At 36.7% G+C, this 243,793-nt stretch overlaps 2 protein-coding genes and 1 long non-coding RNA gene across 4 annotated transcripts; 2 read left to right on the top strand and 1 right to left on the bottom strand.

The window, feature by feature from the left end:
• Positions 1 to 7,091: 7,091 nt before the first annotated feature.
• On the bottom strand, positions 7,092 to 170,669 carry LOC138106384 (PHD finger protein 14-like). The gene is given in 20 exon segments (XM_069006910.1): positions 7,092 to 7,272; positions 40,199 to 40,312; positions 61,145 to 61,262; positions 101,178 to 101,299; positions 101,455 to 101,505; positions 116,310 to 116,478; positions 124,681 to 124,812; positions 126,197 to 126,300; positions 127,839 to 127,934; positions 129,276 to 129,382; positions 129,937 to 130,207; positions 132,811 to 132,957; positions 134,832 to 134,969; positions 137,208 to 137,319; positions 142,722 to 142,881; positions 152,255 to 152,399; positions 156,683 to 157,332; positions 169,771 to 169,881; positions 170,382 to 170,444; positions 170,447 to 170,669. Coding segments are annotated over 20 exon segments (3,096 nt in total). The 5' UTR covers positions 170,658 to 170,669; the 3' UTR covers positions 7,092 to 7,197.
• LOC138106385 (uncharacterized) lies at positions 170,586 to 180,558 on the top strand. Of its 2 annotated transcripts, XR_011148974.1 has the most exons (3): positions 170,586 to 170,673; positions 177,299 to 177,513; positions 179,379 to 180,558. It is a non-coding gene; the product is annotated as an uncharacterized lncRNA (long non-coding RNA). The 2 variants fall into 2 exon arrangements; XR_011148973.1 differs by lacking the exon at positions 177,299 to 177,513 and having other exon boundaries at positions 170,588 to 170,673.
• A 12,161-nt stretch (positions 180,559 to 192,719) lies between these two features.
• LOC138106383 (cytochrome c oxidase subunit NDUFA4-like) lies at positions 192,720 to 196,677 on the top strand. The gene is made up of 4 exons (XM_069006909.1): positions 192,720 to 192,898; positions 193,523 to 193,611; positions 193,931 to 193,991; positions 196,460 to 196,677. The coding sequence occupies exons 1-4, from the start codon at positions 192,854 to 192,856 to the stop codon at positions 196,514 to 196,516; spliced, it is 252 nt and encodes an 83-aa protein (XP_068863010.1). The 5' UTR covers positions 192,720 to 192,853; the 3' UTR covers positions 196,517 to 196,677.
• Positions 196,678 to 243,793: the final 47,116 nt, after the last annotated feature.

Raw genomic sequence — 243,793 nt, 5'->3', positions numbered from 1 at the left:
CACAGCCCCCTCTCAGGCATCCACCTGCTCTGGAGTGGGGCTCCTCCACAGGCTCTGGGTGGATCTCTGCATCCCTCTGATCCTCCATGGGCTGCAGGGGCACAGCTGCTTCACCATGGGCTGCACCCCGGGCTGCAGGGAAATCCCAGCTCTGGCACCTGGAGCACCTCCTGCTCCTCCTTCTCCACTGATCTTCATGTCAGCATAGTTGTTCCTCTCACATACTCTCACCCTGCTCTTCTCCGGCTGCAATTACAACTGTGCAATAATTTTTATTTCTTTTTCTCCTTCTTAAATATTTTATCACAGAGCCTTTACCACCATATCTAATTGGCCCAGCCTTGACCAGCAGCACATCTATCTTTGGAGTTGCCAGGGACTGGCTCTGTCTTACATGGAATTAGTTTCTGGCAGCTTCTCACAGAAGCCACCCCTGTAGCCCCCCCACTACCAAAGCCTGGCCAGGCAACCCCAATAGAGTGGCCTGCTAAGTAACTGAAGCATTCAGCAACGCAGTCTTGTATTCCATTCTCTCTTAACAAAGGCCAAAAAATACAGCAGAATATGTAGGGATGTGCTAAAAGAACATGATCCAAGCTATATCACTTCTTCAGCCTGGCTTTTCAGGCTGTTGTCTTCTGTAATGAAAAAAAACCTTTGGGGAACAGAAGTCTCTTCTCTGTGCTGCTGTCCCATACTGCTGGCAGCTGCCTCACCCTGCTTCTCTGAAAGGTGACAATTCCCCTGGCTGGCCTAAAAGGCTGGCCTAAAAAGGTTTTATCTACAAGGAGGAAAAGGTAGTCTCAGTTTTGTTTTGACTCCAAATCCTAAAAGTGGGAATCAATGGTGTGATTTCACACAGATTTATATAGGCAGGCTACTCAACAATTAAAGACAATTCCATAACATGAGCAATACAGGTCAAAGGGTGGGTTTAGCAATGCCATGTATTATCTACACTATGGCTGGATTCAAAAAAGGGTCAAGATACTTTTATGGAACAAATGTGGGCTGTAAAAGGCATTTTTCACCTAACCACTTGGCATTAAGTTTGTAACTAAGAATGAATATTGCATTCCTTTTCAGGACAAAACATTTCATAATACTGCAGCAATATTTGAAGGATTTTGATGTATGAAGATATAAAGACATTAAAAATTCAACTGATCCTTAAAATATTTAAGAAAAAAAGGTTATTTCATAACACATCTTTCATAGCAAGATGTTATAAAAAAAGTCTGGCATTTGAGTCAAAAATATTCAGATATTGGTGACTGAAACAGTGATCCTTAAAATAAATACCAAGAAATTGCATTTTAACAATTAAAATGAAAACATCCTGAAGTCTTTCTTCTGGGTAACATTATTGCTATACTCTATCTTTTACAAATCCCATCTCCTCAGCTGCTAATTAGTGTTTCTTATTCCACCAGGATTTTAAGCTCTTGCAGAATATTGTCTCATGTAGCCTTCCCAACTTCTGATGATTCAAGTTGTCTTTGTGTTTTATTCTTTCCATACCACTGGAATTGGCTGTTTTTAACTACAGCCCCAACTTGCAGACTATCTCTCGTCAGAACTCCCACAGGTATCTCTCCCATGTAAAGAAATGAAAGCTCTGACACTGATCTGGGGGAAACTATTCAGATCAAAGTAGTAAATAATTTTTCACAAGTTATTAGACTTGCTGTATTGGTGCTTCTCCAGACTTCTGCTCTCCATTTTGAGAATAAAGATGTTTCTCCCAAACTCTTTCCAATTGTTCAGTCACAGGGCAGAACAAAAGATGATTTCTCTTGGTATCTCTCTCTGCAAATTACATTTGATACAAATGATATGATATTCACTGAAAAAACCTGCACAATTTTATGCTGTGAAGTGATATACTTTATTTTTCCAATAGAAACTCACAGAATATGTAGCAGACCAGTGAAAACTCAAATTGTTTGCAGCTGTATTTCCTTCTTTGTGTGCCTTCCAACTGCTGGTGCCTTGCTAGAACGTGACAGTCTGCACTGCTTTACCTGAAAGAACACAAGAAATGAGGTGCTATCAGCTTGTTCTGACACACTTCTCTTCTACCATAAGATGGCAGACATAGTACATAAATTTTCAATAATACACCGAAAATTACAATTATTAGGCCAATATGTATATCATGTTCCCTACTGTCCTTACTGGCATGAACCAGAAAAAAAGTGGTCTCACTGTACCATTATCTGCTACTGCATTCATGGCATCGTGCTATTAGTTCATCACTGCAGCTCTTTCAAAACAACATGACTTGGCAAGAAAAATAAAATAATAAAAATTTGATCAGGCATAAAATTACTGTATTTTTGGTTAAAGTGCATAACAGTAGCACAGTATAGGTAAGATACAGCGTTTGCTTTTATTCAGCTGTTTTGTATGCTGTAGGTATAAATGAGACTTAAACCAAGCATCAAAACTGAACCTTTCAGACGTTAATGTGATGATAGCTGTGTTATTATGAGCCTAATGATATCTAGTGCACACAAGAATACATAGGTGTCATGCTGAGAAACCAATGATCTGGCTCTCATTCTGACTGCAGGCAAAGAATATCTCATCAAAGCTATAAATTTCATGACTCTGTTCCCAAATTTAAAACCCTTAAGGAAATGGCTTTCATGGTTCAAGAGTTTTAAAGGGTTGCTCTTACTTGGCTTTGTAACAAGGAAATTAATAGTTCTTCCAAACAAATCAGAATTATGCCATAGCTGCATGCATTTTCATGCTGTTGCCTTCAGCATTTCACTTCCTTCCCCAGATAACATCACTGCAGAACCCACACTGAATTCATGGTGGGGAAACATTTATTACCTGCTATGATTTCACTCTGTAGCCTTAGATAGGTGATAGAAGTTGTTTGCTCATTGTAAAAATTGTTTTCATTAGGCCATGTGAAATAGAGTCAGTTTCTAATAAATCTTCACTTTTCAGAGTAAACCCAGGGTAAAACCTATCCAGCCCAATGTCAGGGAGAGTTAGATTCTGTAGCGTGATGCAGAGCAACCAACCAAGAGGCAGCCTGCTTATGGGACTGCAATGAGAAAGAAGCACTGAAGTGAGATACTTCTCTGTCAGTATGGTTTTCTCCGGTCAAAAATTCCTACTGTGCAAATATTGAAGCTCCTGAGAGGGAATAACCATGTTAAATAGTTTTCTTAGTTTACAGGTACAGAGATGCTTTCTAATGAGCAGAAAATGAATATTGTATTAGAATTAGCCACTGTGTGTGACACTTTGTGCACATAATGTACTGATCAGGACAAGGACCCTAAATGAGCCCCAAATGTCCAGTGTAGCAATACATTGCAATGTATCATTAAGAAAAAAACCAAAATACTGTGGATTCTCATAAGAAGTTACACCTCCCCTGGGATTAAAATACCAAAATACCTGCTTTTGTTCAGAACCCTTATGACTGCAAAACATTTTAGATCCAACTATTTCAATGACAGAAGAGCAACAAACAGGAAAGTAACAGCATCTGTGTCAAAAGTAGCTTTGATTTTTTAGCTCAGGCCAATCATTTGGAGTCCTGTCTTTAATATAGGAATGTAGCATTTGGAATAAGAATCCTTGCATAACAACAACAATTTGGTAATATACTAAAGAGATTCATTTAATAACAAACTATTGCACATATATCTACAATACAACATAAGCCACACTCTCATAAATCAGAAATATTACTCTGAATGATTAACAAGAACTTCCACACCTCAAATTTTTGATACCCTCATGAGGCAGTGGAAAGGTTAGACATTATTTTCTAAGAACAACAATGATAGCAATGGAGAAATTTGCTCTTCTTTGAGGATGAAGCAATTGTCTGTAATAGAAAACAGTGTTGGAGTTCAAAAAATTCTCCATACCCCGCTGTTCCACAGGAGGGAAAAGAGCAAACATGGAGGACTGAACAAAAACGAACAGCAATCCATCATTAACTGCACAAAAGCAGTGAATTTGTTGTAATATGAGGAAAATAACAGTTTCTCCTCAAGCACAGAAAACATAATTATCCCCAAAGCCACCCTAAAATAGCTGTCACTAATGCAATCCAGAAAAACTGCTATTCCCAACTGGGGAGCATCATCACTGTCATGCATGAGAGGGATGCAGTGGGAAATAAGTAGCTCTCCATCTAGACTTTCAGATCTGCATGTGACTCTTAGTATTAAATAACAGAAAAGAGAGAAAGAGAAATAAAAAGGACATTATAACTGGCTGCTTGGGCACATGTACAGAGGAGTGTCTGTGTGCATTTGCATACAAACAATATACTGCTCCATAAAAGTGACTGCTACCAGCTGAATTAAAGCTGTCTCAAGTTTTGTTCTTCCCATCTCTAAGCTGGGCTTTGAGCTTATTCAGATAAGCTTTGAACTTCATTCTGCAGGAGATAGGATGCTTTCAGTATCCACGCTGGCTTGTGTTTGACTGCAGCACAGACACACCTTTAATAAAAGTCACAATATTCTGCATCAGGTTTACACCTTAGTTCTGCTGAAGAGTAACACTCATCATGTCAGAGTCAGGTAGCAGTGTTGCAGACATCTGCTTTACCCAGTGCGTTGTATCAAAAAAACCTCTGGACACTGAGGAGAAAAAAATACATGATGAAAATGTAATCCATACTGGTAGTTTGAAAACTCAGGAATACACCAAAAAATCAATTCAGGTGCTAATTTTAACTAGAACAGAATCAAAATAAAGGAAATAAAGTCACCTATTTGGTATAGCCTTCATCTGATCCATTTGATCTTTATCAGTTAAACACTTCTCCCCCTCTATTTAGTAAACATGTCTACAAACAAGTTATTAAGATCAGTCTTGTACATTTTTCTGGAAGAGATGAAGTAAGGACTGAATTTCAGTTCAGCCACGTTTGTCTCAATCTCCATCCCAGCTGGTTATGGCAAAAGTGCTGGTTATGGCAAAAGTACTGGTTATTATTTTTCAGCGAAAATGCCTGAATGCCCATGTTTTGAAGTCAATAACTTAACCAAGGGACAGGTTAACAACACTGACTGTAGACTTCTGGTGATGTATGTTGGAGTTAGCTAAAAGTATGGCTAATATAATTATACTTTCACATTAAATTTTTGAAGAAGTTAGGAAAGATATGGAAATACTCCTTTAAAGCTCATCAGAGTTACGCATCACATGGAAGCAAATGGTATCTTTCAACGACTGAACTATTTTTCTCACTCAGGTTTTCCAGAGCCAAGTGATGCATTTTCATACAAAACCTGAACACCGAATAACCACTCCTCTCTTCTCATGCACCTGTACAGTCCTGGGCTGTCACAGAGCTTTGACTCACAGCAAAAGTACAAACATGCTGCCATGGACTGAAAGGAAATAAGATTATATAAAGATATAAATATTTTGCACAACTGAGGCCCTACCTGTTAATTTCAGACAGGATAAACCCAAACATCAAGTGCATCAAGTGCAGGCTGAAAGGTCAAGGCATGTCCAGGCCAATTCATCCCAGTCAGTAGCTCCCCCTGACGTTACCTTTCCTTTGTGTAAGCCCTACGTAAAACTTCATTCTCTTACCTTTCTTTAAAAATTGCTAGTTCTGTCCTTCAAAATTCAGAGGTCTTTCAGCCTGTTCCACTGGACATCCTGCCCCTTCCTCAGACCTTGTGGAGAACTAAGCTCTGAGAACTATGGTTTTCTGGGTTAGTCTGAAAAAATGAAAAGCATTCCATTTGTTTTCACCTACCCTGTGATCCTTCACATCGCTGCACAGAGAATGGTCCCTAAGGTCCTGCAAACTCTGCTTCTGTCTTTCCTAAATCTGTCTCTTCCACTGCAGTGAAGAGAAAATCATTTTCCCCTCCACTCTGAGATGGCTACAGTGGTTGATCTGCACCAAACGGACCAATGCTGAATTTATTTTATCCGTTAATTTACATGATAGCTTCATTCGTTAAAATGAGATCTAGTGTTATTAAACTCCTGTAGAGTAATTGTGATTGAAATTTCTCCATGAGCTAGACACATTTGAACCTCATGAACCAGAAAAGAATTCATAAAAGATATTGCTTAAGCACAGGCATGTTGTTTTTAAAATATCTGAAAATGTAATTTACACAGAGAGGATAAAATTGAGGAGGGATACTATTTACCATCTGATTTAACACAAAGAAAAAAGTAAAAGTGTAGAAGAGTGGGAAAAGAAGTGTACTTTAATTTCTCTAGAGCAAGATAAACTTCACTGAAGGGACTTCAGTGAGTGTTGTTTTAAACCTAAAAGAGAATCAGTGAGATTTTTTGTTTCTTCATTGCAATCTGTGAAACTATCAGGCTGTAAATCTACCTCTGAGTTTCTTGTACTTTCCCATTTACTGACCAGCACAGGCTAAAAAGCAGAGGTAAATTGGAAAACAAAATTAGGACTATAGGAAGAAAAGTTATTTTAAGATATTTATTACTCACTTGAAGGTCTAATGACACAGAAAGACGTTATTTTATTTTGTTAGAATGGAAAGATTGGCATGAGGGAATTAGACCTGGGTAGGATGGCCTAATCAAGACAAAAGCTTGACATTCATTAAAAGACAATGATCACATGAAGATGGAAAAGGTTTACATAAAGAAAAGTATAATGCAACAAGAAACCAATTAAAAATCACAATACAAATGTAAAACTAATTACTTCTAAAAATGTACCATACATATAAAAAAATCTTGCCTCTACCTACTCCTCAGAAGCATTTATTCTAATCACTGATCAGAAGAAATTTCAGAACTCCTTTAATAGAACATATTTATCTAACTTTTAAGAATCAAAGCTCTTGCTCAGAAATACCAAAATATGTCTGAGTTATAACTATCCTTTAAGGATAACACTGCTTTGCAGAGTAAAACATAAAATTGCCCTATTTGCTTAGTAAATGCTATAAGTGATGAATAACCCATCAGCTTTTCATAACGTGTTCAAAAAGCTTTCAGAATTTTATTGGTATGGTACTCAGTTCTGATAATTCAGCTTTAATGTAATCAAGAATATCACCAGGAGCTACTTAATTAATTCCCCAGTGCACCATGAATTTAATTTTCAATGACTTTATTGAGAACTTTTTTGTTAATTTTACAATGAGAAACTATAACCACTGTTACACAACTTGCAAATATTTCAAACAAGACAGCAATCTCCTATTTTTTTGATTTTTTCTGTTCCAAATTCAGCTCCTGAGATGGATTTTCTGCTTCAGCTTCATTTTCATCTTCCTGTAAAAGAAAATGAAAACCTGAACATTAATCAACTTATTGAAGAAGTTCACTTTTTCTGCTTATGCAGATGTATGGAATTCTTTACAGTCTTTTGCCTGACCAATAAGCATAAAAATAAGCAAAAAAAAGTAATTTATTCAAGTGATTGATTTGCTCCAGAATTGAAATAAAAATGATAAGAAATTTAAACAGGTCTAATTGCCTAAATTTATAGTGGAAGAATAATTTAATGAGTAAATATTTTACTGACCATTTTACTGGATGGTTACATAAAGAAATTATTAAATCACACACGGATGACAAGATATTCAAACACCTACAGCAGACAGTATTACACACCTTTACTTTGTTCTTGACCAGAGGTTTCCACTAAATTACTTTTGAATGCAAGAAATTTCATCATTGTACTAAAAATTACTTTTGAAAAGCATCTGCCATTGAAAAATGTTTCATTTTTTTGCGACCAGATGCGTTTACTTCACCATTTGATAAAAGACAATAAATTTAACTTCAGAGACACTTTATGTGCTGCAGCATCGTATTTTTGTCCCATCTAGCATATTTTTTTGACAGGTCTGCCAATTTTCCAATTACTTGTACCACCATATGTTATCTGAAGATCAGTCAGGTCTAAAATAGGAAACATGAGCATGTCAGGCAGCAGCATGCTTACAATATTCTACAGCTTCAGCTCCAAGAGTTGGGCTCATAATTCACTATGGGTTTCTCTGGATCTCACTGAAAAAATGAAGTGACATCATAATGCCTGCTTCCATAGGAATGGATACTATTTTGTGTCCAGTACAAAATTGTGACCTCCAAAGTAAAAATTATGGAAGAGTGAGAAAACTGTTTTATAAGGCAAGTTACAACCCATCACATCATGAACAGTCCTTACCACAATTTCAAAGTAAGGCCAGTTTTCCAGTCTGCATTTTAATTCAATTTACAGAGAATCTTCCACATTGCAATAACACAAAAAAGAAATGAACAGACATTTTGGAATGAAGAAGCATCCTGGCTTCTGTAACCCTTCTCATTACAAGCCAACAGTCGAGAGAAAGGAAACACCAGGGACATTTAGGTGGGACCCAGTAACCTGAGATGTATTTTCCTGATTTAAAAGAACATTTTCATTCTTGTAGGAAAATAACTTTATCCTTTTGTATCCTAGCCCTTCTTTCACCATCAAAGCATGCTTTGTAAGGATAACTATAATATTTAGAGGCAGAAAATATATAGGAAGCACAAATGGGCAGCACAAAATAGAACAGCAGTAGAAAATCTCATTTAAAAATCTGATCTTGTAATATGTCACACCCAACTATAATAAAATGGAAAAGCTAGTTGTTCTATTAAGGTAGCAGATACTCCAAGCCATTATGCCTCTGAATTCTCCCCCTTCTGGGGACAGCATAGGCACTGAGAAATACTTACATGACTGACCACTAAAAGCTAAAATTTCTGGACTGTCATCTCTGCAATTACCTTTAAAACATGTAGTGCTCCCTGTGGCTCTTTTCGTTTAGGTAAGAAAACATGTCTGTGCATGTGTGTGAAACCAAACACTGCAGATTCATTGAAATTAGAAGTGTAGAATCAGATCTTCCCCAAGCATACTGGCAGTGAGTAAAGAGAGTGCAATGTATAGTAGAGGTCACAGAGGTCAAACTTCAAATGAAAACAAGCACAGGGCAGAATTGGAAACAAAGGAGTGAGCTGTTACCAAGCTTACTGCTTACAGGTGACAAAAGAATACTGTGGAATAAAAAAAACACTCACTGAAACTTTTGGCTGCTACAGAAAAACAGCCAGGTTATTTAATGAAGAACATGTTAATAAAAAACCAGCAAATCTGCAAGTTTCTGAAGGTCCCTACCTACAGAAGTTGTATCCCAACTGACCTCAATGCCAGCTAATCCACCTCCCTAGCACACAACTTGACATTATTCTGATGCCCTGACTTGTGCTCCCTCATACAGGAACATAAACCCTACACTATCGCTCTTTTCCCAGAACTCTTCATATATTGCTTAGGGCTGCTTCTCCTAATAGATGGAGCATGCAGAAATTTCAGAGACAACGGGGCCATACCATCACTGAGGACTACAAGAGGGTCAAGGCACATTAGGCTCAATACTGAACATTGGCTTCCTGAGTTTTTTAATGGCAAAAAAGTTTTTGTCTAGTGAATGAGGTTTTTTTACAGAATCTTCTGTCTTTGTGTAAATTTGAAGTGTTTTAATTCTGTGCTCAAAAGGTCATACTTGCACTCTGGCAGATTTCCTAGGTTACAGCAGCAGCTGCAGTGATCAGTATATTCTGAGATGCAGAAACAATGGCTATCGGTGATGGCAGCTCCAGGATTTGCTTGGGTTGAATACTCAAGATGGAAGCATCCACCTTGGGGTATTTTGCAGAACTAATACTCTTTCCTTTGTTGATTTCCTGTTGCTTCAACCAAGTAAAACATTCAAACTGGTAAAAACTACCAGCAGAGCATAAATTGGACTTATATGGGTAGATTCCAGCGCACAATTCATCCAGATGCCTGACTGTTCTTTAAATGCATTGTTATTTTTGCATTTTTATGCACAAAAACTTTCTGACTAGCTTGCATTGAACCATGCTCCACATAGAACATCTTAATTTTCTACAAGCACTTTTACTCCATCTCTGTTTTCCAAGAACAGAAACTCACACCTCATTTGGAAACAGAAATCGGAGTTTGGTATCTCTGAACACAGGTGACTGCTGTGCAAAGCTCAGAGTAATGATGTCTGACCTTTCTTATAGCATGAATTAGCAAGGCGAGAAAACTTTTCCTTTGTCAGAAATGCCTTGAGCCAGATCAGTTCCCAGGCCAGTGCACTGCCACAGTGCCAGCACAAACAAGATAGCAAAAAGGATTTTTGGGGAACACTGGAAAGTATGAACCACAAGTTTTGGCCCTCATGCAGTTTTCTGCCAGAAAAGAAGTGACAGCAGAGGCCTCAGAATGACAATGTCAGAAAAATTTGGGACATGAGCCTCTATAAATTATAAGGAATGTTCTATCACTGCCAGTATGCTTGGGGAAGATCTGAACTGGCAATTTAGAGCACATATTAACCATACTACAAGATGAGAAAACTCACTATTATTTCAGTTTGCTGACAATGCAGGATTTCTATGAAATGCTTTATCTTTTTTTTAGTAGCCCAAGAGGAAGCCCGATGCCTGCACATGGAATACTGAAATGGCTGGAGTTTCTAATGTCATTAATAATGTTTGACTTTTCAGCTACACAGCCTATATAGCCTAATTATCAAGAAATTATGCGAAACAGGCTGCAGATTAAATATATTTAATATATTTGTTTTAGTAATTACCACCTATCATTATCACTATAATGCTTTTAATTCTGATGAATAGCAAAGGAAAACCTTTTATTTTCATGTTATCTGTTAAAAACCAGTCCATGATGGCAGTGTTCAGTTTCTATTACCAGCAGCTACACAGAGATGAAATACTGAATTCTGGTTTCTGTCCACAGAAATTCAGTTCATGTTATTTTTATTAATACCTCACATCTCTTTTTTATATTATTATTTATTTTTCTTCCAGCCACCTATGACTCCAACATCTAGTGCTTTCTGTTCTAAAAATCCTAAAATCAAAGTAGCTTTTCCTAGCAGATGTTACAAGTCCAACTTTTAAAGTAGTTCCTGCCCTTGGATGCCAAAAATAAAACTTATCTCAGTATCTTTTCTGACTACAGACAACCATAGACTCAAATATAGTGAATAGACTCAAAACAGTGAATACACTCACCTAAAAGATGCCTCAGCACAGATTTGGTGACTTGTAAGAATAACCAAGGGAAGTGAATCCCTCAAGACTGTACTACTACTTCTACTGAAAAAGTGCACTTAACAGCCAAAAGATGACTTTAATATTGAAATTAATAAAGTTCACTAATCTGGAATTGACATTATTATGGATTTCCAAAACCAACAGTGATGCAGAAAAGTATAAAGAACATTACAAAGTGATGCTAAACCCAACGCTCTGAACTGAAATGCCAGCTCAGGAGCTCCTTAAGCCACCAGTGACTGGACACCTCATCTGTATCCTGATGACACTGATGGAGAGATGGAGTTTCCACATTAGCTCTCCTACATCCTTTGCCCTGGCATCCCACTTTTTCTCTGATGGAAACAAGGTACTGGATTAAAGGGTCCTTTGGGTGCTCTACAGGTGTTTTCAAGTGTCCTACAGACATCTCTTCCTTCCCACTGCTTAGTCTGTACTTGGTAGCTGGGCATTTAAGGGTCACAGAAACAGAATGGGGTCAGGCATTTAGAACTGAGACCCTGAAATCTGCCACATAATTAAGTGTTGTGATTTACTGAAGTATTGAGCATTCAATAGTTTTGCTGAAGTTAATGAGAACGCTTTGATATTTAGATATCTTTAGGTGACAAAAACTAAAGGTAAGAGTCTGACTTTAAGATTCTTTTTCTAAAGTTTTGAGCTGACAGTTGAGAAAGACTGTGATATAATTTCATCCCCTTTGAAAGAATGTTTAAGGTCAAACACATTATTCTCTGACCAAAGAATAATGGGTCTAACAGAGAAAGTTAATTTTGTAGTAATTATTCCAGAATATTCCCCTGTGGACAAATTTTGGAATGAAAAAAGAAAAAAAAAATAGCCTAGAAATAGGGGTTTGAGTGTTCCTTTCTCTTTTTTTCTCCCTCAAACCAATTTCCTTCAAATAGTCTGAGAATTTCTTTTTCCTCCATTAGTTAATGAAATGAAATCTGGAAAATCACAGTGAATCTGACAATTCTTAACTCTACAGGAAATCTGACACTCTTCTGCATATAGAACAAATCACACATTAATTAACTGTGCTAGGAAATGCATCAATTCCCAGTTCTGTTCACCCACCTGTAATATCTAGAGTTGCATTAGAATGTCATGTATTTTGTCAACTGTAACCTTAATAAACTTAATAAACAGCTATGTATTACAGAATGATGTAAGGGATCATCTGAATAATAAGAAAGTATGTGAAACACAAAAATGCCGTGCTATAATGAGGAATGACTAAAGGGTTGTCTCTGTTATTACATAGTCTAGAAATACCATCTCAAAAGCACTCAGGACTAAATTCTGATCCCATTACTTTCTAGAGTATCTTAACACAAAAGACCTGTAATATGACTAACAGACTAAGGCATTAAGAATGTCCAGCTGGCATTTCATCTCTTGCCTCACAAAATCTAGCTAGGAAAACACGAGTTGGAAGCAGGTAAAAATACTTTTAATACTCTTAAAATATATCAGAAAAAAAAAGGATTTTACTAAATAATAGAGCTTTTGTTTGTGTATGTGGTGAAAGTCTAGCTTCCAAAGTCACAGGCCAAATTTGGAGGAAAATGAGTGTCAGGGAATAGTCACTCTGTTAAATCCCCAAAAGGAAAGCATCCAGCAGTAAAATTCAAAAGCTATTTTAATTCCAAAGCCTATGCTTTCTTCTTGAAATGTATTACTGACAGCCCTTATAATGACGAATGGTGCAAAAATACAGAGTACAAATGGAACAGTTCTTTACCAATGGATATTAGAAGCAAATATAAATTTATTGTGATAGATGACAGTTTTCTGTCACCACAGCTCTGCAGTGATAAGGCAGCTGTTTGTTTCCCAAGAAAAGGAGACCCTTGCTACATGGATCATTTTCATAGTGACAGCCTTGACAAGTTTGACATTTGCTTCATGAAGTATTCTAAAGCAGCCATCAAGAAAATGCCCCCTCTGGGACCACTGGATATCTGACAGTTGTACCTTTTAATGCGCATCGCCATTAATTCTTTCTGTCAAAGCCCACCAAAGCCCTACAGCGCAATCTCTGCTGATCTGGGACACTATAAAATGGAGGCTATGAAGGGACTAACCATTACAATGTAAGCAAACATGACATCAATTAACTGGAAGCAGCTCTCCACCCCACTTCGTTCAGTGAAAAGAGCAACGCTGGAGTGTTTCCTTACCGAGCAGTACGTGCTGCCGAGCTCTAGGTGGCAATGCAAGACCAGCAGAACTACTTTTACACTAAAGCTCCTCTTTAAGAAGCTCTAAGCAGCTGCATGTTTATCACAAACTCTTTCCTTTAACTCACACTGCTACAAGAACTTCAAAGTCTTTTTGAAATGTTTGTCAGTGTTCTGTATTTTCTATTTCCTTGTTTCTAATTCTGATTATACAGATAAATGTACCATCGCAAGAGCCCTTACAGTCAAATTTCATTTAACGCTTAGTACAGAAGTGGAATTTCATGCCAGATTTCAAATCTTCCATCTGTTCCTCTCCTTTTTAGGAGGAAACCATTCCACTGAGTGGTCCCTTTGGCTGACTGCCACTACAGTTGGGATCCTCTTCAGGGCAGGTGGTGCTTGAAACCCAACCATTGTTTTATGAGTTCAGCTGGTTCTCCTTGAAAAAAGTAGAGGAAAATGTTTCCTCTTTAAGAATTTTAGTCTCTAAAGGTTCAGGTTTATGAATGTTTGCCTGCACCTATAAATGCTCAGATATCACAAACCTGAAACATCAACTAAGAAAGAGATGAAAAGCAGCTTTAATGGGATTGTACTGTGCCTATATGGGACAAGCCTTCTTAATTTCCACTCCAGTGTGAGAGGGTACTCTAGTTTTCAAATCTGAAATGGCCCTGAAAAAGGTTATTTTTAAGGCAAATTTGTCCTTCAGTTATAATAATTACATCTGTGCATATATAAACACATATATGGAAACTACAATAGCATTTTCTACTTATGTAGCAACATAATAATTATTTTTATGATTTGTAAATTTAAAACAGAAAGTTCCACTTAATATGTTCTCATAATACTACTACAGAATAATATTTCATAGCCTAGAAAAGCATATTATAATGAAGATAATTTTAAATATTTATGGTTATACTCTCACCATATTTACACTATACATTTACAAAATTTTAAGAAGCAAACCTTATTCATGTTTTTCTTTATACTAGGAAATAAAATGGCTTCTTTTTACAATACATGAGAACAAAAGGTGCTCAGGCCAACAGTAAGGAATTAATAGATCTATTTCTTAGTACTATTTCATGAAAAAACAAAACAAAACAAGAAGTACAAGTATAATTTTTAAGTGCTCAATTGTTAGGTTACCAAGATACATGTATCTTGGCAGGTACTAAATGACAGCTGAAGATTTTTTCAGGCTTTAACTGCTTTCTCAAATAAGTTTGTGAAATATAATCTGCATATAATCTATATATATCTATAACCCTTTATCAAGAGGTCTGAATATTCTTTGCTTCAGAAATGATTAACAACATTAAATGGAAAAGTAGGCACAACTGAGTTATAGAAAAATGCATCTGTAAGCTATTATCAAGACATGCTGCCCAAAGTCGAAGGCACCTGAAAGACTTCACTGTAAACATCACTGAAGGACATGTTTGTAACAGAAAAAGACAGCACTACCATATGAAAGGAATAAATTTATCTCAATAACAGAGAAAATATGGACCCTAATGGAAATGTTTTAGGAAAAATGAGTGCATTGCATGCTTCTGACCAAAATTAATTACAGTTTTAATGTTTTACATTTCCACCATAATTCTTTAAATGGTGCATTTATTTCATAGTAATAAACATTCGGTTCATTAAGTAAAGTTCAAAATCTGTGTTACTCGCTACATTTAACAACCTTTGGCCCTCTTCTTCTGTATTTCTTGATTCAGGTTTCCAAAGCATTGAATAAGCAATTGAAGAACACAAATTTCATGACTCTGCATATTTAGGATTCTTATTTCATCAAAGACAAAGGGCAATTAATCTACCATTCTATACTGAATTTCAACTTTAGTGAGCCATGATAGATACTGAAATGAACTTACAGGAAATGCTTAATTAAATTACTCTAAAAACCATAAATAAAGTTTTCCCTTCCTTATGACAAAAGCAAATGCACATTTAATTGGAAAAAGCCTACTGTAGTATTATAAATTTAATAATTTTGGAATTCATGGAAATATTGCTATAATGTGAGAATTCAGAAAGCTTTTTTCTTCTTATTTCATCAGAACATTTCACCTGAGGACAGCCTTGAAATTCTGTTCAGGCTCAAGGCATAAAAGCTGGAACTTTCAATGGGGTTAATATGATGACGTAGGAGTCTGAACAACAGCAAAGGCCTTTATTTTGTCACTTATTTTCCAAAATGTGATATAAGAAAATGTTGTAGAAATGGCTTTATATTTGCTGTAATACTGAACTCCTATATTTAGTCACAATCCATGAAGTTGCCAACAAAACAGATAGAAATGAATGAAGCTGTAGAAGTAGATGAAGGATAGACTGTGAGAGCAAATAGAATCTGTGCTACTGCTGAAGAAATTAGAGAATAAAAAGACTTTTGCTTTAAAAAAACACCAAAACCCCCCAAAATTCCTTTCAGCAGGCCCCCCAAAACACATGATGATATTTAAATTCAGAATCCGACAACTATAACTAAGCAAACATTTCAATTAATTCAACAACATCAAATAAAATCCCCAAAAGAGCATTTTAGGCTAGGACCAGATCCATAGTGTCATATTAGCAGTCCCTCCCATCTCTCATGGAAGATCTACTCTTTTTCTACTGTTATCATTAATTTAATCTGAATTAACACAAGCATTGCAGACCTTCACAGAAGTCAAAATCATTGCTTTCCAAGCTGTATAAACATACTTTTAATTTGACTATATAGAATCAGAATGATTCCCTTCATCCATTTGGCTAAGGACTTGAAACCTAACAAGACAAGAAATCCATGGCTTTAAAGGTTGGACTTCAGTTGGTTTGATGGCAAAGGAAGTGTTGTAGATTTGTTTTTGTATTTTGACTTTATTGCTCTTTTGAAGGATCGTGTTCTGACCCTATAATGATGCCTGAACAATCCTGTTTCATACAATATATTAAATCAGTTGCCTTTGAAGCACCAAGGGTGTATTGGTAATAAACATGTAGTCAATTTGGAATCAAAATTGTAACATTTAGTATACCAAGGTTTTTAATAGTTTCAGGCTGATCAGCTTCTAAATTAAAAAAAAAAAGAAAAAAACCAACATATCAGATTTAACAGTAGATCTCTTCGAACTCCATTCCTCTTTGCATTTCCAAGCAAGGATCTAAAACCAAATGTCATTTAATTCAGTGGGTATACTGAGGATTTTTTGGTAACTTGTCATGATAGGAATGTTGCTTCCCTGTAGTTTTCTGAAGTCAGAATCAGATTAAATTCTTTCAACTGCAAATAATGTGATGTCCAACCATTTAGTGTTTCAAATATCATCAAAAAGAACTTTCCAAAAAGCATACCCTGTATAATCAGCATCTGCCCTCAAACATACTCTGAAATCCTTCCAAAACCTTGTATCTAACAATATTTATACACTTTGTGGGGGGGAAAAAAAAATTAGTTGCCTTTTGGAAAATTAGAATCAAATTAATTGACAGACCTCATCTCGATAATGGCAGTCACTGCAAACAGGGCTTCTTAAATGTTTATTGTGCATTTCTTTCTGATAAATTTGTAAGTCACTGTTTCACTAAACCTCATCAAAGTCATCTTTTGGTTTGTCAACAGCTTGCTTCCTGTCTCTGCCTACTCTCCAACAAATCACACATAGCTTTCTTAGAAGAGTGGGAGAAAAATACTTTGATGTGATTGAATTACTGAAAAGCTATATTCTAAAAGATTCCCAAAGCTAGGGAAATTTGGCTATAACTAATTAGTGTTTTGCATATTTATGCTAGAAGAGCTCATTACAGAGCTTACATTATAAATTGTTGTTTATGTACTTTTTCCTTAACACTCTGAAGTCACTCAATATCATTCATTGAAACTCCTTTTGAAGCACACTAAACTCTATGCCTCAGAAGGCTTTTTGTCTCCCATTACATTATACCACAGTGCTTCCAAGACATAATACTCTTCACCATAATATTCTGTACCATTAAGGAGCCACAACGTGCAAACATGTATACATGCATCGTTACATTCAGCTCATCTGATTACTGAACTGAGCAGTACCATTGACTGGGGCTACATATGAGCTACACTGTAGAACAACACTTCTCTGGAATGACACCAAGTTTAAAAAGCCCCTGAATCAAGCAGGGCATTTTAATTATGGGTATTTAAGAGGAAGCTGAGGCTATTTTCAGAGGGCTATGTTCTCCCGAAATCCTAGTGCTGCCACTCAACTGCCTCTACAGAGTTTCTGTCCGTCACCTTACGATGGGTCAGCTAAGGCCCCACCATGATGTTTGGTACTTGCTGCTCTCTGCTCTTGCTCAACAGCTGCTTTTGTATCTGTCAGTGTTACCTAATAACATCAAGCAAAACTTTCTATCTTCATTCATTTTACTTAGTTGCAATCTATTTGGTTTTATTCATTGGCTTTTCTTTTTCTGCATATACAGGAGCTCCAGGAATTGGATATCATGATTCTAAGAACTAACAGACAGTAGTTCTTTCATTATCTTCTGTTTACTGATGATTTAAGATAACTGACCATGTTTCCTTCACTCACAAAACTGAACAGGTAGTATATAAAAAAAGGTTATGTAGAAAAAACAGGCTCATGTTCTCCCTTGGCAAATACCACTTAGTATTTGAGACAACTCATTTTGCTGCTTCCTCTCCTCTACACATAACTTAGACAACCAACACATCCAGAACCACAGAAGCTTGTAGCACTCCCATTTAAATCAGCACTTAAATTTAGAAAAAGAGATAACTTTACTACTACTTCTGCCAATGTAATTTTAAAATACATTTATTAACAATATATAAGACTGTGAAGAAAATACAGCAAATGCCATCTACTTTGGCAGACAACAAATCAAGGATCTTACTTTTCCTGCATTAATTAATGTTTCTCTTTGTCTGTCAGTGCTCTCCTTAATGTCACTGAAAGTTATTAGCATTAGTTACTTGTTACTTGAATTGGACTTAGGTATTTTCAATTCATTTGCACTTAAGGAAACCTTTCAAGAGATAAGTTCTCAAAAGATCAAATAATGAAAAATTAGCTGTTGCTTCCCCTGTCCACTGAAAAGTCCATCAAATGATGCTTTTTAAGACCTAGATACAGAAAGGCCTCTAGGTCCTTCGAAGATTTGCTGTTCAAATTGATAAATGATAATACATAGATATAATATTTATTTCTCTATTATATTAATAAATAATCCAAATCTGGCCAAGTCATATCATGCCATGGGCTATATAAACACATCTGGGGAGTTTGATCATGTAGAGTCTAAAATCAGCTATGAAAAAAAATAAAAGAAGAGAAGAACAAGAAGTAAAACATCAGAGAAGCTAAGGGGGTGAGGAGAATGGCCATGTACATCAATCACATTTTGGTTACAAGTATGCCTAATAAATGAAGAATGATTAAAAAGTGGCTATAATCAAAATGTAGCCATTAAATGCAAAAATGTAGCCAATAAAACTGCCTCAAATAGATTTTTTTTGTTTAATAAAACAAATAAACTGATTGTACAGGACAGACAGAAAAACTCAAGACAGTTACTGCAGATATTTTATCAAAACAATACTAAGGCTTGAGTCAGTCTGTAGACGTGTCCTTCTGCAGGGGAAACTGAGTTGAGGTCAAGGGGACAACTCCCTGTGTAGGAAAAGCTGAGGAAACCTCTGGATTTCTGGAACATGTCATTGAAGAAGAGGAAGAGATGGAGAAGTGGTACTTAACAGGTTTTCTAATCTAAAGGAGGGTCACTAACAGAAACCAGCATAAAGCTAATGCATGTGTCAATAGTAAAGCAAGGTCTGAGACTCAGATGAGGAATTTTTCAGCTAAAATCTCTGACATTTGTACCCCTACTATAATGCTTATTTGGCCTGGAGGGTGTGGAGATTGAACTCACTGCTACATTAAAGAATGTATCCGTAAAATGTGAATAATAACACTTTCAATGTCAGGATGGAGTTCTGTGCATGAAAAGATTTATATAAGTGCTAAGTGCTATCATTGTTATTACATTCAGAAGGTACAGAAGACTTTAAAAGCATTAACTTTTCTAGCACAGAACATCACCCATTCTTTCTGAAGCCAGAAAAGAGGACATAAAATGAGTGTAGTTATTGCAAGAAATTGTCTGGTTTTAAGTTCTGATGCATCTTTTTTGTCTCTAGAAAAGGTAAACAACCATTAATAGCAGGAATTTTATGATACATGACATTGTATAATATGCAGCAACCTATAAAATATATGAAAAACAGTTTTACTTCATATAAACTTCCTTTTTGTCAGGAAATTATTTAATTGGAAAGATGCTTTGAGAGCAATCAGAAAGCAATGCATAAAAAAGGTGTCTGGTTTGGAATGATGAATAAAGAATGGAGTCAATTTTTAAAATATAATGTAATAAGGAAGTAACTACCAAGTCAGTGCTAGTACATCAGCCAGAGGGATCAAATGAAATTGATGTGTCTATTCCTTTTTCTCAGAAGGAGAAGCACCTGCTCTCCAAGGAAGACCACATCCTAATGGAATTTAAGTGGTGGTCCATCTTCTCTCTGTGAAAACTGCAGCAGTCATCTGGAGTTAGATCAGTTTTTTTATATGAATGTACTTTCACTTTTAGGCCATCTTGCATCATTTGAAGATAATTGTTAAGACTGTGATCAAGAATTACATCTTTGGGTATAGAAACTTTTGGATACTTATCTTCTGATTCTGGATTTTTAAAAAGTATCATTTACGTCCTGTCTTGTGCCTAGAATTCAAACTTTACTGTCCATTCAATGGACAGTGGAAGTGTCACATACAATATTCCTTTCATCCAAGAACAGCAATCATTCATTTGTCCTCGCAACATCACATTTTCAGATATGGTCAGCATTGTCTCTACATATAACCAATTTTTTCGCTTGAAAATCTTTATTTCATTGAGAAAAATAAAAGGCAGAAATTTTCTTTAATATATTTAAAACTTTAACTACAGGAAGATGGCTACTGATACTGCCCAACATGATAAAATACTTTCTCTGAACAGAACTGTCACTAATACAGTATTTAAATTTACAAAGTGATTTCCACATGAATGTGATTGTTCCAGGCTGAAAACAACATTTTAAATACCATAAACAAACAAGAGATGAATGCACAAAATGAACTGTTTAACAGAGGTTTATGTACCCCTTGCGCATTGTACTTGGAAATGAAGTCCTTAAACTCAGAGGCAGAGGATTCTCTTTGGATTAGAAGAGACACATGTGGTCCTTTCAGCAGCATCCTTTTATACAAAATTTGGCACTAACACCCTGTTTGCTTCAGCAAATGACTTCACGCTTTGTCCTTTTAATCCAATTTCCACCATAATGTAGACTGAAGTGTTGTGAAAATACTGAAAGAGGATGCCTGGAAATTTATTGCATTAGAAATCTAATCCAGGTGGTAATCCAATCCCACACAGCAGATTTCTCATTAACTGAGATGTTCAGCCCACAGATGGCTTTATACAAACCAGCATTCTGCTCTAGCTATGACTGGAAATAATTCTCACACATTGAGACATGACTCAACAAGGCAGGTAAGAGGCTAAGTCTGACAAGAAGAGGAACAGTCGCTCTACTGAAAGCTACAATAATTGATTTAACACTCATCCCAAGTTGAATAGCTCCGATTTGTAGGTTATTACAGCATTAGGTACTTGGCTGATGCAGCCCATGAGAATATAAGCCCACCTATTCAGCAAGAGCTTCATCATTAGGTACTGTCTCCTCTCAGGTGAAAGCACCACGAGTACCTTAAACAGCCACTCCACAGCAGACAGAAGCCCATTCAGAAAAACCTTATTCATATTTTACCATCACAGAAAACAACAATGTCCTAGCCAATGAACATTGCTACTTTTGTCTTTTATTTCTTGAACTGATTCTTTCCTGGAAAGGACAGGCACTTGCAGATGCCAGCAGCTTGTCATGTATGTGTCCTGGCCAGAAAAGCAGCATCCCCATGTTCTCCTTGTAAAAACCATGGGTCCATTTGTGTCCCAAAGGCAACACAAGGCTGCTGCTCATTGCTTGTGAATATGAGGTCAGACTTTCTGTCAGCACAATGAGATCCACCAGGGATTTAAATAAAAAAATACAAACCAAACAGTCTTTAAGAAACTTAAACATGATGAAAGCATACCACTAAGATATTCCCATCACAACATGCAGTGCCACACACCTTTTTATCCTAGCCAAACAACTATCTATTCACAGAGGTGTTTGTCTTTAACCTGTCTTGAGCAGAAGAAGGAGAAAGAAAATGGTGTATACCCATATTAAAAATTTCTATCTAATGCTTGCTTCACAAAAATTTGTGAAGCTAACATTTTTGTAATGGAGTTTCTTTCAAATTTGTCAGTTTTATACTCTTCTTCACAGAAAGGTAAATTTGTTCCTTAATAATTTCTGTAATTCTTCACAAAATATAAGGTTTTGTTTATATAGGGTATTTCAAAGTTAGGGCTGGTAGAAGCAAAAAAATGTGCAGGAAGGAGAAAGAATACCCAAACCCCAAGAAAATACATTCCCTGGCAATGTTCTTTTCAACGTGATTTGAACTGCAGTTTTCCTGCACTGGGTCAATAAACCAGCCTTCTTGCTTAATGAAAAGGATTTGCATTCCTGGCCTATGTAAAAATACAGGCTGTATCTGTGATTTTCTTTTTCCTGTTTCTCTGAGTGACTGAGGTGACAGCTAAGATTTTTATTTTGTCTGAATAGTTCAATAAATGCAACACAGTCCTCCCCTACTCCTTGGGTAAACTCCCCAACATTTTTTTTTTTTCATTTTCAAGGTCTTATCCACTGATACAGAGAATAAAAGGGAATTTTCTCTGTGCCCAATTGGTTGTTTTATTTTGACCTGATAACTAGACAAAAGCTGATGAAAACAACACGTCTCAAAGTTGCTCCGCTTCCCTCCCACCAACTGCTTTCTTAACGTGTGCAGAACTTCATACTTAGGTGCATGTTTTACCACCTTCAGGCTTGTTTCCTTCTAGCTTTCACAGCCTACTTCACAGAATTCTCATATTTTATCCAGGAAAGTTCCTGGAGATCCTTAGGATGATGCTTATAACCTTCTTAGTATAATTTCCTTTGGATAAAAGCTCTTCTTTCTTTCTTTGTTGCTGTTCTTCATCTACTTCCTTAAAAGAACATCTATTGGAAGAAGGATAAGGCAGACATAACTGCTTACCACTTACAGATATGTTCAAGGTGGGGAAACTGAGTAGATTTCCCTAGAAAGGAAATTTCTGGAAGTTGTTTCGCTTTTTTAAAATTTGGAGTCGTAATTTTTCCTCTAATCTTACATTAAGAGAATTAAAGTGAAGAAACTGAAACAGGCACCAGTCTCTCCCTCTCTCTAAAGAACTAAACCATATTCTGGGACTATGTTCCAACCAGACAACCACACCTATGTGGACAAAGTGACATATATTTTTGTTATCACTTTCATAAGCCAAATTTTAAAATATTTTAGAACTCCCATCACATTAATGTTTCACCACTCGGAAGAATATTCAGATTCCATAGGAATGAGGCCTATAGCCATGAGATATGCCATGAGATATGTAGTGAAGGGATTTCCATGAGATGTGTCACACCCAAACCCTCTGAGGACTAGCTGGAAAGCAAGGGTGTTTATTTTCTGCCAAATTTCTATACTCTTAATGCAACAGATTTTAACTGTGATAACAGCAGCTTCTGTCTCAAGTGTTAGAGATTTTCTGAGGAATCCAGCAGGTTGTGATCATATTCAAATTAACCAAGATAATTTTCCTAACTAACCCTCTATACGTAAAATCATCCTGCTTTCACCATGCCAGATGCATGTGCCCCACTAATCCAAAAATATTAAATGCATAATTGAATTTAATTTCCTTAGGGCATATGATTTCATAACCCATGGCAGGAAAGGATGAGAAGAGTCAATTAACAACAAAATGCCTGTCCAAACAAACAAAAGGCCAGACCTCCTCAAAAGCTTGCCTTGTGCTTTGCTTTCTACATTAATGTTCATGAATGAATGCTCTATCAAGCCCTTCAAAATCAAGCAGTAGATACTCTGCAGTTAAAAATTTTTTTCATACTCTGAGAGGCACTGTCAAGGATATGTTGCTTAAGAAACTTTCCCTTCAGAAAGCCCTAGGTGTAACTCTCCTGAATGTGTCACTGAAATACCATTTTCAAATGCAAGACTGGCTGACTTGCTGAAATTTCTAAGCCATGCAGCTAACTGGAATGCTATCATGAAAAGACCAATATGACCTCACTTCTGACAAGTGACAGCCTTCCTTAATGAAGTTATTTGGTGCTAGAAGATGTGAAATGATCTCCTCTGAAAACATTCTGAAGATATGAATTCTCATGCTGGAATTCAGAAGCTGCCATCAGTCAATCAAAGTCTAACATATTATATGATTCTGGAGTTTGCTTGCCTCAGAAGGATTGATGTATGTTAAGTATGAAGTATGAGGTACTAGCAGTCAGCGTGCCTGCTCCATCTGCCATGAAGACATCACAGTTGTTCTGCAAAGCAGACAGGCTCCTGTAGTTCTGGAAGGGATGAAGACAACCAAGGACTTCTCAGTACTTTCATTTCAAAGCACAAAAAGCTGACTTGTAATGAAATCAATTCATCTGACATCCGAAGATACTGAGTTTACCACAGTGAAAAAAGCCTCTGCTATGTGCAATTATACATATTGGTAGCCTAATGCAAGTTTTGTCTGATGAACTTGTCCCACACTATTTTGAACCAATATTTTGAAAAATGCACTGTGAATTAAAAATTTGCCAGCCTGCATCTTCATAGCCAACAGTCAAATGTGCTGGCTTAAGTAAGTGCCTGATTTCCAAGAGGTATGATCCCATATTTGATACAGACATATCCTCATACAGCAACTCCTTTATTCTGAACCACAAAGCAGTGGAACATACCAGTTAAAGCAGGTTCTTATCCTGTAGGTAGGCAGCTGTTCAGATTGAAGTACTGTGTTATTCTGAGCCCTCTGACATGGCTGACCACAGTTCAGTGTACATAAAAAGCATAATGTTACAAAAGCTTCCTAAGACCTGAACAGAGCATAACCAAAGGTAATCAATTCATTTCTCTGCAATTGGATATAGAACCACTATTAATTTCAATGATTGTGACTCAAATTATTCTTTCCTTTGTTGAGCTCTCTGAAAATTAGGAAATTTGCTTGCACAAGATGCATTTGATGGACAGTAGAAGGAATGCCTAGAACATAACTCATCATCCTTATGTTCCACATTGATTTTAGGATGCAACAATGCAAAAATTCCCTAATACATATGCTAAAAACATTCTGGCAAGAACAGTTGGCAAGCTGTTCTACAGAGTGCCCATCCAAGAGTAAATTCCACTCTGTCTGCAAATAATCACAAAAGGTAAAGATTCAGAGTCTGTAGGCACTGGAAATGTTTACAGAAAGAATTAAAATTGAAATTGCAAGTTTCTTTCAAGCCACTGATCATACGGTATTAAACAAGCTTTATTGCCTTATCATAGCAATTAATTTTTGTTTCACATTAATGACATTCTTATCATGCCTGAGATGCTAATGCAATTTGACAACAGCAAACACCATAACATCACTTAGCTTATCCATGTCACTTGTAGGGACAAATACACAGCTTTACATTAATGACCTCCCAAAATGGACTGCTTTTGTGATTTTGTCATAGAAAGATTCATTCTCACATTGTCCTTTAATATCTGATTTTTAAAGAAAACAATTATCACATTTCTAGGCAGCACTTCTAAACCAAAACACTGGGTATACCCCACAAAATTGTATTTTGATGTTTCTTATTAAATACATGACCTTACTAAATCTCCCAGTTTATTTCCCAGTTTATCATCAATGTGATGTGATACTAATGAGTGATTAAAGTTAAATTTATTGCTGGAAGAAAACACTTGGAATTCAAAGTAAAATTCTCACATACATCAGAAACAATAAGACTTCATTTCAGCTTTCTGCTTGTTTGCAAAAAGCTGTGATGGATGCCTTGGGTCTTTTGTGATGGGACTGGCTCCAAAAAATAGCAGTGTCTCTTCTGACCAGGTACCTCGGAGAGCACCTCTCTCAGAAGACTGCAAAGCTGCAGCTGGAATTAGGGAGCTAGTAGCCATAAATATGGGAGTTGCTGCTCCAGGGCTTGGGAAAGGAGCATTCACAAAGAAAACACAAAACTTAACCATTCATCCTTCAACAGATTAAAGAAGCATGGGATATGACACTTTAAAGCACTACAAATCAAACGGTTTTAAAACAGTAGTAAAGGGACAGCTGTGAATTCTGCAAAACAGATGTAGGGTTTCATCACCTACAACCTTCCTCTTCTGTTATTACTTCCTTACAAATGTACCAACACTTCCCTGCATTTTCTTGTTAGAGAAGCTGGAAGCAGAGCTGAAAATGTGTTGAGACACTATAGTATTTATATGAACTGTAGTATTTGTGTATAAAATGCTTCATTACAGTGTATTTTGGATTATAATTACATTCTTATTAACCCAGTTACTTTGCTATGTATATATTAAAACATAATTATATACTGTGATATGTACCTCTCCACTATTACATTTACTGCTAAGACTGATTTTAACTAAATTAAGAGTTCATTCAGATACACTCAGTATACATGTATATTGTATTTTTTTTCCCAGACTACATTACAATTGTACAAAAGAGTAAAGTGCTAGATATATCTTAAGTTTTCTGTAAGAATAAAATGGGTACCTTTAAATTGACACTAAACATGTGCCATAGTTTTCTAATGTCTTCTAAACAAAATATTTGCAGGATTAGTAGGAAGTTTACTGCAAGCTTGTTTTAACTTTGACTTGACCTTCACATTTTTTTTTAAAAAAACAAGGTTTTTGTATTCATACATACAATACCTTTGAAGATGGGGTTAAACTTGTCTGAAGCATTTTAATAAAATACTGAAAACCTCCTTTAATTTATGGCATATATATTTTCAAGAAGGAAAATGCTGATATTATCTTGGTTATAAGCTTGCTGCTGAAATGATTTAGATATTCTTTTCCTTTCACACAGTATCTGTATAAAGCTTTTCTTTGCATGCAATGAATTATAGTTGACACTTCAAACCTATTCTATCAGTATCTTCTAGTTCAGAAAAATGAGAAAACATAAATATTTATTCTATGTATACAGAAAAGACACAGGACTCTGATAAAAATGATCCATTATGGAGTGATGAATAATTGTTACATGTGTCACACTTAGAACAGTAAAGGGCAAAAAAATTTGCCACTTTTTAATATGAGGATTTGAGGTTATTGTGCAAATAAAAATGCAGTCATTTTATCATAGTGAGCTGATAAGTGTTCGGCCCAGTGATTTTTGATGACATTCACTTCATGACTCTATGGATGATGAAGCTGCTTGATACAGATCCTTGGTCTGATTTGAAATAGCCTATTAATGACGTGCTTTAACAGTGGAAAAGTATTTATGCAAACAACCTTCCATTTTCCTGGTTGATATGCGCAATACCTCTCTTGCTTAAGTTTACCAATTAATAAAACTCGTTCCATAAAACTTGTTCCATTCTGTGATCTGTTCATTGTCTTTAATCTTGTTTCTACTACTAACTTAAGTTTCTACATTATGTAGAGAAGTAGAGGCTATTATAACCTGCTTAATAATAAACACTGTAGGACAAGAATGTGAAATTTCCAAATATTTAGAACAATATTATCAGCCTTCTCATCAGTCTTTCCTTTAAAAAAAAAAAGATTTCTCTTATTAAGTGCAAACGCTAGCCAAAATGCAGTAAAAAGTACTAATACAATGTCATCTATTCTTTTTTTTTAATCCACAATGTCTGGTTTTATACTAGAAATGAAAGCTCTTTGAGGTAATCATCTTCCTTTTTTTTTTTTTTTTTGATTCAGTGATTTTAACCATATAGCCCTGACTGCAACACTGAAATGCATTCATGATACAAATTATGGAGCTAAAAACAAATACCCAAAATTCCAAGTTCTTGGGGTAAGATTGCCACAAGAAATGCATACTATTGAATTGCACAGAATTATTTGCTAATTTGTGTTATGGGAGCTTCACAGACTGTAACGTAGAGACCCTGTACTTATTAAATTCAGTACATATTGATTTAAATGAAAATAAAGTAGTATTAATTCAGTAAATAAAAAATAAGAAAGTTCTAAAGTTATAGTACTCTGGAAAATTGGCTAAGACATTTTCTTAAAGGGCTATGTTTGTATTAAACAGTGAACTAGAAATCACAATTCATAGATGCTAACTTAGCTGAAAAAAAATCCAACCTGGAACCACAGCATATCCGCAATACTGCATCTGAGAAGTTTTAATTTTTGGCACAATTTCTTGGCTTCATCACTACACATGGGCATTGGCAGCTTGTGACATAAAGAAATAAGAAGCTATAATGGACAGGAGCAAATATTTCTCTAGTCCAGTTTCTTACCACGTAAAATGGCCACAGGCAGACACCCAGAGAAGACTGCAAGATGAAGGCAAGAACAAATCAAATTTACCCATATTAGTTTCCCAAATTAAATATTATTAAATACAATTACTTTAGAGATAAAGAAATTCCACCTGAAACACTTAGTATCATATGAAGAATTTAGAAAACACAGGCTTTAGAAATAGTATTTTCAAGAACACTCCAAGCTCTTCCACCTTTTGATCTTAGATGAAATAATTGAAATAAATGTTGATTTCAAATTTTCTTTGAGTTATCAGTGCCTCTGCATGAGATCTTGAGGCAGGGATGGAGATCAAATGTATTTCACTCCATGGCATAAGAAAGACCTTGCAGAATCATGCTTGTGGTGAAGAAGGAAGTTTCCTCTACTTCATCTTTCCTTACAGGAGCAGGGATTAGATTTATGTCTTTGGTAAGGTTTTAATGTGCTTCCCCTTTTTGAATAACTTGGTGCCTCTGCAGACACTAAAAGCTTTCTCAAGTAACACTATGACTTCGAAATTGGGTTATTTTTACTCTGCTGCTTATCAGGCTACAATATGAAAAATGGTGACTTTAGGATTATCTACACACTGAATAAAACCATCATTTTTGCCTCAATCCCCATTTCAGATATCACCCTTGAAACTACAAAGAGACTGTTGAAACAAGCAACATTTTGCAGAAACAAACATCTAAAATTTTGCACAGCATGCACACATGCACACAAATTATATTCTGTGGGTGAATCCATTTTTAAATGCTGACTTACTGAGATTTTTTTCCCAGAGCTAAATATATAAATAAAGACTCTCAGAAAATGAGAATAAAAATAAGTATCTAAAATGCCTTAAAAACCTCTGCTCCTTTCCTCATGTTCTCTTCATGCACTTAGTAACTTGTCTTCCATTTTGAGTATTATATATCCCAGATTCAGAGATTTTTTAGAACAAATATGCCTTAATTTGACTAATTTTTTACACTTCTGTAATGGGTATTTTCTAAAGGGCTGTCTTTATCCTCCTAAACTCTGGACATTTATTTTTGTAATACCCATGTGACCCTATGTAACCAATATTGGATTAACTGAGTTTACCTATAGCAAGTGCCTATAAGTAGTAGACAAAAAGTCTACTGAAAATTTGGGGGAAGCAGTAGTCAAGTACAATCAAAGGATTGGAAAACATACAGGGAATGATTCTATTGTCAGTCGTACAGATTTAAGGCAAGTTTCTCCACTGGCAGCTCATTTTAGAATTTAGATTGTAAGTCTCCTCAAGATTAGAAGCTACTACTTGAATTTTTTCTGCTTTCAGATAGAATTCTGAGGATAGAATCCTAGATTTGAACTCAGAATCATGGAATTATGGAATCCTTTAAGTGGAAATAATCTCTAAGATCCCCAAGCCCAACCATTACCCTACCAATGCCAAATTCACCAGTAAACCATGTCCCCAAGTGCAAGACCTTCAAGTCTTCTAAATATCTCCAGAGATGGTGACTCGATTGTTTCCCTGAGGAGCCTGTTGCAATGCTGGACAACCCTTTCCTTCAATATTTTTTCCTAATATCCTATCTAAACTTCCCCTGGCACAACTTGAGGCCACTTCTGGTCCTGTCACTTGTTACCTCAGCGAAGAGACCGACCCCCACCTCTGTGCAGCCTCCTTTCAGGCAGTTGTAGAGAGTGTTAAAGTCCCCCCGAGCTTCCTTTTCTCCAGGCTAAAGACCCCCAACTCTTTCAGCTGCTCCTGACAAGACTTGTGCTCCAGACCCTTGCAATGCCATTGCCTTCTCTGGACTCACTCCAGCACCTCAGTGTATTTCTTGTAATAAAAAGCCCAAAACTGGACACATGATTCAAGGTGTGGCCTCACCAGTGTCAAATACATGGGGACGGTCACTGCCCTGGTCCTGCTGGCCACAGTAACCCAGCTACAATCCAGGATGTCACTGGCCTTCTTGGCCACCTGGGCACTCTGTTGGCTCATGTTCAGCTGCTGTCACCAGTACCCTGAGTCCAGCTGGGCAGCTTTCCAGCCTCTCTGCACCCAGCCTGTACCATTGCATTGTATTGTTGTGACCAAGAGCAGGACACACATGGTTCCCTGCACTTTGATGAATCCAAATGAACACTGGTAGTTTTCCAACAAGCCAAGTGTGGATATGCCTCTGTCCACTAATAGTCTGAAAAGATTTCTCCTGATAAAGATCACAAAAAAACTTCACAAGGATGAAAGCAGACGCATACCACTATGTGTGAATTCCAATGCTTGTGGCTCTTGATACCAAATAGGAGTCTAAATTTTGTGTCACTAATCACCTTAAAAGCAAAAATTCATCCTAATTTGCAGAACGAAGCAGGTTTTTCAGTAATTACAACATTAGCTCTTAATTCTAGTCAATCTCCTGAACAACCCAAATATGACAAGCTTACTTTTGTGGGGTAAACTGAGAATATGGCTGTAAAATAGGAAAAAAGTGCTCCTTTCGAATGGACAAACATGGAAGAACTGGCTAATACATTAAATCCAGAAACACTAGTGAGTATTTTGAAGATTGTTTTCATTTATTTTTTCTAGAGCACCCAAATGACAATGCAATCACAGTGTCAGCCCTGGATCATTTAACTGCATGCTGACACTGAAAAGGGAGGTCATGGTCCACAGCTATGCATGTCCTTCACCCCCATGGATCTCACTCCATGGTCTGCCAGAGTAGCCCACTGACCCAGCTCACTTATCTGCTGGTCCAACACAGACTGCCCTTTCAGAAGCAGTGTGGGCTTGGTCTGGCAGCCACTGAATTGCAGAGCATCTCCAGAGCCCATCTCAGCCATCCTCCTAGGTTAAAGCCTCCTCCAGGTGCCCTGGGAAGTCCTCTGCAAGTATCTTCCTTGGTAAACACTGGCAGAATCTGTGGAGTTTTAGGCCAATAGTTTTAGCCAGCTAAATCATGCAGTAGGCATATCTCCACCTCTATTGTGCATATGCAGAACTACAGAATAATACAAAGCAGTCATTATGAGAGGACACAGAAGTATCTTAATTGATAGGAAGTGCATGCTAATTCCCTGTGATGATTCCAACCAATTTAAACAAGAATCTTACCAGAGTAGATTCACCTACACCCTAGGACTGGATAATGGAATACCAGCTTTCCACAGACACCGCTCCTCATCACAGTCTAAGTCTCTCTGAATTTAACTATATTTTCAGGAACACTTCCTGTTTCTAAATGAAACAAAGACCATAGCTACTGCACAGAATATGTCATTCTGGGTATTCCAGGTCATCTTGAGATTTTGAGAGACTAGGATAGCTACATAGCCACACTTAAAAATTAAAAATTAATTATAGGAAAACTGTTCACTTAAGAAGGATTTAGCAGGTCAATGAGGGCTATTAAAGATAATAGTGTGTGTTAACCTACTTGATAGTCTTTAGAAAATACATGCTTGAAGTTAATATAAATTTAGTTTTAAAATACTGTTAATTCAGGTAGATTAATGTGCATATGACTATCATAAAAATACACACTAATAGCAAAAAGAGCTATGCCAACAAATAACAAATCACTTATCCTACTGCACTGAAATATTTAGGCAATATGAACTCTTCAGTGTCTAAATATTCTGTTTAACAGTGAGAGAAATGTAAAGTAACAATGCTTTGGCGAAGCAGCATTGGGACACTATTGGGATTGCACTGCAGTTTAGAGATAACCGGGAAGCAACTGGGTAGGGGAAATCTATATAACCTATGTTACTAATGACTACTGACTGACCTCTGCTTATCTTCACTACCTTAAGGATGACATTGGAATCTTTAACTCTGTTCAAGCCTCATTACCTCAAATCTAGCCTGTAATAACTTAAAAGGGTTCTGACAATATTTTCAACCTGTCATATTAAAATAGGAAATTTCTGATATTATGTATCATCTACAAAAAGGATCATTGCTTTGTTCATGTAGTGCAGTGTGAGCCCTAATATTTACACTGCATGCAATGACCAGAGAATGCATTAGCTTAATTTTTCACTTAAATATTACAGGTAAGAGAGAAGACAACAAATCCCTCAGGAAAGAAACAAAAAATAGAACATTAAGAGTGTGCACATAATATATTGAAGAAAGAAGCTCCATTTACTTTCCTCCAGGAAAGAACTTCCATTGTGTACCACACATGCCACACAGGAAATGACAATAGCAGCTGATATGGCATTGCACCACGCCACATCATGGATATCTCCAAGGAGCACAGTCAAAGCTGACCACGTAGTGCACTGAAGTGTACTTCAGGTACACTGAAGCTTACTGACACCAGTACAACCATCAAAATCCTCAGCAGGTGGAAACATCTCTAAACTTGAGCTTCTTGCTATTTTCCCGCCTAAAGCTTGCTTAATTCTAATTTTCTGATCAAATTTCCACTCTCTTCCTCTATCAAAAAAAAAAAAAAAAAATTAAAGCACGTCATTGAAGCTGAAAACAAAGCTGTTCCTTCCTCAGAATATAACAAGCTGTTTAATGCTCCATAACATTTTAAAAAGGGACAAATATAACAACATGCTCTTTTCAAATTGAATTTACAAAAATTTATTTTTTTTGTAGGCAAGGTGTTAAAGAAAAACAACATGTCTTATAAAATATACAGTAGCTGTAATTTAACTGCTTCTTCCTATCCTATCCATTTTAAAAATTGTTTCAGTTTTTTTTTCTAAATAAAAAAGAATCAAGTATAATTTAAGGAAATACTTTTTTCTCTTTGGAAAAGAGAAAGACTCTTTTCTCTCTTTCTCTTTGGAACACAATTCCAACTTATCTGTCTTCAGAATATGAATACCAATTTGTACACAAGTCATCCTAAATGCCACTGCCTTCCTGCTTTCAATGCTGCTATTTTTCCAGAGAATATATCCACAGATCAATGACCCTTTCATGTGATCTGGAAATGCCAAAGAATAATACCTCAGGGAAAATACTGTTTTCACTTGAGTTAAAATATTAATTTTTACAACAGAAAGAAAGCAGAAATCCTAAAATATTTGAGAATGCCATCCGGAAAATGTATAGACCTGGCAAATAAAAAAAAAAAAGAAGTAATAGAGAACTAATAATTGTTCACAGGAAATAATTCCAAACTAAAGCCATAGTAATATTAATGAATCTCACAGATTAATAAACTGCTCATTTGGCAGCATTCACTGTAGCACATTTTTGCATGTTTGGCCATTTTTTTCTTACTGTTTATTAATTGCAGCTATTTGGAATTGATGATCTCCAGGGTACTTATCATTGCTTATCAAGACTGATGAATGCATCCCAGATGCTGGAGTCATGTGGAGGGTCTGTCCATGCACAGGATCTGTGCTGAAATCCTCAATGTTTTCCTGCAGTGAACTTTCAGGCTCTCCTGACAACGGAAATGCAGCTGACAGAGTAAATTCCAGGAGTGTCTCTCCTTTCCCCTCTATCACTGCATGAGAAAGATTCTTATGCTGATGTGTGAGTATGCACACATGATGGGATATTGCTTGCTGCCCTGTGGGGTCTTCCAATCTTTTCCTCTACCCAAAAGGAGAGTGTGATAACAGATTATAACAGGTAATGAACTTTGATGGTGCACTTTTCTCTGTAGTCCATGTGTAGACAGGATTTCTGAATTCAGTCATTTGGGTACTGGGGGAAAAAACTTCACAACAGTTATTTTCTCAATTTTTAGCATGCTTTTAAAATTTCTTTTAGAAATATGGGTGAATGTCAGGCAATAAAGGAGAAAACTGTAGAGATTTTAATTGTCTCTGCTTTGGCTATTACACAATAGATATTTTCGTCATCTATATATAAAGTATCTTTGTGAAATCCTTTAAAATATGATTTCAAACCAATGAATGCCACTTTCTATTTGCCTTTAATTTCCTCTCAATAGTAAGTTCATCAGAGTGTAACAATTAACTAACTTAATTAAGCTAACTTAATTATGTTCTTTCATAGGTCAATATGTAGAGCTACTCAGATTAATAGCAGAGCTTGTAAAGTTAATCTTCTTGTATAATGCAAATGATGCCCAGTCATGTATTAAATACCTTCCTGAATAACAGATGATATAGGACTAAATGTACTTTAAAGAAGGGCAGAGACTGTGAAAAGGTTAAATAAAGAAAAATGTCTTGGATTTGTGGAAATTTTGAACAGATCTAATTCATTTTTTAAATTAATAATGTTCTTCTAAGAGGGACCCTCATTTCATAAGGCCATTTACAGCTTAAATATACATAAATAAATTTTGACTTCAAAAGCAGAACTGCATGACAGCATTTTCCAGCCATCTTGCAACCTTTATATTTAGTTATTAAGAAGATTACATAAAACAGTCATGTGAAGAGATTAGAGGGAAAATATGAATTTCTAACTCCAGACCATTTACATACTTAACTGTATTTCCCAGTTTATTTTACAGAGGAACCACTTCAATAGTCAAAGGTATTATGTTCCTTTTCTCAGTTCATTATAAATTCACTTTTAACACAGTTAGAGGCTAAGGCTCTTTAGGCATGTGGCTTACCACTTTTGTTCTGGAATATTAATGGAAACTGAAGTAATAATAATAAGAATTACTTGTAGGAGCATGAAAAGTAAAATCAGACAAATCTCTTGTGTGCCAAATAATCTGAATAGGTGATCCAATTCCCTTGTTTAGATAAATGAGTCTGATGGCTGGAAGACACACTCTGACAAGATGAGTTGGATTATGGGCCAAATCACCCTTAAGTAATTCCAAAAGGAACCAAATATCAGTCTTTTCTACAATGAATCTGACTTAGGTCCAGAAAATACTCGAAATGCATTCCAATTCCAGATCTGTAATCTGCTGCAACTCTTCCACTGTCACTGAGAGAAAACAAAGTGGAGGAGTGCAACAAACACTATGCAATAAACACCTTAGAGAATTTTTATTGTAAAGGAGTGTAAAGGAAAAGACCCCAGAAGTATGAAAACCACCACTGCTCAGAAGTTTTAAAATCAGAAAAAAAGTACTAACAAATGCACTAGGGAGATCCATCCTATGTCTACCAGGATATGGATGACACAGATGATTCTAATGTTTTCTTCTCTTTGTTAAAGTATGTAATTTGGTGTTTGTGGTGGTTTTTTGTGGTGTTTTGTCTGTTTGCAGATCTCAGTATAGCAGCACATTCAAAGTACAAATCAACCTGTGTTCCAAAATCACAATCCAGTATCACTATTGGAAATATTACTGGAAATAAAGGGAAATTATTTACCTACGATAAAAAAATAACTAGTAAGTTATCACTTATGATTTTTCATCAGAAAACAGACTTCTAGGTCCATATAGCATGAACATTTACAGTTACTTTTCTGAGTTGCAAAGTTCCCCAGAAATTAAACAAAAAAAATTCGTGTTCAAGACTAAATAGGAGTCCAACTCACCCTATGTCAGTAACTGTATTTTTTTTTAACTAGCAATGGGTCAGAAAGAATGCATTTATAGCAACAACTGTCTGACACAAATATTCTACTAAATGCATTCAAGCCAGCAGCTACACAGAATAGAAGGAATATATTGTTATGCCTATGAAGTTTAGAAAAGAATGCACAGGCTTTTCACAAGTGCAAGCATAAAAGCTGTGCATTTATACATACAGATAGATACACAAATATATATTTTATCTAATATATTCTTGTGTTCTCTAAGAGTGAAAATCATCTGTCAACTTCTTGATGGTGTTTATTCTTCACGATGATTATTCTCTGAAATGAATTATGTCAGTGATGGAAATTCACTTATTTCATAGTCTAATAATAGCAGATGGAAAAAATATCACATGAACATTATTACAAACTTTCCTATAAAATTACTTCCAATTCAATCATTTCAGAACATGCTACATCATACCTTGTTTAAAAAGCAAAAACCTCAGTGTAATAAAATAGCATAAGAATGGATTGGATTCACTGCTGATGAAGTTTATAGCTTTGGGTTTTAAAAAAAAGAACTCCTTTTGTACTAACTTGGAATGCTAAAGGGACTTGTTGGGAGATCAAGGAAGGAGGATAAATCAAGAAACAAAAGACAATATAAGCTGCCAATCGTATTAATAGAAATTAAGCAACATTTCCTTCACTTGTATAGGAAATAATGCAGTTAAAACTGAATTCTATAACCCTTTTACGATGCTTGTACCATACTTACAACTAATGGCAGATGACTTAAGTGTGGGACACATCTTTTTCTATCAAACAAATCACTATCCCTTAGCTGCACGTTACTTATGGAAAAACGTCTGTGCTCTATTCAGATAAACTGCAAGCTGCAACTGGATGTCTTATAGTTCAGAAACAGGTTAGGGGGTATCTATCCTAATCCTTCTTTAGCTGAGAAACACAACGCTTTGCACAGCTTTTATAGTTTGAATACAGCACCCAAAAAGCACCACAGATACATGCTATTCAGGTTCATATGCTACCAACACATCACTCATATTTTACCCTGAAGTACTTTCTTTTGTAGGGAAAAGTAGGGGTTTGTTGGTTGTTGAATTCATTTTTCTATCCAAGAGAAAGGATAGCACAGCTTTTCCTCTGTATCTGTACTGTTCTGGCAATGCAGACACTAAGAAAGAACAGCTCTGTTAGCCTCTAGGCTTACACTATTAAAACATGATTAATTAATATGCCACAGGATTGGCAAAGGAAATTAATACACATAACTCATGTACTTCTATTTCACTTCTAATTAAGCAAGAGAATATGCCTCTTAGGAGACTCCCATTTAAGGGAACTGTCAGAATCAGTATTTTCTCACTTAGACAACAAACCACTGACATCATCCTTCCCCATGGATTAAAGTGCTGCATATGAGAAATGGTATCAAGATAAAGCCCACCCATGTTGCTCTTTAGAAACACGAAAAAGGGAAAGTAAAACTACTTTAACAACAAATCTTCACTTTCTTCAGCGTCTCTGTATATCCCTCAAAAACCTACTTAAACATATGTACCAAATAGGCTGCAACTGTCAGATGCACAGTGAAGCTGACCAGAGAAAACAGAAGTAAGGGCCATAAAAGCAGATTCACCTGCCTTTCAACTTTATTGAACAATTGCAGTGTTATTCAAGCAAGTGTATTTGTACATTTAAAACATTTTGGAAGCTCTGCATCTTAAATAATCATGGCATCCAGAGAATTTCCTTTCATCCATTCATGGTAAAGAATGTGTAGTATCAGAGAAAAAAGGGCATACTAATAGTGATGTAGTTCTGAATTTTGAAAGGCTTGTGGGAACAAAAATCCTATCTTAAGCATTATCATGGGAGAAAAACTGCCAAAACGATATAAACTGCTTGGAAGGTCTAATGAAATTACACTGAATTTAGGATGACACACATCTATCCCCTTCAAATGCATGAATTCGTCTCTCAAGGCCACTTTTCAATTCCAATTCTTAAAAAACCCCATGAAATAGATACAACATTAACTTATCAATCGCAGAGAAAACATCCTTATTTTAAGATGGACACAAATTAGAATTATTCAAGCATTCAAATCTATACAACTTAAATTTTATGAAGGCTTGCACAGCTTTTGGAAACTGACAGTAAAGTATCTTTCTAACTCTAAAGTTAGTTCAGTTACTTTATAACCCAAAATGTTTCTGCATCTGAAATACACCGATGAATACACACACTTTCCTGAACCACTAACAGGTGATTCAGGACACCAGTTCACAAAAAGTTCACAGTTGTGATCTAAACAATCAATATGCTAATTATTTCTGCAGTGGCTTTTGTCCTATGCCCCATAGCTGGACGCTGTCCTGATGCTACACAGAGTTAAATCTAATTTTAGAGCATCAAAAGAGACTGGGAAGAAGGGCAGCAGTAAGAGGAGTGGATACCATCCTGCCCTCCTGTTGAGTATCACTCAACATTCGACCATCGTTTCTATTAGGAGGAATGACTAGACAAGCAAAACAAAGCCTCATTTGGGTGATCAAATTACATCCCACAAATATCATCCTGCTGATGACATGAGTAACGGAATGTTAGATTCAGACTGTCCTACCTAAGAGGAAGACAAATTGTAAGCAGGAAAACATGTGCTTTATTCAAATTAATGTGGCAGCTTGTGGGATTTTCCACACTTTCTCCTACTAGAAGTTGTGTGTCCTCACATTTGCAAGCCCAAGACTCTTTTTGAGCACCACTTTCCACAACCTTCTCAATTTTTCTCCACCTTCCTGAATCCCTTTGCTGTTAGCCACCTCGCCTTCTTTAATCTTTCCTCATATTTCTCTTTTCCATGGCTGCATTTGAGCTTTTCTTTAACAACTCTCACCAATACTGATGGTTTGAATTCAGATGAGACATAAATTACACAAATAATGCACCAGTCAGTAGTCAATTCCAAATATTAACTCATTAAGCAGATACTGAAAGATATACCAGAAGACTTCAAACAAAATTAAAAAAAAAAAAGGCATTAGTTGAAGTCAAGCTCTGCAAACACTTTTTGGACCTGTTTTTTAGGGTGTTATTCACAAATGTTTATCATGCTGACTTACCCATGAGTAACTTAGATGGGTTGTTTCGTAGTGGGTTCTGAATTTGGAAATTCAGCATACTGGTGCTCTCCTCTCAAGGTTCCCTGCAAATCCAACCACAAAACTCTTTCTGACTCACCTCTCTCTCTTGTACAAACTGCAGTAAATATGATTGAAGAAAGTCTCATTCCCTTATATAACACATGATCCCACATTCAGTATAACAGCCTCAACATAAACTACTACTGAACTATTTAACAAAATTTGAAAGGTGCACTTCCATCTTTTGATTCTCTGCAGTTTCCTCTCCCCCACAGCTGAGCAGCTTTTAAAAAGCAAAAACTGTATACCCATCCTCCTCTTAGTCACCTTTTATTAACTAACCATGTTTCATTCCTCTTTCTGCAGCACTTTTCTTCTCTTTTTATTTTTAAACATTATCTGTGCTTTCATTTCTCCAGTTGAGTGAGGTAAATTGACAAAGCTGAGAATTAAGAGGCAGATCCTATGTCTCTCCACAGACTAGAGGTCCCTTTGCTACTCAAGAATACATAAAAAAGCATTACTAAAAGCTTGTATTACTCCATTCTCAAGACTGCTTAGATGTGATAACCTGACTTTCCATCTTGGAGTATGTAGTTGATAGCCCAAAATAAGTCAATTTACTTGGTCTTAATCCAGGAGACAATCTTCAGAATTCTCCTGGCCTTGTACTCTGGACCTTCCCTCTTCAGACAAAGTGACAAGACTATCAGAGAAATGAAGACGTTTATCTAAAGGCTGCACCAAACTAATAAATGACATTATATCTCCTATGACTAGCATTTCATGCTGTCCTTTAGTGTGAAGATTACAGTCAAAAGAAATCTCAGGAAAAAAGCAGGAAAGACTAGTCTTTATATTACCTGGTACTTGACATATTTTTAATAGTAATAATATCAACTAAACTGTTTGAATAGGCCGAGATTAAGTGTTAAGGCTACTATAAAGGAAAGACTTACTTCTCACAGGAAGGGTTAATTTAAGGATAATAATGGTTCTGTGGGAAGACAATTGCTACCATGAAATGAATTTATGATCCTGAATTCTACAACCTCTCCTCCAGCTATAGTGTACTGTGACAAGGATGCATAGCAGGGACAGAAAACACCTTAATTCATTGGCTATCCTATGGAACTACCTTACAAGCACCTTTGATTAACACAACAGGAAGTATGAACTTATGATCATACTACATCACTTTTTCGAAACCAAGAGAACAAAGAAAGGCCCAGTATCAGGAAGAGTCTTTCCCTTGCACAAGCCAGAAGTTAGACATATTTAAATTTTGTGAAGGATGATAAAAGGTTTATATCTACCTATATACCTATGTACAGATTCTATTTCTGACTCTTCAGTGTAATAACGTTTATTTAGCCAGAATCTAACAGGGCTCCTGTTACTGTCACGGTGTAAAAGACAGGAACAAGAAAAAAAAAATCCTAATTACTCACAGTAAGAAACAGCATTTAAAAAGTAGTATATGTTATGGAATGTACTTGTAGGTACCATTAATAATAGTCCCGAGTTTTACCTTGGTCTTGTGTGCTGTTTATATGGGAGGATAAGATTGAGCTCGAGCTTTAAAAAGTCTGTTACTAGTAGTACAACACTAGGCATGAAAAACAGAGTCAAATGTGTATTCCCCAACAGTTAATCTTGGAAAAGAATAGACACAGAATGTCCTACCTCTTCTGGACGTTTCTGTGCCACCGATATCAGCTCTTCAGAGCTACTTCTTGAGGTAGAGGGTACCACGTTACCCGGGGCCTCTGAGACCACCTCATTTGACGGCTCGGAGTCCTGAGGGCAAGACACAAACAGACCCCTCAGCAGCATGTTGATGTGGCACGCCAAGAAAATGAGACTTTTCAGAGGTACTGTGCTTTAAGCACAGAGAGAGAAATAAAAAATACTCGAGGTCTGACACTCTACTCTTTTTACCCTGGGCAACTTCTTCTGCTCGAGTCAAAAACATCTGTCACATATTTTCTTAGAATAATATTTTCTTCAAGAGAGCATTTTAAGACTTTTAAAATAGTTATGGCATTTCAGAATTGCGAAGTTCTGAATAAGCATGGGTTTTTGCCCATACCTACCCCTGCCACTAAAGGAAGGGAATATTACATTTCATCCACTTATGGCAGATGGATGTTTCTGCAAAACAGCTGGAGCCATGCTAGAACAATCCCCAACAACTATATTTTACCAATCACTGCAAACCAATATAGCACACAACCTGGTAAAGTTAAAGAAGTTAGCAGAGTTTGCTACCTTTTAGTAAATTTAACATTACAGTAAAATATATAAAAATTCTTAAGTAATTTACATTCTATTTTCCAGATTGCCTTGATTTTGCCATGCAGCATGACTACATCATTCAGAATAAAACCCACTTTAATACCTTCACTGCTTCACATGGGGGTTTTGATAACTGCATAGATTGAGACATTTTAATGCAGAGAAAAAAATCCATTAGTTGGTACAATCTCTACTGTGCTTGTCATAATGCTCATTACAGAAGATATTTTAGATGTCATTGCTTAGCAAGCAGAAGATGTGCTTTTGATATATCACTTTCTTTCTACATTCATTAATTGCAAGGAAATCAAGATTATACTCTCCGAAACTGCAAGCTGCAAAGCTCATTATTAAGTTTTCAAACATAACAACCTCTAAAAAGTAAATTAAAATTTCGTAAGGATAATATTCAGCAATTGCAGTTTAGCCCAATGTATGGGAAGGGAAAGTGATCCCTGGTCCAACAACCATTACTGAATCACACAGAGAATCACAGGTAAGACCAGATACTGTAAAAGAATTAACACATGGAGGCAGTTCCCAGAGACTGCAAAGGGGAAAAAATACCTTCTGAGCTTAAATATGTCCAATAAAGCTTTTTTACACCTTTCTTGTTGCATCACCTCTCTGTGACTTAGAAAAAGGATATTCTGGCCCATTCTGTGGCTTGCCACCTTAATTTTAAGGTTTGGTATGAGGAAGATATTTTAGGAAAAAAAACAGATTTCAGAAAAAAAAATAGCTTTTATTGAAAACTAAAGAATACCATCAATTAAAATGTTAACAGTGAAGTCCAACTGCCATTGCACTGAACTGTTTTATGGGCATATGCCCATGCTGGATCTATGGAACAAAAGGAAAAATGAGATATTCTTGGAAGAATGCCAGCCAAACACAGTGAGCTGCAAGGAGAAACATCTCTAGCATTCTGATAATAAAAGTCTGATTTTCCCCATGCTGTATATGCCATCAAAAGGAACTTTGCACCATGTTCGTCCTGACAGCTCACTAGTTTCCATGGACTTGTACAAGCAAACATGTTCTCTCTCAAAGGCCACTTTTGTTTGGTCCTAGTGAACTGTGATGATAAGAATCTTTCTTCTTGTTGAGCCAATTAGCCATGAGCTAACTCTGAGTATAGAACAGTACTGTTTTCTCCTTGAGAAAGTTAAATCAATGCCATGCAATTTATCAGCTCAGTATGTTTCCAGAAGCTCTTCTGTGCTACTTACAAAAACAAAAGTAACAAACACATCTGCTGGAAGAAAATTATATACTTGTCTGAATCCATTGGTTCAGTGATTTCTCTCTTTGAATTCTGCTTGTATTTTGTGCCTCAACAAGCTTTTGTTATGCTGTTATTACCTGTGGCCAGATAATGGTGGCAACCCTTTTCTGTTACTTGCTTTTTTAAAGTAATAGAAAGTGTTTTCCAAAAATTATCTGAGCAACTACAATCTAGTAAGTTTACATTCCTGGTACATTCCTTTGTGTCAACAGGTCCATGGATTCTTTTTCACATCAAATCTTAAACATCATCTTTGCCAGCAGCTTGGCCGTGCTTCTCAATAGCTCTCTTAAGAACCAGCTGGCTAATTTAACACTTCCATTTTTAGGGAGATGGATAGAAACCAAATTTACTTTATTATTCAGAAACCAATCCAAGAAAATATGCTTCCCTTTCCAATTGCACTGGTTTTATTATCTCTTTTCACATTGTTCAGTTGGTCAAAGCATGGAGCTAATGACACCAAGGTCATGGGTTCGATCCCAGTATGGGACATTCACTTAAAGAGTAGGACTTGATGATCCTTGTGGGTCCCTTCCAATCCAGACTGTTCTCTGATCTAAATAAGTAACACAGGCAATCTTTGTTGTTCTGAACTAGTTTGGCAACATGTGAAATACCGCTTTCATGAACAGACAGATTCAGTAAGTGGAATGAGATCCTTTCATGGAAGGTACCACAATGAAAATGCTGCAAGGTGCAAATGAGAACTTTTACAAAGCTGCTTCTAGGTGTGTTATGAGTATGTGGCCAAGTCAGCAACAGTTCTGGTTAGAAATCCTGGTAGTTTTAGTTGTAGTCTGGCAAGTAAAACAACCTGAAAAAGTATGAGAATAATTTACACTTGTAAAGGAAAGGCAAAAAATCGGTACCACTGACCTGAATCAGTATTTTTACCAAAGAGGTGTTAAAAGGAAAAATGTACTTTAAAAAAATTAAAATTTATTGTCCTAAAGTCACTTTATTATTTTTTCAAGGTCCTGCATGATGAAAACAATGACAATGGCATCATCATGGATCTGTAAGCCTCAGCTGTAGAAGTGATGGAAGTGGTGGTTTACGGACATATAATTTACAAAGTAAGTGTTTTGGTACATGTCTTTTCTGGTGCTTAAGCCCTTCCCATTTCATTAAATTATTATTAAATTTTCTAAAATACACAGCAAAAATCACAAATCTGCATTTTCAAGTCAGACAAATCAACACATTGCTTTATAATGGATTACTGTATTTAGTTATATTAATTATTAAATTATGGGGGAAGGTCACTAAATGGTACTTCCAGCTTCCTTAAATTGTAGAAATACGTTGTGAAAACATAAGTGCCCTTTAAACAAATAAATTCCAAATGCTCAGTAATATATTTTTGCCTGAAAAATGCAGATTTTGATCAAAGCTCCTCAGAACATGGTCCTTCCTGGACTTACAAAACCTTGAAGAGGAAACATGAAAGGTGTAGACATTCTGCTATGTTTATGCAAGAAAGACAGCCCTGCTTTTAACTATGGCTCTTTTCCTGTAACCTAAATGTTCATGCAGTTTAAGATAACAAAACTGCATAGGCTTGATCATTTTCTTTTCTGCAAAAAATAATATTTTAATTATATGTTGACACAAATACATAACAAATCAGATACTATAGTCCTGGGATGGAATCTTCTTACTAGATTTGTCAATATTCAGTTCTCTCCCTCCCATCATTCCAGTTGGTATATTTGCTCTTTGCATCTACCGTACAGGAGCACACATTGTGCTTTTAGTTTTGTCCTTTTCTGTGAAGAAGTAGCACTGACACACTATGCTGAAAAATCAACAGTGCATACAGAACAGATGTGGATTTCATTTGCAAGCCACATGAAAGTGATAGATTTCAAAGGGAGATGTTTGTGTTTTATGCTATGCTGATGTTGTGGCTTAATTTAAGAATTTCACTATTCTCACATTACGCTTTTCAAAAACCAGACCTTTAATCCAAGACTGAGAGACATATACAGATATGCATAGTATATATAAATAGGATACAGATATGTATATAGAGATGTGTAGTCACAGGCAAGGCACACCGTGAACATCACAGTAGCAAAATGCTGTATTTACCAGGCCATGTTACTGTCAGCACAGATTCTGACTCAACAAAATAGAAACCCGACATTGCTTCTTCTTTTGAAGAAAATGGAGAACTGACGCATATTTTTATATTTTTAAAATATGCATAAAATATTTTCCTCGAAAGCACAAGAATTTCCATTTGAAACACAATGATGGAAAAACAGTGTCTTACAATGGTGTTCATATCAGCAGCCTAACAGCCACTACTTCTTCTATTGCTTCTTTAAAACAAAACTAAAAAAGGATTTAAACAAATCCTTTATAGATAATTTCAAGCTGGCAGGTTTGAAAATATTATGTTAACTCTGCATCATTTTTCACATATCATCCTTTACCTTGGTCCAGTTGAAAATTACACAAGTCATAAATTAGCTTTAAACAAGTTTTGAATCAGCCTGGAACTAGTTTTCAAATTAAAGAGCCGTCAGTATATTACATCGTACTGTCATTTTATTACCCCAATCAATTCTGTGTGGCCTGAGGTAGAAAGAAAATGGATGCTGTCTTCATTTGCAAAGGGTTTATCTCTCACACCAGGCTGCAAAAACATGACTGCAGTAATGAATTGGAAGCCAAAGTTACTAACAAAGACTTCTAACAGTAACAAAGTAGAAATATTTGTCCCCCTTTAGACTCACAAAAGTGAGGGTGGGGGAAAAGGCCTTTCTGAAACATGAAAACAGCTTCTTACAGCTGAAGCACTATGGGATGAAATTAGCCCATTTTTATTGAAATGCTAAAAGTGCTTGTAGCCTCACAGAGTGTCATTTCCAGTGCTGCACAGAACAAGCCTTCCTGGGTCAGACACACAGTGCCTCTCCAGCCCAGACCACAGAACACCTCTCCAGCAGCTGAGCAACCACTCCTACTGTTTTTGCTCTCTCTTACACCCCAGGGGCATACTTTGAAAGTATTCGAAACATCTTAGTCAGAATTTCAGAAAATCTGCTGCAGACAAGATATCTGCAGCTCTCCACAGTTCACAGGTGGCCAAAGTAAATCCCCAGGGAGAAATGTAGAGTTTATCTCAATCTACTCACAAGTGAGATCAATCACTTTGCCATTCCTCAGATTTTACCCTGTGCTAGTTAATGAAGCAAGAATATGGGCTTTAGACTTTTAAGTCATGCTCCACAGTTGTAAAATTTCCCTCCCTCTTTTATTATGCCTTTGTCATTCTCTTCATGGTGATTTTATTCAACATCTGACAATCTCCTCTCTTCATCTGCCCTCTCCAAAGATAGGAAATTACAAATGCAACCTCTAACATCCATGTGCTAACCTCCTACGCTGCCAGTCACAGAGGCAACACTGTTGTTATGTCCTTGCCTATTTTTTCTCTCTCTGGAGAAGGCGACGATGACTTCTATGTTTATGCATTGTTAACACAAAAAGGTCTCTTTCTCAGCTCACTCTGAAACCACTTCAGTTCAAGCAATAAACCTTAAGCTATCTCTAAAACCTCTGCGTCTTTTAGAAACAGAAACAAAACTAAAACCTTTTATAATTCTCTGTTTTCCAAATATAGAAACTAAATTACATTTTTAGCCTCACACTAGTTTTGCTCTTTTCTTTCAAATACCTTGTGCAATATGAAGGAACTAATAAAGGTACAAGTTTCCAATAAATACCCACTTGTTCCAATTTATTATCCCCTTATCTTCCAATAAACTACAGCACTGATGAAGTATGCTTGCATCTTTGAAATATAGCCAGATTTCCACATGCAAAGGGGGACTTCCCACCTTTACTGTTGTTTTAGAATAAACACACTACTATTGTTAGTATTTTATTAGAAGTGTTTGATTAAAGTACAAAAGGAAATAGGGTCATCTATTTTCTCTGGGTGCCTTCTTCAATGGAAAAAAAAATCATTTACATATATTTAAAACTGGAAAGAGCACTTTCAAAACTTTTCATATCTATTCTTCTAACTTTATCACATGCAAATAGAAACAGCAAACAGAAGAACATTTTACTTCTTGAAGGTATTATCATTCACTGACCTCTGGAACCTGAATTAGTTTCCCCTTTCTAACTCACATATTTTCTACATTTCCATTACTCAGTGTACTAATCCTACCTCTCTTGGGACTCAATTCTCCACCTTCTCAATTAAAGTCTCCTGGATTATTGTATTTCCCTTTTACTTTCTCACCATTCACTATTTCCCAACATTCAATAGCTATTCTTTTAGCTACCCTTTCAATAGCTGCCTTTTCAGACCCCAGAATTCTTTGAACTGTACTAAAAATCATCTCTTAAAATGTTGTAATTAATAAAACTACATTAGAATACAAAAAAGGGAATTGAACTTCAAGTTATAGCCACTCAACACACTAAACTGATCCTGTATGCATAAAATAAGGAATATAACTTTTCTGTTACTGTCATGGATTAAAACTACTGATCACAGATACGGTACGGCTTAAACTATTGGCAAAAATTTCTGTATGAACATGTATATCATCACCAGGAATTTTCAGAATTTCTTCACTAAAGGGCAAAACCCAATATCCATCTTTTTTGCTTTGTGTGTGTTAAATGTCCTATGTCTTGCATAATTTGGTAATTATCTGGTGCACCAGAGCAACAGATTTTATATGAATATCTTTTTGCAGGATATTAATATACTGGCAAGACTGCTGTACTATGCCATTATCAGTGCATGTAAGGGTAATTCAATATTTTCTCCCTTTTTTTGTCCACACTGCTTCCTTCCTATATATTTTTCTGTTCTTTTTTTTTTTTTTTTTGTATTATGAATTAGGGCTCAGGCAGATACTATAGCCTAAAAAGTTATTTTTATCCTAATTTTATTCTTTACAGAATTTAGAGAAGTTACTTTATTTAGTTCAAAAAGCCTTTTATGACAGTGCACACATAATTTATTACAGCTGGATCAGGATATTTCATTTTCCCTGTGCCTGTTTGGTACAGCTCTGATCTCTTCAATCCTTTTTTCCACCACCCAAAAAAAAAAAAAAAACAAACCAAACCAAACCAAAAACCCAAACCCAAACCTCAGGAGCTGCAAAACAAATTCTCAAGCACAGCACAAGCATCTACAGCCACAGTAAGTGCGGACTCCGACATTGCCGCTGTTGTCTCTCACACAGGTGATGTGCAGTTCACAGACTATGGGTCTATGTAATATTAATCTGGTACTCTGGGTACATCTTTATTGTGTAGCTGTATGCATGTTGCATAGCAATTACTGACTTCAATATATTTACAAAATTACATGGGCACCTTACACCCAACATTTAAAACAAGATTTTCTAAACAACAGATGTACAAAGTCATCTGGTATCACTCCTGGAGGGCAGGGCTGCAGCTACAATAGCTCCATTAGTAAGGCTACATTTGCAGTTGCCTCCTTCCTTAAGCAATGTTTTATTCCTTCAGAAATTATCAGGGGCAGATCATAGCAGATCCATTCATATAGTCTCTCTAGAAGAAAGTTTTAACCAGCTATATTTCTTTTCAAGCCATATTTAAAATGCTCCAAACTTTCCATGCCTTTGGATTACTGAGGCAGTGACAACTTGGGAGTAAGGTACACCAGCAAACTTACTTTCATCTCTTAGGGTCAAGCTGCACATTTGCACTATTTATGGTCAAAACAGTTTGCTTTAGTCCACTTCAGCAGCGTGGGAGAACGCATACACAAAATTTGCTCACAATATTTAGTTAATTCTTAACTTGAATGAGAAGATTGAACACTTGAGAAGATCTCTGCTCCAAAAAGCAGCTGCTTTATTCTAACAAAAATAGAATGTAGCTCAGAAAAGACTTTCTTTCAACCACACAATCTTCAGATATTACGCATCAGCATGCAGAGTGTTGTCTGTCAGATGTTGGAACAAAGCTTTAAATTGTACCATCTAACTTAATTCTCAAGACAGGGTCAGCACATTCATAGGGTTGTGGGGTTCTTTTTCATCTTTGAGAAGTCCTTTAAGTAATATTTATTTAGCTCCTTCCATCTTCATCAGCACTGATTCTTGCTTTTCAACTCCTTGAAGTCCAGATTTTCCCAACATAATGCAAAACAGGGTTATATTAAAATGTGTGATCACCAAAAGCATCAAAAAATCGTCAAAGGCTACTTCTTAAATCACTACTTGTTTTCATCTCTCCCCACTTCCAGAATTTTCTTCCAATAACAAGATGAAAAAAAAAGGAAAGGGAATAGTATAGAAATTAATAGAAAAGAAATGGATTGTTCAGTACATCCTTTTTTTCAGTCTAAGTTTATTACACAAGTTTTATAGCTTTCTATAATATCCTTACATGGGACCCACCTGTTTTTCCAGACGTTTTCTGTAAGTGCTCTACCCTTCTCTGGGGAAAGGCTTTTAGTGTGTCCTTTAAATCCTCCTTTCCACTTTGCTGCAATCCTATTTCTTAATTCACCCCATTCTCCCAATAAGGGTTTCTGTGTATTCTCTGAGTGGAATTTTCTCATTCTTACGAATGTGTGTGTGCTTACAGCTCTCCTTTTACACCAAGGGTGCTTCTTGCAGTCCCATTGTTTTTGCCATCATGCTTTTCTCACTCCCATTCTTCCTGTCTCTCTCTCTTCTGAAAAACTACCATCATTTATTTTCAACTGCTAAAGCAGAAAAGCAAAACATTAATTCAAAGCTAGAAAAATATTTTTTAAAGAATGAATTATCTGTAGAAAAGCTTTCTATAAAAATGTTTCCTTCCTTCTAAGATCTCTGATATCTGAATGTGCCAAATTAAAAAAGTATCTTTTACATCCTTTGTAACCAACAAATGTCAGGAACACTATTTTGTGGCTGTCCTTGATTTATTCATTCACACTAGGCACTAGGATAACTTTTTTTTAAATTGCCATGTAACTTTATATTACTAAATAGAGATACATACTCTTATTAATTAAAGTAGCCAGCTTAAACACTAGGATATTTTATGCTGGCACACTGAGCTGCACTGACAATAGGATGTTTACTAAAAAGGGAATGAAGAGCCCGGTTGACACAGTTTAAGATGTGATATTAATCAGCCATCTTTTGCTGAGCTCATAGGAAATGAAAGGTTACAACTACTGCTGCAGCTTTAAAACATCCTCATAAAGGCCTGGAAATTCCTTTCTTCCCTAATTAAGAACACTGCAAATGACACATGGAATGGTGAGGCTAAATTCACACAAAATGTCAACTTTACTGCCTTGTTCCTAGAAGTGTATTTATATTTTGCCTGTGGTGGTTTTTTTTCTTAAGATTATTTCTACCAGATGAAAATTCCTTTTTATGTTTCTTATCTGTACTAGAAAACATACAGCAAGTCTCTTACTCTTAAATATGGTTGCTTAACACTGTAGATCAGACACTTTCAGTTAAAAGTATACAGTGCTTATACAAACAGACAAATGATAAAATTTAATACTCTAGCAATATAGATCTGTGTATTAATTCTTAGGCTTTTGATCTTGACACTACTAATACAATATTTCCACAAATTATCTTATCAAAATAGGAATGAAACAACTTTTTTAGTAGATGAAACTAAAACACAATATACCTTTGATACAGTAAAGGCAAGAGTCACTTCATACCAGGAAACTGAGGTGTGACAGGAACAGCTCTTTAGAGCAAAGCAGTTGGCGTTGAGGACCAGCCAGACGCAGAATACATATTTCAAAGATGCAGCTAGTTTGGTCATGAACACAGCATGTCCATTAGCAGTCAAGAATACATCCTAGGTTTTAGTGCCCCTTGACAGAAACTCACTTTGCACACTCCTAAAAACACTCCATAATGTGAACCAAAGCATAGCCACTGGTGGCAACTGGGTGATTCATTTCAAAAATGCATTTCCGACCTTAACCAAAATGTTAAGATAAATATACACGGAAACACCTCAGATTAAAATCCATTAAAATCAGCATACCAGAATGTAGAACCATTTAAGCTAGGAGTTTGCAAAATAACAGGGTATTTTAAATACCATCTTTATTCAGAGTTCAGCAGTGTTAGCCTGGACCACCTCCTCCTGAGATTCACTGGAAGCTCTCTGGGTTTTAACAGCTGTCCCTACCTTTTCCCTTTTTTTTCCCAAATTAAAAAAAAAAAAAAAAGAGAACATAAGAGAGACAGACATAATTTATGCTGTACTTTCAGACAATGGTTTGACTGCTTCCCTGAATTAACTGGTGAACACATTCCATATCATAATATCATAGGGAAGATCTCAGTTTGCTTCTCTCTTCCTCTTCTTAAGAGGGTTCAAAATAATCTTCCCAAGGGAGTGCTTAAACCATTTTACTATTATTTAGCTGAAGCAGGTTGTTTTGCATGGAGGGATGAGTCAGTGGGCAAAATGATTCATTCTGTATTAGCCAGGGTATCTATTGTCTTGTGACTGTTACTACTTTTATGTAAAGGAGCTTTTCAGTCTCTCTTTATGATATACCCAGAAATCACATGAACAACAACAATAGGTCAATAGCTCATTCAGTAAGAGAATAAATAACAGGTTAATAAATCACAGCTCCCGAATCTCAGTCTTTTTGTATTTTCTCGTAATTACCTTTAAATGTAAGATTTCATTACATGAAATCAGACATTTCAAGACCTTCAAGAAGTTCCTTACCACCAGCAAGTTACAAAACAAAGTATTTAGAACATAATTGTGTTTGGAAATTCCTCTGTCTTGTGCAATATATTTAGCCTAAACAAGCAGTGAAGATATTACACAGTAGGAGAAAATGGTAGGGCAAATGCATATCCATGTGATAGAAAATATGCTTGTAAATATTAGTATCTGATATGTATCCTTATTTATTGCATGAGACTGGTTACAGATTTAATATTCATTATGTCAATCACTGTATCAATCTGCTGACACTCTTCTACTTCCAAAAATAAATATGTGATGTGATTAACTGCCTTGAAGTACACTTGTGTGTACCTTCTGTAAATATTGAGTTATCTTGCTGTTTCCTTTTTGACACTTTTCTTTGGCTATTTATATCACATCTGAAAGGATACCATCTGCCCTTCAGTCTTCATGAGATTAGTAGCTAGAAAAAATCTTGGTATCTACAGATTCCAAGGTTTTCCACATATAAAATCTTTTGGTAATGTTTGTCACAGCTGAAATACATTTAAGACTTTTCAAACACACACAAAGATGTTTCAAACCACTGAACCAGATAATAATTTTCAACTGTTACCAAAGCCACATTTACTAAAAAATCTGCGATAAACTTAATTACTACCAGAATTTAACAATGCACCATACATTTTAAAGGTTTTGTGAAAATCTTTTCAAAAAGCCATCTTAAAATTCTATGTAATAGTTGTGCATTTTCTTGGTAGAACTGATTGTAATGCTCTTGCAGTTATATTCTCACACAAGCTGAGCCAATTTTAAGAGGATGAACTTTTCTGCTACAGAATGCTAAAATCCAAGCAATGAGACACTCCTTTGCAGAGAAAGTGGCTGACACAGCACAAACTGGCAATGCCCAGCTGTCTTCTGCGAAATGTGATTAAATGTGGCTGGCACTAAGAGCACTTCTATTCCAGAATGGCAACTGAACCTCACTTCCACTATCTAACATGACGATGAAAAGCAAATCTTGACTGTACTAAAATTCATTACTTGCCCAGCACTTCATAAAATGGCACTTTTTTTGGTTTCCTCCTTCCCCCACCCCTTTCTCTCTCCTCATTCAATATGATTAGATTTTGCCCAGGCAGCATTAGCAATTTATACTGATGAGTAACACATTACTTAAAGTGACATATATGGCTGCAGTTCTTTGAAAGACTTGAAAATAAAATCAACCTTGAGAGTAAACATGAGCACTTAATTGGGTAACTATGATAATGTGTTCAGATCTTATACAGAGACTAACAATTGAAGATCCAATTCTTCTTCTGTCATATAGAATATGCTTACAGGTGAAGTGCTAAAATAATTTGCAGGGTAATAAAGCTGGACGAATGAGGAATTAAAATATATAATTCTTCTTTAATTACATACCTTCTAGTTCTATGTAAAACATAAGACAAGAAATATATTTCTAGGTGAAGAAATTTATCTCAGAAATCTGGTAGCATCAGAACAGCACTTTGCAACATGAGGGTGGAACAGGATGTCACCAGTCTCCAGACACACCTTTGCACATCAGGAGTCCCTGTTTATGTCACTACAAAGCACACACCTTGCAATTTTCTGTTGATTGCTTAGTTCTCAATGAATATTCAAATCAAAAAAAAATTATGAAGAATGGAAAAGTGGGGTTTTTTTTAATACTGCCCTCCTGGAAGCCTGTATCACCTAACCCAAGAATTTAATCAAGACTCAAAAGGTTTAAAAATTCAAGTCAGTTACAAGCTTTTCATTCACACTTTTTTTTCAGGCATTTCCAAAATCAACACATTCTGCTACCTAAGTAAATAACAACCAAAATTTCCTAACGGATTCTTAACTGCAAGTAGTGATGGTCAATTATAATTTATTGCTAAATTTGTTTATGGCTCCACTGTCAGCATGAAGTCCCTAATTATCAATACTCAAAGAGCTCCTTATTTTAGGAATTCTAGAAGCAGGAAGATGGCCAAAGTAGATCTGAATGTACGTCAGTGCTGTAAGCTATGACTCTTTGGAAGCTACCATGTAGTAACTGTGACACGTGTGTATATTCCTTTTGTGGCTTCACTTGAAAAGGAATGTGAAATTGAGAAAATTTGCATTAAAACCAGTATTTCTGTGTCTTTTACATTTCAATATAGCATCTTCAATATGCAAAATTCACTGTCACGATGCTTCCCAATACTGTACATATCTAGGAATCAATTTTCAAAAGCACAGAAGAAAAAGTCTCCAGTTCTGTAAGGTGCAGTCAACCTTGTTTCCTCTGTCCTTCCTAGACACTATTCCTCTTTCGACCTTCTCAAATTCTTTGAGAATATGCATAGCTGCACACCAAAGAGGATGTATAAAATCTTCCTGTTGTGGTGTGCTGCTCAGAACTCAAAAACTGATTTTGTTTTTTTATTCTCTCATGCTGTGTTAGTGTAAAACCACATTCAGTGGCTTTATTTCAGTCATGACACCAGCTGATTTCTGGATTTTTTCCAATTGCAGCTAGCTCCCAGCAGAGATTTCTTGCCACTCAGTACTACAGCAGCAGGCAACATAGGCTGTAAATTCATTTTGTCATGGCTTAGGAAGAGTAAGTCACGATTCAGTAGCAGAGCTATTACCCAGATAAACCGTAATTGTAAGCAGATTTTGTTAGAATCATAACCTAAAGAAGGTACAGAGTAGCAGCAGCATTTTGAACAGCTGCCCATGAAGAGATTTTGCTTCCTTAGCCACTACCTTAGAGTAAGTAATATTTATTATACATTAACTAGAGGTTTAGTCATTTAAATATTAGATTGTGTATGTTTAGATTACATGCATTAAAAATGTACCACTACTATGCTGTGTATGATTTGTTCCCAGTATTATATTAATCAGGTACCTCTTAAATGTTCCACTGGCAATTGGACATGGCTATGTACTTTAACCAAAGTGATAGCTGTTGACCAAGCTTGTTTCTAATTTCAGCCATCCAGCTTTTTACGTCAGTGACATATTTTTCATCACAAAAAAGCAAAATGATCAAGAGAACTTATGAAAAGCAGGACTACCTCAGTAATAATTTGATTTGTGTGATACTCACAAAGCCTCGTAAAAATTGATTTGCTTCATTTTTGTACTGTGTTCGTGTGGCAAGGTTTTGGCAGCAGGGTGGGGGCCTGCAGGGGTGGCTTCTGTGAGAAGCAGCCAGAAGCTTCTCCTCCATCTGATGGAGCCAATGCCACGTGGCTCCAAGAGGGACCACTGCTGGTCAAGGCTGGGCCCATCAGCAACAGTGGTGGTGCCTCAAGGATAATGTACTAAGGAAGCAGGAAAAACCTGTGCAACAGCACCTGGAGAAAGGAGTGAGAGGAACAGCTCTGCAGACACCAAGGTCAGTGCAGAAGGAGGAGCTCCAGGTGCCAGAGCTGGGATTCCCCTGCAGCCTGCGGTGCAGCCCATGGTGAGGCAGCTGTGCCCCTGCAGCCCATGGAAGACCATAGGGATGCAGAGATCCACCCTCAGCCTGTGGAGAAGACCCACACTGGAGCAGGTGGATGCCCAAAGAAGGTTGTGATCCTGCAGGAAGCCCGTGCTGGAGCAGGCTCCTGTCCCCTGTGGAGAGAGGAGCCCGCTCTGGAGCAGGTCTGTAGGCAGGACTTACGACCCCGCTGGAGCAGTCTGATCCTGAAGGACTGCACTCTGTGGAAAGGGACACAAGTTGGATGGAGCAGCTCGTGAAGAACTACTGCTCTCACATGAAGAGAAAGAACAGGGTGCAAAGTTTCAGCTTTGGAAAAAACTCTATGTTGTTGGGTTGTTTATGAAAAAGAGCAAATAAAGGTAAGCAGCAAGGGATTTCTTCCTTCTGCACAAAAAATACGGGGAAGAAAATGAACTTGTAAACCAAAAAATTTTTGGACCAAGTGCCATTAATATGGCTCTTGTCTTTTTTTTTGGTTTTTTTTGACAAAAAAAAGCCTCATTTAAAACTGCAGTGCGTATTTAAATCTCAATTTTCTAAGAATATACCACTGGGAAAAGAGACTCTTAGCAGGTTTATTTTAACTGCTGGTTTTTGTCAAAGTTTAATGTAAAAAAAAAAATTATGTATTTCACTTTGCACTCCTAATCGGTAATTTATTTTTGTAATACTTTTTGAGCTATCTCACTGTTATCTTTTAGAATCAGAAATCTGGTTTTGCATTAGAAACAACAATAATACATTTGAAAAAAATAGCCCTATATTCCAATTTCTTTAATCTGGCTGGTATGAGCTGCACTATCATCTGTCAAAGACAGACTATCTCAGGCAATGATTTTTCATGTGAACAACAATGCTATATTGTATTGCTCATTTCCTGCTACTTTTTTTTAAATACAGTTAAGCTGCACCCAAAAAGTGCAAGAACTAGAAGCCCATGATGAGGGGATCAGGCAGTCAGCACAAGAGAATATTTGAACTGGTAAAATTGATTTTGATGTGAAGAAGAATCAAAATATTACAAGTAAGCATCTGTTCCACAAATACTTTCTAGTGCTTAACCTTTTTTTTTTTTTCATTAAAACCTAAGCCTCCCACCTAGACTATGAGAATCTTCTGCCAACTAAGTGTATCTGAATTTTTGGATTAATTTGGGGATTTACTACCAACTAACTTATCCACTATTCATAAATCAAGTCCCATCTTAAGTTAATTTCAAGGCTGATTATTTTTGGAACATACTATGGTATAAATTATTCATTACATAGATGTATTAAACCTGTTTGCCAGAAAATAACAGAGGCTGTGCCAACTCATTTTTTAAAAATATGATACCTGGGGAGCAAATATTAAAACACATTTGGCAATGCTTCAGCCAAGTGGTATTGCCATACACTACAATTTCACCCTTTTTTTTTACCATCTTGGTAGAGAAATCCATTTCTGTGCCAAGGTTTGGCATTACTGAAGTTCTTAAAACAGTGAATAAATGGTGTAAGGACTTTTGTTAGATTTTCACATGGCCTGCCTGACAAATTTGGTTTATTTTCTCTTGTTCAATTCTAAGGAAATTACTCCAGTACCAAAGTTCTACTGCTCTTCACAAACCTAGGAAGGCAACAGTGATTTCAAAACAGGCAAATATTTTCCAGTTGCTGTATTAAAAAACATCTTTCTTTCTATGTCACACAAGAAACCAAAGTGCTAGTTAAACTCTCCTCAAGAAACTTTAAAATACATAAATAAACACAAAAACGTTTAACTCTATCATTCTCTATGGCCATACAATAACACAGATCATAATATTCACACCTGTGGAAGACAAATGTAGTTAGTGAATTGCACTATGTAATTTGTTTTTCTTTACCTTAAAATACTCCTAAGTTCTGGCTGAAAAATGTTGCATAGAAACTGAACATTTTTTCCCATTATACTACGTTCTACTTGAACCAGCGAGCAGATTTATTAGCAGTGTTCTTCTATCATTTTTCAGCTGCAATGCTGGGTGCCATGATGGCTGTGCATTTGCTTCTATGTTCTGTCCTCAAAAGAAGGTGCAACAATCTCTGTGATTTAAGGTGACTAAGTAAGGGTCATCCTTTGTCAGAATATGTAAATGAAGCAAGTTTGAATTAATTCAAAATACCTGTAGGGATTTTTTTTTTTTTTTTTGCATACTGTTTTAAAAATGATTTTAGATATAACTATGTAAAATTGCATTGTATTGAATGATAAAATAAGCACATGTAAAACATATTTAAGGCAAGATTAAGTACTATATTACTACTGTGTGCCAACCTCGTATGTTACATTCAAATAGGGGTTTCTTGTATGTATACACATTATCTCCCTCTTCAGCTCAAAGAATTCAGCAATTTTACAGGTTGGGCCACGGGACCCAAGTTGGGCAAGACCAAACAAGGAGAAAAAAATTACTAAACATTTGAAAATGTTAATTTTGTCTAGTACTCACAGGAGCTCTATGGTGAGACAAAGATAAAATTCAATTTATTGCTATCAACTACTTCAAATATAAGGTCAAATTTCCTTTTTTCCCCATTTCTGAAATCATCAGTTCTCATGCCTTGCAAACCCTAAAAACAATACTTTTTCCTAATTCTCAACCCAAATTAATCCTTTTTAGTGACCACCGACAGCTAAATCAGAGAAAGCAGGGGGTCCTTAGAAAGAAAATTAAAAAATCATAGCATGAAGTGATTAAAGGCTGCAAAGTCACACATAGCCAAAAAAAGCACTTAAAGCACTGCATGTCACCGCAACTTTGGTGTTTCTTAAATTTTGGGACGTTAACATTAGGAATTTTGGGTTCATTGTTTAATTTTTAACACACTTGTGAAACTGTATGTGTGAGGAAATGCTTCCTGCGTTTGGAGAAAAGTCATAATGAAAAAGATGAAATTCCATAAACCATAATGAGATTGTCGCCTGCCCACCTCAGGAGAAGATCAGACACTTCTGTACCCCTCACAGACCTTTTTAATCACCAACTTTATTTCTGATTAGAATAAAATTCCATGGACTACAGGAATTGAATTGTGCACTTCTTTCTTTTCATCTGACCAAATCTAAAGGTTTGAAATACATTTTGCATATTAAAATTCTTTTAAACTTAAAATATTATTTCAAACATTATATTCAATAATGTAATATTACAGTGTCCAAATACATTTGCATTCACCATGTGAAAGCAAAACATACCCAAAGAAATGCTTCTACTTGGCTAATAAGCAAAATCCATGATTTCTTTCCAACACAAAATGTGTACAGAAATATATTACTTGCCAGGGTTGGTGTGTTGTGTATTTGTAGTTCCAGAAAATATTTCCTAGGTGGTTTAGATGAGATGCTGACATATATACTGACAATTTACTTCCACTGAAAAAATGCAGTACAGTAAAGAGATTAAATAAAAGGAAGCTAAACAGAAGTCTGGAGATGAGGCAGCTGATCTTGCAGCACTCAAATAATGACCTGACATGTACACTCAGCACTGTTTTTCAAAATAGATTACATGCAAAGATGAGCAGATAGAAACCTAACTAGCATGGTCAGTGTAACACCATGATAATGTTTCAACTCCTTACTGCCTTGGTCCTTGCAAAATTTTAAAATTGGAGGAGATATTTCAAACAGTACTTTTTCACTGGAAGGCAAGAGAAAGAAGCCTACATGTAATCATAAAGAGACCTCATAGTGAGATCTTACTGTACATAATGAAAAAATGGTCAGGCCACATTTATTACTACTAAATATTACCATGTCATGATATTGAATAATTTGGTTTACATTTTATTTATCTCTCTTAAATTCAGCTAGAACAAGTTGAATCAAGTATCTGCATTAAGCCTGAATACCACTAATAAGAACTATCAAGAAAGTCATGATTTATAGCGCTGTTTGGCAATCCTGAAAGTGCACTGCAATCCTTTTACAAGGTGGATGGACAGTGCTATAGAAATGGAGACCTTATAAGTTTATTTCAGCTTTCATGTGATATAACAAAATCTACAATGTTTTTGAGATGAAAGAGCTTGTCAGACCTTAGTGGTGAGCATCACCCATTCCAAAGAAGTGACAGCAAGTATTACCAGCAGAGAAGCTGTTGCCCTCATGCCCTACAGCAAAGTCACTGTCTGTCTATTATTTGACAGGCAGGGTAATAAGGGAATATGTCCCGCTGGTGGAAAAACTGACACAATTGCTGGAGTATCCTGTGACTAGGATGAGCAAAATGGAAGTAGCATGTCCAATGTTTGTGCTAGACAACAATTTAAATCATATGTTTATTACTGCTAGATTACATCCCTTGTACTGCTGACACCTGCAAGTGCTTGGCAAAATCTGAAAATAAAATAGCATTATTGCTGTCAGCAGTATGCAACTTTTCCTGAACATCTACAATTGAATTTCATAATTAGAAGTAAAAACTAACAGCCATTATATGCTCAGCACTATGATCTCTCTCGTCATTGAAATAGCGCCATTTACCTACCAATTACTTTCAAGGCCCTATAGTCCTAATGAAGATATATGGTTGGGAAATTTAAAAATGTGTATTATATTAGTGATTTAAACTGGACCGAAACAAATGAACTAAGTCAAAAGAATGAAAACGCAACAATAGTCTCCTCAGCCAAAGCAGGAAATCCAATCGCATTTTGCTGCTATAATCCATACTAGAAACTTCCCTGTGACACATCAAAAATTGGATGCAGTGAGTGACTGAGAGCCTGAAATCACTGATAGCTCAGGCTTGCAATTCATCCACAGGTCAGGCAGAGTGCAGCAAATGACCCAACGTTCTCTACACTTGTTCTCTTCTGAACTCCCAAGCACACATCTGAGAGACCGCCCCCTCTGAGGAGGGGTAGAAAAAGCCTTATCATGTCAGCTCCTTCAGGCTGGGAAAAATCAGATATATAATACAGAACCCTAAAGCCATGTAGAACAAAGAATTTGAAAATTATGAAGTACAAAACAAAGTCCTAATCCTTTAAAAAATAGGTTCACATTAAGGCTGAAAGGAGTTTAACTTGACACCATGTTTCTTGAATTTATTACACTGCATAATATAAAACAGAAAAAAGCTACCAAGAAAGGTTTTGAGGAACATACAGGGCAATTTAGTGTTATCAGAGAAATTTTTCTGCATAGCTGTCTGGAAAAGTTATGTGAAAGTGACTAAACAAAACCACAAGGAGTCCCCATAAGACAAGTTTTTCAGTATCTTTCATATTCATTACATACTCACTGAAATGCAATTCTAATTGCCTGTACTTGAAAGCACAAGAGACTTTAAATTTACTCACTAAAAATCTTTATGAATGAAAATCGGACAAAAGAACATTTTTAAAATTTCTAATAATCACTAAGATAACACAAAATATATAATCATTCTACTGATAAATTTTGTTATCTCTTGAAAACATTCAATTTTTCAACACACCTTAAAACTAATACACACCCTGCAAGAAGTCCATCATAATTAATTTACCTCATAAAGTAGCTAAAAAAATTGTACCTGATACACGGTGTACTAATCTTCAGGAAAACACAACTAGAAATTACAAACCTTTGAATCTTTTTGTTTACTTGGAAGTCAAGAATACAAGAGATACAAGATTTTAACTGGTGTTATCAGAACCCCATTTTAGTTTAAGCAGGTGGCAGAAATTCAATAACAATTTTAATTCACTCGTGGAATGTCTCTTGCATGTAAGTGGTATTCAAGAAAGATTGCTTGATGTCCAAACTGTAGTGGACAGGTAATTTCCGATGTCTGTCTCCGTGCCTCCTTACAAAAGAACAATTTGATTAATCCCCCAGGGGGTAACTGAGTAGTATATTTTTGCAACTGGAAAGGGACACTAGCAAGCCAAAAAATGATACCACTCCCTGAACGTTTTGTATCTGCCAATCTTAAAAATAAATGCATGAAAGAGTTTAAGTATCCAAGTATGCTAACAAGTAACATATGAGAACATCTCATCACAGCTGTGTCCCTGTTTATCCAAATACTGAGGCACTTACTAGGTAAAAGATTCTGTGAAATACAAAGAAAGTGGCAGTAGCCTGTAAAATCTTGAAGACTTGTAGAACACTCTTTTATTTTTACACTGAGGTATCAGATGCATTTATAAATCCAATTTTGAAAATCAATTGGAAAGTGTCTCTTCAGAGATTATGGTGATGATAGAAAAGAATGCCAGTGCTAAAGAAGCTTCTGTGCAGACAAACAAAGAATCAAAATCTTTATTTTTTGAAAAGTCGCTACTACAAAAGAATACTATTACTTTCAGTATTATTAAACAGCTAATCTATGTCAAAAATATAGTTCTAGTTTTACAATGTTATATTTGAACAAGACATGCCAATAAATATAAAGTAACCTTCATATGAATTTTCAGTGAAAGAAAAAGGTTTAGCAATTTAAATCACCTTATTTTGTTTGGAAAACACATGCATTTTCTATCTGTGTCCGTAGAGGTTTGTATTCTGTAGTACGCCTGAAATACTTTTTCTTGTCAATATTACCAATGCTGATACAGTATCTGTACTCACACCCTTCTCAGAGACCACAATGTCAAAACCAGGCATTTAGTAAATACAGGGGATAGTAAAATTCTCTTTATTAATTCCATTTTGCATACACTCTGTGTTTTTTTAATACCTATTTTAAGGAGAATCTGAAATCTTTATTTTATGACCTTCTGCTGTTTTCCAGAGCAAGCCTATGCATAGCATTTCATAAAAAAACTGCAGACACTAAGCAAAACTCCTAAAACCAGAATACTTCAACTATTTTTAGGGTGCATTAACTTACTTTGGAGGATGTAGAGTCACATTCCTGACAAATCCATCCATAGCCAGTCTGTTTAGGAGACTTTTTCAAGGGAGGGTCTAGACAGCCAAAATGGTAGCAAAGCCTGCATTCATCACACCTGCAAGAGAAAAACAAAATATATATTTATATTAAATGGCACTTCTGTACTATTTTAGATTGAGCTTCCCTGCAATTCTCAGCAGAAGATTTCCTGATTCATTATCATAATAAAGAAAATCAATTTTCTATAGGCGGTAATTTTAAACAGCCACTTCAAGTAGGTTCTGCTTAATCTGGAATATTCTGATGCAGACACTCATGTATCACCTTTGTCATCATCTTATGTAAATGACAACATTTCAAAGACTTGCAAATTAATGAAAAAAAAAGCTTAAATTTTTAGATACTTCAGTGTCATTCACTGCCCTTTTTTATCAGAAATTTTGACTTTTTTAGACAGTGACAATATTTTTCATAGTTTTAAGACACTATTTTGCACATGTAGCTTTGTGAAAAATTCACTCACATATTCAATAACTCAGGTATAATTTACAGCTATGAATTATATTTTTTACACCAGGACTATGTGGTTGATAAACAAATGCACAAAATATTTTCTCATTCACACTGAATTTTCTGGAAAGAGGCATTAATTTAAAAGGATTTCACTGTGATCTTTCACTTATAAAAGTGCTCCGTGTACACACAACAAATTTACATTCTTCTTTAATAAACCTTTCAGCAGTGTTTTATACTATTTATAGTCCACAGCAAAAGCTCAAAAAATACAGCATAGCTATTGTTAACCTACTTTTAATGTACCACCATAGAAAAAATGCTACAGTAGAACAAGTGTTTCATGAAGGGATTTTTAAATCAATACAATAATAGGCTCAAAATGAGAAAGAGATTTTTTCAAAGTAAATAACAGAGATTTTCATATACCCTACTGTATTTATCTTTATTTGCATATCCCCCTGTATTCCTTTGTATGAAAAGGAAAGCTTTTTTCAAATTTACTTTGCAACAGTCTCTTCATTAAACACTCTTAAACTCTGAATTAAAGCCAATATAAATGATTGAAAAATAAGAAAGAGTAAATGTTTAAAAATCAAATTTTTAAAGAAATCCACCACACTATCTTTCTCTGCTTTCCTGGCCACTCATTCTCTCCCTCTACATTATGTGCAAACACAAAAATGTCAAAAAAATTGCAGTAATAGCATGGCACAGGCATCATCAGGTCAAAGACAGAGGAATATAATTTACCAACAGAGCAGACAGTGCACTGCAGAAAGAGGATTCAACTACCAGAACATACTGCTGCGTTAATAGAACAAAATGTTCATGTGACTTCTCCAAGGATTAGTCTCCAAATAAAAAGAAGTAACTGTTTTGCAATTATGATTGTTTAACCTAAGTAAATACTTTTGTCCTCACTGCCAAGGCTGCGCTTGCTAGGAGTCACATGAGCACTGGTAAGGGTGTGGCATGTACTGTTTTCCACTAAATAGAACTTAAAAGCAATAATCCAACTATCCACAGGATGCAACACTGGACTGACATGGTTTTGATATATTTTTTTTTTTAATGAGATATACCATATTGCAATATATAGCCTTAGGACTGCTTAGCAGTGACTCTTAACTCCAGCACAAAGCAAACACTTGAAATAGAAAACCATTCTCAGTCTTTAAAGACAGAAGAGTTGCAATGTCGGAATATATTACTTAAAATTAGGAATACATGTGGTTTTATTTCCTGTGAAAGGTATATTAAAATAATAAAAAGGTTGAGAATGGGAGATGGGATAAGTCACACTCCGAAATCCCAACAGTGTATGTGACCTTCAGCAAAAGATTAAGCCTCCTTTGAGCCTCAATGTTCTCATCTGTAAAGGAGTATATTTTTACTAACCTATTAACCTAACTATCTGGAATCTTATGCATGTAAGGGCTTGCACTTGAGCAGTGCTTATCAGAACTCCCTTCATGTAAACTTAAGGATCCTCTTAAGTAACAGAAAATAAAGAAACATACTATTTCTGACTGATTTAGAGTATTTTCAGAGTTTAATCCTAAAATCTACATTTGATTTAAACAGTGTCAATTTAGATTTTTTTTTTATGAAGCAATTGCTTTATATGTTTCTATGTTCAAAAGAAAATGTTTTCCCTTTAAAATTACACTTTGGCATCTCTTCTTACATTTTTACCATTTTGTATCTAGAATGTGGTACTTCCTGACTGCACTTTCAGCCACGTTTCCTCAGAATACGCTGAGAGAGTTCGCAAAGCCAGGTTGAAATAACCGTGACATCGTGAAATTAAATATGGATCTCAAGGCACCATTCTAAAGCTCGATGTTTTTAATATTTATTGTCATTAGTTTTGACCACTTCAGAGTGCTTAGCTTCGTAGAAGAAAAACTGCATTTTGCTAGAATGAGTTAAGAATATCTGTATGAAAGTTTTCAGATACTAATAGCTTCTATCTTCATCTGCACAGCTGAGGAAATGCAAATGAGTATTTTCATATATCAAATCATAAAAAAGCTGCATGGTGATAAAATGTAACTATACCAAATATTTTTAAATGCTTGCTTCCTACTGCTTTTTATTGGAATATGAATTCTGTACCAGAAAACAGAAATTCCCCAATTCTGAAGCTCCCAGAGAATGATGCTGAGAAAATGGATGAATACACACTGTACCTTGGTTAAAGATGATGCTCTAGCTGTCTGGCAATCATTGTCTGCTGAGACTGACTGGGGACAAAATGTGAAGCTTACACACATAACAGTGCAGAAAAAAAAAAAAATTGGTATTCTTAATTCCAAAAGGAAACCTTACACCTAAGTTAAAATGGCACTAATAAAACAAGATTAATCCCTCAAGTGTATACTATTAGTTGTGTTCTTTTGTCTAGCAACATAAAAATGATAGAAATCCCACTGTCACATTCAGAAAATAAGAAAGCGACACAAAATACAGAGTACTTTCGACTTAGTTATAGAGAATGAAATTGCTGGGTCACAAAAGATGTCATGCTGACAGTCTCACAGCCTGTCGGTAAATGCACTCACAGATCAATCACAGTCCAAACATTCACTGAGCACAGGAGTCACATGGCATCATTTACAAGTATCATCCACTTCCATCCTGAAGATGGCTTAATAGGACAAACAAAACTGTTGGGATGGCAAGGGGGGGAAGGGGAAAGAAGCTACTTCCTCCATATTACAGGTTGTTGAAATGTTTAACCTTGTGCATTCAAGGTCAAACATTCAAAACAGTCCTTAAACTAGCCAGTATTTTATCTTGCTGCTACTTATGGTTAACTATTTTTGTGATGAAGCACAGGACTTACAAATGCAAGTAAGTGGTGGGCCCTCTTCAGCGGCCTGCTTAGCTGCTGTACTGAAAACTTGGTGGAAATAAAAGCAGAGCTCCACACGAAGACAAGGTAACCTAACCTCCTAAATTACCTCTAACTGACAGGTAATTGCTAGCTATCAATGTTGCAACAAGCCTGAAATTACTTTATGCATCAAAATTAAAAATCACTGTGTTCCTCCTTCCAGCAATTAATGAGGATAGATATATGTCCACTAAATACGGAGAAAATGGAGTGTGAAGAAGAAAGGTGAATTCTGACGTAGTTATGATAAAAAAGTTTTAAAAAATCCCAAACAAACATTTTTTACTTATAGAAATACAGAATGCAGGTCAGCTACATCTTCACAGCAAGAAAGCTTGACTAGGCATTTCCATACCTGAAATATGTTTGCTTTGTTCTTTAAAAGAGATCTCCATCTGCTCTTGCCCTTGGATTGTTTTTATTAGTTTTTTTAGCAGTACAGCTGGCTGTCCTCAAGCCCTACATAACTCTGCATTTTCGTGTTCATAATTAACTAATTATGCTCTAATCAATAGTGTAGATACTGATTTTACAATGTAAATGAGATAAATGAGATAATGGCTGGGGTCAATCTCATTTTATTTACAAAGCTCAGCACACACATCCAATTTCATTACATTGCATCTACCTGCACAGGAGGGAGTCTTATCAGTTGGCCTGCAGAAGTCCTCCTGCAAGCACTGGGGAGAAAGACCTGTGCTTTTACAGAGGAGCAGTGAATGCAAAACCCACCCGTCACTGGCACATTTGTAAGCCACTGGTTAATATCATCGAAAACCACAAGGAGCTGATTCAGCCACAGTGAAGAAACCTATTTTGCATTCACGAGACAGCATCACCCATCTATAGCTGTAAAAGTAATTACCTACATGTCCCTGAAACACAACATTAATAAGCTAATCTTTAAATACAACTTTCCAAATATGCTTCAGAGACTACAGAAAATCTCACTTATGTACGCATCATTGCACACTGCCTGCAGTGTCATGCCAAAAGGTACCATGGTGAACAAAATACAAAATTGCACAATATATATACTACTCTCGATTCATCACAAGAGCTTGGGAAGATTTATTTTAATGGAAAAAAAAGATTGATACATATCATATAAAACACTGATACATATCATCACCATTAAAAGTAGAGAATTTGTCACATAAGCCTTACTCTGACAAACTTAGAATTAGTTAGAAAAAAATTAGAAGTACGATAACCCAGAATTTTTAAACTCTAAGGGAACTGCAGTGGGATGGGTGTGTGTACATCACCCACTTGCTGGGGAGATACAGCACAATGGCTACTCCAGCACCTGCACAGATTTAACTACTGATAAGCATCATCCCTTGCTGGCTTGTTTTGGACCCCATTTCTGACTAAATGCTCTTAGCACCTGAAGAAGAGACATCTGAGGAACAGAGGTTTCTTCTCAGGCACTGATCTCTCTCCCCTTTAATCCCTCAGTGTCCAAGTGCTGAGTCACTCCAAAACTGCAAACAGACATGCTTGGGGGTTCATTTTAAATTGCAGCCCGTTCTCAATTTCAGATGAGCAACTTAAAAACAGCCATGACTGTGTAAGTCACTGTCAACACTTGGTTTCTTACTAGCAGCTGTATGATATACCCAATAGAAAGAAGCACATAAGCATTCTCAAAAACCCAGAGTAAATCAATGTAGCTCAAGTGAATTGAAACTGTAGAACCAAAAAGACTGACTTCAGCCTGGAGCAGCTGAGGAGTGCTCCAGGGATACCTTACTGCAACCAGACCACAGGAGTGATAAATTCTGGATGACAGGAATGAATACTATGGAGTGGGTTGCAGCAGCAACTCTTACATGTCACATCAAAGAAGGTACTTTCCTGTGCCCTTATTTAAACAGTAAAATTCAAGAGTTAATGGTGAAATAAATGTATAGTCATCTATTTAGTGCACTATTATTAATGCTGTCCAAGAAGTAGATTTATTCTAGTTACTGAGGGAGGAGCCCAAAACTGTAGCATGTTTTCATTATAGAATATGTGGATAACACTCTTCTTATCTTTTGCTTCTGACCTTTCTTGAAACAAAGTGAAAATAAGCAACGGTATGACTTAGTATCTTACCCTACCATTCTACACCAAAACTCTTCAATTCAGGCCCATTAATTCCAAAACAAATTACTTTCATTGTGCTGTGATATGTCACAGGTCAAACACAAACCATAAATGATGCTGTACTATATTTAGACTCTGAAATAGAAGATCTAGATTCTTATCAACTCCTTTGTTTTTAGGCAAAAAATTGTCAAAATAATAAAACTCTATTAAGTATAAAATGAAAGAAGCTAGTTCTCTTCTTCCTGATTGCTACACTTTTGCCCTTGCCTGTAAGTGGTATAACAACTAAAAATGGATGGTCATCTTGCAGTTCCTTGTTCTATAGAACAGTTTTAAGAAGTCTATTCACATAGGCCAGTCAAGCTTTAGGTGACTTTACCACCAGAGTATGACAACATTTCAGCACTAAAATTCTTATGTGACTGCATATGCATAAATTGTTGATTATAAACCAGGATATAGCCCAACTATACAGCCTCTTCACACACAGGTACTTGTTATCCTGAACGGCTCTCTATCTTCACAGATGCTAAAAGTTCAACCACATAAAACTTTAAGGAACTTCACCTAATTTCTAAGTTAGAGCTAACTTTGCAGTCAGTCCTGTGTTGAGTGGGTGGCTGGAACTGATGTCCTTCAGAGATTTCTCCAACCTACATCTTTCTGGATTCTAATATTTTCATAATTTTGATTTAGGTAAATGAAATACTCTTTCTGGGAAGGAAAATGCTATGGTATTACACTAAGCAATTAAAAGTCACATTCTAATTTCTATTTTATCAGGTACAATGCAAGTACACAAAAGGAGGTCTCTCATTTACATAGTTTATAATGGTAGATGACAGAGTAGACTATCACTCTCTTATGTTATGCCTGGAAAAGAGAGGGCATGGCTACTGTTGAAAAGTGAGAGTTACCAGATGAGGGATGATTATTGCATTCTGGTTTTTATTTTTACCTACTACTGATGAAGACAGTGTATGGGCAAGATGGACACACAGCCTGACAGAGCACGATGAGCTTACTGATCATCAACTAACAGTAGTTCCATGATAAGGTACCTATGTGCTTTTGGATATGGGAAACTGTCTAATCTCCTGTTTACTTAAAATTTCTGTCCAATCTCAAGGGCATTAATAAAAACAAATAGCATCTATAAATTACATCACAAAACTGTGAAAAAAAATAAGCATTAATCTGGCAGACATCTGTGTAGCTAAATTTATTACGCTAAACCCAAAAGTGCTGCCTAACTGATTTAACTCATGATTTTAATACTAAATGAAACACCCCCTCATATCCAAAAACCTAACACTGATTATTCACGGGTAAGGAAGAATTTGAAAGGGCTATCGTTATATGTCATTCCTATGTAATCTGGATTTTTTCTGAACGGTCTACACATCATTTGCTTTAAGGAAATTAAGTTTGCGTGTACAAAACAAATTCTAAGAATGCTGAAAAGAAACTTTATTTACTATACCTGCATGTGAACAGCTTTCTTTCAGCAAGAAGTGTTCACTCTTCTCTCTCACAGGACTGCCAAACTACACAACACATGGCTTTGTTAAATTAGATTGCAAAATTCATTAATGTCCCACATATACAAGTGGAACATAATGATAAGAACACTATTTCAGATGTGGTTGCTTTTGTTAATACACAGCAACCGTCCAGAGCTTCTATCTACAGCATTTTAATGTTTAAACTAAGAATTTCTGTGAAGATGACGACTCTACGACATGCATGAAGGTAATAAAACACGAATTACAGACACTGAAAAACTCCTTTGACAAATTGAAAAGTGTAAAATTTAGGAAACTATCACCAAATGCTGCATTTGTTTTTCTGGAGTACATTCTAGTTGTAATACATGATTGCATCTATAGTGCCACTCTCAGGTGTTCAGACTATTAACTCTACTGAATGGTGTACTGTTTATGAACTACTAGAGAAGTCCATTATAGTTTTGAATATTGCCTTCAAACATCTTTCAAAAGGTGAAACGTCAAGTGTTAGCATCTGGCTTTCAACATAATGATATGGGGGGAGAAAGAGAGGGAGAGACAGAGAGAGAACGAAATTCTACAAGAAAGCTGTACTGGGGAAAAACATAGAAAATACAGCAGGAATTCATCTCAGGATTTCAAGCATGCCCAGGAAAATATCAATAATACTTGTAACAGTATTTAACACAAATTAGTCTGTCCTTAAAATCCTCCAATAGCACAGATTACTGAACTTCCCTAACAAACATCTCTAGTGCAAGTATTCCTGTTATTAGAAAAAAACTTTCTATTGGCTAAATCATCTTGATAGAATGTTGCTTATTTTTAGTCTGACCAGCTTTGAAGATTTTTTTTTTCCTTCTTTGTATCAACTTCTGTCTTTATCATCTTTATATTAATTTAGGCTTTTTGCAGATTTTCCACCTTCACTAAATTAAAGAAATATTACTATTTTAAGCTGTTTCAATTAATGTCTCCTGTGGTCTTCTTATCATCCAATTCAGTTTACATTGGACCTTCTCCGTTTACCAAAGTGGACAGGATGCACTAGCTGAGACTTTGCAAAGGGTGAGATACTGGTCTTCTGAATATTCAGGAGGAGTACTCCAATGCATTAAATGTAACACCTCTCTTTGTATGTGTCAGGTTTGATAAGTTTGATCCACGTTCTGTGATCTGTGATCCAGAGCCCCCCACACTTTCTTTTTTTTTGAAGTTACTCTTGATGCCATAATCACACAGTCGACAGTGATTTGCCTTTTCCTTACTGTACTGCACGCTTCTTCTGAAGGCTTTCTTAAAATTCCTTTTTTAATTTTAACACTGTAGTCCCTCACATTCTACTGTCATCACCTGCAAATGTAGCCAAAGCTTTACTTCAGTATCTAATACACTAAAGCAAAAATTAACAAAAATATCGTAATACTGAAACCAGGAGCTTGAGTGGAACCCAGTGAGCTGAGTATCATTGGCCAGTGAGTCCATGGTAGCTGGTTTACTTTCCTAATCAGCTACATATTTTATTGCAGCTTGTCATGGTTTAGCATGACAATAATAATTAACAAAATCTCTAACTTAAAGGAATGTCACACACAGAAGTATTCTGAAAGTCCTACTAAAGCCGAGATAAGCTACATTTATCATTCTCTCCTATCCACAATATCTAGACCGCTTTAGTTTAATAAATGATCATAAATCACAGTAAACTTTTTCTTTTTTTTCCTAAACTCAGCATGATGTACGGGCAAACATTTTTTTTTCCCCTTGCTTACACAGCACTTGGACACAACTTTTTACTTTCAGAATACTGCTCAAGTGGTCAATAAACTTGGGTCCTTTCTTCCTAAAAAGGATTCACTGATCCTTAAAGATCAAATTCCTGCATTAGCATCTACTTCCTAGTGCAAATTTCTTTATTTTTAAGGTGTCTTTGTGTTCCTTGCTGATACAGAATGATAAGCATTTCTAACAGTCCCAACAAAAATCTTAACTCTGAGATTCTCCCACCCCCTTTTTAAAATAAAACGACGTGTTAGACATCAGGTTAATTTTATTTAATATAATATTCAAACATGAAATGCCCTAGTAAGATATGACTCGTAGATAAGTATACATAAATTTGTATATTCTCCTATTACTTATTACAGCATTTAATTTCTTTCTTAAGTTTAAAAAATACTTTCAAATGGAAACGTGCCTTGATAGATGACAAAACCCACCATATCTCAAAAAATTCAAAGATTATAGATCATAAAGTTACAAGTGTGATTGCATTTGAGCAGAATTTTTCCGAGCAAGTTCAAGATGAAAACGATGAAGATGTCAACACTCTGATACTGTAGATTTAAGAACTGTATCTGTACCATTTGAAGATCAAAATACTATGTGTGCATCTACCAGGATATACACGGACGGAGACGAAGATCTCAGCTGTCACGCTGTGTGATCAGTTCTTCATTCCTTCCCCAACTTACAAAACAATTTCGTGTTTGCATTGGGAGGAGATAAGCTTGTCCTGAACACTGCCAGAGAAGTAAACCAAATAAAACAAATGTCTGCATATACTCAAGTTTTTCTTATTTAAAAAAAAAAAAATTCAGAAAGAAGTATAGGTATAGTTCTATTCTCTCGAGTGTCTGGAGTCAGAAACAATTTGTTCATACTAATAAGCATAAAATCAATTTTTCCATGGCAAATCTATTCCTTCAGAATAGTAAGTCTCAAGTGTTTTACAGGTCTCATTATCACTGAACATTTATTTTTTTTTACGAAACAATCCTTTTTACAGCAAGGTCTATGTACAACACAGTGTTCTATATAGAAATGTTCTTATTAAACTGTATATAAGAAGAGTGGCAGGCAGATGGCAAACCATTGCTTATTTCTTTCAGTATCACCATAGAGGAACACACAATATTTAAGTCCCACAGGCTTCTGTCACTCTTCAGTGAATCCACGCATCGTATAACATCATTTGCCAACGAAGCACAGGGGAAAGAGACATTACTTAATAGGACAATCCTGACAAGACATTTATCCGGGATTTTTCAATGATGCACATACAAAATGTTCCTGATTAGTGCAAAAAAATGCAGGCAAATTAACTACCTTGTCAGTCCAAATAACAAACCAATCAATTACATTCTATCCAAGCCTGACAAGCAAACTCAGTGTTTTGTCATAATAAGCTTATAGTTGAGACAAGGTAGCTGTTCTCCTTTACTTTAGGTATTCTATTGAGAGCTTTATCCATATTTAAAAATCCTATTATAAAAGGTTTCCACGATTGCCTCCGAGGATGAGTTGTGGCAGAGTTGTGTCTCATGAAGGGTATCTACACAGTAAAGTGATAAGAAAAAAATATTAACATTGAAAGATCATAGCAGCTCTCCTCTGTCTTATGAAACATTTTAACATCACACTAAATTTAAGCAATGTGTATGCTCAGATCCAAATACTTAAGACACCCACACCAAAATTCAAGAGTCTCTAAGTGTCAAAACATTAAACTGAGTTAAGTATAGCATCCTTGTAACTTTTTCTCAATACAGCTCAAAGAACAAAGGCAGTCCACCACAAGACAGAGAAGGAAATTTTCTTTTTTTTTTTTTTAAATCATAAAAGCAACAATTTAATACAAGTAGGCTTGATAGTGAAGCTAGCATTTTTACTCAGATTTGAAACCCACAGAAATGAAGCTGTGGGATTGACTACAAGCACAAATAACATGGCTACTATGTTATAACCTTAAAAAATGCTTGTTTTATAGCATTTGCAAGAAAACAAGTCTTAGGATTTAGGAAATACTAAGTAAGGAAGGGTTTCTTTCAAAAGACATTGTAATAATTCAGTACATAAAAGGCTTTAGTCACTTCTGAAAAAATGTCTTTGAGCCAATAATTCCAAAGTCTTCAAAGCTTTTTCTTTTCCTACTTGTACTTCCTGTCTTTTGACACTCATGACATACATACTTTTAAAGAATGCTTTTTTAAAAATCAATACAATTTTTAAGTGCTGATTCTCTACATTTAAACTCCTTAAACTGCTTGCCAAACAGCAAATTAATGTATTTTATAGCATTGTGAGATTTTAAGCAGGAAAACATCAATGCTGTCTTTAAGATGAGCAGATACATTTTGAAAGAAAGACCGATATAAAGTCTCCATCACCACAGCTGGTGGGTTTTTTTTTTCACTTTGAAATGTATTTAAGTAGAATTGTAAATAAAAAAGAAACTGCTGTCATACTTTGATGAAATATAACAGTCTGATGAACAGGAGCCATCTTGTTGCCACATGTTTAAACAAAAATTCTTTGCAACCAAATTTTAGTTTGATTATAAGGATTTTGAGTCTAAGAATTAGAGGGACAACAACAAGTACCACATGTAAATCCACTCCCAATTCTCTCTTCATCTCTTACTTGAGACACAATTACAATTTTAAATTGGGTGTCCTGAACTGCAATTCTACAGTGCAACTTTGAACTTCTTACAAAATCTGAAGAAAAGCTTAGCTGTAAAATAGAAATACTCTTCATAGTCATCTTATTACAATCCTCATCCTTCACTGAGTGCAACTAGTTTTGTTCTGACAGCCTCAGTGGGTGAGGTTGACATGGGTGCACAGTGAAATGCAGAAACTTGAAGGGTAGCATCAGAAACAATTCAAGATAAACTGAAGGTCTCTGTGCCACCTCTACCTTCTCAGCAGCAATGTGAGTAGCTGCAACTGTACCATTTGAGTCAGGTCATCAGAATGTGACAGGCTGTCCCATCTGGGCTAGTAAGGTTTGGGCAGGAATACAGCAATCTATACTTTAAATACAAGGCGTTTTATTTTGGTTTCTCAAAATGAGTAAATGAGTATGTGAACGTGTATACACACACGTGTGTGTACTTATATGTACATTTCTATTTATAAATTATTTTTATATAAAAATTTTATCTATGTAAATTTTTTTATATATGAAACCAACGTCACAGCTGAACCAATAAAATAATCAGTTAAAGTTTAATAAGCTCACAAATCAAAGTAATTAAGTACAAGCAAAGTTCTCAGAGGAAGCTTGTAACTACTGAGATCCTAATATTTTGCACTACTTTAGGTAAGGCTGTAAGAACACAGACATCCAGTAGGAAGTGTAAGTAACCTATACCTGCACTAGTTATTCCTATACTATTTCTTGGTATTACATTTTTATTGGTAACAACGTGTCAAAGAATTTTAAAGGATATTATATTTACTCATTTAATAAAGTGAAATTATTTATTAAATGGTTGGACAATTTTTCCATTTCTGCTCTATTAAAAATTTACCTTGACACCATTTATTTTACATGTTCTACAGTTATCTTCACCCCTCTCATGTTTGAAATATTACAAATTAAGGAAGCACTATTGACTTTGTTTAAATACAGTTCTAGCAAGTAAAAGATTGGTAAAAGACAAAGGAATATGAATGTATAAATACAATAGCATGCAATTATTGTAGTTATTGTATTATTGTAATACAATAGCAAACTCATCTGATAACTGACTATTGTCCTGAGACCTCCCACACTGATGACATTTCTCCTGTTCTAGTCTCTCCTTTTGCTCTTCTTCCATCCCTACATACCATTTGCCAACCCTTCCTCAACCAAAGAACTGCTCCCATTCTGTACATCCATTCAAATTTCTACTGACTGAAGTATCCAGTTGTCTGCAACAGCTGAACTTGTATTTTCAGCCTCACTTAGGAAAAGGATGTAATGAGCACAAAAACCTGAAATAAGGACAGTGAGCAAAACTGAACAACTTTCCTCTCTTACCAGGAGATGCCACAAATATTAAGATAGAAAAAAGCATCACAGATAATGCCGTAACAGATGCTTCCAACAGGAAGGTTCTCAATTGCATATTTGGTCCTTTAGAAGAGTTGCTCTCTCCCAACTCTCCTTAATCCAGGACAGAAGTAATTATAAAAGCACTTTCCTTCAAATTTTGGTACAAAGAGAGAGAAACACACCAACCTCTCTCACTCTCCTCCCTAATCACACATGGCTGTCATCTGCTTCCTCCCTTAAGTAAATATTATGTAGAAGGCAGGTGTCTAAAAGTACGTGCAGATTTCTTTTTCAAAAGACTTTGTAGGACAAGAAACCCCACAAATTATTTCAATGCTTTCTACTCTTCATTTGTGTAACAGGCACTGAAAAGTGCACATTGCAGACAAACATAATGCTTATCTCAGCAGTTTTGATCCGGGTTCTTTTCTAGCCATTTTAATCCCTGGCTTCATTAGGTTAAATACCTGTTGTAAGAGCAATGTTTCTGGCTGCTAACTGGGCACAAGTAAAAATATATTTGCAACCACAATGTAAAATAAGTTTATCTTCAAGGGTCTGAAGGCAAGACGCTGCTTCAGCATACCTTACCAACTCTGAAAAATTAGGATTCTCCCACCAGGTTGTCTGTTAAACCTAAAGAGGAATTTGGGGTATTTATAAATAACTTTAATGAGGTAAAGATTACAAGTAATATGCATTTTTAAAAGTCAGGTTGCTCAAGGTACACCTCATTTCAGAAATTAATCTGTACCCAACAGCTCTATTAAGTGGATGAGAGTTACTGAGCACTTTAGAGGGGGAAAAAAAAGGCAAACCAGACCCACAAAACAATGATGAGCAATGTGTCTCCTACACATTGCTAATTACTTCAATTTTCTCAGTATTGATCGTTATAAATATTAACAAATGCTTCCTGAAAGGTTACAGATTTCTATCTGCCAATATAAAGACTGATTAGCCTGTAAAAAAGTTATCTGCAGGACAAAAGATCACAGCATCTGAGGTACCACTAGAGTAGAAGAGCTCTGCTTGATTTTAATAACTGTCACACGGGAGCATAAATAATGACAGAACTGGTCACTGCATAAACATGTTGACTATCTTGATTTACAGAATTCTGTTCTCCAAGTACTTCTATGCCCACTTCAAAACAATAACACATTTTTGAACTACTTCAAAGGAAAATTACACTTTCATTACTGAATGAAACCATTTCACTTACATGAAACCAACATTTTATTTAATCTTTTGTAGAGGATATGTAATTTTCCTTCATTCTGTACTGTCTTTGTGAATACAAGCTTCTGAGAACCCATGAAAAAATATCCAGTCAATACACTCAATACTCTACATGAAACCCAGTTTTCTCTTTTAAATGACTGCATTTACAGACCTTGTCACAACAAGGTCCCTGATGTTATCGAAGCAATTTCAAGATACTTTAATCATTGGCTAAACTCAGTGACTTGACAAGAGAAATTTGGGCCAGAAGATTTCAATGGCTTAAAAGGAAGGTTATTGAGTGATGTAATTTCATTTGGATGGGACTGATTCCAATTGATCTGTTTTTTGCAATGCGTATCTTGCCTCTGCAGCTGTCTCTATCTGATTCAGTGCTTAACTGCAAGGAGTGACTACCCCTTCCCACTTAAAGAGAAACTCTTCCTTCCTCCTACTATTATTTTGAATGAGCATGAGGAGCCCATTTTCAAGTTTAGTCTCTATACTCACTGAAAAAGAAAAATACATTCAACTGAATTCCAGCCCATGAATTCAATTGAGTCTTGTGACTGCTAGTATATGTATTATGTAAGTAGAAAAACAGATCATAAAGCATTATGCTTATCATCATTATTATTATGAACTGAAAATAATGAGTTAGGGTTTGTATAACACAAGGGCATATGGCAGTACAAAATAATTCTCAATCCCAACTGCACAATATCACATAATCTACACTGTATTAGACTCTTTTCAGTTGAGTACTTAAATTCAAAAGAAAAAGACCCTGCCTGGTATGCAACAGGCATAATACTTAATAAATGGTTATGGTATATATGAAATCGTATCTTTCCATACAAGTATGGTTTTCTACAGTTTTAATAGAAAATAAGTGTACCATTAGAAACCTCACAATTCAAGGTTATTTTAAACTGCATAAAACCTGGGGGGGGGGGGAAATCCCCATATATACAGGGAGTTACAAAGCCTTGAGAGGAGTATTGATGAATAATGTAATCATCACTATATGCTAATGAAACTGAATCAGGATGTGGCAATAGATGTTGCGAGCAATATGTACTGACAGGTCAACTAAGTTGCCCTTCATTCACCCAGCTTTAGTCTTATGCTGTCTGTGCACACAAAACATGCTTGACCAACAAAACATGTGACTTGCTGAATTAGACATAAATGATAATCTAGTTACCAACGAAAATGGAGTTAAAGATCAACTGCCACTCCTTCACTGCCTTCCCAACTTTTTGTATCACAGGAGATGATATGAGTTTTGCTCAATTTCACTTTTTATGTGTAATCTATATACTTCCAAGTTTTAAGAGCTTTTAAGTGTCTATACCAGCAGGAACATTCAGGTCACTCTGAAGCAACGTGCACACCAGACAAGCCTGCAAAAACTCTTCCAGAGAAAACGTGACTGACCCTCAGTACCAACCACTTTGCCTGCTTGATCCCAGGGCTTCAGTTCTGTTGACAGTAATTGTTACAGAGTATCTTCCCTGTAAAATGATGTCTTCCAAAAATGGTAAGTAATCAGGATTTCATCTATCAGTTAACTCAAAAGCATAAACTCAATAAAAATATGTACATTTTATATATTAGACGGCTTTTTATTATGAGTAGTGTCACTCACTGTAATTGTTTCTGTTAACGTGAGAACTGTGTACTCCTTCTTAAGTACTATACAAATACATTAACATACCATTAATCTTACAGAGCAAACATTTTATTGGAAATAAAAATCTAAACTTTTTTTTAAATACAGAACCTGTATATTACTGCTATTACTTGTAGAGCATACTGTGAGCAATATTTTAACTAGCACAGCCCTACAATACAATAAATTAGATTATAATATTGATTTGAGATAAAAAACCTGAATAGTCTTTTAAAATAAAAAAAGTGGTGTGAAGGATATTTTTTTCCATTTCAATAGATAAAATAAAGTCTAAAGTTGTTATTATTATATGATGCTATTATAATTATTTTGTTTATTTTTATAGAAAAGTAGATGAAGTAATGTATTGGACTGCTTCTTTATCAGTGGAGATAGATGAATTCTGACAGGAAAATCTATATTTCACTTCACTATTTCAGTTTCAATACTCGACAGTCAACACCGGGGACTAATGAAGTTGCAAAGTCACTGGACTGCACAGCTTTCATACTGCTTGCAATGAAAATACAGGCTGTTAGCCATCAGCTATTGATAGTTTATTGATATCTGTGAAGCATTTAGAACATTCTGTGTGACTTCAATATGTTAAAATCCAAGCATGACTATCACAAGCACTACAAAACAAGCCAAAGTAGGAATTCTGGTTTCTCACTCTGCTGCTCTACTAAGCACAAGTCTAAAACACAGATTTAGAGCTCGGAGATGGGCATTTTTTTCCTCCTTTTAAAGTAAATTGTTTTTCAAGATATTGATAAGGGTTTTTTCCTCTCAAAACTCCCACTCCCAGAAACCTTAAAACTGTAACAGTTCTACTGTGAGCCATTCATTCAGAAGTCTCTACAGGATCACAGGGAACCTCTTCATCAAGCTGCTGTATATCATAGTCCAGGTCAAAACCTGTGATGCGCCTGCTGCTATGATTAAGAAATCAATTCTGATCCAATTTTATTTATAAATTAGGTTGAAAATATTAATGGCACTAGTGACACTTTACGGCTTATTGGAACCTTGAGTCCAGAGAACAAAGTGAGGTGTAAGCACCATCTCTTACCACTGCTATGGTTTAAAAATTACAAAAGAATTTACTGCTTCTCGATAAGAAAGACCACAAAAAGCTGTATCAGGGCTTTAGAAGAGGAAACCTTGACTTGTCAAAGGCACTGCTAGGCAGAATCCTGCAGGAAGCTGCCATGAAAGGGAGGGTTGTCAAGCAAAAGGGGTATCATTTTTAAAAGATAATTTACTCAGAGCTCAGAGAAATAAAGCAGAAGGGGCTGTGTACGTGATGCCTTTGAGCTCAATGCATCAGCATGCATGGTGAAAACTTGGCCTCAGACTTCCATGCCTACCAGCGTGACATGGGAAAGAGAAGGACAGACAACAGCAGGAAAGCAGCAAGTCAGGATCTAGTCCAATTGGATATATTCCAGTCCACAGGAATTATTCAAAGTTTCTGGAAGAGATGTTTGTTATCTCTGTCAGGATCCTGTGTAAGATCTAAGAAACACCATTACAGTCAAGGCAGGACACTGAAAACTGAAAAATGCTAAGATGAGCCCATCTTAAAGAGGTGAGACATGCACAATAAAAAACAATAGTGAGTAGTACCTAGGAAATCATGGGCTGACCTGGTCAGCCTTGTCCCTGCTCAGGGAAAGATCAAGGGATCCATTGTCAAACACATGAAAGTAACTGAGAGCAGTTAATAAGGGTAAAAGAGTTGGTCGCATTTGAAATGACAAATGATGTGCTCTGTGAAAGGGGGAAGAGCAGTGGTTATAACACATCAAAATGTGTCCAGCATAAGGCTTTTCAATCAGTCTGGTACAGCATTTTCCTTATCAAGTTAAGAACAAGGCTGGATGAATGGGTTGAAAGCCAACTGGACTCAAAGGGCAGAAGGCAATACCTTGAGCTCTAGATGGTGTCCAGTAAAAAAGTACCCCAGGGAGCCAGGGGAAGAGAATTGGTGCATCAGAAACAGCATCAGCAGCTGGGCAAGGGAGGGGATTGCCCTGCTCTGCTCTGCACTGGGATGGCCTCACCTCGAGTCCTGGGAAGTTCTGGGTACCTCAATATAAGACATGAAACTATTAGAGAGTGTCCAAAGGAGGGCAACAAAGATGGTGAAGGGCCTCGAGGGGAAGCTTGTGTGAGGAGTGGCCAAGGTCACTTGGTCTGTTCAGCCTGGAGAAGAGGACACTGAGGGCACTGAGGCCTCATTGCAATTAAACTTCCTCATGAGGGGAAGAGGAAGAGCAGATACTGATCTCTTCTCTGTGGTGACCATTGACAGGATCCAAGGGAATGGCCAGAAGTTGTGTCAGGGAAGGTTTAGGTTGGATATTAGAAAAAGATTTTTCATCCAGAGGATGGCTGGGCACTGGAACAGGCTCCCCAGGGAGGTGGTCACAGCACCAAGCCTGGCAGAGCTCATAAAGCATGGACAATACTCTCGGGTCCATGGTGTGATTCTTGGAGATGGTCCCATGCAGGGTGGGATTAGATTTGATGATCCTTGTGGGTCCCTTCCAACTCAGCATATTCTGGGATTCTTTGATTTTGGGGCTGACAGCAAAACCAAACTCTCCTCCGTTGAAAGAGGGAGGACTCTCACCACAAGGCTCACAGGAACAACCTGAAGCTTAGGAGGTTTAGAGGGGACACAGATGCCTCTTCCGTACAAGGAATTGTGCAGTGAGCTCAGGGATACTTATGCCTCAGTGCTACAGGAACAAACAAGTAAGAAGCTATGATAATTTGTTCTTGATATTCTAAAAGCTTTCATTTCCAGTATTAGAAAGCATTACCGATTCCTGTGGTGAGGATGGGAAGCCACCATGCTGAACAAAATCCTGTGATGCCCAGTGCCTGGGTCTGTAGTGGATTTCTGTCAGTTAGAAGGGTTAACAAATTTCCCTCCCAGCCCTCTTATAGACAGTATCTGACTGTACATAAGCCAATAGTGTATTTAAGAGGTATCTGAGACTGATTTATAATCAGTCTTGTTGTGCACAAATAGTAAAATATTGTGCCCTTGATGCAGTCTTAAAATGCAGTGGTACTAGGCATATTAAAGGCTCTTTTCTTAAGACTGCAAGGTGACTTCATATTCTACTGAAACCTAGACACTATAAACATTTCACCAAATAAAAGCCAGGAAAGGTTATACACGTAAGTTTTATAAGTGGGAGCATATCGAAAGCATTTTGGTAGCCATCAAAAAAACCCCAAACAATCAAAACTAAAACAAAGCAAAAAACCCAACCAAACAAAAAGCCAAAAAGCTCACAGAAAACTAGTATTATTCATTTGTATTTGCAACTCCACAATACAAAAACTTTACACTTAAAGTGGACTACGGAAAAATTTCCCATAAGTATTTACAAACAAAATAAAGGGTAAGGAAATAAAAGTAGGGAAAATGCAATGCATTCACTTGAACAGTTCATACAAATACCTGTATTTTAGAATAATCTTTTTAACACTGGACTCTTTTTAATGGCCATAAAGTTTCTCAAGTTGATTGACAGATATAGAAAAGCTTAACTTACAAAGCAAACATTTCATAAATTCCATTATAATTCCATAGTTAATTTTCAGTCTTCAGTATTATAACTTTCTAAAAAGATAACAGGTCTCTAAGTGGAAATGGACTATTTCTGAAATACACAAAAAGGAATTATGATTTTCTTTGAAAGTAGTCCTGAAGCATGCAAAATTTAGTGATAGTTTTTTCAAAAGAAGCCAGAAGTTAGCCAGTATTTATAAACAGTGGATACATTTGTATTATATCAAAATCAAGCTATATACTAAACGCATTGTACAGCACTCCAGATAAGGACTATTTAGACAATATACTTAGAACAACATTTGTTATAACACAGCTCATCTATACCATGGCTGAATGCATGCATGCCAATAAAATTCAGACATAATAAATAAATCTTAAAAGCAATAACAAAGATAAATGGTATTATATATAAAAATCTATCCATTAATAGCATTTAAGACCACGCCAAAAGTTTGGGAACAGTGTACTATGAAGATGTTCTATTTGTGAAACGCTGTCCTAGATATTAAATAAATCCCTTCCAAAAGAACTAAAAAAGTTCAGTGAAATAATACCACAATGTCCCTTGTAACATGCTTATTTAAGACTTTCCTCAAAAAATATTAAGAAGGACCCTCAAGAAAATTATTTCATCATGAGAAAAATGGAAGTCAAGTAAAAGATCATGCAGATTTTTTGCAATGTCATTACCACACAACTGTATTCTTGATTACTTTCAGCAGGTACATCAATAACCTAGTCTAGATAAAGCATGAAGTTTGTTTCAATTGAATCAAGAGATGAAACTACCTTTGTAGATAGGAAACTAGTAATTCATTTGTACATACATATTCTCATTATATTACATCTTGGCAGTAAAATCTATATGAAACAAATGTAAACCAAATGAAACCAGTAGGAACAAGGGATGTCTCACCCTGCACCATCCTGGGTGTAAGGTGTATCAAATTATTTCATCTGATACTCAATTTTACCATTTTCCTAAACTTTTGTTACGTTCATGTTGGGCACTTTTGTTTAGATTGGTTTCACAGTAACACTGATTCCCTGCAATACATCAGATCTTTAGCCCAGCCAGAAATGAAACAACTTTTCAAAGCAATTGAAAGCAGGCTTAAATGCATTTCAAACAATACATCTATATCAATTTCTCTCTTCAGAACTTGAATTTGGGAGAAAAATAGGAAATAAAGAATATTGTATATCATCCTGCATGACTTTGGAACTACAGAGTAGATTTAGCCTTTTGCCTTATTAGTGGTCATAGACACTCTGAAATGCCCTTGTTCCCCCAAATTCCTTTTCACTATTTTTTCCCCCTCTAGAAGAAACAACACAGAATGTGAATCTATCAACCCATTAGAATGACAGGCAGACAAAACATAAAAATGATGGATACCAAGTTGAAGAACTTGATTTCAGAATACTGTAAAGTGCTTGAATCTGTGACTGTGATTAACCGATTTCTGAAATCTCTCCTTCCAAACTTATTTTTGAAGAATAGAGGAAAACAGAGAAAAATGAAACTATTCCAAATTACTTGACTACTTCATCTATTTTTTAATTAACAGGTCAAGATAGATGAACGACAGCACGCAACATCAAAGAAAATATCGAATAAAACATGGAACTTCAGAAAAAAAATCCCCTTTTTTATGAAGAGTTGCTGATCAATATATATTTATATATATTTAGTTAAGTCATATACCAACATTTTTCTGCATTAAGAATAAAGAGTTTCTAAGTATGCAAAATAAATACATTGGAACTGTAACTGTATAAGTAATGCTAAGTATCCTTTAACATAGTTTTTTCATTAATCTTACCATTTGTACTTTTTTCTTTCTTAATAAATACTTCTTTGCTACTTTTGTAAATGTTTTGATTAATCAGTAAAAAAAAATTGTAATTTTGCAATCATAATAAATAAGTATCTTCTGCTACCTATAACAATGAAGTAGCTGAAAACTTACTACGGTGTCATTTTCCAGTCAGCCACTCCCCATGTCAGCATCACTGACTGGTCATGACCATAGCAAACTTCTCCTTTTCATATAGGCTTCCTATCCACAACTACCCTTCCCCAGCTCTTTAAACAGTTTCAGTATCCCCCCTCCTCTATTATCCACGGGGTTTTCTTGTTTCAGTGTCTTTCTCTAATCAGTCCAACTTTGTTCAATTCCTGAAACTTGAATAGACCAGATTTAGCTGCCTTCTGCACACCATTTAAATCCTATTTCTTCACATTCACCATCCAAACTCAGGTCCTTCTCCAGCCCTAGTCCCACCATGATCTCTGGACTGGGTTGTACCAGACAACCACAACTCTAAGGTCTCTCTGTCTGTAAATCAAGGCCCTGTTTCATACAGCACATCTGCATGATTTTTGGCTTAGCTTTACTGAGGAAACAAGTATATAGTACAAATGCTAAACTCTGGTAGATGAGTAAAAAATCATGTCTGTTGATATGAAAAGGTACAGAGTAGTGACTCAAGAGGAAAAACAAAACTAAAAACCCATGAAAATTAAACCATCTAAGAATATACTGGAGAATCCAAGGAAGCCAATTCAGCTAGATAAGGATCAGCCTGGTCCAAGGAGCAACAAAACATCTCTACCTTACCAAAGACTGCCCCACCAGCAAAGACACATCAGACATCAGCACTGGGTGAGTTATTCATACTGAAGCTTAGCCTAGCAAAATGCTAGTCCTCGACACAATGTGATTGCTGTGAATTCTTGAATTCTGCACATCCTGCTCACATCTTGCTCTATGAATGACAACAGATGACCCAGAAGAAGGGGAGTCACACACCTCTCCATACTCACTGCCTCATTTTACTATTCTCATCTAGAGCAGCACTTGTCCACCCTGCATTTAGATCAAAGAGGCTTCAAATTACCAGTCATTGATACTGTCCTTAACATCTTTCTTCTCAATCCACATTTCTGTTCCTTGCAAGTTCTGTAGCAACTGTAGGGAAAAGCACACTCAAATGGCCCACAGCACACTCTAAGCACAATGATGAAAGATCTAAAACCTGCCATACCATGACTCTAATAGTTATGAGGAAACTACTTCTCTCACAACATCCTTTAAGGCTTCCCTTTCCCCAGATTTCACCAAATTGACATGAATATATTTCTCCTCTGTCCTTGGGAAAGGGAGGTCTTTGCCAAAATTCAATTTACGGATCAAAGACTTCAATTCACTTTTCTTCTTAAAGGTATGGGGTGAAGGACACCTGGGCAAGACAGTACACTTGCTCAAATCTCACCTTAAAAATTTTGCCTGAAAACATCCAGCCTAAAAGATGCAAAAGAGACATTAAGAATTCTGAGCCCAAGTGATTAAAATTTTACAAGTAATAAGGAACTGAAAATGGGGTCTGGTACCACAATTATTACTACTGCCCAGCATAGCAAACTTTCATCTGTATTAATTCTAGTTAAAAAATTCCAGAGAGTAAGTTTTGCTAAGTTCCAGTCACAGACATTTTGCTTGGTCATTTCCCCATTGCTCCTTTTGCTGTGACTCAGTATTTCATAACATAGTCATTGTATAGAATACTGTATAGAATACAAATAATACATCATTCTTGATGACATTGAGTGGTCAGATTTCCCTAATTCAGAAACAAAAATCACAGTATGAATTTGAAATAAATGAAGTTCTAAAAGAAGAACCAAACTTTCATAAGAAAGTGCTCCTGAAAAAAAAGCAAACACTTTTTAGGTCGTTCGCCAATGACTTCTCTAATTAATTTCAGATTTTTTTTCCCTTGTTGACAAAGATACAGGAAGCCTCAAATACAATGACCAACAGTGAAGCACTATTTTTCCCAAAGGTCTGATGCCACAGACAGAAGGAATTCTTTTGCCTGTTTGAACAGTGAAAATTGTGCATATGTCTCACAAAATAGCAAAATTTAAATTAACACATAACACTCTAAAAATGTTCATAATTCTGGGGCTGTCAGAAAACATAAATATATTCAAGTTACTGAAAAAGGCAACTGCAGCAATATTAAATATTTTTCCTTTTCTTCAACTAACTCATTAAACATATGTATCAAGCTCATTGTCAACTGATAAATTTTGCTTATGGTGACAAAAGTTATGTTTTGAACCTTATCACTTTAACTTATAAAACCCACCAGCTTCACATAAACTTTTCTTCATGTAACTGTCAGAGGAAATCTACTTCAAAAATTTGTAACACGGACTAATCTATACTGAAAATACTGTGCTGCTTAATTTCAGAATTTTATCAATCCTCACTATCAATTATCCACCCACAGATACAGTTTAATACAAAATTTAAATGCAAACAAAATGAAGGAAGCATGGCAATTTTACTGAGACAACTCATCAAACAGTGAAACTAGTTTTGAATGAAATATTAAGGTATTTTCCTAATGGGAATGAGACAATAAGATTTAAATAGAACTAAGTACATATACTGTTAAATGAAGTTTCAAAATAAAAGTCTTTTAAAGTTTTCAACATGAAAGTTTTTTAAGCTAAAACCTCCTGAGTTTTCATTAGTAAGAGGGACCAACAGCTTAACTAATAATTATTATATACTGTAAACACAATCTAAGTTTTTCTTTCTCACAAGATGCAAAATGTATGCTGTTAAGAGATCCTCAGAAATCACACTGGGCCACTACAAGCTGACGCAGTGGATTTTTCAAGTGAAGAACTACACTGCAAGAAAGATATAAAGTGGTGAGAAAGAATCCAAAGGAGGGCAACAAGGATGGTGAAGGGCCTTGAGGGGAAGCCGTATGAGGAGTGGCTGAGATCACTTGGTCTGTTCAGCCTGGAGAAGAGGAGACTGAGGGGAGACCTCACTGCAGTTACAAATTCCTCATGAGGGGAAGAGGAGGGGCAGGCACTGATCTCTTCTCTGTGATGACCAGTGACAGGACCCAAGGGAATGGCCTGAAGTTGTGTCAGGGTTTAGGCTGCATATTAAAAAAAGGTTCTTCACTCAGAGGTTGGCTGGGCTCTGGAACAGGCTACCCAGGGAAGTGGTCACAACACCAAGGCTTACAGAATTCAAGAAGCATTTGGACAACACTATCAGGCACATGGTGTGACTCTGGGGGCTATCCTGTGCAAGACCTGGAGTAGGACTTTGATGATCCTTGTGAGTCCCTTCTAACTCAGGATACTCTATGGCTCTATGAAATGACAGTGAACAGGAACAGAGGACATGCCTAATATGTTTGCTATCACTTACACTGACTACTCCAAATACAGGCACGTGTGCACATACAGAGATACTTGTCAAAATGCTATACAGAGATATAAGCTACTACCTACAGTGTGAAAAAAGAGGCCACAATAGTTTTTGGTGCATATTAGAAATCAATGGCACAAAATGTTCAGATCAGGTCTCCAAGGAACTAGGATCTGTAGAAGAAAAATCCTTGCTGTTAGTAATCTTCCATCACTCCACAGAAAGCCAGCTCCTGTATTCCTAGTTTGGCTTGGAATTAAGGGAGTGCAGATCTTAACTCACAGTGTGCGTAAAAACTGCGTCCACTACCCTACTTTGTGGGGTACTCCAGTACCCACCACAAGGGATGCAAAGGAGAACTAAAAGGTAATCCTCCTGCCCTCATGTTCTCCATCCCTCACAAGGGACCTTACCCTTCTAGTGCAGCACCACTAGACCTTCCCTCCTTGCAGTTCTAACTCCCTCGTAGCTAAGTGTGGAGTTTTAGCTATGACATTATTTATTATTTTCTGGGGCTGGAAGAATTGGCAAAGAGCCCCTTCACAGTTGAGTTTTGTGAGTTTTTAGGTATCTCAGTCTGCTGCCAAGTTAGGTGATACATCTCTTTTAATGCAATTTGACAGGTGACCCCTGAAAGCTATTGTTGGGGTGATATTCTAAGGTAGTGAATTTAGAAATGCATTTGAAAAATGCAGTTTTCAAAGAGAGAAGAGGAAGGGATTCAGAACTGTGGATGCCTTATCTGAACTTACATAGTGGAACCTCCTCCCACTAAGATACAACTTCCAGTGGAAAGCTGCAAGCATTAGCACTGAATCCTCCATAATGTTGTACAACTACAAACTACAACTATAACATCACTTTCCCAAGACATGTATTTCATAAGCATAATTACTTTCTTGTTCTTAATTAGTGTTCTTTATGACTCGCTATATTGACTACAGAAAGATGTTTCTTTTACAACAAACTAAATTTTACCTGTTATATACAATAGAAGATTTTTTTTTTTTTAATGGTTTACTTTTAAGAACAATAAATACACTTTTGACTCAGCACTGGTGGAACCACACCAAGAACATTGTATCCAATTCTGGGCTCCCCAGTGCAAAAAACATACTGGAGTTATGGGAGTAAGTCCAGCAAAGGGACTATGAAGATGATTGGCTGGAGTATCTGTCATGCAATAGGCTAATGCCTGAGATTATTTAGTCTGGAGAAGAAAAGGCTCAGTGAGAATCTTCTCCGTGTATAAATAAAGGAAGGAGAGCCAGATTTCTAAGTGGTGCCCAATGAAAGGACAAGAGGCAACAGGGAAAAACTGAAATACAGGGGATTGTTAAATATAAGAATAGGTTTTTTTTCACTCTGAGGAACAAGCAACAGAACAAGCTGTTCATAGAGGTTGCAGAGACTCCATCCTTGGATACATTCAAAACCCAACCCGACACTGCCCTGAGTAACATGCTCTATCTGACTTGTTTTGATTTAGCGGGCTGGGACTAGAGGAGCTCTAGAGGTCTTTTACAATCTCAAGCATTCTGTGATTCTATTTTTAATAAAAGCAGAAATTATTTAGAAAACCTTTCAAAATTAAAGAAAATTAAAGTCCTGCAGTTTACTTACTTTTCTTTAATGTGAAAAACTAAGATTACCAGTAGAGTTTTAAAAGTCCACTGGTTTTCTTATCTCTTTTTCACAGTGTTATTAAAAGAACTGTCAGTAGGTACCAGCAGACAGGCTGTTTTTACGTAAATTTAAACAATTTTTGCTATGACAAAGTAATACTTTTATTTTTCCTCTTTCCATTTGCTCTGCGTTTTCAGATATTAAACTGCTGCTTTTGCAGTTTTTACATACCCATAGTTGCACATTCTCTCAAAAATGTAGAGAAACTTCAAGTAAATATTATTGTTCACATCACTCAACAGGACTATTAAAGCTAGCACTACTGATTTTACTCATGAAAACCTAAAATCTTAAATGATATTACATTTTCTTTCTAAAGAGATCATTTTAAGTATTTTTTCGTCAAGTGCTTTTCTTAACATTTTTTCATAAACTCATCTGCTGTGGCAGTTACAGGGAAAAAAAAATCTAAAAGTTCCTCTCTTCTCCTGCATTTATTAAGAAATGGTCTTCAATTCTGAAGCAAACAGCTCAATAAATAAGGTAATCCTTGTCACAATTTCTCATGCTATGACTGAATCCTGTTCGTTATTCTTTATGAATATCTTCAAAAATCAACTATTATTTTCAAGTCTGATTTTTTTTTGTCACATTTTGCATATTCTCAAGTAACTTAATTTTTTCTCTTCTCAATTCTTGCATCATGAAATGTTAACACAGAACATTCACTGCCAGGAAGCTGTCCCCAGCAGTGTGTAGACTGGATCCCTTCTAGCTTTCATGTGAAATTTCAGATCTTTGTTCACTACTTCAGGGTTTACAGAATTTGAAAACTGGTTTCTCCTCTATTCATTACTCACTACTCTCTGCCTACTTAGCCCTTCTTTTGTGTCATTTCCTTTTCTCACTTTCCCAGAACCTCTGTCTTCTGCAGCATTTCCATATTTTCACCTTTTACTCAGATTACTTTAAGAAATATAAATAATTTAAATAGAAATATAATTTAAATATCCTAAATGTCTCAAAACCAGTTGATGTTCTCAAATAAAAATTTCTCTGGACTTGCACAGATTCGTGACAATTAAACCAGCTATATATTCTGTTCCATCTACTTAGTGTCAAGTTCAATAAGCATTTATAAAACACACTTCACTTCCAGAAGATTCTTCCACAAACCTCCTCGTGTAGTCAGTTTCTATACAAGTTAAAGGACAGACAATTTAGAAATGAATATAGATTCTGCTCCCTCAAAAATAGCCCTACAAAGGAAATGAGAGTCAAATTCACAATTACAATGGACTTCACAGTTTCACAAAGACAGAGTTCAGAGATTAAATTTTTTGTTTATTTTATTTGCCTTTCTCCAGGCATAAGCCGCAAGTCTGTGCTCACATTTGGATGTGCTAATGAGCATGCTCTCAGTTAGATGCAAAAATGCAGGCATGAGTCCCATCCATTATCTTTTATGTTTTATTCACGTGGATCATTGAACAGAGGTGGGAATACTTAAGTAGGAAGTCCATATCTCAAGGTCCAAAGAGACTTCCATTTTGAGTCCTGGGAAGGCTTAACACAGGGATACTTAAAGAATAGAAGATTTAACTCCTCTCCTCTATTTCCCTAGGCAGCAACATCAGCACCAGGCATAATTTGTCTCTGACTTTTAGTAACAAGAACACTTTAAAAAGCTATTCAAATTTATGAGATTTTTAAACCCAAGGATAAACCCTGGCCACAGTTTACACTGAAGCGAGCACTTTAATCCATACAATATTTTCTTACCAAATTATAATCAAGTTTCTGCTATGCAATTTTGGTGCTGCTATCGCTAGCTTTTATTGCTGTATTAAATTGTTAGCAAACAGCTAAAGGCTGCCAGAACAATTTCATAACATCTATTTCCTTTTAATAGTCCTTTGTACGAAACAGCTCTGAAATTATTGTTTACATATTATGGTCAAATAAATGCCAACAAATTCTATTGTTTAGCTTACTGCCATAAGGATGTTTGCAATTATTTTAGTCTTTATTACAACATCATTTTTTAGAATTTAATAATTTAACTACCAGTCCACCACTATCACTGAATTATACTGGTTTTACTTCAATCCTCTCATGCTAAAACTGAGTGATTCTTCAACTTTTAATTATTGGTACCATTTTCACCTTTAGCTATCACTACCATTTCGGCTTCCTCTCAAAACTGGTTTAGCATATGTAGGATGCTGAAACTTTTATAAAGTCCTGAAGCTCTCAGATGCCACACAGTTTTTCCAAGACACGCCCTACTTTTAAAACCCAATTTTACACATTAGTTTTCAGGAAAATGAGAGAGCTGGTTGCTAGTGTTTCACATTTAGCTACAAATATTTAAATTACAATAAACCTCTTCCCAGAAGTTAAGATTATTTTGAATTTGTCAAAGCCAGCATGCCTTTTTGGCCAACCATTAAATAATGTGACAAAACATATTCCAATACATACATTTTCTTTCAAGTAAGTTACTGTGTAACCAAAATTCTATGTTTATTTTCAGTGACTGCAAAGTAAAATATTTTATTCATATTTAGATCCCCCTGAGGGAAACAGAATAACTTACAATGACAACAACCATCATCCAACACATTGAAACTGGATGAGAGAAGGATAAAATAGATGAGGTGCCAAGAAAAGTTCACACATCCTTAAGAAAACAAAAGCAAGAACTGTGTTTTTCAAAGATAAAATTGTATACTGTGCTAGAAACAAGCAAGGCTTTTCATCAGTTCTGAAACACGAAATTGAAAGCTGCCAAAGGATGAATGAACTACACTTTAGACTTACACTTAAGTAATTCTTCTGTCCAAGTATTCTTACATGCATTACTTCAGATACAGACAAGCTCCTGTACAGCCTGAATGGAGAGCTGCTTTCTGTTTCCTCACTCCATAAAATTTTATCCTTTTCCAAGTGACAAGTGCTGACCTTTCATTGTATCATGTCTGCTCATGGTTTGCTCCCTTCTACAATCACTTCTAGCAATATACATCAAAAATGACAAGCAGAAATAAGTGTACTGCATGTGCTGTGTTGTATAGCTGATGTGTAAGGTTTCTGTGACTGTTAATTAGAAAGGATACTTTACTGAATTATCATACTTTGTACATAATTACTGCACAGCAGCAACGTAAGTTAACCCTACAGAGCAAGGTGTTCAATATTGATGCTGGAGATAGGGGCATTTCTTTTCCCCCAAAATCTGTACAATCAAATGTCAGAAACAATGTATATTTAGAATGGCTTCAGTTATCACTTTAAAGCAGAGATTTCTGTATTAGAATTCAAATGCTTGGCCACCCTCCCTCTACCTTCCTAACCTAACTTTTGTTTTGTTTTTAATAAGAAAGGAAAAAGTCAGCAAAACAAAATGTCAACATTAAATCATTTCACAGCATTTTGTGTCAGAAACGTAATGGAAAATGTGCACATCATGGGAAATGTTACTGTTCTTCCAGAACATCTTTTCATTTGGTTCAGGACTCATCCCTCTACATAACTGTGCAGGCACTACCGATGGTTGCTCTCCCTGGGCTTAATTTGGCAGTTGAAGGATTGTGGCATTTTCAGGAAACCACAGTGCAGTGATTTTAGTGGTTATCCATCTGAAAGTGATGCTATGATTTAGAATAATTGCTCTGTTTATGTGCAATGGTAAAAGTCAGTTACCACACCATATTCCAATGTCAGTTTACACTTTCCTGACTATTTCCCTAATACAACATCACATCCGATGTCAAAGTCAGAATTAGAGGGATTTAGTGTTCCTGTTCCTAAGCAGTAAGTGCACATGCAGTACAGTACCACTGCTGTATTTAGTTTAACTGACAATTGGGTAAGGAGAGGAGCAGGAGGGAATGGGCCGAATTCAGCTACTTAATCAAAGCACGCTGCACATTAATTTACGCTCGACCTTTACATTGTTACAACCAGCAATATGAAAAAGAAAAGAGAAACATATTAGTCTTTGCTAAGAGTTTTTTGATATTCTTGAAGAAAACATAAGCTTTTCCTTTTTTCTTTTTTTTTTCTTGCATATCCTTTCCACATCCTTTCCTCTCAGAACTAAGAGAATTTATTAGGCCTTTCTCAAGATTAAGTCAGAGATAGGCTTAAATATTTATTTGTAACTTTATAACTTAAAAAATCCATTCAAGGGTAAACGTTCAGAAAAAATCTCAAGAAGAAGAATGAGGTTGTTACAAAGTATTGAAGTCCTACCTGGAACATTCAGTGATACTGAATTCCTGTCCTAATACAGAATCTTGTCTTTGGCATTTTAAGTGGCTTGAAGCAAATCAGATACAAAAATTTAATTTCATTGAGATGAGAATGTTAAGCAATGACACAAAGTGTAAGTAATACTAATAGTCTCAGCTGTTGTAAAGGCAATTCAGTTTTACAAATCGGACGCAAAGCAAAATCTGAATCCAACCCTTGGATATGGCACAGATGAAAAAAACAAAAATTAAGTGGAAAAAAAAAAAACAAAAAATTCAAAATTGTGCAGAAGAAAGGAACAAAACTAATAGTAAGGCAGAAAAATAAATGAAAAATATATAACTCTATTTTACAAATTCCTAAATTTTGCATCCAGAAAAATATTACTTTTGTAATAGACATTAGTCTAGATTATTTGATCTGTAATTGCAGTGACCACACTAGCAGGGAACTACAGTAAGACAAGTCGACCAAATCTAGTCGACATCAAAATCATGCTGAAGTACAAGAAATAAACCCTACAGTTCTATTCCTTTTCCCAAAAAACAAAGACATTTTATAAGAAGACTGATATTAATGTCACAATTCTCAAATTGTCCATTTAGATGTGATTACATGCAAATTATTTCAACTACTTCAAAATAACGTTCAATATTAAAACTTCTCTTCTTAGATAACCTACCAAAAAAGCTGTGTTTACCAAATACATTGTAACGCTGAAGAAGCATTACAACTAAATGGGTTTTTTTATTGTTCATTTTAGTTTTTTTATCTGTTTAAAAGTATCTTCTCCAGTAAGAAGCTTTGCCTATCACTCAGCCTATAGCACAATTAAGCTAAAAAGAACAATAATATCCCAAATACATGTAGATTATCTACAGCCTCTCAGATAATAATACTGTACGTAAAATTCTTGATTTAGACCCAAATTAGCAAAAACTTGCATGCAACTTGCTCCATTTATTTATTAATGAAATTAATGCCATTAGTGCAATTAATACTATATAATACTATATAATACTATATAATACTATAATACTATAATACTATTATATGCCATTTTAATAATGTGAAGAATAAGTCTGGTCAATGCTGAGAAAAGCGACTCAATGTCCTTAAGCTCATTGCACCTCTAGCTGCTTTTCATGTACGAGCTTCTCTGGTAACACAAAAAATCCCAAAACACACAAACCCCACACTCTCACAGTGTTCCAAGACAAAATTAGTTTTGAATAGTGTAGATGAAGTTTTGTACCCAAACTTCAGACTACCTACCAAAACCCCACACAGATTAACTAACTACAGATCAAAGAGTTTTAAAAGTATTGGGCAGTACTAACAAAAATGAGAAAAAATGCATGTGGAACAGTAAGCATCACCCTTCTGCATACTAAGATTTCTTATTCAAACAGCCCATAACTCACACTACAGTTCTGTGAAGAGAGATTTAATTCAGAAAACTGACTGCACAGATGTGCATTTGACACTAATTGTGACAAGTCAAAACTGATGCTGCAACATAGCATTTAAATGGTTATTGACGACTGCTGTGGTCTTCTATCACATCATTTTAATGCCTGGACATGAACATTCTCAGGTCATAAATTTCGTAACTATAAATTTCAGTCTTGTGGCTCATGTAGCAATGGCTCAGCTTAACAATGCAAAACAACTGAATTGGTAATGAATTTGACATTTGCTTTCTGAGTGTGCTGTACTATGAAATCTTCTGATGTGATAAGCTCACTGCACTGAAAGTGACTGAACCAGCTTGGCCCGAATGAAGGAGTAAGTGACACATTCAAATGCCAACTGAATTGAATTATTTGATGCAGTTTGATGTAAGAAAAAAATCTTAAGAATGCCCACTAAAAAAACAAGCTACTGACTCCATTCCTATGATATTTTTGCAGTCATAGCCTATTACTGGTAACCACACTGAGAAATAATTTGGTATGTCATGATTTTCTCCTCTTCCATCACAAACTGCAATTTCAAGATCTGCATCTTGTTTCATTAAATACTTTTAATCTTCCGATGGAGCACCTCATTCAGTGACTGCTTTATCTAAAGAGGCCACTCACTACTTATAGCAAAGAACCTCTATATCATATTTTTTCATTTTATAAATTATTATAAATCCTAGTAGTTACAGAATGCAAAAAAAGGAGCAAAGGTCTCTGATACATGTATTTCCTAGGGCAATCAGAAAAATCATAAATAAATTCTGAGATACATAGCTGTTCAGAGAACAGATAACAACTGCAAAATACAGTTTCAAGCTGTTATTTACAAACCCATGATTGCAGCACAGACTTGATCAAGCAGCTGTAACTGAAGGGGAAAAAGGGATAACTATATATTAAAAATTCAGTAATAAAAAAAAAAAAGCAAAATATTTCTTGTTAGTGGAAAACAAAGTAACCCCATAGAAAGATCCTCTTATTTATGAGTGGCTATCTTGTTGCTTATTTCTGAAGTTCATGACACTGCTACAGAAGCTTTTTGGATCAGCATACTTCAAATATCAATACTAAGAACTTCTGACAATTAATGAAGAGTATAAACTTCTACTGTTCACTAAGCTTCTACAGATTAAAGCCCAGTATGAACTTCAAGAAGGTTTGACTGACAGATCACTAAACAGCCCAAAAAATAATGTGAAGAAAAACAATCGGGGAATGCTCACACTGCTCTCCCCTATTCACTTGTAAGAAGAACACTAACAAACCTCATCAACTATCACAATAATACTCCAACAGGGATTTAGTACTTCCGTAACATTGAAGACAGACAAATATGCATTTTTCCTCTATTCTAGATACTTTAAGGATGTATACTTCTTCCCAGTGTATTAATAGGAAATGTCATTAAATAACCCCAAAAAATCAAAGAAACATTTTTGTGGAGCATGCAGGGGGAATCATGCTTTGCCGTTCCTGTGTTTGATCAGAAAGCATGGTAGGCCAGATAATTTCTCATGCAGTTTCGCTCTCCTTTGCAAAACGAAGGCTCAATGTTAAACTTTACAGAAAAATTACATCAGATTGTCCTGTAAATATTTTTCAGCCTGAATTTCTTAATTCTGATAACAGAATTGAATGGTAAAAAAGTCTTTTAAACATGGAAATACCTCCAAAATTTCAGTTTTGGGCCATTCCTACATTGACTACCCCTAAGATAGTTCCTTCAAGACTACACAGTATCAAGAATCAAACCAGAGGTGGAACACAAAATCAGTAACCAAAGATCTGAGCTTCTGTTATTTAGATGGTTTAAATTTCCCCAAAAGTAAAACAGCAAAACAATCAACTGAGAAAGGTAACCCGGGCTTCAATTCCCATTTTGCTGCCTCATTCCAGGAAAATAACAGACAAGTCTACTGAAGAAATCCATTAGGTAACAGGTAAATAGATTGATGTCTAATTAACAGAAAACCCAAGGGTCTGCCATGCACTTTTTGCAAATGTTCCAGGCATGAGGAGCTTCAGGTAGCTGGAAGCCCAAATACAAATGCACCCAGCAGTCTGCTTCTAGAGAAGCCCTGAATGACAGCAGTGTAATTCTTATTACCAGACCTATTCCTGACTCCTAGGTACTTGGCAAGAGAGCTGCACAATGCCTACAGGTTTTTTTGTAATGTCTGCCCTAGCATATGGATTTACAGAAAGTAAAATGCAGTGCAAATTCAGTTTGAATAAAGCCCTCTGCAAAGAAAATGCGCGTTTGTCATCATACGTACTATCCTGCAACCTAGAATAAAAAAGAAACACTTTTGAGAAGGCAATGCAATGAAGAATTATGCAAAAAATGATCTAACAGGTAACTCAAGCAATTAGAAAAGTTATCAAATGTGATTTAATCAGATTTAATCCCTGTAAATTTTATAGCAGAAATAAACTAAACAACTGAATGTTACATTTCCTTTCATTCTCTTATTTCACTCCAATAAAATAATGCATTTTTAATCCTCTGTAACACACAAGATTGTTGCAAATTGTGGCTTAACTAACATTTTCCTTGTGATTAATCCCTACATTAGTGGTCTTGAACTTCTGTGGTAACTAACAGGCTTTCAATCACTATGACAGACTGTGAATTTTGTTGCAGTGCATTTAAAGTAATGAATAATTAATGTACTTGTTCTGGAATAAACTTCAGCTCACGAAGAGATTCAAAACTAACAGCTAAACAAATAAGGAAGAAATCCTTAACTTGAAGTTTGGCATGCCCCTTTGCATGGAAATTTAAGAAATAAAAATGCAAAGGTAAACCTATACAAGACAAATACAATTAAGGAAATCTGGTGAGAGACATTTTTGGAGAGAAGATCTCCAGAGGATTCAAAAGAGACTGTCTAGAACACACTTTCTGTCAAAAGCAGAATTAAAGCTGACCACTGTGTGCAGCTAAGCTAATCTTTTATACAGTATAAATTATCATCCTAAACTTGATACATACGTTTGTAGCACCAGAATCACAGATGTTGCACACGTTTTGAAGATTTTCAGTTACAGTATGATTGGATAACTCATACTATAGCCAACCTTATAGTTAATTTTACTCAACCACTTCTTTTCTTAGTAAATATGACACTGCATATATTTTATTATTTCTCCTTTCCTACTGCTCACCTTCCCTGCCTTGATACAGTGACTGTACATGCAGCACACTAGACTTGCTTGAAAAGTGAGAGAGTATATTGGGAAAAATAAGTACTTTTACATTTAGCTTATTTCCTAGTAAATATATCCATTAAAATAAATACTACATACATGCTTAATAATTTGCTTTGCAGATTTATGCTTTTTGAATACTTTATAACCAGCATTCAAATCAGTGCTTTCAACAAATTCTATTCTCTATTCTTTGAAATACATGACCTTCATATTTTTTACCCTCTCTGTAATGCTGAAGTCACAATTTTGCCTCAGTTACTGAAAATCAAATGAAATGGAAAATTCTAACTTAACTGACAATATAGAAGAAAAAATACATAAAACTACAAAAGAATGAACTATATGCTTGCTCTAAATTCTTGAAGAAATCAAGTGTTTTACAGAGATTTCTTTAACCTGGTTTAGGCCCATACAAGAACGATACTCAAATTCTATTCTGCTTTTCTCAAATCTACTACTGAGATGCCAGTTTTATCTAATTCATTACATTCCAAAATATTACCCAAGCACATCTTAAAGCCAACAACAGAAGCTATATTTAATTTTTTTTTAATAGCAGCAGTTGAAAACTGGTTTATTTTTGAGAAGAGACCACTTCTTTAGAAGGGAAATAATTTAGAAATCTTCCCTTGAAAGTTTTTGAACTGGATTAGCTTTTGTATTCTTCTTTACAGAACTGTTCTATATATTAAGACTACTTTAATTCATCTTAATTTTTTATATTACTAAAGCAGATTTTACAGTAATATTGTGCTAGAAGCACTCATCTGTACAGTGCTACAATATGGAGGGCAGGTTTTACCTATTACATATTCAGCCAGCTGAAAGACACTTCTTTATCCATGTTTCTACTAAATATGGGGATGTTCTACAGAGAATTATTGGGGAGCTATTTTTAAATATCTGCATGAGTGAATTACAGCAGCATTAAAAAAAACCCAAAAAACCAAAATAGGAGGTACTTATGAATCAAGCAATTCCTCTGCAAGATCTATACTTCTAGGCAATTCATGTGAGACTGTAATTAAGCACTCAGGAAACCTATTAAATGTCTAAACTATATATGACTTCAAAAGATTCACAAAATGAAAAGAAAAGCATTGCATCTGAATTCTTTCTGAAACATACAGCAGAGGTCAGCTCTAAAAACAAACAGAACCTTTAAAATTATTTTGTGGGTTTCTTAGAAAATTCACCTTTCACAGCTTTAGAAACTCCTGTACTTCAATGTATGTCTTTAATTTCATGCAAATGTTGCCAATATTTGATAACTGGTTAAGACTGAGCAGTATATTTTTATAGGTACCCTCTGGTTTCTCAATACTTTAGTTTCAAGCACACAGTATAGCTCTTTTAACTCTTCTCTCTTTTTAAAAAGTTCTGTGTCTTCATGCCCTATATCAAACCTATCTGTGTCAAATACAAAATATTTTAAAAACTCCATCTTTTATTACTATTTCTCTCAAAACTCAGTGACAGGTCATTTGAGTAAAAGATACTCAAAATCCACACTTTTCTCTAATTACAGCTATAGCTTTCTCACTTATTTATAATGACAGTTACAGATCCAACTTTGCCTCATTTGAGTCTCATTTGAGTACATCATTTCAATTAACTTTTCACTGTTAGATCTGTAAATCTTGACTGTGCCACTCACTCTTCTTGTAAATGGTAAAAATTGCAGAATTAATTAGTTCAACAGAATTTACACAGACATGTATAGAAGAATTTATAAAATAAATTCACTGTAATTTCTAAAAAAAAAAAAAAAAAAAAAAAGCCATCACGTAAGGATCACAAGACTGATCTTTTCTAGTGGACAAAACGACAAAATCTGAACTTTCAGTTCTAGTGCATGCTACTATACTGAAAGAGCCTATCTATATCTGACATCCCTGATTAAATAAGCACTATCCTGACATGTCTGTACTACATACATATGGCTAACTATTAGCATATATAAAAGCAACATGTCAGTAAGTTTTAGACAAAAGCTAATAATTAAAGATATCCTAATTTTTGTTACTATAGTCACTAAGGAATAGTTCAGTCAGTTAGTAAAGCATTATAATTCATCAGAATGAAATGCACTTTTTAATGAAAAATCCTTCCATAGTCATTTATTGATTTTAAACCATATGAACAACAGGTTAAGTAAAGCCACTGAACATATAACAAATAATTCCTTAACCATCCAATGCTACCCAGAAGCAGCTAAAATGGAGACTAAAAAAAAAAACATTCCAATAGTCACACAGTAATAAGTAGTTAAATTATATTTTTTTGCTCCAGATTCATTGCTAAATAGATTACTATTATAAATTATGAATTTCTGCTGCACTATTTGAAATATGAAAAAATTGCTTATCTTCCTCTAATTCCTACTCAGATAGCGACTCTGGAGCCAGGGCCAAATAAATTTTAGAAAAACTTACAATTTTTAAAAGCAGCTTGTCCGAGTGTCATGTAACTAGCCCTGCCTGTGGTTAACACAGGGCAGGAAAAGACAGAAGGTCCTCCAAAATTATTCCTTAAATCTGCGGTTTCACCAGTTACATATTTCTATTTAACTTAGTGATGAACTTCTCTAGTCAGAAAAATCTCTTGTATAACATCACCACAACCCCCCTTTTCTTAGTTACAGATGGGCTGGCAAGGCAGAAAATTAAATCTAGGAATTTTTGTGAAGACCAAAGACATTAAAAAAGATCTGAGAAATTTTGGGCTTTACTAACAGACAGTACCAAACAAACAGATATTGAAAAAATACTTTTTATACTTTGTTTTCCCTCCTAAACATATCTTGCTTGCAAGGAACCCTTGCATTTAAAACACTATTTCTACCACCACAAAGGAGTCCTGCATGATGGTACAGGGAGAAGAAAGCAACAGGGCAGGCAGAGGGTTGCTCCTACCACTTTGTGACAACGCAAAAGAAAATAAGCTTCTGAAAACTCTCTCTGACATAGTAACACTCTGTGGATCACTCTCCTACACATCTTAGGCTGCAGAGTTACCATAATTTAGTAATTATCAAAAGTAAGCCTCCACAGCTCTTTAGAAGCAGTGGTAATCTAAACCAGATAAAGTTGAAGCTATTTATAGGAATTATCTGAAGAATGGCAAGTTATAAATTTATATATTTTTTAAAAAGTAATATGGAAAATAAGATTTAAGGAAATATTTTTCAGAAAATTATGAACAAAGGATTAGAACATAACAAACTCCTTCTCCTATGCAGGAGTACTGTTCTTGGCCTAATTATGAGGATGATTTTTAAGAGAACCTGTTGGATTTTCGGATGTAATATGTTTATTTTTGGCCCATCTAAATTACTACTAAAATTTTTTCCTGTAGTAAACAAAACATAACACTAATTTTCTACCATTATTTTTTAACTGCAACTTAAATATACAGCTCCTCATGGCATTTCCTCATCTTATCCTTTATGTCCTCCAATGTGGTATTTAAGACTTCTAGAAAAAGCCTGAAGAAAAAACTAATTCACTGCCTTTTTCACAGTAAAGCACAGTATATGTTTTACCAGGATTCCTTCCCACAACAAAATAGTCTTCCTGCATCTTTTATTTCTTGCAAACTATAGGGCTTAAGAAAGCCCTTTATCTTCTCATGGGCAGATAAAAACATGCTGCCACCAGTTCTCATCAGTGTAACTGCACAAACAATCCCTGTAACACCCCCCACTATTTCACAGTCTGGTTCTGAGTAGGATCTAGGATTACCCAGCAGTAGCAGCTTGTCTATATATGAGAGTCACACAGTTACTGATGAGCTTGTAACAGGCACTCTGCCTCCAATTTGGAAATACAACTGCACTCTGGCACACAGCCTTGAAATTTTATCAACTTCTATGGGAAATCATATGCTGTGATTGATACTAAAACCAGCTACTCTGAGTATGTACAAGACATCTGTATCTGTGACACATCCTGATTCTTGCCTATGTGTTGCTTGCCTATGTCATCAGTGATTCTGACTTCTCTCATAACTCTGACTCCCAGAAATAAACTAAAATACTTATTTTGGAGTAGTCCTTCCAGTTAAAAGCAACAATTATATGTGACCTAAAGAGAAGAACTTGTCTAGAAAAATCTGGTCAAAACGTACAGGACCTAAATACAACACACTTCTTTTAATCTGAACTTATCAGATCATTTTAATGAAATCTCTGTAGATTCAATTAAAATCCACCTTCTGATTGATAAGGTCCATGATTCTTCTTTCAAGAATTGTGAACAGTTTCTACAGCTTTGCAAAGAGGCTACAATATGAGCTATAAAGTCAAAATTGGAAGAAGTTGCGCTCAGTGGTAGCTATTTAATAGCAGCTATTCTACACTTTTAATTAGATTTCTGCACCTACTAAAATATCACTCAACGGGCTTTTTTTCATTTCTGTTTCAGATAAGAAACATGATTATCCAACCCTTTCATGATCTGCATTAATGGAGGTAGCATTAATACCTTTTTGAAAACTTAAATTCCTCGTAATCCACATTTCAGCTCGTAAAATTGTTGATTATTTTAATTCAATTACTTTTAGGATGCTCATGTAGCTTTAATATCATTAAAATGCTGGTTTACCATTCTGACCTGCTCTAAAGCATTGACAATTCACCCTGATGGGAAAAAGTTAATTCTCCTGTGTTAGAAAAACAGATTATCTTGGTTATTTAAAATATAAATATTTTTGGCAGATCAATAAGTTAATCTAGTCAGTATTTCTGATGTAATGTTTCCCCAAGATAAGGGGAAGAAATTTATTTTGTTTTTAAAAAATTCACTTTCTTCATTTTAATCATGACAGAGTGATAAAGATGGGACTTTAACTCCTCATACGGTCAGAGTATCAAACCTACCTGACTAGATTTTCATTGTCTCCAGTGCCTTTGCAGGTAGCACACTCAGTCCTTAAATCCTCTGACTTGGGCTTCTTTTGCAGCACAGACTGCCGTTGCCTTCTTTCTCTGGGAATACGCTCCTGTCACAGCGCAAGGCAAAAAGAAAGGAATGGGGGGAAAGGAGGGAAGGAAAGCAAATATTTTCAATTATGGCATGGAAGTAACACTTCAGCCCAAAGTTTAATTTTTTGTGAAACTGTTAAAAAAAACAAACAACAAAACACTATATTCCAACCTCAGGTTTTTCTTCTTCAGGCACAAAGCTTCGTTTTCGTCCTCTAGTTCTCTAGAAGAGAATATATTTAAAATTCAATGTTAGGCAACAGAATGGTATGGCTATTTACCTATTACTCCTAACAACAACAAAAACATACTGCAGGAAATAATTTAAAGCATCACCTACAGAACGAGTGCCAGACAACTACACTAATCACATTCTGGATATAAATCTATAGAATTAGCCAGAAAGTAAATATAAACACTTGAGCATGCTAAGTCTTGTTCTTAAAAAGATTGCCACTAGAATTACAAATATCTTACAGATTTTGCACAAACTTCCCAAAACTAGTAATTTGAAAATTGATATGACCAGTGAATTAAAATAAATTCATGGAGCAGTAAAATGTGCTCTGTTTTTAAGCCAAGTGATAAGATTAAAAAAAAAAATCAAAATTAAAAATTTTATCGAAACAGAAAACTCAGATTTTGAGGAGTAACAAGAATTAAAGCTTTCAAACTGGAGCTTACTATAATGGATATATGGCAAATGCTTATAAAGCTGTAGCATATACCAACATATGACTGGTACACAATAGATGTTTCTGACAATTCTACACAAAAAGTAGAAATTATTTCAGTATTTCAGATGGCAAAAAAAATATAAATACCAACAGTGTGGAGGACAAGAGGTGTCCACAGACTCTAACAGCAAGTTCCAAAGGTTTACAAACACCTCTTAAGTTGCTACACACAACTTGACTGAGTTCAGGTTCAGTCACTACATTTTATCTTTAAAACAGCAGATTACTAACCTGCCTATGTTATATGAGTGCCACAAGCTGACAATATCACATTCTTTCCTTCTGGTTTAATAAGGGAAGTATATTAGAAGGGATGTGGAAGGAAGTAAGAAACATCAGAGACCACTCCAGTAACCCAAAATGTCAGAAACACTCACATAAATAACATAAATATATAAAAAATCATGAAAATGCTTGTTTTTCTGGGAGGAAATCATCACAGTAGGAGTAATTTATCATATGATAAAGGAAAGCACTGACTACTTTACGATTTCTTAAAACTTTTTTTGAAGCAGCAGGTGTTCACTTCAGAAAAACTAAAAAAACAGCTCATCAGAAAAATCTTAGACCAGTTTAGAAGCACAAGCAGTCATAAATCCAATTGAGAAGAAGCTAATAATATCATGCTTCTCCTGTTTGGGTCCTCTTTGAAGGTGATTTATACTAGCTTCAAATTCAAGACAGTTCCCTATTTTTTTTTTGTTTTGTTTTGTTTTACAGATTTAGATACAGCTACACTGCAAATAAACCTGCCACTTCAACACATCTACAACTTTATTCTTATGCAGATTTTGATCTGTATATGTTAAAAACGTTCTGTTTGGGAAGACTTTCCTTTTTTAGACAAGAGTTAACACTACAGTAGCAATGAATGCAATTGAATGGAAAAAGCTAGTCTACTTCATGGCTTTTTAGAATACTTTAATTACCATTAGAATTCTCTTTCACATTTCCCTAAGGGTGATTTATTAAAAAATGTAAAATCTTATCTAATACACACCAATATTTACTGTACATTTAATAATTGAGGTGTGCTACATTCCACAAGCCACACAGTAGATACCCAAGTGCCCAAATTTGGAAAAAGTGATTTACTACAGGTAACTGAATTTATCAATGTAATATTAGAGGTATTAATGTAACATGGGCTACATGTCAACTACATGTTAAACAATCCAAGGTCACTGCAAATTAAAACTAGATAAAAGAAAAGTTTGATCAGACACCAGCATACTAACTGCCAATTTTACTACTTTCAGCCTCTGGAATTAGTCCTAAGAACATTTACAAAGTTAAATAATTTTAAGTTGTGTAGGCCCTCCTGAATGCAGCTGTGTACAGGTTATAAAGAAGTAAGTATAATGGTGCATGCCAATAAAGGCAGTGTTACGGTCCTCACTCTTCATGTTTAAGCAGCAAGAGAAAAGAGTGTAGGCCTTGTACCATCAGAGTAATGCTATCTTGAAAACTGATACATAATTTGGAAATCTAGGTAACAATGACATTACTTTTGACTCTAAATAGAAAGTATTACAAATTAATAACTCCATTTTAAGGAATAATGAGACATATTTAAACTTCAGCAAAATGGAGATGTAAGATTTATAAATAATTTAGTCACTTTTGCCAAGAAAATACTGGTTTTGACCTGTATAAAGTGCTGTATAAAGTGTTATGTATATGACCAGGAATGTCACACTAAATTACACTTTCATGATCATTTTGTTAGCTTTCTAAATCTTCAAACATACTTGAGTTTGTTCGATAATCACTAGAAAACAAACATTAAAATCAACATCTTTAGCACACATACTTGTAGGATATTTTATATGCTTTGAAAATAACAATTTTACACTTTTTTTTCCAAACAGACCTCCATAGTTAAATATATTTGCAATGTTTCTGCTCAGATCATTTTACTATTGCCAGCATTCAACATGGAAAATAAGATCGAATTTGCGACTGAAAATTGAATATTCTTTGATTTTCAGCAACAGCCCTCCAATAATTTGACATTTGTCATTTTACATATGTTGTCACTATAGTTACCTTACAGGTTAACTGGAAATAATCAGGTAAATCTGGATTACTATGTTCAATATCATTCACTGTTGTTTGCCTCAAAGTACTGCATTTTAAATTGCTTTGAATAATTTCTGTCATTAGCAGGCTCAGAATGAAAACATCAGAGATTAAAAATATAAAATATTAGAGCTGCATGTACTCTCCATAAACAATTTAAAATTTAAGACTTGGTATTTAAAAGTAGCTAAAGGACCCTTGTTATTAAATGATATATATTACAACTGAGATAAACTTGTTCATATTCAAAACTTACTATGCTAATCCCGTAAAAGATGCATATAAAAACTGATTTTTTTTACTCAAAATACCTGGCAATTCAATACTAGAGAGATACAGGGAAATCCTCAACCGAGGGAATCATAAAATGGAGCAAGACAGTTTGGAAACGCAGGGACGAATTTCTCAAAAGTGTTCGAACAGTAAGTCAGGGAAGCAAAGACACATTATCAGCACCCAAGCAAAATCCCAATTAATGCCACTGCTGTCCCAGCAGCTTTTTTATTTTACTGCAGATGGTAGAAATGCTGTAAAACTTCTACCATTTGGGATGGACAACTCAGTCCAGATCAAAACAGAGCAAGGTATGGATAAGAGAGATGCAACCCATACACAGCAACTGTGACAAGGTGACACTTTAGGAACAAGAATAATAATTTTTTAAGAGTACTGAACAATGGAAAGTGGTTCAAAATATGCACCTATAAAATTTTCTACATGTAGAAATAAAAGATTATTTCAAATGTTGACATTTAACGACCACTTTGTCTTTGGTTGTGTTTCATCCTAAGTTCTGCACTTGCACAGCTTTGGAATTCATTCAGTGGGCACTCCAGTAAGGGCAAGGTGTACTATGTGCTCAGACACCTCCCCACTAGTAACAGTGAGACTCCAGCCACTGAGCTCTGGAGCCCACAGCATCAGAGTGGAATCACCATGCAGTTCTGTTTAATATATAGGCAGCTGAACATTTCAAATTAGATGTCTATAGCTAAGGGCTGATTCTGTATAACCTTAACTGACCCAAAAACTCGGACAAACATGCCAAGCTCATAACAAGTGCAAACTCTATTTTTCATTTCATTTCTTTCACAATTATGGCAGTGAAATAATACAAATAAAGGAATGAATTGATGCTAAAATCAGTCGAATTAGTAAAATCTGACCTCCTGATACTATACCGTATTTCTATTCCTCCCCTTCTTTAAGTGACTTCTTAACCTCTTCTTCTCTAGTGCATCCAAAACACACCTCCCACCATATTCCAAAGTTCTCCCTGTGTTCCCCAACTAAAGTGAGAACCTTTTGCGTACTCAGGCCTCATCCTTCCCATTCAGCTGCTCTAATAAATACTCCAGCACTTAGTTACCCTAGGCATACATAGCTCTCAATCAAATACTGTAATAATGGGTCTACCAGTTACTAAAGGCAATGCTACCATAGTAGTGGGCAACTGACTAACTTATTTTCATTAGGAAATCCAGTTAAAAGCTATTATTTTTTGAAATAAACAGGCCAAAGATTTAGCTGCTGCATCACAAAGCACATACCTTACATTGAACTGAAAGAGAAAAATAGTACTTTATTTCATTAGCAATGCATCCCAAAATAATCTGAGCAGCCCAGGAAAGGTCAACGAATTCAAATTAAGATGCCAGCATAAAATAGAAATATTTTTAAACAAGAACAAAAGAAACAATTTGATAAAAAAGTTAAAAATTATGAAAGAGAAAATAGATTAAATTCTTCTTATTAGTCTCTTTTAGCATAACATGTTGAAGGGAAAGACATACCTCATCAAATAAACTGCTAATTAAACTCTTTAAAATCCTGTACAATTATGTTCCTTGGGTAAAGAAACTGAGCCATTTGATTCAATGAAATCATCAAGGTGAAGGCAAGACATCTTTTCCTGACCATATCTCACAAAAGGTTTAGACTTCATAGCAATTTTAATCCCCTTCCTCTAAAAAGAGCAATGCTCTGAATAAATGAAACCTAAAGATTAACAATGTCCTTTTTTGTTTTTATTTCAAGGCTTACCATCTGTGGAGGTTGGAGAACCATCCCACACTATTAAGGTATACCCCATTTCACTTATTTCAGTTATTTCATTAACTTCTGATTTTTCATTTAATAGTTGCACAAGAGAAAATCCGACCTCTTGCCTATTGTTTTAAAAATTCCCACAAAACATTACAAGAGTCCCTACAGAGAAGCAGTGGTAGGCATCACATGCAAACAGTTATCAAATCTGGAAAGAAAGAGAAGTAGTGAAACACCCAACATTGGTTTGCTCCTCTCTAATCTAATTTGCAATGATCTAGGTTGACAGTTACAGTATGATATCCCATAAAATACATTTCATTTTATAATATACAATAGACAATGCAAGTAATGAAACACAATTAAGAAAGAATATTAGAGAAAGCCTAGGAAGAAAGAAAAAAAAGAAAAAAAAATAGGAGAACTAGAGCATACACTTCCACAGCCAAGGGAAAGATAAATAAAAAATTGGCTTCTTTCAGCCATCGCGTTTTGTGTCACAGAAGTATCCATCTGTGCTGTGCAGCATTCTGCTGTTATGGAGTGGAAACTTGCATGTTAGCTTAGGGAATTAGAAGAACCAGGACTTAAATGGCTAAAAAATAGAATACTGACACAAGAAATTAATAATGAATGATGAAATAAATGATATAATGTGACACAGATCAAATGCATGAGGGTATGGTGTGATGCATGAGAGGAAAGGGTGAACTCAAGACACGTTAAAAAAATCAGAACATTAAAATCCCTGTCCAAAATGGAATGAAAATATGCTGAGGGAAAATGTGATCAACAATGGGATCAAACCCAATAGCAGGAGAAGAAGAAAGACTGAAGTGGGAATCTCCATTTTGAACTTGGAAAAGCTAGAAGTGAATGTTTACATTTCATATTTTTTTAATAAGCAACTGGACAACAATATGAAACACACAAAATGAAGAAGATTAGATAATGCATTGACTATAAGATTTTGAATATTCTCAGAAAAATGATTTCCATACATGAGATAAATGAAAGACATCTATAAAGGAACAAATAAAGCCTAGGATGAACCCCGTAGTCTTTGAAAGGAAACAGACTGTTTGCAAAAGGAAACAAAGCAGCAAAGCAAAGCTGCAAAGGAAACAGTCTGTTTGCCATCACTAACAGATGCAACGAGTTGATACATTAGCTTCCAGGTGGGAAAGCACAATGGTGAACAGGACAGGATAGGTGCCAACATAACCCAAAACCCCTATGGCTGCCACCAAACCTCACTGTTATGTTTCATTGTTTATGCTTTAAACCAATTCATCCAAAGACAGCAGTAGAAGGCTGACTGTTCCCTTGGAGCACTTTTGCTTTGCCAGTTGGAAGAAAAAAACCCAACATGATTGATCCAGAACTTGTAAACTGACCAAAAGAGGAGAGGTGATTCCCAAAAGTCAGAAGCATATGCTCTTTGTGAGCTTTTTCTGATATGGTCCTAGAGGATAAAAGTGCATACTGTCACCTATTTAATTTCTTGTTCTACACAAGAAGATACAGAGGAGTTAACAATGTTAACAATACATGGAAAAGAGTATGAAATACTGAAAGCATCTGTGGTCAGTGGCAAGGGTTCAAGTCCACTCCACATAAAGTGAACTAGCATGGTTCTGGATTTGATCTCTTGAATCACAGTTTTTCAGAAGGTCAATGGTGATTTCTCTATGGTAATTTCAAAAAGTTACTTGAGAAAGAAAATATAAACATAGAAGGGGTTAGACCACAATGACATTTAAGACAACATAAGTCATTCCCAGTCATTTGCCAAAGTTGTATTAATTCTGCCAACTATTTCAAACACCACAACAGAAAAAGCACTGCTCCCAGGTCCTCCTTTGCTTACTATGTTAACTGGTTAGAATTTCCTTTAACTGTTCGCACACGCACACAAAGGCAGCAAAGAGGCCCAGCACACCTGCTTATGCCATTCCAGCTGGGTATTTTAGGTAATTTAGGGATTTCACTACATTAGCATGCATGCTTCTGCTTGCAGACAGGAAAGATGGTGATCCTTATTATGCTCATGCTTCTAAACCTCTTGGATGCCACAGAAACAATATGGTCATATACACAGGGCTCTTCTTTCCAGCACTGAGTTTCTGAGACCCCTAACAGTGCTGGTACTACAAAGTAAGTATTACTTTTCTTTGCAAAGCTGAGCACAGGAAATTTAGTTGGTACTCCAAGTGCTCTTGGAGTTTGGAGGCACAGGATATCATTAGGAAAACATGCATTTTCATTTGACCATTTCATATAAATAATTCAAAACTAGTCTCAGATTTCCTATTTAAAAAATTAATGAAATTACTGAAGACATACCTGGCTTTCAGAACTATCGGTACTATGATAATTTCTTTCCTCTGCAAAAAGTCTGTAGCTGTTGTTTTGTGTGTGTGTACTAATCTTAAGAGGGAAAAATGTGAAGAACTTTAGATGTGTTGATTTTTGGAGATCTATAAACCTCCCATTTCTTGTTAGAAATAACAGCACATACTGTTTATGTTTCCATGACAGACCTGTGGCTACAGTAACTACTTGAAAAAGACACATAGCTGTCTTTTACACATGCTGAAATGCACAGGGAAGAGGATCAGTATAAGATTACAACCATGTTTTAATTCTGAATCCTATGCAAATTCTTCAGACATTTTCATTTCTAGCTTGCATCAAGTTGTAGCTGACACACTAACGATATACTTTCACAGTTTTACCTTTTCTCAAACTATGGTTCATAGATACATATCACACACATCAAAAACCTCCAAACCTCGACTCTTTCTTATGCAGCCTTTCTCATATACTGCTAAGGATAATCTAAAGACAAAAAAAAATAAAAGGAATCAGTAAGCATTAGAAGGCTATATAATCATTCCAAACAAAGAGGTCATGGCAAGGAGAATTTCATTACTACAGAACAGAAAATAACTCTGGTATGAAACACAAGCAAAACAGAACACACTCAGAAAACAGAATTGGGAAAACTTTCACTATACCGTAAAAGTGTCTTGAAGAAATCACTGCACTAACTATCAATAGCATGCATAAAACAAACCACAAAAGCCTGTGAAAAAAGCCACACAGGTTGAAACTGCACAAATAATGTGTTCACTATCCTGTTACACATTAACCATAACCATTCTGCCAAGATAGCAATTTTTAATCCATGACGTCGCCCACCCCTTATGAAAAGTTAGAAATTACAAACTTCCTTTGCCAATGAAAAAGTTATGATGAAACCAACAGCAGAAAAAAATCCTTTTGACACTCTTTGCTTTGTTAAAAGGCAGAAGAAGTGTTCAATTGATGGCACTACATAGGCATAAAATTATTTTAAATAAAGGTAAGGACTGCCATGTAGACACCAGATGGCACACTCGTTCAATACAGATCAAAGTGAGTATCTTAAATGGTACATATCACTACTATTCAAAATATATCTCTGAAATAACTATTAAATTGTCCAGAAAAATGACAGTAATAAAAAGGGAACTGTCAGACAAAAAAAAAAACAGTAGTGAATCAAAATATGATAACAAAAAAAAACCCAAGTCAACCATAAAGCTTAATTACATAGAATTACAATTTTTCTCTATTTTTTGTTTCCACTGTCTTCAGAACTTTTTCTTCTAGAAAACCAAAAATTTTGCAACATTCCTGCTGTCGAGCAAAACTATCACTGAGTCCATCAATTAACTTGTAACTACCGTTTCTCAGGCTTAAACAAGTAACAGAATTTAATAAAGAGCAGGATTGACTTCTATCCTTTTTAACACTGATTTCCTCCAAAGCACACGCTTAGAGAACTGAAACAGAAGAATGAGGACAAAGAGACCAAAAGACCTGTTTTCAGGTGTTGCTAAAACAAGTGATTCTTTCCTGGAAAACTCAATTTAAGAGTATTTCTTTGCAGAAGTAATAGATACGCCAGTTACCTTTACTTAACAAAGATACCAGTATTGACACCATTGGAATACAATTTGGAATATGTCCATCTCTCCATGCCATGGCAGCATGAAAAAGTAGTGATCTTTCACCTGCAGGGTTTTTTTCCTTCTTGCTTTATTAAAAATCAAACCAACCAACAAAAACAATCCCCAAACTCCAAACAAAACAAATTAAAAAAGAAAATGTAAAACTCTAATACATTCCATTTGCTTCAAGCATTGTGGAAGAGCTAGATCTTACTTCACTCCATTCTGAATTTGATCTGAAGCCGGAAGAGTATCATGTATCCATGTATTTGGCAAGCTAAATTAATTACTTTTAACATTTGTGACATTACAACATGTCATAGACTCAGTTGAACTTTTCTATTAATTAATGAAGAAAACAAAGTATTTTACAATGTTCATTATAATGAAAACCTTAAGTTTTAGAAAGCTGACTGACTACTGGGTTTTTTTCTAGAGCATTTACGTTCAGTTGACCAAAATTAAACTTTAAATTCTGTATGTCAAAACCATAACTAACACAGACTTTCTACTGTTAAACAGAAATTTACTGTCTGTTCCTCTTGATTACACACAATGCAGTTAGAGAAAAAAGATTTTCAGGTTTCAAGTAAGAAAAATAGGTAAAATAGGTTTGGTATCAGAGTATTAGAATACTTTATTTACAGGCTTCAACTATTAAGTTCCCAAAATTCTTTAATTTCACCTTTATAACACTGTTTAGATAGCTGCTTCTCAAGGAATAAAACATGGAATTTCCACAAAAACAAACTACACACAAAAAACCCCCTCTAACATGTTCATTAAGAGCACCAGGATCTGACAGCATTTATTGGAAGATGGAATATTCAACAACACAAACACTCCCTAAATTCAAAGGATACACCATACACTCTCAGAGCACAGCTAGCCCCAGCTGCACAAAATTACTTTAGAAGATGTGTATGTATGTGACACACAGGAACTCCATTACACTTCCAGACAACAGCATATATAGTAGGCAAAGTACAGTTTACGAAATTTTTAAAAGTTCACTGAAACCTCCTTAGGATCATTTTTTTAAAAGGAGAGAAGAAAAGCCCTTATTTTGCAAAAATGTTACACCAGACTAACAAAACTACTTTAGCAATTACATGTTTGATAAAAAAAAAAAATATGTGTATTCCTTTTTATTCTAGGACAGCAAATGAAGTGAACAGATTGTTAAAAGCTGTGTTTTTATAATATGGAACACCTCAAAAAGACTGAAAATCTGAACATACATAGCTGAGTAAAGGAAAATCATTGATCTCTCAATTTACTGCTGAAAAATGCTATTTGTATCTCTTTATTTTCCAAAGAAACAATCTATTCTATACTTTTAATCTTTATAATAAAAAAAGGTGAAAAAAATTGTACAGTTTTGAAAAGCAAATGTTAAAAAACATATTCAGATTTATAATAAATATAAGGAAGGCATTTATAGATATCTGGTTTAGGCAATTAGCTATTGGTTTCTATTAGCTCTTTGCTAATCATTAGCTATTAATTTCTATGAAAAACTGGAAGCAGAAATAATGATTTGCAATGATTATAAAAGTGTGAAATTGGAATTATAAAAATAACAGATTTTAAACGAACCTAGTTTAAAAAGTTATGCACTGAAATGCAAGAAATCTTTAAAAGGTCACTGCATATGGCTTGAAATGTATAAAGCATAAACAATTAATTAAATTCTGTCTGTAAATACAGCCATCATATAACAGAATTAAGTATAAAGACCTAATGTCTTGTTTATTTACATTCATTTATAATTTGTACAGACTCTGGCTCAGAGTAAAAGTATGGTATGTTTAAATTTACCCTCATATATCCACTTACATGGTCTTAGGAAGTCTAAAATCAGAAAAGTCTTCTTGTAAACTTGTTACATTTTAATGTACAATATGATAGTTGCTGTCTCCAAAACAATGGAGTCCAAATGGCTGGACTTTCTCTCTGTCTTCCCAATTCTTTGAAACAGCTGCTCTACAATGCAGAAATGACATTGGCCTGTTACAGGATGAGGATGGTCACCTCTCAAACAAGGACACAGACAAGGCAGAGATGTTTAATGCTTTCTTTGCCTCTACCTTCAACAGCAACAATAAGGCTAAGGGGTCCCAGTTCCCTCAGCTAGAAGACCATGGCTGTGAGAATGATAAATTCCCAGTCAACCCTGAATTTATGTGGGATTTACTGCTCCAGCTGGACCCCTTTAAGTCTGTGGGGCCTGATGGGATTGATCAGAGAATACTCAACTGTCTGATGTCATTACAAAACCTCTGTTGATGATTTTTGCGTGGTCTTGGGAATCCAAGAGGTCCCAGTTGACTGGAAGCTGGCAAATGTCCCAGTTTTCAAGAAGGGCAATGGGGACCCTGGAAACTACAGGCCTGTCAGTCTCACTTCAGTGACTGGTGAAATCATGGAGAAGATTATTCTGGGAGATACTGAAAAACTCTTGAAGGACAACAAAGTCACCAGTCAGAGCCATCATAGCTTCATGAGGGGAAAGTCCATCCTGTCAAACTTGATTTCCTTAGGTTATAGTGAACAGGGTGACATCAGACTGGCGACCTGTCACTACTGGGGTTCTGCAGCACTCCATACTAGGCCCAATTATCATCAACATCTTCATAAACCACTTGGACACAGGACCTGAAGATACACTAAGTAGGTTTGCCAATGATACTAAATTGGGAGGAGCTGCTGACCCCCTGAAAGGCAGAGAGGCCCTGTAAAGGTCCTAAACGAGAGGGCTGGGAAATCACCAACAGTATCAAGCTTAACAAGGGCAGGTGCCAGAATGTGTACGTGGGATGATGATGCAACCCTCAGCATATGGACAGACTGGGGAATGAGAGGCTGGAGAGTAGTGCCACAGAAAGGAACATGGGAGTCCTGGTCGATGGGAGGTCAAACATGAGTCAGCAGTGTCCTGGCAGTCAGGAGGGCCAACCATGTCCTGGGGGGCATCAGGCACAGCATCGCCAGCTGGGCAAGGGAGGGGATTGTCCCGCTCTGCTCTGCACTGGGGCGGCCTCACCTTGAATATTGTGTGCAGTTTTGGGTGCCACAATATAAAAAAGATAAAAAGCTATTACAGCTATTGTATCTGAACTCAGAAAGAGTTCTAAGGAGGACTATAAAGATGGTGAAGCGCCTAGAGGGAAAGACATGCAAGGAGTGGCTAGTTCAGCCTGGAGAAGAGGAGACTGAGGGGAGACCTCATTGCAGCCTCCAGCTTCCTCATGAGGGGAAGAGGAGGGGCAGGCTCTGATCTCTTCTCTCTGGTGACCAGTGACACAAGCTGAAGGAATGGCCTGAAATTGCATCAGGGGAGGTTTAGGTTGGATATCAGGAAAAGGTTTTTCACCCAGAGGGTGGTCGGGCACTGGAACAGGCTCCCCAGGGAAGTGGTCACAGCACCAAGGCTTACAGAGCTCAAGAAGCGTTTGGACAATGCTCTCAGGCACATGGTATGATTCTTGGAGGTGTCCCATGCAGGACCATGAGTTGGACTTCAGTGATCCTTGTGGATCTCAGAATATTCTGTGACTCTATGATTCTATATAAATACACAGTGAAATATTTGAAAACTAAGAGATAGAAATACTAGAAAGCACTCACAGGGTTCTTTAAAAAGCTTATGTAGCTTTTTATAAAACACTTACATAGTGTTTTATAAAACACTGTCCTGGCACACAATTAATGTAGAGAATTGTACAAGGGAGAAGCATTGTCCTGACTGAATAACCTGCTTCAGTGTTAGTTTTCTCACACTTCCAAATTACAGAAGGAAACTGAGTCTCCAATGTCATGCAGAAGCTGTGAACACTAGTGTGCTCCAATTGTCATATGTCTGGACATTCTGGTTTTGTCTGGGATAGAGCTAATTTTCTTCTGAGTTGCTGGTATAGTGCTGTGGTTTTTGGATTTAGTATGAGAATCACAGAATATTCTGAGTTGGAAGGGACGCACAAGGATCATCAAAGTCCAGCTCTTAAGTGAATGGCCCATACAGGGATCAAACCCACAATCTTGGCATTATTAGCACTATCCTCTGACCAACTGAGCTCATCTGGCCTCAAAAATGCAGATAGAATCATGCTGGTAACACACAGATGTGTTGGCTGTTGCTAAGTTATGCATACTTCAAATCAAGGACTTTTCGGTGTCTCATGCTCTGCCAGGGAGGAGCTGCATAAAAAGCTGGGAGGGAGCTGACCGAACTGGCTAAAGGGATATTCCATACCATAGAACATCATGCCCAGTGTATATACTAGGGGAGTTACCCAGAAGGAGGCCAATCAGTCAGTGGTTGATGCTCCTCTTTGACAGAGAAGCCCTGCCCACAGGGCAGCAAAGACACTATCTTGCAAATCTGTACCTTGTACAAAAGTAGAGAACTGAAGGAGAGACTGAAAGAGAGACTGAAAATTCAAGCAAAGGAACAAAATCTTTCTTAGACTAGCAGCAGTGATTTTTCCACAGTGCAGTGCCACACAGTGACAACACATCAGTCTGCTGAAAGTCAATTAATTCTGTATTACATACTACAACATGTGTAGATGTGATTTGGCACATGAGGTGCCAAATCACCAATGTAGCACCAGTTCAGCACATCACAGCGTCATGGCATGAGGGGAACACTTCAGAGCAATCAGACTTCTCTCCATTTTGCACAGAAGAACCTTGGCAGTTATTACATGAGCTTTAGAACAAACCAATCTTGCATTCCTATGCATTTCTGAACAATGCCTTATACTACTCCTTTTTTTATTACAACTACAAATGTCTTTCCTGCAATAATTTCAGTTCTCTTTAGTAGCAGAACCATGATTCTCCACACCCTAATAGCACTACATTAGGTATAAAAAGAGAGAAGAGAAAGAAGAAACAGGAGAAATGAGAGACCAAGAGTTCAGTAAGCATAACACCAGGTAAGTCTTCTTTCTGTGTGAATAACAGTGTAACAACAGTAAGTTCAACCTACCCAGGCAACTGTAAGATCCTATGAGCTTTTATGCCGAAGGAAGAAGGCTACTTTCCCTCAACGAGGAAAAGAAAGAAGAAGTAGTTTCTCAAAATTTAATTTTGGATTTCTCACACTCCTAATAGTTTGAGCTAAATTAATCAGCTTGGCTTGAGTCATTCTTGAAGTTCTGAGTCACAGACCAGGAAAGGGAAGCCATTAGGTAAATCAAAGCTGTGGCCCAAAATTAAAGCAAACATTTAACATTGGGTCAGGAAAATACTTGCTTAATTCTATCAGCATATGTTAAGTATGGTATGTGCTAGTATAATCATAAAATTTCTGCAAAGCTTTGTGAAGAAAATAAAGTTGTGCTGCATGAGAGATGAAGTTTATTTAACTCTAATGTGAGACATTGTAAGTATTTCTTGATAATAAGGAATATATTGGAAGATGAACCACTTATGTCTGAAGGGATATGGGAACACTACTCATCCCATAAACTGGACCTAAATGCCCTTTGATATTTTTATGTACTTTTTATAGGTGATATGACACATCACACATGAAAAGCCTTGTTTTATGAACAAGTAAGAGAGCCAAATTTAAGTAAAAGTGCACAGTGATTAATAAAAAAGTACTACTTTCAAAGGAAGGAAAGATGCTAAATATTTCATCAGTACAGAAAGCATGAGCTTTTGCTTGTCTTCTCAAAATTCTATCAACCAAGAAAGTTTAAGAAAACATACAATGACTAGTAAGACTAGGAAGGCAAACAAACTGAAATAACAGGGTAGTGTGATGGTCACAAAATGTGCAGTTACTGAGCAGGTTGCCTGTAGATAAGGAAATTACTAATTACTTTACAGCTATAATTCAATATATTTAAATCTTCCCTAGTAAGTGTCCTTACTACTACAGCGAAAAAGAACTGTAAAGGCTAAGTGCAAACTGAATTTTTTCTTAAGCTTGTACAGCTCTTCAGTTAATTACCATGTTTCCCAGCTTTCTAGCAAAACTGTATTTACCACAACTAATAAAGCACTAAAAGGAGAAAATGGAATAAGTAACAAAAACAGAACATCAATCTAACTGAAATACCTTAGCTCAAAATGTGCACAATGTAAGTCATCTGAAACAATATTATTATGAATATGAGCCTCAAAACATCAGCTCCACCATCATTTACCGTGTTCCTGATTGGAATTTTCTTCGGTTCTGTAGGCACATCCTGAGGAACAAATTTCACTGGTTCCTTAATTTGCCTCCTTGATCTTTTGGTCCCATCTGGTAAGGTTTCCATGGCGATATCAGCCTCCATATCACTGCTACCTGCCTGGTCACACTCTGAGCATTGCCTGCAAAGTGGAAGATTTTCTTTTTAAGACTGCAGTCACACGAGCAGAAAAAGAAACATATTGAAGTGTTTGTGTTTAAGATAAATTCAAAAGTCAAGAAATCAAATGAACACATAAAACATACACTTTACGCAACCAAGCAAAACACAAGTAAGATGTCCTTATATTCCTGACAGTATTTAACTTTGAAAACCAAGATTTTGAAAGTAGGAATTAATCTTCAAGAAATATGCACGCTATTTCATCATTTTCATTCTACCACATCCTCATTTTTAAAGCTGCCCACTGATCTGTAATCTATTAATTACTGCTGCTGCAGTTTAATTATATTATTATGCAGTGGTTTGGATTGGAAGGGATCTTAAAGATCATCTAGCTCCCACCCCCCTGCCATGGGCAGGGGCACCCTCCACTGGACAAGATTGTTAATCTTTACATTGACATGCTGCTGAATTCATTCTGATGAGAGCATGCTTTAGTGGCAGGGATTTGGAGGACACGTTTGTTATGAAAATAAATTTTAATATGTATTTCCTAAGGGAGTGGGTTTTAAATCTGAAAAAAATAGTTAGGAGAAAATTATAAATACAGAAGCTAGAGACATATATTAACAAACTTTGAACACCAAATTGAAAAAAGTTTCTGAAAAAAGTACAAAATCACCATCAGAACTTCAAAATTGAACAGATGCTAAAGTAATGCTATTAACATGCTCCATAACAGAACTAAGAAAATAGTAATTCATTAGGATATGTTTTTATTTGCAAAAAATCATCTTATGCAAAGTCATAAATGTGGTTGTTCGTTAATGAAAACATAAAAATTATACTCACTGGTAAGAGTCAATTTTAATTACTTCTCACACTACACTTCCAGTTCAAAAAACTACAAGTCTATTCAAATGAATTCCAATTCACCACTGTTCTCCTATCAAACAGGATTTTTTAAAAATATAAACTAAAAAAAAAAAAATCAACATTATGTTCTGCTATTAATTGGCATTAACAGGGATAATAAGCACATTAAAATTATCTAAATGAGGGTGCAAATTTGCTTTGGATGGAGACAAAACAAAAAAAACATGTATTTATTTATTTGAAGTTAAATTTTAGTACACACTTGTGACAAGAAGGCATATCCATCCTGTATAATCAAAAGCACAAAGTCAGATACACGTTGTGTTTGAGTCCATTTCTTCCAATTTGCACTTTCAACAGGAATAGTTCTCCTGCGAAGTTCAGTGAGGGATAACACAATATCAAGTCCATTAACCTTCCATGCTTTCTAATTCTTTCAGAGTAATCCAAGCAGTATAATCTCAGATCTCTCCTGGCTATACCAAAGACGCCTGGAGGCATCATGGTTTGCTACACAGACCAGTGGCTACCAAGTCAGAATACAGAGAAACTAGTCATGGATTGGGTAACAGATCAGTGTAACCCTGACTAACTCAAGACCTTTCTCCTTTAACTTCTTCATATGTAAATTTTAGATAATTGTGGCTACATTATAATGTTGAAGGTTCATCATCTTTATCTCAAAAGCACTTAAGACCACTGTACATATGACACATGAAAGTACTTGGAATATTTGCTGGTCTAGAAAAGCAGAATAGGGTAGATTGCAGGAAAGATAACAGTTTCTCCCCTCTCTCATGGAAGTATGGAATCTTTATGAGTAGCCAAAACACAAGGAAGTCAGTTCACATACTTTTCAAAGAGTTTTGGGCCAGCATACAAGAGTATATTTCTGTATTCTTCCTTCTTGTCCGGGTTACAGAGAAAAGGGGGACGGAGTTTTTAGCACTTTTTAATTCCATACCACACACATCATCACTGGGGGCGTGGGTGCAGCAGCAAGAGCTGAGCGCCAGAAACTAAAAACTTGCCATCTTGATTGGATCTCTCCAGAGAGAAGGTGCTGGGATCAGTCGGCCCCAGCCCCCTCTCCACCACTGGTGGTCCCCTTTCCATTCCAAACCCCCACCTGAGCTGGCACAGCCGGACAGAGCCCAAAACCCCATCCAGAGCTGGTGGTGTGGTGCCAGGGCCGGCCGCGGGGGTCTGAGTAGAGCTGGGCAAACGCGGCCAAACGCAGCTGAGCGCAGCAGCCTGGAGAAACAGAGGGAAGCACAATGCCAGCGATCTGGCTTCTGAGTTTCATCCTAGTTCTCTGCTGGTTTCCTCAGACTGGGACAAGGGAATGTTAAGCTGCAAGGGCTCTCCTCAGCTTAAAGCCTTTGTCCAGAGACCATACTGGCAGCACTATTTTTGGGAAACATTTTTGTTTGCTCCCAGAGGTGAATTTACGAGAGGTAAAATACTCTCTCTTGTATACGTTTTGCTATTAATACTGCTGTTGTTATCGTGATTTTAGTAAATCTCTCCCTATTATTCCTCCGTTATCAGAAGGGGTGGGGGAAAAAGGAGTAGCTTATTTGGGGTTTTGTTCCCTGCGCTTCTTAAAATGAGCGCACTCCTCTTTACAAGCCTCGGTTTGTCACACACAGAGTACTTGTTAACACCTCTAGGCCTTAAGACACTAGAATACAGAAAAATATAAGGTACAATAGCTTTCACAATGCTACTTTTTACAGTCATATGTTTACATAGATTTGTGTATACACACGCAAATACATATTCACAAGCACTTAAGTAAATAAAGGCACACAGATCAAACTACTACTGTTTTAAGATATTGGGAGAAAGGCACTCCAATGATGAAGCAGAGAGAAGCTTTAAGTAACAATATTCCCTCAAAATCTTGCATGCCTGCTTAGCTAAAAGTTACTCTGAGTTCTTTATTTTTTTAGGATACATTGTCTTCAAGTCATGCAACCCAAAGCTTTAAGGTGAATTTCTATTTGGTAAGCATCAGAGAGCACGGCCCTCCATAGCACTGCAGCACCAGTCATGTCATTAATTTATGTACAGGAAAGCACAATTGAAAGTAATTACTATGATCTGCTTATGCAGATGTAAGCAATACCTATGAAAATGTTCGAAAATTCTATGATGAACAGTTCTTACAAAGCGTTTATTTTGCCCATTATTATGGCAAAAATATGTGCTATATATAAAGTAAAAAAAAAGCTTCAGTAACTAAAGAGCTGCACTAAAAATAAAGCTTTTATAAGACAAACAAATAGTCATAGGGTTTTACAACAATATTTGGAATTGGGACCCCAGTTTCTTGGATCTACCACCCTGCATATATGATTTAAATCATTCCTGTTTCTCTCTATTACAAGGGAAAGACACCATATTTCTGCTACCTGTGTTCAGACAGTTCCACAGAAAATACCCATGCAGATCAGTAAAGTCCTGAATTTTCACTATTATCCTATTTAAATATTATAAGTGAAGCATTTTAACTTCAATGTTACTGAGGAAGACATGAAACATCTCAATCAAAAGATGAGGCACGGCATGCAAGTTCCTTAAATTTTGTTTTTATGAACAAGCTTGCTCTGAAACAGGTTGTGCAAATGTGAGAGTAATCAAAATTACAAAAAAGGTAGACCTAGAAAAGAAAAGCAAAATCATACTATGATGGGGGTGAGGGTGTTGTGTGAATCACAGAACAAAACTTCACAAATATACCAAAGGTAAAGCAGGAAAGGAGTTACAAACATGAACTTACAAGCAGCCTCTTGATTTACCAGAATAGGCTCTACTATCATAGTCAACCATGTCTCATCATCCCTATTACAAAACAGACAAGCTTCAACTACAAAGCAGTTTGGCTGTTAGCTCCCACAGAGCCACAGAAAAGCTGTTACAGACACACACTCCTCTGACTTGGAAACAATCTCCTTTCAGCTCTTCTTATAGTTTATTTCAACATGGTTCTTGAACTTGAAGTACTCTTCCCATTTTGCTGTTTAATCCCAATATAGTCATAGAAAACAGACATAGCACTTCTGTTTGGCTATGCCACAGTCATGCTCACTTCATTTCAGCTCTTCAAGCACAAGCAGTGAACAGAGAACCTATCACAGCAGGTCACCTTTAGAACTACTGAAATAATCTTCAACTACCTCTAAATCAGCAAGCATTGCTATGCAACATAAACAAAATTACAGAAGAAATGGTGCCAAAGAATCAACTTTCAGCTCACAGGTTTTGTTTTGCTTTTAGTCTGGACTTGCCTAATCTGACCCACAGAGAAAATTGGTAGCAGGCAATAATATGCCTACTTCTAAAATGTGCCTACTGCTAGAATTATTGGAAGTGTTTGTTCCATAAAGAAATCTCAGTACTGATTTGAAATCTCTTAATCATACAGAAAGTCTTTGATTAAGCACTAACAACCTACGGAAGAAAAAACAAATTGTGTGATTTTGTTGTGTTTTCAATCTAACTTGGTACAAGAATCAGAGATTACTTCCCATGTCACAAATCAACTCAGTAGCAGTGAGTTGGGAAAGAGTGTATTTACATGGCTTAGCAAATACCACTACCATGCTTTCAGAAAACAGTTCTGTCCTCGGTATTTAAAAAGGAAAACTGTACAGTTACTTAGAGTGGGGCTTGTTTTCAATAAGGAAGACGCAGGTCTCACAGATATACTCTCTGACAAACCACCTCTCGCAATGTTTACAAAGGATTAAGCCACTTTGAACTCAAGAAACATGGACCACAGCTTTAAGATGACACGCTCTGGAGATAGAAGACAGTATATATGAACCAAATATAGTTGTCAAAAAGCTTCAAAGAGCACCTTACAGAGTGTGAAGATACAGAGCATAACAAAAAAACCCTGCCATTTGCAATGACCCGAACATCTTCAAATAGGACAAATTACAAATACATAAAAATATGTATGTCATATTCCACTCAAGTTTATGTAAGTTAATAATTTTATATCATTATCCAGTGACCCAGGATGAAAAAACATTTGAAGAGGTGCTGGATCAGTACTGAATGAATGAGGCCAGGAATATGGATGAAAATCCAGATACTGCATGAATGTTCATGGGACTACTGGTCAGGAATTCTACAGCTCATTCTGTCCTGTGGCCAGTACTCCCCACAGCAGTCACCACTAAAATAACTTGGCCTTCTAGAACAAAAATAAAAACAACCAAGCATAATACAACCATTAGTCCTTGTTTTGTCCATCTCAGTCCCTAGTATTTCATATGCTACCAGAAGTTATCACTGCTTTTCAGCAATCTCATTCCAGTAGAAAGAGCTAATCCTTTTTGGTACCTCCCAAGTATTTTTTTAAAGAAAATGTCAATATTTTACAATTAGATTCATTATATAGTCTGCCAACACTTGTGCATTGCCTTAGTAGAAGTTAAGATCATTCTCTACCAGGAAAATGCACAGTTCCCAATCCGTCCAGAATGGTCAGGAGCATAAAAGCACACAAGTTGCCAGCAAGAATGGTAAGATTTAGTATTATGATATTCAACTGTTTAATCAATAGGATTTCTAGGAAACTGAAAATTTCAATTTTTTAAATGAAAGTAAACCACAGCATTTCAGTGTACGGTTAAAACTCCCGATCTAGGAGTTGGACTTGATTCTTTGAACTCAGGATATTTTATGCTTCTACTTTGAAAGCACAGCATCAAAACAGGCATAAATTAATGCTTTAATGTATTCTTACATAAAATAGTTCCTATGCTCTTCATCTCAAATCCATTTGAAATGAGGACAGGCTTTGAATCTACTATGGTACAAACTGATGTGTAAGACGTTATAACTGTTACCTTGAAGAAAACTGTCAGGCCTCCAAACAAGAAAACTTCTTAAATGTTAAGTGTTTTAAGCCAGTTAAACTAGTAAGCTGTGAAACACTGGTGCTCAGCAGGTCTAAAGTCTTACTATGATTTTGCTAAGACTAAAACTGTTAGCTCATTTTAAATTTTAGAAACACTGAGATAACAAAATATAATTTGTGCTTTCTTTAACAATTTAGCTTTTAAATACACAATATATTTAATTCTTTTCTCTTACTATTAACATATAATACTGGATTTAATTTAACAATTTTAAAACCCTTTTTGGTAAACTGTAATTTAAACTATTAAATGCTGAGCATGAAACAGACAAAATGTATAACTATAAATTAGCCTATGTAGCATCACACACATAACCTGAATCACCTGACATCCTCAAACACAATAAAAAGGATGAAGTTTAGGGAATAAATTCATGTTAAAGTACTCATTGTTTAAATAAACATATACTGGTAAAGTACATGACCGTAATCCTCAAAACTTTGGCAAGGGCTCAAGTTAGCTATTCTGAGTAAATTATTAGCAATGATAATGGAACAGAAAAAAACCCCAAACAATCATTTTTAATTGTTTCTTGATTACTATTTTATAAGAGAACTAAACTCATTGTTTTTAACCACTCACAAATGAAGTCTTTCAACCTGCCTAGTGTTTCAAGGAATTTCCTACTATACCAATTTTCTTTTATTTTTTTGCTAAGTTCCTATTATATCCTATACAAATATCCAAAAAGTACATGGCCCCCATCTAAAAAAAATGCACTTTTCTTCATATCTTAATCAAAAGATAAAAACTGTATTCAAAACAGCAGGGGAGGAAAAACCTGCTGAACTCGAACTTGGATTAAGGGTCTGTTCTGTATGCTCTCTACTGATCCTGAAAAAGAATACATAAAGGAATGTTCAATGATGAAAAGGATGCAATCAATGAAGCTCAATTTGTCTGCTATCATCTCACACTCCAGAATATGGCTGAGCTAATTAGAAGTAAAAGCCAAGTTTGTGATCTGAGATATCACTGAAGCATGAAATTCACAACAAAGATAAGTTATAGCTTTGAAATGAAAGAGCTTTACTACCTAACCTGACCTATCCTGCCTTTAACAGCTACTGAGAATTATAGTCTTACATCTTTTGGACTGATAGCTTTTAGTAAGCCTTTTCAACTTCGTTAAAAGCAGAACAAAAATCAAATCCCCTGTGCAAATGGAGAAGCTATCTAAAAATTAAAAAAAAAAAAAGCTTCCATGTAAAATATCTACTTGGCAAATTTGACAAAAGAGATCTAAAGTCTCACATCACACACTGCATTAAATAATTAAAGGAATATTAGGTTCAGGAAAGTATTAGTGATGGTGAAAACCTTTTTGAGATTTTAATCTTTTAAAAAAAATCTCTATTAATTTACTAAGGAAATTTATTGAGGTAAATACAGTTTTTGTCACATTAAGATATAAAAAAGAGAGGCCTCCCATTTCATGTACTGGCCATCTTGTTCTGCACGCAATCTTCAAAACTAACCAAAGAGATGGCTGAAGTAAATGTTTTATGCAAGTTCTTTAAGAACAAAAATTTAGATATATGAAGAAAAACAGAAGGTAATCTTTTTCTATTAAAATAGTTTTACTGTATTTTTAGAAGCAATACTTATACTATTCTGATTTGGTACCTTAACATTCAGACAAGGTGATGAATGACTCCTTGAGATGCTGTACACTAACTTCTTGCCAGCTACAAACTGTTTCTGAGCTTGTTCTAACACATTTCAGAGCAGTTTAAACATGGAGGTTGCTAACACTACAGAGCAGAGCAAGCTAATTTTACGACAGTTTGGAAATCAGCATCTTTGCCACCTTACCGTTTCTCCATTGTACCACTTAGCTTTTGTTTTGCTCTGCAGGCATGAAAGAACTTTAATTCATGGAAATGTAACTGCAATAAGTACAGTTATGAACATACTTCTGCCATTGTACATTTGAGTCATAAGACAGCAGTAAACCCAGCACTTCCCATTTTGCAATAAACAGATCTATTACTTTTAAGTTTATTTTAAAATATTACAAGTATTTGCCTGAAGATCCAGACAGAGAGTCGCTTATCTGAGTCCTAACATAAACAGAAAACCGAGTCTTCCATTTCCCAAAAGTATTCACCTATAATTTGCTACCACTATTATATTGCAGCAGTAACAATCACAAATGAACTCAAAACCCAAGAAAATTACAACTATAACCTATTTTTACGTAGTGGCTAATAATGAGAAAATCTTTACAACTCTTTTTTTTTTTTTAACCTTGAAACATCACTGCTAATAACCTGAAAATAAAAAATTTCTGTTCAAACTGCATTAAAGCAATGTGTAATCCACTCAGAATTTTCAAATCTATTCATATTTACATCCTACTTTAAGTACAGAGACAGCACAAGACAACACATCAACTGCATTCTTACCAGTAACTGTTCTTGGTCTTCCTTGGCATCCTTGTAAGAGGTGGATCGAGGCAACCAAGATGATAATGGAGTTTACAAGTGTCACACAGCAGCAGTAGGTGTTGATCATGGTTCTTCTTGCAAATTCCACAACTTTTCATGTACGTAGCAGAAAAGCATTATAATTACATATTCATAAAGAATAAACAATACACCCCAGCACACTCCCCAGTTTCAATACAAACATGTGGCAACTTCAAATTGAATGTATCGTTTATGTGCATAATTACTTTTTGAAGTAATTGTGGAGTAATTTCGGAAGGGTTTAAGGAGCTTCTATCCAAGTACAATAAAATCATAAAAGGCTCCTAATAAGATTTAGCAAAAAATGGCTTTCAATTTAAATTTTTGAGGGCTTCTAACAAGTTAGTAATCACTCAATACTTCAGCAAAATGTACCAGTAGCAAGTGGAAACAAAATACAACAAATACTTAAACAGAAAATTATACTGCTAGTATCACTCTTAACAATCAATCATACACTTATTAATTACCCTGAAATAGGTCTGTGGTGCTGTTACACTGGGCAATGTAACTAATCAGAAATTATATTTCCTTTTTATTATTATTTTAGTGGAATTGAAATCTTAGTTATTTTGAAAAGATAGGTGTTCACTGATTGCACTGTAACATGGAACTGAGTGCATTTGAATGAAACAAAACTAGTGAAGCATGACTCCAGTTATCTGTGTACATCTAAATAGCCAAATCTTCAGATCACTGCCACGTTTTCAAGATTTCTACCTCTTGCAGCACTAAAATTAACTTTTGCTTATGTAAATCATCCTCTTCAGTTAGCATGCTAGCTGGGCAAGACACTACTTGCTGTGGCTGGATGCCTGGCTGCTGCTCTCTAGATAAACAATAGACCATGTCACTTCTCAGCCGTGGTGAGAAAAGATGATCCTAGATGATGTGTTTTGCACAGTCACAGTCTGGGATCCTAGTTTACGTCCCACTATTAGGCTTAATAAAAACCCAGTCAGTAGCTTCACAGCTTACAGAAGAGGGGAAAAGGTGGAACTATGTATGACAGAGTAAGTGAATACATTTCATAACCTTGGGAATTAATAAAAATAGAAGTAGGGACATTTAGCATGAGCAAAAAGTCTTATATGACAAGTGATTTGTGCATAAAGGAATCGTGACTGAACAGCATCATCACTGTTCTCAAAATCATGCACTCAGAGGACTGCATTCAAAAAACAAAGTGATCAGTTAGTTTTGACATCAAAAAAACTTCAGATGCAACGAGTTAGCTTTGTCCTTAAAGCACTGCTGTCAAATTAGCAAAAACACCCAAGTTTTACTCGTGTGGTAGGGTGAAGAATTGACCACTGTTCAACTTAGCATTCAAAAGTAAGTAAAACGTATAGAAAACAGTAAAGCATTTGGTTAATTAAACACTGAAGCAAACAATTCTGAAACTATAACTTGCTGGATGCTGTATCTATTCTGTCAAAGTTTAATTACTTGCCTATAAAGTACTGCCGGAAGTGTAGATGCCTTTTGTGCTCCTCCTTCCTTTTTACTTGGTTTCCTTTCCTTTGGAGCCCGTAAAATTGCTGGTATGTTCAATTTCTATTGGATTTGAACAAATGCAGTACACATGAGTCTTGACACTTTTAAAGAATATTCCTCTAATCTCAATGCATGAAGAGCGAGACACATAATAATGAGTGGGAAATTGCTTAGCTAGCTGTTTTACAGACTACACATTTACTCCAATATGATTCTGTAATATAAAGTAATCTTAGAGACATTTTTTCAATTCAGTAAGAAACACACGGAAAGACTGGCTTTTAGAATCTTTCTTCAAGCTTCCAATATAGAGATGGACAAGGATGCATTTCTCTAGGAAGCTGAAACAAGCAAAGGCAAATTCATGAAAGTGACAGAACACTGAGGCAGTTTATTTTCCCCAGCATTGCAGCTACACTGGTGCTCGACAGGTTAATTAGAAAAATTATCTTATTGGACCAAGCCCTTCACAAAGCAGACGAGACTCTCGTTGGGTTTCTACTATCTGCAGTATGCTGGCTTCTCAGACAGCAACCATCTATCAAAGTCATTTCTCAGCAGCCCCATGGGTCTGCATCTGTTCAACCAACTGGAAAAAAAATGTCATGCAAGCTGTGTAAATGAATTCTACTCAGCTTTTCATTCTTTTTTTTTTTTTTTCAAATTTCATAACATTTGCATCAGGAAATATCTCTGCAAATACTTACTCAAAGGAAAAGATTTAAAAGATATGTTATGCAAGAATTCTTCTTTGCAAGTAGGAGAGGCAGGCGGACAAATAGAACTAGTAAAAGGTTGCATATCTTAGGAACTATTACTGCATAAAGAAAGTGTAAGGTTCATTTTCTGAACAGCAGCACAAACTCAGCAGTAACAAAGGGCATGCCAAAATTGTGAATAATTGTATTTCTGCATTTTCACAATGAACAGTTTCTTCAATATCAAATCATAACTGGAAATTATTGCAATCTCCCTCTCACATCCAAAATGTCCATTGACATTTAATACCTCTGACATAAAACACATATTGAAAACACTGCAAAAATCTACACTTCTCTTTTTTCCCATATCAGTGGGAACAAAGATAATTACTGGCAACAGGAAGCAACCCAAATCTTCTGTTGTCCTAGATATTTATATTCATTCAATCAACATATTCTCCTCCGTCTAGTTACACACTATTACATAAATACTGCATTTAAAAGGATTTGTATCTTATAAAAGCCATAAAGAGTTAACTTCTCATTTGAAGCCTACAGTAACTAAAGACAACTGGAGACAAAAACAGTAGGATTAACTCATGCCTCATGCTAAGATTCATCACAAATGACAGGTCAATCACTTATACCAAATGAAAGAATTTTGCAAACAAGAACACTATTGCAACAACAAAATGAAGCTACACATTCCCAGTAGGTGGTTTGCAGAAGTCTAGGTACTTCAATCAGGAAGCATTATCCCCTGAGTAAAGCCTGGGTCTGATCAAATCAAATAAATTTATTTGGCCATAGAAGTGGCAGAGAGAAACAAAACAGCCTACTCTTGGAAAACCTGTTCTGCTGTTTTTTTCTGTAAAGGGGGGCAAGGAACCAACCAACCTGTCCAATGATTCTACCCAGCAGAGCCCAAATGCCTTGCCCTTCATTTCGCAGTTTTCCATTCATATTTTGTAGCTCTTCCAAGGACTCACACAGCTGAAAAGTTTAAAAAAAAAAAAAAAAGCAACAGGAATGGAAATCCGTTAAAACAGTTATTTAATAAAATTTGCTCAACCTCTTACTTATCAAGGGTGCATTAATTTATCGTGGGAATAGAAAAACAATGAAACTGATATCAATATAGCTGAGATCAGTACAACCATTCAGTAATTCAAAAGAACTAAGACAAAAACCAGAGCAGCCACTTGTTTCGTAAAGACTTAAAGCATTTCAGCATGGATATAAGGTTTCATAAAGTCATATGGAAAGCAAAACTAAAATACAGCAGTACTTTCTATGTGTTGTCCATACAACATATATAATCTTGTAGGCAGCAAGATTATAACACGCAAACATATAAATGAATTAAAACTCTCTTTTGCCACGCTCACAGAAAATTTAAAATTAAAGGATGCAAGCAAAAAAAAGGTTGTTTTTTTCTCCTGGCACTAACTGTTAGGTTGTACATTTTGGGAGGTAACTATTAATTTGGTTAAAAGCCCCAGGCACAACTTCCTTTGCCTTTATCATCTTTGGGAAGTTCACAAGGATCTGCTGCTACATTTTCCATATGTTCTCACTTAAAACACACACCAAACAGTTTAGGAATTAGTAGCAACACCATTTTTTGTCATCATTAACTAACACTTAACAGGCCCTTGAATTCAGCAAGAATTGCAGCATGTTATCCGTCACAAAAGGTACAGTATATCAATGTTTCAAAATGTTTAATTATTAAAATAAACATTCATTTGATAAAAATGCACAAAATTCTTTTTTAGTCATAATGATGAGTTAATAAAAAAAATATATTAGCAACATTTTGGGGGAGCAATGCCATAACTTATGGGCATCAAATTTGTTATACCCTAAAAAGCATGCAGAGGACACTACGGAGGTGTGAATACTGATAATTTCTGTCTAAAAAACTAGTCATTAAATCTAAGCCCAACTGGAGTTGCAGTTGACATAAATAAATAAATAACAGTTTGAGTATCCTAGGTTTAAATTATCAAGTAGGGCTCCAAGTAGAGAATCATGCAGGTTCAAACAAGTCCATGTGCAATTTGTTAGCGGAGCTCTCAGTGGGGTCAGCCAAAGAACTTGTGTCCAGTCAAAGTATCACATTTTAGAAATTGATACTACTTGTACAGGAGAAGAAAGACTACTGAGTATTTTTAAAAGAAGAAATATGTTTTTAAATATTACTTTTAACAGATCAATAGTTTGCATCTTTCATTTTCATCCTAATCTTTTTCCATGGAAAGAAAAATTCTATCAAAATAAACAGCAGCAATACTAAAATGGTACAATGGTTTATCACCCCATTTTCTTTACCTTATTATACTCCACATGAAGCTTTTCTTGCTCATTTTCTAACTTATCCTTGATATTCTTCTGTTCAGCCATATTCTCCTGGATTTGAATCATGCGCATATTTCTCTCTATTTAAAAGAAAATCGCGTCATTTTCTGTTCTGGAATATACATTTTCAAGTGTTATGCACTAAAAAAAAGTGAAGCAATCGAAAATGAAAAACCGTAACAATACAAAACTATGGCCTATGGGTTTATTACACAGAGTAGAATGAACAGTCAAAGCATTTTTATACTGCTGCATAAATATTGTAGTTAAAATGATGAACTTTGATCAGGATCTAGCAGTCAAAAAGTCATGCTATTCCACATAGAAATGGAGGACAATTTAAGGAAAAAATATTATACCAAAAGTTACCTACTCCCTTCCTAAAGACAGTTTAGTCTCCTCTTTATACTTGAAAGATTTTATTCTTTTCTGAAATGTCTTTAAAAAAAAAAAACTTTGTGTACACAGAGACTCCAAGAAATAATATACCTGACTTAAAATGAAGTCATAATCCACATTTATCTACTATAAACAATTAAATACAATGAAAATAAAAAAGCCAATTAAATAGCATAACACAATGCAGCAAAGTGATACCTTTCCATTGACAAAAATAAGGCATTTCCACCCTTACCAAGGTAATAATTCACGAAGTCAGCAGTGAGAGCTGGTTGTTTATGTTTTCTTCTTCCATCAACACTGGAACTCGTATCCGACGTATCCACTGGAAAGATGTCTGTGCTGATTCCCATCAGTTCGGCCTTGCGCATAAGCTTGCGTATGGCTGAAGCGCTGCTCGTCAGCGGCCGCGGCAGCTTCTCCCTGGGAACCCAGGCCTGTGGCCTGGTGGTGCGGGCCAGCTCCGCCTTGGCACGGTACTGCTGCAGCCTGGCATTGATGCGAGCCTGCAATGAAGAATTCCACAAGTTAAAAACATCAAGGAACAACTCAAAATTAGTTTTGTTATAATTTGGAACACATCCGCATTTTCTTTTCATTTTAAAAGCTGCACAATCTAATCAAGGTCATTTTCACTCCAGAACACCACATCTCAAAAAACAGACATTGCTACAGACATTCCATTTTACTTCAAAGCACACACACAAACGACACTATCCTTTCACTAGGTTTTGGAGCTACGTACACATTTCTTGATGAGATTTCCCTATTGATGAAAGCAACAGATGATTGCTGGCTTTGAGACAACACCTTCTGATAATGATAATTTGACCGGACTGTGAAAACTCACTACTGGTAAAAGCTTTGGTTGACTACCACATATGCATTTAGATATACTTTAAATTGGCATCCATGTGAGCAAAAAAAGTTGATGAAGAGCATTATTACCATATTTGACATACTTTTGTAAGAACTCCTTTCACAATGCCACTTCTCTTTATAAATGTTAAATTTGCTGATTATAATTTGTCAAAAACACAATCCAAACAGAAGTGAAGTAGACAAGAGAAGCTCACAATATATATTGCTGGTGACATCTGTATATTTGTGACCATCTGGGAGATCTACCCCAGAAGATCGAGCTATTACTGACAGTTGGAAAACACTGTCTTGAGGGAACTCTATGAAGTGGCAATTCTGGCAGAAAATGACATCAACATACAAACCTTCAGAAGCAAAACTCCAGCTGACTATCAGTTTGAAGCTGTTTACTTGCCTGCACAAAGAAGAAACTAAACTAATGTGACTGCCCCACCATATGGTGTGAGATACTCCTGAGACAAAAGCAAGAAGTGTGCATATACATACACACTGTAGTTAAGGAACATCTCTGACTTCAAACAGAATCATTGAAGGTAGTATTGCAGACAGTTTAACACATTACCTTACTAGGTCTTGAACATTAGTGACCAAGAAACACAGGAAACATGGCTTACAGGTCAGCTCTGACCTCAGTGGCTTTTTTCTTGGAACCATAGCAGCAGGCAACAGGTCCACCTACAGCCACCATGGTTCAATACCAAAGCCACCAATAGTGAAAACACGTGGTTGTACAAAATGTATGCAAGTTATCATACCTATATCAAGGTGCCTATAACAATATGTCAAGTAACTCCACCTGCAGTGTTCAGCAGTCATTATTTCAGTTTCCAAAAATTTAATCCAAATAATTTAGATTAAAAAATTGCAAGGTCTTGATTTGGGGAAAAGAGGAGGGAGAAAGGAAAATGCTGGGAACTTATCAGCATTATCAGCACTGCATAACACATGCCTGAAAACAGAGCTAATAAGGCCTGTTGGATCCAAACTGATACTGCACAACCAGCACTTACCATTACTTTGGGTAGTACTCATTGTAATGCCTCCACTACACAGGTGCATTTCATATAACTCAGAGCTGAGTATATTCAGCAAGAAGTATTAAATCAGTTTTACATCAAGCTACATGAAATTCAATACCCCATAGAAATATTGCACTCAAAATTCTTCTACAGTACGAGTTTGCTCATGCTCATTCTCAACAGCATAGGTCAGTTTAAATTAATATTCTCTTCTCCTATTCAAAGATCTCTGAAGAATTAGAAAGGTAAGATTTTTTAAAATACGAAGTTTGACAATATGAAACTGTATTTCTTATCATTACACTATAATTCTCACTTCAGAAAAAAACCAGTCTTCTCCCATAAATGATTTCCACTATTTACAGCATCTGCTACTTGCTAGAAATAAATTAGGCAAGTTTCGTTCAGGTAACAAGCTGCTTTTCTGCACAGGTGTGATTTTTCCATGGAATGCAGTTCAGTCTAAGCAGTGAAGCAAACTATGCTAGAAATTCCTCAGAACCAGAAGACAAACCCTGAAGGACACACATTGAAGCGTATGAAAGTATGCAGATTCCCTCAGAGGGATTGAAACCTTTACATCAACAGGACATTTACCAGTTGAGCTTATGCAGTAACTAACAGTTTTAAATGGATCTGCCACTAGACAGAGATACAGACTCGCCTAAGGCTTTCAGACAATGCCCACGCATGTAGCACAGACTCACTTCTTTGCATACATTATTTTTTTTCCTTGGAAATCTTTAGTATGAAAACACCTGGCACACAGAATTCCACTTAGACCTACAAAAATGGAAATTTAGATAGAAATAGAAAAATGCCTAATTTTTTTGTCTGGCTGTCTTTTTTTTCTTCAGAATCTTGAAGAAAATGTTAAAGAAAATCTATGGATTACAATGAAAATTACCAATTTTTTGTCTCAAAACCTAAGTAATATTTTTCAATTCAGACAAGCACAGATATTAGTATTTGATATTTATTGAAATATATATATGAGATATAACTATATCAGATACATATAGAGAGACACAGATTGTTCTTAGAGACCAAACCCTACAAATAGTTCACTGCACTGTTAAATGACCATGCACTATCAATATATTACCCATTTAACTTCCAACAATAATTACATTTTTACGTTCTCTTAATTTCTGTCTTGTTCAACATGGATGATTAATACAGAGGCATTTGTGTCACGAATACAATACCTGAGCTTCTGGCGAAAGCTGCTTTTCTCTTTCCTGCAAGGACATTTTACAGTAAGATTGTAATGCCAAGTAGTTCTTCCGCTTCCATTTTCTGTCTAACCTGTCCGCATGCTGTTTACAATAAGCAAAAAAAGGGTCAGCTATATCCTGTTTCAGAAAAAACAAAGGGGAAGGAACGAAAATTAAGTAAGACAAAGTAAGGCCAAAGGGATCTGAACAGCACAAACATTCTGGCAATCAGTTCCCATGTTCAAATGGACATGTTTTTAAAAACAACTAAAAAGTATGTTTCTAAATCAATTTTGTCATGTTGATGCCATTTACAATATAAGGTGTATGTTTTTAAATGCATTAACTATTTAACTCTCTACTAGTCAATATCTGCACTACATTTGCACTCCCAGGAAAAAAATCCAGCAAAATAAATTCCTAAGTAAAAATCCCTTTAACATATAACATGCATTAACTTCTTGTTGATTCACTGTGCCTTTTAAATTAAATCCTACAAGTGCAAAATAATTCTGAATACTATCAAAGGCAATATATTTGGTTTCTCTAATGTTTTTCCAACTGTTCTGGAGGCTATACCATCACATTATTTATCACCTCTCAAATGATCTTTTTTTTTTTTTCCGTTTTTCATTCCACTGTATCTGCACATTATCATGGCTAGGTTTATAGCAACTTTTAGCACCTGCAAACCTTGCAAGCAGACTACAAATACGTGAGCCATGAGGAGACATCCTTTAAGGAACACATTTATTGCCTTTGTATTTTCAAAAGTGTACAAACAACATCATGAACCTACAGACTAAGAAAAATTTAAAGCAGTCTTCCTTCATAAAGTAATACAAATATTAATAAATTATCTGCCTATCAAATTTTCCTGTACTCCATCTATAAAATATAGACCAATAAAATTTACTCAGACTTTCCTTACAAGCACATTTTATTTTAATTTAGATTTTCACACTATGCAACAGCTTACTTCAAAAATTAGCAGCGTCCTAAAATGAGATTGTGTGAGACCTTGATTAAAAATTTGATTACAGAACACATGTAATAAAATTTTAAGGTGGAAAGGCAAGCAGATATATATGTCCAGAGAGAATCCACACAGAGCGTTTGAAGACTCAACCTTACACATAATCTATTAAGGACAACAATAATGAGGCAATGTGCTATCTTCCTATTTATCTGTCCAACAGAAGGAAGTATTTTGTGATTCCTTCATGAATTCCTTAGTGATCCACTGTTTTCAGAAACAGAATTGTCAAGATCAACAGTAAAAGTAATGCTTGTTTTTGTGTTACCTGTGCTACTTCCTAAGGCAAAAAGTTAAATCATGAAGCTATGACCATGACAGGCTTAATCCAAATGATACATATCAGGATGGAATTCGACAACCTAAAAGTACCTATACCATAAAAATGAATTGAGAAGTAGGAACTTCAAATCTAAATTGCTTTAGATCATATTACAGAGAAAAAACTGTTAAGAAAAGATATTAAGAAGTTATCAGGAGGCTATAAATACTTGCTTTTCATTCTGATTCCAAAGATTAATGTTACCACAAGGGAAGTCATATATATGTACTACAATTTGAAGAAAATACTGGAAAACAGACATGAAAAAGTGGCCTCAGAAATGTAGTTAATTTCTCAAGTCTCCTATTTGGTATGTAACAGAAATGACTATACTACACAAACAGCTAGGTAAGTATGTCACCCTATGTGAAGTTCAGGAATTACAGTTAGAATTCATGTCTATATTGACTGATAGTCTATTAAGCCAACTTCTTTGTTAACTTTCTCTATCCTTTTTTCCAGTCAGTTTCAAAAGGTGCTCAGATTGGCCGATTTGGTGAAGCACTCTCCCTGTACAGTTCCTTTACTCAGCCCAGGCCTCGTTACCTACTGTAAAAAACTTAGTTCAGTGTCTGTGAACAAAAAAGCCACCATTTCAGGTCATCTTCATAAGCTTTCAATAGAAGTTTTTTATTCTATCCTTTCCATAGCTACCTCTTCCGCTGCTGCTTCCGAGAGGAGGCCTTCCTTCTGAGCGCAGGTCACATGGAAATAAGCTCTGCACATGCCAGCATCACAACTAATGCATACACCAGTTCTGGCAAAACGAGGATCTTCGCAAAAACTGCACTCCTTCATAAAGAAGAATGGAAAATGCCACAGTAAATATTTCAGGTGCGTTTTGCCTAGTATTTCATAATTTACGTCTTATATATAAAAAGCAAACTGGTAGGTTACTCCTGTGTGGTACAGAAACCAAGTATGTTCCCAACAGTTGACACTACTTAAAGCTCCATGCTTTCTCAGCTCCCACTATTAATTTGATTTTCAACAAGCAATGGTAAAGTGCTTAATTAATCTAAACAGCATGTTGGATGAATTTTTATATGAACCTCCATGTTTTGCATTCCCCTTCAGCAAAACAACTAAAAACCATCCAAGCAATTAAAGCACAATTAATTGTATAAGCACGGTATAAAAAAAAAAAACAACACCACTCCTCAGTAAATGTTCAACAAGTTCAGAGGACAAACAATAAAAGAACAGTGCTCTGAATGACTGAACACCATAGGTAATTATGTACATGTCCTTTGATAAGCAATGAATGAAGAGTAAACACGTGACAATGCAGAAACAAATACTCAAAAATCATAATTATCAGTAGAGAAGGTTGTGATTCACTTAATTAAGGAATTATGGCTTCAGATTATTAATTAAGGAATTATGGCATTCTAGGCACAGTCACTCGCAAAACAACAAACTGACATCCCCTAATATGACCTAGAAAAAAACAAAGAACTTATTTTTCAGTCAGATCAATTCCTCAGTCTGTTTCGGCACAATTTCAAACCAAATCCCTGTGCCAGCAATCTAGAGTGATGAGCACACAAGCAGGAAATGGGAACATGCACTGCTTAAGCAGTGATGCTATCCAGTGCATAAAAATGATCTAAAATTATACAGGCATGCATTTCCTAGCCTCCTACTTGCTGAATAGAGAGCAAAGCTGTCTATCACCTAGAGAAAATATCTCCATGCAGAAAGTTAAACAACAGAAAGGAATGGTAAGGAAAACTCAGTGACTGAAGAATCTCAAAACATCACATATGCTACACTAGAAGGGTACTCTTTAGCTGTGTAGCTGCAACACAACAGGTAAGAAATGAAATTAAAAGCACTATTATATTAAGGTGGTTTTGCAGGGAGGAATTTAGCAAAGTAAGCTGTAACTTCCACACTTGATATAGAAAACAGCATTTACAGCTTTGCAGCAGAAATGAGTCTTCTTCACCTGTACAGTTCACTTTCACCTTACTACAGCAAGAAAAGATGTCCACATTCTTTGCCTGGCTCCTATACATCACTCATGTTATTAAAAAAAGAGCATGACTTATTTCAACAACAGTTTGGAGGGTCTGGCATGCTTGCCCCAACATTTTTTTATACAAACATTTCTAAACAAGGCTAAATGCCTCAGCAGGCCCAGGCTCCTGACACAGGTATGTTGAACATGGGCAATCCAAAGTGTTTTAATCTGTTTTATATATTGCATGCGTTTTTAAAACTGCACCACATATTTTCATTTAGCATTGAATTTAACAAACTGACATTCAGGAAAACAAGTGACTTGGCAGAAATGAAGCTTTAGAGCTGCAGGCTTACAACCAACCACCTTCCCTCATATTAACCTGATACCACACTGTCTCCATTAGCCATACAAATAGTATTCAGCAAACTAATGAGTGCTGTCCTCCACTCGTTGCAATGGTTTTCTTTGTTCCTGACTACTTCTGATCTGGATTGAAACCATTTACATATATAAAACAATTTTTAACTTCAGAACCATTTTTCAGCTCAAGTTGAGGGTCCTATGTTGCTATGGGTTTAGCATATGCTAAAGGTTGCTTTAGCATATGCTAAAGGCTGCTTTGGAACAGCCTTTTTGTATGCATACTAGCTTACATATAAACTCTAAAGTAATTCTTACTGAATGTACATCTGCCCCTTTCTTAACCAACTTAACCTCCCATTTCTCATCTCACAAATCCTCCTCACTTTCCATTCACATTTTGTCAATCTGCCACTAGCTGACTTCAAAAGAAATTAGCACCTGTGTAAAAAATCAGAGAAATTGGGGGAAAACAGTGACAGAAATTATGTAGAACAGTGGTAAGGGAACAGATAGAAGGATGGAGGGAATAACAATGGTATAACAACCATTAACAAACTTTATCTCATTTTTAGTTCTGAACCTCACTACAAAATTGCTATAAAAAAGAAAAATTAAGTTGAGAAGATGCATTTTAGTCTATTACATGCAAAAACATAAAATACAGCTACTCATTGGCACTACATCTCTTCTAAACTTACCTTTGCACCGTACTTTGAATAATTCATTTCTGTTAGTGTTACTGGCCGCAACTTGTCAATATCTCCAAATGCCACTCCTGGAACATAGAGGGCACAAACAATGTGGACCCACCTAAAACAGCAGACAAAATCAGGTTACTGTTATCAACATTTTGATCCTATATTATACTCACCACTTTCAGGTTTCAAAGTGCCTTGTAAATGTTGCAGATGCTAGATGAAATGTTTGAAGGAAAGTACATTAAAAGCAGGGATAGAGTGCCTATTTGGAATTCAGGAGCTCAGACACTGAGCCATATAGAAAGGCCTTTCAAAGCCACTGGGATTGCTCTGCCTGCCTGGATCAAGGGCTGGGCTACCATCACCTTTATGTTCTGATGGTTCTCACAAGGGCTGCACATACTTTTCAAGGAACATGAAAGGTGTATGAAGATTTTGATATTACTTATAAAGCTAAGGCAGACAGACACTTTCATGATGTGGTAAGGGGTAGGAAGGGGAGGAACGAAATTATATACGTAGTCACACCAACACTGAGCTCTGAGCATATAGCATAAACACAGCATCAGTCAGACTTTGCACTGTTAGTTACACCTGTTAGTATCACCAGAACTACCTAGTTTTAAGCAAACAGATAGGACTTGCATTCAGTAATAAACACATCTGAGTAGTATTATAGAAAGGCCTATCTGAAACTCAGATGAACAGACTGTTACTTAGCTGTTCCCTTCCTCACTGGCCATGAACAAACAGGAGAGTAATCTTCAGCCCTGAGGGGCAGAAAATTAATCTGGACCTTAATGTATAGTAATTAAATAGTGTATAGTAATTTACACAATGGTAAAGGCTTCAATCTCAAGTCTGCTTTTGACAGGCATCTTCCTAACCTCCTGAAACTCTCAGCTACCCAAACAGCCTTGGAGCAGAAGACAAATTTTCCTTTTCTTCTTATGTAATGAACATTTTCTAAAAGATCCAATGCTCATTGTCACAAACCATCAGTTAGTGACAAACTCAAAATCTGTTCTGCACAGCACGTATGACCCAAATTAACTGAGACAAACTACTCCAAATAATCTTACTGTTTTATCAAAATTCAGGAAGTATTTGCTACTCCTTGCTAAATCACCAGATGGGAGAAAACTGTGAGAGACAGAGGGTCAAGATTGCTCTTTTTTTGTTATCTTAAAATATTCAAGAAAATGGCTTTTCAGTTGCAGAGACTGTAGCTAACACTTTGAACCTAGAAAGTCCCACATGACATGTAATACAACTAGGGATGTCAGACATAACTGAGCCGAAATATCCTGTTTGAGCCTCAGTAAGTGTGTTAATTCAGCACTTTACAATCTTCCCAGTCATTACTGTTTAACAGTAAATGTATCACTAGTGAAGACTAAAACTCTCTTCTGTTCTAATCAAATAATAGAATCTACTCCCTGCATTCAAGATGACTCATGATGATGTGAGAAACACTTCTTCCCTTGTCTCTTTTACCAGGGAATCAGTACAGACCTGTTACCACTTGCTTAAACCCGCATGCATGCTGCTGTGCTCTTTTTTCCAATCTTCTACCACTGTTCAGCCTATCTCTTCTCCCTCCTCTTTCCTTTTTAGGTCAATTAAAAAAATTCAGTTATACCAGAGCAATAACATCCTGGCTTCAAGTGCGCTTAGAACAGCTACTGTTATTAACTAGCTCCTTACAGATGAGAGAAATACTGAAGCTCATTGTTATACTATTCAGGAGCTCCATGTAGTCCTGGTTTCCCAAAGCGGAACACTTCTCATCAATGGTCCTTAGACCTACAACGCTTTATCACACTCAGATTAATTAAGTTTCATGTAATTCATGGATCATATATCCAAACAGAAATTCCAAAAAAGCAAAATACAAAAGGTTCGGTAGCAAGCTCAAAAATACATCTGTATTTCAGCCTTTACAAAGAAAACAATGGTCTTTCAATAAACAAAATTGGTGGACAGACTATTTACTTACCATTTTCCCCCAAAACAGTCCAAGACATTAACTGGGTAACAGAAAAATCCCAGTAAGAAACTACTTAAAAGCCATTAAATCACTTCACTCTGTAAGAAATTTTTCAGTAGCTCTAACAAGCCACAACACTGACTGACTCATTGTGTCATATCTGATAAGACTCTTTTCACTTGTGTATTTAAAAACAAGTTTTTATCATATGGTTAAATCACTCAGGTTTGAGATGCTAGGTAGTAAATTCCCTTTGAAACATATAAACTTAAAACAATCAGAATAATGTATATCCCAAATACACATTTATATGCAAGAACTGCATTGCTTTGCCTCCACAAATTTTACTACTGCTCTTCACATCCACAAAATTATTTGGTCCCAGCACTGTAACCACAGGAAGATGCAAAGAAAATTTAATTGAGTTACAACTTTGTCTTTAAATAATGTAGTACAAATAAGACAGCCTGTTAGCTGCCAGAGAACAAGCTGAGATACTCAAGTGTTCTGCCAAACTTCTTGCTACTCAGAAAGGGAGTAAAGCTCATCACTGGTTTTATTACAGCATAAACACTCTAGCATGCCAGCACAACCCCCTAACGTAATACAATGTTACATGTAAAAAAAAAAAAAGACTATTTTCATTAGTATGTGAAAAGTACATCTTCTGTCTGACTCCCCACAAAACCAGTAGAGGAACAAGATATCCCTGCAGGGAAGCAATGGAGCACCAGGTACCGCCTCTGCCCTTCCATGCTGTATCCAGGAGTGGTAATAACTTGGCCTAAATCACTACCACACTTTAATAAAATGTTCCTCTATTAAAAAAAGCATATGTATGTGCTTAAATATGCATTTTGGTAAACATTATGATTTACTAAAGTAAGTATCTCATTAACATGAACATATTGTACTTGTTTTCAAAAGGAAATTAAAAATAATTTTAAAAGAAAAATGCCACACACAAAATGAATGAGACCTGTAACCTTGAGATAAATAGACAGCTTGTTTGTAAATAAAAAACATCTGAATTCTGTAAGGCTTCTTTTCCATACTCTTCCTTTAATTTAAGGTGTGTAATACAGAACAAATCTTTATAAACAGAAGCTATGTATCTTCACAATTATTCTCAACAAAATTCCAAGGTTCTGGTTGAAGATTTTTGATAGTAAGTTTTAATACAGCCTACTAAACGTAACCTCCAAAGTTCACTATAACGATACACATCTTCTACAAGCAGCTGCTTTCTCAATTTAATTTGCACAGTTTTTTCATGCTCCACTGGTGTATTTAATGCTGCTGCACTCTGTAGGAGTTTATCTATGATAAACCCAACAGCTGGCTGCTTGCTTCATACTGACCTTCTCAAAATGTTTTAGTACATGTCACCCAAGTATTGCAGTATTACAGATTTAAACTGCCATTTCAGTGTGATTGGCACACAAGTGCCTCATTTCTTGAACCACCTATATGCGAACTCAGACCTGAATCATTATTAAAAAACATACACAAGTCAGTCAAGTTCACAGCTGAAGCAGCTTCAGCTGCTTTTAATACCCGTTCTAAATATTTTCCTGCTCATTTATTTAGCTGCACATGTTTTAGAAGCTTGTAATTAAGACAAATTGGGTAATCAAAGAAGAATAATCTTCCTTGTTACTCTACCATCCATTTAGCTTGCAGCAATGATGACAGATGTTGATTAGGAAAGAAGAAAAACTCCATACTGAAACAAGGACAGAATTTGTATTTTTGGATAATAGCATTTTGAGAAGTAAAATTTCATAAATTCACATTTATACTTGTGAAACTGAGAGATTAATGTGAAAAGGCTTCTGCTGAAAAATTAAGCACCTCATTATTCTAATGGTTCACCTTTCATGTAGAAAGAGAGAAATTATTCCAATTTGATTATGAAGAGAAACTGACTAGGTTTGGCTTGTGTAATTTCTAGCACTGATGTATATGAAGAATTTATTTTTAAAAGGTGGTAAGGGCATGAAGAGCAATGGTGAATTAAAGGAATCTGTTACTCAGTAGTCTCTTCCTGCTAATATGTCAGGAAAAGCACTGAACTGGATTGCAGTTTACTGAGTATAATGAAAACATAATAGACACTGCCCCAAGACTCTACCCTTAGTCTACAGTGCCTCCCTACCCTTGAGAATTCAAATTCATAAACAAATAATAAAAAGAGAGCACAGGAATTTTCACATATTAGTAATGTGAATTAGTAAATTGCAATTAGTATTTGTTTATTTCTAGTACATAATCTCTTCATCTGGGAGAACAAATTTATCCAGGACAGCAATATCACATTGTCTAGCAAGTAAAGACACAACAAAAATAATAAATTATTGTGATAACGCCCACTGTCAGCAAGGCAGGCATATGCCTCTGCACAGACAACCTATGTAACAAAGAAAATACCTCCAGGTTAACCAAAAGCATACCACCATTTTACAAGAATAATTTTAAGCAATTATTAAAATGTTGACTATAGTTTCTAGTAGGATAAAGGAGAAGTCACATATATAGGGCTTAAATTGTTTGCGGAACACAAGAATAAAAAGGTTGAAAGAAAATTTGCCAGGTGGTATCAAGTCTCACATTTCTTGTTACACAATTGACTTTTACTCTTTAAAAAAAGTATTTTTCTTGCATATAGAAGCATTATCATTAAAACAGAAAACAACTGAAAAAGCACAAGTTGCTTAGCTGTGTAAAAGCTTTACAAGGAAGATGCACATACACTCTTGAATCTACAACAGACCAGAAACAAGGATCTGAACCCTAGAAGTATTAAAAGAGCACTGCTACCTCCAATGGTCAAAATTATTCACTACAAATCTTGACTCACTTGTGTAACTTGTTTTTTAAAACCTTATGACAAGCCCAGCACATGAAAGCGTTGCTGATTACCACACACCTGCAGTTTATACAACCATAAGGTGTAGGGGAAAAACCTTAATTTCCATGGTCTATTTAAAAAAAACAAAACAAACAAAACAAAAACAAACCAAATAAAACTATGCAGCAAAAACCAGTAACATTAAGCACAAATCAGACATCATTGATAATCCAATTTTTGCCTTTTGTATAGATAATTAGTTATCATTAATATTTACATCTTAATTTATTCTCCAAATGTGACAGGAATTGAAGACATCACGAGAATTAATCTGCTTATTCTCAAATTAGACCTGAATGCAATCCTAAAAAGAAGCAAAGAATATTCTCAAAAATCAATAATATAATCTTTATAATTCAAAATACTCATAATATACCAGGTCTGTCTGAATACCTTTAGCACACCTTCAATAAAATTTTGTTATGCTACTTTTTCCTATTACCTGGCATTACTGACCCAGTAAAGAACTGCAAAACTTGAAGTTCTCCTCCCACTTACATCATACTTGAAAGTCAATAGACTTGAGCAGAGTCTTTACAAAGTACAGGAAAAAACCCAATCTTTTAAATATAAGAGGAATACCAAATTCAAAACATCACTTATTCAGTCTTACCTGCCTGCATCAGTCTCTTTGAAGATCCCATCCTGGTTGGGACACAATTCACAGCTAGGTGTGACACCACATTTGCATGCATCACAAAACCAAGGCTCTGTGGAATTTTCTGAAGCTGAACTCATGATAGAGTCACTCTCTCCATCAACACCATAGCAACCTACACACAGGATAAATGCAAGATCAGTATGAGAAGAGACAATTGTAGCAGCAGACACTTGTCAGTTGAGTTTAGAAGGAAACATACACACACAGACTCAGGGGAACAATATGAGAGAAATACTGAGATACCCAAGAAAGCTTACATTTTCGAAACTATTATTGTTAGTGCAAAATTCACATTTTATAGAGTTTTATTCTAAAAAGTCATCTGTCTTATGTGATTGTCTCAGATTACAACTGTAAAACAAGAAGAAAAAGACTGTTTTACTTTATTTTTCTAGCCACACTTGATATTCTTTCAGACTATCCATTAGGAAGGAAAGTAAGAAAACAAGACTTGAAGCAACCAAAGATTAAAAGAAACTCAATGCATTATGCATTTTTTTTCAAGAAATGTCTTTCAAGATAAATGCAACAAGCTCTTCTCCCTGAAAATGAACAATTTTTGGAGGGAAGGGGAGAATGTTTGGGTTTTCTTCTAGAGGTTCATTATCTCAGTAGAATCCAGTCAACAAATACGCACTCCACTTTTCTACTTTGCATTCAGCATGCAAATCAACTACAAAAGAATATACACATGAAATAAAAAACACTATTTACCTACTTTTTGAGTTGTAGGACTGACCTTAAGAACCCTTGTGCAACTCCAAAACCAAAGTGTAATTTGTGGAGCACAAACTGACAATTCTGAGACACTACATTGGTGATTGATGAAATATACATATATTTTTTAAGCACTCTCATTTGTACCTGCTTTTAAATAATGGCTAGGCTCAATCATTCAGTTTCTCCATTCCTCTTCAGTACAACTAAGGGTATTCTTTATGATTGTTAAGGTGCCCATGCATGCTTAATTACCACAAATTTAGGAAAACAGTGTCTTTAAAGTGATTTATTATTTAAATTTTGCATAAGAGCAAGAATTCTATTGGTTACTACTGCAAATGAAGAAAAGGAAAATCCTAAAGCTAATCACCACAAAACTGTTTTTTTCATATCCCACACTTTGAACATTTAGCTGCTATTTAGTAAGAGAAAAAATATTTAATTGTCAACACTTAAAACGCAGTAGAGACTTTACTAAAAAATTACATTCATTTATTTATCAAATACAGCAATCAAATCAAACTTTGTGCTTCCCGAGCAGTAAAATTACTCAATCTGCAATTAAATAGCAACATGATCTTTTACTTCGTTTCATTACCCACTGGCTGTAATAAAATAACAACAGTACTCCAACTCCCCTTGCGACAGAAACAGAGGTCTGCGTAACACACTGAAACTACATTCAGGAAATAAGCAATGATGCAGGAACCACTTAAGAAATGTAGTCTTCCATTACAGAATGAACCTTATCAATAAGAATTAAAATAAGATGGCAGAATGCTTCTTTTCATTATAAAAAGTATCCTAGAATGAAAGGACAAGTAATGTGCAGAAGCACACTCACAGACAAATTTCATTAGGGATATACAAGATCATATAGCTCATGCATAGGGTAACTCCATCTTCCTTATAATGTGGTACCAGCTTTAAGCAGAATTCCACAGAGTAATTTTTTTTTAATTCTAGTAACATGATTTTGAATACATGCCAGCAAATCTCATTTTCAGCAAGAGCACTAATGTACAAACACATGGCCCACTGATATCATAGAGCTGATGAATTATTAACCTTTTGATAATTCCTTCAGACTTCTAAACATATCAACATTTTCTTAAAAGTACTTACTAAAAGTTTCTTAATGTTACAGATGCAGTAATACTGCTCTCAATCCACATGGCAAAATAAAATCAGTTCCTTTCAAACACTGATGCTTCTTCACCAATTGAAAGTAATTAGATTTGCTTTTCTAGCCTAAGTGCCACCAGTATACTAAAATAAGAATAATGACTTCCCCAAACTGTCCTACCTTCATTCTGAAATAGTTGCTTTATTATACTTATCACTCATATATACGTGATTGGTTTTTATCCTTCCTCCCAGAAAATGACACAAACGTGCTGCAATTATTTCCATCCTTATCACATGTGTTGGCATTAAACATTATTTCTGTAACAATACAAATATAGCTCCTTTTCCAAAGTGGAAAAAAAAAAAAAAGAAGTCCATATTTTTAACCCAATTTTTTGCCCCAATTTGTATATAAATCTTAATGACATCTTTAAAGAGTTTAAGATCTCTGATAGACAAGGAAGCATTCACTCTTTTCCTCAACTGGCATTTAGCAAAAGCTAAACACCACACTGTTACACCCAGCAGAAGGGGTGGTCTTTAGCTGGAGAAAACAGACCAATTATTAATCATTGCTGATAAAAACATCAAAACAATCTGGTCCACCACAGAGCTGAAGAAATCCAGCCTGTAAGACTACTGCTGACCTGGTGTACACTGCCAAATAAAGCTACTGAATCAAAGCTGCAATACAAAACCTTGTGGCTATGAAGCCAGGTTTCAGAGAAGATATGTAGTAATTGTTCTTGACTGAGTACTGGCAAGGGCCAATTTCAGTATGCTCCGAAGTCTAAAACAATTACCTCTTTAAAGATATCATTTTAGCATCCTTAAAAATGCTGAGTACAACAGAGGTTCAACCTATTACTACCTGCCTTCTTTGGCTATGCTGAAAGAATTTTTTTGTTCCAGTTAACAAAAATTTCAAAACCCCTTATCTTTAGGACTTCAAAATGCATAGATATGCAAATACAAAGCTGCTACTTGGTAAACCATTCCATCCTAGTATTAAGTGGCTATACTGAAGATCAATTTAAAGTTGCTTAGTCCAACTGTTCTGTATGAATTACTGGGAATTGCTGGTGTTGGAACAGAAAGCAACCTAAGGGCTCACTTAGTAAAAGCATCAGGACGTAATCTTTAGGTTCCTTCTAAAAGTACAAGTGCACAGACAGCGTGACTAGTTAAGGCCTGAAAGGACAACAGGGGGAAGGATACAGAACCTGTAAAGGACATGTTTGGTTCCAGCTATTATTACTGGCCTATTTGGCATTAAGTAAACCATTGGCCCCTTTGACTGGAAAACACACTGAAGAAAATAAAATAACTTTTAAACACTTTCCTGAAAAAGCATGCTGCCTTTCCTTAAGATTCACAAAAATTCTGAAGTCTGGGTCTTCAGAATACCCGTAAGAGCTCCTTTTGAACTAAAGTTCATTAAATCCTCACGTTTGTGTATTCTTAGACTACTACATCCTAACTCCACTTCTGACACCTCCTTGAACACCATTAACACTAAACAATAAAAATAGTTTAGTATAATACTAACCTGTGGTGGCCAGTGAACATACATTACAAGGGACAGAGAGTGCTCAGTAAGACAAGTCCCTCGCACCAGAAGAACCACTTAGGTTAGGGTGACCAGAAAGGCTTCTCCCAGGATGCCTGTTCTGTTCTGTTAATCTACCCCAGTTTGGTTTCCCCGATTGGCTGTCAGCCTCTACCCCCCCTCCTCTCTCCCCCAGAGCTCCCCATTGGTCCCCGTTCCCTAGACCTGCCTTTTCCCCACCCCCGGATAAAACCCTGGCTCGCTACTGTTCTCTCGTCTTTGCCCCTGAATCTCCAGCAGAGTAGAAGCACTGAACGCTCCTGCTGGAACTCATGCAAAGGCCCTTCCCATCTCCTTGCGACCGACGTTTACTGAAGCTGGCCGTGCGTTTGTGCTGCATGCGTGTGAGCACAGAGCCGGACAGGGACAGTAGTACTAACCTATGCATTTAAACACATGAAATTCCAGAAGGTAAAATTTTCACAACACTTACTGTTCCATCTATGGCATCTCTATATTACAATTACAGCCAAGTTATCTGTTGAATGTATGGCATTATATACAGAAGACAACCTTTTTTATTCCCTGATTTTGAAGTCATTTTACTCTGTCAATAGCTTATATTTTCATGTGATTGTCAATAAAAAGAAATTGCACACACTTCAAAATAATACCATTAAAATAATTGTTCTGAAATGTATATCACTGACAGAAACAGGAATAGAGACCTAATTCTTGTCTTGGCTGCATCTGGTCCTCTGTTTCTCTGGGAAGGTAATTTTTTGCCAAAGAGGATATCTGCATACACCAACCAAGCATATCTACATATGCTTTGAAACATGAACTTTATGGTAAACTCTGCGTCTGCAAAATTAAATGCTGTGAGATCACAGTATTTAAAATATGTTTCATTCAATTCTTCATTGGACCAACAGTTTAAAATAAATACATTAATAATTTCATGCATCATAAATTCAGAACAGTATTTTTATTTACTAAATGGAGAGTACTAAAGTACATGATTTTGAAAAATGGATTTTTATACCAGACAGCAGCAGACCACAGTAAGGGGCAAAATTAAAATGCAAAAGTGTTTTACTACACTGTAGAGCATATGGCAACTACACTATTGCTTTTAGCAAGGGAAGTTTTATTCTCTGATATCACATCAAAGTACAGTAAGAAACAAAGATAGGAGATGGAAAAGAAACTGCTCAAAAAATGTAGAACTTTCCCATTTAACTCACAGCAACTAACCCAAGGGCAACAACTGGCAAGCGGACTACCTACACTTGTGGCAAATGATATGATGTGTGCCAGACATTTTCTTCAGACACACTGCAATCAAGATGTCAAAAAAACTGACAACACAGTTGGGGGTGTTCTGCTATTACAAGATCTTAGCACAAACGCATTTATCCAAAATGACAGACTGGTGTCTAAAGAAGACTTTTATAAAAAGAAATGACAATTATCTTCATACAGAAGTAAAAATTCTAAAAAGCAACAGTACAAATTCAGTAAGAGAATTTTTTACCTTTTTTTTGGAGGGGAGAGAGATGATGTGACAGGGATAGGTTGATATGCAAAATGAGAACACACTTTTAATTGATGGACATGAACTAATTACAGGCTTTTCAAATTAATAGATGAATGCATTGTGTAAGAGTGGGTATTAAATTAGCATTACATGTATGCTACTTATGCAGTTTTAAAGGCAGTTAAAATTAGAACCAGTTATTTACTCCCCTAAGAATAGATTTTTGGACACATATCTGCAGTGCAAAGACAGCTTTTGGACAAGTGATGCAGGCCGTGTAGGTGATATGAACATCACACAGCAAACAGTTGTATTAGAAAGTAAAATTAATTTCTCACAATCTCAAAACTCATCAATAAGTCAAGTAAAGGTATTTATTAAGGGTCCATGACTTTAGGTCTGAATGAAAATTCCCCTCTAACTCTTGGCCATGTTGCTGTTTCTGCATGAGCTCTGGCAGACTTGCTCCTGGATGAGTTATCGCCTCTTTTTTTCCATGGAAGACCTTATGTAACAGCTCATTAATGCAAGCAAGCAATCCAACAGGAAGACAAGTCACAACTGAACAAGCAGCTGCTGCACCAGGTCCTCAAAAGGAAAAGGTGGTAGCACCAAATATCCAGGAGGGAGCCCTGGTGTCCAGAAGAAGTAGGTTTGACTCAGAACACTATTTTCTCAGCTAATGAATAACTTCACATTAAAACAGAGGTGGCTGTCATAGAAAAATCTGTTCCAGTCACCAGAAAGGTTCTGTGGTAGACAGAAACTTCCACTTGAACAGAGCACCAAGGCATAAGTCAAGGGTGTAAGACCCCCTCCCCATGAAGCAAAACAGTTTCTGTAATAATCAACAAGGAGAAGGAGAAAATAAGGTCTTCAGGGGAAGAACAATCAAACTGTCAGTATCATCATTATGTGGGACCCTGGGTAGGACACCAGTAGTGTGTGAAAGGAGTGCACTCCTTCCAAATAATTATTTACCATGCTACGGAGAAGAAGAGAAAACATGCTCATTCATAATACCACTTAATATTGCATATAAAATCTAGGAAGAAAACCTCTGTGATATTCCAGCAGCTTGCTTTGGGCATTTTGGAACAACTGGCTTTGATTCTAGGGAAAAGGCAACTGCTAAGAATCAAAATCAGACTGCAGGAAATGGGCATACTACTAAATGCAGGTAAACGTCACTGCATTGATTTCTATCCAATTCATGAATAGGAGCCTCTTCATTCAATACTGTGTTCTGAAAAATTCAAAAGCTCAAATATTAGAACAAATTTCAGGACACAGCATGATATCCACAGCCACAGCAACCTACCTACTAAGGGAAACCTGAAAAAATAAAACAAATTCTTGGACTTCAATGTATTTACAAAACAGACTCACTCATTACTGGAACTTATTTTTCAAACTACCAAGCAGCTGTGTATACGAGTACAAAGGACTACAAATACAGTCTATGTCTATGATCTGGGTATACATTTACAAAGTACAGATCAAAGCCAATGCCATTAAGAGTAAATCTTGCTTCTATTAACATTAAAAAAATAATTCTCAAGGTTGCAAGCCATGTTTATATGATTAGACAGTAATTACCTTTTCAACTACTTTTCAATCTATTTTGGAAATCAGCCAAGGTGAATGATTAGGCAAACAGGACCAAAAAGTAACTGTTGCACTGCATTTTATTTTTGACTGCAACTTCTAATGATAGGTTGTCTTCATGTATTACTTCTGCATTCAGAAGTAAATAGTCAGTCAGTGAGCACTGGGCAGGAGTGCAGAAATCTCCAAGTCACATATATATATGTGTATATATAAGATCACTGAATCAAACTAAAGTTTCAAAGGTTACAATTCTTTTATAGCTCTTCGGTTTTGGCTCGGGTGGAGTTAACTTTCTTCAGAGTGGCTAGTGTGTGGCTATGTTTTGCATTTGTGCTAAACACAGTGATGATAATAAAGAGATGTTTTTATTATTGCTGAGCAGGGCACACACAGAGTCAAGGCCTCTTCTATTTTCCCTACTGCCACAGCAGTGAGGAAGCTGGGGGTGCATAGGAGGCTGGGAGAAGACACAGCCAGGACAGGTGACCCCAACTGACCAAAGGGATATTCCAGACCACATGACATCATGCTCAACATACAAAGTGAGGGGAAGACGGAGGAAAAGGGAGATGCTTAGGGTGATGCCATTTGTCTTCCCAAGCAATCGTTACTCGTGATGGAGCCCTGTTCTCCTGGAGATGCCTGAACACCTGCCTGCCCATGGGAAGCTATCAATTAATTCTTTGTTTTGCTTTGCTTGTGTGTGTGGTTTTTGCTTTCCCTATTAAACTGTCTTTAACTCAACTCACAAGTTTTCCAGCTTTTTCCCTTCTCATTCTCTCCCCGTCCTGCTGGTAGGGAAGTGAACGAGTGGCTGTGTTTGGCTTGGTGGCTGGCAGGGGTTAAACCACAGCAATAATATTTTTATTTGCTGCAAGCAATTATTTAAACAAATTACTGAAAAAAGCTCAGATTTAAAACAGCACCTGTCTTTACTTAATCATTATAAAATATCAAAGTACAGAAACAAACACAGCAAAATAAATGTCCATTTCTACTTGAAACTATATTCATACATATCTAGTAATGCAACATACACATAAAATGTCAAGTAAAACTCCAAATTGTTCAGCTTCAAATTGTTGCTGTGTAAATTTGCATTTTTATCACAGTCATCAATTACTTTCACATACACAGCTTGCTTATTTTCCTCTAAGAATTCACCTATTCAAACAGAACCTCACAACTGCTTTGTATACACTTTCAAGTATTTATTATTAAAATTAATTGCAAAGAGCTAACTAAACATTCAACCACAAGTGTGAAAAATTAACCAACACCTATAGTCAATTACCTGGTACACACTGTAGAACTTACCAGAAGAAACTAACAAATTAAATCTTCTGAATTAATCTATTTTACTTTGTCACAATGACAACAAAAGAAACATACACACTGTACTCTTTGTATCAGTGGGACTACAGGGAATCTTTGCTGGGAACACTGTAAAAAGAATAGCAGCCATTACTTTTAAACAGATTTAGAACTACTAAAATTCAAGTGATTTCTGAACTATGGAACTACTTTCCTGTAGAGGAAAGGCAGCTGTAATCTTTCTTTTGTAGGGACAAAAGTTTAGTAAACTAAGCGAAGTAAGGAAGGGATCTTTTGGGGATTTTTAAAGTATTCCTCTTGAATAAAAAACAGATTTGCCATCATTTCCTTCCAAACTGGCAGACGATCATTTTCCTATCACAATCATTCTTCACTTTAGCAATCATTACAATCATTAAATAAATCTTCCAGAAGAATCTTCAGGAAGCTCCACAGCTTTAGAATTTGGATGCATTGACTGGATGTAATGTTTGGGGAATTCTCAAACATGCATTTATCACTATCAGCAAAAGACTTTTTTTGTTCCTCGTGAGTTAATACTAGACTATGCTAGGGAAAAAAGAAGATCTATCAAGATTCTATAAAATTTTTAGATAGTTACTGCATCCCAAATCAGATATATTCTGCACATTACTTTTCAAAAACTTCATGGATAAAAAGGAAGGAGATCTGCGAGACACATAAATTTAGCAGCCTAACAGTTATAGTAGGCAATAAGACCTGACTAATGCCCTCAAAGGCACGTGGAGTGTGATTCAGCTCATCATAAATTAGGTCAACTAAACTGCTCTCTAAGCAACAATTGACAGACATTATGGATCAGTTCTTCAAAAGACCACAACAGGTTCAAGAGTTAAAAGTACCCATGGACACATAATATAAGGCATCTGACCCACAGGACAGAAATTCCATCCTTAGTTTCCTAAGTGATTTCAAGGGAAGAACTGAATACATCCTAGCACATGAAAAATACTGTTTTGAAACAGTTTTCAATCTAGTATGAGAAATCTGACGCGTGAGCATGGAATTTATAAAACCACTTCCTACCTAGAAAGACATGCTAAACAGCTCAAAAAATTTTTAAATTAAGGGAGTCACATAAATTAAATAAATGCCTTGTACACTTCTGAAGAATGAAAACCTATTTCACTTATAAATAAATGCCATGGAGTATACCTTTCTTCTTCTCCTTCTCTCTGCTGTTTTGGTACAATAAAAATATAGGTGAAATAACCTTCCCTTAGAAGGCATCCTATTCTCATTATCTTATATTCCAATTAGGCAATCAAATTAATATACTGAACTAGGTAAGATAGATTAATAGAACATCCTAAAGCCCTGAAAAGACAGTGTATAGCTCCAATATTTGCAGACTGTCATTCACTGTATTAGTATCTGTAGACTACATCCCATCCCAGAGGTTCTTGTATTTGCTTTGCTAAAGTAGAAGATGGGTGTTACACCACTGAAAAAGATCAATGTAGCATTACAAAAACATACCCCCCAGCATTGAAAGGTTTTGTTTGAAGAACACGAGTCAAAATGTTATTAAAAGCAAAGCATATGCCTTCCTCCTGCAATGAGAATGAAGGGTTGTATTACCTTCATGCACTGTTATTCCACAGTTGTCACACTGGATTATTTCATCAGCATCTTCACTGTTATCTCCAAGACAAACGCAACAAATCAAAATATGGTCCATTTTCTGGGAACTCCAATTTTGAGACTTCTCAAGGATCAGTGAGTCCTAATATTGAAAAATGAAGACATATGGATTATGCCAGGAACTTCAATTTTATTTAAAGCAAACAGAAGATCTGTTAATTGCTCAATTTTTTAACAATCAAAAAAACATGGAACATTATTTTCACAAGGCTAAAAGATTCTTTGTTGTCAAAATGCTCAAACATTTCATCCATGAATGCAAGAGCTGGGATGCATGGATCTCAATGCAACCTATAGGGCTGTTAAGATCCAAAGGTCAGAGGAGAGCTATTTCCTCAGACAGAAACATATGTCTTTGAACGATTTGTATTCTACAAAAAGGAAAACTTAAGAAACCATTTAAAATCAAAATTTAAAAAAAGGCCAAAGGTGACCTTCAAATGTTCCAGCATTCAGAAAAACTGCTTCATCTTGTTAAAATTAAAAAAATCTCATGGATCTGAGAAATCCAAGAATACACTGCTAATACAAGCCTGCCAAGTTTTCACTTACATAAAATGTAAAAAATTATCAACTCTGTATGAGTTTGTTGTAATGCAAATTTATGCATCTCTATGCAAAACTGTATGATTTATAAAAACTGTATGTTCTTCTGATTATACACAGGAGTAAGGATTTGCAGAACATGTACACTGCCCTGTTCTTCCAACCTGCAATATGAACCAGTGCTCTTAAAGTGAATGTGGGTTTTAATGGGGAATTTTTCAAAGGAAACACAGAGAAGTGCTTCATAAACCAAACTAAGTTGCATGTAAAATTAATTTTCTTAATAAAACTGTCTTCTTATTATGATCATGGTGCAACAGAGCCACTGTCTCTTCTGTAGTTTCATGGCCTCCATACATATTCATTTATTTTTTATATTTGAGCTTGAACTACCTTCATTGGTAATATGAAGGCATATAAGGAAGTGCTAAAACAGGCACAATAGTAAAAAATAGCCACTGCAATACAAAGAAACAGCAATAGTTTCAAAGCAGAGCCCGAGAGTTCAATGGTACCATTCAAAACATCAAAGATGCAAAAATATTTCAAAGCTGCTGTGGCATCCAAAAAAAAAAAAAAAAAAAATTAGGGTGGAAGATGCCCTCTCAAACATTTTTTTTAAAATTCCATTCCCCATTTATAAAATACAGCACCAATACTATGCCTAAGGGATCATGAGCTCATGTAGAAGTAGAAAAGAACACTCACAGAGTCACACTGCTTACAGGAGGGCAACTAACTGTGAAAAACAGAAGATTCTCTTAAACAGAGTTCAGACTTACAGAGCATCTCTTCCAACATCCTCCTTTTGGGACGAAGCATTTTGAGGAAAGCAATAAGCTTGGGACATTCCTGCAGCCCATCATTACTCAAAATACCCACGTTTAGCTTACCATTCACATTACAGATAGGAAAATGGCAGCAGATGCTCCCTAACTTTGGCAGATTAACTGTGCTATGGCACAGATTTCTCCGATGCCTGTGACAACTCTACAGAAATCAGCTTTTTCTGACAGTACCTTCGACTTAAACTGTTATTTGGCTTCACTGAGAGAAGCTTAAAAGAAATTTGCAATCTCTACTGTTATAGAAGCCCAAGGTCTGGTAATTAAAAAAAAACACCACAGTATTACTTCAAATTAAGAAGCAGAATTGCATTGTAAAAACAAGACTGAAATAACACTGGCTGTCTAGGCAGTGAGAACCTATGCAAACATGGACCAAAAGACCCAAACAAACGAGCAATGATGAAAGGACATCAAATTTTTGTTCTAATGTTAGGATACCCATCCATTAAGGTTCACCTCATGTGAAGACAGCCAACCAGTCAAAAAAGGCAGCTGAGCAACCTATTGTTTTTATGCAGGCACAGAGAGGGAGTGATCTGTAAAGTGTGCTGCTCTCCTCTGCTCTTAGCCTATGTAAGCCTCTGAAAGACCCTACTTGTCTAAAACATGGGAACTTTTCCATACAACAGTAACTGCTGCAACTCCTGAACAAGTCCTGCTCCCTACTGAAGTGGGAGATACTATTTCAGCTGGATCATTATGTAATTTCCATTTCTGGGGTGTTAATGAAGAAAGTGAGCATTTCAATGTATATGCCCATTGAATTTAAACTTTACAGGGAAAAAAAAATTCAAAATACAATAACCATCTCACTGAGAATAGAAGAGTCCTATAAAGTGGTAGTAATTATAAAAACAGGAAAACAGCATTTACCTACTAATGATGCTTGACCTCAGGAAAGAAAGCTAAGCTCGCATTCTGTGTGTAATACAATGGAAAAGCATGTGGTATTTAATTACAGCACATGTTAAAATAACGTATATGCAGACCTCAAAATATTTTTATAAAATGTAAAGAAATAAAAATCACAGGGAAACAAGAACCAAACAACTCCTTCCCAACACCCTCCCCAGTTTCCATCCTCCAAAAATAAGCAAAGGAAAGAAAGAAGAAAGAATGCATATAAAAGACTACAATATGTTCAGAACTAATTACCTGAACACTCTTTCCTAAATTAATTGTGCATTTGAGCATCTCTTTTTCTAAGAACTCACTTTCTGCAGTGCAATGAGATTTTGCTAGATGTGTCTGCTAGACAAGATTTTTCTTTACCCTTTTTCTTTTTTACTAATTCAAAATACTGTAGGAGTGGAGAGTATACTGTTACAATACAGTATATTGAGTATCAGAGAAATCTGAAAATTACAGTCTGTAATTCGGTCTATAGATACTTTTGCAAGACTTCTCAATAAAGACATACTCATAAACAGTACAGCACTTTACACGCAATAAAGATAAATTGTTACTTACAAAACTATAATTTGAACTTCAAATTTTATGTTCTGAACACTGTTCCAAATCTAAGGCAAGAACAGAATCTGATATCCATGCATACTAAGAAACTTCACAGAAGACATACCAGAGACAGCTCTGGGTTTCCGAAACAGGTCTATTTTTCCAAGCCAACAGAAATTATACTGAAGAATATATCACTAAGAATGTAGCCTCACATCTCCATTTTGATACGGGAAGCAAGTCTGAAAAACAACTGCCTCTCTCTGTTTCAAGTTCAGATCATTAGTATTGGTACAGAACTTTCAGCTCCTGAGCCAGGAAAATGAAGACAATAATACTAGAATCACAGAGCTTGACAAGGAAAGAAGATGCCTATACAGAAAGTTATAAAAAGAAAAAAACCCAAACAAATCATGCTATTTTTTCAACCTCAATTATTACTAGTAATAAAAACAGCACAGCTCACGTGCAATAGTGTATATATATACACAAATATATATATCTCTCTCTCTCTCTATATATATATATAATACCTATCAAAGTATCTGAAATGGACACAGCTAATTCTTTCAAATACTGTTTAGTTCCCTGTCATTTTACACATTTAAATAAAGTTTAAAGGGAACAGCAGAACTTTAAATAATGTCATATTACTACCATTTACCAAATGTTATGTTGACATTGTGGCTATTTCCTGAAAACTGCATGTAGATTTTACAGCAATTCTGTTTATTTTGTTCAGAATTTTGCTATAACAGAACATGAAGTCATCCACAGTGACAACCTGGTAACTTAATTTTCCCGCAGGCACAATCTTCAAGGCAACTGTAATTGTGCATAGGGGAAAAAAAAGGTTACTTTATTAAACACTTATATATATAATTTTCACATAATGTAATCAGAAGATATTTAATATAATAATCATAATACCCAAATGCTTTTAGTATGGTAAGAAATTAGTTCATTTGTGACTATTATAAGCAAATCCAACATAAATGATCATAATTATTCTATTTGATTTTAAACCTAGTGTGCATATTTCTTTACTTAAAATTCTTCTGTAAGTGAACTTTGTGTTCAGACTCTGATGTTTGTCACAAAAAAGGGCAAAGAGTAATGTCTCATTTATCTATTTTATGATTATATCACAGATGCATTTAACCTTCAGAACATTACAGGTATACAACATTTACATTAAAACAGAACTAGAAGCCTCGTTAACACATTGGTTTGCATACTGGACCTCCTATTTGTTTTAGTACTAAATCCAATCTCCTTAAAGCCAAGAGAAGTCCCTCTATTGACTTTAGTGGCATTAGATTGGTCAAATGGTCCAAGCAAGGTTATTTAATATGCAGTGCCTATTTAGCATAATTTTTCCTGCGTCATTTATTCACTTATTATTGTGTAAGCACAACTCCAGCCAATCAGTTTAACTTTTAATATTAACAGAATAGCTACTGGGGAGTAGATTCCACTTGTCAACAGATATATTATAGAAAGTTGGTTGCACTACCTCATTACTCTTGCTTTGTGAAAGAGCCAGGCTATCATTTGTCAATTCCTCATCATCTGCATTATTCCTGTTAAGAACTTTACTCTTCTTCTTCTTGGAGCCTCCATCGCTAGCGGTGCTGCTATTATCTTCTTCATTACCTTCCTCATCATTGTCATCCTCATCACTTCCACTCCCGTCATCTTCATCATCTTCATTATCTCCATCACTCCCCTCTTTCCGCAGTGCATTCTTTCCTTTTCTTTTCTCAGCAGTAGGCCGCCAGTCATTGTCATCTTCACTGTCATAGTCATCCATATCATTTAGTTCTTCCATCGATACAAAATCCAGCAGAGGTCGGTTCCTGCGCAAATTCCATTTTTTTGGTTCATTTGTTTGCTCATCAGCCACAGCATCAGGTTCAGCTGCTTTCTCCTTCTCTTTCTTCTTTTTTGGCTTTTCTTCTTCCTCTTCTTGCTCTTTCTTTTCAGTTTTAATTACCTCTTTGTCTGCTGTTGGCACCTCTTCTTCAGTGGAGGTTTTTGGCTGTTGCTCTTCTACTTTCTCTTCTGCCGGTTCCTCCTCCAAGATATTTTCTTCTGATTCAGTACAGGAACCTTCACCACTGTCCTTAGATGCATCTTCACTCCCATGACCACTTCCTTCAGAATCTGTTGAGCAGATGAAAATTTAAAAAAAGTTCCGACACAAATGTACCCCCAAAAATAAAATCTCTTGAAGCAAGTTGTTAAACAAAAGAATGATGCATGTTCCTCCCTCATAAGGTATTCCACCTATTTTTTCAGCTGGTGTCCAAATACTGCTATTTCGAGTGCTATGTTGAAAATCGGTTAAACATGAGTGCATTTTAAGATGCCAAAAAAAAAAAGATGGTAGAACTTATTAAATGAGCATTATATGTTCCTTTGAACTGCAGCTCATATTAACAAAAAGCAGTAGCACAGAGTAATTTCCGTGTGAAGTCACATCTTAAAGAAAGAGCATTCCAGTTTTTAATTTCTGGAGTTGTTTTCTACATCTTCAAAATAAAATAGCTATCCAATAGAAGAGGTTTGGAATTACAAAATGAAGAGCTTACATAACTATTCCTAAAAATAATATGGATAATCCCACGCCTTCATTTTTAGTACATTTTTTTTTTCCCGGGTGTGAGGGCTCTTTCAATTTCCAAGGTTAGTTCCCTTATTAAACCCACATAAACCATGTCTTACTCAGCATTGCAGCTGCACAACAATCCATTAACCTTATACCATTCATATGGTACTGTTCTGTGTGTACTCACTATTTCCATTAATTAACACATGCCAATATGAGCAACAGAAAAGAAAAGAGAAGGATCTTTATTTAAAAAAAAAAGACATTTTTACTATAAAGTACATGTAAAAACTATTGAAAAATGACAGGTGAACTTGTTAAATTTTATAAACAACATCCACTTTGCTATCTCTCATCTTATATCCACCTACTGCTTTTCATTCATAGTTTTAATGAAAGAAAATTCAGAAAATTTTTTCTTTTAAATTTTAAAAAGAAAATGCAGTTTCTTGATCCAATGCAGGGATTAATTAGGCAGTGGCCACAATTTTCAGTTTGCTCAAAGCCATCACCAAGTTCTTGATCCACTGTCATATAGATGCAAAGATGAAACACGTCAATGCTCACAAATTAAAAAAAAAAGTCTTAATTGCTTTACCTACAACCCAAAAATCTCCACCACTCAGTATCACCTTACACAGAGAATTTCTGTGCACACTCATCTCTGTATAAATCCAAATAAACAGACACTGAGGTCAGTGTGCTACACATTTAATATGGCATTTATTTCCATCCCAAAGAACACTGCCAATGATTAGCCAGCTGTTACTTCAATATAATGGTCAATTTTGCCTTCTTCTGCATATATCTGCATGTGGAACTGTTCAGTGAGAAGATTATAAAACTATTGACAAAAAAGTCTGTAAGTGCTACTATTACTGATTAGGACATTAAAGCTATCCATCCCCTTACAAGCTAATAGAAACTACAAGTTTCCAACCTGTTCTAACATGTAGAGGTCCAGAAAAAACACATTTTCTACAGTCTTCTGAGAAAAGTATAATTCAGTCATTTTTCTACACCTGTTAGCCTTAATCGTAGTAATCAAAGTACAACATAATAAAAAAAGAACAGAAATAACTAACATGCAATCCAAAAAAATTATTTTCAAGTTACAATAACTTTGTTTGGATATAGAATCACAGGACAGGTAAGGCTGGAAAGGACCATGGTGGTCCATTCTAGAGTACACTCCCCAGGATTGCATCCAGACAGTTCTTGAATATCTCCAGTGAGGGAGACTGCACAATATCTCTGGGCAATTCTGTCCCAGTGCACAGTCACCTGCAGGGTCAAGTTCTTCCTCAGATTCAGGTGGAACTTCCAGTACATCAGTTTCTGCCCATTGCCTCTTGTCCTATTGCTTGCACCACTGAGAAGAGCCTGGCTCCATCCTCAAAACACTCCCTTCACATACTTATAGACATGGATGGGTTCCCCTCTCAGATGTCTCTTCTCAAGGATGAACAGGCCTAGTACTCTCAGCCTTTCCTTGTTAAGAGTACCTCCACAGAAGGGCCACAAAAATGGTGGGAAGGCCACACTCCATGACAAGCTTAAAGAGTTGGTGTGGTTCATCTTGGAGAAGAGAAGCCTCCAAGGAGAACAGGGCTTGTAAGTGAGATTTTTTACCAAGGCCCGTGGTGACAGGAAAAGAGGAACCAGTTTCAAACTGAAAGAGGGTAGGGTTTCAACTGGACATGAGAAACTTTTCAATGAGCATGGTGAGATGCTGGAACAGGTTGCCCAGGGAACTGGTAGATGCACCATCACTGAAAATATCTGAGGCCAGGTGGGATGAGGCTTTAAACTACCTGGTCTAGAGAAAGATACTCCTGACAAAGGCAGGGGGTTGGTTTAGATTATCTTTATAGGTTTTTTGATCATGGGTTGGTTTATAGGATACCAGGCCTGCTGGCAACAGAAAGGGCACACCACATACGAAGCGGGGGAGGAAAAGGATCTCTGCACAGGCGTTAGCAGGGCTTACTGAAAGACTAAAGTAGATTTGAAGGAGGGAAGGGATAAACCCGCGTTTATCTCACTAGAGGCACACTTCAGGGCAGCACACCACTGGGGGACATGTTAGAAAGGTCCTTTGGTCTGTTGCCTCAGTGGGGGTAGGGAATGGAGATCCATGCTGCAGTAAGGACGCAAGGGTTATTATATGTGAGAAAACACGGAAGCGACTGAAAACGGTCATGTAAGACTTAGGGCTTGTTCCCCCAAAAAGTTGGTGAGATCAATAGCCCAGCTGAAGTGCCTCTACACCAACGTACACAGCACAGGCAACAACCACGAGGAGCTGAAAGTCACTGTGCAGCAGTAAGACTATGGCAATAGCTGCCACCATGTAGGCATGAGATGACACAGACAGCGAGAGTGGCCTCAATGGATGGCTATAAACTATTCAGAAGAAACGGGTAAGGAAGGAGAGGTGGTGGGGCAACCCCATATCTTAGGGAGTCTAAGGCATAATGATGACATGGTTAAGGGCAAAACTCAGGGGAAAGTCTAACAAAGCAATACTGGTGGGAGTCTGTTAAAGACCACCCAACCAGGATTAAGAGAAAAGCGAAATAATCTATAAGCAGTTGGGAGAAGTCTCACAATCACTATCCCTCATTCTCACAGTGGACTTCAACTTACCAGATGTCTGTGGAAAACACAATACAGCAGAGAGGAACTGGTCCAGAATGTTCCTGGAGCATGTGGAAGGTAACTGCCTGAGAGCAGCCAGTGAGGGAGCCTACTAGGGAAGACTCCCCTAGACCTGTTATTTGCAAACAGAGAAGGACTTGTGGGTTACATGGTGACTGGAGGCTGTTTTGGGCAGAGGAAATGTGAAATGATAGTTTTCAATTCTCAGAGAAGCAAGGGGGTCATCAGATCCTGGGCTTTCAGAGAGATGATGCCCTGTTGAGGCTTGGTTGACAGTCTCTTGGGAGGCAGTCCAGGAAGTCTGGACATTCTTCAAGGAAATCTTAAAACGCACAGGAGCAGGCCATCCCTATGTGCTGACAGACAAGCCAGCAGTGAGAAAGACTGATGTGGCTGAACAGAGAGCCGAGAGCTTTGACTGGAACTCAGAAGAAAAAAGAGAATTTAAGGCTTTTGGAAGAAGAGGCAAGCAACTCAAGAGGACTACAGGGATGACATGAGGGTTTGCAAGGAGAAAATTAGAAGGGCCAAAGACCAACTAGAACTTAATCTGACTACTACCATAAAAGATAATAAATACATAATCAACAAAAGGAAGGCTAAAGACAATCTCTACCCTTTTACTGCATTAAAAGGAAAACAGTGACAAAGGATGAGGAAAAGGCTGAGGTACTTAATACCTTTTTTGCCTCAGTCTTTAACAGCAAGACTGGTGTTCTCTGGGTATCCATCCACATAAACTAGAAGACAGACACAGAGAGCACAATGAAGCACCATAATCCAAGGGGAAATGGTCAGTGATCTGCTGCATCTCAGAAACACACAGGTCTGTGGGCCCAGATGAGCCACTTTCTATCATTTACCAGCAATCCTGGCTAACCAGGAAGGTCCCAGATGACTAGAAGTTAAAAAAATGTGATACCTATCTGCAAGAAGGGTCAGAAGGAGTATCCATGGAACTCCAGTCAGGTCAGAAGGAGCATCCATGGAACTCTCTGGAACGTCATGAAGCAGATCATCTTGAATGCCATCACACAGCGTGTGCAGGACAACCAGGCAATCAGACCCAGCGAGCACTGGTTTGTGAAGGCAGGTCCTGCTTGATCAACCTAATCTTTCTATGACAAGATCACCTTCTTATAAACAAGGGAAAGGCTGTTGATGTTGTCTACGTGGATTTTAATAAAGCCTTTGATGCCATTTCCCACAGCATTTCCTGGAAAAAATGGCTGCTCATGGCTTGGATGGGTGCACTGTTTGCTGGGTACAAAACTGTCTAGAGGCTGTAATGGCCAGAAAGTGGTGGTGACGAGTTACACCCAGCTAGTGGCAGGTCACAACCAGGTTGCCCACAACTCAGTACTGGGGCCAGCCCTGTTTAATATCTTCACTGACAGCCTGGACAAGGGGATCGTGTGTACCCTCACTGAAACAGTTTGCAGACAACACCAAGTTGGGTAGGAATGTTAATCTGCTGGAGGGAAGGAAGGCTCTGCAAAGTGATCTGGACAGGCTGGATTGACGGGCCAAGGCCAATTTTACGATGTTAACAAGGCCTGGTGTGTGAACTTGGGTCACAAAAACCCCATGGAGCATCAAAGGCTGGGGGCAGAGTGGCTGGAGAGCTTTCCAGTGGAAAAGGAGCTGGGGGTGCTGGATGACATCTGGCTGAACAAGAGCCAGCATGTGCCCAGGTGGCCAAGAAGGCCAATGTGTCCTCGCCTGTACCAGCAGTGATTGTCCCCCTGTACTCAGCACTGGTGAGGCCACACCTCGAATCCTGTGTAAAGTTTTGGGCCCCTCAATTCAAGAAAAACACTGAGGTGCTGGACCATGTCCAGAGAAGGACAATGGAGCTGGTGAAAGATCTGGAGCAGAAGTCTGACGAGAAGCAGTTGAGTGAGCTGGGGGTGTTCAGCATGGAGAAAAGGAGGCTCAGGAGAGACCTTATCACTCTGAACTGCCTGAAAGGAGGTGGGTCTTCTCCCATGTAACAAGTGATAGAACTAGGTAAAATGGCTTCAAGTTACAATAGGAGTGGATTTGGTTGGGTATTAGGAAAAACTTCACAGAAAAGGGTGCTCCTCAGGGAAGTAGTTGACTCACCATCCCTAGAGATTTTTAAAAGATGTGTACATGTGGCACTTATGGACATGGTTTAGTGGTGGGCTTGGCAGTGCTAGATTAATGGTTACTCTTATCTTAGAGGTCTTTTCTAACCTAAACAATTCTACAATTCTATGACACTTGCCAGCTCTCATAAACACTTTACAAGAAACTCCTAAAGCTATACTCTCATACTAGACATATCACAGATTAAATGCCACATGTATGCTCAAAGCAAAATGTATTTTTCCATCTCATTTCACAGGTGCCGAGTACCCACGTGCACTATTTGTCTCACTGTAAATTTGGTAATACAGGATTTTGCCACGTAAAAATTAACTGAAATTTTTAAGTTAGATGTCATTATTTTCTCTTGCTTTATTTCCCCACCATAAATCTATGACAGACACTTGTTTTGATGCTTTAACTGTGCTGTTGCAATTATAAATAGTCTTAGACCCCTTGCCAATTTTATGTTTTGCAGGGAATCTTAAGTCTCGGTATAGTTTGATCTTTAACAGCACTCTAAATTACTAAGAGTGATTCTTGTTCATCAATACTACACCACGCAAATAATTTAAAGCAGAGAACAAATAAACACTATTTTCACTCACTTCTCTCCTTCAGTTTCTCTTTGCCTTCTGCCTGCACATTTTGCTTTCTACTCTCCTTTATATATTCATATACACACCAGAGATAGCTATAGTAAGAGATATCTCTCCTTGATCTGAATGCATCCACTGTGAGAGGTGCTTTTCTAGAAAGAGCTATTCAGTGATAACAGCAATTTTTGCAGGTCTTCTTCTGTCAGCTGCACTTTTACTGAGCAAAAGGTTGCAGTATACAATTTTCTCCTTGACAGAAATGCTTAAAGAATGGCTCTTTCAAATTGGCAACCATATCATGTCATTCCCTATAGGAGAGAAGCAAAGCTACTTTAAGTGAAAGATGGGGCCAGATACACCATCAAATAGTGAAGAATATAGAGTTCCATTGAGAACAAATATGAGAGATAACAGTTGGGAGAAAGACATCATTTATTCCTCTACACCTTGTATCTTTAGCTCTACTAAGGACAACAGCAGGTGGCAGTCAAATCCAAGAGGATAATTCTGAAAGGAATTCCAAGAACAGAACATTATGCTACAGAATTAACATACAAAAAAAAGCCGTGGAGTCTTGTATAACATGCATGATGCACAAGACTTCAGGGTAAACCTAGTGAAATTATTACATGAGTCAACAAAAAAAAAATCCTCCCAGGGTTTGCAGGACCATTTTACAAACAATTTTAAATATGACACTCCATAATTTTTACTTTTTTTTCAACATTCTAAGAAAATTCATATATACAGCGAGCAAGTGCTGCACTACAAAAGTACCTGGCCAACCATTCACAGGAGACATTCTGGTTCTTAAATGCAGTATTTAGCTTAATAAGCAGCTCTGTAAAAAACAGATTTACTGATTGTTTCAAGTGAACTCCAAAGGATAAGCTAGTTAAAGGCAATCATGGAGTCAGTTTTGGACTTGCCTCTTCCACTAACAAAGCTTAACAAACTCCAAATAGTAGACAAAAAGCATTTGGAATTGTTTCAGAATATTCTTTTATTCACACTGAATCCTATTTGGTTGAGTCTTTCCGAAGTGCTCAAAGCTATCTAAAACGAATGCAATCAAGGATCCTGGAACGTTGAAAAGGAGTAAAAAAACCTGAAAAACTGAGCATGCAATACAGAAAGCAACTATGAAATTATCACCGTTAAATAATATTCAATAATAATCTAGCAATCACATGACAAAGAGCCTACAGTGGCTTTTACAATACCCTCTTTTTGAGAGCAGTAACAAAAACCAGGATGCAGGTGAGGTTAATGTCACTCAATCGCCACCATCTGATCTATTGGTCCTTTACCCTCTTTTTCCCCCATCACAAGGCAAACAACTAGCCTTTGACATGATTATGTGAAATTACCTAGCTATCTCTGCTGAAACACTATGTACAATCCCTCACCCACAATGCCTGTATCCTGATGGATGGGAAACATGGAAAGCACCACTAATTGTGTTTGTCAACAGCCTCTGGCCATAAAGTTCCTTACAGAAGAACTGCTCCAGTATCACAAAAAATCCTCGGCACATGTGCTATACCAAATATCCAAAAGCAGCTGCACTTCCTACACATCTGATCTAGGTATCGCAAATAAAGACTCCGTAATACCATAAGGAACTCCTTAAACTAACTAGGAAGCTACAATATTAATAACTGGATGTAAAAACAAGGCAGGAAAACCTAGATTATGTATGGAAAATAAAAATTTTTAAATTACCAAAGGCAGAGTTGTGTACCTGGTAAAATTGTGACCATATCTATTAGACACAGAAGTCCAATATGCAATGATCAATGTAACTATAAGCAAGAACTAAAAAGGCTTAATACTTCATTGCAACATAATGTCAAGAAAGAGAATCTAACACACCAGTTAGATACACGCCCCTGGCTTTCTATGCTATTTTGCTTCATATGATGATTAAACACTGGCAGACTACCGGCAATTCCACATTGGCAGTACTGGCAGTTAAAAAAATGGAACTGTCCAAAGCAACATGATTAAGAACACATAAAACCAAACCAATATAGATTAAGATGCTACAGCTCCATGGAGAGAAACTGTCTTCTCAAATAATGTTTTGAAAAGTATCTAATATGTCTTAACTGCAGATGTAGACTGGGCGGAGCAGGAGATGAAACTGACCACTGATCCATGATTACACATTTCAGAAAACAAGTATTTAATATAAAAACGATGGAAAGGGAACAAGGGAAAGTCATTTGGTAAGCAGCTTACTCACTTCTTCACAAGCAATAATTATGTCATGACATTTCAGTAAACGTCTATTCAAGTTGCAAAACCACTCAAAACTAAAGATTGCCAATTTTGACTTGAGTCATTAGGAAGTGCCTCATTTACAATGTTACAACACTGATGAAATTGGGTGCCCTACCAATGCCTTGTCAGCAAGCCCCTGGAATAACAGAAATCCCAGTGTTTCCAAAGAGAATGAAGTTGAAAATCTTGTCAGTCACTCCCAAGTTTTACTTAGGGTGGCAGACATCTGTACAGACAAAAGTTTTACCTGGGATGAAGATACTCCAAAAGAACATAATGCTGGTATTTTCCATTTTCTCAATTAGAAAAAGCCCTTGTGACTTCCAGTCTCAGGAACTATACATTAATATGGAAATACATGATAATTTACTAATGATTAATTCATCAATATTTTCTTTTATCTTCACTGTCTACTGAAACACCTTAAAACTTTACTGTTTCCTATCATTTAAGTTTAGTCTCAAAAACAAACATTTGCATCTTTATCAAGATTCCAGTACTGCTAAACACTACAGTATTTTGATTGTTCACAAACATTTCTTTATATTACAATATCCTCTATAGGAAAGCAAAAGTGTAATCTCCATTGTGCTAAGAGGAAAGAAGTTACATAAAGATAATAATATTTGCAACTTTTTATTTCTAGATCAAGACACAGGTTTTTAAGAATAGCTAATATATGCATTTTTGTAGATCATTACTTGTTCTAAACAGATCTTCTACTGACTTCAGCTGCAAGAATAGTACATGATATATATGCAAGTCAGGCTCCACACTCAACGTCAAAAAAAAATTATGAATGCATCTAAAAATTATGAATGCATCTAAAAACTTGAGTCAACAAGACTGGTAGCAGAAGTAGTAACAGGATTGAGTTCTTCAAAGGCAGCATTCAGTTATTTTCTTCTTAGTTACATTGTGATAGAGAACCAGTCCTTAAATTCACACATGATCCTTGATCAGGGACCACACTACATTCCTCTGCATGATTTCAATTTCAGTATATGCGCTGACAAAACTGAGTTCACTGATGAGAGACATGAAAAGTAGTAAATGCTTGCTTTGGAGCCCTACTGGGAATTACTCTACACCTGTACTCTGATTTCTGACATCAGTGTATTTCCAGCTGCTCCCACTGCAGAAAAAAAACCCATGAACAAAAGGACTCCCCAAAGCATGCTTAATTAACTTAAAAGCAAAACTTGAAATAACTGATGGGTATTGTGAAAGATACTATTAAAAGCCTTCAGTTGAGTATATTACAGCACCATCATTTCAAGTCACATGTTTGTACACTCTGACTCCAAAGGGACAGTTTTTTTGATTGGTCCTGCATTAAGATTACATATGACGTTCTTTCTTATGGAACAAATTTTTCAAGATGTTTACAAAAACCAAAAGAACACAGTACTTTAGAATATGGCATTACCAAAAGAAACAGAGAAGCCATTAAAAATTACTTTGTTCAGTATAAGCATGATGAAAAGCCCGGAGGCCTGAAAACTATTTACATTAAGTAAACTTACAAGAATCTAACGATTCTAAAATCAGTTTCTCTAAAGAGATGTCAAAATATTGAGAACTTTTAAGTGGAAAAGGCCAACTGACAGTTGGTATGACCTAAATCCAAGAAAATAAATTAACTACACTGTAAGTAAAAGTCCACGTAGATTTTTTGGTGGAAATAGAAGTTGGGTGATTTGAAATATTTTTTGTAATGAAAAATTTTACCAAGGCACCAAGACTCTGAAAACAAAAACTGAGAAATGCCAAACTGCTTCCTAAAAGTACTTAGTAACAACTTCTCAAATCCTTACTGCATTGCATATTTCCCGAAATCTGGCAGAAGAATGAAGGTATGTAAAAGTTTAGGTGTTCAGGGTTCAGTCCCCATATATTTGCACAGTATCATCTACTAGTACGTATCACTGGAGATCCTAAAGCTCACACATATGGACACAACACAATCATCAGGGAGAAAACAACTTCAGAATTCTTTTAATTTAAGTAATCCCTTAATTTAATTTTCGAATTTGTTTTGTTATTTTAAACACCTATATGTGCATTTGTGAATGAAGTAAACGTAAGTATGTGTTGTGGAGCTGTGGAATTACTATACTAGAATTTATGCTCATATTCAATGCAGACTGGTTCTTATTTCTGACACACTTATTGCCTTTTGTAAGCAAACTATACAATGTCATTCTGAATTCAAGAAAATACTAAATACTGATTTGCAACAGGCTGCTCATGAAGAGCCCTATGTATGCATGTGTGTGTGTGTGTGTGTGTAAAAAAGTCCCTTTATTTAATCACTTCTTCCAGCCAAATCTAAATGGACTAAGTGCAACCAAATTTAACATATGTTATACCAGCTTCATTTTAAATCAGTACAGATGTTGTGCTTCAGATATCCTGCAACTATTCATTTAAACTTGTATTACATGTAAGAAACACTTATTTGTAATAACTTTCTATTCCCCAACTTCTCCAAACCCTCACTAATTTATTTTTCCACCCTGAAAATCTTTGAATAAAGTATAAGATGTCAAATTCTCTTGCTGTTTCAAAGTGTTTTCATGAAATTTTAAATTTTATTAAACAGAACAATTATTTCTCCTACAAATGATAGATATAGGTTCAGAAATGCTAAAACAACACTTCATGAGATATATGAACACAAAACAGCAATTAGAAAAAAAATTAAGTAGAATTTTTTCTCATATGCTTGTTTCAATTCAGTGTTGCATATTAAAAGGAAAATCCATTCAACTTCCTCAAAATGAAATTGATTTTGAAATAAACCCAAGGCTAGATACTGACCAGCCCCCTCTAGTATATATGCAATATCCTAAAACTCAAAAAGGATAGTAATTAAAAATTAATGTGCACTCACACATTGTTGAGTCAGGAAGCTGTATTCATTTTTTTTAATAAATGACTGTCTTTTGACCAACTAATATACTTCTCTGAATTAAGTGTTCATCACCCATACTCCCTTTCCAATTCTCATTTTCCCTTAAATCCTGCCTAGGCTACTGTTCCAAAACAGGGAGATTTTTCTCTGGTAATTAAAAATCATTTCCTTTTATGGCAAATTATATCCTTATTCAAAAGAAAGGATCAAAAGCCTCAGAACACAATTAAAAGAGTAGATGAAACAAGCCCCCAAAAGTCTTAACATGAAATTGGTAAGATGACATCAGTTTTATTCTCTTAAGGCACTGCAGCCTGCTCTACCAGAACAACCAAGGGACATATGTCTAAGCCTAGGGGAAGAGGTGGTGAGAAGAACAAAACTAACCAACCAAACCACAAACAAGGAGCATTAGGGCATATCTTAAAACTAACACTGGGTAAAATATTCTTAAGCATTTTTAAGTTCATCAATACAGAGGAACTTGCCAAATGTTAAAGAGTAAGCCTTTAAATGGGAATAATTTTGCACTATACATTCACAGAGAACATACACCAGCATCCCCAGTGCAGAAATAACAAAGTCAAGTTATTTGATAAGCTGCCATAATGCTTCCCTCACATCTTGTACATCCTGCATCTTCTTGTTTATTTCCCTCAGCATATGCCACAGAACATCCAACATGCAGTTTACTGAACAACATGATCCTATCCCTTCTTTCCCTTTCCTTCAATATACTTGAATTTACTAATTTTATTTTGGCCATCTTGTCTATTTTCAGTTTCTGTGAATATTCACTGCAGATAAAGGAATCTGCACGTATAGAAAAGACTGCAAAGCAACAAAACTCTGTGGCAAGGACTTCTTTCTAGTATGAACTGTGTACACTTCTCTGCATATTTCTATCTGAATGGACACCTTAAGTTTGTCTACTGTAAGAAACAATAAAAACCTGAACAGATTATCTTTTTGCTTTAGGTTCTTACTCACCAAGTACAATTAACCTTGAGAAAAAGGCAAGTTCATAAGTCCACAACAAACTATTATCCAGACTTGTTCAAAACAAAATGGCTTTAGATTCTTCTTATTTCAATACTAAATACAGTGAATATTCCAAAAATTATCTCTACACTGAAGAACTCAAAAGTAATAAATACAGCTAAAGCAGTCTGCACAGAAGGTACTCAAATGTTTCTACCAAAACTTGTTTCACAGTCACGAGATTTCTGTTGAAAAAAAAAAATAATCACAATTGTAAGTATTGATTCCCAGTTATCCAATCAAGTCACTCCCTTCAAGGGGCTCCAAGTCCCAGCAGACTCACTACAAGCATTCTGCCTCCTATATGATATCAAATGAGCAACCATAAACCAAAAATGAGATAATTCTGAACTGAGGAGATGAGAAAGCATATTTACCTGAAGCATCTCCAACTTTAAAATCACTGTCATCAGAGCTATCATAATCTAAAGCTTCCAGCAGCGAAGCTGCCAAAGGCTTCACCTGTCTCCTCTTCGAACTGCGGTCCACTGCAGGAAAAAAAACAGTGTTGTTACCGGGTAGCATAAAGAGAATTCAGCATCGCTAAGGGCATTTAAATTACAAGGCAGAACGGGCGTGACAGGCAGGGGCAGTCCCGAGAGCAGCCGGCAGATGCAGCCGCATCGGGATCCGGGGCACACCCGCTCCCACAGGTGAGGCAGGGCAGGGTCCGCCCGCCCGGCGGAGCGCTGGTGCTCCCTGCAGGCGCCGGGAACCGCACGGCGCTGCGCACCGCGGGCTGCCCGCAGCCCCGGGAGGGCTGGGTGGGCACTGGGGCCGCCAGACATCCCCGGAGCAGCCAGCATCCCCCGAGGACGCGCCCTGGCGTGATCCGCCAGCGACCAGACGCAGGGGGGGGACGCGCAGCCGGGACCGTGGGACGCCCAAGGGACAGCGATGCGCCCGCTCGCCCGGGGGCGGGGGCGCTCCGCGGGCACAGCGGCACCCCCGCGGAGCAGGACCGGCAGAACCGCTGCGGATCACTTACTAAAGCCTGCGCGGGTGGGCGGCGGGCGGGCAGGGGCCCTCGGGTGCAGCGCCGCCGAGCCCCGGGCCCCTTCCCCAGACAATGGGCACGGCGGCGACCCGGATACAGACCCGCGCCCGCCCCTCCGCCCGCCCCGCCGCGCAGGCGCCGGCCGCGCGCGTGCGCACGGCGAAAGGAAGCCGGGGAGCGGCGCTGCCCGCGGCCCTGCCGGGCCTGGCCGGGAGGCTCCTGCCGGGAGCGGCGCTGGTCGCAAACTCTCAGCGCAGAGCCGCTCATTCTCAGGGGACTGCTGGTAAGAAACAGCTTAAAAAAAACACCCCGGCGCTTTTCCATTTCCCCGTGTGGAAGCGAGAAAGCGTTACAAAGCTGTTCTCATTTAACCCCTGCTCGAAGAGATTAATTTCTCGTGGACTCTGTTGCATTGTCAAGCTTATTCCTGCAGATCTGAGGAACCGTAACCCATAGCATTGGGGAAAAAAAAAAAAAAAAAAAAAAACAAAAAAAAAAAAAAAAAAAAAAAACCAAGAAAATTGGGAAGAGATGTTCAAGGCCAGGTGGGATGGGGCACTGAGCAACCTGGTCTTCATTGAAGGTGTCCCAGCCCACGGCCAGGGGTTGGAACTAGGTGGCCTTCAACGTGCCCTTCAACCCCGAACCATTCTGTGATTCTATGATAGTACAAATCCCAGGGGTTATTGTTGACCACATCACACGAGTCTGGGAGCTCAAAAGCACAAAACCCAATGGTGAGAGATGGACAGCGAAGGAGAGCAATGCTGGGCCATGGCCTTTGCAAGAGTCCCAGCTTTGCCTCGGTTGCCGGGGCTGTCCCTGGCCCCTGCGTGCGCACAGTTTTACCAGAGTCTCTTCTCATCTCGCCCCCACACCACCAAAATCGGCCACCTGCACAAAATCTTTAAAAGGGATGGCTTTAAGAGCTTGAGGATCAAGAATAATGCTCAACATGAAAGCTTCCAACAGGATTGTAAGGGCTTTAAAATTGGAAAATGTGTGTTTAATGATGGATAAATGTAGGGCCAAACTCTTTCTATGGTTGTACAGAAAATCACACTATGAAAAGCCAAAAAGGAGACAGAGGAATCCTACAACTTTATTTGAATAAAGGGAGAGTCCACTGGGACACACGCCCATGGAACCTTCTCTCTTGAGGTTCCTAAGTGCACAGCCTCCTTTTATCCCTCTTCCTGTTGCCCTCTTCCTTTTCCCATTGGCTGAGGTACTAGAAAAGTACAGCCTTCCCGAACCGCCTACCATATATTTCCCCCCTTGAACCTGTCATTTTATCCCAAAGTTCAGAAACTCAGACTTGTGCAGATTCACTTGCCTGTTTCAGGAGTCAAGCTGTCTGGGCTCTGTAACAAACCTGCTGCCCATGGAATTGTTTGTAAAGACATTAGCACTCATCTTCAGTATCATGGTGAAGTGTGGAGGAGAAATAAAGTTTGGCAAGTATACGTTCTGTGGCCAGAGCCTGTGCTACATTTAGCATAGTGCTGCATGTAGCACCCACACAAACCTTCCCAGAGCCAAAACTCCTCCTGGCATTGCAAAGATAGGTAGGTAGTTATTGGCATGTAAGTTTATAAATAGAGCACAGAGATGGCTGGTTGGTATATAATTACACAGCTGAAACACTTTCAACAATAATTTTGAGTATTTTGAAAGGACAGAAAATTCCAAAGGTAAGTGTGAATTCTGTTTTAATTCTGTGCTTGAATTTCTTAGGGTTTTTGTAGCATGTTATCACATCCATAGTTGATGTGTTCATGCTGACTGCTCCTGTTTCCTCCATCAATTCTTTGGCTACATAGGTGGTGTGACTGCAAAGTGAATTCTTTTCCTGAATCTGTTTTTGCCAGCCCTACCCCGATATGCTATCAGCTCATGTACTCTAGTATTTTCTTCCAAATTCTGATCAGCTTCCCTGTTCAATGAGGAATTGTGTATGTCAGCTTTTCACTTTTTCCTTTTGACTGGCAATCCCCATCCTACTTTCCATTCACACACTATTTCAGTCTTAAAAGACAAGTGGCAGGGCTCAGATCCCTTCGTTGAGACTGCAGATCCACGATAACATGCAGGAACAGGTTCTGCCAAACCTCCTCCCTGCCAATGGGCAAGTCCCTGATCTTGTCCCATACACAGTGATTGTCAGGACAGCCCAAATCATATGTAACAGGAAGGAATAGTAAAAAGAACTGCCCCCAAGTTTGGCCCAAATCGAAGGTCAGACTGAGTGGCGCAGACAGCTTCGAAGAATGAAAGCTTTCAGCACAGACAAGGGGAGAGGAGCACCCTGTAGAACAATGGAGGAATTTATGAATCCTTTAAATAAGAATGCCAAAGCAGATGTATGGACTGTCTGACTTGCAGTTCAGCCCTCTGGGACAGGCTGCAATGCTAGGATTATTCCAGTCTCTACCTACATAGTTCTGGAAGGAATAGGTGATCAAACCAAAGTTAATTAATGGCTGCCTGCCCCTGCTCCTCATTAGCACTTCACGTTCCTCAACTGCTCCTTCCTCCTTTTCTCTTTTGTAGTCTGTCCCATGACTCAAGCCCTCTTAGCCCTTCTGTCTTACTCCTTCTTGTCCCAAATCTTTTTTTTTCCCTCTCCTTTTTTCCCCTCTCCAAAGGAATATTCACACTTTCATTTCTGAAAATAACACACACATATTCTGTTATCTTCTGTACTCAGTTTGCATACTTTGCCCTCATTCCTCAACAGGAAAAAAACCCACATCAATAAAATGAAAAGAACTGTGAAGTGCCTGAAATTTATTCACTGTTTCTCTAACCTTCTAGGCACTGCAAAGATGGGGCTTACAAACAAATCCTGCAAATGTAGTAAATAGAAGTAAATAAAACATAACAACACAGAAATTAAGTAGAACTACCAGTTTATCTTTTGATCATCATTCTTTGGAAGTTTCTGGCTACTAAAACATCTGTTAAAAGGTATTTCCCCCTTAGTAGTTGTTAACCTCTTCCAGTAGAGTCAGATTATTTCAAGTAAGGGGAAAAGAAGGGAGAATTCATGCTCCAAATGAAAGAAACCTTCAGAATGTCTGATCCCCTTATTTCTGCAAGGCCTTTGCCAGTCTCAGCGGAAAACCAAGAATGTTGAAATGTTCAGTTGCCTTTTTGGTAGAAGAAAGGTGGTATTACTGGCACACTGCTGGGAGCTGGGCACTGTACTGTATTTGCTATATCCATTAAATAGATTCTAAGTGTTGTCAGTTTAGCACCTTTAAGTACTACCCTCATGCACATACAAAAAATCATCCTAAAAGGTCATTTTTGGAGAAAAATTGTGAAGAGCTGAAATAGTACATCTAGTACGAAAATGTCATGGCAGCTCCATCACTAACATAATACCTAAAAAACTGCCTAGAAATATTTCAGTATTTCAGGTCATGTCAAGCACATCAGGTCTTTGAATTATCTCGGCATTCCCTTCTCAGTTCTCGGTTCCATTTTCGGTTCTCCTCAGGCTAAGCCTTCAGTGCACAGCCTAATTGCAAGATTAGGTGTGTGAATCTCCATTTCAGTGCTGCTGGAGAAGCAGAGAAAACAATATCTTCTGCCTTTACTTTTGCCCTAAGAAAAAAAAAATCTTTGTTGTAGCTCTGTAAAGACCATTTTAGAAGGACTTAAACAATAGCAAGGCAGCAGAGAATATAGTCGCACTCAAATAAATTACCTTAAAAACATCATTCTTAGTTTAATGAAACTGGTGAGTTTTCAAAGGAAGAAGTGCAATATTTCCTCAAGTAGGGAATAAACTCAAGAGTATGTTTCTAACTTATCTGCCAACTGTAAATGGAGAATAATAGAATTAAATCTCGTATCTACTTTTTTTTTCCTGTCAGTGAGCAGACAGTTAAAGCCATGACCTACCTGTCTGAATCCAAATGGCAGACTCTTTTTTTGTCTATCCAAACATCACCATCCTTCGTGTGGAGACTGACCTCTTCAAATAACTTTCCGAAGAGAAATCCTCCAGCTTTTACTCTTTAATTGTGCCATTACAGCAAACTCTTCTCAGTGATCTCTCTTGTCTAGTATTATATGGTAAGATATAAAGAGAAAAAGACTGAATCAGATGTCCCTGCTTTTTTAAATACAAAGGGGAGAAAATTCAGTATGAACGGTCTCTGAACAATAAGACTTTGAAATAAAGTGCAGACTGCTACAAGGTCTACTGCAGTCAAATGCTGCCAGGGAAAGTTCCCATCAGACATTGAGAGATTTCTTGCATTCGTAAGGTCATGCTCAACCTCAGTCAATTAATTATGGGGGGTTTTTGATTACATGGTACACATATTGTAAAAGAGTCCAGGAAAAGTGAAAAACAACAGTAAAAAACAACCATATGTATCTTCAGTAGAAGAGCTTTCTGAACTATATACATATATTGGCATATATATTCCCACCATTACCAAGGCTATATATGCCTACCTACTTAGCCCCTATGAGACCACCCCCTGTCACTCATAACCATAAAAAGGACATCATCCTCAACTCAAACCTCACTGCAGATTCTGCCACTGAAGTTACGTCCGAAATATTCAATGTAAAGCATAGCTCACCTGCAGCTTTCCTGTCCCCCCATCCAGCTAAAATTCTTGTCTAGGCTCATGTCCCTTCTCATTTCCATCAATCTTCTCTTTCTCTGGTTTTCAAAAATGCAGCTCTGATGTTGCCATATCTATTGTAATGATACTCCTCAGCTTGTACCATGTTCCTTTTCCATTTTGATCTTTCCAGTGAATTTGCGTCTGCTGCATCAGTCATAAACTTCTTGAGTTTGATTTCAGTACATTTCACAGATTACTCTTTCATTCATCTGCCATTTCTTTGTAGCAGATGAAATTCGCCATACAAATTTGTTTAACACAATGTATTGGCCTCTAGTTTGCTGTTGAATTTTCAGACAAATTTGAGGGCTTTTTTCCAGGCATCCTTCATACTTAAAATGTATTTCATGTAAATACCTGCAAACTGGGTTCATTTTTCCTCGCAAATACCCTTCTACCACCATGCTCCCTAAAAGTTTTGTACAATCAAATGAATATTTTGTCTTGTGTTGTCTCATAGTTTATTTGTATAGCTGTTATACAAGTATAGCAGTATAGCAAGTATATGCTGCTATAGCTGTCTCTGGTTTTGGTTCTTGTTCTATGTATGCATTACCAAACCATTTGGGGCAGACTTAGTATTTCCATTTTTGTATTGTTTTTCTGTCTGTGATTTATATCACACATGGCAGAATTTTGAGTTGTGACTAAAGCTCCCAGACATTAAAGCTACAAGAGGAATATTAATAGTTTTATCATGTGACTTTCAGACAATGAACTCATCCAGTAAGCCATGTTCTTTTTGTTTTAAAAATACATCTAATTTGGGACACTGTACAAAGAAATTATAATACTAAATAGCAACAACAGCATATTATGAAAGTTTTAGCTTATAGAGGTGTTTTTCTTATTCAGATTAAGGTATATCTAGCCTAAGAGGACAGCCAAAGGAAAGGAGGAACAGAGCAAGTATATATGGTATTATATAGTCATTTCCCAACTTCCAGTTATTTTCAGTGTTGTGGGTTTCTTGATCCTGTTGTCATTTGTCCATTTAGTGGCATAATGGGTCTTTCTCCTAAGAATTTGTCCATTCTCCCTTGTAACCCATGTAGAGTTCTTTAATACCTCAATATTATTACATAGAATTCCACAGATCTACTACCTTATGTAGGAAAACATTATTTTGTTTGCTTTGAATCTGGCTTATGTTCTGCTATACCTCCCAAGTCATCTGTTTCCCAAGCTAAAGAATCCCAGCCGACACAGTCATCTCTGTGATCAGAGATGACTATCAGGGCTCTGATAGTGTGCCTGAGATAGACTTCAATTTCTCAAATGCCCCTTGTTTCACTTCAATGAACTTTTCCCATTTTTATAGACAGCCTTTCTATAGTGAGAGGACAGCACTGACGTACAGGCAAATAGTGCATTTATTCAATTGAATAATACTCCTTTCTCTTTTGTTCTCTATTTTTTGTTCTCTATTTCTTTCATGTGATTTTTAAGATTCTTTTTTTCTTGGGGCATGAAGTGCACATTGACTGCATGGAAATAACACTTCTATAAAACTACCATAATTCCAAGGTCTTGTTTCGAAGTCAAAGCAGTCAACTCAGAGTCCATTGGTTTATGTGCAAAGCTAGGATTTCTTGCCTTCAGAAGCATAGATTTCTTTACATTTATCTATACTGCATTTCACTTCCTTTGCCTTTATCTCTATTGAATTTCATCTGCTATTTTATTTACTGTCCAGTCAAGTAAGAATTTACACCATTAGTAGTTGAACCGTTTCATACCTGAACTCTTTTAGAATTTCTGGGAAAGTGCTGGTTTCTATGTATTTTATCAGACCATTTTATCTTTCTTTTTAATATTTTATCTGTAGCTGCTTCCACAATAACTTCAAATTCAGACAGATTGTGTCCACTGAGCCCTCTCCCCCCAGAGAACTGTACTTTAGCATGGGAGCATCTTCAATTATTTTTCATAGAAAATACTGATGGAGAAAATTCATCTCTCTGAATACATTTCATACAAATGATCTGCTGGGCCAATAGCTGCTGGCATGTTTTTTCTGTTTCAAATATATCTTATTACTAATTTTTATGCTTTTATCTTGTCAATTCTCAAATTCTTTTTCCATGCTGCCAAATTAATCATATTATGAAATTTAATAAATTAAATCATATTATACTTTTTATTTTCTTGTTTTAAATACAATTTGAAGGATTCCTTCCTGCTTGTGGTAGTCTCCCTAACTTTGCTGAAAAGTGATTTCAGATTCCTTTTGTATTTTCTCTTCCATTTCCATAGGTGATAAACACTAATGCTGCGATTCCAGTATAATGTTGTCCAGTAGCTTACATGCCCATCAGAATTTAATTCCTTGGACTATCCTTGGAGAGGGAAAAAAAGTAAAAAGTAAAGTTCAGGGGTTGAGATAAGAACAATTCACTGGAAACAACAATGCAATAAGAAAATGAACAGTAACAGCAACAATATTAGTAACAGAAGTGTACAAGAGAGAGGTGAGTGATTCACATGCAAAACATTCACCACAGAGCCCAACCTGACCATGCCATACTCCCCTAACACGGAAGTGAGACCCTTCCCCGGTCCCCAGAAAATGATGTGAGGTGGTATAGAATAACCTTCAGGTCCTAGCCATACCTCCTCCTGGCTACTGCAAAAACTAGCCCTGGCCTGGCCAAAATGCTGTCATAGAAACCTGAGTCTTTAGCTTCTTGTTTGCTTAAATATTCTTCCGTTTTGTCAGTAGTACTGGTACACCACAGCCAGTTAGACCTTCCCAGAATCTCTTAGGAGCCTTTGCAGACTCCCCAAGGGTGTCTTGGTTGCCAGCTGGTAGCACTGTGCAAACCTGAAAGTCTCATGGGACCCCAAGCCCAGCTATCCATAAGTGCCATGACATACTCTTCTGCCAATACGACCTTTCTCTTCCTCACTGATGGAGAAAGAAATTACATGCAGTACAAGTAAAGAATGTCACTCCATTATTTTTTAATAATCAAGACTTACTCCCTCTTAACAAGATATGAAAAATGTGAACATAAGCCAGGAATTCCCACTGATTTCAGTGGGCTCTGGCTCAGGCTTTTATTTTAATGACGCTGACTGATACTTTTTCCAGATGTAGTCTTTCATCCATCAAACCATTCTGTTGTTCTGAGGAAATCTGGGATGTAAAGAACATCTGCCACAATGAACATAAAAAGCACAGACCTGCTGTTACTAATGGGAAGTATTCTAAGAGCTTGGATTAAAAAAATAAAAAAGTTAATTAATTTTACAAGAATAATTACTTTGAATGTGAATGCCAATGGCCCTTCTCACATAAAGCTTTTCCAAAACAATTTTGTTTTGGTCTTGATGAGGACAAAAAATGCTTCAGTTGTTCTGACAAAAATCTTTGTGAATTGCTATAAAATAAATTCTACTGAAGGGGTTTCTATAGCTTCCTTTTAAGTTCTATTTATTTATTATCTGTAAACAAAGAAGCTGAGCTGGCCTGGTTTGGATTTGTGTGGTAAATTATAATGAAATAATAAAACCTCTGAGCAATCAAGAAAGGAAATAACTGCTTTTAATGTCCTCTGTTAAAATGTAATTGTGACATTTAGGAATCAATTTGCTGTTTTTTCTAATATTCATTGTATCACTGATTAGCACAATGTTTAGAAAAGACACAGAAGATGTCTTTTATTATAACAAATTTTATAGCATCTAATCTGTTTTTAATCTGGTTTTGCCAAATTGCGTAGTTTTTTTCTTGAAAAATTGTATTTTAAGAATTTGAGCTGATTTAAGATCCAGTTTATTGCAAAAGAAAAGACATTCAGTTATGCTAGAGCTCCCCTTCATCTAGACATATATGCAGTTTCCTTTGTCTTTTAAAAAGGAAAAGCAATCGCCAAGACATGTCTTTGTTAAGGTTCCCTGCTGGCGGCATATGGCAAAGTTACTGGCACCTTGCCTGGAAAATGTAGCAAGAACTGATGGATCTGATCTTATTCTGTAGCTGGGGAGAAAATAGATTACAGTGAAGGCCACTCTTTTACAGCCTGCGACCATCAGTTGCTTGGCAAGAAGCACAAGTTCCTGAAAACAGATCTGGGAAGGTGAAAGAGAAGGAGATTTTACCTTCCTAAGTGATGGCAGAGCCCCCAGAACAGTCCATGCTATAGCAGAACCTTCAGAAGTCTCAATGTAATTCTGTTTTATGTGCTACTGTGAAATAAAACTCTCGAGGTATAAATGTTTAAGAAACAATAGCATATAAATGCAGACAAATGTTTAAGAATTACTACTCGAATAATAATAATAATAGCAACAATTTTATTATAAATAATATAATAATTTAATATTTTTACAGGTTGGTCTCAAGTTTTTCTTGACAACTGGGATGAAGTCGTGCACCTGCAGAACTTCTGAAAAAAACCCCAGATTTTCTTCCATACTGTCATATTGGTTGAACCAGACATTAAGAATGATGACCCATCTGATGTAAAAAATACTTATTTTTCATTATTTGAAATTAGCTTGGCAGTACTCAGTTTTGAAGGGTTTAGTTGTATTGAATGGAGGGGGAATCTACTGTAATTTTGATGGTTTATAAAGCAGAGACTTGAACATCTTCAGTCCCAAACCTGGACAAGACTTCTAGCAATAAGATTCTATTCCATTCTTTCATGAAGATATTTGTATACTAAATATCATCCTATAGCAATGGTCATTTCTATGCTTGTACAGATTTCGTACCCATGACAATTATAGGGAATGGAATTGATTTCCAGATTGCTTTAATTATTTCTGACTTGAGAAATGCTGCAAAAATTAAAATAGAAAGGTTCTTTTCAATTACACTGGCATGATTAATTTTTTTTTTTTTCTTTAATGAGTCCAGCCAAAAAGACGTCATCTTAGTCCCACTGATGGCAGGGTACCTTTTCATATGAAGTCTGCCATCTTCCATTCTCAGTACTTACACCAAATTGTGCAATTATCAAACCACATACTGAGCCAGTTTCTGATCTGACAGAAACCTACCCTACCAAGAAGCCCTGTGGTTCTAAGACCAAGTGATCCAGTGCAAGCCAGGGGCAGGGACACAGGGTCAGGAACATGAGGGAGAGAGGGAAGCAGGCATGAGTGCCCAGCTCAACAGCAGCCCATATCAGATCAGGTGTAACACACAGCTGCTGGCAGCTCTATGGTCAGATCAGCCGGGCCTGGAGTGAGACAGCGTGACCCCACCTCCCCTCTCCCATTCACTTCTCCTGCAGGTTTTCTGCAATTACATCCTTTACCCTTGCAATTAGCACTGACCTGGAACTGGTCCATATAAAATCTTTTTTTTCATCTCTTTTGCACAGCCTTATGTGAACTGGTGCTGAATCATGAGTACCCAAGGTCGAAGGATGGATAAAACTGTATCTCCAAGTACCACTTTAAGCTTACTGTGAATTAAAATGGCTGTGCTACTTTGGCCTAAGCTATTCATTACATCCTTTACTGTTCCATGTAATAAAAGCATACCTGTGTTCTCACTGTTATTTATTTGTATTCTGTGACTCAAGGTGCCTCTAAAGAAATTTGTGGAATCCACAGTGCACAGTCTTTTCTGTTGCTCCTCAAAAGACTCTTCTCTCTGTTCCAGATTCTGCAGTTGTGAAACTGTATACCAGCAAATCAATCTAAAAAAAATACAACCTTGAAAATCATGCTACCTCCCCTTCCAAATCAAGTAAGAGAGCAGAGAGGTAGAGACAGGAAGCAAAAATTCCCACTGTACTGATTTGTTTCTCTTAAAATGCAATGTGGATTGCTTCTTTTAAAACTCATTGCACTGGAATGTTCTGATTTTAAAATCACAAGTTATTTCAATTTGGCCAACTTGTAATGAAAGCTTGTTTTGCACAAATATACTGACTTCAAGTTTGATTAGACAGATCATTCTTGTAAAGATGTATTTGTTTTAGTTTACAAAAAGCTAGTTCATCTCCAGACTGGCCTCTTGCAGGACTTTTAAATTCTTTATTTTTTAAAATTCGTAATGCTTCTGCTGTGAAGAGGTTGTATGTATGCTGTGCAAATATATCCCCAATATTTTTGACAAGGATGTTACTTATCAGAGCTCTAGCATTTTAAATTATGCTTGCAGAAGATACCAGTTTTAAAATGTATTCATTTCATCTGCATCTGTTTTGCATTCCACAGAGAAAAGACAAGAGTATTGGGTGCTTGAACACTTTAGGAGTACTACATGGGTTTGTTAAGACAGCTCTTTCACACAAGTGCTACTGTTCTGCTTATGTCTCCATAAATAGGGATGGCAGCCTGAAAGAAGTGTTTCTTAGGGGCAAGTCCCAAAGTGGAAAAACAGATGGGCAAAGACAGCATCAATGGAGTAACAAAGTATACAAGCGTGTAAGTTAGTTAGACAAATAGGTTAGTGAAAGACGGGAGTCAACTGTTTTGGACCAAGTATGTTCTGAAACCAGCAAGTAAACAAAATATTCTGTTGTCTTTAATCTGATTTCTTGTGTAATGTAAGGAGAAAACAGCCTTTTACAGAAAACAAAGAAAGTATGCTATGAAACTCATTTTTAATTAAATGTGCTCTTATGCCAGTTCTCAAAGAAAAATTTTGATGTCTTAGTACATATAAGAAGAAATATCAAGACATGCTGTAGTTTTCCCCTTCGCATAATTTTTATTTCAGTCAGGAGTCTGCTGTTCAAATAAAATAAATTCCTCCTCAGAAGTCTGACTACCGTTATGTATTTCATGCAATCACACAATGTGAATCTTACAGATATGCTGTATATATTATTCAAAGGAGAAGGATGAGCTCAGTCCCACATCAAAGCACGTTATTATCCTTTTCCCATAAATATAATAATACAATTCCCTACATTGAAATGAAGCTGTATTTAAAGAAAGAATAGCATGGGAATACTACTTCTCGATAAGTGGTACATCACAAAATTTTTAACCGAGTAGAAATTTCAAAAAAGAGTTAGTAAAACTCAAGAGTAACCGAAACAATTACTTTCATGCACTTTTTGATAAAGCTTTTGTGATTTATTAAAGAGAGCTATCAGGATACTTTGTATTCTTAAGAACAGAACATTAAGTTTTGTACTAATCTAGACAAAAGCATAGACAAAAAATGTCATCCTTTAAAATGTGTGGATGAAGCACTTTAATCTGCATCCAGGCTGAAACATGGTCTAGCTCCCTTCTCCCAAATAGAGAGAGTACAGCATATTTATTTATTATTTACCCAGAAAGGAAACAAGCTGTATTTCATGTTCCACTATGCTGGAAATTATCTGCATAAAGTACTAATGATTCAAACAAATGTAATAATTTGAGATATTGGAAAAGGACAGTGGCTTAGAGGTTCTTTACAAGAACCTGTCACTGCCCTCCCATGTCAGTTTTGTTTATGTCTGAATTATACTTCATCTGGCAAAGCTATGGAAAGGTTTAAACCATTGCTAATGTATCAATTTCATATCCCCAGTTATGTGCCACTGTCTGTTAAATCAGGCTGCTTACAAAACTCATCAGCCCTTGCAGTGTGCGATGTCATGGCCCTCGTAGGAGGAACCCCAAAACTAATGGTTTTGCACAGCATGAACCATGTGAAATAGCAAGAAACAGATATTATTAGATGTTCTGCACAAGCACTCCAGGTCTCACCAGGTTCATATCAGGATACTGCAGATATCTTGGTTTTGCTCTGAAGCATTAGATTTATCCAGAAACGCCTTCTCAAATGCAACCGAAGTCTATCCCTGTGCATCAGCTTTTATCTCCAGTGATTTTGGCAAAGGCCAAATATGACATCCTGAAAGAGTGATTTATTCTAGCTATATCTTAGATTGCCTCTGGGAACCACCCATATCTTTCTACAGACTTCAGAAGCAAGACTTGCATAAACTAAACTCCTAACTTTTGCATTTCTAAACTTCTGTGGAATGTATTGCCCCCAGTACACCGTCATTCACTGAAACACATGCAAAACACACTCCACACCTATCCTTTTCAGGTGGCTCTGTGTTACCCAGCAGTGCCAGGATCTGCAACATTATCCAAAGACTCCTAAAGTAATAATAATTCTGTCACCTGGTATTAGCAGCTGGAATGATGTATCTCTTCTTTCTGCAATGCATAAAACAGACTGGATTTCTCAACTACCTTAAAAACATTCTTTTGCAATTTCTATTCAGTAGTCCTTTCTTCTTCACAAATACTAACCTTCCTCTAAAAACTACAGCAGAATAGAAAGGCAAATAATGTTTTCTCTGGAAAGTACATGAATAACATTCTTACTTCTAAAATAGCTCTATCTGTCCTGTTCATAAATCGCAAGAATCCCTTGTTACCTTTTCCATAAAGAAAACAAAAGCATACGGCTCTTGTTAGGGGAAGACAAATGAGGTTTTTTCTCCAGCCTAGGTTTGTGGAAAATAGCTTGATCAGAATTATGTCTCATCCTGTCCTCTAAAGGCTCTATCACTGTCTTAAATGAGAACAAGTTTTGGCTTACTGAAACTGTTAGATTTGGAAGCCTTATTCTTTCTGCAAATTGTGGTTCTATTAAAATACTGGCATTCTTCATGGAATTAAAAAATACAGAAAAATAAATTAGAATACAAAATCTATTTATACTATTCTGAGTAATCCTTTGTTGGCACAGCTTTTGCAGATAATGCCACAGCAATAAGACTATACTTTATAAACATGCACAGTTTTCATGTTGCTTTGTTATTACTATATTGTTCTCTTTAATATTTGGAATGCATAGTGAACGTGAGATCTCGTGTATCATTCTTTACAGCTGCTGCACAGTCAATTATACTATTTGTGTGTGTGTGTGTGTGTGTGTTTGTGTTTGTGTGTATTTCTACATTTCAGAAGCTGCCTATGAGCAGTTTGCTCTGTTCCCAGACTGTCTGCTTGAGTCACTCCTGTGGCAGCTGTGGCAGTTTCTCCTAAGCAGCAATATGTCCTGGAAAGGGCTGTCAATACCAAACTATTATTTTCTGATAAAGGAGAACAGCTTTAATCAGATAGCAAAGTTTTATAAATAATTAGCCAATAGCTGATGAAATATGATAATTTTTACTAGTGTGACTTTAACTGTCATGCCAGACCTGGAAATCCATGACTTGTCTCAGTTGGTATAATTCCCAGCATAAAAAAAAAAAAAATCAGCTGAGATGTGAGTACATTTTGCTAAAACCATGTGCAAACAAAAGATTAACCAAAGGCTAGCTTAAATTTGAACATCAGAGCAAAAGACTCATAAGAACTATCTATTTCTTCCCCAGCATATGTAAAAGAAATGACACAGAATGCTCCTGGAAGTATTATTCAAGCACGTTTCTCCTTACTCCATAGCAGAAACTAAAAAGCATACTTTACCTTCTATATTAAGATGAAAGATCAAAAGCCTTGAGACAATTACCAGCATAGAAACAGAAGCACCTTTAATTTGTCTCCAGTAAGTTGTTGCTGAATAGTTGAAGCAGCATCTAGTTAAAAACAGTTTCAGGTACCAGTCCTGCTTACATTTTTAGTGAAGATTTTCAATTTCTATTGATCCATTAAACTTATCTTTTATTTATGGAGTTCAGATAGTTTTTTAAATCAAACACAAGAGTAGCTTACAGGGATGCTATGGATGCAATTCCATGAAAGAGTTTATCTGTTAAAGGGCACTGGATCAGCATTGTTCTTAGGGGGAATCATTCCAGTAACTTCTTGTGGTCTTCTGGCCAGATTCAAGCCATCCAGTTGGGTGAAAGCTGTATTTCTGCATCCTACGTTTTGGCAGATTATATAACTTAAAACAAACTATATTTTAAATATAAAGACCAGCGGTTTTCATTTGCTCTTTTGAACCTAGAAAGGAAGCATGGACAAGGACCACAATTAATTTCATTTTAAGTACTTGATTCTCAGCTGTTATGTTTTTGTCCTGTCATTCTTCTTACTTTCTTTTCCTAATAGTCATGGAATGATACTGAATTTAACCCCACCACCCCCCCATATACTTTATAATTATTAGTATTTGAACCTGAATATTTTCATCCATTTGGAATGTCTTAATATTTTGTTTCTGGTTCTCTCCCATAACTACTGAAGCCTTTCAAATGAAAACATTTATTTTCTGTCGATAAGAGAAACTCTTGCTGGTGATCTGTGACCTGAGGTTCTGCCCACTGTCTCAGTCCATGCTGCTCCAAAATCTCTAGAGAAAACGTACTGAACTAGATTTATATCTGTTTACTGGAAGATACAAACCCTCAATTTTCCATTATGAACAACTCACACAGCCACCTGGGTCACTGTGAAATATACACCTCAATAGGTTTCCTATGCATGGAACAGGTTCTTTTTATATTCCGTATGGACAAACAAAGAACTTCCCTCTAGATCTTTTATGCAGATTCAATAATAACAACTTATGAAAGCTGAGGAACTGGGATTTTATAAAAATCATATTCAAGGACAAAATTTTAAATACTTGCGAATACATTAACATTTTGTCAGAAGATGCTTCAGTTCAGAAAAGAAAAATTAACGCTTCATTTTATTACTGCTAATTTAACTTTTGCTAAATAGCACATATTCATGCAGTCACTCTTGTATAGAGTGTATTTATTTTCTTTTTAAAATAAAAGCCTTTATTTTACAGTAAGGATTTATCTGCTTTAAAGCAATTATAATTACTTTAATGCTACAGCAGTGTGTATAACTGTACACTTAATAAAGGCATAATATTACAGAAAATCTGCACATTTGGGCTCATAACTTGAAGTTTACAAATAGCACTGTAAAAACCCAGGACACAATTTGTATTTGCAATATAAATGAATAATTATAAGTTACATACTTAAGTGCAAGTGAACTAAAAAACTTTTCTGTCCTAATAGAGTATTTTTCTTTGACTTGCTGAGCAGATTATAAATGCTATAAAACAATTCTTCCCTTAGTGATAGAACATACAGCCACTTTTGCCAAGGTTTTTTTTCATTTCCAGATCTCTAGGAGGCCTATTTAACAAAAATTTTGCTTTTATGACTGATAGCAAGTTATGCTTCTTAACATGTCCCTGAATTGTATAAAATTATTGTGTACATTTAATGGATATATTGAGACAGGAACATTTATCAACGTGTATTTTTGAGAGACACAAATGAGAGAAGTAGAATATTTCCATACTATACATTTCAGTACCATTAATTTTTAACTTCTTCTTGGTTATAGCCCTTGTGCTGTTAGTTTTCAAATTTCCAGTCATTTACTTCCTTTCACCATATTTTCTTAAATGCTAGACATATTTTTGTTGCAGTTTAAAAAAAAAGTCTGGTTTCTAACCTTAATTTTTTTCTTTCTACTGTTTTTTTCCTCTATAAGCATAGCATTTGACTTAACTAACTCTAACTGATCATGAAATTCTTAAGGCTTTTTGTTTTGCAGAGCAACTGCGATGTTTACACTTAATGGAAGATTTTATCACAAGCTGCTATATTGAAATGTTACTGTCCCTATCCATCCACCTCAGATCCCCATGTTTCCTTACTGCCATTATACCAGGGATGCAGGAATAGAATCTGCAGCCGCTCCATTTCACAGAGTTAGAACCAAATACAAGTCAGATGTTAAAGAAGACGTAAGTGAACTACTCCAAATGGGATGGCAGAGGTCTGCAAACATATATCCTGTTCTGCTGTTGCCCTCTGCTAAGTACAGAGAAAGGAATACAAGGACGTACAACAGAGGGAACAGACCTATAAATGGGAACAAGAAACAGTAAAATAAAATAAATCACAAAAAATCCCAATGTATTTGTTGCATGTAAGCCAGGCTTTACATTTTTATATATTTTTTTAAAAGTTTTTTCATATATTTTGCTCTTCTAGAGAGAGCAAGGAAAGCTCCTTTGCTCTCCTCTTTTTCTCTGCTAAGAATTATTTTTAAAAGTCACTGCCTTTTTACCAACTCTGATGAGACCTACAGAAAATCCTCAATTTACACATTCTTCTGATTAACAGAGAAATGTCCTGATGCTATAGGACAATTCACAATTAATTTAGTTTCTTGATCGGTGACCAGTTGGAACATCCCCAAATCTAGTAATCTTTCCTTCCTATTTTCCTCCAAATAAAATAAGTAATTCAAATTGACTATAATTTTGTCTGTTTCTTTTTTTTTTTAATGAACTGACTTTGTGAAACCTTAAGAACGCAATTCTTCAAATAACCTGATTTTATTATGACTTCTGATTCTTGTTCTTTAGGAGATCAGACCTGATTATATCTGTAGCTAAAATCAGTTGTTTTAAATAAAAAAAAAATGAAGTACACCATAATTGATGGTGAACAGATTAGAAATCTGCAGATTTCTTTGAATCAATTCATATTGACAGGTAAGATTTGAGGAATAAAGACTTTAGAAACAGGAAGGCCTCCAAAAACTAAAACAAAACATCTGGAATAGAAGAAAAGTTTCTGAAATCAAAAGCTCAAATGAGCCTAAGGACAGAACAAGGTACAATAACAATCAAAGAGGCACAGTGAGAGACAGAGGCCATGAGGTGAGGCTGTACAGGACAACAAAAGACAGGAGGAAAAAATAAATGACAAAGCACCAGAATAATCTGAGGACTTGACTTTTCAGCAGTGCTGAGCACTACTGCAAGTCCAGCTCCTAGTTCTTAACGGACTGGTTCATCACAAAAACTTGCAAAATACCTGAAGGATTTATGCATTCACTTATTTAAAAAGCAGAAAACTACACAAAAAAAACTTTCCTCAGATTAAAGGAAGTGACATTATTACAGCTGGTGGTGGGGTCAGCGGCTCTGACCCAGGAAGAGATGACCGGTCCGGGGAGATGGTCCCGAAAGGGATCGCCTTCCTGAGGCCCGGTGTCTTCCCTGAGCTGCTGGCAGGGGGGCCCTTGCAGAGGCTGTCAGCTCTTTAGTGATTATCAGCTCGTGATTCCAGCTCAGCTCTGCAGGGCACCTCCAGGCCAAACCAGACCAGAGAGAGAGAGACGAGAGGCTCGTGTGGCTGGTTCCGCACAGAGGTGGCTTTATTGTGAGTCCCCTCCAGCGAAGGGGAGAGCCAGGGACGAGAACCCTCTCTGAGAGCCACGAGGGCCAGAGGGTTTGCTTTTATAGGGGTACCGGGATCGGTAAAGGACCAATGGGCTACAGACGATCTGGGATGGGTGAGGACCAATGGGTTACGAAGGATCTGCATAGGGCCTCCCAAAGGATTGTGGGTCTGTCTTTTCTCGCCCGTGACCAAAGTGGTTGCCTTTCCAGGGAGTCCTGCTGGGCAATTGCGAAATCTCTTAGCTCAGCAGAGATCCCTCCAGGGCAGGGGCTGGGCATACCCCACATGACATGGCTAACTAAAGGTTTATAAATGTAATTGTCAGGTGTGAACACAAAGGCACCAAACCTCAAGAGGGAATAAATGCGTTTACCTTCAGCTTGAGTAGCTAAGCAACAGATAAAAGAGCAGCAAAATTATCTACCTTTATCCAGTGTTTACTGTCTTCCTGGGAATGGGTTGATAAGTTACAGAAAATGGTTAGTCTTCAAGTATGGCCAATATATTGACAGCATTACTATAAATTAACACATATAATTTATATAACTATAGCATAGTACAAGCACTCAAACTTGGCAGCTAAGTAGGTATTTCTCAGAACCACAGATCCATCATCAAGATGCCATGAGGTGGCTTGAGTTTATACTCAGAATTGTGCCAAGTGACGCAAGTGAGGAGTTGCATTTTTAGCAATGCTGCATTGTGTGAAATTTAAAAATATTAACTTGCAGTTTTCAAAATTAGAATGAAAAAATCTGATTTCTGATTGTTTTCAAACTTTAATTTTTTTATGTCTGCAAAATTCATTCCCATACACAAAATTCCAAGTATTATAAATAATAAGACATGTTTATGAACAATGAAGCAGCCGAGCCATACAGATCCGGGCAATAAAAGCTGATGTGCACGATGAAAATTTATGAAAGCCCATGAAATGCGTGACAAATTTTGCAAATTGATCAGGTACTATGCCTCTTTAAATTCATAAAAGTGTACGATGACAGCAAAAACTATAAATCATTGTGAAAAAAATTATACTGGGAAACATATAAAAATCATGATAACTTTCCTAAAAATATGTGCCCAAGAAATAGCCTAGTGGAAATAATGTATCTCAGATGATCTTTCCTTAGTAGAAACAGGATACTTGAAGTCTCCAAATTTTTGCACTTAGCCGCATGTTGGCTGTGCATAAGGAAGCAGACTGTTTCAGCCTGAGCAGAGTTTTGCTGAGCAGCCCCACATGGTTTCTGGCTATCTACCCTTCAGTTGCTCCCTGGTTTTCCTGAAGCTGCTTTGGCAACTGGTATCTCCTGCAATCCAAGTATATGGTGAAAAGTTCAACTACTGTACTAGAGGGTGAGCACTGTAACCTTCCAAATTACTCTTAGAGGTTTCTCTTTTATAGAAGAATAGCAGCAATACTATTATTTTCCATACTTTTAACACAGGGAAATTGTTCTTTCCATTTTGAAAAAAATGGAAAATTAGTGTCTTCATGACATAATGAATACTGGAACAGTTAACAGACTCCTGGAGCACAATAATTATGCTTTTTTTCTGATTATCAACTCTGAAACAAATGAGGGAGACAAGCAATAGGATTGCATTGCTCCAAAGAAAACATTGTTGTAACAATTTTTTTCTTGTGCCACCCAATGACTTGTCAAATGCATCTGCACAAATTACCAAACTTAGCTATTACCCAGGTTAAACTGGCTCTGGCAATCTAAAAAAAAAAAAAAAAGACTTTTGAATGATTTGCAAGGAATATGACACTTTTTTTTTTTAGAATATATCATAACAATTTGAGACAATGTTTGAAAATAAGCAGAAGCCAGTCTGTGGAACTAGTGAGTGAAATAGAAGACATCCATTTATTCTCTGCCACTTTGTTATTTTTTACTTCAGATTTTTTCTTTGTTATATGGCCACAGAAACTAAGAGCATTCACGTAAAGTTGTTTTGCTTCTAACCTAGGAAAAGGACTATTTCTGTCTTAGGTTAGTAGCGTGATGATTCCTTTTACCTAATAATGAATTTTTTAATGCCTGGGGGACAAATTTACTTTTTGGGCTACCTTTTGTGAAAGAAATCACACATCAAAGTGGCTGGTGATACTACCCAAAAATAGTGATTAAGTTCCCAACTCTATACAAGATACACAGTAACGGAGAAAAAAAATAAGGCAGCACTTGGACACAGTACTATACAATAAATAGCCATGCTGCTCAAGCCATATTTAAATAATTAAAGCAACCTTGGCCAAAATATTATAGAGTCATAGAATGGATCAGGTTGGAAGGGACCTCAAAGGTCATCTAGATCCAACCCCCTGCCATGGGCAGGGATACCTTCCACTAGACCAGGTCGCTCAGAGCCCCATCCAACCTGGCCTTGAACACTTGCAGGGATGAGGTATCTACAGTTTCTCTGGACCACCTGTTCCAGTGCCTCACCACCCTCTAAGTAAAGAATTTCTTCCTACCCTCTGTAAGTTTAAAGCCATTCCCCCATGTCCTGTCACTACGTGTCCTTGTAAAAAGTCCTCTTGCTTTCTTGTACGTTCCCTTCAGGTACCGGAAGGCTGCAAACGGGTCACCCCATAACCCTTCTCCTTTCCATACTGAACAACCCCCACTCTCTCAGCCTTTCCTCCATCCCTCTGATCACCTTTGTGGCCTCTTCTGGGCTTGCTCCAGCAGATCCATGTCTCTCCTGTAATGGGGACCCCAGAGTTGGATGCAGTACTCCAGGTGGAGTAGACAAGGAGAATCACCTGTATGTAATATATCACTATAAACCCCTTCTGAAAATCAAAGGGCTGTCTCAATGTAACGTATGCACCCAACTTCTGCCAACCTGACCGTAGCAGAATAATTAAGTTGGCAGTTTTATGATGAATTTCATTCCCTGTATCCTTCTCAGAACAATGAAACTGTCTTTTGCCTCACCTTTAAACAACCCCTGTAGCAATGGGGAACAAAGACGACAGACCCTCTCGCATGTCCCAAAAAGATCCATTTATTGCCAACAATCACCCCCTCTTTATACCCTCGATCTCAACTGGACCCAAAGCGCAGCCGAACAGAACTTAACAGCAGAAGGGCACCCACTGGCTGGCACAGCTGCGGCGCTGCTGTCCACGCGTCTGCTCACATGCCATCCACACGTTCTTCCATCCAATCACAGTCCCACTTCCAACTGTCACTCAACCAACTCTCTCCTCACCCCAAGGGCCTCTCAGCCCTCAACCAACTTCGTCCAGCCCGCGGCTGTGCCTTTCCTACAGGGCCTTCTGGTGAGCGTGAGCCTCGACCACTTCAACAGATATAACCCCATATTCCACAAATCCCTTCGACTTTTAACCTGGCTTGGTGAGTGCTCTGGCATACCCTGTGAGGGGAGCCCAGCTGAGAGGCAGGCACGGGTGTGCATGTACCCAGTACCCACCACCACCACACACCTTCCCAGCAGTCCTGATGCCACAGGGAGCAGCAGGCACCTCTCAGGAAGGCCGTGGCAAGGCTCTGCCCTACGTCTCTGTGGCAGCAGCTCTCAGGCGGTGTGAGGGCCGTGCCAAGAAAGTCCTCGTGGACAACAAGCTGTCAATGAGCCAGCAGTGTGCTCATGTGCCCAAGGACGCCAGTGGTATCCTGGGGTGCATTAAGAAGAGCATTGCCAGCAGGTTGAGGAAGATGATCCTGCCCCTCTATTCAGCCCTGGTGAGGCTGCACCTGGAGTGCTGTGTCCAGTTCTACACTCCACAGAACAAGACAAGTAGCTCCTGGAATAGGCCCTGTGGAGGGTTACGAGGACAATTAGGGCAGTATCTCTCTTAAGAGGAAAGGTTGGGGGAGCTGGGCCTGTTTAGCCTCGACAGAAAACATGTGAAAGCAGATTTTATTGATATCTATAAATATCTGAAGTGGGCGGATGTCAAGAGGATGCTGTTAGGCTCTCCTTGGTAGTGCCAAGCAATCGAATATTAAGCAACGGGCAGAAACTGATGCACAAGGAAGTTCCACCTGAATGCGAGGAAAAACTTCTTTACTGTGCAGTTGACCGCGCACTGGAACAGACTGTCCAGAGAGGTTGTGGAGTCCCTCTCACTGGAGATATTCCAGAACCGTCGAGATGCATTGTGCCATGTGCTCTACGATGACCCTGTTTGGGCAGGGAGGTTGGAGCAGATGACCCACTGAGGTCCCGTCCAACCTGACCCGTTCTGTGCGAGGGACAGCAGGCGGGCGGCCCCCATGGCCGGGCGGCCGAGGCTGCCGGGCCCTGCTCGCCGCGGGCAGCCCGGGCGCAGGCGCTGCCCGCGCGGCAGCGGGCGGGGCGGGGCGGGGCTGCCCGGCTGCCCCGGGGTGCCCGGGCCGGTGCCTGCTGCCGCTCCCGGTGCCCGCGCTGCGGGCGGGACGCGGCCGCGCTGGTGCGGGGACCACGGAGGCCGGGGAGCGCGGCAGGACGGGAGCGGGGCGGCGCGGCGGCGCGGCGGCCGGCGCAGATCGGCGGAGGGAGAGCAGGCGAACGCCGGAGCTGCTACATCCGGGCTGCGGCGGCGGCACCTGCCGCGGCGGGGGCCTCGGTGACATTGGGGCTCCGTGGTTGAAGGGGGAGGCAGCGCTGCGGAGCCTGCACAGAGTGAGACCTTCGCCCGCACCCGCCGCCACCAACCCGCCACCACCGCACCGTCACCATCGCCATGGTGCTACGCGTTATCTTCACCCACGCGAAGAAGCACCCGGCCGTGAGTACCTGGGCCCCAGTACCCGGCCCCGCGCCCGCCCTCCCCTGCCGCCGCTCGGTGCCCCCAGCCGCGCCGGTCGCCTCGTCCTCGCCCATCCGTCCCTTGGCATTCCTGTGCATGCCGGGCCCCTGGGCCGGCCGGAGCTGGTTCAGCAGACACGGTCTGGTCCCCTTTTTCCTCTGGTCTCTGCGGCCTTGCTTGTGCTGCAAGGCTCGAGGTGGCCCTTCTGTTCTTCTTGCGCATCAATTTGCCCCCACAGTCCCACTCTGATGTTTTCGGTTTGTAATCTGAGTACAGACGGTAGGAGCTGTTTTGGCAGTGGAGGGAAGGATGTGTGTCTCAGAAACGCGCGGTGACGGGATTTTTGGTTTGGGTTTGCTTTCTCTTGAAGTAGTAGTGTTTTTTTATATCTGCCTCTTCATAGCTGCTGGTTCCTCAACGACCCCAGGGACGTTTCGCAAACAGGAAGGTCATGCCAGGGATTTAGAGGGCCACGCTTTTGTGGCTCAAAGTCTGTAAGATTGTTTTTTGGTTTGCCATAGCTGCAGTCAGAAGTGCTATGTATGAATACTATTTTGCTGTATCATAGTATGATACTAAATTTTTTTGTTGTTGTTACTCCAGTTGATCCCTCTGTTTGTGATCATTGGATCTGGAGGTGTTGGTGCAGGCCTGTATCTCATGCGTTTGGCGATGTTCAACCCTGATGTCTGGTATGTATACAGTAATCCCCAATGCCAGGCCTCTTGCTGCATGTGTTACTCTCCACTGCCTTGGCTTTTATGTTCCTGGAGGCCTTAATGTCTTGATCCAGTATCACCTGACATTAAGTGTGTGGAGCCTTCCTTGATTTGGTGATTTGTTAACCATGATATTTCGAGACTGCTGACAAAGGACGATGCCTTTTTCTGTGAAAACTTCTTGGATGGGCGACTCCATGACCTAATAAACACAATACATATATGAATATATTTTTTTAAAATTTTGAAGATAATGTTAATATTCTCTCACATCTTGCATTTCTCTCAATAGCTGGGACAAGAAAAATAATCCAGAACCTTGGAACAAATTGTCTCCCAGTGACCAGTACAAGGTAAAATGAGAAATAGAGATTTTTAGGAAGCATAATATTAGGTGTAGCCTACTGCTTTAGGATGTTTGATTATATAGGGAAAGTAGTTGAATGAGTGATGTATTTGTTCTGTGCAGCATTTGTTTCTATCTAGAACCCTGAGCAGAGATGGCTGAGTTCGAGATTTAAAACTTTCCTAATGATGCTTGATAATGGGGTGAAAGGAGTCTATATGAAAGCAGTCATATCACTGCACTGTAAGGAAAAGAGGAACTATGTATAAGAGGAAGAATTTACTGGCTCATAATACTCAGAAATAAACTACAGGGAGAAAGACAAAACCCCAAAAGTTGTGAACTACAGTTTTCTAAGCTCTATAAGCTGGTGGCCTATACTCACGAGAAGCACTGCAGGAAAATGTCAGTGTTGAACATAACCATGAATTCAGTTCTGCAGTTGATTTTTTCAACACAAAACAGTATTGTAAGTAACTGGATGCAATAGAAATGTTCTTTAGCTGATACTCAACTAATTTCATTGAACTAATGAGGAAGTGTGCAAAGATGTCTAAAACATTGGGTAGTTTACGGAAATCCTAGCATCGTAGAATCATTTATGTTGGCAAAGACCTCCAAGATTATTGAGTTCAACCTTTGACTGAACACCATGTTGTCACCTAGACCACAGCACTAAGTGCCATGTCCAGTCATTTCTTCTACACTTCAGTGATGGTGGCTCCATCCCCACCCAGGGCAATCTATTTCAATGTTTGACAATCCATCCAGTGATTAAATTCTTCCTGATGTCCAACCTGATCCTCCTCTGATGCACCTTGAGGCTGTGTCCTCTCATCCTGTTGCTGGTTGCCTGGGAGAAGAGGCCAACCCCTACCTGGCTACACCCTCCTTTCAGGGAGTTGTAGAGAGTGATAGTCTCCCCTGAGCTTCCTGTTCTCGAGGCTGAACAACAACAGCTCCCTCAGACATGCCTCATATGACTTACTCTCAGTACCCTTCACCAGCTTCATTGCCCTTCTCTGAACATGAATCATGTTTTAATCATGTTTTACAGAAGTGCTATTTTAGTGAATTGCTGTTAAGAATATTTTAAGATTATTCTCAAGCTACAAAAAAAGCAAACCTACTATGTTTGCCTACCTGAAGGGAACGTACAAGAAAGCAAGCTAGTGTCTTGTTCAGTACCATATACTACTATTCCAATCCTTGAAATAAGTAGAAAAACCCCACAGTTCCAAAATAAAACAGGTTGTAGTTCCCTTAAGAGTCCATGAAGAACATTTCATTCTTTGTTTTCATTGCCGATTCTGGAATGTTGCTGCTTTGTAAATATCTAAACTTGGCAAATCCAGCATAGTGCACAGCACAAATTCGTTTAAAGAGTGCATGACTTCTGTAGCACTCCCCTTCTGCCTTAGCATGCAGGCACAGCCTTGGGGTTTGCCATATTTGGGTGTGTGTATCATTGGGGACATTCTTTTCCAAATCTACACTGTGGGAAATGAAAAGGACGTATACTCTAATTTGAGGATGACTCTTTAGTAAAAAGTTCTTGTTAGTCTTAGCTTTTGATGAGGTTTTTTTCTATTGTAAACTTCTCTTTGTCATATTAACTTACTAAGTCTTTTTCCAAAGAAAGAGTTGAAGACCTGATCATTACTGTAGGAGTTGCACAGAAAGCTGTAATTTGAATGTGCTGTAAGCTGTTTTGTTTTCTTTGAGAAAGTTAAAAAAAATTAAAAATTGGGTATAACTAAAAATAATCAAGCTAATAGTTATGTGTTTTTCTTTCTTTGTTTTTTTTAAGAAAAACATCTATGTGCTTGATGTCAAATCAGGCTGGGATGCCAAAATATGCAGTTAGTCTGTAAACTCATTGTCCTCAATCCCTTTTTGGGTTGTTCTGGACTGCTTGTAACAGGATCCAATGATAATAATATAAACTGAGTGTGTTGGAGGATCTGTTCTTGCTTTCATTCCTCCTTGTCATCCTTCACAGTTCTAGATGCAGCTACTTAAACCAAACTTGGCTTTTGCAGCACTGCACTAAATGTTCCTTTGTGCCACCGTCTGTTCATAGGCACTGTGCTTTGTGCCACTTGGCAAGCTGGCTTTTGCCTTCAGTATACAGGAGCCATAGATTTTGAGCAAAATGGATAAACTCAGCAGTACTATAAAAAGTTCATCTGAATGGACTTCTAATTCTGAGGGTTAAGAAGAGGAGCTGTGGGTTTTCGCTAGTGGAAGACATGAGCACTGCCTCATTTTAAGTGCAGAGCTTCTAATACTGGGTGTAGAATTAATATGAAAAAGTTACTGCTTATCAAAAGTTTTAATTTATTATTGTCCAGTTCACAGACTCAAAATATTATTTCAGTTTCCTGACCTAAGTTCAATGATGCGTATTTTTAGTAAATACCAGGGAAAATGTGTAGTCAAGCTTCTTAATATTTTTTCCTTTCTCTTTCCTAGTTCTACTCGGTTAATGTGGACTACAGTAGACTGAAAAAGGACCGTCCTGACTTCTGAAAACACTCATGTCCATAAGCTGCACAGAAAGATCTTCCAGAAGCCGTCCGCACAAGTGTCATGCTTAATCATCCAGGAAATAATCAAATTTGCCTCACACAGCACTAGGTCATGTGTTTGAAACTGTTTTGATGAGGCTTAATAAATGTTTAAAACTTGAAGTGTCTGCTCTTTCATTTTGCAAAATGACAATATCCTCCTATTAACAGTTTCTGCTGTATGGTTTGTCACTAAGCAAAAGCCAGTTTATGTTTCCTGGACAAGAAAGCGAAGTTGTGATGGGCTTTTTGCTCAGTGTGTTGATCTCAGAATAATAACTGCATGCTCATGCAGTGTCAAACTGTGACATGCAGTTACACCAAACTTCAAGAACTTGAAGGCATGTATTTATATGTGTGCATGTATATTTTTTTTAATTACACCTGAATTTATCTACTTGCCACTTTAAGTGGTTGCAGAAAAGTCAATGCCAACAAGTCATTATCCATCAGGAAGGCAGCAGATGTTGCCATATGTTGCTGGAGGGAAGGAAAAAAAAAAACAGACTGAGCTCTCCAAAAGGTTTTGTTTCTGTTCTTTTGTTTTTTCTTTTCAAGTCAAGCAGGTTTTTTTAATAAACAGACAAGTTTCAATATTTAAAAAATAAAATTCTATGAACATTCTCAACATTTCCTGTGGATCACAGTTTTAAGGAAGGGAAGCACATAGGAGAAGGTCCAGGTTTTGGGACATAATTAGCTATTCATGTAAGAACAAAAATACCTTTTAGAAAGGGAAAATCTTACACTTTAGTAGGGTAAGCTGAGTCTTACTGTGGGAAGACTAAAAGAAAATAGTTTTGCAACTCTAACTTATGGTAGGTTCTTTGTGCTTTACTGTGAACATCTGGCATTTCCTTGGATAGGGGATATTAATTCTGGACTATGACAGGATACAGCTGTTCTTACTTGATACTCTGCTTAAAGTAGACTCCAAGAATGTAGATGACTATAGCAACTATTACAAGTAATAAATCAAGCAGCAAGAACTTTTATTGGAGAAGAAAGACTATTCTGTGGTAATTGCAAAGTAACTGATATTTGCAAAGGCTTCATATTTTATATGAAAAAATCTTGTAGGTGAATGGATGATGTTTATTTGGTAGCAATTCAGATTAACCCTTCATTATGTACTGAACTGGGGGATTCACGCAGTTTTTATTTGCTTGTTTGAGAGGTTCTCATGAAGTCTGAATAAGAAAATGTGTGTTACAAAAGATGTGGTTACAGTGGTGGGCAAAGCCTGGAGGTGTCCTTGGGGAATGGTTGCTCTCTGTATCCAAACAGAATGTTCTGTTGCAACACTTTAATTCAGTTTTAAAAGTATGTTGTGTAAAAATGGGAAGAGTGTGTTATAACTTGCAAGCTGGCACTTTGTTTGGATTTTACCTCTTCAAATGCAGATTCTCTGGACGTTAAGAAGGACCAATAACCAGGAAATAAACCCAATTCTTAGGTGAAACAAGGTTATTCCTTTTGTCCACAGCTGACTAAAGCATAGGATCATGTCTTTCTTAATAAAGGCACTTAAATGCATATTTCAATTATATTTAACAAGCGAGCTATTTAAATCTTTAAATACAGGTTGACTAGAAAACAGAAGACAATTAATTCAATGTTACTTTGTGGTGGCTGGTCAGCCTGTGGTACAAGGGAGGAAGAGTTCTATGCTAAGACAGTTCCAAGTACCAGAGACTTCTGCAGGTTAGGGTGAGAAGGGAAGCCTCTCCCAGAATGCTTTGTTCTGTTATGGTAATGTACCCCAGTTCTGCATTCCTGGTTGGCTGTTGGCCACCTAGCCCCCTTGCTACCTTTTATGTTTCATGCCCTAGAAAGTTCTCCACTCCAGGTTCCCCCCATTGGCCTTTGCCCCTCGCCACTCTCCCAGAGCCTCGCCATTGGCTCCCATTCCCTCGTCCTGTCTTTGTACTGCCCCCGTGCCCTCAGATCATTGGTCCCTGGTGCTCTCCCCGCTCCCCTACTTGAACCTGGACTCTTCATTGCTCTCTGTCTTTGCCTGGAATCCTTCATCATGTGGAAACAATACACTGCTCCTGTGGAACACTATGCAGAGATCCTTCCTGCCTCTTTGCTGTCAATCCATATTACTAAGCTACCCGTGCGTTTGTGTGTGCATGTGTGTGTGTGTATGTGGCTGATCCTGCCAAGCAGCTTTGCTAAGGAGATGCTCTTGGAAGACCACTGCACCCTGAGCTACGGCACAGAAGCCGCAGAGATCATGGGCTAGTGATACTACTTGTTTTTGCTCATTACGGCATACTTGCTCCTGAAAATACACAAAACTTAAAGTCTTCTAAGTTTATTTATTCTAGAAGTCATTATCCTGAGGGGACATTTCTTCCTTTTTCTTTTAGGGGTATACTTTTGTCCTGTGTTAAATGTAGTGGATAATAGTCACCATTACTTGCCAAACTTAAAACTCTTGACAAGAATCTTAAAAACTGGTCCTTTAAAACCATCGTCTACCTCTTTCTTCATGAAGCCAAAGATGGTATTCCCTGAGGACAGTATGAAGAAATGACTGCAGTTTGGATTCTTAGGATTTCATCTTCTTACATTTATCTTTGGCTATTAATTTTTATGAAACAAGGAAATCCCATCATTAGTAGGAAAAGTGAAATCCTTTATTAATGCCATGGCTTGTCATTTTGTTTGATCAGATGTGTTATCTGAGAGAGGCTGATGTTGTGCTGTCTTAGGTTTCAACTGAGATGGATATAGCTGCTCAATTTCCGCTCGTGGCAGATGTTTTTGGAATGGTCAGTGTGGACCTGGTCTTCATGTCCTTTTCACGAGCCACATACAGAAGATTCATCTCTTATTTTTGCAGTGCAACATTGTGCCCGCCACTGTCAGACTTTCCTTAACAGTAATTCTCTGCCTCCTTATCAGTGGTCCTGATATGCAGTGTTGTAAACGAGGCTGAGACTTTTTTAAAAAGAAAAGCCAACTTGTTTATTTATTAACAACTGAGAGCGGGAACCCAGGATAAGCCCAGGCTCCGCACGACAAGCTAGAGTAAACCAACACACATAAAGGACAGTGCGACCCACTGGGTGCTCCCTTTGACCCCAAGTTCCACAGGAGGACCCCGGATAAAGTCCCAGGTCCGTTCTTATACCCTCTGTCCGTTCACAATTGGTGGGTTTTGGATCCTTCTTCTGATTGGCTCGCTTCCAGGGGTTCTGTTGGTCTTTATCAAGATGCGTTTTTGTCCAATCATTTCCTGAGGGCATCGAATGATTGGATAATCCTTTATCCACTAGCGGTCCAGGATGTTGACATCACCTGCCTGAGGTAATTTTCTAGTCCATCACGTCATGACATCCCCAATTGCGTCTCCACCTTGTGCTCACACTCTGATATTACACCCGGACAGTCTCACAATATCCTCAGTTAACTCGCCCATTTATTCCACTATGAACTCCCCTCTTTTATATCTCATCCAAACAGTAACAATCAGCACCCCGAAACCAATTCATTTATTACATGCAGCACGGTGATTAAATTTGAAATGAACTCTGCCCATCTAGGATAGAAAGATTTACAGGTTTCTGTTGTTCTGGCACGTGAACACATACTCCATGCAGCATGTTGAAAAATTTGTTGTTTGCCTGCAGTAAGAAAAGCTCCTTGTGGGTATAAAATAACTACCTGCCTCTAAGAAATTAGAAGGGTGTGCCTGATATTAAAAGAATAATTAAAATTTTTAGTGGGATTTGTAGCCAAATGTCATCTGAGGAATGAATTTCAGATCTGTTTTCAAGCGCTGCTTTACCTTTAAAGTTAGTTTGGAGTGTGACTATTGAATGGCCTCTAAAATAAGGAAATGTATGTTCGATGCTGATTCGCTTGTAATACTTTGTCAAGAAGAAGGATTGAGAAGTTATTACAAGAATTTTAAAAATATGTTTTGAATGAGTTAATTGAAAATAATTAGAAATGTGCAAGTGCAGGCAAAGTTCTTGTTTCTGCTGACTGACCAGCCTTACTATGTAAGCAATTGGATGAGCTACAGAACCATTTCGTCAGGACAAAGTGAAGCACAACAGGTCTGTGACAACTACAGAAAACCGGTGTTCACTAGCATCATTGCCACAGTAGGGTTTTATTAATATTATTTAATAGAAAACTTACTCTTCTTTTGAAACCTTACTTCTCTCTTTTGAAATCCAGAAGTTGGTTGACTCCATGCTGTTATGATCCATTCACTTTTCCTTAGACATGGTCTTGACATCACTATTTAGTCATGAGAAGTTTCTCTGAAGCTCAAATCTTTTCATATCCTCCTCTGATCTTTAAGCTTCTTAAGAGTGTCTCTGGACACTGCTCTGATGCCATATTTCCCAAATGTGTGCTAATTTTGGTGCTGTGCTGTTTGGAAGAAATTTGGGGGTTTTTTTCAAATAATTTCAAAATGCTGCTGTCTGTGGTTGGTAAGGCTTAATACTTTCTTAGTAAGGATGACATGAACCAGTACAGTACAAAAAAAATACACACCTCTTCCATTCTTGAGAAGCAAATGCATTTTTAGCATCCAGAGTAACATTTATCTGAACCAGGACAATCATTTGCATTTTTTCTTTTTTTCCTTTTTGAAAGTTTCATTTAAATGAAACAACAAAGTAATTTTTAGACTTTCTAAGCTAACATTATTTTCACAGTTAAAAAGTGAAGAACCTATGTGTATGCAAGTAAAGGCAAGACAAATGTATTCAGACTTTCGATAATTTGCTATCAGCATTTACCTGACATTCGTTACTAGAACAGACACAAGACTGGCAAGTGGAACTCCTTGCAAGAGCAGCAAGTTCTGAAGATGATCAGAAAATTGTTTATTAACACATGGCAGTGCCTACATTACAAAGAAGAAAAGAAATTCTGCTGGCAATATTCATGGGTATTGTCAATGCTTTATAACAGTCACCTAAAATAATATTTCTAGGGTCATTAATTTGAATTACTTTGGACAAAATAATGCACTACACCATTTACAGTTCATCACTATAATGTAAAGACAACTTTACAAGAGAACTGCACAAGCCATAATCCAATAGACAAATTTATAGACTTGTTTTTTTCACATTGGAAGCAAGCTAACTATGAACATGAAATGTTTTCTAATTTTAGTTTCTCTACTGCAGGCAAATGAAACAAACTGCTGAGAAGGTAATGAAAACAGATTACTTAATGGTGAAAAATCTGAGTGCCATTCTTTTTCTACCAGTGGTGCCACTGCTGGAATTTAATGGAGTGGCACCAGTGTGTCTGAATGAAGATTTTGATCCTAGCTGTTTAAAAATAGAGTTGAATCTAATAAGATTTCCTCAGTACTGATAGCTTTTTATTTCCCTACACTGAGAGCAGGAAGATAGCAGAACTCATTATTAACATGAAGAAAGAGGAATTTCATCCCAGTTTCAAACTTCCTGCTCTAGTTCCACTTACACTTCATGATAATCTCTAGGATTTTGTTAGAGTGTTAAGAGGATAATTTTCTTCAGATGTTCTTATCTTCATGTTGTGTCAAACAAATTTAACTTCCTAGCTTTTTTGGAAGCTTAGGGGAGGAAAATTCAGGCCAGCAATAATGTGCTTAAAATGACCAGGGATCACTGAAGCTTTTTTTTTTTTTTGCATGTGATAATCATCTCTTTCCTACCCCTTTATGAAAGTCCAGGTAAGTTCAGGAAGTATACCAGGAGAAATAAAAAGAGCAACAGACATGTGCTGGAATAGGCAGATGGAGCTGTATCAGGTTTTACACCAATTACAGTAAGTTCTTGGATCTATTGCAGGAGCTTTCTTAGTTTATGTCCTTCAATTTCTGCATATTTGGCAATGAAGAAGTTGTTTGTTACACCTGCCATGACTGCCTGGCCTATTAGGATGCAGTGAGAATTAGTCTGAGAGTAAAGACAAAAGCATGATACTCCAATGGCTTTAAAGTACTGTGCAAAATAAAACAGCAGTAGCAGAATAACTGCAGAAGAAGATCTGGTGCACTGTCTTCTGAATTTAGTTTACTAATGACAAGTTTGTATTAGTGCCATAGTGTGAAATAAAAACAATATATGGCTAATTTTGAAAATAATATTCTTTCTTTCTGCATTGCCTCGTAACAGCACAGTTTCTAAAACATTCTGACATTGTAAAATAAACATGTGACTGTGTTTGAACTGTATGTATTTTAATTTATGCTTTCTTTTAATGACTTCATTGTCAGTAACCATTTATATTAGTTTAAGCTCATAGTATTTTATGTCTCAGACTATGTTACTGTTTCTGAACAAAACTTGTCTTATGCTTTCAAACTGGAAAAGAGTTTTAGAAGATCTTTCATCTTAAATCTAATTTTATTTTTATCTATGAAAATTTAACACTTGCGTCACCAGAAAGAGTTTTTCAGCAGATTGTTACTCAAAGCATTGGAGCAGGTACCCTGTCACTCTTTCTGTAATGAAGTGTAGCATAGTAGGCAGTTGGATATGACTCTCCCCAAAATAAGGGGAGACAAAATTTCCAGGAGCTGTTTTATGCTGGTGGCATAACACCTAAATATGAAAGAACTCTTTTTCATGGTTGGATGGATGGATTATGAGGAACCACCACCTGACCTGCTTTTTATCCAGGTCCCTGGTGAATGTTTGCTTTTGTCAATCCCTGGCAAAGGGGAATAAAGTCAGGAGTTGACTAATGGCCCAGACTACAACAGCTGAGTGCTTAAAAGTGATCGAGACTGCCATGCAGTGTTTACAGAGTGAGGATAAAAAAGATGACTCAAACCTTTCCTGTTTCCCATATCAAAGCAAATCTTTCTCATCTGGCCTGGTAGCTGGAGCAAAGATTAGTTGAGTTTTTACAAATTCTACAGTTTATTAAGCTGCGCTTGGGCTGATAATGCATAGAAAACCATGGGCAAAGGTAAAATGAGATCCTCAAATTTAGAGTATTTTGCCAAATAACTATTTCCACCACAGAGCACAGTATGCAGTGGTCAGGCAGTAGGCATGACTTATATTGTACATAGCAGTAGACCTCCCAATCCTGAAGTGTAGGTGCTTGCCCCAGCAGTCGAATGAGCCACGTAGCTGCATTTGCTGGCTCATGGAGCTTGAACAGTCTGCTTCAGGAAGAGTGGAGCTCTTCTGAATGGAGCTTAATATTCCATTATCTACCTGTGTGCACATTAAATGCAAAATAAACAGTCCAGTAGTGTATCTGAAATTCTATTTGGATGTGTTTTACTGTTTTTCACTCATTACAGAGAGCTGTTATGTGAAAGAAGAATGAGCTTTTGGAGACCCCAGAAAAAGAGATTTGTTACATCCAAAGCAAGGAGAATGGAGAGACAGAAACAAGCAGCCTACTCACTCAGGCATAGGAAAGCAGAGGATGTAAAATGTGCAGTGGAAGTATAATGAATTCCTCCATTACAAATTATTGTCACAGGGAAATGTTTTTGTACATGAATTCTGACACAGAAAATTGGATGGATTTTTTTGTTTGTTTGTATGTTGCATTTATTGAAAATGAGAAAAGCTCAGTGACAGCAGTATATAAATGTGTATAGGTATGTTGCTTAAGGTCTCCATTTTTCTTGTCTTCAGACTTTATTCTCTCATCCTCTCCTCAGCTAGATAGCCAGGGTTTCTGCTTACTAGCCTGAGAAATCCACTTCACTCATATATCTTCCTCTTGTCAGGAGCTTTCCTTCTGTGGGGCTATGCTATTTCCTGACATGCTGGAATCACTGGTACTTTTGTGTTAAAAAGAAATAACATGTTTCCCCATCAACATCTCATTACAGCTGTGTCACCAGGTTTCCAAGTAAGCAGAAAAGTTAAGTGATCCAAGTAAAACTTTTTAGAATTTGCAATAGAAACCTCACTTGGCATCAAAATGTTTACCAACAAATAGATGATCTGATGGAAGCCCAATCTCTCTGAAAAAGAAGGGATCTCATATCCTGGGCAAAACAATATCACTGTACATTAAATAGATAAAATATTGTTACCTCTTTCAAGACTGTATGAGTGTGTTATTTGGTAGCATAAAATGAAATAAATTTAGTGCCACATACAGAGAGAATGTAGTGAATATTCAACTTAAAAATGCAACTGTAAAGGACACAAAGGTATTTGTATTTTGTATTGTCTTGTTTTCTACTGAAATATTGTTAATACCAGGTAGAGATCTTTGTAGATCCAGAAGGGACACATATGGTGTTACTTGCTTCAAACCAGATTCTATATTACTGTACAAGGTACCTGTTGAAATGAAGAGTTCCCCATCAGCTACAGCAGGCTTTGTATTCAGAGCCTGTTGACTATTTTATGTTCTGTGGGGAAGGAAGGAATGTCCATGATGATATTTTCATGTCACTGTGGTCAAGTGAAATTTTGTGATTGCTTATAATGAGATCAACATTTCCCTTTAGGATTGGATTTTCAGTAGAGTTTGGTGGGGATACAGTCAGTTTTCTTCACAGTAGATAGAATGAAGCTGTGTGCTGAATCTGTGCTGGAAACAATGTTGATAACAGGGATGTTTTAGCTGTGGCTGAGCAGGGCTTGCACAGGGTCAAGGCCTTTTCTGCTCCTCATCCCACCAGTGAGCTGGGGATGCAAAAGGAGTTGGGAGGGGACAGAGCTGGGACAGCTGATCTGAACTCACCAAAAGGATATTCCACACCATATGGCATCATATCCAGCATGCAAAGCTTGGGAAGAAGCAGAAAGAGTGGGACATTTGGAGTGATGGTGTTTGTTTTCCCAAGTAATGGTTAGGTGTGACAAGCTCTGCTTTTGTGGGATGGTTGAATACCTACCTGCCCAAGGAAGCAGTGAATGAATTCCTTGTTTGTGACTTCTGTTCTATCTGTTAAACTGTCTATATCTCAACCCATGAGTTTTCTTATTTTTAGTCTTCTGATTCTCTCCCCATCCCACCGAGGGAAAATGAGAGAGCAGATGTGTGGGACTTGGTTGCCAGCTGGGGTTAAACCATGATAGGTAGAGGTGGTTCATAAAAGCTGCTTTACAAATCCAAGGTGTCAGAGCTTAGAGCTACTTCATATACTTACTATTTTGTACATGCACACAAATACATTTAAATTTAGCAAGTTCAGTTGTCACACAATTTTTTGACTCAGTGACTTTAATTCTGTAGAATGCATACTATTTTGCATTTTATCTCTGTTTCCTAAGCCAAATAGACCTTGCTTTTTTTAAGCAATCTTGACTATATTAATTTTCTTGGGACTAATTAATGCATGCAACTTCCAACAGAGAAGAAAAATTAACTTCTGATTTCTAGTGAGAGGTGTACTTGGATGTTCTGGCTAATGCTGTCAGTTAAAGGACCATACGGCCCACTTTCAAGTACACCCTAAGCCTTAAGGAAACTTGTTCAGCAGACTCCTGTGCCCCACAGCAGTGTGACTTTGGGAAAACAAGCCTGTTTTTTCACACTAGCAGCAGTCCAGCCACGACCATAGCACATGGCATCTGTTCCAGCTAGCAGAGGTACCTCACACTGCCATGAGACCACAGCTGCTGGTGTCCAGGCTTGCTAAAAGCCATCTCAATTACTATAGTGCAGTGCTGCCCTCTGTCTTGTGAATTTATGTGGTCTGGAACATAGTTTGTGATTTTAAAAGGCAAGACTGAGAGACTTAGACCATTTAATGAAAAAAGAACCATGGGAATTCTGTGGTTTTGTGCTTGCAAACTACAAAATGCTTTTGGACATTTTGCAAACTACAATATGTCCTGTTTGGACAAAGAACATACATTAAAGTAAGTGATTATTTTGTACATCTGTGAGTTCAAAATACTTTCTACCAAAGTGTGCACATATATGCACACAGTATGTGATATATATCGATATAGTACACACACATGAAATACTTTTTAATATTTGCACTTCAGGTGATATGTTCCACATTAATATAGTGACATTCACACAGCAGTGCAGAGCTTACATATCCTGTGACAGTTAAATGGCATATGGTCTTCTCTCCTTCATGAGCATGGTGTGTCCTTTTGCAGCTGAATCTCTATAGGGATATCAGTTCTTAAAGGAGAGTCACTCATGTTGGGGAAGCAGAAGGCAGGATTTCTCAGCTGAGCTCTGTGTTTCTGGCGCTGGAAGTGGTCCACCAAGCGCTGCGTTGCGCCAGCCCTTCAAGCCCTTCCAGCTGCACCTACATCTGTGCATCATTAGAGCAGCAGAGGCTACTGCAGTCACCCAGTGGCTGTTTGTGAGCAGCTCTCTTGCCATTTTATTGCCTGGAAAGGAAAATTTCTCTTTATCTTCTCTCCACTGAGTTCCCAGTTATGTGAGGTGTGTAAGGTGCAATGACAGTGATTATGCTCATAAAAAGCATATCAGGTGATAAGCCTATTTCTTAGCGTGTTTTAATATTCCATGTTGGTATTCCAGCATACTTGAAAAGAAAATCTTGATGGTGTTTATTATAATTTCTTCATTCTTGCATAAAATTTATGACTTTCTAAGAGAACTCTTTATCAGCATTCTTTTAGACACAATGTTGCTATTCTGTTGAAATGTTTTTCATCTTGCAATAAAAGGTTCTTACTTGAGAATTGATCAATTTCACACAAAATTTTGGGGTGTGGTGATGTTATGTTATAAATGGCAAAGCTTTATTGTGAAATCTTAATTTCTTGAAGTGAGTATTTTCTGTGAACAGTCAATGCAGGCATAAGTGTGGATTTATCTACATAAATTTTAAGGAGATTTTACTTAATAGTAAAAAGCCATCTATCTAGGTATTTAGGAGTTTAAGAAGTGTATCAAAAATAGTAATCAGCCTATCCAGTGCACTGGGATGACATATAAAATTGAAAAGGTTTGTACTGTGGCTAAAAGTTAGAGGTAAAATTTACGGTTGCTTTAAATAGGACCAAGATTTCTTTTGGCATTATTTAAAAATCATTAGTGGAAGCTTTTGCAAACTGAATTAGTGTTTGCTTAATCCTTGAGTTTTCAGTGGAGAAACATTTATGAAACATGCATGAGATGTCTGATTCTTGGCAGGAAGAGTCCTGGCTGGTTTTTTTTGCTGCAAAGCATCTCAGCCTTGGCAAAACAGGAGTAACAAGCTTTAAACAGATTAATAGTTTATCTGATTTAGTGATCATCTTGCTTTAGGATAGAGTTAAAACCATCAGAATCCTTTCTTGATCTTGCTCAGAAAGCATAAACTGAGAAGTGAGAAAGCTGCTTTTAGTGCAGATGTGCTATCGCTGAAATTAATGCTGTTGGGTGTTACTGTGGTTTACTTTACTTATTGGTTGTTTTAGGATGGCCCTATTTTTGCAAATAAGTATATACATAGTACATATAGTATATATACATGTATGTGTGATGTTTTATCTTGCCATAGCTTTTGAATACAATAAATACTACAAAGGATAACTTTGAAATCCTGCTTTTTTATCATTATCTTTTTGTTGTTGGTTGGTTGGTGGGAATTTTGTTTGCTTTTATATTCACAGATAAGACCTGTTTAAGAAACATGCAGTCTGCAAGGAAATGTCCAGTTCTGGCAATCTCAATCTCAGTTTTTGGATGATTTTTTTAGTTAAGTGTTCTTTGAATACACATGTTGTCCTTGAGATCAAAGAGTTAGAGGGCATGTCTTTTTTGTCAGCTGCTAGATTCTCCTTAATTTCCCTCCTTTTTATGTGGTGTACTATGCAGTTTTTGAAATTCCACACTCCACTAGCAGCTATAAATCTTTATCCCTGTGTTTATTCAATCTATTATTCAAAGACTCAATTTTAAACATTTGCACTGTGACAGCTCCGGGATCCAATGCACAGTCCTAATACTAGACTGACCTTTCCAAAAGAGTATACAGTCTGAATAAATAAGATAGAAAGGAGCTGGAGAAAGAGTGCACGTTAATCTACAAGTACAAAAATAAAAGTGACAATTCTGTACAACAGCACACAGCCACACTTTTGTTGAATGGATTGCTTCACTTTCATTTGCTTTCATTTATTTGGCCTGCCATATGGGCACACTTTTTCTTCACAGCCAGTGATATTATCTGCTTTTCTGTGCCAGTGTCCTAGCCCTTGAGGTAGTTTATCCCTGAAAAAAGAGAAGATCAAACTTGTAATCCACTGCAGCAATAGTCTTCCAGACTCAATCAGATTTCTCGTTAATCTCCTTGACAAGCATGAGTGTAGCTTCCTCTGCCTGAAGAAAAGCTTAGAGTTCACCAAATCTCTGGTTTCCAGCATGGATGGTTATAATTCTCACTTTTGAACTCTGACAGCTCAAAACACCAAGTTGGTCCAATTTATTTTTAACATTGGAACTGATAAACATTTGTAAAATTACCTCAATCCTAAACTCAGCATTGTGGACATACGATGAATAAAAAGAGTAGGAAAGATAAATTAAATAGATTATATATAGAGGCAAGTGTAGTGAAGGGGTGGGGGGGAAGGAAGAAATGAGTATTTTATTATTTTGCACTTGATTTTAAGCAGTTTCTTAATTACTGAACAACAAAAATCCAGCTGGTAGCATAGATGTTGAAAAAAAGATTTCTAGACCTGCCAAGGAATAAAAAGAGGTTCTATTTAAGAAACTGGGACTGTGAAGAGCACTTTTCTGTGAAGACTATGCTCAGCACCACCCTTACACAGTGTTTAATCTTGTTCAAGGCTTATATAGACTTCCTTTTCTGGTGTTGCATTATTTCCTATCCCAAGCAACTCTTTCTGTGAGGAAAAAGTAAGCTATTGTATCTAGTTGGGTACAAAATGTTCAGGCAATAACCAGAACTGCATTGTTATATTATAGAGAAATCTAGTTACTATTGCAGAAACAGGAAAAACACATAGTCCTTGAATATGAAGTTGTAAAAAAGCCTTCTGGCTAAGAAAAAGATTCAAAACATTTCTTGTCGTGACTGTACCACTTACTAAGTATAACCTGGAGTAGCTAATAAATTGTGGGTAAAGCTGAGAATCATTTATCAAGGGTCCAACAGAAACATGAAGTTGATTGTTTTTCCACTAGCCTTATGTACCTTAAACAAGGTACATAAAACCAAAGTCACTGTGAGACATTCAAAAATTTGTAATTGCATGCAGATAGTCTTTGCCCTTATCCACTGTTGGAAGGGGGAACTGAGGAGAAAACTGCATGATAAGCAGAGCTGTTGGATACCTGGCCAGGCTCAAGGGCTTGCTTTCCATCTCCAGTGGCTGTCAAGGTGGGGAAAAGTGCAATAAATTTTTGTTCAATGACTCTTTGTGAGAGAAATGGAAAAACTGAAAGCTTCATGGTGAGTTTTTACTCCTTTAAGTGAAACCTCAAGGAATCATATATTGAATTCTAATTAAGCAGTGATTTTAGGTATACTTCTTCCTTATAAACTTAGGGGAATATAAAACTTACACTTCTGATAATTTGTTTTGGAATTTAAAGCACTCCATTTTATACCATGCATAAGGCAAAACAGGAAATAAGGTAATTTTAGCACACAAACTTACAAAATTGTTAGAAATGTGTTAACTGTGATTCCAAAATAGATACTAAAAGTAATTGTTCTCTTTTTTTATAGTAGTTGCACTAAAATGCAACCAATTACTGTAAGTAAATTTATTAAGGAACTCAATAATTTTGGTTCTTTTTAGTTTCCAGAACTTATTGATGCTTATTACTTGTCTATATGAGTATCCTGTGAACTGTAGCTGCCTGGGTCAGTTTTTGTGTGGATGCCTTAGCAGTGTTCAGTTCACTCTATGTTTGCACAATAAAACATTTCTCAGCTTAAAATTTTGAAACTTGCAGATCTACTAAATACCTCCAAGGTCAATCCAGTCAGTGAAAGGAATTCACTTTATAATTTCACTTCTGATATTAGGAATAGCATTTATGAAAATGGCAAATGTATTCTATTAACTTTCTGTTTAGAATACTAGGTAAAAAATACATACACATATATTGCCATCAATGAATACACTGTGCACACAACATTTGGGGCCCTGGATATGTGCAGTTAGCTGAGGTTCAGGTGAGCCTCTGTTGGAGGATAGAACCAGTAGAATTTTGTCTGAAGGGATAAGATGACATTAAATAAAACAAGATGCCGACTCCTTAGTGAGAATTTTCTTTCTTTTCTATCTTTCATACGTGGGATAACACAACTTCCCATCCTTCTGCATCTTGATTTTTCTCAGTGCAATTTCCTCTCCTTGCCAACCACACCAAATACCCACACTGCTCAGATGCATTCAGACCTTTCTCTGATAAGCCTAACACAGGTCCAAAGGAATACGAGTGCTCTGAAGGGTCAGCATTAAAGGTTTGGAGGTGCTTTAAAGCCCTAAAAGGCTCCTGTCTTGAAGTTTAAAGCCAAGTGGGAGCAGGCACACTGTTCTGGCATGAAGTAAACTGAGAATGAGTGGCCTAAAAATGGGGTGATGAGCCCAATGGTCTCCAGCCTCTTAGATGCACTTAAAGAACTATAATAATGATTCATTCTAAATGGATTTGCTTAACTCAAGTTAGCTGACTTGCACTGAAACATTGGGAATTGTAATTAGCAGCTTGTATTAAAATCTATAGTGAAGTTAGTGTTTTTCACTTAGTTTTCTGACCAAATTAAAGCACAGTTGCTTTGGTTTCAGCAGGCAGAGATGAGCAGAAAAGAAGATGGACACTGACCTTGTTTTTATGCCTCCCTCGCTAGCTCTGTATTGAGGTCCATATTACTTCATTCCGTGTTGCAGTCAGATGTCTGCATCTCGCTGCAGAATTCCCATTGCCCTGCATACAAAATCTCTGATTCCAGACTTCCTAGCGGCTATGGTGCTCTGTTCTCTCAGTTATCATGGTAAAGGCTGACATTTATTTTTCAATGTTTTACACTGTGGCTTTTAACCCCAGTTTGCTCTTTTTCTCATTATTTCCTTTTTTCAAAAAAAATTAGTACTCTCTCTCCACCAATTTTCCCAATACCATCCCTATAATGCATTGTAACATTAAGACAAATATTGTATTTTTAGAACTCATTCACCAATTTTCATTTTTCCTTCATTATTTTTCTATCTCCTCAAAGTTCAAGATATATGTATGTGTGTATATATATATATATATATATATATAGACATATATATTCTGGAACTGACTAGAATACCACAATGAAAAACACTTAAGCAATAGCTTATAAGAGCTCTAAAACACTTGCATTTCTCTCTGAACAACAGAAAACAAAAGAATTCTTACCCATTTCCACAGCACTAATAGAGTCAATAGCACTACTTTGGGAATTTTTTGTCATGGCTGACATCAAAAAGCATATTTGAAGAAAAGAAAAAGTAAAATTCCTTGATGAATTATTTTTTGAAAAACTGTCATAAAATTCTGGTGACACACTACAGTAATATTATTTCAATTGTTTTAATTTATTTGAGTGTAACAATTGTAATCATTAATGTTTAGTGGTTCCACCTAAATTTTCAAAGCTTTGTGTGTGGTAGAGTCCCACTAATCTTGTTAAAGTCAGTGAGAGCAGTGTTTCTAAATCCCAAGCAACTCCTTGGAAGTTTAGCAATTATGTGAGATATCCTCATCGTGAGGGGTGATTGTACTGGAACACATTAGGCAGACAGCTTCATCTCCAGTCTCAGCATTTTGGAAGGAAGAAAGGAAATAAGTCAGAGCTGCAACCTATAGATGAATTTCCTCGTCCTATATGAGTAGGTAGATGTTCCATATATATTGGTATTAAAGCCACATAAGAAATGGTATAATAATTTGGAAAACCCCCCATTTAATAGGGGATGCTACTTTTTCTTCCCAGAAATTGCCTTTCTATTTATTTAGCTCTTAAAAAGCATGAAGCAGCTATAAGAGTAGTAATAGTAGTAATAAGAATAGTAATAATAATGGTCAAAAAAAACTTGCCACTCAAAAGTTTTCTCTTTTTTTCTTTAATTCAGTGTTTAAATAAAAAGATTTTTATGTCAAACAGAAGGATCAGCCTGACTCTCTCTGTTACGATTGTTGTAAGGAACTAGGGAGAAGGATATAATCAGAAGCTCTGCAGTGAGACAAGAAGATGGAGAATTAGTTTCTGGCAAAATAACATCTTCCGTTCTCTAATACAATTCTCTGTTCACTGTTAAAAATTACTTTTTCTGTGATTCTGAAAGTATCCCATTGAAGTCCACTTATTCCAGGGACAATTTATTTGTTTACTATACATTTGAAACAAATATTCACGTTTAAATAAAAAGCTCCCTAAAATTTTTGACCTTTCAGGTGCATGAATAAACAAAATAAAAGCCAGTTATTTTGTGAGTTGTAGAATTATTAATAACTCGTTTCCTACAGATTTTAATGCTGTCCCCTAACTCTTCCAAGAAAAGTGAGCCCAAGTTTTCCATCATCTCATGACATGCACCAGAAGCACGTGCTGTGGCTAGCCAGGGTCCTAGATGCGTGCTTGTGCGGCCATCTGTCAGATTCCAGCCATAGTCAATAACTGTCTCCTTCTGTCTGAATTCCTGTCTCCCTTACATCAGAGATACTTGTTTGGGTCTCCTCCTTCCAGCTGACGATTTTCATGAAGTTTTTAGTAACCTAATCACTGCAGAAACTTAAACCAGTGTTCAGTCTTGTAAAAGTGGATCAACAGATCTACATCTTGGTAGGGAAGAAGAGATGGAAACAAAGTCTTAATTTATTTTGCATAAAAACCCCTTAACTTATTCCAAAAGCTGGTTAGGAAAAAAAGCACAAGCGATAACCAGAAAGATTTTATTTATTTAGGCACATTTTAAGTTGAATCAAGCATGATAGTACTTCTTAAGCAATCTAAGCATAACAAAATGCTTCCCAGCAGTGAGGAGAGTCTACTAGATTTAGATTTTAAAGTAGTAATAGTAATAAGAACATATTGCTGTGTGGGATTTGCTTTATGGGAGGATAACTTGGTATTTCACAGAGTTTCTTCCCCAATGGGCCTTTACCTGGAGCCATTTCTCATTCATTCAGCTTTCAGAAATTGGTGTAGCATTATACTGCTCATAATCTATTAGCTGTTTTCCTGGAGATCCCTGATTCTAACTGAATCACGATGCCGTACTTGAGGCATCAGACCAACATATTTTTGAAGAGTTACATCAGAGAAAAATACATTTCCTACATCAGCAAAATGTTCTTTATTGTATTCTGATGGATCATTGCTACCAAGCGTTCTATTGCATGTCAGAATAGCACTGAAATAATTGATCTTTTGATCATTTGAATTCCTTTACCAAAATATCAATGTTTAGTCTGTGCTCAAACTACAAATAGAGATTTTTTTGTTGTCATTGTTCAGGGAATTTCTTGATTAATTTTTTGTACAAAGGTCTTCTCTCTAGGTACAATATAAAACATATCCAATGTGGCATCTTTCAGGATGAAGGACTGCAGAATGTCATCCTCAAAGCAGCTCAGAGCTTTTGATCCTTCTAGCCTCCTTCTTCTTTACAGAAATAATGAAAAACTTCAGGGAAAAGTGCAATTTAGATCTGGAATTAGACTCCTACCTTGTTACAACCTGCCTTCAAGTAGTAATAGAGAGGACTTCACCAATATGTGTGGTAATACCACGATCAGGTAGTTTTTAACTCCCTAAGCTCACTCATAAACTTAGTAAGAGCTATTGGGTGAAATTCAATGCTGGATTGAATTTCAGATGGATTTGAAACAGAATCATTGTACTCCTTCATGCTTTTCACCAGGTATAGAGATTTTAGAGATTGTGCAATATAAATGTGAAGACTACTTAACAAAAAATAAGTAACATAGAAATGCTTCTTTGTATTGAAGCTTCTATGAAAAAATATTATTTTAATAGTCTAAAATAAGCTGGAAAGAAACAGACATTTTCAAGCAAGTGCAGAGCTCAATAGCAGCTAAATATTCTGAAATACCTCAAGGCCATCATCATTCCATGCACAATTTTCAGCACAGATTCTGGCATCCTGCACTGCTAATACTGTGTACGCATATGTCCGCTCTGACATACACACCATAACAAAACCATCAGCTCTCAAGTTATACTCAAAAAATGTGATGTGCAGACTACATCCACAGCACCATTCTCACTGTTATCCTTGCCCTACATTTAACCAAAATATGCAGCTACAACTCTTCACTCTTTTTCAGACAGAGGAAGGGTTCATGCCCAGAAGATTTATAATCTATATAAAATACATATGAGGGATACGAAATTACATTTAACAAGGACAGTAACTTATCCTACTCTTCACATTACTATTGACATTTAATATGAATGTTGTCATTGTTTTTTGATACTCACATGATAAGTAGGCTGGTGTTTCTTTGGTCTTCTAGAAGAAATAATTCTACATATAGAGCCAAGGAAGATATTTCACAGACTTAGTGAAACATGGGGCAGCTGTGAGACAAATTAACTCAGGAAGCCTATAAGCATTAAAAGCAAGAAAACTTAATAAAAAAATAAAAATAATGATGAAAGTAAAAATGAAGAGTTTTAGTCAAAGGCTCTCACAGATCTTGTAAGTGTTAATTAGTGTGAATAGATGTGTGAGTAGTTGCCCTCAGTTTCAGTTCTTGTCTGTATGGTATTAAATATTTGGGCTTTAATAGAAAATTGTGTCTGAAATCACAATCATCAAAAATATATCTGGCACGAGCAAACCTTGGGATTGCATCCAGCATGTGTTTTGAGTGTCAAAGGAACAAATAATTCATTTTTGTGGTCCATTCTCCAAACTTTCCTGTCCAATCACTAGCTAGTGGCTTAATGTGGTATAAACTCCCTTCTTTGAGTGCATTGTGTGGTTTTCTTCTTTGCCAAGGTTATTATAGTAGGACAAATACTGTAAGCCATAAGGATATACAAGGTGAGTCATAAGTCATATGGGCCAACGAAGCCAAGACTTGGCCTTGCCTTTGACAGAGGTTGTAAATTTGACAACATTGACCTACACACATGGGCACGGCTATTATTTAACTCAAGTACATCTCCCGAATGCTCTGCAGGGGACCACTGGCTAAAGCTGTTCTTTTCTGGTAAAGTTTTTGAAACAAGGCAGCATTGCTATTATTCTTTTAAAGGTAGTGTAAGGTGCAGCCAGACTGAAATTCACACTGAAGCTTGCAGTTGTGCAGAAACAAATCCAGAGACATTCTTAATAATTTTAACATTATGATTGTGTTTATTCTGCACCACTGAATACTATTACTCTAAGTATGTTCTCAAAATACTGTTTATAGGAAAAACCATGGGGTGTTTTCTGCTTAAAATCTCTAATAGAGGAAAAGGAACTGCAGCAGTCAAATAATGAAAAACCCAAATAGATATCTTGTTTATTTTTGGTATAATTGGTCCCCTGTAGTGTTGCTAATAAAATAAATGACAGCCAGAAAGCAAGGGAAAAAACAGAACATCCACCCTTTTCTTTGCAGCAGCTTTCAGGAGGCCCTAGGCTTAGATGATGAATGGATGAATGAAGTGAGAAAAGAGATTTCCTTTAAAAGACCAAGCCTTCCTTTAAGCTTTTATCTGATATTCAGGCAGAAACACTATGTGCAAGTTGTAAACTAAAAAAATCATGTAAACCACTAATATATTTGTAGATGGGAGGAAAAAAATGGATAAATATGTAAATACCCTGCCACTAATTACAATGAGGAATTTACTTTCCTGTCATGTTTCAGGGCTGCTACTGTGTGACAAGACTTATTAATTTATATGATTCATCAAACAGTGGGGATACCAGTAGAATTTCATTCTACTTGAGAAATATAACATGTATTTTTATCAAGGCTTCTTATATATATTTACATAAAGCTATTGAATAAAGGAATAGCTAGAAATAAGGGACAAAGTTTTCATATTATAATACTGGAAGCAACATAAGAACACTGAGGAGTCTTGAATTGCTTCTGATGACTTAGAAACCTGGTGGTTGCCTCATTACTCTCTTAAAAAAAGTTGCTGAAATAAGACTTCATGCAAAGAAGGGTGTTTTTTAGAAAACTTGTTATAAGCTTAAAACATTGTTTAGCAAAATGAAAAATGAGTTGCTTAAACCATATATCCAGCAGACATTGACAAGTCTAACCTTTCTGATTATCTCTTCAATAAATCTTAATTTTGGAAGAAAACTGCCATTTTAAAGTATTTTTTTTTAGCTAGCAGTACAATAAAGAGGATGATGGAATTCCTATTTCATAAATCATATTGCAGAACATATATCCAGCTCAAAAAGTATGTCTTCAGCAATATTTTTCTGATCCTGTTTCAGATGGATGAATCCTTTAAAGACTTTCTTGTATCTTCTAATAATCTAGTGGTTTGCCTGTGTGTTAAATAATTCCTATCAATACTGATACCTCTCAGACCAGGCCTTTTTTGCCTGAATATTTATGATATTTTGTTTTTATGAAAACATCCAGGGCGTGAATTATTCTCTGTTACATACCGTAAGTCATGCTGGGAAACCTGTAGATGAGACTATAGCTGCATCTTAAATGCCTTTATTACTGTTTTCTTGAAATTCTCAGCCTCATGAAGCCCAGTGTAACCACACTGTTGGTGATAACACTCTTATTTACTTCATTTTGAGGGCAGTTGCCAACATAATTTCTTCAGCCTCACATGTACCACAGTAATGAAACAGCCTCTTATTTTCTCTCTGTATTAAAAAACACCAAAAGCAAACAAACAAATAATGAAAAATTCATAAAGTAGTTTACACAAAAATACAATCCTTGCAGTATCAGGAATTTTTCAGTATGAATGGGTTCTGGTTGTTTACCCAGTCTGAGTCCTTATCTTGCTTGTATCATGTATTTGAGCATTAGCAGGTAAAAATTTAAGATTTTAATATATTTGAAGTAGCTGTATCTTGTGACCATTTAGTGAATACCCACCCTGCCCCCTACCAAAGAATCAAGGCATCTTCATGGCACTCAGATTGACACCATTACCAGATCTGGTTACCAAAACATCAGCCAATGACTTAAATTGTACATTTTCTTTCTTCTGTTCCTTGAAATTATTTTAATGCTAATATTTTGCCATTTATTGGACTAGATTTCTGATAAATATTGCCTGGATACCAAGATTACTTATATTCCCCCATTAGTTACCTATTTTCTAAGGGACATTAACCTTATGTGGAATTTTATGAATGCTCTGGGGGAACTGATCCTTTGGAGCAGGACCGATGATGTAAAAAGTATGGTTGTAGCTTAACTGTACTTTTAGATTGCTCCTATATTTGTCTGAAACTGCTCTGTATGAGATATTCAATTATAAGGTTTAAAACCAGAAAAGAAAATTTCTTAGTCATTACTAGAAATAGGGAATTTGGCTTGCATCCAAGTTGACAAGTTAATAAATATTAAGAGCTAAAGAGAAAAATAAGAATTCTGACTTAGTAAATTTTAAATGACATAACATCCTTACACCAAGGCTTTTTACTCTGCCTTGAGAACTATTAATATGAAATATTATGTAGGATTATTTTGTACTCTCAACTTTAAAATACACTGGTTTGTGACATAGTATGTCGATGGAAAAGCATGATAGGTATGAGTCAGAGAATTACTTAAGAATATAGTTCAATTCTGATGGCACAGCTAGCTTCAATGTTACTGTTTTGGATGAAAAATTATTTTTTATATTATTTTACAAAAATTAGGCATAAATTTGTAACAAATAAATGCATTTTTAAAAAACAAATGCAATAATCAATTATATTTAGGCTTAACTGTAAACTGAAGAGTCAAAGCCAATCTTTTTTTACAAGTAATAGCATGCTGCATTCATTCTAAGAAACCCTTAATAATGGAAATGACAATAAATCAGTGTCAGCTTGCATACTTAGGAGAGGAGATTGATAAATCTCAGTGCAAAAATATTCAACTTGGTACAGAACTGTACCTGAGAGACTATACCTTTAAGAAGGTATCTGCAACACCACATAGTGTTCATGTGGCAGTTCTTTGAGAGTGCAAACTGCAAGGGAATTTTAAGTCTTCTGGCAGTTTGAAAGTTCTTCTTCATTCTCCTTTAAATGAGCTTATCTGCATTTCCACATTCTATTTCCTGAATATTATTTTTCTGTAATATCTGTTTATATGCTGTTTGCTTAACCTTTTTTTTGCTTTATAAACATAAAAAATCAAACACACTTTTCATTTCCTCTTTTTATCTTCTCTAATACTCTCTCTCGATTTCTCATCTGTATGGTACCTATGCATACAATTTGCAAGTGACTTTTTTCTATACGAACAACTCATGATTAATATAAATGAGCTCAGATTGATTCAGATACAATAGGGGCTGATGCAAACAGGAAGGGGGATTAGCATTGTTCTTCTGCATGATGAATTGCACTACATCATGCATTAAAACAATGAATTGTCCTTCAGGATATCAAAGACATTAGCAAGGAAGATGATGGCGAATATACAGTCTTTTATCTGATGGAGACAGTATTCCTCACGGAAGATGGCAAGGCTGGAGGAGCATCAGCAGGACTGCCAACAGGATTTTTGGAAGCTGGCTGCATGGAGGCAGAGCAGCTGCTTGGTCTATGAAACATACTGCCTGAAGTAAACCTTCCACAGTGAGCTCTCTTGCTGCCTCTTTTTGAACAGTTGTGTTTTAATAATGATGATGATCATCATCATCACTATCTTCCTCAGATGAGTGAAGGTCCAATCAAGTCAGTCAAGGGTGGAGATTGGAAAAAAAAGCAGTAATTGTCTTTTGCCAGTCTCACAGATGAAGGCCCTTGAACCTCACTGGCAATGTCACGCACTAGCATGTACTAGTCCGTAAGCACGGGGCCTTTGGTTTGTAGACAGAATTTTCTACTGCTGTGTCAGTTGTCTTGTCTTAAATAATAATTTCTTCATGTGCAAGACACTGTTTAGCAAAATGGGCTATTCTACTACAGCAGCTTGCCTTTAAAGTATTTCTCTTGGCATTATTTTAGTAATTTTCCTTTATATGAATGTATCACACTGCTTGAAAATTGCAAATTACATTTGTATTTATGAATAGCTGGTGAGCAAATTTAGTTTGCAAAACCCACCTCCAGCACAAATGCAAGAATAGAATAGAGTAAACAAAGTCTTTCACTTTTAACTACTGTTTCCAGTGATCTGGTGGCCTGTTTACAGGAAAAATACTTGTGTTGTTACCTCACAGTCAATCAGACTCCTGCTGGGGCATTACACAGCAGTTCTAATTGTATCTTTCTTACCATTATGGAGAGTTCAAGCACCTTCACTTTTATTAATACATGCTGTGATGGACCTGTTCATCTGTGGGTGTTCAGAACTTTGTCAGAAATTCGAGTTCACATGCAAATGTAGGGAAACAAGACTTTGCATAATGAGAAACATAAAATATGATTATAAGTGCACAGTTTTCATTTTACATAAAAATAGTACCCAACACCCTACAACAATTTTAAATCTCTTTCCTTTATTCCTTCTGAAGAGATAATTAACTTTGGTGTTAGGCAATTTTTTGCCCAATCAAAATTAATCATCCCAATCAACTCTAATGACATTATGTTTGAAATAGGAATATTTTGCTTGATCAGCTACAGGGTATTAAAAATTATATTTCCTTCCAGGCTAGACTGCATTAGTTCTTGTTCACTTGCTTAATTTCAAGGGAGACTTTACAGAAACAGGCACTAATTTTCATTTAATTGGAATGACAATATTTACAACTCTGTAGTATTTAAACATTTCAAATTTCAGCAGTAATTTTCAAATTTTCATAATTACTTAGGTTGTTCAAGACAGATAATGAATTTTTTTTCATATTTTTCTGTCTCTAACACAGGGTTTTTTGAGGTGAAAACATACTTTCAGAAATTTTTGACATGATTGAGTGATGCTTTAGAAAATTTCAAATTCCTCTCTAATTAATCTGATTTGTCATATGCATACCAAACCCAAAAAGAATGACAAAAATTATCATGTTGAACCCCTGTAATGCACAATCTACTCCAATATTTGTCCTGCCACTGCCAAGTATGGAGAAGTATTAAAATCCTATGTTTAATACTCAAACCTTCTTCTCCATTATGGACCCCCCTCTGGATTGAGGAATCCAGGGTTGGTCCTGAATTTCCTCCTCTGCTTTGAAGTCATTTACTTTTATCTGTCTTGCCTGAGACAGCTGTTCTATTTCACTGATAGATGTTATGTCACCTTACAGCTATCTTGGGCTTCTTTCACTTTATGAAGGCTGTTTTCGTCTACACATTTTCATTTCAACTCTTGTCTTCTTATATAAATGATGAGCTCTTTAAAAACATACTACTGTAATCTATTGGCACAGATCAAGAAGTGTCTGCAATCCACAAATGAAACTGGTGTGTGGGTTGTGGTTATCTCAACTCTATTCTATTCTAGACATCAGAATCATAAACTTTGACATTTCGCAGAGGAAATGAAATGGTCTTATATTTTATCTGGCATAACTATACCCTCATTTGTTTCAATTGCCTCAAATTACACTGACAATATATACTGTTTGTAGCAAGACCAGTTATATCAAAGATATTAATAAAAATATGTTTGCTTCAGACTGAACTGCATTTTCAATTTGGTTGCTTTCCAAAACAGAGCAGCAGTAGATGTAGTATATTAATCTGCACAATTTAAGCTTTAATGGGCTAGGAAACATGCTTTTACATTAATATGATTTAAACCTAAAGTACAGCAGTTCTATTAAAAATAAATCAACTTCTACATGGATGTCTGAATAACCAAAGTTTTTTTACAACTAGCATTGCTTTTTCTTTGCTCTAAAAGGCAGAGACAATCCTGAAGGGGTTGGCACAGGAATTTCAAGCTTCAGTGAATAATGAAAGCCATGCATAAGAGCTGAGGCATAAAGCAAGTGCTCTTAGTTTCTTTAACATGTTTCTGTTCTCAAAAAATATGAAGCAAACAACATTAATTAGGGGGATTTGTCATTTTTAAGACCTGTCGTGTTGCTGTTCATGTACACGTCCAGGCTCGGTGTATGGTCAGCCCACACCAGCCACGCTCAGTGTGCGCACACGTCTCCTGCTCTGTCTGCACAAGTGCTTTCCTATGCAGCCTTTCATTTTCTCTGTGTTGCTCTCTCCCTGCCCAAGATCCAGTTTGAACCTGCTGGTTTTCTCTGTCTGCTGTAGTTAGAGACCTTTTCCTTTCTGCAGGGAGATGAAAACTTTTCCAAGGGCTGTGGCAGAAAGCTGAAGAGGAGTGATATCTTTCACCAGCTTGCCAAAGTCATGGGAGACGGAGAGAGTGTAAACAAGAACAACAGGAGGGAGGAGAGCAAAAATGAACTGGCCACTGGAGTTTCATTTTGGAGACATTATAAATTTTCATTCCTTTTTCCTTTTGTGAAGGTACATATAGGAAAATTGCAGCTGTGGTGAATAGCGCAAAGCAGTAAAAGATAACAGTGGTACTTGGTTTCCAGCAATCAATGGAAAAAAACAGGCTGGAAGCATATCTTAATTTGGCACTGATTGCTAACTGTATGCACCAGAGAAACTAAGGAAACATTGAACTTCATTTTATGAACACAAATCTATTCTTTATTAATGTCACTGCATGGGGAAGTGGAACAATGAAATGCTGCTGTTGTTGTAGTATATTTTGGTGTCTTTTTTGAGGGTTACTTTTCTACTTCAGTATTAAATAATTTTATTATCTAATTTATTTTTTATTTAATCTAAGCTCAAAGAATAGATACATATTTTATTAGAACAACTTTTACTAATATATAAACTATATCAAAATTTTTTCCTTTCATATGGACTTCTTAAAAGTGGCAGTTTTATAATGCTTTGCTTCTACTGAATCTTAAGTACTTGTCTTCCACTTCTAGAGTGTGATGAATATAGCTTCACTGTGGCCTGAAGTATACCTAACTATGCTCTAAGTGGATATGACAAGCTCTAAATATTAAGTAAGAATATTTAGATCAGGATTTAGTACAGGAAAAAAAAAAAGATGTTAAGACAACAATGCTGAGATTATAAAGCCAAGTGCTTGAAAGTAAAGACACTCCAGTGTGCAACAGGATTTATCCCCCTTTCTGCTGTTAGCCACTTATTAAGCAATTTGTAAATTTCCTCTGTTTCATTTCTTTTCTTCTTTGCCTCTGTTTCATGAGTTCTTGTACTCAGAGTTCAGATTAAAATGCAAGAAACACAGGGTTCTTCTTCTAATTGATGTTTATTAATTCTTATCTGCGGCATAGCTGCACAGAGTGTGCCTTCTAAGTTAACAAGGTGGAAAATGGCCCCAAGTTCTAACTTCCAAGGTCTTTTAAAGCCCAATCTATCCAATTATGGAATGCCAACTAATTTATTTTTACTCATAATCCAATAACTAATTATTCATGTTCCAAACTGTGGGTTTTTGAACCAATACCAGAACACCCAGATTTGTGAAGAAGTAGGAAAGAAGAAGAGCTAATCCACACCCCAAATCCTCCATATTGTTACTGTATCCCATAAACCTAATATTTCTACATCTCTATATATTCCACCCATTGATATAACTTTTAATTACACAGCAACAACCTCAGTGTTATCACACAATTTGGGAAGCCTTTCCCAAGGCCTCAGGTCAAATGCAGTATGCTTTTGAAGATCATTGCCTGTCAGCACTGAAAGACTGAAATTTGTAGAACTCAGGGTTCCAACAGCAATTGAGTAGTTGCTTTTTCTAACAGTGAGCAGTGATACTATGATCTATTGCTTCAGCTGTCGCCAGAAATTAAAATAATTACTACTAAACTCAACACAGTTCAGTCATGTGCACTGCTAATATTCATTGTAGAATTTTAGCCAATTTTTCAGCTTAAGTGATAGTGGTTTTGCACCTGAATTAGGTACCACTTTAACCACAAGAAAGAAAATAGATTCAGGTAATGAGTATTCAGTAATTAGGAGACTATCCTGGTTCATGAGTGACATCTGAATGTGGATTTGAGGCTTTGTACCAGGAGCAAGCAAACACACCAGGAAAAAAACTGTTCACAAAGTGTTCATTTTTAGCAACTAATGAAAAATCAATGTTATGTTCAGGACTGTGAGAGTTTTCAATAATTCTTATGAATATGGCTTTTTAATATTTAATCTCTATATCTAACTACTAGATAACCTTTTCATCTTCAGAAGCATTAAATCACTAGGAGCTCACTTGCCTAGGACCTGGCACTAAAATTCTTCAGAAACAGTAAAAGTGGCAATAATTGTCACTGTAACTTCATGAATAGAAGACCGTAAGTCCATGAGAAAATAGGATTTCCAAGTTACCTTCTGGCTACTCAGATACTGTGAGCACCTTGAAGAGATGTAAACCCAGTCATTTGATCTCCAGCCCAGCTGGGCTAAGCACTGGGGAAGGACTCTAGCTGGGACATCTTTCTGATTAGGTTGTAAACCAAGAAATGTTAGAGGTGGCCTGAAGTTTTGTTTATTGTATTTTAAGTTCTGTTTCTTCACTCCTTGCATGGATTAGAGCTTGACCATAGTGGAAGAGTTGAGACTTCTCCTTTCTGCTACTTTCTGCTAATATGTTTATCATGTTTTAGTTATATGACTGCTGTCCCTACTCTGGAAATTCTTGATTATAAGACAAAGAAGATATGGACAAGTAATCAATTTCTTCATAATGAATCTGTGTGGTAAATTACAGCTATTTTAAGTGTGCAGAAATAAATAAATGTGCAGAAATAAGCAGGACATTTAGGATTTTCATAGATAAAATCATGGAAAATACTCTGAAAATCAAAGAAATGGGGTTTTATTTTCTAATAAATGTGATAAAAAATTATTTAGACTGGGAGAGGGTGCTTTCTAATGAAGCCTCATTAGCAGTGTATTATATAGCCATATTGAGATTGAGGATCCAGTCCTACGAGTGACTGAGCAGTGATAATTAATCTGCATTTTCTCTGGCTCAGGCCAATTGTTTTCTTAGGCAGTAATTAATGAAAGATCTATTTAGGAATCATGAGCTTTTAATGTAACAATGAGTAGGTATTCCACCTTAGGGTGTAGCACAGATGACTAAAAGTAATTTGTTTTAACAGACAGCACCTAGTCTCAATAAGAGCATTTCAAATGGAGTTCTGTTTTAGCCTATGCATTTAGAGAGGTCTTTACACTTTCATAGGATGCCAGATATGTACAATGTTTCCAGTGACATAAATTAGTTTTGGATTAGGAGTATTTGATCAGCAGTTATTCTCTTTATCTGGGTTTGGGGCACAAAATGATGGTTGAACATAGCACAACATTTTAATTGCTTGAAAGCTCAATGCATGCTTAGCATTAGTCACATAAAATTTACATGGGAAAATTTTAGGATAATTTCCTGCAGCATAGTTTTCTTTGTCTCTTGGAATACACTAATGCTATCCAGTTAATTTTTGTCATTAAACCCTGAAGCATTTAGTAAAAGGAAAAAATTATAATTCTATCCCTTACACAGAATTGAAAATTTGCAAACCTAAGATTAGGTAGAACACATTAGCATGTGCACAAGTACTTAATTACATTAGTGATGCAAATGTTTTGCAATATTGTGGTTTTGTAAACAAAATAATCTTGTTATTATAGAGAATTTGTGATAACTGCAATGTGAAGGAGGCTCAGAGGCTATGAGAACTGAAACACACTACCATGTTTAGTGCCTAAAACAAAGGGGTTTTTTAAATCCATTAAATCCCCAAAACAGTATTAAAAAAAATCCACTGTTTATTTTTAAATGGTAAATTTAAAAAATCTGTTTTATTTTATTCTTGTTCTGTATGGATTATTTCAAATTCCGTTGAATAATTACTTCAACAATAATATATTCAACTGTAGCAATTTTTTCCTAGCTAAGCTTCAGGATATTCTAAATCCCCAACAATCAAAACCATGTGTGTGTAGAGGAATAATTTCACACCTTCAACAGTACAAATTGGGATATGTATTCATACATTTATTTTGCAAAATATTAGAAAACATATTACATGGGATTAAATATGTTGCAACAAATAGCTAAGATTCTTAGGAAATAGGGGATCATTTCACATTTACACCTGGTAGATTACAGTATACTTCTTGAAAATTGATGCATACCTGTCTAAAATTTTAACATTATTTTCCATCAGTCTGAAGGTGTTTACTAAGTTTCTTATCTTAACATTAAAGTGTTGATTATAATTAGTTATTAATAACAAATTTTTTCCCCTTTCCTTTCTTTGGCCATATTTCTTGAAAATCTACATGTTTTCCATTTCATGAAAATCTCCATTGAGTTCCATGGGAATCTGAATTGAACAAGGATAACAGATTTAACTGAAAAATACTTTTATTACTCAAATACAAGTATTTTTGCCTGCTCAAATACAAGTATTTTTGCTTGATTATCAAATAAGAGAATCTGACTGCAATTCTTCTTTGATGACCTTTATAGCTCAGGATGGCTTTTGCCAGAGGCATCCATCCCAGTTTCACAGCTACCAATACCCTTTTTCCAGGGCACAGCGAGGGCTGGCTGCTCCCTGAGGGACAGGGTGCCAGGAGAAAGTCATGATGTGAGAGGCATTTATGCTGTGGAACATGTAAGGCTATGGGGAAAATTATTTAAAATTATTTAGGTTTGCAGAATCATATTAATGGAAATTGGAATGCACTAAGATATTTAGCTGCTTCTGTAAGCCTCATTCCCCTTCCCTGTGGGACCAAGTTGTGCATGGAAGAATGACAAAGTATTATGTAAAAATAATGTAAAATTGATTAAGCCATCATTAGATTTTTACATAAAGAAGAAGAAAGTTCACATTTAGCACTTCTTACATGTGAAACTGGGATTTTTAAAACTAACCCTCCATTGTTTACAGCAGAACTTAAAGTGTTATTTTTTAGTTTTCTGAAAGGAAAGACTTCAAAGCACTCCAAAATCCTATTTTTCCTCATTTGGCTGTGAGCTTGAAAGCTGTTACCCATTTGGGCTGAGTTTCATCGTTTCAACCATGTGCCAAGGGAAAGTTAGCATTTTTGTAAGAAATATGTTAGGATGCTCAGAACTTAAATAGGCACCTTTTATCACCTTAAATCTAAAAAAATGAAATTTTTCTGAAAGGATAACAAGCCTGGGTTTTTGTCCTGAAGTACTGTACAACCTCCATCAGTTCATGGCATCTCTGGTATAGCATATCATGAGGGGACCATTTCTGGAATATTTTTTGGGAAGATGGCCTAAAATTTTATGAGGAATCTAGCCATTGCAGGGCAAACCCTGATTTTAACCATGTTCAATAAATAAAGAAATAAACCAAGCTAAAGATTCATGTTATTTCAAAGCAATCTCCATTTTTTTTCCTTTTTTTAAGGATTTTCTCTTTGCTTTCTTGATGTCTGCATGTTGCACCAAAGGAGGTAGAAGACATAAAAAGGGCATAGAATACTTTATAATGGAAAAAGATAACCTAAGGTGCTCTCACTCCAAATTTCCTTATCTTCTGGTACAGGTAGCTGTAGATGCATGTGTATCTATATCATCTATATCTATATGTAGACATCCATGTATGCACACATGCAGTGCCAGATCCTCAGCAGATGAAAACCAAAATTATACCGACCTGGTTTGTCACAGGATGAGCATGTGTCTGGTAAGGATATATACAGTGTCACAAGTATAAATAATAAAAGTTAAACAATACTCTTCTAATTCTGTATTAAAATGTAAATATAAACACACACTTGTACATACATGCAGACATATGTAAATATGTATATATAAAAATATTCAAGAGACTGCTTTGCAGCTATCTGTCCATTTATCTATGTAATTTCAAGCAATTCTGTAATACTGTGATGCTTTACTACCATGAAACTCATTTCATATTCCATCAGTCCCTTAGAAAATGATGAAGTGAGATCATTTACCCTGTTCTTGTTAATGGGCTGGGCTTTTTATTCTTACTACAACAAAATGAGAGAATAGCTTGGCAAATTCATATCCATTACAACAACAGATGTACCGGAATGATATTAGTCAGATCATGTTTAATATTTGTGCTAATAAAGAAAAATATTCTGTCTTTTGACAAAGTCTGAAATGAGAAAAGTTGGCATATTTTCTTTCCATTCTGCAGAGGCTCATGTTCTGACTCAAAGTAAACCCGACCTCCAAATTTCATATCTTTTTTGTGAATACTGCAAAGTTCAACAATGCTTAGGCACATATGACTTTATTTGTGTAAGTCTGAAGATACCTGCTTTTAGCATGAGGTTCTAATTTTTTTGTAATTAATAACAATTTGCAGGCATCCAAATGTCTCAAAGCCTTCTGCAAAATTTAATTAATACTTACAACAACCTGGAGAAGTAGTCATAGGAGATAAAAGATTTTTTTCACATGAGTTGAAATGCAGCTGTCCTTGGACTGGCATGTAGCAGCTGTTTAACAGGAGGTGGAAGCACAGATTAAGGCTGGAGATGAGCTAAAATCAAGAGGAAATTTCTGTAAAAAAAGTAGGGAATTGAAGGTTAGCTGAAGGTGGACATTAGGTTGAATCCTCTCTTGACTGTATCATGATTTCATATGCGTGGCTTATGATAACAGTATTTTGTTGTAGGTTGATTAGAAAAATAGACAACTAATAGATGCCTTCTATGTACTTAGATGGACATACATTTAATTAAACAAATGCCAATGAAATTTTATTTTGATAAAAATTGTGCACTTAATAGGTACTTCTGATTTCCCTAATGTGAGATAAGAACCACAAATCACAACAAATCTATTCCACTAGTTTTACAAAACTCTCTTAAAGATGCCTGGAGGAGCAGAATTAATATGTATTTAAAATTAAGCTGTCACCTTTGTGCTCAAATAATAAGATGCCAATAAAAAAATAAAAATAAGGTAATCCTATTTTCCTATCACAAGATCACTATTGATAGAGGTATCTTAAACATTTTGGAAGCCTTGTTTGCAGCAGTGACTGGAGATCTTTGGGCAGGTAAATGTGTTCACAGAGCAATTCTGCATAATATGCAATTTGGAATGATGAGCATGTGTGTTGTAGTTATCAGTCATCTCTCTATATAGAATAGTCCCTTTCCAGAGTTTCTGGCAGTGAAAGATGGCTTGTCATTATGAAAAAACAGTCAAGAACCACAGTTTTCTCAGGGTTAGAGACTCTCTTCCCATAGCACTGGGGAACCTTTGGAGGTTTAGAAGAGATCCAGGCCCATAGCCTACACCTTTGGATGACTGTGGCTGGGAGGTGGCTTTATTAAAGCATCCTCTGTAGTTCATTTTCATTAGTGCCATATTAAAGGCTTAGAAGCTAAAACAAACTCCATAACAATGGAGCAATAACTCTCCATTTTCTGCTGTTGCAGTTCATGAAATATTAATATATTAAATGTAATTTCTTCAAATGACTTGTGATAAAGGGAGTCAGTGATACTCCTCTGGGTTAGTTTCTTCATTTAAAGAGACATGCTACTGCAGAGCTTTAGTGGCAATAGTGTTTTGACAAACTGCTATAAAACAAGAAAAAGTCCTGCTTTCCAGTATTAATCCATCAGGAAGCTGTTAGGGATTCATCTTGTCTGAAATATTCATAGGCAGCAAAATGTCCTGAATGCCCTACAGAATTTGTGCAGAGTCAGGCAGGTGATTGATAGTGAAGTTCTGTTCTGAGTCACTCACAGTATGTAACTCTATTTGTCTTGCCAAACACTAAAGAGCAACGAACTCATAAAATGTAAAGGTAACGGGGCTCATATTTTCCCCAATTTAAGAAAGAACCTGGTGTCTCCACTTCACTGTACGTCACTGAAACTAATTTCCATTAAATCAAAGGGGAGAGGCACGGTGTTCCTAGCAGAGCACTTAGAAGATGAATTAGGCAGGTGTCATTTATTGTGTCATATATATTTGTGTATATGATTTTTGAAAAAATCCTTCACAATTTTACATTGTTAACATCTGAGATAAATCAATGGCTGTCTCTCAATTTACAATGACATTGAACATATATTGAAGACCCTACGATTACATCCTTAAGTAAAAACCCCCAGCAAATCTCAATGCCTCCCTGAAATACCTTTAAGTCAGTAAATATTGTCTTTTATTTTAAGTGTCATGTGGCTTTTTGGGGTTCAGGGTTGGGTATTTTTTTAAATGCTCATCCTATTTGCATGCCACATCATTAGTTTATTCAATTCGTTTACTGTTCTTCAGACCTCTAGAGAAAGACAGAGAAAAACATAAATTAAAGATGAACTGGCAGTTTAAACTCTGGGTTTTCTCATTTTGAGTTAGGCTATAAAAATAGCTGGACATTTTATATAGAGTTTATTTTTTATTTGTCTGGTGTCTAGGTAGCTGCTTTCTCAGTGAGCCTCAACTGATAGCATGCAACAATCTTTCTTTCTTCTAAGTCCCACAGCATCTCTGTGAAAACATGTTTTGACAGATCTCATCCAATGTCCTACTGCCAGGGTGCTGCTGGGAGTAAAATTCAGCTGTACCCAGAGGTGATGTACATTTTCTCTCCTTTCAGAGCTGGACACACTCAGCACCACACTGACTAGGAAGAAACCTATTAATCATGAAATAATGTAGGTGTCCCATGTGTCAGCCTTTGCATCCATCAAAGGTATCACAGCTGAATCAAATTGTTGACCATTTGCCCCATTTCACCAAACCGAGAAATTAATTAAATACTGGTGAAAGGTCCTCACTGGCTTCTGCGGGAATTCACAGCATTCCTCAGGAAAGGGGGCTGGGTGACACGTTGCTTTCCCTAGTACTTTATCAAGGTAGCCATTGGCCCAGGGGTTTGTGCTGGGTATTACTAGGTATAGTCCACAGTAGGGAAAAAATGTTTCCTGATTCTGGCTAGCAGTCTGCATGTCATGGATAAAATCTGGGAGATCCAGAGCTCAAACTGATTGAAACTGGTGACCTTGTTAGTAGGAACATTATGCCTCTTTTCATTACAGGTGTGTGCCATGTTTTCTAAGCACGGGTGCTGTAGGATGGGGGAAGGGAAATATGCATGCTCAGGACTTTGCTTTTATACCAAGTCAGTAAATTCAGCTATTTCACCTCTTCTATGAGATTCTATGAGAGAATCTAACAGATTCTATGAGAGCCTGCAGGATTTCCTATCTTGCTCTTAGGACTTGTCATCTTTGGTTTCCTACTTCACACAATAGCCTTGTAGTGCAACTGTAACCTCACTTGTTTGAGACTGAAAATGCCACCATACGGATAAAAAGTAGGCATTAAAAAAGTGCTTACACTTGAAAGATAAATTGAGCTATATACTCAGTTTTGATGGAAGAAAACGAAAAGTAGAGAAAAAACTGAAGAAGCAACATGGGTCTTATCCACCCTTTACATAAGGAAAGTCAGATTAGAGACAGGAAGGAAAAAGGGAAGAAATGAGGCCAGGGAACTGCAGAACAGCACAGAACACAACTCTCTCCATAAAACAAATATTTCTTACTCAGCAGCATCTCTGTGTTACTCTACAATATTTGTGCTTAGATAATGTTCATCTGTTAGCTTGTTTATTGAATAATAACCTGTTTTTTTTAAAAAATTATTTCATTTGGATTTTTTCCTCATTTGACTACTTTTGCCTGTTAAATTAAATGAGTGGAGAAGAGCTTTCTACTTTTATATAGAACAATTTTATTTGATGGTAAAATCATTCATGGCACAAAATGGCTGATAGAACTACCCCAAATTACAGACCAATTCACCCTCCCAAATGTAGATGAGATGAACCAACAAATATACTATAAATTCAGAAGCATGTCCACATGTGAGCCTGTTTTGTTGCATCCTTACTCCCCTAAGCCTTATTGCAATCAGTAATGCAAACATCCTCTTCCAATCAGCAGCAAAGACAATTGAAAAAAGTTACAAAAACAGTAAACTGTAAAAGAAGGTTTAATGCCTTCTGGCAAGATATTAATGGCACTGATTATACTCATGTCTCAATAAAGAATCAGTGGCCAGATTCTCAGCTGGCATAAGTGGTGTCAGCAGAGCTGTGCTGCTTTAGTATCCCATGTGAAGATCACACTCTATTTAGGGAAAGCCATGTTGCATCCTACACCTGTAAGTGCAGTGGGAGATTTTTTTTTATTAATTTCTTAGCCATCCTCAGTTCCAGAATATTAAGTACATGGAAATACTGTGGAAGAGCAGAAAATTGTGGTACTTAATAGGTCTATGTATGAGCCGATGAAGGGTTTATTGTCTACTTTAAACTGCACTGTAGTTAAACAGATACCTGTGGAAGGTACAGTTGGTCAAAAATTACTCAGCTGCTTCTCTGCTTAAGATTTGAAAATAGAAGGAGGGATAAAACTCACACTAAGCATTGCCTGGATTCTGGGTCCCTCATGAAGCCCATCAAACCTTTGCTCTGTGATCAGGCTGATGGATGAAACTTTGGTTTATTCCAGTGTGACTGGCACCTCCTTGTGAGAAGGTCAACAGAGAGATCCAGTCTGTGACTTCTGTGCTCCGAGCAAGTGTAAAATAAAGCAGAGTAAATGCCTTCTGAAGCCGTTTTCGTGGGCAAAACTGAATGGCAAAAAGGTTAATTATGTACACTGTCTGCCAACAGTGTAAGAACAGCATGTGTTCAGGATGGGAGTCAGATTCCTGCTGAGGAATATGATCAAGATAAAACAAATGCCAAGAGACTGATAGAACAATGCAAACGACAACACTTGCCTAGCTTGGTAAAGCAGATGGAGCAGAAACACTAATAAGGTAAGGTCATTCTATGAGGATGTCACCGTATGGAGGCAAGACTATTAAAAATAACAAAGCTTGAAAAAGGACAAAAATAGAATTATCACATGAATAGAATACACATTTACACAGAATGCTGTTAGATAGATAGATGGTGCAGTATTTTAACGAGTGCTGTAATGAAGAGCTCAGTAAGGGTGAACAACCATTTGTTGAGCTCTGTGTTGAGGAACCGAATTTTGACAAATTCCAAGAGGCATCAGGGATGTTCAAACAACAAAGCTTCTGGTATCAATCCACTGAATGCCACAAAACTATTAAACACACAAAGGGAGAAGTCAAACAAACTCTCTACACATTGATTTTATGCCTTTTGGAGGTTTGAGAATAAACCAGAGGACTTTTCAAAAAGAAGTGGCTATACACTCAGTTTTGAAAAAGAGAAGATAAAAGGGAAGAAGTGGGAAGGTATTCAATTCCTGCTTATGCTCAATAACAGCCATTCTCTGAGGTCCTTTTACATTGAGTAGTTCATCCTAGAAAGGCAACATGTCATAACACTGTAAATTTAATCTGAATTCCAGCAGAAGATGATCAAACTCAGTAACTACTTGAGAACAGTGAGTATAACCAGAATGTGCACATATTATTACACATTTTCAGAAACAGGTGGTAAGGTTCCATGCAGTGACTTGTGGCATACAAAAAAATAATTTAGAAGCATGTAATAAAGCGATTAAATTGAGACAGTTGTGCATTTTTGGCTCAAAAAAAGGCTGCAAAAACAAAGAAAAACCTTTCTGTTTTATGGCTGGTTGTCAAATTATGGACAAGCCTAAATGTATGATCATGCCCACCATTTTCAATACTGAGATAGTTTTTTATTAATTACTATTAATTACTTATAAAAATTGGTGAGGAAGAAAGCTTAAGCATGGATAAAGACCTAGAATTCTCATTCTCTGCCTGTGGAGAATTATAGCTCTATTTAAATACTAAGAAAGGCACTATTTCAATTGTGCCCAGCCAAGTACTTCATATGAACAGGACTTGGTCATTTTGCTAAGAAAAAACAATACAGGCAAGTACATAAAAAGGGACTTGATTTTTTCATCTGCTAAGTCAATATGGGGAGACAAAGTTCTAATATGAAGTGATAGGAAATCGATGCAAATCCACACAAAGCCAAAAAAGCAGAACCCAACCTAGCTGGAATATTGAAGAGAGTTTAGATAAGGGCCTTTAGATAGGGTCTTATGATGGTAATGGAACCTGTTGTTCATTGAAGAGTAGGCTGGAGAACAGGACAATATCTAAAAGCAGTGAATGTGAATGACCAACAGTAAGAAAGGTCAGGCTGATGAGGGAGGGGGCTGCAGCAAATGCCCAGATTCACATGGGGAGTCTTCTCTAGCAAGGGAGCTTCCTGGAGAGAGGAAATGAATGTGAGGGTAGCGGCCAAACACAGAAGAGCTGATCTTAGCAAAAATCTAGCCAGTGACTCAAATACTGCTAGGTGCTTAGCAAAATATCCATGATATTTCATCCTCGGATGTCATTTCTAAGGAATTTTTTGGTACTGTCCAATCAACTGACACTGATGTGTGTATCCTTGAGCAATATTCTGCCTTTGTTCTATCACCATAACCACTGTCACCTCTATTCCCTGCCTCTGTTATAAGACTTTTTTCACTGCAGATCTGCATATCACACATATACGTTTCTAGACTTTATTGTCCCTTATATTAAAAAGGAAAATGTAGTCTCTCATTTCTCTTTTTGAACATCTGCTTCTCTATTCTGGCAATGGCTGATACAGAACAAAGATTGCCTTCTCACAGAGCTTTTTTTTTGCTTACCACATTACCCACATCTTCCCTGTTTTTCACCTTCGGTATTTTAAAAGGCAGAAACTGAACTGGGTTTGATACATTTCATTTCATCTGAGAAAAAAAAAAAAGAAATAGAAAGTTGAAAGCTTAAAAGATGGACAAAGGGTTATGGGAACCTATAGCTTCTCTTGCAGCTTTGTCTTTTGTAAGGCTTTCGTCCAATATTAAGAGCTGTTCATTCAGTAAAATGTATAGCAGAAAAAAATACTGAAAAGTGTCTTTTGCTATATTTTAGAAATACTATAACTCTACAATGTGCTATCATTTTATAAACCTATATGGAGGACTATTTTGACTGCTTTGATATCTACAATTTGACAAATCTATGTGTTTACAACACTGTTTATACAAATGGGTTACAGAGTATAATGTGAAAAAAGAATTACCCTCACTTGCCAGATACAGGGTCTTCTTCTCCCACTTAAAAGTTGCTGCTTTTCTTAACCCTGTGGAGCTATTTACTTTGAAATTGTAACAAATAGAAATAAAACTTTTTCTTATCCTGATAACTTGAATTTTGTGTTTCGTATCCGACAAGTCCCTTTCCAACAGTTTTTCTTGATGTTATTCTGCCTTCAAATACAGAGAATGTTACAATTTTGCTCTGACTTACAAGGGTTTAGGAATGTGTTTTCCCTTCCTTCCCAGGGGGCATTGTTAACGTTTAGCAACTCTATTGTGCGGTGCAGCAGAAGGAAGCTTACCACTTTGATGTGGATTCCTATTAAAGCAGTGCAGAGTATTAAACTAGTGATCCAGAGATGCAGAGAGTGGAAAACAAACAGTGCTGTTTCAGAGAGCATTCATGAATTCAGCTTCAGGAAAAAAGTACCCAAGAAACCAACTCGTGGCCAAAGCATAAGGTAGCAGTATTAAATTTTACATTTTGATGGGTCACTTAAAAATTAGTGATATGTATGGCAGCATTGCTGAGTACATATTATCCTTCTAATTAAACTGTGATTTGCCTGGTGAAAAAAATCTTATTTTCTTAAAATTCACCTAAATTATATACTTCAGTTTAAATTTGAAAGAGAAAGATGACAAGTTAATGGGAGCTACAATAACACTTTGGTTGAGACTTAATAAGTGGGAGCCATCAGACATTTCATTTTGCATGTAATTAATCTTTTTCTACTGAAATTGTTTTAGTAAATCACATTTCACAATTTTCCACTTGTGTTTGGCAGCTGAATCCAAATTCTCTGGGATGAAACTGGTTGCTCTGGTTTACTCTCATGTGTGGATGAAAAGTTAAATCACACCCAGTTACCACCTACTTTGGCACAATTGTATGTGAAAAGAAAGACCAGAATTAGCATAACTACAAACTAGGAATTAAATTAATTATTTCTATAAAGATACATCTTGGCACAATCATGTTATTATGCATTGCTTGGACTCAGTAGTAAAGCTTGAATTCTGATGATGCATACACTGCAGCCATAAAAACCCACAACTAAATAAATTTCTATGTAGAGTGTAGGAACATGCTTCTAAAAACCTTCACTGGAAATATGCAGGCATTAGATATAAAACCTGGTTGAACAGTCAGGCCAGGGGAGGCCAGGCACTAGTGGTGTATCCCAGGGATTGGTACTGGGACCAGTGCTGTGGGACGTCTTCATCAGCAATGTGGAGAATGGGACAGCGTGAACCCTCAGCAAGCTAGTATATAAAACAAATCTGGGATGAGTGGATGATACAGCAGAAAGTTGTGCTGTGATCTGGAGGGACCTCAACAGGCTGGTGAACTGGGCTGACAGGAACCTTTTGAAGTTCAACAGAGAGAAATGCCAATTTCTGATTCTGTGGTAGAATGTGTACCATTATGTGCTGGGGCCACCAGCTTGCAAGCAGCTCTGCAGAGAAGGAACTTGGGATCATGGTGGAAAACAATCTGTCTGTGAGCCAGCACTGCATACTCGTGGCAAAGAAAACCAACAGAGTCCTGGGCTGCATTAGTAGGAGTGTTGCCAGCTGGTCAATGGAGTTGATCCTTTCCCTCTAGTCAGCACTGGTGAAGAAACACACCAAGCTCTGGTTCCTGTTCTGCTCTCCTTAGTACAAGAGAGACATGGATATGCTGGAGAGAATCCAGTGAAATGCCACAAAGATGATGACAGGACTGCAGCATCTCTGCTGTGAGGAAAGGCTGAGGGAGCTGGAACTGTTTAGCCTAGAGAAGGGAAGGTTCAAGGATATTGTCAATGTGCAAAATAACTGATATAAGACAAAGTAGAAGAGGAAGCCAAACTCTGCTCAGAAGCACTCAGCAAGAGGACAAGAAGCAATGGACAAAATTAAGAAACATGAAATTACATGTGAACACAAGAAAAAGGTTTTTTTGTGAGTCTGGTCAAACACTGGAACAGTTTGCCCAGACACAATGTGGAAACAGTCAAGCTGTCTGGACATAGTACTGGGCTACCTTCTCTACTTAATTCTGTTTAAGCAGGGGGGTTGAACTAGGTGGTCTCAAGATATCTGTTCAATCCTAAAGGGTTCTGTGTGATTCCTGGTGATTTGGTGGCATATTAAGGATTTTGGATGGCACCATTCATTCAGAGCTTTGGCTCAATAACAACATTTGCTTCAAAACTCAATTTTATGTTGTTAATACTTCTGGACACCTTTCTCACACTCTTGGTCAATGTACTGTAGGTTCTACCAGACAAATCAATGGAACCCACTGATAGAGACTTAACAACAAAGCCAACAGTAGATTTCTGAAACCATGTCTCATGCCAGGGACAACAGACATTAATTTTCTGAATGAATATACCTCAGAGCTGACCTAGTGCTGGTTTATGCCCTCAGCCATAGGCGCAAACCCTGTGAACAAGCTGCAGATATGATATTCCTGGCTGGGAAAGCAACACTTGAAATGAACATTGGAGATCATATCCCATCTTTTGGCTGCTTTAACTCATCTGTCAGTATGGCAGTATGCCTGTTAGCAGTGCTGTATGCCAATTTTTCGGGTCTTGGGATAAACTGGAGATACAATTAGGTGGGCAGCTTGAGCATGACACTAAAATATAATTTCTTCTGCAGGAGTCATTGCTTGGATGTTATGAAGATGTCAATGCTTGCCTCTTATTGGGATTTTTACTTACTGACATAAATGCCAAAGAGGTTATAGACAAGTAGTGAAAACTAAGAAAGATTTTAGGAGCAGTAGTTGCCAGAAGGATAGTTTGCATTTTGTGGACAGTGTGAAATATTCTATGAGAGTGCAAGCAACTCAAAACACAAGTTCGGGGTCCAGGAATATTCATAATATTTTCTTCAGAAGCTAAATGCATGAGCTATACTTTTATGAAAGGAATTCAGTACATGATTTCGGCTACAAGTATTCCAGACCTGCTCCCAATGCCATTTTGTCCAGCTGAGAACTTAGGCTGCAGTGCAATGAGTGACATAAAGCTGTGATTGTTAAAAAAATATTTTGCTAGTTAACATTTTTGTTATCTCTTTATACATATAAATTTCAATCTGCTCACAAACTGTTTTCTTGCTATCAATAATATTCCTGTAGTGTGGAGTGTCCTTTAAAAGAGGGAGTTTTGCTTTCCCTTCTTGGTATCAGCTCTGCTACAGGAAGGAAATTATGTTCTTAAGATGTTTTACTAGAGATGAATTTGAAGTTTGGCATGAGTTTAAGTGTTTTGTTGAACTGAACACTGTGAGTATAATCTTCATAAATTGCTTACATTAATCAAAAAGTGTTAATTAGTAGCTAAGCTTCATTTTTGGAAAAGACTGTATTTATTTATTAAGTTAAATAAAAAAACCTATTCCCTCTGAGTGGCCCATGTAAAGGGGATGGCAGATCACAGCCCAAATACAGAGGGGAGCTAAAAGCTTCTTAACTGCTTCTAACAAGTAGATCTCACTAGGAGGAGCTGGAGCCACCTAATGCTCCATTATGTGCTGAGTGTTGGATATCTGTGGAGAAGCAGAACAAACAGCTTTTGAACCAGCATAACTGTTGAACTTCATGGAGCATTGTTTCTTCTTTTTTCCTTTTTCACACTTCGGGGGTGTAGCTGAGTGCCTCAGGCCTTATGCATCATGATTAAATGGATCATATCCATTTGAACCAGTGGTCAAAACCTGTTGTCTGTGACAACTGGAAAGAACAGATTTTATTTTGCTTGAGTCTGCGGGCATGCAGGCTCCATGCAAGCAGCTATCATCATGTTCTGCAAGGCTGAGACAATGGTATACATGTCTGCTGCTCTTCCATGCATAAAACAGCCCTGAATACGTGGAGCTGGAGTAAAAATAAGAAAGCGCTAGACGTGCTTCCAATGTTTGAAAGGATTTGCATCAAAAGGCTAAAGGCAGATGACTGACAGTGAACTGTAACCATGGAGATGTCTACCAGTTTTTAAATTAAAAAAAAAAAAAAGAAAAAAAGGAAGTATTTATCTTCTAGGAAAATTGTTGCAGTGACTGTCTGCTGGAACTAATCCATCTTCCACTCCTGTGCATGTGTGTATTTGGATATTCTCCATACATGGTGCAAGAGCAACTTGCATACACAGTCTCTGAGCCCTTGTTTAGTTGAGCCCTTGTCCGTGTGGCTGACTTCCACAGTGATGACTGGTGAAGTACAGGAGCACAGATAGTTCCATGTGTGAATGGTGACATGATAATAGTTGTTCAAGCAACATGGGATTTCAGCTGAGGAGTGGGTTTAGTCCTGCTTCATCAGTAATCTCAGCCTTCTCATGCCCTGTTTACATAAATCCAAGTAGTTGCAGATTCACTCTGATTGATGAGTTTTGTCAGGGGACATCTGGGAAATGGAGAGAGGCTACAGTAGTGTAATAAGGATTTAGGTATTGTCATGACAGACACCTTCAGCTCACCCCAGGAAAACTGTGTCTGAAGAAGAATGAAATATTATTTAATTTTCATTGCAACAGGAGGTACCTCCCTGCTTGTCCATCTGCCTGCACATTGCTCTTATGAGACAAACTCTTCCTGTATCCAATACTTGAATTCTCACATCCACCCTCTCTATCCTCCAGTGCAAAAATACTCATGTTGCCCTTTTACAGATATGAAAGCTGCCCTTCACACTGGAAAGCAAAATTTGCAGTAAGGAATTTATTTTTGCACAATTTAATCTCTTCAGGGAGTCCAGCATTTATGATCTAAGCTGAGCAGTCCACTCAGATAAGTACTGATCTCCTAGAAATATTTGTAATGAAATGAGTGGAGGAGAAATAGAATTTCCGTCTGCATTGTTCATGACATTGCCACTCAAACAATTATTGAACTGTTCAACTTGAGACTTACCAACAGATTTAACTGGAAAAATTCTCTTGGAAGTTTTATGAGATCTTTATTCTTCCTGCCAGAATGTGAATATTGAGGACATAAAAGTAATCTTCTGCCTGTAGTTTTAGATAACTTTAAGTTTTATTTTCCGTCTTTTAGAACTCTTTGAGATGCAAATTTATTTCCTATCATCAAGCTTCTACTGTCTTTGATAGTAGTTTTCCCAAAATAAAACTATATTTCCCCACTGACCTTGACCAACACAAATTTTCATTAAAAACAGTTTGAGGATGTTCTTTTAATATAAAAAAATCTAAGCAGGACAGTGTTTGAACATTTGACATCTGAAACAGTTTTATAAATAGCAAACAGAATCACTTGAAAAGAAAAAAATAATATTTTAAAACCAATGATGATGAAAAAGGAGATAGAGTGTTAATCATGAGGTTAAAAGTTATTTGTTTTATTTATGCTCTTTTAAGATCATGCAGTTCAGTAAAAACATTGTAAACAGTGATACAGCAATAATTTAACAATGCAAAGATGTTTGGTTTATTTTGCTTATGTTTTTATCATAAAGACTGATTTTTTTTTATATCAGTGACAGATCATTTTCTGGTTTGTTTAGTGCAGTTTTCTGCTTAGTGTGTTTAGAGGATGGGTTTTAAAATAATGTAAAATTTAAGTGAAAGTAGGTGAGCCTTCAGCTGTTATATACGTCAATGGCCCAAACAAAACAAAAATTAAAAAATCAAACCACATTTCCAAAGGAATGCCGGAGAGCCTTCTGTGGCAGTTGGCAGATACATAAAGGCATTATTTTGCAGATATTACTGTTGATAGGTTTGATATACAGCATGGTTTGTCTGAGCCAATGGGATATTGTCCTTTTAACAAATCTCATCATGCCAGCAGTGTTCCTTCTATAGGATGGCTTATCAGCTCCAACCAGAGTCTGCTACACTTGCACTTGCCTTCATAGCCTGAGAGGAAAATAAATTGTTCCCAAGCAGTTAATAAGAAAGAATTATTGTGAGTGAGATGCATGACATTATGAGAAAGCATGGTGTTTTACTGACTAAATGTTTCTTTGCAACCATCCCCATCTTCTCTCACTTGGCAACATTCCCTCTTCTCCCCCCTCCCTCCTAACAAAAAAAAAAACCTACCTCAGGTTTAGTGTAAATGAAATGAACATTTCATTTTTGGAACAGAGGCTCTTTAAACACTGTTACTGATGTGCCATTCTATTTCAAGAAGTGTACTTATGACATTTCTCCTCTGCATTTTAATATAGACATTGTAGCAGCCTGGAGAAATATTCCAATACTGCCACTGTTATGGCAACATGCATCTTTATTTTTGCTATCTATGCAGCTAAAAATGAACATATACAAATATATTACATAGTATGCAAATATTATATCTGAATACAACTCTCTCTTTTCTGTGTGTTAGCAGAGCTACTCCTGGAAAATTAAGGATTTATTGTACTGAACGTAAGCAGTTTATGGGCCAAATGCTTCTTACCTTACATATGTAAGTGGGTCCACTTAAATTAATGGAGCCACACAGGTAATAACAATGAGTCACATTTGGTCTTTTAGTGAATTCCTCACAACCATTGTCTGGGAATCAAAAACAACAGGTCTTTGGTAAACTGTAAGTTTATATGGAGGCTAATAAATACAAAGGGAAATGTAGGCATGTTGTTGTACAGCTTTATTGTTTTTTATTGTGCTATATACCTAATGTCTTGCTTAGCCAAGCAATTAACAGATATTTAGCTTTATACCCCTGGTCAAATCCCATTTTGGGTAAGAAGAAATGCAAGCTATTTGCTTAACTGTGACTTTATACAGAGCACATAAGGAACTCAGTTGTCATATTTTTAATTTCATTTATACAATTCTGATTCTTCACAATTCAGCCATCTGCCATTTCTTATCCCAGTGCTGGCTGTCATGCAGGGTGTCTCAGAAAGAACTGAGAATTCTTATGCAGAAACCACCATCTGAGGGAATTGTTCAATATTTTATTGCTTTGAAATGGAAAGTGACTGTGAAGATCAAAGTACAAGAGAAAAACACTGATAAATACAACATTATTACAACTCCTAAATGTTCTGGACTTCCTTAGTATCTGTAATCTTGGACCTCAAAACATTTTCAGATTTTATTTAAACCTTTTGACATGTTTGTAGACATAGTTATTTAGGTTTATTTGTAGACAAAATGAGAGGCAAAAATCATCACCTAGTGTGTCATAGGCATCAAATGACACAATTGCTTGGGGTAACAGGGGACTGACTGAGAAAGCACCATATAGTTATGCATATTTTTGAGACCACACAGTTAGTTTTTAAGATACCTGGAAACTGAACTTGTACCCTTCCTGGTAGTATTCCACTTCCTTTAGCCTGGCTTTTGTTGTGTTTAGATTTAGAGCTTGTCAAACTCATGATGGAAATTGCAAAGGTTGTGAATTTAAACTGATTTAATTGTTTCAATGCAAATCTGTATACACTGTCTTGGGGTTTTTTTAATCAAAATTAGTTTTTTTAAGCCAATATGAAAAATTTCTATCTTAGGATATGTATCATTTCACTACAATATTTTGATAACCTATAGGCAAGTTTTGGCACTTCTCTCAAATTCAGCTCAACAAAAGCTTTCCCTGACACCAATTTAACAGTACAAGAAGTTTCAGGCCCCTTTTCCAGTGAAGCATCTCACATATGTATAGGATGTGTATGTATATTTTTGAAGCATTGCACCAAATATGCTCAAGTTCACATACTTTTCTTAGGACTCCAGTTGAATCTTATCTCTTCTCACTGTATGTAAGGAAAGAAATGATTAGGTGTCTGAGATTTGCAGAAACAGTAATCACACAATGCATCAAATCTGCATGTGTTGGCGAAAATAGTCACAACAAAATGTATTATGCAGAAAAACCAGTCGATTTGATTAATTCCTATTCAAAATAGAAAAAGAGTGGGAAGATTTATTTCTTTTTATTATTCTGCACTACTAAAGCAAGTAGGAAGGGAAGGGGATAACGGATAAATTGAATTCAAATTGAGATTGAGACAAGCAACATTCATAAATTCATATCCATGCTGTTCTCCCAGAGCTTCACAACTAATTGCTTTGAATTTTTCTCTTGTTCTTATCTAGGCCATCCTCCATATGGCTCCGTATGCCTGGGTTTTTTCACCTTGAATTAGTTATTTGTGTTTTCTCCCCTCCTAGCCATAGCCTTTCTTAAAATTCGTATCTGAGAACCTTAGACTTATATTTCTTTTGCTAATAAAGCACACTTCCTTCTGTTAATAAAGAAAATATTACAAAAAGGATCTTTAAAACACCTTCCAAATAAATTTTTGGGTAAAATGCCTGCTCAGTTGTAGTGCAGCAATTTGCAGTCCTTGACAGTATATATCAGCATATCTCTCATGAATTCAGCTCCATGCTGATTCTTTAGGATTGCCATGTCCAGTTCAGAAGTTTGAAACAAAATGCACAGAGCATTTAGGAAATCAATGTCTTTCCAAGACTATTTTCATGCAGAGAAACATCTGGACCCCTAAAATAGAGTCATAGGGTTAAAAACAGGTGGGAAACAATATCCACTTTTTAACCATGTTGGGTCAGAGGAACATCCCCATAGGAAGTTTTCGAAAAAGAAAAAAAAGTAATTTCCTAAAATGGCTTAGAAGCAATCAACCTCAAATAGATAAACAGAGACTTGTAAGTGAGAAAGAAGGAAGATGAGAGGAAAGATAGTGTTGTAAGAGGGCTTCAGCTCCAGCCAGTGAGAGGAGGTGAGAAATGACTGTGGAGTCCCATGATGTCTCTCCACATTCTTGTAGGTGTTATGAAGGGTGTGTGCATGTATGTGCTTGTGTCTGTGTGTCTGTGTGTGCAGTCACTCATGGGAACACGGTTCCTCTGTTCCTCTGCTCACACACAAAGGACAGTAGCTGTACATAGGGAAAATTGAAGTGAAAACAATTTACAAAGGACTGGATACAGTTCATTTAGTCATATTTTAGGGCAAAAGGGCTAGTTTCTGGTTAAGCTATATGACAATCCCTTGTCCTAGAGACATAATTGTATTTAGCAGACTGTACTAATAGTACACTTGGTAGAACCAGC

Source organism: Aphelocoma coerulescens, chromosome 2, assembly GCF_041296385.1.
Source record: "Aphelocoma coerulescens isolate FSJ_1873_10779 chromosome 2, UR_Acoe_1.0, whole genome shotgun sequence".
Lineage (NCBI taxonomy): Eukaryota > Metazoa > Chordata > Aves > Passeriformes > Corvidae > Aphelocoma > Aphelocoma coerulescens.
Note: the sequence above shows the minus strand (reverse complement) of the source record. Positions and strands in the feature narration are given on the sequence as shown.

Excerpts from the sequence above, each read along its gene's own strand:
- LOC138106383 (XM_069006909.1), top strand. The coding sequence starts at position 192,854 with ATGGTGCTACGCGTTATCTTCACCCACGCGAAGAAGCACCCGGCC. Across the intron at positions 192,899-193,522 it reads ACGCGAAGAAGCACCCGGCC|TTGATCCCTCTGTTTGTGAT; the intron begins GTGAGTACCTGG and ends TTGTTACTCCAG. Across the intron at positions 193,992-196,459 it reads CTCCCAGTGACCAGTACAAG|TTCTACTCGGTTAATGTGGA; the intron begins GTAAAATGAGAA and ends TCTCTTTCCTAG.